This window comes from Camelus dromedarius, chromosome 5, assembly GCF_036321535.1.
Source record: "Camelus dromedarius isolate mCamDro1 chromosome 5, mCamDro1.pat, whole genome shotgun sequence".
Classification (NCBI taxonomy): domain Eukaryota; kingdom Metazoa; phylum Chordata; class Mammalia; order Artiodactyla; family Camelidae; genus Camelus; species Camelus dromedarius.
In genome coordinates this window covers 40,791,678-41,080,035 of record NC_087440.1, presented here as the reverse complement: position 1 = coordinate 41,080,035, position 288,358 = coordinate 40,791,678, and the positions used below count along the sequence as shown (strand labels likewise).

Below are 288,358 nucleotides of genomic sequence, written 5' to 3'. Positions count from 1 at the left end.
CATACAATGATAACAAAAACATCTGGCATTGTTTTTTGTTTTTTATCTTTTAATAGAAAAGGATTTTATTAGGTTACACTGTCATAAACAACAGCGGGCCACACAGATGAGAGGTAACGTGTGAGCCCATCTGGTATTGTTTCTAATTCAAATAGTTAAATATACACAATATCATTTCATATTACAATTAGAGTATGAAAGTCAAGACATGTGGTAAAAATTATTAATTATCAGGTCATTTCTATGAAAAATAAAGGGGGAAGTATTAGACTTCTAGTTTTTCAGACATCTAAACGTGTGGTTCAAACTAGCCAAGAAAAGCCAAAGGTAAAAAGAAGAACTAATGACAGCAAATAAGTAGGAAGGTATAGCTCAAGTGGTTGAGCACATGCTCAGCATGCATGAGGTCCGGGGTTCAATCCCCAGCACCTTCTCTAAAAATAAATAAATAAACGTAACTACTTCCTCTACCCAAAGTAAAAAGTTTAAAAAGGCAAATAACAAATAATGAAGAAAAAATTTTTTTCTTTTTTGTTCTTTCTTTTCATTGTATCTATATGAGATGATGGATGCTAACTAAACTTATTATTTCAAAATATGGAAGTCAAACCATAAAAAATAATAACTTATTAACTATTTTCCTACGTGCCAAGTATTGTGCTATTTTACAAAAATAATTTAATTCTTTATGACAACCACATGAAGTAGGTAGGTATCCATTTTACAGATGAGGAAAAAAGCTTATAAGGGTTAAATAACATGTCGAAGGTCATAGATTGAATTCAAATCTACTAAAATCTCAAATGTAGTCTAGTATCTGTCCTTTATTCTCCGACAGCTATGAAAATAATGAAAAGCATAACCTTCTTATATACACTATAATTTATAGTAACAAAATACACATTGGGAGTATGGTTCTAAACAGAGAAATAGGGATTTCTACTGTAACTTAAACAAAGTTATAATAAATGGTGAAAGTATACATTTATTAGCAAATATTTAGGAAGTGCCTTCTCTGTTCTAGGCACTAGGCTAGGTGTCCATGGTACAAGGACATAGCCCTTGCCCTCCAAATGAGCATTGTCTAAAAGGAGACAAGTATTTTAAAAGTAACTGCAATAAAAGAAGTGCTATAAAACAGTAATGATGATAAGAGCTAATTCTTTTTGAGGACTTATAATGTGCCAACCACTGTTAATAAGCACCTTCTATATTTACTCAAGTAACCCTCACAGCAATCTATGAGATACATACGACAGAGATAAAAGGGTACATTTAAGATCTGTCAGCACACAGAGAAGAAAACCCTTCACTGCCTAGAGAGGTCAGACATTTGAGCTGAGTCTATAGGACATACATCTCGACAAGAGGGAGCGATCTATTGATCAGTATAACATCAGGGATGCTGCAGGAACCCAATCCCCAAATCTTAGTGGTTTATATCAGTGAAGATTCATAGTTGCTCACAAACCCTGTCATGTCAGGCTGGCTTGGAGACATTCATGTCTCCTTACCCTGGAACCCAGGCGGACAGAGCCTCCACTGCCTAGAGCCTCACCAATTGCTACAGCAAGAAAAGGGAATTTCGTAAATCACACACCGGCTCCTCAAGTCTTGATCTATAAGACATTTGTCACTTCTGCTTTGCTTTCATTTGCCAAAATGAGTCACATGGCCACACCTACCTTTAATGGGGAAGAGAAGTTCCATCCCACAATATCCCCAGAAGTAAGAGAACAGGAACACTGGGGAATAATCCTACTGCCTACCCAGGGGTGGCGAGGGTAAGTAAGCCAAGGAAAAGGACAGGCATGAAGGCATGAAAGTGAAAAAGTGTTTGGTACGTAGTAGTTTCAACTATAAAAGCACAGGATGCTCTAGAAAAGTGAGAGAAGGAGAGAAAAATGTAGGTGAGTGCCAAACCATGAAGACTCTGAACACATTTGGGAAGTATAGACTTCATCTTCTAGACCACAGAAGGTCATTACAGGCTTTTAAGCAGAGGAGAAATACTACCAAAATTTTCATTCAGAAAACCCGTGTTAGCTGAAGCAGGAAAGAAAAATTAGAAGAAAGCAATTAGAAGTAAGGGGACTGTATGGGTTTCCTACTGCTGTATAACAAGTTACTACAGACTTAGCAACTTAAAACAACACACATGTATTACCTCACAGTTTCTGTAGGTTGGAAACTAAACTGACCTAAGCTCTGCTTTCAGGCCTCACCAAGTTGCAATCTGAGTGTCAGGAGGATCATCAGAGGTTTAACAAGGGAAAGATCCATTTCCAAGCTCCCTCATATTGTCGGCTGAATTCACTTCCTTGCCATATAGAAAGAACTCAGAGTTTTAACTTCTTGCTCAAGGTCATCCTCAGCTCCTAAAATACCTCTCACAGTTCTTTGCCACATGGGCTTCTCCACATGGCCACTTATTTTGTGACAGCTTATTTATTCAAAGCCAACAAAATAGTTTCTCACCTCAGGACAGACCCAGACCCTCTTTTAAGGGCTTTCACCTGATTAAGCCAGGCCCACCGAGGGTAATCTTGATGATCACTTGATTTTGAAATCATTAGATTTGGAACCTTGAAAGGACCAAATGCAAGGATATTTTAAGACTCCAGGTGAAAAGTATAAGATCCCTGACTAAGGTAGGTTCAAAAATGTTTAAGAGATACACATGCACCTTAAATATAATTTGACATTTTATTCAACTTTAGTTAATAGTTTTATAACTAGTAACTTTAGTTTTGTCCTTTTTGTCTTATCTGTAGAACTGGACTCTGATCATTATTAAAGTAAAATTGTTTAAATACTTTGACCTTTAAAAGAAAAAAAGTCACAAATATTTCAAGTACCTGGATCATTCTAGCCAAGAGCAAAAAGAAAATATATGAAATCTGATTATCAAGCATTGAGTTTTATACCACAACTCACACATAAAAACTATTACTTTACAGTAACACCAGTAGGGCATATATGTGTATATATATATATGTGTGTGTGTGTGTGTGTGTGTATGTATATATATACAGCATTTTATGACTTAAAAATATGGTACAGAATATAATTGATAAAATTTATGTTGAATTTTTATAGCTTCCTATAAAACAATTATTTAAAAACATATATAAATAATATATATTATATATGCTAGCTTGTTGCACATATTTGTATTGTTTTTAAAGGGTAAAATAATTCAATGAGTATTATGCAAGATCTTAGCTTATATAATCTGAACTCTGACTTTGGAAAAAATGAAAACTAAACAAATGTAAAAATGCCAGTCGAACCAAGGGCATTGCAGTCAGGGCTGAAAAACAGAGCAATTTAATAGCTACCTTAGAAAGTGAGAAACCACCTGCTTCAATTGGCTCTAAATAGAAATATCAGCCCTATGTGCTCCTTATAAGCCATAAATGTACATAACTGTAAAGGGGGAGAAAAAAGAAAGGTGATGTCCACTGATGTCTATGTATCCACCACCTTGTTTCACCTTTGGAGATCTCCTTAATGCTGGCATTTTTTAAATGCAACAAAAATGACCAATAAGATTATTTTAGATTCTACATCAGTTATCATATAGTTTAGCTGAAATTAGAGACAACCAGCAACTGAGGAAGACCAGATGAGGATGGACGTAAAATACATTGTAAAGAGGTTGATTCCACTCCTTTAGGACTGAAATGCGCTAGTTAAGAAAGTTGTGGAATAATCTTTAAGTAGAGACCCAATCTCTGGCCTAATCTTTAACCCAAGAGTAGAAACCAGGGGAACTCCCAAATTTTTAATATTCCTCAAAGAGAAATTTCATGAAGAATCTCTGCTATCCAGAATTTCCAGGGATTCCAAACACTTGCTGTTCAGAAGTATGTTTTGCATCCTAAATTTTGAAAAATGTCATTGGCATCAAAGAAAACAAATTATTTCACAGAAAACAAATATACAGTTTCTCTCTAAAAGCCCCCTTTGTGTATGAATGAAAAAGTTCATGGGAGTGCCAGGAACCCAACCAGCCAACACACCACCTCAATGTGCTTCCTTTTTAGAATTCTGGGACATGTGCACTAACTGCTGAGGATGTGAAAGGAGACAGTTCGGAAGATTACGAGTCAATTTCAGGTGTCTTCACAGTCTATCAAAGTGAGCACTGGAAAGTGTTTATCACTATTGTATAACATTGAAAGAGAAAAGATTTTGAAATTTGTTGTTGGTCTAGAATGCTTGACTAACACTCCATGAATAATAACCAGAAGGTAACTGCGTAGTGACCCTGAGGTCTGGATGCAGTACACTGGTTCTCAAAGGGAATCACTGAGAAAAATGGCTTCATGAAATTTTGTGCCTCCCAAACTAACATTTTACATATATTCTAAGAATTTTTCATTGCAATCACAATTTATTACTAGTTGAACAATAAAGAATGAATATAGCATCTTTTAAAAAAAATTGGAGTAGAACAGACATGCAATAAACCGGTTATATGCAAGTGTACCTTGGCATTTAACCTATGTCTACAGCTGGACATCACCACCACATTCTTTCCTCATTTCTGTTTGTAGTCCCTCTTCCTGCCCCTCTCCCGCCCTCCCTCCCCCTTCTCTAGGCAACCATGGATTTGCATTGTATCAATTTAGATTAGTTTACATTTCCTAGAATTTTATGTTAGTGGTACTATTTGTGTCTTGCTTCTTTCAATCAGCATAATTATTTTGAGATTCATCTGTGTTGTTGTATGCACACTCCTTTTTATTTCTGAGTAGTATTCCACTGCATAGCTATAACACAATTTCTTTATTCACCTCTTGAGGAATAGCTGGGCTATTTCTAGGTTTTGGCTGTTGTAAATAAAGCTGCTAAGAACATCCATGTGATGTACAAGTTTACATACAGACATAGGCTTTCCTTTCTCTAGGAGCGCAATGACCAGGTCATATGGTAAGAGTATGTTTAACATTTTCAGAAACTGCCAAACCAGTTTTCAAAGCAGTTGTACTGAGTTACATCCCCATTTTATATAGAAGAGTTCTGGCTCCTCCACATCTGCATCAACTCTTGATATGTTAGTCTTTTCTGTTCTAACCATTCTAAACAGTGTGTGGTGGTATTCATTATGGTTTTAATTTGCTTTTTCTTAATGAATAATGATGTTGGGCATCTTTTAATGTGTTTATTTGCTATCTGTGTATATTCTTGGCGATATTTCTTTTCAAACTCTATGCCTGTTTTTAGATCGAACCCTGTGTCCTTTATCAGATGTATGCTTTGCAGATATTTCCTCCCAGGGTGTGGTTTCATTCTCGTACAGTGTCTTTGAAGAGCAGAATTTTAATTTTAATAAAGTCCAGTTTATCAAGCTTTTCTTTTGTAGGTTGTGCTTTTTGTCACATATATGAAATCTTTGCTTGCCCCACAGTCACAGAGATTTTCTTGTACATTTTTTCTTCTAGCAATTTTATAATTTTAGATATTATATTAGATCTAGAATCCATCTTTAGTTAATTTTTATATATTGCACAAAGTATTAAAGTTCATTTTCTTGCATATGATATCCAATTATTCCATAACCATTTGTTTAAAAGTATTTTTTTCTCCACTGAATTGCCTTGTACCTTTGTTAACAATCATGTCTTAAAAGCGTAGTATGTTTCTAAATTCTCTACTCTGACTTTGATCCATCTCTCTCTACCCCAAGGCCACACTGTCTTGATTACTACAGCTTCATAAGCCTTGAACAAAGGTCATTTTAGCCCATGAACTTTGTTTTTGTTTTTTTCAAAATTGTTTTGGCTATTTTATATTCTTTGCAATTTCCATTTGAATTTTAAGATCAACTTGTTAATATCTAAAAAAAAAGAGATGTGCTAAGATTTTTGTTGAGACTCCATTGACTCTATAGATCAGTTTGGAAACACTGACATCTTAACAATATTGAGTCCATTTATTTAGCTCTTTAATTTCCCTTAATAATATTTTGCAGTTTCTAATATATAGGTATTGCACATCTTTTGTCAGATTTATCTCTAAGTATTAGATATTTTTGATATTATATGATATTTATTTCAATTTCTAATTGTTCATCACAAGCGTATAGAAACACAATTGATCATAATATATAGTGCATAACATGTTATATAATACATTTTAATATAATACAATTAAATATCTCATATTCTGCAGCCTTGGTAAAATCACATTTAGTGACTTTTTTTGTAGAATTCATCAGATTTTTTAATTCTTCCTTTCTAATTTGGATGCCTTTTCTTCTTTCTCTTGCCTGATTGCACTAGATAGTACCTTCAATTCAATGTTGAATAGAAATGGTGAGAACAGACATCGTTGCCTTTTTCCTGATCTTAGAGGGAGTGAATTGAGTCTCTGCCCATTAAGTACGATATTAGCTGTCAATTTGTAAGATGCTCTTTAACAGGTTAAGGGAGTTCCTTTCTATTTATAGTTTGCTAAGAGTTTTATCAGGAATGGATTTTGGATTTTGTCCACTGCTACTTATGTATCTAATGAGATGCACATATGATTCTTCTTTTTGAATCTGTTAATATGCTCCTTTTTACTGACTGGTTTTCAAATATTAAACCAATCTTCTACCCCTGGGATAAACTACATTGGCCACAATGTATGCTTTTTATATATTGTTGAACTTGATTTGCTAAAATTTTGTTTAGAACTTTTGCAAATATGTTCATAAGAGACATGAGTCTGTAGTTTTCTTCCCTTATTAGTATCAGAGTAATTTTGTTCTCATAGTATGAATTGAGAAGTATTCCTTCTTTTTGAATTTTCTGTAAGTGTTCATATAGTGTTAGAATTATTTCTTCTTTAAATGTTTGGTAGAATTCAACCATGAAGCTACCTGGGCCTGGAATTTTCTTTGTGGAAAGATTTTTAACTGCATTGAATACACATTTAATTTCTTTAACACATATAGGACTATTCAGGTAATCTATTTCTCTTGAGTGAGCTTTAGCAGTTTGCATCTTTCAAGGAATTCTTCCATCTCATCTAAGTTGTGAAATGTATTGACATAAAGTTGTAATTATCCTTTCAATGCTTTAAGACATTGTGATTTCTTCTCTCATTCTTGATATTGGTAATTTGTGTCTTTTTTTTTCTTGATCACTCTGGCTATAGGTTTATCACTTCAATTGATTTATTCAAAGAACCATTATTTTGGTTTTATTGACTTTTCTTTACTGTTTTTTGTTTTCTATTGTATTGATTTCTACACTTGTCTTTATTATTTCTTTTCTTCTGTCTCCATTAAATATCATCTGCTCTTTTTCTAGTTTCTTAAGGTGGAAATTGAAATAATTTATTTGAGAATTTCTTATTTTCTAATATAGGCACATAGTGGTTTAAATGTCCCACTAAATACTGCTTCTGCAGCAGTCGCCAAAAAGTTTTGGTATGTCGTGTTTTCAGTTTAATTCAGTTCAAAATACTCTGCAATTTTTCTTTTGATTTCTTCTTTGTCCCATGAGTTATTTAGAATTTGGAAGTGTATGCTTTAGTTTCCAAACATTTGGGAATTTTCCAGAGATTTTTTGATTATTGATTTCTAATTTAATTCCATTGTGACCAGAGAAAATGTTTTTATGACATGAATATCTTTAAACTCACTAAGTCATGTTCTATGCCCCAAGATACAATCTTGTAAAATGTTCTATGTACATGTGAAAAGAATGTGAATTCTGTTGTTATTGGATAGAGTTTTCTTAAAATGTCAATTAGTTCAAGTTTGTTAATAGCATTTTTCCAGTCTTTTATAACCTTGCTTATTTTCTGTCTTGTAGTCCACTAATCATTAAGATTTTTAAATTCCTGATTATAATTGTAGATTTGTGTACTCCCTAATGTTCTATTAGTTCATGTTTCTTGTATGTTGAATTTTTGTTAAGTATATAAATGTTACGGATTGTTATGTCCTCTTGCTGAACTGACATCTTTATGAAATCATATCCCTGCTAATTGCCATTATTCTGAAATCTTTGTTTGCTATTAATAACCACTCTGGCTTTTACATGATTAGTATTAGCATGGAATACATTTTCCCATCTGTTAGTTTTTTACCTATTTGTGTCATTATGTTTAAAGTGTGTTTCTTGTAAGCAGTATATAATTGAGTTTTGCTTTTTTAATCCAATCTGGTCATCTCTGCCTTGTAATTAAGATGTTCAAAACATATACATTTAATGCCATCATTGGTATGATTAGGTTAAAGTCTATCATATTACTGTGTTTTCTGTATGTCCCATCTGTTCTTTTTCCTTTTCTTCTTTTCTGCCTTCTTTTAGATTGAATAAAATAAATATATTTTGCTGGGTATAGAATTCTAGATTAGCAGTTTTTTCCTCAGTACTTGAAAGAGACTTCTCCACTATTTTCTCTCTTGTATTATTTCAGATACGAAATCTACTCTCATTTACTTGTCTTAATCTACTTATCTTTATTCCTCCCTATGTGACATGTACGTGGTAGGCAGAAAAATCACCTATACCTGACTTAGATGATGAGATTTGGGACTTTTGAGCTAATGAGATTTAGATGAAAATTTTTTACACTATGTTGATGCTATAATGGGAGATCTTGGGATACGGTGAACACATTTTATATGTGGGACAGGAATAGGTATACTTATGGGCTAGAAGATGGACTATACTAGGCAGAATAATGCTCCCAAAGATGTTCATGCTCTAATTCTTGGAACCTATGAATATGTTATGTTATATCAAAGGGTAATTAAGGTTGCAGATAAAATTATAGGGAAATTACCCAGGATTATCTGGGTGGGTCCAGTATAATCACAGGGGTCTTTAAACGTAGAAGAGGGAAATAGAAGAGAGTCAGAAAAAGAAATGTAACTGTGGATGCAGGATCAAAGAGGTGTTATGTGCTGGTTTTGAAGATGGTGGAAGGGGCCATGAGCCAAGGAATATGGGTGACCTCTAGGAGCTGGAAGAGACAAGGAAGTCGTCTTTCCTAGAACTTCCAGAAAGGAATGCAGCCCTGCTGATACCTTGATTTTAGCCTTAGCCCAGTGAGACCCATGTTAGACTTCTGACCTCCACTACTGTAAGATAATAAATTTGGGTTGTGCTAAGCCTCTACGTTTGAGATCATTTGTTACAGAAGCTATAGGAAACCAACATAATATCTTCTTTCTTCTCTGACTACCTTTAAGATTTCCTTTTATTACTGGTTTTGATAGCATCTTTATCTGCCATACACATAGCCCCATCTTTTCCCCCAGAAAAAACATTAATAGAAAATGTAATTTTTAAAAATCTTGTGTGCTGTTAAGAGAAAAGCAGTAGCTAAGAAAAAGAGGAAGAGAAAATTTAACAATGTGTAGTTGGGTTACTTATACAAAACTTTCTGTTGAAAGTTGACCTTAAAAAAAAAATTGTTCCTTTCTTCATTAACTGTAGGCATAGCAACAACATTTTTATAATGATTACATATTATCGTCAAAGTCCTAAGACCTCAAAATAAAGGAATAAAAAGAATTATACATTAATGATGCTTCATGGGAGAGCAGTGCTCACAAATCAATAATGTAAATGTTGTATGTACCACTGAAGGACATAAAGCAGGATATTTTATCTTAATCTGGTTTAATAAATTCATTTCAAGAACAATCCTTTAATAATGCTATTACTCCAACTAAATTCTACATTCTGTCAGGATGAAAGAATTACACTAGATTTTTAAAGCTCCTTTCTTCTGAGAAACTCAGACTTCTTTTACATATAATAGCTTTAAATGTCACAATGGTCCCAAGAATTTCATCCAGAAGCAATAAGTGTTCCCAAATAAAGCCAATTCCCCACCCCACCCCCCAAATGTTAACATTGGCTGGAATTAGGCAAACTCCTGATTCTGTAATTAAAGAAACCCTGGGGATATTTTTTAAGTAAATAAAGTTTCAGGGTTAAGTGAAGGCACTCAGCTGCATAGGTACAAAACAACTGAATTTTGGCAAAACAAGTTCATACTTTTCAGATAATTTAAGGTAAACTATTTCCACACACAAACAAAAACACAACTTTTTAAACTTTTAAAAACTCATGTCATATGTGTTCATTTTCAAAAAATTAGAAGACAAGAATATGAACCCAAAAATCCCACTGTCCAGGATAACTTCTGTTAACGTGTTGCTGTGCACCTGTTGAGCTGGGTATTTCCTGATGGCCTTTTTAGATACACTCTCAGTCCGACCCACCCCTCACCCTGGTGCCGTACAGATTGATCTAACCTGACTCCATCGAAGAACACTTCGCAGTCTGACTTTCAGCTGAGCTCAATGAATGAGGAACACCACTAAGAGAGTAGGGGGAGGAAGGAAATAGAGGCCAAGATAATTCATTTTCCAGCAGCCACACTGTTGAATTGCTGTGGGACGCCTACATCCCTTTAGGAGAAGTCCCAAAACCTGCCCAAAGGCTGTCTCCTCATCACTCTCCCTGCCTGAGCCCCTTCCTCTGGCTCCTTCAGGAGGCCTACAGGTGGTAAGAACATCCTACCATCCACACCCTTACCTGTTTCAGGTTCTGTATGATTCCTTGTTGTCTCTCTCTGTTCTGCCCACACCTTGTAAATAATCCCTGTATTGAACTCTGCTCAAATTACTCACATTGAATGCGCCATCTGTGTCCTGCTGATACCTTAACTAAAACCCCGTTCAGATTTTTAAGAATAAACTACTACACACACACAGATACACATTCATGCTTTTACAAAATATCTACATAATTTGCCAGCTATTGTATAGCTATATCAAAATCTACACAAATTACTATTTTTCCAGATTTACAGTTTCCATTTTTTCTATTCTAAATAATGATGCAATAAATATCTATGTCCATATGTATATCTTTGCCCTCTTGTCTATATTACTGTCATAGGATACATCATTAGCAGTGGTACTTCTGGGACAAAGGGTGTGTGCATAATTAAGGCTTTTGATATCACCAAATAGCCTTTCATACAGGCTGTAATGATTGTCACCTCCCAGTGCAGTGTACAAGAGGCCCAAATGCTCATTATCTCACCCACTCACTAACACGCTACCAAAACATTCTTAAAGAAAATTAACCTCTTCAATTCTATTGTATTCATACCACTTAGTACTATGCGATGACGCTATACCCAAAGCCACCAAGTTGCTAGCCGGATAACAATTCAAACATCGGCTCTTAATTCCCATTTCAAAAACCATAAAATAGAGTTTTCTGACATCTCCTCCCTTCCCCACATGCCTCCAAGTAAGTAGAGCCTTTTAACCTGCAAAACGTCACGTGCAAAAATTTTCCATTGATTTGTTGAGAGTGGAGGAACCCACACTTGTAAGTTCGAAACTAAAAAAAAACTAAAGCAGGTTTAATAAAAATTCTTAGCTTCTTTTAAAGTCTAAAGAAAATTATCACACATGAAGACTGAAGTCAATCTTATCAAAATGAAGTGAATCCCGTGGTTGTGGAAGACATCAGAGTCAAGCGCCAGTGGGAATAGGAAGGCGTGTCTCTCTCCACTCACAGCTTACCGTCTAACGCAGAAACCTGAACCGGATGGGAGCAACCCTAAAGTGGCTTAAAAACAGTGCGATTGAAAAATAAATCTAAGAACAACTTCCCTGAGGAGGAAAAATGAAAGCAAACAAACCTCTACTAGCCAGGAAAAAGGAACAACTATATACAGAAAGTAAGGAATGAAACGGGAGCTATAATCACAGACATGGGAGGTTGTTTCTTTACAAAATACTACCGACCACCCTATGCTAAAACTTCAAAAATATGTATGAAAGACAGAATTTTCTAAGAAAATAAAAATGACAAGCATTAATTAATCAGATCAGCAGCCACAGAAGAAATGGAAAACGTCATCAAAGAAGGCAGAATATACTATATGTTAAGGGCACTGCTTTAAGTCCCTTTGTCCCATTGTCCTTCTAACCCTGGCTGACACCAACCCCCTACCTCCTCCCACTGACCTCTGGGCTTTGCTGGAGAAAAACCACCGCCAAGTAGATGGAATCTACTCTGGTTTTATGGTCAACATCCTCACATGGGCTCTCAGCACTGAAAAGAAACTGTGGAATTCTGTTTTTCTGGTTCTTATTTTTCTTTTCTTCACATCTTTGTAACATAGATAGATAAAATCTCCATTCTTCTCGAACCTCTGAATTCAGCCACACACACCCCTCTCCCCACAGTCCAGCAGAATCCCTCAGCAGGCAATCTGAGACAATCAGACTGCTGTTTTCACGGAGAAACAAAAGTCATCAGAAGGACCCCCTCAAATTCCTGCCCCCAGAAGAGTAATACACAGCTACCTGTGTATGAACCCTCTTGCCTTCCCTCCAGCTCCAGAGGAAGAATGACCTACCTCTTATGACATTTCAGGTGCCTTCCTCTGCCTGTATCTTCTAACTGCCTCTCTCTCCTGGCAACAGCTCCCCTCCCATGAGCTCCTCCTTTCTGCCCCGCTTCCTTTCCTCATCTCCCTTTCATTTCACAACCCACCACATTGGAGCTCTTACGCCCAACACCTTTTTTCCCTTGTCAGATTCATCACTGCCCTCCACGTTGCTCAGTCACTCTTCAGTTCTTTGTGCGCTGGTCCCCTGGATGGTAGCTGATACTGCTGACCGTGCCCTTGTCACCCACTGCCTCATTAACCCAGTTTTTCTTTTCTACCTGGTTCAGATCTCTGGATTGAATTTCCACTTTGTACAATTTGTAACAGTGTCTTGGTGCACGTATTTAATCAGTAGCACAAGGTAAAAAGTTCAAATCCTGGTAAAGTAAGCCCCACCCCACTGCTCTCCAGTCCCCCAGCGTCCTTACCCAGTGGTCAGATCTGTAAGCCCTGTGTGGGCCTGGAGCCACCGAGGGCTGTCCTTGCCTCATAAAAAACTGAGTGAAGGCTGCACAGGGGAACAGAGCTGAGGGAGGGGGACAGGTAGGGTCCTGAGGACATTGTTTGAATACATGGTCTAATTGACTCAGTCGCTGGACTTTTCTAATAACGAAGAAGAATAAATTCCTTTTTGCAAAGCTTGCTTGAACTGTTTTTCTGTAATTTGCAACTGAAACAGCCTTGTCTAATGCTGAAGGAAGAGGTTGTAGAAATTTCTAGGACACAAAATTGGCAGAGTTTCATGGTCAATTGGATATGAAAAGTCAAAGTTTCCAAGTGCAGATATAGGCCTTGAGAGAGCTGAGTAGGGTCCTAGGTCCAAGTCTGGCAAAAAGGAATTGACATTTCACAAAGTTGCCATGCATGACTGTGAGAGGAAGATTAGAAACAAATTAATCAAAAGCTGTTAATTTGGGTGGATGATCAAAAAATAAACCAGAGTCATTTTAAGGAAACTCCATACTATTTTCCACAGTGGCTGTACCAAATTACATTTCCACCAGCAGTGTAAGAGGGTTGCCTTTTCTCCACACCCTCTTTAGAATTTATCATTTGTGGAAATTTTTTCAAAAACTAAAATTAGAGTTACCATATGATCCAGCAATCCACTCCTTGGTTTATATCTGGAGAAAATTCCAATTCAAAAAGATACATGCACCCTCGTGTTCACAGCAGCACCATTTACAATTACCAAGACATAAAAGCAACCTAAATGTTCATCAACAGATGACTGGATAAAGAACTTGTGGTATATATATACAATGGAATATTACTCAGCCATTAAAAAGAATGAAATAATGCCATTTTCAGCAACATGAATAGACTTGAAAATTATCAGATTAAGTGAAGTAAGTCAGACAGAGAAAGACAAATACCACATGATATCACTTATATGTGGAATCGAACAAAAGAGACAAATGAACTCATTTACAAAACAGAAACAGACTCACAAACATAGAAAACAAACTTATGGTTACCAAAGGGGAAAGGAGGGGATGGATAAATTAGGAGTTTGGAATTAATGGATACAAACTACCATATATAAAAGATAAACAACAAGGTCCTACGATATAGCACAAGGAACTATATTCAATGCCTTGTAATAGCCTATAGTGTAAAAGAAAAATATATATGTATGTATGACTAAATCACTATGCTGTACATCAGAAACTAACACAACATTGTAACTATACTTCAATTAAAAATAGTAATAAATAAAATAAAATAAAAAACCAGAGTCTAAGAATTAGACACTAGGGAGTCCATGGACTTGTGGTCTTGAGTAAGCCTCAGGTTGGGAAACAAATAAGTCTAGTTAAGGGAATCTGTGATATCAATTGGTACAAATTGTTCCTTAAATTACTGGTCTTATTATTAAAAGAAATAAATGATAAAGTAAAAAAATTTTAAAGGTGTATTCAAGTCCGAGTGCTCGATCTGGGGATTTAAATAGTAATAATATTAAGAATAACACTCATAGTAATTTTTTTTTTTTAGGAAGGAATCCTTTTATTTATTTTTTTTAACATTTTTTATTGATTTATAATCATTTTACAATGTTGTGTCAAATTCCAGTGTTCAGCACAATTTTTCAGTTATTCATGGACATATACACACTCATTGTCACATTTTTTTCTCTGTGAGTTATCATAACATTTTGTGTATATTTCCCTGTGCTATACAGTGTAGTCTATTCTACAATTTTGAAATCCCAGTCTATCCCTTCCCACCCTCCACCCCCCTGGTAACCACAAGTCTGTATTCTCTGTCTGTGAGTCTATTTCTGTCCTTTATTTACGCTTTGTTTTTGTTTGTTTGTTTGTTTTTGTTTTTTAGATTCCACATATGAGCAATCTCATATGGTATTTTTCTTTCTCTTTCTGGCTTACTTCACTTAGAATGACATTCTCCAGGAGCATCCATGTTGCTGCAAATGGCATTATGTTGTCGGTTTTTATGGCTGAGTAGTATTCCATTGTATAAATATACCACATCTTCTTTATCCAGTCACCTGTTGATGGACATTTAGGCTGTTTCCATGTTTTGGCTATTGTAAATAGTGCTGCTATGAACATTGGGGTGCAGGTGTCATCCTGAAGTAGATTTCCTTCTGGATACAAGCCCAGGAGTGGGATTCCTGGGTCATATGGTAAGTCTATTCCTAGTCTTTTGAGGAATCTCCACACTCATAGTAATCTTAGACTTTATTTAAACTATTTTTAAAAAGAAAAAATTACGTGCAAGTCCTATAAATGTGTTTTTTAAAATATGATTTTAGCAAATGTGCAAAACCCAAATAAACTAACAGATCTCAATTTCTAATAACAGACTTACAAATGAAAGCTTAAAAACTTCCAAACCTAAAAAGCCACTTGGAAACAATTCAAACATTGTCAAAGAAAGAAAAGAAAAAGAAAAAGAAAAAAAAGAGACACAGTTATCTGTCTGTGACCATTAATTTTACGTGCCAACTTCAGTGGACCAAGGGGTACCCAGATTACACATAATTTCCAGACATGGCTGTGAGGCTGCGTCCTGGGGAGATTGGCATTTGAATCCATAGACTCAGAAAAGTAGACTGATTGCCATCCCCAATGTGGGTGAGCATCAGCCAATCCCTTCAGGGCCTGAATAGAACAAAAAAGCGGAGGAACGAGGAATTTGCTCCTTTTTCCCTCCTGCCTGCCTGCCTTTTGAGCTGGGACATCAGTCTTCTCCTGTCCTTGGACTGGGATTTACACCATCCGTTCCCCTGGTTCTCAGGGCTCCAGATTAGACTGGAATTACACCACCAGCTTTCCTGTGCCCTCAGTTTGAAGACAACAGATCATGGGACTTTTCAGCTGCATAATTGCATGAGCCCCATCCTCATAATAAATCTCTTCCTCGATAAATCCTATTGATTCTGTTTCTCTGGAGAACTCTGCTAATACACAGTTACATCAAAATATGTGGCAAGAGAAAACTGTTCCCAGTGCCAAAAAAACATTTTTTTCTAGAATTGTGGCATATGGTATGTTCAATTATTTATAGTAAATTAACCAATAAATTTAAACTATAGGTTTAGGTTTACAAAATCTCATTAAATATCGCAGCATGGCAGAAAATTCAGAAGCTTATTAGTGGTTCAAGTCTGGTAAAGATTTTGTCCATAGTAACACCAATAAAGCATACATATCACTTAAAAATTAAGCTTCAGAATAATTTATCAGTAAATTATTAGTAAATTAGAAGTTATATTGTATCCTGGAGAAATGCCAGAGTAGTGACATTCTTAAAAATGCAAAGGAGCCAGGATGGTGGTCCTCACCATGTCTCTTTTTTAATGTACAGATCCAGTCCCAGCAAAAACCGTACAGATGCTGGCAGAACAGTAAACTGCTATAAACTTAACCAGGTGATAGCCCCAGTCACAGCTGCTGTGCTGCGATCTTGATGGGCTATGTTTAATGGAACAGACTGACAAACTTCAGCGTATGGTACCCAGGTATTAATCTGGCATACACAGTCTTTTAAATCATTACCAGGAAAAAAGATCAGCAGTAAGTCACATTCACTTGTAAAAGTCAATACACATTCATGGTCTTGTCCCAGGGTTAGATTAATTCTCCTGCTCTCTGTTACAACAGAGTCCAGAGGAACTTTGTCTGGACACTCCACAGAATATTATGCTGATTGGTTATATTAATGACATATTGTTAAACTACCCGGAGAACTGGGAGGATGGGGTGAGGGGAATGGGGGACAAGTACTCTAAATGCTCTGATAAGAAACATACGTATCAGAACGTGGAAGAAGACCATGCAATGATTCAAGGATCTGCCCCATTAGTGAAGTTATACTGAGTGGGATTGGGTGGCCTAGGTCATGCTAAAGCGTACTATCCAAGGTAAAGAACAATTTTACTGCACCTTGCACCGCCTACTACTGAGAAAGGCAAAGCGAATAGCAATCTCTACAGATTTTGGAGACAGTGTACGTATTTGGGTATCCATTGATTAGATGACTCCAAACACTGCCAGTGTTTTCTGTTTGTTTTGAGGGGGAGAGGTAATTCGGTTTATTTAATGGAGGTACTGGGGATTGAACCCAGGCCCTCCTACATGCTGAGCACACACTCTACTACTGAGCTATACCCTCCCCCCAAAACACTGCCAGTGTTAAATAACATCAAGAGGAAAAGAGGGGTCCGCAGGAGACCTAGGCTGTGCTCAAAGTGGCCCTGCCACATAGGTTACGGTCCAACAAATCCTGTGGGCTAGAGGTGTTGCTGTTAGATAAGGATACTCTGCAGTCTCTGACAAGTCCCACAAAGAGCTGGACTGCAGGCCTCCAGTGTCCTGGATGACAGCAGAGAATTGTACATCATTTGTAAAGCAGCTTCTGACTTGCTATTGGCCCTTAGTAGAGACTGAGGGCCTGACCATGGGACAGCAAGTGACTGTGTGACCAGACCTGTTCATCAGGAGTTGCATACAGGAGAACATAAGCTGCAGGTGAGGGAGGACTGAGCAGATCCAGAGGGCACAGATAAGTAGCACAAACATGTTGCCGGGTCCCCCATTCCCCTGCCTCTGTCATCCCAACGCCTCTCCTTCAGCTCCCACTTGTGGCCCAGGAGATGTTCCCTACACTTAGCTGGCAGGAGGCAAAAATCAAGCCCTGGTTCCCAGGTGAGATGCATAAGGACATGGGTGCAAGCCAAAAATCCACCTGGAATTAATCATTTAGAATCTTTTTATTGTGAAATAAAATGCAAAGACAGAAAAATCATACAAAACAAATACATAACTCAAGAAATTATTATAAAGCAAACATACCTTGGTCAAGAGGTAGAATCTTGCCAGCAGTTCCAGAAGCTGCTTCCATGCGTCCCATCCCAGTCACTGCCCATCCTCTTCCCACATAATAATGACCATCTGCTTCTATAATAATCACTTCCTTGCTTTTCAAAAATAGTTTCACCAATCAAATGCGCATCCCTAGGCACTATTGGTTATTCTTGCCTGGTTTAAAAACAAATTGAATGTCTTTTAAGTATGTCTTATTCTAAGTTCTTCCTCTATTCTTTTCATTTCCCTACACTTTTTCAGCTGAAGAACCTGGACCATTTGACCTAGAGAGTTTCCCACAGACTGGATTTTGCTGATTGCATATTATTGGTACAATCCAAAATTTTCTTCTGTCCTCTGAATTTCTGCAAATTGTCAGTTAGATCCAAAAACTAGATCAAACCCAGGCTCAAGACTATAAGAGGCATATAATTTCTGATTATCTCTTTATTTTGCACTCTTAGCAGCCAATGATGTTTAATGCTTATAGCTGTTCATTAGAAATTGCCAAAGGGTGATATTCAAATTCTATCATTTTATTTTCATGTATTTGTTGGATTACCTTTATAATAACCTACTCTTTTGTTATCAAGTGGTGCAGTTCATATAGGAAAGACAGGATGAATGTTGGATTCTTTCCCTTTATTCACCAGGTTTCAAAATAATGAATTGGTGGCAACGGTATATTTCAGTGGTAGAGTGCACACTTAGTACGCACAAGGCCCTGGGTTCAATCCCCAGTATCTCCATTTTAAAAAATTAAAAATAAATAAAATTTATTAAAAAATAATGAACTGTTTCCTTATCATTCTCCAAAGATTACACGCACACACAATCATTATGAGCTCTTCATAGTAAACATGTTCACAGGCTTCAATCCATTGTAGTTATTATCATTATTGAGCTCAAAGCATCTTATCAGGACCATTAGGAGCCCTTGAAAGTTGGCTCCTGAATCCTTTTGATATGTCTCTAGCAATATTTGATAGTTTTCTTTCTCTCTGGTAATATAAGGTGTTCTAGGCTTGTTTTGTTCATTTCCTGCCCAAGTCCTAGATTTGCCCAATTCTCTCAAATGCCCTGGTAACTTTTAATGAGAAATTGTAATGACAATTGTACACTGTATCACCATCTAGGCACCAAGGATACACCCTGTTTCTGGGTTGATCATTGTTTTTAGACCTGTTCAGTGGACAGAACTAGGAAATATATATGAAATATTTGTTGCATCCATAGTGATAATTCCAATCTCAACTCCAGCTTTTATGTGACCTATTTTCTATTATATCTCCTTCCTTCCACATGAGAATTCTAGTCCTCAAGAATGCAGAGAATATATCCCACAATTACTCACTTAGTTGATCTCATACTACACACACAACAGTCTCAGAATAATATTAATTATCACCACAAATATAACAGAAAACATTTTAAAAATTCATATACTCTTCCTATTCTTTTTTTCTTAATATATATTTTTATTGAAGTATAGTCAGTTTACAATATGTCAATTTCTGATGCACAGCATAATGCTTCCGTCTTACAGGAACATACATATATTTGTTTTCATATTCTTTTTCACTATAAGTTACTACAAGATATTGAATACAGTTCCCTGTGCTATACAGTATGAACTTGTTATTTATCTATTTATATATATTAGTATCTGCAAATCTCGGAACTCCCAATGTATCCTTTTGCACCCCTTTCCCCCCTGGTAACTGTAAGTTTGTTTCCTATGTCTGTGACTTTTTCTGTTTTGTAAATAAGTTGGTTTGTTTTTTGTTGGTTTTTTTTAAGAGTCCACATATAAGTGATATCATATTTTCTGGTTTGACAATTTTCTTTTGTATTAGCTTGGCTTCTTTTTGGTTTTTGAGACTCTATTGTAAGCTTTTGATTTGTGGTTACCCTGTTTACCAAGTATTTTAACTCCTCACTATATCTGTTTACTTTAGACTAGTAGTCATGTAGGCTCAAACACTTCCTAAAAAGAATGAAGAAAAAAGAAAAAAAAGAAAGAAAAAGAAAGGAAAGATACAAAAAAAATTTGTATTTTCTTGCTCCCATCTCCCATCTTTTATGATTTTGATGGCCTTTTTCTTTTCATTTTTTTTTTTTACATCTTCTTGTTTATTCTCTCACAACTCATTGTAGTTATTGCATTTCCAATTATGGTTTTCTTCTTTCTATAACTCCCTGCTTCTTTCCTATTTAGAGTAGACTTTTCAATATTTCTTTTAGGATAGGTTTAGTATTGCTGAATTCTTTAGTTTTTGCTTGTCTGTGAAACTCTCTCTCCTACTCTAAAAGATAGTCTTGCCAGATAGAGTATCCTAGGTTGCAGCCTTTTCTCATTCAGGACTTTGAATGTATCTTGCCACTCCCTTCTGGCCAGCCGTGTTTGTGTAGAGAAATCAGCTGAAAGCCTTATAGGGGTTCCCTTGTAATGAACTCTTTGTTTTACTCTTGCTGCCTTTAGAATCATTTCTTTATCTTTAACTTTGGACATATTATAATTTGTCTTGGTGTAGGTCTGTTTGGGACCATCTGTGCTTCCTGTACTTGGATATCTGACTCCTTCTTTAGCTTTGGAAAGTTTTCAGTCACGATTTCTTCAAATACTTTTTGAATCCCCTTTTCTCTTTCTTCTCCTTCTGGGTCCCCTATTACACATAGGTTGGCATGCTTTATATTATCCCATAGGTCCCTTATGTTGCTTTCATTGGTTTTTACTTGCTTTTCTGTCTGTTGTTCCGATTGGATGACTTCTGTTATCCTGTCTTCTAAGGCACTTATTAGTTCCTCTGCATTATCTGGTCTGCTTTGACTGCCTTTGGCTCAGCTCATATCTCAGCCATTAAGTTTTCTATTTTTAATTGGCTCCTCTTTATAGTTTCTATTTCCTTTTTATAGTGTTCCCTATCTCTGCTCATAGTCTTTCTTATTTCCTTCAGCGCTTTTATCATCCCCTTTTTGAAGTCATGATGTAGTAGACTGTCGAGGTCTATCTCATCGTTCTTTCTTTCAGGGGACTTCTCTTGTTTTTTTAATTGAGAGTGGTTCCTCTGCTTCTTCATTTTATTTATATTTCTCTGGCTCTGTGGGTTTAGGAGTATCAGTTATTTACTGTGGTCTTGAAGGGCTGTTTTTGTTTGTTTGTTTTTATATAAAATCTACATTCCTGTGTTGACTGTGTGTGTCTAATAGTTTTGCTGCAAAAGCTGTTCTGACTATGGGTCATTGCCATGTCTTCCTTACTTGTGTCGGCTTTTATCCCTTTGATTGGGAGTGTGGTTGGTGCTGTCATGATCAGGGTCTGCCCTGATGGCTGTTATTGAGTGGGGCCTCTTTTTTTGTTCTGTGATTGTTGCAGCCTTGACAGGGGCTGGGTCTGCTCCCCTGTTGCTAGAATAGAGGCTTCTAGACCTGTTTCTGGGAATACAGGATGGAGACTAAAAATAGACTTACCATATGGCCCAGCAAACCCACTCCTGGGCATATATCCAGAGGGAACCTTAATTCAAAAAGACACATGCACCCCAATGTTCATAGCAGCACTATTTATAAAAGCCAAGACATAGAAACAACCTAAATGTCCATCAACAGATGACTGTTAATAAAGAAGCTGTCGTATATTTATATGACAGAATACTACTCAGCCATAAAAAAGTAATAAAATAATGCCATTTGCAGCAACATAGATGGACCTAGAGAATGTCACTCTAAGTAAGCTAGAAAGAGATAGAAAAATACCATATAATATCACTTATATGCAGGATTTAAAAAAAAAAAAGACTTATTTACAAAACAGAGACAGAGTCACAGACATAGAAAACAAACTTTCGGTTATGGGGAGGGTGGGAAGTGAGCAGGAAGGGATATATTGGGAGTTTGAGATTTGCAGATACTAACTAATATATATAAAACAGATAAACAACAAATTTATACTTTATAGCACAGGGAACTATATTCAATATCTTGTAGTAACTTATGGTGAAAAAGAATATGAAAATGAATATATGTATGTTCCTATATGACTGAAGCATTGTGTTGTACACCAGAATTTGACACACTGTAAATTGACTATACTTCAATTTAAAAAAAAAAAAAATAGGCCCGTTTCTGAGCCATGGTGTGTGGTAGGCAGGGTTGGAGCGCTTCAGCTGGGAAGAATTGTCACTGAGTGTACCTCCACAGGAGATGTCCACTGGGAAGTGCCCTCTGTGGTGTTGTCTGTCACTCGCTATGCGGGCTTACAAAGTACTCTTTGTTGACGCTGCCTTTGTCCCCGTCTTAGCTGCAGGAACATCAGCCATACACTCTGGTGTCCTCCAGGTTCTGGGCCCAGGAACCACCAGCAAAGATCCACCAATGTCAGGCGCTAGGGACTGCCGAAGCAAGCAGGCAGTCACGCACCTGAATCTGTGGTGCACCAGAGGGTCAGACCCCAGCCCTGCCTCTGCAAACCGTTTGCCGACCTGTAGTAAAAACCTGTACTCACCTCACTGTGCGCCAGAACTCCACTCACTCGCTCACTGACAGTTTGTCCCAGAGGAACGGGTCCACAAAGGGTCCAGAGAGAGCAAATCCGCCCTCTCCGCCTGGACCTATAAAAAAATCTCAGTCCCGTGAAGTTGCAAGGCTGCAGGGTATGGATTCAGCCTTCAGCCCCACCTCTGCGCAGCCGCAATGGCTATGAAGAGCCCCACCTCTCTTCTCGCGAGGATACACCAACAATGGAGCCGAGCGGGGAAAGAGGCTATGGCGCAGCTGCGTTGCGCCCCTCCTCCCAACGCCCACCAGCAATGGTGCTTTTCTATGGGGGTCCCAGGTATTCTGTTCTGCACACACCCCCAGCCAGAGCTCACACCGCCCTCCAGTCCCCTGAGGCTGCCTTTGTGCAGAGGGCCCCAGACCTCTGCCTGGGCTCCTCACCGACCTCCAGGAGTCAGTCCCAGCTCGGCCTTGCCGGCTCGCTCTAGGACTGGGGATCGTAGGGACCCTCTGTGTCAGTTTATCTTAGTTCCGTCTGCCAAGTGCTGCCACTTTCTCCTCTGAGCCTTGGAAGCTCCGCTTCTGTCCCCACTGACCTCCCGGCTGGAGAGGGGGCGTCCCAGCCGGAGGGTGCCTTTCTTCCTATGCCGCTCCCTCCCTGCAGGACCGGTCCTCACCTAGTTTTTCTTTTTTCTTTGTTTTTTCCCTCTTACCAGATTTTGTGAGAATCCTTCTGTATTTGGAAGCAAGAGACACTCTGCCAGAGGTCAGTAGGTGTTCTTGTTAGGCAGTTTAAAGAGAAATGAGCACTGGGCAGGGAGAGAGGGAGGGGAAAGGAACAATCCAGAACACAAGGAACCTGAGCTGTCAATTAACTAGAGCATAAGGAACCTGAGCTATCAATCAACCAGAGCGCAGGGAACCTGAGTTGTCAATCAGTCAATCAATCAACCAATCACAAAACCAGGATATAAAAACAGGAAAACCAAGGGAACAGCGCCATTCTTCCTCTCTTGGATTGGCCCGCTCCCAATTCTCTGGAGTGTACTATCTTTCACATATGTTTTTTTACTTCACTAATAAAAATCTTGCTTATATCACACTTTTTGTCTCCCATCAAAAATTCTTTTTTTGGAGGTGACTAAGAACCAAGGTAAATCTTATTTCCCTTTTCCCGGTAACATTCTGTGTGATTCAGTGGGTTTGTGGATGTAATTCTTGGTGTATTTGTGGGAGAGGGCGAGCTGTGAGTCTCTACTCCACCATCTTGGCACCTCCTTCTCTTCCTATTCTTAAATAGTGGCTCATTACTTTGTCAGACTGTTACATACTACCTATACTCTCTCCCTCTTGTCCAGTGATAGACTGGAGCCAACTCTAATCAGCTCAGGAGAGCTAGCTGCTAAATTTTCAGGAACTCTGCAAGCTGGTTGTTGAACACATTCACTAGTAAAATTAAATTAACTTACAATTAAATCATATTAAAAGCAAAGGTAGGAAATACTAAAAACTCATTGTCTATTAATTATTTTACTACATGTGACTACTAGCTATGCTTTTAAGGTTATTTACATCGATTATACCTGCATGGTGGAAACACTGTATTACTATATCATGGTGACCGGCTGCTCAACTTGTCTCAACCCCACCTTCAGTGACATCACCTTGGTAGCCTGAAATCTGCCATGGTGGGAGTACTCACATCACTGAAATTGGGAAATGCTCCAAATTAGGGCTTGATTCATTGGTTTGTATGATTGTCTAGACTTAAGAACATGAAAGAAGAAAAGTTAATAATGCAGATTAAATTTAAGTTTATTGCCTTTATAGCCATTACATTTTGAATAGCACCCCCAAAATGAGGAAATATTTGAAAACAATTACCAATTCATCAAACAGGTCACTTGCATCATTCACATACAAGTGAACTTCTGATACACATCTTCATTGTTTCACGTTTGTCTTACTCTTTAATGTAAACAAAAATATCAACCAACATTCATGTTGAAGTGTATATTATTTCTAAAATAACACACCACAACTCATATCCTTCAGTCTTACTTATACAGACAACCATATATTTAAGTCCTTTATTTTGATGTCTCTCCTGTCATTCTGGTTGTCTGAAGCGCATTCTCTTGTAGATTCCTCAGGCAGGGTTCACTGGCATACAGGTTCATTTTATTGCACTTGGCAGATACTGGGCTTTTTAAAAATTAAAGGTTTGTGGCAACCCTCCCTCAAGAAAGTTTATTGGCACCGTTTTTCCAACAGCATTACTTTTTAATTAATGTAGGTGCATTGTTCTTTTAGACATAGTGCTACTGCACACTTAATAGACTATAGTATGTGTAAACATAACTTTCATATGCACTGGGAAAACAGAACATTCATATGTCTCACTATTACAATATATGTAAACCACACGCTATAATCTCTGGGCTCCATACAGCTCTCTGAGGGAAAACTGCTGACAGCGATCATGAAGTTTGAAAGGGGCTGGGCGAAAAAATCCAGGCAGTTTCCCTCTTCCCTCAGATCTCAGCACACAGGACCATCACTTACACACCTGTTTGTGCTTTCAGCTGGGAACTGCAGCTGGTTTTTCAGATGGCCTTCTTATCCCTTGCCAGACAGTCTTGGAGTTTGTAAATTGAGACAGGGAATCATTGGGAATAAAGAGATGTTAGAAATGTCTTTACTCTTAGGAAAACAGTTTGAAGACAAATAGTCTAGACTCTTGGGCTGCCAATGTCTTGGAATTCTAACAGAGAAACCTCAAAGCGCCCTCTGCTGGCAACCATTATTAACTACCACTATAGTCAATAATTACAAATAATTAGTAATGTTGGCTTTATTAGTATACAACCCCATTTTAAGCTGGTGATCACATATAAGGAGTTATAGTTATATTTACTATTATGTTCTCCAACTGACAAGACGGAATTCAAGCACATAAGCTAAAGTAGCTCTAATTCATATGGAATCTACAGCTAAGACTTTTTTATTATGAGTTTTCAAATATTAAAAACAAATCTAAACACTATTTGAAAATGACATGGACTATTTGTTTGTAATTACTGAGAATAATTGTTATGTTAAAAATGATATTTTGGAAATTTTGTATTATGAACAGTTATCAATATTTCAGGAATAAATATGTCAGATGTCTGTGCTTCTAACTTTACAGTTTTCCCTGGTCAAAAATAAACCCATGACTAACCTCTTTCATTCTTCATGTAAAAATTTGACTGGGCATAATGCCCATAAAAAATAATAAAAATAAATTCTATGGGAGTATGAAAATTAAAGTTACATTCACTGTGATTAATAAAGTCATTTATTTCTATACTACAACCTTAAAAATAGTTGAATAGTTTAAAATAGTTAATAAAATTAGATTAAATAATACCTTAAAGTTCAGATCTTCCATATTAATAATTTCTAAACTGATCATTATTCCTGTGTCAGCATGGTATTTGAAGATATTTAAAACGTCATTATCATTTATCTTACTCAAAAAAATTAACTTGTTTATTTTGTGTATTTACACACTAATACACACAGTACCTGTTTATTTTAACGTTAATCTAGAAAGATCATAGAAATCCTATGCTTCCCACTCCAACTTTGGGTAAAATTCAATGTACCAATGACAATGTTTATTCCCTAGGAGAAAGAAATATGAAACAATCTAGTTCTGGATCTTTATATAAAAGATCAGTGAAGTAATTCATTTTTCAATATGAGTTAATACTTACTAATTTGCTATTTGTAAATTTTCTTTATTAAATTATCAGGCCATTCTTGATTAAAAATAGTCTAGAGGTTCTATTGATTATAAGTAGGTCATTGGGTAAAACACAAGCATACAAAGCTGTTTCAAGAATGTTGAGGATAAAATTGCGGAAGTAGGGGACAAAAGCCTACAACAGGGTTATTAAATTAATAGACAAATCAAACTGTTTACTACCACATCCCTTCAGAGCACCTTGATCTGTATGAAAAGTTCTGTCTCCTTTTGTTTAGTTTCACACTTTGTTTCTATAGGAACTCTAAAGCATATAATCTCTTGCAATGTTCCTAAGCCTTTTTACATGGCAAATTCTTTTCAGTCAGTAAACAGTAATAACAATATAATGCTTGTTTAGAACTTTCTCTTCTTCCTGAATATCCCTTAATTAGTCTGCAATAGAATTAAATGCAACTGCAGTCTCACTATATGATTTTGAATAATTAGAAGAAAAAATACAAATTCCAAACTAAGCACCTCCGTCTTGTAGGAATTTACTGCCACCTTCAGGTTTTAATCAAAATACAATTGTAGTACAGCTTTTACATTTCCAGGAGACAGTCCCCTGGTGAATGCAGTTAAAATACTAACATTATTTTCTGGTTTGTGCTATCTAACTTAGATGGCAGTACAAGTGTCTTCCATGAAATGCCTTTCGTCGTGCCTTGTCTTTTATGATTCTTCTACAATGTAACTGAAAACGCCTACAGTGTTTATCAGTCGTTATAACTATAATCATACACTGGGAGCTCCCAGAACACTGTCAGAATATACCTAAGTATCTTTTGGCTAAATCTAATGAGAAAGTCTTCAAGCAAAACAGTTTTTTGTTTTTTTATTGAAGTGTAGTCAGTTTACAATGTTGTGTCAATTTCTGGTGTACAGCATAATGCTTCAGTCATACATACACATACATATATTCATTTTCATATTCTTATTATAGGCTACTACAAGATACTGAATATAGTTCCACATGCTATACAGTATAAAGTTGTCATCTATCTGTTTTATATATAGTAGCTAGTATCTGCAAATCCCAAACTCCCAATTTATCAAGCAAAACAGTTTTAAAGGTTCCATGGGTCAGTGCCCTGCAGCCAAAGGTCACCAGGAACACAGCAGTAGTGAACATGTTGGGTTTTCTGCTCACTGCAGTGAGGGAGCACACACGCCACGGGGAGCTGTGGGTGTCTGAGACAGAAGGTGTAAGAAAGGACTTACTGGATTTGGGCTTGTAATAGGAGATTTGAGGTTGGGTTCACAGACGTGGGGCTTTGCTCTGGATAGGATACTGTCAGGAAGTTGGGGCACTTCCATGGTTGGGCATCTCAATAAATCTTACTTATAAAGCAGTAGGAATGAAATAAGGCCAAAGCTGGCATTGATAAAGCAGAAGCAGCAGCCGTTCATATTAGCCAGGATGGGGATGGGGGTGGGGGTTGGATTTTGTGGTTGGCAGGCTGACCCTGGTTTTGTCTATACTTAGACAAGGTTACAAGGGGGAACAGGGTCTTGATTTTTTGTCTCCTTTCATCACGGACACAGAGTGGCCTTGTGTGATGCTGGTGTCTGCGAGGTTGTTTACGTTCAGCAGAACACCAGGGCGCAGCACTAAGGGCCAGGCCGTTCCCAGTGGCCAGGGACTGCTTTTCTCTTTCTCACACGAACATGTGCAATTCTCCCGATACCTTTTTATTCCTTGAATTGGTGGTGAAATCATAAAAGTTTATTATGATTTTTAAGATGGAAATCAATAGAATTTGAAGCCCTAGTGTTTGTGATAAATGTTGTAAGAGTCAGAAACCAGCTCCAAAAAAAAAATTAGAAAAGGGGGTCTTTATTAGAAGGCCCATGTAACATGAGGAAGACTGGGGTGCAGGTGGATGTGGGTCAGCTGGAAGCAGGAAGTTAAATGTCAAGAACCACCTGTCCATCTCTCATGTCTCCAGCTTTCCATGTTGTCCTCCACAGGCCTATCTACCTGTATCCAGCACAATACCAGGAAGGGGCTACCTCACGAGAGGGCTGGTGACTACCTGAGGTTTCAACTAAACAAAGAAATTTTCTGATTCCAAGTTTGCTTTCACAGATTTTCCTAGAAGGAAAGAATATGTTTACCAGTTGACTTGAGGAGTCAGGTCTCCTTCTCAGTTATACTTCCCAAGTAAACAATTAAACTGACACTTGGCTGTCACTTCAATCCATTGTGAGTTGGTCGGTCTAACTTTCCCAGAGCTGTCAACGTGGGGCATGTTATCAGTTTGCTAGGGCCGCCATAACAAACTATTACAGACTGGATGGCTTCAACAGGAGAAATTAATTTTCTTATGGTTCTGGAGGCCAGAAGTCCTGGATCGAGGAGTTGGCAGGTTGAGTTTCTTCTGAAGCCTCTCTCCTTGGCCTGCAGATCGTAGCCGTCCCAGTGTCTTTGCATGGTCTTTCCTGTGCGCACGTGTCTGCTGTCCAAATTTCTGGGTCCAAGTTTCCTCCTATCATGAGAACATCAGTCAGACTGGAGTAGGGCCCACCCCAACACTCATTTTAACTTCATCATTTCTTTAAAGGGCCTACCTCCAAATACATTCTGAGGTAATGGGAGTGATGGCTTTAACATATGAATTTGGGAGGAGGAGAGGGTACAGTTCAGCCCATAACAAGGCATGTGGATAAAGTGTAAGTTTCTGGGCCTGATGTTAAGGGCAAGACTCTGGGCCACAGTGATCAATGAGGGAAGTTGTCCCAGTTAATGTCACCTGACACAGCAGGCCCATTTCCTGTAGTGCATCCATTAGGACAATGCAAGGAACATGCTTATTCCCTAACCCCATTCTGAGCGTTCATGTCCTTTTAAAAATATTTTCGATTTCCTTATCTTTAGCAATTAAAATAGTTTATATTCCAACTTGGCAAGAGATACATAAATCCTAACTGGTATATTCATTCATCCTACATGCATTTTCCTTATCTTATAAATTCATTCTAGTTCAGTTTTAGTGTACTGGACTTATTGAATCCAGAAACAAAATCAGAAATAACACACAACGGAGGGGTGGGGGGCCGGGGGAGGTATAGCTCAGCGGCAGAGCACATGCTTAGCATGCACAAGGTCCTGGGTTCAGTCCACAATACCCCCATTAAAATAAATAAAATAAACCAAATTACCTCCCCTCCTCCTCCCAAACATAATAAATAAATAAGATTTCTTAAAAAAAAAAACTGCACAAAAACAAAGAAATAATAGACGTCCCTGTACTTTTTAAATAATTATCAATTATTTAAGATTGTACATGATTCTGTCAGTGGTGTTTGAGTTCTGAGTAACACATATATCAAGACAACTTTTACATGAGGAAGGTTGCAATGAAAAGTCCTCAGTGTCCAGTGAGGAAAAGGGACAGAATGAGGACTGCACATTAGTGTTTGTTAATAATTATTAGTGATGAATTGGATTCGTGATGATTAAATTCTTTTAAAGGGAAATGGTGAGAAGGGATAGACTAAACAGGAGCTACTGGGAGCTGTGACGGAAAGGCCCACACACTGACCCCAAGACAGAGGCTGACCATAGACGTAACAGCAGCAGCTGCTATATCGCATGCTGCAGGTCCTAACAATTCCCCTAAACCAAACCTTCCGGCCAGAAGTCTAATGGCAAACTGCCAATAATGAAATGTTTTTTATAGTATTTTAATCAAAGACAAGTATAAGCTTACCTGAATCAGTATCCGTATTATGGAATAGTTACCTACGATATAAATATTGAGGTTTTGAAAGTAAATGTACTAAACCATAGTTTTTAAGATAAAGACTTTCTATTTAGAATTTCAGAACTTATACAGTATATTTTTATTAAGATAACATATATGCATATTTTAAATTAAGTGTAACTTAGATATCTTAAATATCTAAATACACCCCAAGAGAGGGTGAACTGTGGTACAGGGAAGCAGAAACATTTGTTCAACACTCCAACATTCCATGCCAATGCAAGTTGGCTCAAATCCTTCTTAGAAGTAGACAAGTTATAAATAATAAAAGAACTTATGTACAATAATTCAAGACACTACAAATGACACTCAACCACATCTTTTTATTATATACTAAATTTAAAAATACAAATCTGATTAAAAATGCTTATGAAACATTGTATACATTAAGTACTGTCAAATACTATTGGATTATGACACTATGTACATTTGCTAAGGTTAATTAGAAACAGAACAAAGTATGCAACTTTGCTGATAACAAATTTCAGAAGTCAAATATTTTAACATTTGGCAACTGTGAAGTAGTGATCTGTACAGAAAGATGTTTGCAGAGGCAAAATAGTAAGAAAACAAACGGAATAATGCAGATATTACTGCCCTAAGTGTTAAAAAGTAGATCTCTTCCTCATCCTTGTCTCAATATAACAGAAATTAAAGTGCACAAGACCACCAGGAATACCTGATTTGGTTGTACCCTAATATATTCCACAGCCAACTGCGCTGCCATATTGAGGGCTTCGAGTCTTTGTACTGTTCCTGAGGTTTTAGAAGTTAATTTTGAATGTGACTAGGGGAAGAGAGGCCAATACTTTCTAAATTGCACCAAGTGGCCTTAAAGTGTAGAAACACCAAAGATAAAAATATTAATTTGGGAACAGATTCAAGGGGATCATCCCTGTCTATTTTGCCCTAGGAATAAAATTAGGATAAGAATCTAGTTTTACCTCTGGAAAATGCTTACTAAAAATCTGTTTCAAAAGATCAGACATATACAGCAAGCACCACAATACTGTCAGTTACGGTTCACCACTTATATCCTGCATCATAAACACCAGGCATGAATACCTGCCTTCTAAAGGTTCACAAGAAACACAGGTAGAAGCATGTTATTTCTTGACACGAGTTTTACTAATCAACATGAAGTGTAATTTGTAAAAATAGGTCACCACCATACAATCAAGGAGAGGAGAAGGAAAGCTGCTAGCCTACAAAAGTGCTCCTTTTAGCTTTCAAACGCAATAGCTTGATTTTTGGGTAAAACAAGATTGTAAAGTAAGGCCATCAGTTCTAAACAAGCTGACGATGCCACCTATATATACTCACGTATATATGCTGAAAGTTCAATTCTGATTTAACACTTATGTACTAATACAAACCATTTACAGGAAACATTTTATCAGGCTTATTTACAAATGCATGATCAATGACAGATACTGAAAATCAAGAAAACTGCAGATAAATGTAGCCATTTAGCAACATAGTTCACTAAAGAGAAGACAGATTTACATAAAAACCAAAGAACAAAGTTTAGTAAGAAACCCTTACCATATATACCTATTGGTCATTAGACCTAAAAGGCAAATAAATGTAATGATTATGATTAAACGTTTATTACTGTCTCTTTTAATAACATATCAACATGAGGTCTACTTAGAGTACTACCTACAAATACACAGTCTCTCAAGATTTGATGAGAATATTAAGTTACTGAATATGTTTTTTTATTCCCATGGCACATTATACTTGGTAACACTAATAAGGTAGATTTAGATAACACTTAAATCATGATTACGAATGTTTAATTGAATATTTTCCTTTCTGTAGCTGTGAAATGTAAAGCTTAGATTTGCTTCCATCAGGCCTCTTAAACCAAACTTCATCATGGTTAATTGTTGTAATTATGGCACTAAAAAGGAAAAAAAAATGAATGAATGAATTACAACATGCCTCCTCCACTCATTTTAGAGCACTAGCTATAAAATCACAATAGCTGGACTACAACAGTAGATTCAGGTATGTTAACTGACATCTACAAGAATGCTGACTATCAGCAGGGCATGCTGTCAAAAATATCACATTCGGCAACACTTAAAAAACTCCCTTCTTGTCTTACTAATAGAGTTAGTAAAATTGACTAAAAGAACATTGACACTAACTCCATTCTGACCCCAACTCCAAAAGAAGAGAGTGGAGCTAAAACCACTCCATACATAGTATTACACATCCAACTCCTATCAGCCTTGGCTGTAGGAAATCTTTCAAATACCAATCCTAATTCGCAGTGTCAAGCACGTGTGGTACTTGTATGTTTGGGTTGGGTTTTTGTTTTTTTTTTTTTTGACCCCTCTAATCTTTACATAGAAATCTTTCTAAAAATAGATTTGTGTTTAATCCTCTTTTATTCTATTTCATCTCCACATTTATACTAAGTAGTCACTAGTAAAATGTCTCAAAAGCAGTAAGATAAAGCAAAGAATCCAGGGGTATCATATATAACCTAGTAACTAATTCACTGAGCTAAGAGAAAAGTTCTATACACAGTGCTACTGGTATCCTATAAACTTAAAGATAAAATTACAATCCAATTAATACCACTGTATTTGGAAAATGAATATTCTATACTAAATGCAAACACTTTATTTATTACTGACACCTAGAAAAAGATTATTTTCTTACTATAGATTACTACTCTGAGAATTAAATCCTAAACTATGGAAGGAATTAAAGCAGTGAAGGGTATTAATATTTTCCAAAAGACATAGCAGATAAAACTTAGAAGGCCCCATAAATAATTACATACATTTTATTTAAGCCTAGATTGAGTTGTTTAAAAGACAACCCTCAGTTTTCATGTTATACTTTAATTACCACTACTCTAAGTTTTCATAATTTTCCATTCCTTTCCCACTCTAATTAATATAATTTTTTTTACCCAAAATAATGTAGTATACCAAAAAAGCTAAGGATTAATAGAGCCACACTGTGGAAGCACACTGTCAAGTACGTAACAGTCTGGTTTAAAGGTCATAATCATAGAATCGTAACAAAGTCATCTATGATAAGAAGGAACAAACGGGATCTCTTACCTGGCTAAGTAATTCCAACATTTCTATTTGTGTTAATGCTTGTGTCTGTGAACTTAATAAGTAACTGGTGTATAATATTAATATTGCTGTGCAAACATGCTAATCAAATCATATGCCAAGAGAAAAAAAAGAATCCACAAGCAATTAATAACGCATTATGAATGTACTGCAGAAGAAGAAAATATTTACTGACAACAATGCAGTAAACACTAATATTGAGCAGCAATGAAATGATAAAGGCTTTTTACCTTGTAGGACATTCATCTTTTTTATCAATACATATTGTCTGTCCACGTATATACCATTCACCATCATAATATAATCTTCCCTCTTCAGATCTAGCACTGTGCAGGTGTTTTTCCAGTTTCACAGGTGCTAAAGGGATCAGTTCAAAAACTGTTATATTAATAAGACATTGTCAGAAGAACAAAACTGCAGAACACTAAGTATTAAAACCAATCCATGCACATATGTGAAAAAAACACTAAAAATACCTAAATCTAATAAAAATAAGAGAATTTAATTTCTTACTTTTTTACATACTTCATTAAGTTTATAATATAGCTAAATAATAAAGCTTAACAATATAGAATAAATCAATTAACTAAACAAGGGCAAAAAGGAGAAGCAGGTACATTACCAATCACTAGTGCCGATCTTAAGATTTAAAATATGAATTACCATATTTACACTGAAAGTTGTATTTTTCATATTTTCTCCCCTGCAGCTGATACTTCCAAAGGAGCAGAGTATAATATATTCCAAGAGTTAACCAGGCCTTTGATTCTAAAAAGGAAACGTCCCAAGTAGAACTTCCACTTTTAAACCCTAGAAATGGTTTGGCATTAATCAGATAACCTCATGCAGAGAAAAAAATGTTCTTTCTGGAAGCACCCCATCAAAAGCAAACCATAAAACAGGTACCTCTCCCTTATTACATCACCACCACCTCAGGAATGTCTTCCCCAACCACCCTACCCAGCCCTCAGTTAATCTTCATCACAGACTTATATTTTTCTCATAGCAATTACTATAATAGGTCATTATCTTGTTAATTATTTATTTACATATATATTATTCTGCTTCCCCCACGGAAGTTCCAGGAGGTCCGTCTCTTGCACCATTGTATCCCCAGAGCCTCAAAGAGTGCCTGGTATGTAGAAGGTGTTAATAATAATAAGTATTAACTCATTCATTCATTCGACAAATATCTTCTGAGCACTGTGACCAAAAGAAAGATGTTTCTGACCTTTGTGGAGCTTACAGTTCTGTCAGGAGACAGATAAACATGTAAACAATCAATAAAATGACAGACTGCGGTAAGTGCCACGAAGAAAACAGACAGGACACACGCTAAAGATAACAGGGTGCAGGAGGAGACCCACTCAACAGTGTAGAGATACTCTTAAAGGGCCCCATGACTCAAAAGGGTTCGGAATATACAGAAGTTAGGTTGTTACCCTTTCAGTTAATTCCGAAGGGAAGTAGTTTAGTACAATATTGCTAATTTCCTTACATCATATAAAGTTTAGAAGAATCTTTGGGTTAAATATAAAATAGAAATCGATCTCTTTTAGAAAACAGATTTATCTGTTGGAATGTGACTCCTTTTAGTATTTAAAACATGTTTTTTAAAAATTCTAGCTTCATTGTCTTTAGAAGGATTAGGAAATCTCATATATAGTGAAAGGAGGAAGAAATAGAGAAAGTTATCCTAGACAAGAATGCCCACGACTACTTTGGCAGTGATTTCAGACTTCCACAAACAACTGCAAAGGTATCATTTGCTATGGATTTTACTAAGGCATATCAGAATGTGTAAATCTTAGAGGTGCCTAAATTTTCTTGGTGAACTCCACAGCCACCACTCTGATCTCTCTCCTAGAAAACAGAGGCACAGAAGAAATGCTGCTCACAATTCCGGAGGATTCGTAGGCTTCCTGAAGGCAATCCATGGACTCTAAACACCGCCCCCATAGAATTGCTGAGCCCATAAAAAAAAATTAAACACCTTTTAAATTACTGACATTATTAGCAATTGTAATGGAGCTGAAACACTGAAAGAAGAAATACATCCCATTCAGAAATCTTGAAACTTTTACATGAGGCAAAGACTCCAAGAGAATTCCTCCTAATTCTAGGGTTCACTGATGAAGTGAAACCACTGATGGGGAGCTCTTTCGTATGCTGATGACCTAACAAGTCTCCATAGAGGAGATTTCTGAATTCAGACTAAATGACTTACGTTCTGTTTTCACCCTGTGTGGACCCAGGGTAGCCATCGCCTTAATAAAAAATTTAAAAAAAAAAAAAGGGGAGAAGAAAGATGTCTGAGTTCTAAGGCAAAGTATATTTTGGAATCTACTTAATATATTCAACAGTACTGATAAGCTTAATAATAAACACAGAGAAATACAATCTGCAGCTGCTTGAATAAATTGGTAATGTCTAAGACCACAGAGAATACATAAAAAGAATAACAATTTCTCCCTAAGGTGTTATCAATACCTGAAATAATCTCTAATTCTCAACTAAGAAGCTTCTGAAGATGGAAAAATTTAATAGGAAGACAAGTCTCCACTTTCAAACAAGCACAGAAAATCCTTTAAGTCTTGAATGTTTAATAACAGAATGCAAGATATATAATAAAGGTTCAACTATTCACTTTCGTTCATTCAGCAAACATTTACTGAGTGCCTTCTGTGAGCCAGTACCAGGCTAAGAACTAAGCACCAAATGGAAATTTGTTATCATTTGGGGCAATCCGAATAATTTTCTGTACTTTTGCAGAAATTATTAATTACACTATCGCAGGAAAAAATAGTCAAACACCTAACATGTCTCTTAAAATTCTCTCACAATCCATTGTTATCTGTATTTGTATTAACTGCCTTAGAGAGACTGTGCAAAGTAAGCATATTAACAATAACCATATTTTGATGTATTAGTGAAAAATTATAGAATCTTAAAAAGGAAACTATGAAAAATACTTGTATTCCATTACTCTTTAATCATACCTTCCTGATTGTTGTCCAGTCTTCAAGAATATCAAGATCTTGCAGCATATAAACTATATATGGACGTTGAAAAGTCAAGGCCAATTTAGTTGTAGGAATTTCACATTTAGAATTATATTTCCAAACTTCTGATTTTCAGAGAATGGAACAATGACTTCTGAACATAACCCTGCAACATGCTGAATTCTGACTTCAAATTATTCTTCAGGAACCTTAGTACCAGGATACATACATTTGAGAATTTCAGATGCTATAACCATTTTCTCTTAATCCTGTGATAACATTGATAGTAAGATAAACCACCAACCTAATCATTATTTTGAGGGTGAGGGGGAAGGTAGGGGTCCAGAGAGAGTATCATAGGGAATGCCAAGATTGAATGCACATATTAATTTAATATAAAGACACTCCAATTTGAGAAACAGTAAAAACGTTAAAAATACATATGTGAGAGTGGGGAGGGCTTTGTGCGAACTCTGTATTTTCTGCTCAATTCTGCTGTGAACCTGAAACTGCTCTAAAAGAATAAAATCTATTAAAAAAAAAAGTACATATGACAATTTAGCAATCACACTATACAATAAACAGCTATTTCATATCGAAGCCCTCATGAACTATAAAGCCATATTAATCTTCAAAACTGAGATTGTGACTAAATTTCTACTCCTCCCCTACCCCTCTTAATCTCTACTATATTCTTCTGCCTTCAATCAGTTTCATAAATCATCTTTTGCTTATTACAGGATCATGCAAATAAAGACAATGTATACTAATAAAAGTTACAAAGATATGCACAACTCAAAAATGTACATTAAAACAAAACAACCCAAAAAACCCCAGAAAATTTGGGAAAGGATATCTGAAACAACAACTGGCTTCTTTTTGTCAGGACTGAAAGGATCCTTCCTCTTTTTTCTTGACTGAAGCTCATCATTCCACAGCTCTGGCAAGGAAATAAAAATTAAGTATTACAGATTTCTAGATATTAAAGGAGGGTAAAAAGACTATATAATTTCATGGTAGCAAAACTTCATTGGTGGCTATGTTTATATACTGTATATGCATGACTATATATATTTCAAGAGCAGCTATATATTTATGAATTTTCCTCTGCCTTTATCAGAGTAAAAATCAACTTGGGACTTAATGACTCATAACTGATGAACATGTCAGGTACATTGTTAAATATACATCATATGAATTGTCTCAACTAACCCTTAAAGCTACCTCTACATTCTCATTACTTCAATTACATGAGGAGACTGATTTAAGAAAAGCTGAAGTGACTGTCACCCGTGGTTACCCGACTAGTAAGTAATGGAGCAGTGGCATTAGAGCTCAGCTTGTCCACTCTGCCTACTCCATACTGGAGAAACAGAATTTATAACAAGGAAAATAATACATATGCAAGAACCACAGGATAACCCAGTAAATCTTCCATCCAATGTACAAAGCCTTTCCACGGTACCTCTGAAAAAGCCAATTTCACTTTGGACTGATCTAAGAATTAATCAGTATTTCTTTTCATTGAGACAAGAATCTTCCTCCCTGTAATGTCCATCCATTTGTCCTAGTCTGTGTGGTACCAAATAGAAAAGGTTTCAGTTCCTTCTTCCACATGGTAATCTTTCCAGACTTAGAGGAAAGAACATATACTATAGCTGTCTTCCAATTCTACTCTTATAACAATAGCTCATTATTCTTGTAGTTTCCTATTCTTCTGCCTATAGTTCCTGTCACACTTCTATTTTGTTCTTTTTCATTTCCTACGTCTTTCTGAAGTGTGAGTTCAAATCACAAAGCAACAATCACAATCAGAGCAAATTCTTCAGCAGTCCCCCCCACCCCAGTTAGGGCACTTCATTTACATTAACACTTGCATAGGGGACGAGACATTACAAGACGGCAGTAAACTAAAGGCGAGGTGTCACAAACACCAGTCACAGCACCCCGTCACCTGAGGTAATGTCGATGCTGTGCCTGTCTTCTTCAAGCCTTCTGATCTTCTCCTCTAGTTCACTCTGGACTGTATCATATAACAAAAGCTTTTCACTCTGGAAAAAAAAAATAGATTACACCTAAGTAGAAAGAAAAAATTGGTCTATGGTAACTAAGAGTACCAAATAACTCACTCTAAAAGTACTTTAACACATGGTGCTTTTGTTTAATTTCAACTTAAAAATTTTAAAGATAACATATCAAATATATGAATGAACTAGAAATACAGAATCTAGATACAGACAGAACTACATACAATTAAATTGTTTTAAGAACATCTAAATTTATATGTACTAAAGAGATGAAAATTTACTTTATTAAAAAAAAAAAACTCACAGTAAGCTCCCATGGCTCCTTTTATTTATTTTTTTGTAGCTTTATTTTTTTTCCTTCTGCTGGAGGTACTGGGAATCAAACACAAGACCTCATGCATACTAAGCATGCCCTCCACCACTGAGCTATAGCTCCCCTCCACCCCTGTGGCCCCTTTTAAATAAAAGCAGGTCCCACCTGTCACCATAAGTGCAGAGACTGTCCTATAAAGTGTATCATTATAAAATGGATCATTTTTTCTCATCAGAACAATAATCAGGCCTTTATTCCTCATTAATATCTCAGATACATTAAAACAAACTAATATATCATCAAAAGAAAAATTCAGGTATAACTTTTATTATCATAATTCAGTTATAGCCAAAAATCATAATATTACAGGCTAATTATATCCAACTCTTTCAACAAAACTATAGAAAGATTGAGTGACTTGCTAAAAAAATGACTGTTTACTAGCAAATCAGAAAAGAACCCAGGTCTAGTGGTTCTATCCCACTGTTTTTTAAATTATAAAACACTGTACCTCTTATTTTAAAAGCCATAAAATTACACAGCAGTATAATTATAGATTTATTTTATAAAAATCTATAACAGATTCCCACCCACCCACCACATGCTTATCTCTGGTCAGAATATTAGCCTATTGGGATACAGCTAGATATGACTATCTCAGGGAGGCTATTAGAATACAGTTAGGTATGATTTCTTGTGGAAGGTACAAGCCATGCCCATTTTCAGCATTCCCAGCATCAATCATGAAGTCCTCTCTTTTGGGTTTGACTTCGAGTCTACACATGCTTGAAGGATCTCCTGAGTTGCAGAGAAAAGATGGCTTTTGTTAACTTGAGGCAATCCAGAAGCCAGAGAGAAAGCAAAGCTAAAGACGACTAAAACCAGGTCTCATGTGAAAAATTACACCGTTGCACGCTACTCTTTATGCTAACTTCCTTTTACTTATTCCCCTGCCTTTGGTAAAGTCTTACAGAATATTGTAGCCTTATCCACACTGTACACAAGAATTGGGAAATGTTACACAGCAGAGAAAACGGGAGAGCACGCTGCAGCCACGGTCAAGATCGTGTGACAGCTATGAACACAGCCACAGTCTCCAACCAAAGATGACTCTGGATACAGAGCAAGAATGAGATAAAGTTTTGCTATTAAGAATATAAAAATGTAACTGGTGCCTTCTCTTTCTATTGATAAATTTGCCCTAAGCCAAGCAGAAATTCTAAAATAAATCTACCATTCTTGATAATTAAAAAAAAGAAAGAAAGATCACCACAATGAAATGTGGACTGAAATGTCTGAAGCTTTGAAAGTGCCTCTAAAGATATTATAGGTGTACTTTAAAGTAGACAAATGGAAGTGCCTTCAGTCTACTCTCATTCTTACTTCATTTTTCTTCTCTCCCTTATCCCCAACCCCTAACAGCCTTCCCCAAGAAGGAAAGAAAGTCATAATGAAGCAGCTAGAAGACACATGGAAAAGAAAGAGGCCTCCAAGCTCCCTTGCTGTGGTGCCTGAAGAGGTTTCTATAGTCAATTGATAATTTAGATTTTTTAAAGTCCTACTAGTTACACTTTATCCCACGCCCCTCCAATCACCCCACCTATGCTTAGTGAACCTGCTCACTGAGCCCTCTCCCAGGCTGACATCTATGCTGGTTCTCCTCAAGGCAACTTCAAGGAGCTCCAGGAAAGCGGCTCCAAGGTTCCACGTTTGTCCTGGTGTCCCTCTGGCCTGTGTTCAGAACAAACTTCCCTTTGGCAGTTCCCTGACTTAGGCACCTCACGGCTTCCAACTTCCCTCAGGACTGGAGTCCTGGGAGATTTTAAAGGACTAACATCAACAGAGAGTAAAACATATTAAAAAGCTAGAATCGTTTTTTTTTTTAAAGTGTGCTGCACTGGACTAAAAAGATAAGCAGAATAAAATTTAAAAGCCAAGAAAGACCCTGGTTATTGAAAATTTTATGTAAAAGGTGACTTTTCAAATCATTTGGAAATCTGATGACAATAATAACAACAGAAAAATGAGTTTAACTGTATAGAGAAAAAACTCATGTTCTTTACCTCATGTTATACAAAAACATTAATGGACTAAAAAGTTAAACTCATAAAAGGAAATCTAAAAGAGCTAAAGGAAGGATGGTGACTCTTTGATGCTGGGATGAAGGAAGCCTTTCAAAGCACAAAAATTAGAAGGGTTTAATCCATTTTAAAAGATTAGTTATGCATATAAAAATTAAAAATACATTAAAAAGCAATCAAAAGTAAAAGAAAGGCAATACAAATATTTGCAACATGATAAAGTCTTAGTAATCATTAGATGTCATTAAACAAGCATGGATAAATCAGTAAGAAAAATCTAAATACTGTCCATACTCACTGCCAAAAATAGGCCAAAAAGAGAGATAGAGAGAAAAAGAAAACACAAATGCAAATTAAAATGTACATTATGTGATATTACTTTTCACCTGCAAAGTTATTCTTTTTTTTAACTATAATAAACAATGTCTACTGATGCTGAGAATATAAACCAACAGCACTTTAGAAAGTAATTTAGAAACAAGTATTAAGGACCTTAATGACTGTATCCTTTGATCCAGTAATTACACTTAGGATTCCATCCTAAGGAAATAACAACCTCAGCTAAAATTGTATGTAAAAGGATGCTCACAATAGCCATACGTGCAATGCATAAAATGAGGAACAAAGTAAAATCCAAAAATAGAGTATTGCCTACATAAATTATTGTACATCCATACACTAACAATTCAGAATTCACAAAGTAGGGAAAAACTTCTAGGATAAGATTTCAAATTAACCCAGATCATAAACTCTTTCTTCCCCTAAAACATAATGAAATACACACAAAAAATGTGCAAAATAAATCAACAAACCACACTTGCAGTTATCAAACAAAGGAAGGGGCACCATTGTCATGCCATAATATCTGAACACATTAACTAAACTGAGACAGAACCCCAAATCTGCACTATGTACATTACACACAAGTGTGTGCTTTGTAAAAAAAGAATGTCAGGGAGGGGGGAGTATTCTGAAAAGTCATACTTCCAAATCTAGGAAGAAATGAAGGAGGGTCTGGATGGGCCGTCTAGGCAAAGTACATAGAAAACCCTAGAGAGAGAAAGCCCTCCTTATCGTGCTAGGCTCGCCAGTGAGAAAACTTCCAGAGGTCAGCAGCTGACAAGCTCTGCACACAGGCAGATTTTACTGACTCACTCTGAAATAGGAATGATGGCCAAAGGTGCCTAGTTATTTGCAAAAAGCATCAAAACAAAAGGCATAGAGAAAAACAAATAAAAATAAGTATAAGGAAACAGAGACAAGTGAAGACACAGAAAAAAATTTCAAAGCAACTACTCTATTTAATATCCACAGAGGCAAGAGATTATATCCATGAGAAAAGAACAGGAGTTATAAAAAAACATAAAAAATGAGCAATCAGAGGACATTAGAGCTCTTGGAAATTAAATGTAAAATTAAAATAAAATATTCAGTAGAAGGATTAAAGAGAAATTTGAATATGCTCTTAAAAAGTACAAAATAAGAATGAAAGGAGGGAGGGATGGAGGGAGGGAAGAATATTTAGGGAGGGGAACCTCGATGAAAGCATTCAAAAGGTACAAACTTCCAGTTGTAAGATAAGGAAGTACTGAGGATGTAATGCAATGTACAACATTATTAATATAATTAACACTCTTGTATGTTATATATGAAAGTTGTTAAGGGAGTAAACCCTAACAGTTATCACAAGGAAAAAAATTTTTTTCTGTTTCTTTAATTTTGTATCTATATGAGATGATGGCTATGTACTAAACTTAATGATTATGACATGATGCACGTAAACCATTATGCTGTACACCTTAAACTTATACAGCACTATATATCAATTATACCTCAATAAAATTGAAAGAAAAAATGTTTTAAATTTTAAAAATAAATTTTAAAAGAACACAAAATGATCTTAAAAAAAAAGATTAAGAGCCATAAGGAAATGCCCATGAAATGCTGCTTATAAAGAAGTTAGGATACAAAATACTATATACAGAGTCATACCAAGTATGTGAAAAACAGTTCTACAAACCTCTGCACACTTATTAACAGTGATTACCTCTGCTTAGTAGATCATGGTTGCTTTTATTTCCTTCTTTAGACTTATTTCTCAAGTTTTCTCAATTGATACTTTTTAATGTTATAATCAGGAAAAAAAAAATTAAATGACTAGACAACCAAAGATCAGAGCTGTGAAGCTCTCTCACCAGTCTTCTCAAGAACTGGAATCTGAACCCCAGGGGCCTGACTGAGGCCTCGCTACTGCCTGCTGTCACATCTTAATACTCATTTCCAGCTCTGTGGGAAGGCTTAACTGAGATAACCTAAATAAAGCATCTCCACCCATCTCAGTGTCTGGCACACTGTTGTACTCTATAAAATTGATTTCCTTCCTTAATTTGATACAAACTATCTGCTGCCTTGATTGCCTCTGTGGTTTCTGGCACTCTCTGTGTGCACACCTGTGTGAACCTGTCTAGCGTCTGGTCGTGGCCCCTCCTTTCTATCTGCCACTAGTCAAACCTTTACTCTGACAACTGGCAGTGTGTCTTCCTTCTTCCCACTTCCCTGGCCTCTCAGGTTATTTCTATATGAGTCAAATGCAGATCTAAGGAATAAGCAGATACAAAGCCCAGAATAACAAAGTTCAGACTGAATGGTAAACCACATGAGTAACTAGAAAGATCAAAGGATTTCAGTCCTGGTTCTGTTTAATTATGTGACCACCCCCAAGCCCCAAGCAAATTACTTAACCTCTCTGAGCCTCAGTTAACTCATTCATAAAATCAAGATAATTCCTATTCTATAAAATTGTCGTAAGGGTTAAAATGAGAGCGTGAACATAAAACATGTAACACTCTAAATATAAGTTCCCTTTCACTGTTTATTTCCTATCTAAAATGCCCCTGAATGGGTGAAGTATCTTCAGATTAAGTATATAATTAAACAGATTATTTATAACATTAATTATATATTAAACATACAAAACATCAAGCCATTTAACTCGACCAGAAGAAATTTAGGTAAATATTTAGCATCTCTATGGAGGAAGGAGAACTTTCAAAGTTGAAAACTTTTGGACGAGAAAGAATATTCATATAATTGTCTGTAACTGTAAAAACAGTACTTGAAGATATCTTGTTGACTTTTATTTATGGCAATATAGTGGACTACTTATCCACAAAACAAAACAGAACAAAATAAAACTCCCAACACACTTAGACAGATATTCTAGATAAAATACCAAACATCTTTGTATTGAGATCATCTCTTGAGAAAATAAGAGATATACCTAAGGACCAAAAATAAAGAAGGAGCTAGAAACCAGCATGCTAACCTGATGTTGAAGCTGTGGTTTTCTTGAGGGTATTTGCTGGTTACTGAATAGAGAGGCACAGTTTTTAGTGGCAATGTGGTTAAAACAGAAGGTTCGTGGGGGGAACTGGGATCCTTGCACAACCCTGGAGGGTTACCATCTTCAGTGAAAAGGCAGACCAGAAACGATCCACCTGAGGGAAAGCTATCTGTCTCAGCCTAGGCAATAAGTGAGAAAAAGTTTCCCCTGAAAACATGTCATCTCAAGCCTCATCTCTACATATTTGAGATTCAAATACAGACCCTGCATCTTTCAGAAAATCCCAAGCCAAAAGCGAAAGCAGTCATGTGCTGGTGGCACAGCAGATGTCTGGCTGAAACAACTCAGCCGAAATAAAAGCAGATACTATCTGAAGAGCTACATCCTCTGTCCAAGGCTCACAGAATTCCTACCAAGAAAGCCTCCAGAATCATGAAATAGGGAAATAAGCTGTGAGGTTTGGCAGAAATGAAAAAAAGCAGAATTAGGCTCTGAAGAACATCGGACACTAATTTATTGAATAAAAAATATGAATTAATTATTAAGTGATATGAAAGACAGAATGAGGACTTACATTTGACTAATTAGAGTTCCAGAAGACAGAAGTAGAGAAAATAGAAGAAGAAGAGATACCAGAAAAGATAACAGCTGAGAAATTTCCAGAATTAATAGAAAACATATTCTGAGATTCAGAAAGCACAAATCCAAATCAGGAGAGAAAAATAATCTCTGTGGAGACACAAAGTAGAAAAACTGAAGACCAATAAGGAAAAGAGCTTACAATAGCCAGTGAGGAGAAGAAAAAGTTACCTACAAATGACTATAGACTTCTAGCACAGACTGAGGAAAGTTAGATCCTAAAAACATTAAGAGGAAATACTTGTTATGTTACAATGTTATATCCCCCTAAACCAGATATTCCAGTTCCAGAATTTTTACAAATAGAACTATTTTTGAACAAATAAAAGCTGAGCTTTCCATTAAGAGACTCTCAGTGAAGAAATGCCTAGGATGTTCTTCAAGAAGCGAAAAATACACCTGCAAGGGAGGGCTGCAACTCAAAGCCAGTGAACAAGAAACTAGTAAAAGTGGATTAACCTAAAAAGAACCAAATCTACAAGATCAAAATAATGTCTCATCTGAAGTATAAAAAACAACATGGAACTAAAATAGTGAACAACTCTAACTTCTAATTTGGGAGGGAGTAACTGGAGTTAGAGTTCTAAGGTCCTTCATAGGAGTTCCAAGGATGAGGACAGAGTTATTAATATTTAGATTCTACTAATGTAGGCATGCATGCTGAAAATTTAAGGTAATCATTAAAACACAGAAATGTACGATATAGGGGTAATCAATAAAATAAAAATTAATATGATGTAATTGCAAAACCCAGTAAATCCCACATACCTCCCAAAAAGGTCAGGAATGAATAAAAAAGGATAAAGCAAAACACTGAAAACACAAAATAGGTTGGAATTAAATATCAAAATAATCACCATCAATATAATTGTACTAAATTTACCAGTTAAAACACAGCGATTGTTAAAACAGATTTTATTTTAAATCAAGGCATATGCTATTTACAAGTAATACACCTAAAATATGAGGCCAGAAAAAAAGTTGGGAGGGAAAAAAGGATGAAAAAAACCTTTTATCAGGCAAACACCAGACCAAATAAAACTAGGGTAGCTGTTTCAATTATCAGAAGAAATAGATTTTAAGGCAAAAATCACTGTTACAGAAATAGAAGTGTATAAAAAAAGGAAAAATACTACATTTACTAAAAATATAAAAATTCTAAAATGTGTGAGTCTGATATTATAGCCTCAATATAAAGCAAAAACTGATAGAAATGCAAGGAGACATGGTAAACTAAAAATCCCATTTACAAAAGCATCAAAAATAATAGAATACTTAGGAACAAACTAAAGTGAAAGACTTATATACTGACAACTATAAAATGTTGGTGAAAGAAATTAAGGAAAACACAAATGGAAAGAGAGCCCATGTTCATGAATTGGAAGACTTAATATTGTTAAAATGTCCATACTACCCAAAGCAATCCACAAATTCAATGTAATTTCTAACAGAACTCCAATGACTTTTTTTTTTACAGAAATTTTTAAAAACTCTAAAATTCATATGGAAACACAAAGGACCCCAAAGAGCCAAAACAATCTAGAGAAAGAAGAACAAAGCTAGAGGCCTCACATTTCCTAATTTTAAAACATATTATAAATCTACAGTAATTACAACAATATGGTATGAGCATAAACATTTAGACCAATGGAACGGAATACACAGACCTGAAATAAACCCATGCCTATGTGGTCAGCTGATCATCGACAAAGGTGCCAAGAATACATAATAGGGAAAGAATAGATCTTCAACAAACGGTTTTGGGAGAACTGGAAAGCCACATGCAAAAGACTAAAATTTGACCCTTATCTTACATCATACACAAAAATCAATGCAAAGTTGGTTAAGCATTTAAATGCAAGACCTGAAACTGTAAAATTACTAGAAGAAAATACAGAAGATAAGTTTTGTCACATTAGTCTTGGGAATGATTTCCTGGATATGACACCAAAGGCACAGACAGAAAAACCCAAAAAGAGGGGAGGGGATAGCTCAGTGGTAGAGTGCATGCCTAGCATGCACGAGGTCCTGGGTTCAATCCCCAGTCACTCCACTAAAAGTAGTAAATAAATAGATGAACCTAATTACCTCCCCGCTCCAAAAAAAAACCCAAAAAGGTAAGTGGCATTATATCAAAATAAAAGGTTTCTGCATATCAAAGGAACAACTAGAGTAAAAAGGCACACTACCAGAATGGGAGAAAATATTTACAAACCATACATGTGATAAGGGGTTAATATCCTCCTGTTAAGGAGTTATATAAAATATATAAGGAACTCAATTAAAAAATGGACAGAAGACTTGAATAGACATTTCTCCAAAAAAGACATACAGATGGCTGACAGGTACATGGAAAGATGCTCACCATCACTAATCATAAGAAAAATGCAAATTAAAATTACAATGAGATATCACTTAACACCTGTTAGGATGGCTATTATCAAAAAACAAAAGATAGTAACTGTTGGTGAGGATATGGAGAAATTGGAACCCTTGAGCATAGTTCTTGGGAATGTAAAATGGTGTGGTTACTGTGAAAAACAGAATGGAGGTAATGGATGTTCCTCAAAAATATTTATAATAGAATTATCATATGATCCAGCAATCCTACTTCTGAGTAAATACCCAAAAGAACTGAAATCAGGATCTCAAAAAGATATCTGCACTCCTTTGTTCATTGCAGAATTATTCACAATAGCCAACAAGTGCAACAACAACCTAAATATACACTGAAGGATGGATGGACAAGGAAATATGATATATACACACAATTTTAAAAAAGAAGTAAATCCTGCCGTATCACAGCATGGATATACCTTGAGAATATTATGCTAAGTGAAATAAGCCAGTCACGTAAGGACAAATATTGCATACCAAATTGATGAGGTATATAAACTAGTCAAACACACAGAAGCAGAGAGCAGAACAGTGGTTGCCAGGAGCTACAGGGAAGGGAAAATAGGGACTTGCTATTTAATGTGTATAAAGTTTCAGTTACACATGACGGTTAAGTTCTAGAGATCTATTGTACAACAGTATGCCTATAGTTAACAATACTGTATTACATACTTAAAATTTGTTAAGAGGGTAGATCTGATGTTAAGTATCCTTATCTCAATTTAAAAAAGAGAAAGAAATAGGATGTGGGTAGGAGGGAGGGAGGGAGGAAGGGAGGAAGGAATGGAGAGAGAGAAAAAAGAAAAAAAAAAGGAAAAAGATAAAAGAAATTCCATGAGAGATAAGCTTCAACGGGGCGCTCTGGAATCATAAGCATTCAGTGTCTTTGGGACAGTACCAACCTTTTTGATCAAAGAAACCTGTGACAGTGGACATACATTGTGGGGCATCTCATCATTAGCACTTTTGGCCCCTAGATCTCAAATGGTTAATGACTTAACTATTCTGAAAGGAATAGTATATGGGTTTTCTTAGGTAATAAAAAAGAAAACTAGTAACTAAAATAAAATAAATAAATAAAAGGAGGTTATTAATAAATCCACCATCACAGAGAGAAATTCTGACTCATCTCGTTTAGTAATTGAAAGATGAAGCCGACCAAAAATAAAAAAAAAAGAGGAAACAATGTATATACTTACATATATATATACAAATAAATAAATAGACAGATAGATAGATAGATAGTGTTATGAGGAATGAGATATTTGCAGTTTCAAAGTACTTCTCCTCTAAATACTTATTTATCACAATGACAAAAAGTAAGTTTACTTAGAGAAACCTTGAAGACAACACTTAAATCGAGTGATCAGTGTATATCACCAACAATGGTACATACCAAAATTGGGCACTGCCTGTTAGAATTCAATAGGAACATAGCATCACTGCTGTGGCACTCCTATCAAAGAAGCAAAACTTAACCCCAATCATGAAGAAACAGCAGACCAATTCAAAATTGAGGAACATTCTAAAATATAACTGGCCTGAAATTTTCAAAAATGCAAAGATCATCAAAGTCAAGGGAAGACTGAGGTATTGTTTCACATTGAAGGAGACTAAAAAGACATGAGAACCAGATGCAATGACAAAGACAACATGTGATTCTGAGCTGGATCTCTTTGCTTTAAAGAGTGCTATTGTGACTACTGCTGAAACTTAAATGGGCTCTGAGGATTAGATGGTAGTAACAACAATGTACATTTCCTGATTTTGAAGACTTGATGGGAGTGTGGTTATGTAAGAGAACATCCCTCATTTGTTTGAAATATTCATTACAGTATTCAAGGGTTATGGGGCATCATGTTGCCAACTGATTCTCATGTTCACCAAAAAAGTTATTTTGTACTTTCTCTCAGCTTTACTATGAGATTGTTTTTAAAAATGTAGCATACAGGCAGTATGTACTAAGCATTCATGGACCTGATGATTGCAATCTTAAATATATACTTTTATGGAAAAGAAAAAAATGAATATTCCTAACTTATTTTATGAATCCTGAAATCAAAGACAGTATAAGAATTAAAAATTAAATCTCACTTATTAACATAGAAACAAAGCTTCTAAACAAATATTAGCAAATTGAATCTGGTATGCACAAGAAAAATCATTCCAGGAATCCAACGATAGTTTAACATTAGAAAATACATTAATAATCTAAGTCACTACATTCACATAAGTGCAAAAAAATGACTAATGCAATAGATGCAGGCAAAGTGTTTAATAAAGTCAATATTTATGGAAAAATTCTCAGAAAATAAGAAATAAATTTTAACTTGATAAAAACAATGTTTATCAGAACCAAACAGTGAATACCACACTTATTAGAAAACTTAGAAGCATTCCCTTAAAATCAAGAACACAGTAATGACCTGCTTTCACTGCTACTATTCCAAGAAGTACTAGAGGTTCTATCAGTGCCATTAAGACAAGTAAAACAAATCAGAGTAGATGAGAAAAGAAGAAATATGTTGCCATTATTTACAAGGGACACTACTATCCACATGGACAATCTAAGAATCTGTAATTAAATTATTAGAATTAAGAGAGGTAGATAAGGTTGGATATATCAATGTACAAAATTATTTTTCTGTGTGGCAGCAGAAAATAAAAAGTAATTTTTTTAAAGTTGTTACCGAACAACAAAAAATTTTTTAACAATAACAACTGTAAGAAGAAAAAGAATAAGGCAAAATTATTAGGCTATTGAGTTAATAAGACTTACTAGATGGAAAGCTGTAAAAAAAAACCTATAACACTGTGCAGAAAGAGCCAAACAGACCAAGAGAACAAATGAGAAAAGCTAGAAGCAAGCCAGCACATATACGGATATTTGATATAAAAAGAGATGGAATTGCTGATTAGTGGAAAACAATGACGTGTGTAATAAGTAGTGTTGAGATTATCTATCCATATGCAAAAAAGTAAAATTAGACCCATCCTTTAACCACACATAAAAATTAATTGGTAGTTTAGCAATTAAAAATTAAAGATAGTTTAATCAAAAGTAGTTACAAGTAAAGGTAGTTTACCAATCTAAATGTTAAAAAGCAAACTTTCAAATTTAAATACAGTACATTGTTCTTCCTCAAAGTGGGGAACACACAAAAAGCATATATCATAAAGGAAAGATGATAAATTCAACTACATTAAAATGTAAAATTTTGTTCATAAAGTCATCAAAAAGAGTGAAAAGATACCACATTGCCTGGATAAAAATATGTGCAAAGCATACAACCAGCAATGCATTTTAATCCAGAACATAAAAAGAACCTCTACAGTCATTGAGGAAAAGACTTAAAGCCCAACATAAAGGCAAAAGATATGAACAGGCACTTCTTAGGAAAGAAATTCCAAGCAGCCAATAACCACCAGAAGATGTTTCATCTCAGTTATAATCAAGAAAATGAAACAACAAGCTCCACCATTTTTATACCTATCTACTTTCAGTATTTTAATGATTTATAAAGATATATTAAAGTAAGATAAGAATCATCATAGAACTTATCCTCTTATTTCTCACTAGTATATTTATAATCTTGTCTAAGTTTCATGAAAAGTTATCTACAAAATCAGCACTATGTTTTTTAAATACTATTCAAAACAGAATATACAGAATCTGTTTTTATCCTGCAGAGATTTTCATCCTAGGATGTGGAAACAGATCTAGAAATCAAGAAATTAATATGGCCCAACATTCTAATTGTACTACCAGATATACATTTTTTGAGCCTTGAATATCATATTAATTACACTATTTTCAGTGATGCCAGATGACATAATCATTACAAAGTCTTTTTAAGGTAATAGTTGCAAAACTTCTAAAATTATATCATTTATTTCTTTTCTATGGTCCCTTCTTTGTGTCCTATTTTCCAATACAGCTTCCAGTGCAACTGTATAAAATAAAAAAAAAAAAATCACACAAGTGCTGAGCTGAAGTACTATTTAATTTTGTTTCACTTATTTTATTTACTTTTTTAACTGCTGCACTCAGAAGACTTGAAGAGTTGAAATCAGCTTAAAAGTTAAGCAAAATAACAGTACCTCACAATGCTGGCGAGAAGCTTGAATTTCACATTCATATTTGTTCTTTACAGATTCTAAGCAGAGCTCTCTATAGATTCCTGCAACCAAACACAATTACTCTGATTATATCAGCAATAAGGATTTTCATTATCACTTCCCTACAGGAATTCTGTCCTAACTATTTTATAAGATGAACCAAGAAGAAATTGGCAAGTGAGTCTAACTTAACCTTTAAAAACTAAAAATAAAAAGGCTCAGTTAAAATAAATATCAGAGAAGACTAGAAAACTAAGAGTTTAAGAGCCAGACAGAAGCTACACTGCAACTTTTAGTTCTTACCCTATTTTTCTGAAGAATACTCCTAAATGTTTGATAGAGAATGATTAAAATGAAAATAAAACTCTACCTATGAAAAACAATCTCTCAGGACTCATAATGGAAACAGAGTCAATAAACCCCAGTGTCATTAATCATATAAACTCAAAGTAACACCTGTATACTATAATCAGCAAAACTACTGTTTTCCAACTACTACTTATTTTCAGATTCCAAAGCTTCCAAGAGGATTAAATATATAAACTAATTTAACAAAATGTATAAACTGATATGATGTTTGAGCGCTCCTGACAGGGCTTTACCTAGGGGATGGACGCTCAAGAGAGTTTAACCTAGAGGTATAAGGACAACAGCATAAAATAGGCAATGTGACCATTCAAATATGCCATCACAAAAACGGCAAAGAAAGAGGTCCAGAAGTATATACTTAACTCTATGCCAAAACTGCCCCTAGAAATACAATTCTGTCTTGTATAGAAAAGGCAAGGGACAGATATCTGGAACTATGCTATTAGCAACACACTCATACCCACTACTCTTATACAATCAAAAAGTAAAGGAGGCCACCAAGTAGAAATGTGAATAATTGACTCAAGTAATAAAGTAATATTTCCTAAACAGCCAGTAAGTCTCACTCAGTTCTTTCAGAATGCCAAGTAAAATTAAGAATATGTCTACTTTTAAAAGGGTGTGCTAAGCCAAGATGCAAAGATAGCAGATTAAGTATCACATCATCTATATACTTAATATTAAGCACTCAAGAACAAAATCTGAATTTAGTACAAAAAGAATCTATTATCAATAATGCCTTAGGTATTACATAACAGACTGAAATTTAACTATACGTATGTAGTACATCTTCATTTATTCAAAGCCACAAATGAGTCATCAGACTTACCAAAATTAACTTATCACTAAGTTGTAAGTTTGAAGACTAATTCCCTGTTCTATAATATCCTGATCAAACATTCAAAAAAATAGTTTTACAAATAAAAAATACTTACCACTCTTATAGCTGAAAAATGCTAAGAGGACTTAATTTGAACCTTAATATATTTAACAGGAAATTAAACTGTGATAGTAACAGTATCCCTTAATGAAAATAGCATGGATTCTAAGTGTTTCACACATGGAGGTATCTTCTCAAAAACACTGTGAGCAATTTTGAGGGCATTTTTTTTTTTTAACCCCCCACAGCAACAGATAAAAGCACTGAGGCATTTAATAAATAATGTGGGCTGACTGATAATGAAAAGCTCTGGTCAATGTAAATATATCCGTACTTCCATTAACAACAACCACTCACTTGAAAAACACCTTTTAAGTCTAGTGAAGAGTTCATATTCTACTATATGGAAAAGATGTTTCACTTTCCTACCTGCTACCTTTGTACGAATTTGCATATTTTCTTGTAAAGTTGCCAGTGGTTCCAAATATTCTGGTGCTTTTCCAGCTATGACTTCTTGTAGTTTTGCATCCACCTGACTTAATCGTTCTTTATAAAGTCTTAACAAAGCAAAAATTAAGATATTAATTTTAAAAGCCCAACAAAGGCTAACAATTTACCACTTCTATACATTATCTCTTCTTAGCATTGTTCATATTCTAATAACCTACCAAATGTATTTTTGCCTTGAACTCAAGTGAAGAACTCAGTTACATTATTTGACTTCATGCATAAAATCACAAAATGTTTTTCTATTTTTTTAGCTATATTACTCTTTAATGGTTAATTTACAATACAAAAAATACAACTGAAATGACAACTTTGGGGCATTCCACATGTGTTTTTGTTTTAACTACAGAACAATAAATCAATTCCAAAAGAAAAGACCAAATAAACACTGAATTTAAAAGAAACAAAGAGATCATTTTGGATGATTTAGATATAGGCATTACTAGTCGTCAGAAATAAATAATTCCCTGTCTCCTCTCCAAGCTTCCTGAAAAGGAGTCAGTATTACAATATTCAGCCTACTTGATTTTTTTAAAAGAACAAAGAAGTAGAGTGATGAAGGTAAAACTAATGACTCCAGAATTCGTGTTCTGGCATACACAGTTCATCTGGACTGCAAATGAATAGGCTATAACAATATGAGTTGCTCAGTGGATGGGGAAATGAAAAGTGGGCAGGAGTTCCCTGTTCCTGTATTAATGAGCCCACCTATAAATACTTCTAATTTACCAGCTGTCACATCTTTAGCTTAATTATCAAAGACAGAATATGTGAGACAACTCAATGTTTATTTTTAGCCATAATCCTGCAGGACAGAACTAACTTTTTAACAGGAAAATGTTTAAATTGTCATTTTTTTATGAAAGGCACTTCTAATCCTGGTTTTCTGGCATTCCATGGATAGGCCAAAATTTCAAAGCAGATTAACAAATTAAGATCACTTTGTAAATTTTTTTTGCCATTTATTATTTTATTATAGGTGGAGAAATGTCATAAAATGTCCAAGGATGGCATGTAGTAACTTCCAAAAGAAACCACAGTTTATGCTTGCAGGTTTCAGTATAACTAGCTTTTGAAAACATTATGATATCTGTCTTTCATACAAAATTCTGCTCTATTCTCTTGAAAATATAAGCCAATACAATACAATTAAGGCAATCAATATTAATTGCCTATTAATGGTCCTTATATTTAGCGTAGAGGTTTACATAATGACTCTAAAGGAATAAAGCAAGTTTGAATGTTAATGTAATAAATATTCTTTTTTTAAAAACAGAAAGAAAAATTATCTGTATTAATGACCAAAACAATATATTATCATGCCTGGGTTAAATTTTTCTAAAACTCAACGTACAGTGATAAACAAATGTGTAAAGTCAGAAAAGTACATGATACTAGTAGTTTCTGAAATTATAAATACAACTTTAGGCAAAATGCTAAAAATCTGATGCAAAAAATGGCTGCAACTGAAAAACATCAAACAAAATATTGATAAGGTATCCTGAACAGGTGAACAGTATCTTGAATGAAGAGGCTATGTGAATTAACAATATTCAATTAACTAAGAGAATAAAAGTTTTAAAAGAATAGATTCCTCAAAATCAATATGATTTCTACAACCTTGCAATTCAAATGTAAACTCATCAAAGGCATGGATCACGAGTCCCTCAGCAGCAATCACAATACTATTCACAAAATAGAAGCTAAACTAATGTTTATTGGGTATTGAACACCGAAATGAATGGAAGCTTGGGTGGCACAAGTTCCTCTATCTTTTCAAGGAGGTGGAAGAACTCACCTTCCACCACTTTACAAACTGCAAACTGCAGATTTTCTGCCTTATGAAAGGAGTGCTACTGTGCCCTGCAGTGCTACAACAGGCAGAGCAGGATAATTTTATTATTGCTATTGTTGTTGATGTTGTTACTATTATTATTATTACATTTCCCACCTCTTCCAAAGAGGACTAGGGACAGCTTGTGGAGACACACAGTATGACAAGATAAAAACAACAAAGCAATTGGGGCAAGACAAAAAATAATTATAAACATGGTGCCAAGATTATTTTTTTCTAGAACATATTTCTGGATACCAATTCCTTGGGGAAAATTCCTATTAAGTAGTAGTAATGGGTCTATTTTTAATCCTTTCAGAAATGAATGAAGCTGATAGGGGTGGGTAACTGGCTGTGGTCACAGTGAGCCTTGAGAAAGCAAAAATCACAGCAACTGCCGGCCCCAGCATGAACAACACTAGGCCAAATGGCCGACTAGACGCATAGCTCTCCTATGTGATACATTATACTAGAACTCTGCTGCAATTTTCATTTCTTGGACAACCATAAAATGCTCTTTAAGAAACTCAGTAGGTATATCTTAATTAACTGTGTAAGAATTATTCACTCATGAATTACTTGTGCTAAAATACAAAAATACAAATTTGCTTCTTCTTTTCCAGAATCATCCTGAATAAACTCTCCATGTTGCCCCAACAAAGGATTCTTAGGAGATCCAAACTAATTCTATTTTCAAGTTAACAATGTAAATCTTTAGGATAAGAAAATGATATCACATTTTTTAAAGTCAAAATTTTAAAGCCTGGATTATTTTGGATTGCTTATATTAATTTCCTGCACTAGCATGGAACATACCTATACATTCATCTCTAAAATCAATGAAAGTTAAGACCAGAAATGGTATAAAAGCAAGATTCATACGGTAAACAAATATGTCTTATTTTAGTCTGGCAATTCCAGATATTAAACAGGTTTTCATCTCTTCTTTGGGCCTCTTCAGGGAAGAAGTAGAGAAAAAGAATAAGCAGCAAAATCACTAAGAATTCATAAACTAAAGAACAAGCTTCTGAATAAATTAAGATGTCCATAGTCTCAAAATTTTCTCTCTTTCATTTAGTCTAAAATGTAGCATGCTCCATGACCTTGCCAGCAAGTTCCAAAGAGAAAGCTCACCTTTAAGATTTTTCTAATCTGCATTTGCATCTATTCTATGCTCTGAAATCATTGGGGCCCATTCCTGTGTTACCAACTTTACCTAAGAGTTCTGACATCATAAAGAGGGGAAAAAAACAGTATCTAATAGACACGCACGACATGCCAGACAAAGGGTTGAGGATTTTACATACTGCTCATTCAATCTTTATAGCAGATAATAAAGGATCTATTATTATACCTTTATAATCTGTCAAGAAAGCCTGCATTTAGAGCCTATGCTCTTTCTATTCCACTACAATTCCTCCAAAGTAACGTGCCTTAATGTAAGGAACACCATAGCATAGGAGGCAGAAAGCCTGGCTTAATTTATCATTTTCTGATGAACTATGGACAAATCACTTAACCTCTCTGAGCATCAATAGTCTCACAGGTAAATTAGAAATAAGACTGCCTTCCAAACTTACAGAGTTGCTGCAAGAAGCAAACTAAATAATGCACATGAAACATGTCATGTATGAAGTATCCAATGTTAAGATATAAACAAAATCACTATGCCGTCTTCGGGAAAAATCTTATTCTCTATTTTTACAATGCTGTCTTTATCCAATTATTTAACACAGGAATGAATGAAGCAGATTTGAACCAAGGGTGTAACGACCTACGGAAACATCTTAATGATCAACACTCACATAAAAATCTTACGACAGCCCCCCAAAAAACAGCCTCAAATTTAGTTAATGCGGTCTTCAGCAGGCAAACAATAGCTAAAGCCTTTTTCAGATCACTCGGTCCCATAAAATACAAAAAGGAAAATAGTTTAGAGTGAATATAATTTCTCTCATGCTAGTGACGTGGTTGAGATTCAGTGACAATGACTTTCTGAAGTCACTACTTACTGATCCTTGAGATCGGTAAACTGTTTTTCAAGATTGGACATTTCATCTAAACATTCCATTCTTCTTCTTTCACAGTCTTCATCATCCATTTCTGTTAATAAGAAGGCAAATATCAAAGATAAAATTAACTTTAAGTTCCAAATACATCTGAATGTTAATTCAAATGGTAAAAAAGGAAAAAAAAAACGAACTATGAAGTTAGATACGCAAGGCCTATACTAAGCTTTAACACCAAATAAATATTTATCAAAAATAATTTCCATATAGATTTTAACCTAAAATATAGATGAGAGTTAAAACAATAGCAGTCTCTCTAGAACTTCTTATTTTTATTCATTTTTAAATCATTTTAAAGGGCTGACATTAAACTATGACTATGATTAACCCACTTTTGGTTTGTTTTCCATCAACTCACCAGAACTTAAGCACCAAAATGATTATGTCCTTTAAAGGTTAATATTGCTCAAAAACACTTATGGAATTCTTCCTTTGGTACTGCTCTCATGGATGGTTTGCCAGTCACATAAAAAAAGAAAACGAATCTCATTATGTTTACCATAAGATATCTTGGTCTCCTACTTTTTTTTTTTTCTGCTCTCTTACTCTTATACTCCCACTGGTTCCCACTCCCCAAATTACTGTCAGTCAGTGAGGGGAGAAAAATGAGAAAAACAAGAAAACTTTTCAAAGAAAGCAACTGTTAATTACTAGTTTTGTCCTATATTTCACATCTTCTATTTTTACATCACATATAGTTGACACCAGAATAACTAAAGCACAAAATGATCAGCAAATTGATCTTCATCAAATAAAGGTCAAACTATGTGGAAATTAAATTATGTTGTTTTTGTATAACAAGGAAGTATGCAATTATTTTAACTTTTCAGAAACAGATTAAAATTGTTTCTGGTTCTTAATAGCTTATTCCTTGGCTATTTAAAATTTGGTCCCTCAAGATGACTCACTCCCCAACATCTCTGGACAGTAGAGATTTTCTGCAGCCTTAGGACCAAGGCTGGAGAAGAATAAAATTGCAGAAGTTCAACATGCAAGACATGTGGTAGAAAGGAGATGCTTTCACAGGATGCAAAATGGCAAAATTTACCTAAATAATTTCTTTCCACTTAAGAAATTTGACTTGTAGTTCAAATTATTGTTATTCTTCACAAATTAAGTTGTCTGTTATTTTCGAGGATGGAATAAAAAACAGAGAGAAATCACAAGAGTCAACATAAAAATCAGACAGGCAGAATTTTAGTAAATAGATGTCATTTTGTGAGATTCTAGCTCCTGTTAAAACAAACAAACAAACAAACAAAAACAAAAAGCAATCGAAGATAAAATGTTTTACAGACCTAGGAAATATATTCACATACAGTCTAGATGTTCTTTCTCCGTATTCCTCATTTTTGAAATCTCACCTGTTTTCATGACTAGGTAGATGACTTCCAAATTATGCTTCCCATCCCTAGCAGGTTCCAATGCCACACTTCAACCTGTCAATTGGACATGTCTGTAATACCGTATCTTCCATCTTCATCTCAAATCTTTTATTTTTCTATTTCTGTTCATGCTACCACCATTCTTGTACCTGGGTTTTTTTCCTCTTACCCTCACTCCTAAGCTTGTAGTCATCAATCTTGCTTTGTGCTTTAAAAAATTTTTTTTCACATATATATCTTTTCCTTTTCTAGCTGAAATCCTTTTTCCAACCAAACTGGTTTTCTCACTCCTTTAAATAAGCCTTAAGCACTGGCCTTTGCACTTTTTTCTTGCATTCCTCCCCCTAAAGAAACACCTGACCATTACCACTCCAATCCAAAGTCTACTCATTCTTCAAGATAATTCAGGTAATCCCACCTCCTTCAACTAGCCTTTGCTGACCACCCTATTCTGAAAAGACTTCCTCTGCCTCTGAATTCCTACAGTACTGTTAAACATTCATTCGGCAATTTAATCAAGTGATGACTTAGGGCAACTCTTTAATTGAGATCAGATCATAACTATTTATACCTCACAGTAGAACCCAGTGCTGCACAAGGAAGTCACTCGTAAACAATTATTTTTAGATAGTTAATCTATTGACTGAAATTACATACTTCCATGGAGATTTTCTTTGAAAAGGAAACCTGAAAAGAGGGTGTCGAGATCACAATAGACTGTCATCAATCTGTTATCAATCCCTGCTTTACAGGGCCCAAATCAGGCCAAGACACAGAAGTCTCACCTTCATCGTACGGATAGAAGAAAAAGAATCCAGGTAATCCAAATTCCATTTCTTTTTTAAATAACCATTCCTAAAATTTTGCAAAAATTGATTTGTGGTGTTAATCTGCCCTCCACCACTCCATCCCACTCCCGCAAAAAACAAACAAACAAGAACCCCACCCTAAAAGAACCCAAAGATAGCAAGGAAGAAAACATCAGGAGAAATTCAAAGTTGCCAAATACTAGTCTATTTATGAGCATATGAAGATCCCAAATCACCCCTGATGCTGGGCTCTTCTTATCAGTCTTGAAAAGTTCGGAGAGATGCTGTAAATCGGACAGCTCCCACGTCAGCCCCCAAAAGAGCACCGATGTCAAGGGCTGACTGACAGGCTCACTTGGAAGCTGAGATTAATAAATTCTAAGCCAGCCAGCCAAATTCGAAGAGCCAAAACAAATCTATCCTCGGCTCCGATAACCCACCCACGTTGAGAAGTAAGGGTTGCAAAGCCGAAAAATAAGAAGTCGGCGGTCTGGGAAGAGGAGGCATTTCCAGGGTCTCTTAGACAAGAGGCGGGACATTCCGCTCTCCGCTCGGGAGAGCCCCGGGCACTGCCCGGAGGTCCCAAGGGCAGGAAGGACCGCGCGCAGGACGGCACAGCGTCCCAGAGCCGGGCGAATCCAGGCCCACGCCCTGCCCCGCCCCGCCCCGCCAACCGGGACCCGCCAGGAGCCAGGCAGCGCCCCGCGAATAGTCCCGGTGCCGCCGAGGGCCGGGAGCCAGTCTCCGCCCCTTCCCTCTCTCCCCGCCCCGCTCTCCCAGCAGGACGCAGCTGCCGGCGTGCGGAGAGCGGCCTGTCGCTACCCCGGCGCGAGGTCTCCGGGTCCCAGCCCTCCCGGGTCGCATACCTGAGCTATCTCCATCCTCGGAGACCGACGAGCTCTCGGTGTCCTCGTCCTCGGAGCTGCTCCCCTCATTTTCGGCGTAGTCCACCTCCATCTCATCGTGATGGTTCGTCTCCTTCTTATCCCCTCGGGAGTGGACTGGCATTTTCCAGCCGCGCCGTCGCTTTCCACTCCCGGCGCCCAGCCCGGCCACCGCCGCTTCAATGAAGGGCGCGCCGAACGCCCCGACCCACCCAGCGGCCGAGCTCGTTCTGCACCCCCTCGGCTCCTCCCCGCCCCCGGCCGGAGCCTCACAACCTAACCCGCAGGCTCTGAGCTGGGAGCTCTGCCATTGGCGGAGGCCGTCCTCCGAGCCGGGGGATGGGGCTTGTCCTGCTCCCGTCGGGTTGGTTGCCGGTAATTACGGCGCGGCCTCGCACTGTGTTTCGGGAGTTGTAGTCCCTTCTGCTCAGACCTGCAGGGGCCGCCGCGATCACTTCTCCCCTCTGGACTTCAAGTCCCACAAGGCACGAAAGCTGCCACACTCGATCGCAGTTTATAACCTAAACAGAAACAGATTGTGCGAATTTGGTCTGTATTTATTCTTTTCCCGCCAAGTGATTGTCTGAGCTCCCAGGCTGACCAAGATGTTATTGTCAGATGTGAAAAGGTCTTTTGTCTCTGTGTTTTTCCTCCTCTTTGAGGCTGGGGGAACTGGAGAAATGTCTCTTTACCTAAGCACCTTTATTGCCACTAATGAACTGTTATTATTGAATTAGTTTCTGCAGACAATAACTTGCATTTTCTGTGCTGCACAAAAACCTTTAAATTGTTCTTGAAATTTGTGCAATCAATAATATGGAAGGAAAGGAAATTTTATCTTGGCACTTTCATCTAGTATTTTGGGGGTTTACTTTTTACCATATGCAGCCTAAAAATGCCACCCGTCTTGATTTAACTTCAATTTTTAATGAAAAATACGTATTTGACTTAATGAAATATTATATTTTCTCAACAGTAGGGATGATAGGCAAGGAGAACTCATTAGATATCATAATAATAATAACAAATTAATTTACTACTTTTAATCTGTATGAGGTACCCTGGCAAGTTCTTTACATGACATATTGAGTTTAATACTCAATTTAATAGCCCTGCGGTAGGTGCTATTATTATACCCATTTTACAGATGAGGAAACTTTACTTGCAGACAAACCTAAAAACTGTATTTTATCCATTATAAAGACAGGGCTTCTTCCTGAAGTGACAATTTGCTACTGAAAGATATTTCATAGAATATTGTGGATTATACAGCACTTCTTTCTCAAACACAAGGTCCAAAGACATTTGGCAGAGAATGGTTAAAAAGATATCCAAGCATAACTTCATTAAAGTTAGATCTGGAATTTAATGACAGAAAACATTTCAAAGGCTATCTATCTCCTACAGGGTTAAATCCAAATTAAGGGGTTTTTATTATCTAGTGCCAGCCTACTTGTCCCCTTCTCATGTCCAAAACTGAACTCAGTTGATAAACATAACTGTTTCCCATTTCAGTGTCTTAACACATCCTTTTTCTTTTTTTTATTGAGGTATAGTCAGTTTACAATGTTTTGTCAATTTCTGGTGTACAGCACAATTTCAGTCATACATGAATATACATATATTCATTTTCATATTCTTTTTCACCGTAAGCTACTACAAGATATTGAATATATTTCCCTGTGCTATACAGTATAAACTTGTTTATCTATTTTATATAAACCAGTCAGTATCTGCAAATTTCAAGCTTCCAGTTTCTCACTTCCCACCCACCTCCCCCCAGTAACCATAAGTCTGTATTCTATGTGTGTGAGTCTATTTCTGATTTATATGTAATTTCATTTGTCTTTTTTTTAGAGTCCACATATGAGTGATATATGGTATTTTTCTTTCCCTTTCTGGCTTACTTCACTTACAATGACATTCTCCCGGGCCATCCATGTTGCTACAAATGGCATAATTTTATCATTTTTATGGCTGAGTAGTATTCCATTGCATAAATATACCACAACTTCTTTATCCAGTCATCTGTCAGTACACATCCTTTTCTCTCTGCAACCCTCAACCTTCTTCCACTCCTCTTCTTTTTCAATGCCACTTTCTTAACAACATACAGCAGCAGCAGCACCTCCACCATTCAGTACACACTCATGTTCCTTCAGGCTACTGTATACTTTGTACTTTGAAACTTTGCACTTGTTTCTATCATACTGTATTGTGAATTGTTTAGCCAATGCATCTCACCTATTGGATTATGAATTCCTTGAGACTGTCTTAGTCTGGGATGCAATTTCAGAGGCATGCAGTAGTCAGGTAGGTAAAGTTAAAAGATAGAGACTGCAAGAGTATGAGTACATGCACATACATTATGTGAGTGGTGGGGACTAAAGGAGGCAGCTGCTTTTAGCTACAGCCAACTGATGCTGCATCAGAATTCTGGCCTAGGGAGAAGATATAGCTCAGTGGTAGAGTGCTTGCTTAGCACGCACATAGTCCTGGGTTCAAGCCTCAGAAAAAATAAATAAATAAACCTATCTAAAAAAAAAAGTTCTGACCTAGATATCAAACCTTCCAATTTTCAAGAAAAACTGGAAATTTATATCTCCATGTGAAATAACCAGATTTGTAAACATTAGCTGAAGTGTGATATATATATATATATACTTTTTTTTTTTTGCTCTTGTCTTGGTTTGGTTTCTTAAACTCCAGACCAAACAAAAACAGCTGTGGGTAAAATCTCTGGGCTCCGTTAATCTCTGTTATATCAGCAGCTATGAGAGTATGTCCTAAATAGTAACAATAGCTCAGATTTCTGTTCACTCTTTATGTGCGAAACACTGTTATGTGCTTTAAGTACAGTAATTCATTCAATGCTTACCACAACTCTATGAAGTAGATATAATTGTGCCTTCTATTTTGTAGATGAAGAAACTGAAGCATAGGGCAATTACTTGGTTAAGGTCATACAGCTAATAGGTAGCAGGTTTTAAGATTTGAACTTGAGTAATCTGACATCAGAGCCTGCACTCAACCACCAGCATACAGTGCCCATCTAGCAGGTGCTTTCTATGTTTTTGCTGTTTAATGGAAAACGGAAGGAAGCTGGAAAGGAGTCATGAATTCTAGCCCTGGCTCTGCTAGTAACCAGCCAATTAAATTTGGCAAATTGCATAATCTCTAGTCAGTTGTAAAATAAGAAGGTTGCATTATGTTCTTTAAGTACCCTTTCGGCTCTAAAATTCCTGTCATCATTATATTTATGTTTACGGCAGACAGAATAATAGGAGATTGTGCAATTAGAGTTTCATGATGACAGGGAACTATATTCAATTTCTTATAGTAACGTATAATGAAAAAGAATATAAAATGAATATATGTATATATATGTATGACTGAAATATTATACTGTACACCAGAAACTGACACATTATAACTGCCTATACTTTGATTTAAAAAAAAAGTTTAGAGTTGCATGATTGTGTTTTGCTTAACAGGAAAGTTTCTCTCTCCTCTTCCCGAACAGATTTTAGAAAAGATGTGTAGGAAATGTAGAAGGAACCATGTGGGGAAAAAAATGAGTAAGGCTGGAAAAGAATATTGTCAATTTAGAAAATACAGATTAATGTAAAGAAAACCATGAAAGCAGAATGAAGTTTCCTCAATCAAGGCATTTAAAAAGGTAGAAACGATGCCATCCATTTCTGCAGCACTTTACATTTTACATAGGGCTTACAGAATCATTAGATACATTTTAAGTCTCACTTTTTCATTAATCCATTCATATTTATGGAGACCCTTCTAAAATTTATGGTCAATCATCAGCGAAATCTACTATGTCTTCACCCTCTTCTCTGAATGGTCCCTTAACTTTTCTTTTCTTATGGAAACATGGTTCTCCCCTGGGACCTTGCTGCCTTTGCACCCCTGCTCCCACTGAGCCTTGTCATGGAGTAGGTATGTGCCTTGTCGTCCTTGTTCCTTCCAGATCATCCTCCCCACTCCTCCCTCGAAAATCCCAGCTTGTCACCAGGATATACCACACAGGATCTCTATTTGTGGCTGTCATGTACATACTCCTGGGGGAACTCCCCCTCATTTTCTGATTTTAGCTCTTGGTTCATTCTCTCCCATGGTACATCTATCATAATTCTTGGTCATTTTAGTATTCATGTAGATAATCCTATACCACTCCATTTCTTACTGCATTTGCTCTAGTACAGAGTAGACATAAAATATTTCTGGCCTTTTCTTTCTAGTTTTCTTCCCATACCTTTTGTGGGGTAACTTTTTCCCAATATGTTTCATTGAATATTTTAATATTACATATTAATACAAACACACTGAAAGGTATTCAGTATATTTGATTTATATATATATATATATAAAAAACACAGTACCCACCCCTAAGCTTTGTCAAATCTTAGCATTTTACCACATTTTCTCCAGACCCCTCTTCAATCCCAGTTCTCTCCTTCCCTTTCCAGAGTAACCATTATCCCTACTTTGGTGTTTTTGATTGCTATGCAGGTGTACATACCATTTTTGTATATGTATGTATCCATAAACAATAGAAAGGATTGTTTAACATATTGTAACGTAGTCTCATACACTACATACCACACAACAACTTTCTTTGTCTTCAACAGTTTTTGAGTCTTTTCCATTGTGAAACAGGTAGCTCTAATACAGTTATTTTAACCTGCTGTAAGGTAATCCACAGAGTATATATATATTCCATTGAATGAATATTAAAACTTTTACTCACTTACCTGTTAATGAACATTTAGATTGCTTCCAATTTTTTCATTATTAAAAACAGTTGCGTCAATGAAATTCTTATATGTATCTTTTGGGGCATGTGTATATTTCTCGAGGTCAGTGGGCTCCCCAAAGTTGGACATGTGTATCCAGGGAATATATCCTGGAGAATGGGAAGAAAATATTAAAACTTCTGTTTATGTAATTTTCAATTTCATCTTTGTTTGGAATAAAGTAGATATAGGAAAGAAGCAATAAGCCCATTTTTTACTCATTTACCCTCATTATATTGTTTTCTTGTTTTTCATCAGCAGATTCTGCCTCTGAAGGGAAGCAATTTAAATTCCAACCACTACCACGTGGTGGAGCTGAGACATCAGCTGTACATCTACGGACCTTGTCACTGCTGACTGACCCAGGCCAGATGCTGGTAGCTGGAAAAAACAAACGCAGGAGACAAGAGGCAGCAACTGATGGCTAATACTCAAATCAGGGTAAACACTTTAATCATTCACACTAAATGTAGGTCTTTAGAGACTTACCGTGACAACTAAATGAGACCAATTTATAATTACACAATTGTATAAGACCATGATTCCAATTGCATAAGAATAAAACACATAAGAATAAAACAATCTAAAGGTGCTTGAAATAGTCTGTTCACTGGTATAGGGCCTATCCTTGTATTAATTGTCTATTTGTAGACGTTAGTTCTGGAATTAAACAATAAACTTGTTAACATTCCTAGTCCCCATATTTATGTTTTTATTATGATTCCATTATCTCATAGTTCAAATTATCATATGCTGATATGGGGGGAGGGCATAGCTCAGTGGTAGAGTGCATGCCTAGCACAGACGAGGTCCTGGGTTCAACCCCAGTACCTCCATTTAAAAATAAATAAATAAATAAACCTAATTACCTCTCCCTCCAGAAAAAAGATTATCATGTGCTTTTCTGTAGTCAATATCTAATTTTGTTTTAAGTAGAGAAATTTTCTTTTTCTCTAAGATTTTTCTCAAGGGTAAATATTTTACATGCAGTTTTATTTTTAATCAGTACTTTTCCTCTTCAGATAATTTTTCTGCATAGTTAAAGTGGGTATCTTTTGTTTTGGCCTCCCCAGTATCTATCCCCTTTCTGAAGCAATAGCTCCTTGATTTGCCCTTTGAGAGCCCCCTCTGCTCCATTCAGCCCATATGGTTCAGGTGACCAATCAGAATATTACATTCTCCTTGTTCAGGGATGGACATGTGGACCAACCTAGGCTGTGATGGGCATTGCCAGAACTTTTATTGGAGCTGTCAGGAAGAAGTTTTTCTCTTTTGAAATTAAAATTTCTATTAAGCCTATGAGCCTAGGTTTGGTAGGGCCATTTCTCCTTCCACATGTGACTGGGAAAATAGGGAGGCAACATGGGAACCAAAAGAAAAGAAAGGCAAAGCTAAAACAGAAAGACCCCGATAACATTATTTAAGCACCTGGATCCATATGTGTTCATTGTTAATCCTTAGACTTTCCGTTACATGAAGCAATAAATTCCTCTGCTTATTACAACTGTTTTGATTGGCTACTTGTTAGTTTCAGCTGAAAGAGTTCTGACTACAAAAGACAGCTAATTTTTTTTTCTTAACAATGTGTATGTGTTTTTAAAAGGAAGCAGTAAATGAAATATTTTAAAATCTCCCATCATAATTTTTTATCTATTCTTGTCAAAAGTCCCCTCTTATACTCATTTATATATTAACTATTTATTGAATGTATACTATATGTCAGGTACTGTGGTGGTTTCAAGAGCTTCATCGGTGAACAGACAACCTCTGCTTGAACAAAGCTTAGAGAAAAGAGATAAATATAACAATTAACTATACTAATTAAGGTATACTCTCTGCTGGTGTTATGACAGTATAACGAACAGACCTGTGGGAGTGGGTGTCAGGTAAGACCTCTCTAAAGTAGTAATATTTCTGCTAATACCTGACAGATAGGGAAGGGTTAGCCCAGCTAGGAAGGGAAGGAAGAATATTATAAACTAAGTGAATAGCATATGTAAAGGTCCTGATGTAGAAAAGAGCTGCAGCATGTTCATGTTTGAAGAATTAAGAGATCACAATGGACAGTCAGTGTTTAAGGATGAAACAGACATAAGATGAGGCTGGTAAGATAAAGAAATGCCACATCTCACAGGGCCTGGTAGATTACGGTAAGGAAATTTGGGGGGTTTTTTAATCCTAAATTCAGTGGGTTGCCATTAGGAAGTTTGTAGGAAGGGATGACATGATTAGATTAGTGATAAGATTACATTAATTTAAGATCAGATTTTTTTTTAAAGTTCACTGCTCACTTAGTGGAAAATGGATTGGATAGGAACAAGTCTGTCAAATACTGAGATAAGATAATGGTGGCTTGGACAGGAGCAGAGGCTGTGTGGCAAAAAGAAATGGACCAATTTGAGACAGTGAGGAGATAAAATCAACAAAACTTAGTAATGCATTAAATATGGGGCATGAGAGAGAGGACATATGATATAGTTCCCTTATCTCCCTTCTCTTTTGAGTTTGATTTGTTTCATTATACTAATAAATGTCAGCAGCCCTTGCTTCAACAAATCTCATTAAAAATATATTTCACTTAAGTTCTATACTCATTGCATATAATTTTCAGCTTTCTCTGTCCTTAACCAATCATATTTCTTCCAATGCTTCTTTTATTTTCTTCCAGTTTTACTGAGATATAATTGACAGCACTACATAAGGCATACAGCATGATTTGATTTACATACATCGAAAAGTGATTATCACCATAAGTTTAATGAACATCCATCATCTCATATAGGTACAAAATTAAAGAAATAGAAAATATTCTTTTCCTGTGATGAGAACTCTTAGAATTTACTCTCTTAACTTTCATATATAACATATAGCAGTTTGAATTTATATTTATGATGTTGTATATTACACCCCTAGTTTGACTTGTGTGAATACTACCTGTTTTCTCTAAAAATTAAATTATAATCTGTGAAATTACAACAGAAAAAAATGACAAAATTTATTGACATTGGCACTGATGGTACAAAAGCAGTGACAGGTACAGCAGTTGGCACGTTTGCATGAAGGCAGTGGTACCAAACTATACAAATGTTAATTGTATTCTTCATCACCAGCAGGAATGTCCTTGACAAAGAAGGAAAAGTTATTCTTTATGAGATCCCATGCATTGAGTACACATCTTTTTACTACTTGCTGTGGCAAATCCTGCATACTGAAGTACAATGGTGGTGGTCAGGAAAAACACTTGCACAACTGAGTTGTGAGCTAACCTAGCAACCTGATTCAAGGAACAGCATTTTTACTTGAAAGAATCAACAAACTAAAGTTATTCAGACTTTGATATTTGGCAAATATTTTCCAAAAAACATCCAATAAAAAAGTGAGCCTGTCAATGTTAGTAAAACAATTGACAGGATTTGTTACCAAAGATAAAAATTCAAGCTACCAAATGGTAATTAGGAATTTGGAAAATTTTTATCCACCATGGTGAGCATGACAATTTTCTAATACTTAAAGGATTTTTTGATGTATATGATTTTTTAAAAATATTTACGTTGTTTAATGAAATGTAGTAATATTTGGAGCATCTGTACAACTCAGTGAACAATCATTTTCCAAATGGCAAATGCATAATGTTACAAAATTGTGAATGGGTAGAAGATCCATTTAGAGGGCAAGATTTAAAGGTAAAGAATATAAAAATTTTACTGACATGCTTTCATAATCCACATCACAGCTAATCTTTAAGAAACCACCACCTGTTGAGTTTTAATTTAGTTTAATTTTAGTAGGGTGAGCACAATTATCTGAAAAAAACTATTAAACTAATTTGCTTTTCCAATTATAAATCTGTATAAAGCCAGATTTTTTTCATATACTTCAACCAAAAGAAGATAACCACATTGTAAGAATCCAGCTGTCTTCTATTAAGCCAGACATTAAGGAGATTTGTAAAACAATATTTTATGAAATATTTTTCATTTTGAAAAAGTTTTTTAAATTTTTTATAAACATGACAGTTCATAAATACATTTTTCAAAAAAGTCATTAATTTTATCATGCAGTGGCTTACTGTTATTTTTAAGCATAGTAAAATAGTTTTTAACTTTCTCAGGTTTAATGTTTTAAGAGACTTTTTCCCCATTTTTTATTGAAGTATAGTCAGTTTACAATGTCGTGTCAATTTCTGGTGTACAGCATGTTTCAGTCAGGCATATACATACTAATTTTCCTTTTCATATTCTTTTTCATTTTCATTATAGGTTACTACAAGATACTGACTATAGTTCCCTGTGCTATACAGTATGAACTTGTTGTTTATCTATTTTGTATATAGTAGTTAGTATCTGCAAATCCCTGGCAACCACGATTTTTACTGTTGCTATATTGTCTTTTCCAGAATGTCATATAATTAAAATCATAAAATACGTGGTCTTTTCAGACTGGCTTCTTTCACTTAGTATTATGTATTTAAGATTCATCCCTGTGTTTTCATGGCTTGATTTCTATTTATTGATGAATAATATCCCATTGTATGGATGTAACACAGTTTGTTTATTCACTCACCTGTTGAAGGACATCTTGGTTCTTCCAATTTTTAGAGTTATGAATGAAGAGAATAGAAATATTTGTGTGCGGATTTTTGGGAGGTTATATTCTCAGATTAACTGAGTAAATACCTTGAAGTGAAATTGCTGGATCATATGGTAAGACTATGTTTAACTTTATAAAAAAACTGCCAAACTGTCTTCCAAAGTGGGCTGTACCATTTTACAGTCCCATGAGCAATGAATAAGAGCTCCTGTGCTCTGCATTCCCACCAGCATTTGGTACAGCCAGTGTTTTGAATTTTGGTCATTCTAATATGTGTACAGTAGTATCTTATTGTTGTTTTAATTTGTAATTCCCTAGTGACAAATGATATTGAGGATCTTTTCATCTGCTTATTTGCCATCTGTGTATCTTCTTTGGTAAGGTCTTTTTGCCCATTCTTTAGTTGGGTCAGTTCTTGAGAGTTCTTTGTATATTTTAAACAACTCCTTTATCAGATATGTGTTTTGCAAACATTTTGTGCCAGTCCATGGCTTGTCTTGCGATTCTCTTAACCATGTGTTTCACACAGTAGAAATTTTAATTTTAATAAAATCTAACATTTTTTTTCTGTCATGGATTATGCTTTTGGTGCTATACCTAAAAACTCATCACCAAACTAAAGCTCACCTAGATTTTCTCCTATGTTTTCTTCTAGTAGTTTTACAGTTTTGCATTTTACCTTTAGGTATGTTCCATTTTGAGTAACTTTATGAAAGGTCTAAGGTCTGTGTCTAGGCTTATTTTTATTCATTTATTTATTCTTTGCATGTGAATGTCAACTTGTTTCAGCACACTTGTTGAAAAGATCATCCCTTCTCTATTGAATTGCCTTTACTCCTTTGTCAAATATCAGTTGACTGTATTTTTGTGGGTCTATTTCTGGGCTCTCTCTTCTGTTCTATTGATTGTTGTATCTATGCTTTCACCCATATCATACTGTCTTGATTACTATAGTTATAGAGTGAGTTTTGAAATCCAGTTGTAACAACTTTGTTCTTCTCCAATGTTGTGTTGGCTATTCTGGATCTTTTGCCTTTCCATATAAACTTAATAATCAGTTTGTTAATACCTACAAAATAGCTTCCTGGGATTTTGACTGGTATTGTGTTCAGTTCAGTTTACGGATCAAGTTGGGAAGAACTTACATCTTTAAAAAATCGAATGCTCTATTCCATGAACATAAACTCTCTGTCCACTTATTCATATCTTTGATTTCTTTCACCAGAATTTTGTAGTTTCCTCAGCTTTAATTTTTAATAATTTTTGTTAAAATAAAAAATTTTAATAATAGAGTAGGAAAAGCTCTTTGGGGGTCCTCAATAATTTTGGTCCTGAGACCAAAAGCTTTGAGAATTGCTGGTCTATCTCCTGATCACTACTTTTGGTTCTTATTTTCTTTGTGTGTGTGTGTGTGTGTGTGTGTGTGTATATATATATATATACACACATTTTATTGAAGTACAGTCAGTTTACAATGTTGTGTCAATTTCTGGTATACAGCATAATGCTTCAGTGATACATGAACATACGTATATCCTCGGTTCTTAATTTTCTAACTCCTAACTTCAGATCCTTGCCATTCACATTTCATTAGGATTCAGGTGGTAAGTATTCTGCTCCTACTCTTACAACTGCCAATGCGGTTGGAATTTCAACCTTCTTATTCACAAGTAATGAAATCAAAGCAGATACAATGTCTAAAGTAATAGAAGTAAATAAATAGCTTTTCTAATAAATGCAATTAAGTAAGAAATAATGGCTGCCCATAGTGATTTCCCTCCAAAGAATATAGTATGGAAAAGGCAAAACTAAAACAAAACAAAAAACTTTACATTAGGGAGCCCTGACAAACAATACTTCAGCCAGGTGATCAAGGTCAACATCAACAGTCGTTAAGTCATGTCAACAGTACGTACCATTGATATGATGTGATGAAAATGGCACTTTACCTCTGTGATCTTCCTCCTCCAAACCAACAACCTTAGTCTAATCATGAGAAAAACATCTGACAAATTTCAGCAGAGGGGCATCCTTCAATCAACCTAACCGGTGCTCCTCAAAACTGTTAAGGTCATTAAAACCAATGAAAATATGAAAACAATCACAGCAAAGAGGAACCTAAGGAGAAATGATAGCTAAATATAATAAGGTACCCTGGGTAAGATCATGGACTGGAAAAAAGACATTAGATAAAAATAAAACTATGGAATTTAGTTAATAATAACATCATTATTGGTTTATTAATTGTAATAAATATACCATACTGACATAAGATATGAATAATAGGGGAAACTACAGGAGTTGGGCATCTGGGAACTCTCAATACTATTGGCCCAATTTTCCTACACATTTTAAGTTGTTTTAAAAATTAAGTCTGTTCAGTAAAAAGATCAGTGGTTGCCAGGGGTTAGAGGGAGGGGTGACTGTGTAGAGCACAAAGGATTTTTTAGGCCAGTGAAAATACTCTGTATGATACTATAATAGTGAACACATGTCATTATTTATTTGTCCAAACCCATAAAATGTGTATCACTGAAGGTGAACCCTAATGTAAATTATGGTCTTTGGGTGACAATGATACGTCAGAGTAGGTTCACCAATTGTAGCAAATGTACCACTCCTGAGTGGTGGAGGCTGCTGCTAAATGGGGGAGTCTGTGCATGTGTAGGGGTAGGGAGTATACAGGAAATCTCTATATCTTCCTCTCAACTTTGCTGTGAACTTAAAACTGATTAACAGAAATAAAATTCATTAAAAATAATCTATTAATTTTTAAAAATCTCTTAAATTTGAATAAATCTGACTTTATGAAAAATAGTAATGTAAAGTTCACATTTGGGAGATTGATGATGATCTATTTTTCTTGGGATGTTCATGATTTTAAACCTAAGTTTGGAGTCTAGTTTTCATAAGCAGTATTTCAAAGGGAATTTTCTGGATTTTTCTTTTCAAAAAAAATATGTTTCCAGTGAGGAGAGCTTATACCTTCAAAGAGAAACTCAGGCAGCGGGCTGGGCATGCTATATCTAAATTACACTTATGCCAGTTTGTTTTGCAATGGAGTTTCCTTTTTTCTCAGGTATGCCAGCCATATAATTATTACTAATTATATGTTACATTTTTTATTTTCTAAATTATTTCATCATTCACTAAACACTTACTGAGTGCCTGTGCAAGAGAAAGGGAGGGGAACTGGCATTCATTATTCCATTCAACAAATATTTATGGAGGGCATTTTGTACAGGGCATTTTGTAAGAAGATGAGATACAAGATAGTGGGAAAGCAAACTTTTAAACAATTACACAAATTGCTCCATTAAAAGTCTATGAATGACTTAAACATAAGAGAACATAGGCAAAAGGTTCTCTGACATAAATCATAGCAATGTTTTCCTCGATCAGTCTCCCAAGGCAATAGAAATAAAAGCAAAAATAAACAAATGGGACCTTATCAAACTTATAAGCTATTGCACAGCAAAGGAGACAATAAACAAAATAAAGACAACCTACAGACTGGGAGAAAATATTTGCAAATGATGTGACCGACAAGGGCTTAACTTCCAGAATATACAAACAGCTCATAACACTCAATAGCAAAAGAACAAACAACTGTATACAAAAATGGGCAGAAGACCTAATAGACATCTCTCATGGAAGACATGCAGATGGCCCATAGGCACATGAAAAGATGCTTAATGTTGATAATCAGAGAAATGCAAATCAAAACCATAATAGGTATCACCTCACACAGTCAGAATGGTCATCATTAAAAAGTCCACAAATGATAAATGCTGGAGAGGGTGTAGAGAAAAGGGAACTCTCCTAGACTGTTGGTGGGAATGTAAACTGGTGTGGCCACTACAGGAAACCATATGGAAATTCCTTACAAAACTAAAAAAGTTACTATATGATCCAAATATCCCACTCCTGAGCATATATCTGGAGAAAACTATAATTTGAAAAGATACATGTACCCCAATGTTCACAGCAGCACTATTCACAATAGCCAAGACATGGAAACAACCTAAATATCCACTGACAGATGACTAGATAAAGAAGTTGTGGTGTATATATATGTGTGTATACACACACACACACACACACACACACACACACACAATGGAATACTACTCAGCCATAAAAAGGCATGAAATAATGCCATTTGCCAGCAACATGGATGGACCCAGAGATGATCATAATAAGTGAAGTAAGTCAGAAAAAGAAAGAAAAATATTATATGATATCACTTATATGTGGAAAAAAATTACACAAATGAAGTTATTTATAAAACAGAAATAGACTCACAGACATAGAAAACAAACTTATGGTTACCAAAGGGGAAAGGTGGATGGGGGGAGGGATAAATTAGGAATTTGGGATTTGCAGATACATACTACTATACATAAAAAAGATAAACAACAAGGACCTACCATATAGCACAGGGAACTATATTCAATATCTTGTAATAACCTATAATGAAAAAGAATATATAAATGTGTAACTGAATCACTATGCTGTACGCCAGAAACTAACACAACATTGTAAATCAACAACACTTCAATTTTAAAAAAGTATGTGAAGGAAAGGTACATTGTAAGATGAGTCAGTAGAAGTAACTTTCAATAACATTTCTTACCCAGTTATCACCATTATTGATGTGGTTTACCTACGAGGAAAATGAGGCTCAGAGAGATTAAACTATATGCCAGGTATCCCAGAGAAAGTAAATCCTGAAATGAAATGTCCAATTCAGATCTACCTAATTTTAAAGATCAGAACTGAAAACACTATTATTTCCTGAATTTAACAAAACCCTGAGGGCAGACCTTATCTTGATTTTACTAATGAGAAAACTGATGCTGAGAGGAACTAGAACCCAAATTCCTTGAATAATTCATTTATTTTTCCACTATATCATGATGTTTCCTCAAAATAAGCTCTGTTACTTTGATGATACAAACGTACAAGCCACGCATGTGGGAAATGAATAAATTTTTGTAAACAAAAAAATGATATAACTGTCACTGAAATAAGCTACTCTTAAGCAAAGTATTGCTTTTAAACATAATTTTGGCAAAAGTCTCAAAGCTCTCTTCTTTGCTGAATTTTAAAAATTTTCTGTGCTAATCAAATATTTCATTACATTTTGGACAGGGCTATTGATACGGGTGAGCAAAACAGTTCTACAAACAAGCAGGCTCACTCCTAATGAAATTATTTTATAGAGAAAAGTTTATAAGAACAATTTCAATTTACACCATTCAGAATTTCACTGACTTTTTTAAGCTATTGAAGATTATTTGAGTGACTCATTAATGAAACAGGGTATCTCAAAATTTTCTTTGCAGAGGTAAAACTGACAATATAGCCATGTTTGTATGAGGTGGAAATAGGGTAAGATGATTTTAAACAAACACAGTAATAGAAAAGGAAACCAAGATTAATTTTTTAGAAAACATATGTAGCTCTGCTTAAGTCTTTTCGTTGCTGCTGTTTGCAGCAAACAAAAACAAAAACAAAAACAAACAAACAAAACCAAACTGGGATATGATATAGCAAATAGAAAAAAATATGAAAGAAAACACATAAATAGTATATGAAAATATTCCTAATAATAGATTTAGGACAGAATGAATTGCCCAAAATGCAGCCTTCAAGTTTATCTTTCTGCTGAAGTCTCTGGGGACTACAACTTACGTTCATTTTCATAGAAAAATAATGAAAATATTTAATAAAGACTACTTTTCTTTTTCTTTTCTTTTTTTCCTATTCCTTGCATCTCTATTTTTGTCTCAACCATGTAACAACATTCTGAAATTTTAAGACCCTAAAAGCAATTTAACTCCCACAGCTGAAAAAGATCAAAATAAAAGATCAAAAAAAAAAATTCCACCTCAAACCCTAAGGAAAGCATAGAACACATCTGTGAATCAAAACCTGACAAGTAAAAGACTGGCTTTGCTTATACTCTGATCTGCCTCTATTAAGCGTTGTTTGTCCTTTCTTCGTCTTCCTTCCATCATCCTCTGTGCTCCTCCAGTGTCCCCATAAAGCAGGTTACTGTTCCTGAACTGACAGCAGGAACAACTCCAGTATATTAGCATAAATTCAGTAAGCATTTTCTTAGTGCCTAGCATTTACTCATTCTTTCCATAAATAACTATTGAGTGCCTATCCCATGACAGGTACCACTGGGGAGAGCAGAGAAAGAGAGAACACAGAAAGAGAGAGGGAAAGAGGGAAGAAGGCAACTCTTGGAGCCTTGGATTGTAAAACACAGAAGAATAAAAAAAAAATTTTAAGCCATCTTAAGGAAAGATTATACCTAATACAAGGGAGATGAAGCATAGAATGACTACAAAATAGAACGTGGTGAGTGTCACTGTGGAGAAATAGCAAGTGCTGCTGGAGGACTTCAGAAAAGGGCTGCAATATTATTTCAAGCAGCTGTTTTGTTTTTTTTTTCCCTTTTATAATTTCTACTCCCTATTCAGCCTAGCAGAATATCTTTAAAATGTGTAAGTCTGGACTTTTCCTACTGCAAGTGACTGAAACTCAAATGGGCTTAAGCAAAATAAGGACGTTACTGAGCTGTGAAATAGAAAAGACAGTGGTACTTCAGGCTAGTTGGATCCAAATGCCCAAGTAATATCATCAAGACAAACTCTCTTCCTGTCTCCTCTGTTCTGGAAAGGTTGGCTTTACCCCAGCAGATTCTTTTCACATGTTGGTTCCTAGCAGTTCCAGGCCTTCATTCCAGAAAAAATAGTTTCTCTTTTCCAGTAGTTGTAGGAGTGAGTTTTATTGGACTGACCTGGTCATGTGTCCATCCCTAACACACTTGCTTTCCCCAGGGTGCTAGAATACTGAAGTCTAAAGGGGGAAAGTGTGGCATGAGATCAAATGAGACCAAGGGAGGGGTGACATTCCAAAGGAAAATCTGAGTATATTACCAGAAGGCAGGCAAAACATACTGTCACTACACTCAATGTAGCTAATTATCCTTTTTTTTTAATTTAAATCGCCACTCTGTAAGTTTAGAAAGAGCAAGAGACTAGGTCTGCTTTCCCTGCATCATCTTAACAAACTTAGAGATTGGTTATAATCACTATGAAGTGAGAGCAAGGTATAAAACCTGGACATGTTTCCAGCTTCTCTGAAGTCAGTCCTCCAATATGGGTTTTGTTTCTTGATTCAAAGTGCTATGCATTTCCTGACTGTAAAATAGATCCTTAAACAAATATGTTATCCATAAACCATAACAAAAAAAAAGAAAGAAAATGTCTTGATTTATCCATACCACTTATTTTCTTCATTAATACGGATATTCAAGTACTGACGGCAAGAAGAGAACACTATTGGGCATTTTTCTTTAACTCTTAAAATTTACTTTAAAAAGAGTGGATGCTGAAATCCTACTTAGATATGGGGGTGGGGAGGAAACCACTGCCATTTCTAGCATACATGGCTAGAAATGGTGAAACCCTGAGCCTGAACAGACATTGTTATAATGGAGAGAAGAGGACCAAACCAAGAAATACTTAAGAAGCAGAATCATCAGGTCTGGGTAACTGCTTGGACAAGAGAGAAGGGGAAGAAGCCTTAAGATGATACTAGTTCCTGGACTGAAAAACTGAGCTGATAGTGGTATTACCAATGAAGATACTTGATGAAGAAGGAAGATCAGGTTTGGAAGGGGAGTGAAAGATGTCAAGTACTGTTTTTCTATATATAGAATTTGAATAGCTCATGGAAGCTTGGAAAAGAGACTTGGGTTACAGGTAAGGACACAGGTGTCTAAAATCACCATATAAATGATAGTCAGAATCATGGGGTTAGATAACTCTTACATTATCAAAAGAAACCACTTTGTAATGTAAACATAATTTAAAAATCAACATATTTATTCTGTGCCATAGTAGGACACAAGATAATATTTTTGAAAAAGCTCTTGTTTTCAAAGAGATTCTAGTCCTACAGATACATCTTAATTTGTGAGTTTAAAATTGGTACATTAGATTTTCTTAATTTTCTTTAAAAAGTCTCTTGTTTTTTAAGTTGCAAAAGCAACATATGCTTTTAGTGAAAAAAAAAACTCAGAAACTAAACAAAATACAAAGAAAAAATTAAAATCATCTGTAATTGCACTTTGCAAGTATCACAATTTTGGAGTTTTTTTTTCATCTTCCATTTTTTCTAACTACATTTTATATGCAAAATTTCACAGTTTTGATAACATATTTTTGGCTTTGTATTCCTTTTTCACTTAATATTGTGTTGAGTATTTTCTATGTCATTAAAAAATCTTCATATTAATAATTTTCATGGCTGTTTGACATTCCACCTACTGGCCATTCATCTCCTTTCTGATGAGCATTCATAGTTTCCAATCTTTCAGTGTTAAAAGTCATGCTTTAATATTTTTACATAAATATTTTCCCCATTTCTGGTATTTCAGAATAGAATTCTAAAAGTGGACCTAATGAATCAAAGTATATATAAACATTTTTTAATGTCTTGATAATAATGCAAAATTTTGTAATAATTAATACTTCTCTCTAGCAAGCAATAGGAGTGTCTGCTGCTGCATTCACCAGCAGTAAGATGACTAAATTAAAAACAAACATTCCTATTTTGACTGATAAAGCGTTACATTAATAAAAAAAAAACTATATTGAGTGCAAGGAACCAAACAAAAAAAGCATACTGTATGCTTACACTTATGTAAAACTCTAGAAAATACAAATTCTAGGTGACAGAAAGCAGATCACTGGTTGCCTGGGCATCAGGGGTGGACCAGTGGGAGGGAGGGATTACGAAGGTGCAAGAGAAAAATTTGCCAGGTGATGAATATGTTCACTATTTTGATTATGCTTATATTTTCATGGGTGTATGCAAATGTCCAACTTACCAAATCGTACACTTTGAAACTGTGCAGTTTATTATATATCAATTACACCTCAATAAAGCTGTTTAAAAATAAACGTTTTAATCTGATTTTTATAAAATATGGTGTGAACATTTTTCACCTGTTTTAGTTGAGTGTCCACTTCTGTGATACTTTTCATGTTTTCTACAGTTTTTCTACCTGGGTCTTAGCAATTTTCTCCTGGATATGTGAACTCTTTGCATGTTAAGAAAATTAACCTTTAAAGTTCTCCAGATATCTTTACCCTGTAATTTTTCTTTCCGTTATGGCATACTTTTGGGAGAACTCATTTGTGCAAAATAATTTTAACCAAGAGGATGTACTATATAACCCTAAAAACTCTAAACTACAGTAAATTGTTAACCATTACTTTGCAAAACAAACAAAAATTCTTTAAACAAAATTCAAATTAAGGAAATGAAGGGGTGTTAACAACCAGTCTTCAGAATTGACATCTAAAGTATACTGCACACCTGCTTTGATGTTTTGAACCTATATTCTTAAGTTACTTCTTAAGTTGTATAGTAAACAGCAGAGGCGGAGGACCTTTTTAAACAAAAACTGGTCTCGGAGTTTGGGAGGAGTCATCACGCTTACAATGGCGCACGCAGTAAATCCGTTTCCAGACTTTCTTGAGCTTTTCCTTTGGCTGCTTACAGAGGAAACCAAAGGAGATAAGGTCACGGGTGATCTCACGCTGGCATGACGTCAACTACCGTTTACGTCAGAAGGCGGTTGCCACGGGGACCATTCGCCACCGACGGCAAAGTCGTGAAACCCCATCACCACACTCTGTCTCCATGACGGCCTTTGCAGGGTCTAAGCTGCTAAAGAAGCTTTAACCTTAAGGGGGCCTCAGGGAGAGAGGAGTTGTGCGGCAGTTGCCGAGAGCCCCACCTCCGCGGCTCCGAGTCCTGGGCCCCGGCCTGTGGCGGCGAGCGGCGGCCGCAGGAAGCGGGCGGCGGCGGCGGCGGCGGGCAACCCGCCCGGGTCTCCGTCGCTCCGTGCAGGGCTGGAAGAGGGGATCCGCCATATTGGAGCCGGAGTCGAAGGTGCCTTGCTGCTGCCGCGCGAGGCTGGTGGAGGTGGCGGCCCTGGCCTGAATCTGGGAGGAGTCGGCTGCGCCGGGGCCCGCAAGGCTGCGGAGTGAATGAACGACTCACTCTAGTCTCCTCCCCGCCCACTCCCTCCACTTTCCACCGCGCGACCGGGCCGGGAGGGGCCGGAGTCGGCCGTGGCGGCGGCGGCCGCAGGATGTTCTCCAAGAAGCCACACGGGGACGTGAAGAAGTCTACCCAGAAGGTGCTAGACACTAAGAAGGACGCGCTGACCCGCCTCAAGCACCTGCGCATCGTCATAGGTGAGGGGCGAGGGGTGGCGGCCCCGGGAGGCCTGAGTTACCGGTCTTCCCTGTCCTGTGAACCCCTGGGGACTCTCTCCCCCGCCCTGGCGCCGTGCGGGAGTGGAGGACTAGGCGTCGCCTCTGCACGGACGCGGGAGGGCGGATAATTTGGGGAAGGGAACACTTGGCATTTGGCAAACGCTCATCACACAAACGCAGGGTTATCTAATTTTGAGTTAATAGCTCGAACTCATTAAAAAAATTGGTATTATTCTAAGAACTTAAATCATTTTTAGACTTTCGGGAGACTTAATGTTGCGGATAGTGGTGTTTATAGGATGTTTGTCAGATGACTACCGCCATCCCCACCCAAGTGAGAAAAAAGAAGAAAATTTCTTTCGGACAATATGAACCGTAGTCTTTGAAGTTTCTTGGCTAGGGAGGGCAAGGAGGAAGCAGTTTTACCTCTTTGGGAAGTGGGTGGTTCCCAAAAAGCTTGTGGGAGAGAGCCCAGCCCTTCTGTTAATGCACCTTGTTCATAATTACTGTCATTTAGAGGGGGAGGTATTATTAGTTATAGAAAACAAGATAATTTAAGGCTTCCTGTGCTTTTCTAGAATTACATAGAATTCTCTTTTTAATTGAAATTTTCTTACTGTCTGTTACCCTGTTTTGCTGGCTGACCAAACTGCTCTTGAGTTGTGAGCATAGTGTTAAACCATTTTTTTGGTAACCTGGTCGTTTCGTGGGCTAAGGGCTGTAATAATACTTATGGAACGTCTGGTATATTGTTTGGATCTTTTTAGATGAGTTCTTTAGGTGAAAAGGAAAGTTAGTTTCTGTGTTGATACAGAGAGTTAATGGCAGAACTGAGTTTGGAACCCAGATGGCTGAATCCTAGTTAAGAGTTTATCATTTCAAGCTCTCTTCCTAATGAATGTTTGTTTTGAAAAGTTACGTTTATTCAGTGATATAAGTCTCATATTTGAAGTGCATGTTTCTCTACTATATTGTTTACAGGTCCCAACAGGATACCGCCAACATTTGTATGGTGCTTTACTGTTTACAAAATTACTTCACCTAAATTGTAATCCTCATAATAATTCTAGAAGTAGATAAATTACTATCCTCCTTTTTTTTTTTTTTTTAACAAATGAGAAAGCTGAAGTTTGGGAAAGTTCAGTGGTCATCCAGCTACTAGGAGGTAAAGCCAGAACTTGAGCCCAGAGTTCATGTCTCTTGTTTTTTTTTACTGTTTCTACATTTATGGCAGCCAATCTGTATCACAAGTAAATTGTGTTAATTCCCGTGGAGTAGTAAGAAACTAATTAAATCCGGTTTTACTAGAAATGTGAAAAGATATTTTTTCAAGAAAATATGAATCTTCTAAATATGGTTGAGATTGTGATCTTTTAATTTTTGTTCTACTTGAGAATTTAGTCATTAAAGAAAAAAACCTGGCTGAGAGACTGAGACAGAAAGTTAATGTGTGGATGTAAGATTTATTACAGTAATGACAATTTGAAATTGAAGAGTAAATGGAATTAGACACCTACTTGGGACATACTGTAGGTTGGTTAATGGCAGAGCTATAAAGTTGAGTTCCAGTAGAGTACTGACATTTCCTAAGTTGACTGCCATAGTTCTTTATAGTTAAGGAATGACTCATATACACTTCTTTCGCATAGAAGTTTTTTCCCACCTGAGAGACATGGTCTAAATTAAGAGGTCATACATACCAAATATTTTGTAGGTCCTAGCTTTCTCAATTTGAAAACAATAGTTTAAAAGAAACCACCCTTTTACTTTTTAGCAATTTATGGGCTTTCAAAAAAAATGGAGCATATACTATAAACAAACATTTAAAATATCCTTAAGAACCTTCAAATGGAAGACATTGTTCTTTCGGAGTCCCTGCCCTGTGTGAATGAAGGAGGTCCATACAGAGAGATTACTACACTTACGTAGTTATAGAACAGTAGTTCTCAACCAGGGACAATTTTGCTCCCCTGAAGACAGTAAGAATGTCTGGAGACACTTTTGATTTTCACAATTGTGGAGAGGTGTTACTGGCATCTAGTGGGTAGCAGGTATGCTGCTGAACGTCTCAAAATGCACAGGATAATACTCTGTTCAATATTGTAGCCCCAAATGTCTGTAGTGCTGAGGTAACCTTGTCAAAACATAGAATAAGAAAAGATGAACCTCCAAATGCTATACTTGGCTCTAATATATTAATTAATTGAATAAAATATTCTGTATCTTTAAGTGGTTACCATTATTTTGCTTGAAATATGATTAATGTAATTCCTAAGAAGATAACTGGGAGAGTAGAATGACAAGGAGTGAAAATTATCTTTGAGGTCTCCCATTTTGCAGATGGGAGAGCCCCTTCAACTCCTTTTTGCAAGTCAGGTTTTACATAAACACTATGAGGAAACTAGTTCACAGAATAACGGGACATTGCCATACACAGGATTTTGATTTTTGTTTGGTCCCATCTAAACTATATTTTTAACCCTTAAATTGAACTGCCATTCACTCAGGGCATTTATTGGAGATTCAGTGCATCCAGTATGTGAGAACGGAAGCATCTGGTGTAAACATTTGTCCTTGTACGTGTTCCCACTGAAGGACATTTACCGAACTTGACTCTGAAACATTTAGATATAAATCTGTTTTTATTGATACTGCTGTAATTTAATTTGTGGAACTGGAAGTCAGAATTATTAAAAAATAGAAATAAAACCTTCCTAGTTCCTGAAGTTTCATGTTATCTACTCCTCTGCCCCCTTTTTTATAACTAATGGCCTTAAGATACTGATACTAAGTGAGTTCATAACTGTTTTAACTAAGTGGCTAACAACATAATGCTTGACATATAGTGGATATTGACTAAATGTTAATTTTCTTGTTTGGCAAGGTAACAGTTCAGTCATCTCAACTTAAAAAAAATGTGCTTATTTAGCTAATAAATATATTGATTATTGTTGGATCATTCTTTCTAATAGCTTTGGTGAGGTATAATTGGCAGACAATAAATCACATATTTAAAGCATGTAAGTGAATGCTTTTTAAAAACTGAAATATAGTTGATGTACAGTATATAAGTTCCAGGTGTACAATATAGTGATTCACAATTTTTAAAGATTATACTCCATTAATAGCTATAAAACACTACCTGTATTCCCCATGTTGTATAATATATTCTTGTTGCTTATTTTGTACATAATAGTTTGTGCCTCTTACATCCCTACCCCTGTATTGCCCCCTCCCTTTCCTTTCCCTGCTGGTAACCGCTAGTTTGCTCTCTATTTGGGAGTCTGCTTCTTTGTTCTATTCACTAGTTTGTTGTATTTTTTAGATTCCACATAAGAGTTATATCAGATAGTATTTGTCTTTCTCTGTCTGACTTATTTTGCTTATCATAATACCCTCCAAGTCTATCCATGTTGCTACAAATGGCAAAATTTCATTCTTTTTATGGCTGAGTAATATTCCATTGTGTATATACCCTACATCTTCTTTATCCATTCATCCATCGATGGGCCCTTAGGTTGCTTCCATGTCTTGGCAGTTGTAAATAATAACAATGCTATTTATGAACATTGGGGTAACTGATACTTTTTGACATTTGTATACCTTGTGAATTCATTATGACAATCAACATTAGGAACATATTCAGACAATAAGATAACAAACATATATAACCTCATAAAAAGTTTCCTTTTGCCCCTCCGTAGTCCATTCCTTTCACTTCTACTTAGCTGCTACCCAGCCACTTCCCTGATCAACCACTGATCTCTCCCTCTGTATTAGTTTGCATTTTTTAGAGTTATATATATATATATATTTCCATATATATGGAATGAACAGTATTTATTCTTTTTTGTTTGATTTCTTAAACTTAGCACATTTTGAAATTCTGTATTTGTTGTATGGTGATGGGTCTATAGTGCATTGCTTTTACTGTTGGGTAATATTCCATTGTCTCATTCACATGTTGATTGACATGTGGGTTATATTCGGTTTGGGGCTATTAAATATAAAACTGCTATAAGATGTACTCATTTTATACACGTATACTTTCTTTTCCCTTGGAATAATACCTAGGAGTGGAATGGATGGATCCTGTGGCATCTGTGTATTTTCTTTTTAGAGACTGATTTATTTATTTTTTTACCATTTTACATTCTCACCAGCAGTGTTTGAGAGCCCTGGTTCCTCTATAAATGCTCCAACACCACTTGGTATGATCAATTTTCTTAATTTCAGCCACTATAATAAGTTATGTGATGCTTACAATTAGTGTTTTCCTGATATCTAATAACATTGAGCTTGTACTTACTTGCCAATGTGTATCTTCTTTGATGAAGTGTCTGCTCAAATCTTTTACCTATTTTTAAATTGAGTTGTTTGCTTTCTTACTTAGTTTTGAAAATTCTTTATATAAAAATGCTTTATCAGATACATGATTTATAAAGATATTTTTTTCCCAGTCTTTGTATTGTCTTTTAATCCTCTTAACATTTTCTTTGAAGGAGTAGAAATTCCCAATTTTGGATGTATTTTTCCACCCCTTTCAACCTCTTTGTGTCCTTTTATCTAAATAGAGTATCTCTTTTTTTTTCTTTTTTCTTTTTTCTTTTTTATTTAATTTTTTTTCTTTCTTTCTTTCTTTCTTTTCTTTTCTTTCTTCCTTTCTTCCTTTCTTTCTTTCTTTCTTTCTTTCTTTCTTTCTTTCTTCCTTTCTTCCTTTCGGGGGATAAAAAACTTACTTAGTTTTTTAGAGGAGGTACTAGGGATTGAACCCAGGACCTTGTGTATGCTAAGCATGTGCTCTACCCCTTGAGCTGTACCCTCAACCCATATATCAACTTTTAATTTTATGGTTCATGCTTTTGGTGTTGTATCTGAAATCTTTGCTTCAGTCAAGCTCAGAGAAATATTCTATGTGTTCTTCCAGAAGTTTTATTATTTTAGGATCTATATTTAAGTCTGTGATCCATCTTGAGTTAATTTTGCAAATATGGTTTGAGGTATGGGTTGAAGTTTTTTTTTTTTTCTTATGGATATCCAAATGTTTCGGCACCATTTGTTGAAAAAGACTGCCCTTTCTCCACTGAATTGCCTTTGTGCTTTTTCCAAACTCAGTTGTCTGTATGTGTGTGGGCCTATTTTTGGACTCTCTTCTGTTTTGTTCCAGTGATCTATTTGCCTGTGTTGGTGCCAATACCACAGTGGTTTTGTTGTTGTTGTTGTTGTTGTTGTTACCTAACTTGGTGATAAATCTGAAATCAGATAGTATCGTCTCTCCAACTTTGTTCTTCCTTTTCAAAGGGTTTTTTTGGTGTGGGTGGGTGGGAGCTATACCAGGCCCTTTACCTTCCCAATATGAGTTTTAAGATGGCTTGCCAATTTCTAAAAATAAAACAAATAAAATAAAAAATTCTTGCTCACTGGGATTTTGATTGGGATTGTGATAAATCTATAGGTCAAAAATTGGCAATATTGAATTCTGACTCATGAACAATGTTTATTTCTTCATTATACATACAGCTTCTTTAATTTCTTTAGCAGTATTTTTGTAGTTTTTTCTTTTCTTTTCTTTTTTCTGAGTAAAGGTAGCTTTATTCAGAGAGATACATACTCCATATGCAAACTGTAAGCTGTTTCAGAAGGCAGGGGAAAGGCCACGAGGTGTGGGGTTTGGGTGCTCAGTTTAGAGTAGAATTAGATAGACATTCCTTAGAGTGCGGGCTGTCTTGGAAGGCCTGTTTTGGAGTTTTTGGTGTATAGGTCTTATACCTCCTTTGTCATTTATCTGTAAATATTTTCTACTTTTGATGCCCTTGTAAGTGGTATCTTCATGTCCATTTCTGATTGCTAGTATAAGGAAATACAATTGATTTTCCTATATTGAGCTTTATCCTGAAACCTTGCTAACCTTACTTTTTAGTTCTATTAGTATTTTATGGATTCCATTGGATTTTTTTTACATAGACAATATTGCTGTCTGTGAAAAAAGATAGTTTTACTTCTTTTTAATCAGAATGCCCTATTTCTTTTTCTTGTCTTATTGATCACATTAGAATCTTTAGCACAGTGGAGAGTAGGCGTGATGAGAATGGACATCCTTTTTTCCTTGATCTTAAGGGTAAAGAGATGAGTTTTTTCACCATACAATATGATGTTAATTGTAGATTTTTTTATATATGCCCTTTATCATATACAGTTGAAAAAGTTTTATTCTCTTTATAATTTGCTGAGAGTTTTCATTAAAAATGGATATTAGATTTGTCAAATGCTTTTTCTTTTGAGGTTTGCAGGTTAAAAAATGTTTTTCATTCTGTTAATGTAAATTATAATCATTGATTTTCTTTTTTTGCTTTTTTTAATTGAAATATAGTCAGTTTACAGTCTTATGTCAATTTCTGGTGCACTGCATAACGTTTCAGTCGTACATATACATATATATTCCTTTTCACATTCTTTCTCATTATAAGTTATTATAAGATACTGAATATGGTTCCCTGTGCTGTACAGTATAAATTTGTTATTTATCTGTTTTATATTTAGTAGTTAGTATCTGCAAATCTCAAACTCCCAGTTTATCCCTTCTTATGCCCTAGTCATTGATTTTCAAGTATTAAATCAACTCTGCAGTACTCTGCCAACCTACGTTGGTCATGGTATGTTGTCATTTTTATTTATTAGTAGATTTGATATCTAAAATGTTTATAATTTTGTAATTATGCTTATGAAGGATATTGGTCTGTACTTTTCTTGTAACTATTTGGATTTTTTAATAACAGATAATGTTAGCCTCATAGTATTAATTGAGAAGTATTCCTTTCTTTTCAGTTTTCTGGAAGTGTTCATGTAGAATTCATACTTTTTTTTTACTTAAATGTTTGGTAGAATTCACCAGTGAAGCCATCTAGATCTCAAGTTTTCTTTGAGGAAAGGTTTTTAAAATACTTTAGTAGGTAGCTATTATGGCTATTAGGGTTATCTATATCTTCTTAAGTGAACGTTGGTAGTTTTTGTCTTTTAAGGAATTTTCTTATTTCATATAAGTTGTCAAATTTATAGTTATAAAGTTGTTCATAATGCTTCCTTATTATCATTATAGAACCTGTGGTGATGTCACCCCTCTTATTCCTGATACTGATTTGTCTTTCTTTTCTTAATCAGTATGGCTAGAGGGTTATCACTTTTATTGCTCTGAAAAAACCAGTTTGTGATTTTATTGACTTTTCTCGATTTTTCTGCTTTTATATCATTGATTTCTGCTTTAGTCATATTTATTTTCTTTCTCTGCTTAGTTTTAGTTTACTTTGCTCTTTTTCTAGTTTTTTAAAGTGTAAACTGAGGTTATTGATTTGAGACTTTCTTTCTTTCTATATAGGCTTTTGGCGATGTAAATTTTCCCCTGAACAGCATCCCACGAATTATGATATTTTGTATGTTCATTTTCAGTTAGGTCCAAAATGCATTCTAACTTCCCTTTTGATTTCTTCTTTGATCTCTGGGTTATTTTCAAGTATGTTCTTTAGCTTCAAATATTGGTGGAATATCTTGATATCTTTCTGTTATTGATTCATTATAGTCAGAAAACATGTTTATGACTTAAGTTCTTTAAAATTTACTCAAATTTGATAGTCTAGAATATGTTTTAACTTGAATGTTCCACATGCACTTGAAAACAGTATATATTCTGCTGCTGTTGGCTTAAGTGTTCAAAAAATTTTCAGTTAGGACAAATTATTTGTTAGTGTGGTTCAAGCCTTCTATATCCTTGCTAAATTTCTGTCTCCTTGTTTTTCTGAATTATTGAGAGTAGAGGGCTGAAGTTTCTTACTGTGATTGAGGGGTTTGTCTATTTCTTTTTGCAATTCTATCAGATTTTGCTTAATGTATTTGGAAGCTCTGTTCTTAAGTGCCTAAACATTTAGGGTTATTATTTCCCCTTAATAAACTGACTTCTTTAGCATTATGAAATGATATCTTTGTTCCTGGTAACAGTCTTTGCTCTGAAATGTACTTTGATAGTAATATAGCCACTTCCACTTTCATTGACTATTATTACTAGGGTATAGTTTTTCCTGTCTTTTTAACCTATTTATATCTTTATATTTAAAGTGGATTTCTTGGTGGCAGCATATTTTTGAGTCTTAATTTGTACTCTAATCATCTCAGTCTTTAAATTGAGATTTTGGACAATGTATTTTTTTTTTCTTTGTCACTATACTGTGCATTGCATCCTCAGAACTTATTTATCTTGTGGCTAGAAATTATACCTTTTCACCGTTTTCACCCATTTTCCCCACCCCCACTCCCTGCCTCAATCACCATTCCATTGTGTTTCTATGAATTTGGGTTTTTTTAGACTTCACATGTGAGGACATATAGTATTTGTGTTTCTCTGTTTTATTCACTTAGCATAATGCCTTCAAAGTCCACCTCTGCTGTAGCAAATGACAGGATTTTCTTTTTCGTAGCCAAATAATATTCCATTGCATGTACATTTGTATGTGTCTCTGTATTTGTGTACATAGATACACACACACAAATATATATCACATTTTCTTTATCCATTCATCTGTTGTCAGACACTTAGGTTGTTTTCATGTCTTGGCTATTGTAAATAATGCTGCCGTAAACATGGGAGTACAGATACCTCTTCAAAGTAGTGACTTTGTTTCATTTGGGTACATACCCAGTGGTGGACTTGCTGGATCATGTGGTAGTTCTACTGTTAATTTATTGAGGAACTGCTGAACTGTGACTGCACAAATTTACGTTTCCACACAACTGATTTTTGTATATTAATTTTGTATCCCACAGTAGTACTGAATTCACTTACTAGTTCTAGTAGTTTTCTGCTGGAGTCTTTAGGGTTTTCTGTATATAAGATCATGTCATCTGCAAATAGAAACAGTTTTACTTCTTCCTTTCAAATTTGGTTGCCTTTTTTTCTTCTTGCCTAATTGCTCTGGCTAGGACTTTCAATACTGTCTTGAATAGAAGTGATGAGAGTGGGCTCCCTGATCTTGTTTCTGATCTTAGAAGAAAAGCTTTCAGCTTTTCACCATTGAGCATGATGTTATCATATATAACCTTTATTATGTGGAGGTCTTCCCTCTGTTCTTAGTTTGTTAAGAGTATTTATTGTGAATGGATACTGAGTTTTGTCAGATGCCTTTCTGTACCTATTGAGATGATCATATGATTTTTAACCTTTATTTTATTAATGTGGTGAATCACATCGGTTAATTTGTGGAAGTTGAACCACTTTTGCATGCCTGGAATAAATTCCACCTAATCGAGGTTATGATCTTTTTAATGTGTTGTTGCATTTGGTTTGCTAATATTTTGTTGAGGATTTTTGCATCTGTGTTTTTCAGGAATATTGGCTTGTTATTTTCTTTCTTGTAATGTCTTTGTCTGGTTTTGTTATCATGGTAATACTGGCTTTGCAAACTGAGTTTGGAGGTATTCTCTTTGTTTCCATTATATGGAAGAATTTAAGAAGGATTGGTATTAATTCTTTAAATGTTCGGTAGAATTTGCCAGTGAAGCCAACTGGTCCTGGGCTTTTCTCTTGGGAGGTTTTTGATTACTAATTCAGTCTCCATGCTTGTAATTGTTCTGTTCAAATTCAGACCAATAACTTGTCATTCAGATCTGTATGAGATGCATATAATGTCATTGATTTGCTTGAGTTTGATTTAGGTTTGTGTCTTTTATCTTGCCATTTGTTTTCTATTTGGCCTATCTGTTCTTAGTTCTTTTTTTTTCCCCCTTTTTTGGCCTTTTTTTCTGTAAGAGTTGAATAAATTTATGATTTAAAAAATTCTTTTACTATCTTATTAGCTATAATCTTTTATTATTTTAATGATTTATAGTATATAACTTACCAGAATCTACTATTAAGTGATATTATACCACTTCTTATACTGTATAAGAACTTTACAAGAATGTACTTTCATTCCCTCTCCTAGCCTTTATACTTTTCTGATTATACATTAATTTATACAAGTTGTAAACCTAACAGTATATTATTTTGTTTAAACAAGAAGTATCTTTTAAATACTTTTGAATAATGAGAAAAAGACATATTAACTCATGTAGTGCCATTTTCAGCATTCTTCATTACTTTGCAGAGAAAGATATTTCTTTTGAGCCAGCATCATTTTGGTTTTGATTGCAGGACTTTTTCTTTAACATTTCTTCTGCAATGACAGTCTGCTGCTGATGGATTCTTCATGCTTTTGTTTGTGTGAAAAAGCCTTTATTTTTCCTTCTATTTTGGAAGATATTTTGCTGTGATTAGAATTCTAGGTTGATAGCTTTCTTCCTTTGTCTTTTAAGGATTTTTCTCCACTGTCTCTTTGCTTGCATTGTTTCTGATAAGAAGCCTGCTATCATCCTTGTCTTATTCTGTATAACATCGTTTTTCTTCGTTTTCTGGCTACTTTCAGGATTTTCTCTTCATCATTGATTTTCAGCAATTTGATTATGATGTGTCATGGTGTAGTTTTCTTACTATTTCTTGCTTGTGGCTCACTGAGATTTTTAGATTTGTGGGTTTAGAGTTTTCATGAAGTTTGGGAAATTTTTGACCATTTTCCCCCACTTATTTCTCACCTCCTTTCTTTTTGGAATTTCATTTATTGGCATATTAAAAAGTGTTAATATCAGATTAGTATATTAGGATGTATTATTAGTATATTGGAAGCTCTCTTAGTTTTTTGAAAAGTACTGATACTCTTTTTGTTTTTTTGGATTCTTTTTTCTGTGTTTTATCTTGTATAGTCCCTATTGCTACTCTTCAAATTCACTAGTTTTTTCTTTTACTACATGCAATCTGCCATTGATCCCATCTAATTTATTTTTCATGTCAGACATTGTAATTTTTATCTAGTTCATTTTGTGTGTGTGTGAATAAAATTGTATTATCTATATTGTATATCTTGCTTCTTGAACATATGGAATATAAGTGAAATAACTTACTGTCATCTCTGCTCATTCCAGTGTCTCTGTCTATTCTGGGTCAGTTTCAGTTAGCTGATTATTCTCCTCATCCTGGGTTGTTTTCCTGCTTCTTTGTATGCTGAGTAGTCTTTGGGTGTCTCATACTGTGAATTTCACCTTCTTAGCTTTTGGTTATTTTTGTATTTCTATAAATTCTTGAGCTTTTTTCTGGGCTGCTGTTCATTTACTTGAAAACAGTTCAGTCATTTTGGGTCTTGCTTTTATGGTTTGTTGAGAGGGTCCATCTAGGGATAATTATTACCTACTATGAGGCAATAACTTTCTGAGTATTCTATCCAGTGCCCCAAATTATGAGTTTTTTTCTTGTAGCCCAGCTCTTATGAACCCGCACTGTTCCTGTCTTATGTAAGCATCTGATATTTTTCTCTCAAGTTCTCTCGCATAGTTCTTTTTCCTGACTTGGGAAGTTTCCTTGCAAGTATTGATGATCATACTGAGGGAAAAATCAGCAAGCTGGAGCAATCAGAGATGTACCTCATTTGTTTACTAATCTGTCGGGAATGACTTTCCTTACCTGATACCCATATACTGGAAAACATACAAACAAACAAGTTTACAAAAGGACAGGAAAAAAAACCCTGAAACATAAACAACAATTTTCAAGACAGTGGACATCAGATGCTGATAGTAAGAGGTTCTCCTAAATGACTGAGACTGAAAATTGGCCTCATACAAAGCAACTTGGCCCCCATTTATTACTTTTTTATATTTAGAGAAAAAATTTATGATCAGTTGATTATTCACTATATCTGTGAAAAAATATCTAATTATTTTCCAATCTGGATATATTAATGTTCTCAAAATGAAAATCAGATTAAAATATATTAAATCAGAAAGATGAAACACTAATGTTCAGTAGGTATAAAGGGTAATATATAGACAGAAGCAAATACTATATGTTTATTAAGTAAATAACTTGAAAGTGGTGTTGTAGATCAACTTGGAACAGATATGACTGGAATCTGAAAATGTGTAGGAGTCATTGCGAACTATAAGCTGCCTATACAAATAAACTAACTTGATATTTGAATATATTTTTAAGGATTTGATATGCAAAGTTAACAAGTAATCCTATATACATGACATTAGACTTTTATATTCTTTGATTTGTATAAACTCTTTAATTTATATTCTTTAATTTGACTCTTACTGATTTGAAAAATTAATTTGACCTTTGAAATGGTCTTTGTGTATTTATGAAGAAGTGATTTACTGAGCAGATTATTATATACAGTTAACATTACATTACATTATCACATTGTTATTACATAGTGTTACTGATTAATTTTCTTATAAAACAACTGTAAGCCATCAAAATACTGTAAGCCATCTTTGCATTAACATTTCTTTTATTAAGGATTTTATCATATCCAGTGGATTTTACATGAATTATAGGATTGAATAAAATATGGAATAGAACAATTAGAGATAAAACAAACAGTCGATAGCCATTACTTAAAGAAAGGAAACTTACTAGGTTCCAGAGATGAGCTGATTATAGGTGTAAGGCATTGAATTTGGTTCTTAGATTTCCTGGCAGCTAAAGTGAAGAGAAGCATGTTGGGTTACAAGTTTCAATGTCTTAGGAAAGAAAAAGAAGAGAGAGCATAATTTTTTTTTTTTGGTTAAAAGATTTTTTTTCTGGATTCTAAATTCAAATCACAATTTGTGTGCATACATACGTATTCTCATGTATTATCTACTGTCTCTTCTATTAGAAGGATCATGTGTAGGAATAGACTTTGGAGAAAATAGAAAAATAGGTGATTAGTATGTTTGTTAGACCTGTTCTTTCTAGTATCAAAATATCAAATATCTACACAATCTAAATTGTTTTCTTCCCTCCCTCCTTTCTTTTTTTCTTTTTTCCTTTCTTTCTTTCTTTCTTTCTCTTTCTTTCTTTCTCTCTTTCTCTCTTTCTCTCTTTCTTTCTCTTTCTTTCTTTCTCTCTCTTTCTCTCTTTCTTTCTTTCTCTCTTTCTCTCTCTCTTTCTCTTTCTTTCTTTTCTTTTCTTTCTTTCTTTCTTTCTTTCTTTCTTTCTTTCTTTCTTTCTTCTCTTTCTCTCTTTCTCTTTCTTTCTCTCTTTCTTTCTCTCTTTCTCTTTCTTTCTCTCTTTCTCTCTTTCTTTCTTTCTCTCTTTCTCTCTCTCTTTCTTTCTCTCTCTTTCTCTTTCTTTCTTTCTCTCTCTTTCTTTCTTCTTTCTCTCTCTCTTCTCTCTCTTTCTTTCTCTCTCTCTTTCTTTCTTTCTTTCTTCTCTCTTTCTTTCTCTTTCTTTCTCTCTTTCTCTTTCTTTCTCTCTTTCTCTCTTTCTTTCTCTCTTTCTCTTTCTCTCTCTTTCTTTCTCTCTCTCTCTTTCTTTCTTTCTTTCTCTCTCTCTTTCTTTCTTTCCTTTCTTTCTTTCTTTCCTTCTTTCTTTCTCTCTCTCTTTCTTTCTCTCTCTCTCTTTCTTTCTTTCTCTCTCTCTTTCTTTCTTTCTCTCTCTCTCTTTCTTTCTCTCTTTCTCTCTCTCTCTTTCTTTCTTTCTCTCTCTTTCTTTCTTTCTCTCTTTCTCTTTCTTTCTCTCTTTCTCTTTCTTTCTCTCTCTCTTTCTTTCTCTCTCTTTCTTTCTCTCTCTCTTTCTTTCTTTTCTTTCTTTCTTTCTTTCTTTCCTTCTTTCTTTCTTTCTTTCTTTCTTCTCTCTCTCTCTTTCTTTCTTTCTCTCTCTCTTTCTCTCTTTCTCTCTCTCTCTTTCTTTCTCTCTCTTTCTTTCTTTCTTTCTCTTTCTTTCCTTTCTTTCTTTCTTTCTTTCTTTCCTTCTTTCTTTCTTTCCTTCTTTCTTTCTTCCTTTCTTCCTTCCTTCCTTTCTTCCTTCCTTCCTTCCTTTCTTTCCTTCTTTCCTTCTTTCCTTCTTTCCTTCTTCCTTTCTTCCTTCCTTTCTTTCTTCTTTCTTTCTTTCTTTTCTTCTTTCTTTCTTTCTTTCTTTCTTTCTTTCTTTCTTTCTTTCTTTCTCTTTCTTTCTTTCTTTCTTTCTTTCTTTCCTTCTTTCTTTCTTTCTCTCTTTCTTCCTTCCTTCCTTTCTTCCTTCCTTCCTTCCTTTCTTTCCTTCTTTCCTTCTTCCTTTCTCTTCCTTCCTATCTTTCTTTTCTTTCTTTCTGATCTTTCTTTCTTTCTTTCTTTCTTTCTTTCTTTCTTTCTTTCTTTCTTTCTTTCTTTCTTTCTTTCTTTCTTTCTTTCTTTCTTTCTTTCTTTCTTTCTTTCTTTCTTTTTTCTTTTCTATAAATGGCATCATCATCCCCAGGTTACTAACACATGAAACTTTCATCTTTGACGGTGTGGTAGACAAAGAAACATAAGTTTATTTTTGTCTATCATATTGTCGTCTTTAACTTCTTATTACTCCTGTCTGGTACTTTATATTTCAGTAATATTGAGCCAGAAATCACTTTCTGCAATGCTTGTGCTTTTACTAATGGTATTTACTGTACCAAGCTTAATAAACCAATGTAAATTAGAGAGTAATTTGTGTAGTTTAATTGTTAAAATTTAAAATGTACATATGTATATGCTTTGAAACCAGCATTTCCATTTCTTAGGATTTTTTTCTAAGGAAGTAAGTGGATAAGTGTGCAGGATCACTGCAGTGTTGTTTAGAATAGTGAAAAATTTGAACTAATTTAAATATTATTTTAAGATTGATTTTAGAATTTAGATATATTCATATAGATGAACATTATAATTCTTAGAAATTGTTAGCATTCTAATAACTAGATAACAAATAGGTTGACCTTTTTCACATGAACACAAAATACATTTTAGATATGGTTCTATCTCTTCATTATCTTTGTGACTTTTTAAAGAATGAATATTTTTATAGAAACAGCTGTCATATATTGGAAATAATAGTTAATATTTTTGAACACATATAGGCAGGTTCTGGGCCAAACATTTTATATGTATTACCTGACTTAATTCCTTCAACAGGCTAGTGTGGCAGATAGTAATTAATCCCCAAGGAAACTTGAATGTTAAATAGCTAGTAAGCTGGGAAATATGGTGGAGTAAATAAGAACCTACCTTCTGATGTCAGCTATATTATTTAGTTAACATTTTTATAGTTATTTTACCTTTCTGTAAAATTAAAATAGGAACACATGTTCATATGTTGTTGGAAGATTACATGAAAAAATGCCTTTGAAGCACAGAATTTATGGAAGAATTTAAAACATTTGAATTTTAATTGGAACCTCAAAGATGATAGAATTGAATCAGATATTATGGCCTATTCAAACTCAAGCAAAATTCTGTTTTTAAAAAGTTAATTGAGGACAAACCCCTGAAGATACTTGATGGTCAAGATTCTATACCTTTATTCTCAGTCTCTAACCTATTAAAAATGAGTAAATCAGAGACAAAATTATTTAAAAGTTACATTTTGGGAAGACAAAGGAGAACTGAATGAACGAAAGGAAATGAAATTCATTATTGGTGTTTTATTTCAAATAAACACAAGGAAATCCTTAAGTTGTGTCTCTTAGCAACAGTATTCTTTCCCTCCCCACCCCAAACTAAAGTAGCTAGTAAAATGTGTGTTTGTGTTACCAAAAATTTGTTGTCATTTTCTGAATTTTTATAAACCAGTAGCTTCAAGGATCCCAGGGTTTTCCATCAGTTGTCCTTAGGGCCTCCTAGAAGCTAGTTGGTTGTTACTGTAAGCTACTTCTTGTAATCATGCTATGTCTTATAAATTGTCTTTAAGGAAAATAATTATCCATCCCTGCTTCCATTTATTTCTTTAAAAATATGAAAATGGTAGATTTGAGCAACCATTTGAATAACTATATATAGTACTTTTCTAGTTTTGAGGCAGTTGCAGAGAAATAAAGGAGTTGATAGTATAATAAGAGAGTCATGTCTAGTAGGAAACATGAGTATAAAAGACAAAAATCCAATGCGACTGAAAGGGGATTACTTTCAAAATATTCAGACAGCTTATAAAGCTCAATATATTAAAAAAAAAAAAAAACAAGCAACCCAATCCAAAAATGGGCAGAAGACCTAAATAGATATTTCTCCAAATAAGACATACAAATGGCCAACAAGCATATAAAAAGACGTTCAACATTGCTGACTATTAGAGAAATGCAAATCAAAACCACAATGAAGTATCACCTCACACCAGTCAGAATGGCCTTCATCAAAAGGTCTACAAATAATAGATGCTGGAAAGGGTGTGGAGAATAGGGAGCCCTCCTACACTGTTAGTGGGAATGTAAATTGGTGCAGCCACTAAGGAGAACAGTGTGGAGATTCCTTAAAAAACTGAAAATAGAATTACTATATGATCCAACAATCCCACTCCTGGACATACATCCAGAAAAAACTCTAACTCAAAAAGGCACATGTACCCCAATGTTCAGAGCAGCACTGTTTACAATAGCTGAGACATGGGAGCAACCTAAATGTCCATGTACAGATGAATGGATAAAGATGTGATATATATGTATATCTGTGATACATGTATATATAATGGACTATTACTCAGCCATAAAAAAGAATGAAATAATGCCATTTTCAGCAACATAGATTGGACCTAGAGATTATCATACTAAGTGAAGTAAGTCAGACAGAGAATGACAGATAATTGTATGATATTACTTATACGTGAATAAAAATCTTTTTAAAATGGTACAAAAGAACTTACTTACAAAACAGAAATAGACTCACAGATGTAGAAACCAAAATTATGATTACCGAAGGGGAGAGGGATAAATTTGGAATTTAGGATTAACAGATATACACTATTATATATAAAAAAATAGATAAACAACAGGACCTACGGTATAGCACAGGGAATTATATTCAGTATTGTGTAATAACCTATAATGGAAAGGAGTCTGGAAAAGAATACACATTTATATGTATATATGTGTATATATAACTGAATCACTTTGCTGTACTCCTGAAACATTGTAAATCAACTATACTTCAATAAAAAAATGAAAATTAAAAACAAAGAAGGATCATATCTAAATGAGGGGCTTGGAAAAAGCTTGATGAGACTGAGTCATTTGAGCTGTACCTTGAAAGATGATTAGAATTTCAGTAGATAGAAGTAAAAGAAGAGCAGTTTGGGTGAAAGTAATGAGTAGAGATGAATGCAGGAATGCTGAAGGCAGTAGTTTTCCAAGCTTTTAAAAAATAAAGATATCAGGCCTCACCCTAGAAATTACAATTTAATGACAAGGTCAGTAGAAAGGAGTAAGTGTTGTGGAAGATAACGTGGAGAGAGGACTTACGAGATTTGGTAACCAGATTTTTTTGTTGTTTTGGTTTTTTTGTTTTTTGTAACTAGGTTTTAATGAGAATTTAGGATTTAATGAGGATTTAGGATTATGCCACTTACCTGACTGTATCATTCTACTTTTTGAAATCATGGCTTTATTGATTGGTGAACTCATATCAGGAACAGGTTTTTCATTTCCAGTACCAGTATCAAGTTTACTCAGCCTATACACCAAAACTCTGCATCATTCCTTCCCAGTCGGTACTACTGCTACTCAAAGTGTAGTCTGCAGACTGGTGCTAGTTTACAAGCTATTTATTGCAAGTCTATAACATGTTGCAGAAATTGAGGTGTTAAGAAGCTCAGCCCAATTTGACAATGCTGGAACATCCAAGCATATGATTAGGCGACTTGTCTTGTTGAATAGAGTGTAGACCATTCTAGGTGCTTATTTTCTTTATTTTCTAGTAATTTATTGTAAAGCATTGGTCCATGTTGAATTGGAATTAAAAAAACCAAAAACTGCCCCTTTATAGATAATTTGCGAAGCATGATCTGTGGTGTTTAAAATAAACTTCTTCCATTCTAACTCATTTTGATTTTATCCTCTGATTTTCCTTTCCCAGTGTAATGATACTTACTTCCGCTTCCTCAGTGTAATGCATTCTTTTATTATGCATATGTTTAATAATTTTTAGATGCCTTTGAGTTTAAGGATATGAATTGAGAAATTATTTTCTATTTTGGAGGTATAGAACTGTACCTAGAATATTGGTAGTACTGTATTTTGATTACTCTTCCTGTTGTCTGACTACTCAATTAAAAAAACAAAGAAGACATTGTTTTATGTAATAGTGGTATACTAGGACCTGGCTAGTCTTTGGCCCTGTAAAAGTTAAGGTAATGCATTTGCTTGGAGTAAACATCAGTAATTGGTGATATAACAGTTTGCAGTTTCTAGAGTTAGAAAAAAGTATTTTTCCATTCTGATTTCCATTCTTTTCCTTTTCAGATTAGCCAAGAAGTTCTAGCTTTCAGATTTAGTTAGCCAGGTTGGGTCTGGTGGACTTTACAAGAATATTAGGCCAGCTATAAGGAATAGAACAGTAAAACAGAAACCTACACCATTAGCAGTCATTTCCCATTTCTTTTACTCTCTACCCCTGGCAACCGTTAATCTAGTATCTGTCTATATGGATTTCACTATTTTAGATGTTGCAGATAAATGGAATCATAAAATGTGTGGTCTTTTGTGTCTGACTTCTTAACATAATGTTTTCAGGGTTCATCCATGTTTTAGCAAGTAAGAGTTATTTCTTCCTTTTTTATGGCTGCATAATAATGAATTGTATGGATATACTGCATTTTATTTATGTATTCATCAATTGATGGACATTTGGGTTGTTACCACTTTCTGATTTAGGAATAATGATTTGAACATTTGTGTGATCTTATGTTTTCAGTTCTTGGGTATATATACTGTTCTAGGAGTTGAATTGGTGGGTCATAGTTAATTATATATTTAACTTTTTGATCAATAGGCCAAACTTTGCAAAGCAGCTGCATAATTTATTTTCCACCAGTAGTGTATGAAGATTGAAATTTCCCCACATGCTTGTCAACACTTGTTATTGTCTATTTTTCTGAGTGTAGCCATCATAGTGGATGGGAAGTGGTATCACATTTTGATTTTGATTTCGATTTCCCTGATGGCTGTTGATGTTGAGCATCTTTTCATGTGCTTATTGGCCATTTGTATATCTTCTTTGGATAAATGTCTAGTCAAGTCCTTTGCCTATTTTTAATTGGGTTTTATTTCTTTTTATAGTTGAGTTCTAAGAGTTCTTTATATATTTTGGGTCCTAGTCCCTTATCAGACATGCAATTTGCAAATATTTTCTCATTCTGTAGATTGTCTTCTTTTTTTTTTTTTTAATAGTGCCTTTTGAGGCAAAACAATTTTGAGTTTTGACAGAGTCCAGTTTATTTTTGTTGTTGCTTGTGCTTTTGGTGTCATATCTAAGAAACAATTGGCTAGTCTAAGATCATGTTTTCTTCCAAGAGTTTTATAGTTTTAGCTTTTACATTTGGGCCTTTGGTCCATTTTGAGTTAATTTTTGTATATGGGATGAGGTTGTGATCCCTCTTCATTGTTTTGCATATGGATATTCAGTTGTCACAGCACCGTTTGTTGAAAAGACTGTTTTTCCCTCATTGAGTTGTCTTAATACCCTTGTTGAAAATCATTTGACCATCAGTGTTAGAGTTTGTTTCTGGACTCTTAATTTTATTCCACTCATCTGTATGTTTATCCTTATACCAGCACCACACTGTCTTGATTACTGTAATTTTTAGCAAGTTTAGAAACTAGAAAGTGTCTTTTTCGCCAGCTTTGTTTTTCTTTTTCTTCTCTTTTTAAATTTGAAGTATTATGGTTTTATTTACATCTATTAGTTTCAGGTGTAGAGCCCAATGATTTGATATTTGTATAACTGACATCTGCACCATGTACATAATTACAATCTTTTTCTCTTTTTTGAGAACTTTTAACATCTCTCTTAGCACTTTTCAGATATGCAATACAGTATTAACTGTAGTCACAGTTCGTCATCATTGCTGTATATTACATCCCCCATGACTTATTTTAAAACTGGAAGTTTATGCCTTTTGATAGTCTTCTTTTTCAAGATTGTTTTGATTATTCTGGGTCCCTTGTGTTTTAGGATCAACTTGTCAGTTTCTGCAAAGAGCTACTTGGGATTTTGATAGAGGTTGCACTTAATCTTTAGATATATTTCAGGGAATATTGCTTTCTTAACAATATTGAGTCTTCCCACCTATAAACATGGAATGTCTTTGTTTGTTTAGCTCTTGAATCTCTTTTATTGATGTCTTAGAGTTTTGTGTACAAATGTTAACATTTCTTGTGTTAGATTTATTCCCAAATATTTTATTCTTTTTGTACTATTGTAAATGAGGTTATTTTCTTCATTTCACTTTTGAAGTATTCATTGCTAGTGGATAAAAATTCAGTTAATTTTGTGTGTTCATCTTGTATTCATCAGCCTAGTTGAACTTGTTAGCTCCTACAGATTTTTGTGTGTATGGATTCCTTAGAATTCTTTACATACAAGATCATGTCATTTGTGAATAGAGATGTAATACTTCTTACTTTACAATCTATATGGTTTTATTATTTTCATGGCTAAATTCTTTGGCTAGAGCCTCCAGTACACTGTTGAATAAAGTGGCAAAGGGAGATGTCCTTATCTTGTTTATGTTTTTAGGGGTAAAACTAACTAGTCAGTTTAAAGTTAGGTATTGGTTTTGCACAGGTGCCCTTTATCATATTGAGGATATTACTTTCTATTCCTAACTTTTTGAGTGTCTTTATTAAAGGATATTGGGTATTGTTCAGTGCTTTTTCTGTGTCTGTTGAGACTGTCATATGAGTTTTGACCTGTTTGTTAATATTGTGCATTGCATTGATTGATTTTTATCTGTTGAACCAATCTTGCATTCTGAGTTAAATCATGATGTATAGTTCTTTTTTCATATATTGCCATATTCAGTTTTCTTGATTTCATTGAGGATTTTTGTGTCTGTTTTCATAAGGGATATTGGTCTGTAGCTTTCTTTTCTTGTAATGTCTTTGTCTCATTTTGAAATGAGGATAATACTGGCCTCATTGAGTTTAACAGTGTTCTTTCCTCTGTTCTTTGGAAAAGTTTATAGGGTTCACTTATGAAGCCATTTGGGTCTGAGCTTTTCTTTGAGGTCAGTTTTATTTATTACTCAGTCTATCAGTTTTGGTGGTTTATGTCTTTCTAGGAATTTGTCCATTTCATATCAGTAATCTAATGTGCTAGCATATAACTGCCCGTGGTACTCTCTTAAGATATTTTCTATTTCTGTAAGATTGGTAGTAATGTCTTCTTTTCCAGTCCAAATTAGTAATGTGAATCTTACCTCTTTATCTTGGATGGTCTAGCCAGAGACTTGTCAATTTTGTTGATCTTTTCAGAGAACTAGTTTTGGTTTCATTGGTTTTGGTATTTTTTTTTTTCTTTTGTCTATTTTACCTATCTCCAATCTTTTTTTTTTCCTTTTATTGAAGTATAGTCAGTTTACAATGTGGTGTCAGTTTCTGATGTATGGCATAATGTTTCAGTCATACGTATACATACATATATTCATTTTCATACTCTTTTTCATTATAGGTTACTACAAGATATTGAATATAGTTCCATGTGCTTACAGTATAAACTTGTTTGTCTATTTTATATGTAGTAGTTAGTATCTGCAAATTTCAAACTCCCAATTTATCCATTCTAATCTTTATTACTTCCTTTCTTCCACATGCTTTAGGATTAGCCTGCTGTTGCTCTTTTTTAGTTTTTTAAAGTGGAATATTAGGTTATTGATTCTGAGATCTGCATAAGTATTTAAAGCTATAAATTTACTTTTAAGCACTGTTTTAGCTGGATGCTATATATTTTGGTATGTTCTGTCACTTACATATCAAAGTATTTTTTTCTGGTGGATTCAAATTGCTATCCAGAATCCTTTCATTTCAACCCGATAGACTCACTTTAGTAATTTTTATAAAGCAGACCCGCTAGCAACAAATAGTCTTTTTTCTTTTTTGGTACCTAGGGATGTCTTAATTTCTGCTTACTTTTTGAAGGGCAGTTTTGCTTCACTGTATATAGAATTCTTGGTTGCCAGATACTTTCTTTAAGCTATTTGACTACAACATCTCAGTGACTTCTGGCCTCTCTGTTCTCTGAATCAGATGTTTTCCTTAGTGATGCTTTCTTTTTAACTGATGTTGCTTCTTTCTTGGTCTTCTCAAGATTCTCAGTCATTGTCTTTTGAGTTTTGTTATGAGGTGTTTAGATATGGGTCTCCGAGTTTATTCTATTTCAAATTTACTGAGTTTCTTTAATGTACAGATACATGTTTTTCATAAAATTTGGAAAATTTTCAGCCATTATTTCTTGAAATCTTCTTGTCTTTTTTTCTCTCCTGAGTCGCCTATTATACATGTATTATTGCGTTTGGCAGTGGCCAGTAGGTCTCTGATATTCTTTGTATTTTTGTTCATTTTTGAATTCTGTTCTTCAGACTGGATCTCAACTAACCCATCTTTTGAGGTTGCTTATTTTTTATTTTGCCAGTTCAAATGTGCTGTGAAACTTTTAGTGATTTTACGTTTTATTTATTGTACTTTTATACTATTTTCTTTTTTTAAAACATAATTTCTACCTCATTATTGATATTGTCTGTTTGGTGAGATACCATTCTCACACTTTCCCTTAGTTATTTAGACGTAGTTTACTTCACTTTTTGAAACACATTTAAAACAGATAATAGTTTTTGGCCAGTATTCCTAAGGTTTGTGCTTCTTCAGGGATGGTTTCTATTGACTGCTTTTTTCCCTGTACATGAGACAATAACTTTCTTATTTGTGTGTCTTGTAATTTTTGTTGATAACTTGACAGCTTTAAATAGTATAGCAACTCTGTAAACCAGTTTCCCCCTTTCCCCCAGGGTTTCTTGTTATTTCTGTTTGGTGGTGGTGGTGGTGGTGGTGGTGGTGGTGGTGTGTATTTCTTTAATGACTTTCCTGAACTATGTACAGTCTTATTTTCTTTCTCCTCTGTGACCACTGAATTCTTTATTTGTTCAACTTAGTGGTCAGCTAATAACTGAACAGACTTCCTTACAAGCCTGGAGTCAATAAGTCTCCTAGTCTTTGTTAGGGGATGTACTGTCAGTATTCAGCAGTTTACAGTACTGTTTTAGCCTTCACATCCTTTTAGTGTAGTCTCAAGGTCATTGAGTGGTGAAAGATTAGATCTTTTTTCAGGCTTTCCTGAACATACTTGCAGCTCATGCACAAGGCCTTCTATATACCCCTTAATATGTCAGAGCTTTTAAAATTTCCCTTTGCATATAGTACATTCCCCAGCTTTTCCTTTTAAGTTGTTTTTGGTTAGTTTTTGTTTTAGCTTTGTTTGCCTCATCAGTAATTGCTGCCTCAGGCAGTTGTGTTAAATAATTGCCACTGATTGCTTTCCACAGTTGTCTCCAGGGAAAAAGCTGTTGGTTGTATGTACTGTGTAAGCTCTGAGTTAAGTCAAATAAAGGTAAGCTTTGAAAGTGGGATTTTCCAGGGAGCAGCTAAGTAAGTTAAACAATAACAGTTCTCTTAGAGTAAAGCTTTGAAACAGCTACAATCCTATTCTGACTCCTCCAGTGACTGATAGGCTGCTGTTTCTCACTGTGATCCTGGGCTGTTGGTTTTTAATGCTGCCACGGAGATGAGGACAGAAGGATGGGAATTTGGTAAGTTTGAATGACACAAAGCTCACTACTTTTATTGAGATTCATCAGTTTTTCATGAATAAATGCCCCTGATTGATATAAACCTTTGATTAATTTCTAGGTTTCTGAAATTATTGATTTTTACTGTTTTTCTTTTGTTTGGTTGTTTTTATGGAGATTTTCAGAGTTCTTTATTCCACTAACTGTCTGATACTACCTACTTCTAACCTGCTTTTTAAACTATAAATACTTAATGTTTTTAATTATGTTAAAATATTCTTTTGTGAATATTTTTAGTGGCTGCCTATTTATTGGTATGGATGTACTACAGTTTTTTTTTTTTTTTTAGTGCCTTATTGTGTAATGAGTAGTGGACAAGATGGTAGGAAGTTAGGGAAGAAAAATAGGGCTTGTATGTCATGGCCTTTATCCTGTTTGCAGTGGGAAACCTCTTTAAGTATTTTAAGCAGGTGAACGATACAGGTAGTTGGACTTAGGGTAAATTATTCTGGTAGCTATTTTTGGAGGATGGATAAAAAGTGGGCTGAAATGGTGTGAGAGTAGGTAGGAGGCTATTCAGGCAAGAGATCATGAGGCACCAAACTAAACTGGCAGGGGGGCATGGAGAGAAAGAAATGTATTGCAGAACTATTTAGTCAAAAAATGAGTGATTTGTTGAGTGGTAGGGGTGGGATGGGGTGGAGGAAGCTGAAAAGAGGAAGATGAATCTGAATTAAATGTCAGGCTTAAGAGTTAGGTGATAGTACCAATCTAGTAAGGGAATACAGAAGCTAGAGAAGATAAGTTCATTTTGGGGGCAAGTTGAGTTTGAAATGCCCATGAAAGATTTAATTGGACAGGTAGTATAAACTTGAATCTCAGGAAAGGGCATTAAGTAGCAGCTATGGATTTGGGAGGTATTTTTATGTAGATAAGAGTTCAAGTTGTATCTGGTGAAGAAGGAAGAGGGCATATTTCTTCTTCTTCTTTTTTTTTTTTTTTGATAGACTTTATTTTTTTTTTTTTTGAGCAGTTGCAGATTTACAGCAGAATTTAGCAGAAAATAGAGAGTTACCACATAGCCCTCCCCACCCACACATATATATTCCCCTACGCTCAACATCCCTCGTCAGTGTGGCATTTTTGGTACAATCAATGAACCAACATGGGCACATTATTATCAGCCAAAGTCCATAGTTTACATTAGGGTTCACTTTTGATGTTGTGCATTCTGTGGATTTTGACAAATGCATAACGACATGTATCCACCACTTTAGTATCATAACAGAATAATACCATTGCCCTAAAAATCCCTTGTGCTCCCATGTATTCATTCCTCCCTCCCTCTCCCCAAACGCCTGGAAACCACGATCTTTTTATTGTTTCTGTAGCTCTGCCTTTTCCAGAATGTCATTTGGTTGGAATCGTACAGTTTGTAGCCTTTTCAGACTGGCTTCTTTTGTTTAGTAATAGGTCTTTTAAGTTTCTTCTATGTCTTTCATGGCTTGATAGATCTTTTTTTTTTTTTTACTGAACATTTATTTTTTAATTTACATGTATGTACTGTTCATTGTTTCTAAGAATATTTAGAGCTTTAGCTTTTTAAACTTGCATAGTTATCAAAGAAACAAAGCCAACGGACATATTTCTGATAGACACCAGTATTTAAAGGGAGAATATAGAAGAAGAGACATTCATAGTGGAGATGGAAAAAAGCAAACGAGAAAGAGAAAAGAGTGTTCATCCTCTTTTCTGCACACCAAATTTTTAATAGGTCGTTGTTGCTAATATTTTCATAATAATTTTTCTGTATCTTCTTCAGCATTCAGAGTCCTGGTTCAGCCGTAAACTTTAATATCGTAACAACTTGCCTGTCTTGGGAAGTAGCATAGAATAAGGCATACCTTATTCTTAGACCAGCTTCATTCTATTAATTGCTGTTGCAGCTAGTATCTTTGTCTCTTTGAAACTTAGTTTTTAGTTTATTTTTAATTTCCTAATAAGCTAAGTGAAGAGGTAAAACGAAGCTGATAGGACCTGTCTTTTAAAGTTTCTATGAGAATTAATGAAACTGAAAGGAAAATCTCTAGCTCAGTCTTAGAAAACAGTGAATGCTCAGGAAATATTTCTTCTTTTCTCCATATCTTCACACTGTTATCAGAATTCCTTTACTCCTTTATTATTTGTTATGAGGAAAGCAGTTGGTACCAATTTATACTAATATTTGAGTGGTGCTAAACTCCTTACACTGTATGTTGGAATAGTTGGTATCACAAATGAATTTAGTGAAATTTTAGGTGTTGTGATGAAATAAATAGAAGATAATCTGCTAATGTAAAAAGATACTTGAGGGTGGTGTGCATACAACTGGACTAAATTCTCTGAATTCTTGGTAATTTTCACTGTCTACCTGTCCTAAAACTTTAAACTATCTGCCTCAGCCTCTGTAAGACTGTAGCTTTCAAATAATTCTTTAAAATTATCATTGCTTCAGAATGATTTTTTTAACATTTTTTATTGAGTTATAGTCATTTTACAATGTTGTGTCAAATTCCAGTGTAGAGCATAATTTTTCAGTTATACATGAACATATATATATTCATTGTCACATTTTTTTCGCTGTGAGCTACCATAAGATCTTGTATATATTTCCTTGTGCTATACAGTATAATCTTGTTTATGTATTCTACATTTTGAAATCCCAGTCTGTCCCTTCCCACCCCCTGCCCCCTTGGCAACCACAAGTTTGTATTCTATGTCTGTGAGTCTGTTTCTGTTTTGTATTTATGCTTTATTTTATTTTATTTTTTTAGGTTCCACATATGAGTGATCTCATGTGGCATTTTTCTTTCTCTTTCTGGCTTACTTCACTTAGAATGACATTCTCCAGGAGCATCCATGTTGCTGCAAATGGCGTTACGTTGTTGGTTTTTATGGCTGAGTACTATTCCATTGTATAAATATACCACATCTTCTTTATCCAGTCATCTGTTGATGGACGTTTAGGCTATTGTCTTGGCTATTCTAAGTAGTTCTGCTATGAACATTGGGGTGCAGTTGTCATCCTGAAGTAGGCTTCCTTCTGGATATATATTGGCATTGTTTTTTGATGAAAAATTTGATGTCATTTTTATTTTAGTTATGTAACATGTCTTTTTTTTTTTTTTTTCTTTTGGCTACTTTTAAGATTTCTCACTGGTTTTGAGGAATTTAATTATAATGTGCCTTGGTGAATTTTTGTTTGTGTTTCTTGTTCTTGGGGTTTCTCAAGCTTCAGGCATAGATGAGTTTGTGATTTCCATCAAGTTTGAAAAATTTTGGCCATTACTACTATAAATATTTTTCTGCCCCTCCTCCTTGGGTGTTTTGATTACTCTTATGTTGGGCTGCCTAAAATTATCTCACAGTTCACTTCTGTACTTTTCAATTTTTTTGATTATTTTTTCCCTGTTTCTTTTGGATAGTTTGTGTTACTTTGCCTTCAAGTTCATTTATCTTTTCTTCTACAACATCAATCTGCTGTTAAATTCATCTAGTACTTTATACTTTGTAGTTTTTATCTATACATAGAAGTTCAATTTGAGTCTTTCTTTTTATAATCTTTCATCAACTTTTTGGATGTACAGAATACATTTAGAATAATTAATTTGATGCCTTTTTCTACTCATTCTAACATCTTTGTTAAAATCTAGTTTAAATCTGATTTAATTATTATTCTCTTCATTATGAATTAGGTTTTCCTGCTTCTTTGCATGCCTGGTAATCTTCAATTATATACCAGACATTGTGAATTTTACCTTATTTGATCCTGGATATTTTGTATACCTATACGTTTTCTTGAGCTCTGTTCAAGTTTGTTTGGAAACAGTTTGATCCTTTTGCATCTTTCTTTTAAGATATGTTAGGTGGCTCTGGGGTAGTGTTCATTCTAGGGCTAATTGCTATGTGAATTATGAGGTTTTCTAATGGCTGCTGAAATTAGGCACTCTTCCTGGCCCCTGTGAATATTTGGGACTGTTACCTCTACTCCTTTCCAGCATTCTCCTCATTTTATATGAGGGTTGGATAGCTTTAGTTATTAAATCTTAATTTTATTTTGTTTTGGTCATAGAGCAATGATATGTGCTAAGTTATTCTTGGTACTTTTTCTCTTTCGTTTGTGTCTTTACTAGTTCAGTTTTTGTGTAAATATCTTATTTTGCATGAAAAGAAGATTTATTCTCTGTTGAACTTAAGAGTTTTATGGATAGAATGTTAATTGTGTTATTGAAATATTGTGTACACTTACTAGTCTTACCTCTGTTAGGTATGAGACAGATGTGTTAAAAAATCTACTACACTATTAGTGTTTGTTTTTCCTTAGAAATCTGTCAGTTTTTACTTTTTATATTTTGAAACTCTTCATGCAAAACTGAAATTAAAGCTTCTTGATAAATAGAACCTGTTGTCAAAATACATTAACCCTTTTTAATTGTAGTAATTCTTACCTTAATGTTTACTTTTTGCCTGTTATTGAGGGATTAATGTTGGTATTTTGGGTTAGCATTTAAATGATATATTTTACTTCATTCCTTCAATCATTGGGGCTAAAAGTATTTTTCTTACTAAACACTTTGTAGCTTGATTTTTGTGTGTGTTTTTAAATCCAGTGTGATTACAGCTGTCTCTTAACTGAAGCACTTACCCATTAACTTTTTTGTAATTACTTGTATATTTATATTTATTTCTATCACTTTATTCATCTTTTTGAGGTGCTTTTCTTTCATTCTTTTTGTTTGTTTGTTTGTTTTTGTTTTTTGGGTTTTTTTTGTTTTTTTGGTAACCATTACAAACAGCCAATCCAGGTATGGAACTGAGGTGCTTTTCTTTTACTCATCTGTTAGACTTATAAGCTTTTCTATATTCTTTTTTCCTTTTAATGATTAGAAGTTATACATTTCACTGTTACTCTCTTAGTGGTAACTCACAAAATTTCAAAATCATACTAATATTAAAGTCTAGAGTTTATCACTATTTCTACCATCCTCTTAACAAAATAGTGTCTTAAAATACTCTCTCCAGCATTTGTTTCATCTTTGACATTTATTGTCCATTATTTTACTTCCTCCTTGTTAGTAACCTTTTGCATTAGTACTTTTGTTTCTTTTTAGTTTGTCAGTGCTCATTGAGACTTACCCATGTATTTTCCAGTTCTTAGCTCATCTTTGCTTCTTTCTTTTCACTCTCCCATGTGAGTTTATTTCTCTTCTTTCAGAAATCTTTTTGTAGTTCCTTGAGTAAGAATTTTTGAGTGTTAAGCTCTAAGAATGTTAGAAAATGCCTTTTCTTTATTTTCAAGTTCATGTTATTGAGTAGTACTTCAGCTGAAATAGAATTTTAGATTGACTGTTATTCTCCCTTAGTTCTTTCAGTATAAAATTGCATTGTCTTCCTGCCTCTGTTGGGCCAATGAGAAGTCTGTTGTTAATTTTGATATTCTTATGTATAGGTAACTTTTCTTGGTTTTAATATTTCTGTTTTGTTTTTTGAGATTAGAATGTATCCATGCGTGGACTTACGGTCACGTGCTTGGGACTCAATGTGCCTTTTCAGTCTAAAGATTTATTTATGTATTTCACCAATTTTAGATCTCAGACATTATTTCTTTGAATATTGCTTACATTTTGTCTTTGTTCTTGGAACTTCTCAGGTAATCTCTTACCCTCCTCTTTGTATTTTCCATCTTATTCTCCTGTGTTACATTCTGAGTAATAGCATTAGTCTATTTTCCAACTTGCTATTCCTCAGTTTCTTCCCTTTGTCCTTTCTTCTCTTCCTCCCTTTTCTCCATTTCTCCTCCGTTCAGATACCTTTCTTCTTTTTAGAACCTGATGATGCATTATTTATAATTTTTCGGCCTGTTTGTGTGCTTTTATTCCTTCTTTCCTTGTTCTTCTTTCACCTTTCTCTTTTCCTCCTGTTTTTCTCGTTTGCTTTCTTCCTTATTTGTGCTTGACTCCATATTGCTTATATTTTGTACTGCGTATCTGTGTTTCTTTCCCCTTACCCAATCCCCCTTCCCCTCATCCTTACTTCCTTCCCGTTCCCCTTCTTCCATATTTCCCTTTCAACCCTTCCTTGCCTTTCTCTATCCCACTTTCTCACCATCCTCCTTTCCCTCATGGCCCCTCTTTATCCATCCCACTTCCTCGTTTCCTTCTTACTCTCATTTCTTCACTTCCACTCCTCCCCCACCCTTTTTGAGCTTGTATTATTTATTTTGATTCTACATTTCTGTGTGTTTGCAGTAAGAACGTATTTTGTGTTACAACAATTCAACATATTGTTGGATCTGTCCTTATTATTATTGGTTGTTCTAAGGCAATAATTTGCATTGTTTTGTACTTATTATTAGAAGCAGATTACTTGTGTTACACTGCACAGATTAGTGTATTATAAATGCAGTCATTTGAGAAAAAGTTCTAAATTTTGATTTTTGTTTTAGTGGATGAGGAAGAAGAATAATGATAACTGCAACATTTGTTAAATTTTTGGTCTTCCAGCTTGGGTTGTGTGATAACCTTTATAAGGAAATATTTAATGCATGTATCTGAAGGTCAGGAAAACTGGCTTCTGAATTTTATAATTTTTAACTATGTATTTGTTGTACAGCTTGAGTGTCTTTGAAATACATAGTAGGAAATAAATACATTGCAGTTAGGTTCTTAAAGCTTATTCATAGAAAGATCCTAAGGAGATATCTGAAACTTTATTTGTGGAAACTAAATGAAGTCTGAACTATTTTGCTACTTAAAGTTAGTATTCCCAAAGGTCTTCGAAGCATTCCTAACCCTGAGTCAGTTTTTAAAAATTTCAGAAACTTCAGTCTTAATTTGTGGTTGAAATATCTATTTAATTTTTTTAAGGAAATACTAATTCACAAACATTGCAAATCAAACAAAAGTATTTCTGAAAATGGGGGAAAGTTTTGAACTCTTACACTTTTTTAAGTGTGAACCATCAGTTTAGCACTATGCAAAGCACTTCCCCAGATTAAAATTTTGAAAGAATTTGAAAGATAAAAGAAGCTAAGGCATGCCTTCTGCTCCCAAAGAACATCCAGTGTCTTTAAGACAATATAGTACAGTTGGCCCTCTGTTTTGAGGTGGGCCTCAGATTCAACCTACCTTTGATCAAAAATATTTGGTAAAAAATTCCAAAAAGTTACTGAAAGCAAAACTTGAGTTTGCGGCACACAGGCAACTATTTACATTTATTGGCTATTGTAAGTAATCTAAAGGTGATTTAAAGTGTGTGGAAAGATGTACATGGGTTTTATGCAAGTACTGTATCATTTTATATAAGGGACTGGAGCATCCTCAGATTTTGGTTCTGACGGGTTCCTGGAACCACTACCTGCTGAAACTGAGGGCTGATTGTACTAGCTAATGTGACCAAGTTAGGAGCCATGTTGACTAAAAGTTATGGAGGCATTCACAAAAAGAGAAAACAGAATGGGGATTTTTTTTGGAAAGGTGTCAGGGTATAATATTGGTAGAAGTTGTTCCATAATCTTTATTTCCGAATATCCTTTTTTATTTATTTATTTTTATTTTATTTTAGTGGGGAGATAAGTAGATTTTTAAAATTTCTTAATCGTTAATAGAGATACTGGGGACCGAACCCAGGACCTCATGCATGCTAGGCACTCACTCTACCATTGAGCTATACCTTCCCCCCCTGAATTTCCTTTCTTTTTTATTTTCCTTTCTTCTGTTATTGTCTTATATAGAGGATTGTTTTTAAATAAGTGAAACTTTATTCTGTGGTAGCCATCTTATTTGTGTTTCTTTCCTTACTTTCCCCCACCATGTAAATTTTGTGAATTGGTGAACAAAAATATTTTTTAAGAGAGTTTTTATTTGCTAACTAGTTAATTAAAATAGATATAGAGTAAAAACAAATTTACTTAATTTTGATTCTTTATTAGCAAGTATGCATTTTATTATTAGAAGTATTTTTTTTTTATTAGTAAGTATGTAGTTTCCAGGCTTTGTCTAACATGCTGTATGGGAAGGAAATTGAGAGAGACTGTCCTGGCTTCTAAATTACGTTGCAAAATCTTGAGTTGATTCATGTTTGTTTTTGTTTTGTTTTGATTTTTTGTTTTGCTTTGTTATTGTTCTCCTTTCTCCTTTCCCCTGGGACATTAGTTATATTTGAAACATTAATTTCAATAAAGTGAGAGGTAATTATAGCAGGCCGTTTCATTCCAATTTCATAGTTCTTTGTTATTTCAAACTGATCTGTGGGTAAAATAGAGTATTTCTGTTTATCTCAGTGTATGTGTCTTTATTTTGGTAGTCTCTAAAATATGTTTAACTAGTATTCAGTGACTATTATTCTTATCTTCTTATGGGCAGGTAACAGATAAACTACTAGTATTCTGTTCCTATTTTTCTTGTACATGTATTACACTGGAGGCTGAATAACATAGAGGTTCAGATCATGGGCACTAAATCTAGGCTGTGGGGTTTAAATCCCTGACTGTTTCTTACTATTACTTAAACTCTCTGTGCCTATTTCCTCACCTATAGAGTAGGGATAATAATTGTATTCATTTCATAGTGTTGCTTTGAGGACTAAAGGAACTAATTTCTATAAAAGACTAGAAGAGTGACTAAAATTTAGGAAACATTGTGTTCGCCATTATTATTTTTTCTAGTCCTGTGAAAGAGTCACACAGATAGTGTTACAGGTAGGAGTAGAATCTAGGTGCTCTAATTCTAGTCAAGATGAAGCAATACTATTTTGTTATGCAGTTTTTTCCAAGATAAAAATTTCCAAGCTACAAGTTGAATACAGTAAAATTAAAATAATTTGTTTTATCTATAATAAGGCACATTTGAGTACATATGTGCTCAGCGCTCTGCTTAGGTTTGGGGAATACTAAGGTAGACTCACTTTCTATCCTAAAGAAACTATAGACTAATTCTGGAAAAAAAGACAAGGAAACATTTAAAACATAGTTATTTCCAATAAGAAATGCTTCGAGAACCCAAGGGAATAGAGAGGAGCGGGCACCCGACCCTTTTATTTGGAAGGTCAAAACAACAGAGAAACAGTCTTAGAAAATTCCATAGATGATGTATCTTTAAAGAATTATTTTGAATATTCATAGGGTAAGATATAATACACCAAAGAGAGTTTAAAGTAGTATCTATATGTTGTTGCTATTTAACTTTGTTCTGAAGCCTTGCATTCAGGCTTAGAGTATTCCAGGAAGTTAATTGATGCTTACTTTTAAGTTGAGTTCATTAACAATTAGTAGTTTATTCTTCATTTTACTCCCAGGTTTAAAAAATCTTTGGTTTTTTTCCAGTTGCCTTTTTCAAATTTGTTGTTTATTATGAAAGAGACATGCTTTTTAGAAACACATTTGTTTATAAATTTCTTGTTTATTATGAGTCATGCTTCTTATAAACAAATTTGAAATGTAGGAAGTATATAAAATAAAAGTTCTAAATTCCCCCCTTTTATTTTTTCAACTTTCTCATTCCCCCGAAAATAAACCAAACAAAATGCGTTAAGTACACATACACCTACATAGATATCTTGCTTTAAATAATAAATTCCATTTCCCCTAGTTTGCATTTATGACATTTTACCACATGTCAAGGCTACTTTTTTCATCTTATTTTTATCAAAATGCTCTAAGCACTAGCTGAATTGAATTATTTTTCTGCATGCTATCATGTTTTCCTCATTTTGTGTCTTTTTTATTCTGAGAATGTCATTATCATTCAACCTCACCATTTCATGTCCAAAGTCCTTCCTGTCCATAAAGGTCTGTTGAAATAGTGTGTTCTCAGTCTTCTCTCCTTTTCCCACCTTCATTCCTCACTGAGCTTTGAAAGTAATTTTGTGTTTCTAAACTTCCATTATACCTTATCACTTTACTTTCTGCTCTGCATAGTTATGTTTAATTTTGTGTTCCTTGGACTATACTGACAGGTTTTGTGGAGCAGTATTATCTCTGTATCTCTGTTTGAGTTTTGTTATTTCAAGTGCCTATTTGCAAAGCCTATTGTCAGATATCTAAAGTAAATGTATTTTAGAGATAATATATTATTACTCTTATAATTATGTCTTGGGGAGAGTTTGGAGAGGCATAGCTGTGAATTGAAAATAGAACTTTTTTGGTTTGGTTAATGGTTTTGAATAAATCTCTCTGAGACATTGTTTTCTTTTAATAAACAAAGATTTATGATAACCTGATTTGACCAGTTTTTAAAATTAAAACTAAAATCTCTAAAAACTAATGTTATGAGAACAAAGATAAAGATATGTACATTTCTCCAGTATTTTAACAGAGTAGAATTTTAGGAGCAGGTCTGACATTTTTGAAGGAAACTTGTCATAATAAATATTTGCTGAACATGATTTAACATACATGTAAGTAATAATCACTAAAAACTTTTTTATTTATTTTTCAGAGAATGCAGAGTCCATCGATCTTAAACAGTTTTTTGATCAACATTTTTCACATATATATTATGTGTTCTTTGAGAATTTTGTTACTATTGAAGCTAGTCTTAAACAGAAAGGTAAGATATTAAAGTCAGTCATGGCTTATGTTAATGTTTCAAGTAATTGTCATAAACATTCAGTTAAAAATAGGCTCTTGGATATTGGAATTTTAGTATTATTTTACTTTTTGTCACACAGCTTGTAGACACCCCTCTCACACTATGGGTTAGTAATACAATCCTCATTATTTTGAGAAGGCCTTTTCTCTTGTCAGGTTTACCTGTTTTCTCACCTTTGCTCTGCCCTAGAGGCATATGTCAGGGTTGAGCAGTCATTTTCATATTTTCATTCTCACAGTTCATTTAGAATTCTCCACAATATATTATGATTTTTTTTTAGACACAAGTATGTAGAAGTTAAATTTAATTGTTGAAAAAGAATAGAGAGAAATGCTGCGATATTGTCTATACATTGAACAGAATATACTTTAAACGTTTTATTAAAGAATCACTGAAAAAAACCTTCAGTGCTTGAAGTTTTTTAAGGTTTTTAAGTGGTTATTAACAGTGAGGACAAAATGATAATGTTTAAAATATTTTTGTGTAAAAATGTTTTAGGTCACAAGTCTCAGAGGGAGGAATTGGATGCTATACTTTTTATTTTTGAGGTAAGTACTTGCCTATGCAAAATTAAGTTTTGCAACATACAAAGAAATATATTGAATATTAACAAACACTGTGAATCTGCCATGCTTTCCGAGAACTGAATCACATTTTTTAACCTAAAAATATACCTGACTTAATTCTTAATTATTTTTTGAGGTTTACATGTATTATTTGTAGGTAGAAATAGAATGATGTTTTTATGTATTTGATACCACAAAATTGATACTGTATTCAATGTGTTTGCAAATAATGAAAATTTTAATTAGTGGGGGATTTATACAAATGGAGAAGTTTTTTGGGGGTGGGAATTAGGTTTACTTATTTATTTATTTTTAGGGGAGGTACTGGGGATTGAACCCAGTACCTTGTGTATGCTAAGCATCCGCTGTACCACTTGAGCTACTCTCCCCCTTGGAAATTTTTTTTTTTTAATTCTAAAACATTCTTGAGAGAATAAATTCATGGAACTGTTATATGCCTAAGGAGTTTATAGTTTCTGTTTTATCTACTTTTCATTAAAAACTTGTATAAAAAAGTTTTAAATGTTTTATAAATTGTTCTATGTTACTTTGGATTGAGGTGGGACAAGTTTTTATTGCTAAATAAACATAGTAACATTTAATACTCTGCTAAAATTTCTGGGGGTTTTTGGCACACTGATAAAAATGAGGGACAAACAGACATGCTTTTAAAATGACTCCTTTCTTTTCATTCTGTGTTTCAAATCAAATAGGGATAGGAGTATTCTGATCTTCATTGAGAATTTTAGAGATCTGGAGAAAGCTAGGATTAGACTTTGTGCCTTGAAAGGCATAGTAAAGAATTTGGAAATCAGTTTCTAAAGATTGAACTATTCTATCTATTGCTAGTTAAAGATAATTCACTATTTTGTATTTGGAGTATTTTGATATGGTTTAGAAGAATTTGAACAATTTGATATCTCTCTTAGTTATTGATTTAGTCACAGCTAAAAAGAAGAAAGTTTTTTTTTTTTTTTAAGAGTTTCAGATGAAAGTTGGGGGGAGAGTATAGCTCAGTGGTAGAGTTCATGCCTAGTATGCACGAGGTCCTGGGTTCAATCCCCAGTACCTCCACTAAATAAATAAATAAATAAATAAATAAATAAATAAATAAATAAATAAATAAGCCTAAGCCCTCCCACCCCCCAAAAACAAACAGACAAACAAAAAAATAGACAGAAGTAACTGGTGTTGTTACCTGTTATGCAGTTAATTTTCATTAGTCATTAACTCTGAGGAATTTGCTTATAATTTACCTCCCCAAGTGTTTGCATGAACTGTTTACAGGGGGAATATTAAAACAGGTGTTTTGAGAAAGAATAAAAGCATCCACGGAGAAAGCAAGGTAATATTTCCTGGAAAGTGTTCCTTCAGAGATTCATGTTTGTCCTGTATTAATGAAACTGAGATGGTTGAATAGTTAATAGACACTCTTTTAGGATATTCCCTCTATTAAAAAGTGAATACTTTCCTGTTAGATCATTTGTTACTCATTGAACAGAAATGTTTGTATTTTTTATGAATAACTAAATTGCACTCAGAAAAAAGATGTTAGATACAGGGTTTTCATCTTTTGGAAAAATATTTAATCTGTGTACTGATATCTTTCTATTTATAATGGGGACAATATCTGACTTCCACCTTGGATACTAATGATGATTTTAAAAAATCAAGAAATTATAAGTAAAATCATTTCCTCTTTCTGGAATAAAAAGCAACATTATGTAATGTTAATATGACATAAGATTTATATTCTGTTTTCTTCTATGTAGTTGAGTATGCATGATTTCTTTCATCTTTCCATTAATATAAAAAAGATAAACATTGAAATTTACATTTTATAAGGGGTTAAATCTAAAGTATAATTGAATAGTCATAATTTGGGAGTGCTTTTGAGTAGCTCACAAACTTCTTATTTTTCTGTAGTTTTATCTCTTTCCACACCACAATAAGTGTAATTATATACTTGTTGACTAGCTATGGGAGAAATGTAGGAGGACAAAGGTGAAGGAGTTTATGCATCTTATGTGGGAACAGCATCTATGAAGAACTTTATAATTTATTCATCATCCTCTTATATGAGATGGACTAAAGAGCATATCAACAGAAAGACAGAGAGGTGTAAAAACATGCATACCATTCTTTTGTGTAGAATAGTATAAAAGTGCAAGTTTTTTAAATTGGCACATTGAAGTTGAAATCTCTGTTTTTCCACTTTCTAACCTAAGCACATTACTTAATCCATTTTCTCATTTGCCAAATGAAATTAATAAACTCTTCTTTTAGGATGGTTGTGAGGATTAATGAGATACCATTATATAATGTGTCTAGTGTAGTGTTTGGCTCATATGAACGTTCAGTTAATGGTATTTCTAAATAATAGTAATAGTAAGAGCAGCAGTAATTACAAACACAGACAAATGTCATTTAGCAGGTGGACGAGTACTGAGAATGTAGTTCAGTAGCATAATAAGGCAGCTGTTGATTTAGGATAATCTACCTAGCAACAATATGTAAAGGAAAATAAAGACAAAATTTGGAAGTATTATGTATAAAAAATGTTTATTCCCAATTTGTGGAAGCTTGTAGATGTTAGCTTAACTGTAGGGCTCCTAAATTTTTAAATTTTGTTTTCATACCTGTAGCCATCATAATATGTAGGTATCTTTGAGTTCACATGAATTAATTCAGTACAAATATTTGATGTAAGCAAATATTTGTGAAAGGGAAATATTTCCCCTCTCAGATTTATCAGAATAGGAGAAAGGACTACTCAGAGAGAAAAAAAAAAGTCACAGATATTCATATCTGAAAGAATTTAAAACTTACAGTAGTATCCACAATTCAGAAATTCTGAGAATAGTAAATGAGCATTTAAATATATATTAGAGTTAGTATTTAATCACTAAGGAGAAATATACGTACTTTTCACATCATTATGAAAGATACATTTCATTAGTTTCCTGTTCCAAGGCTTTGTTAGCATAGCTTGTTGTTTTCTGGAGTTTTCAAATGCTGATCAGTGTGCCTGCCAGTGCTGAAGTTATGCCAGTACCATCAGGTTAGCTCAAAGACTATTTTGTATTTGTAATACTATCTTTTACATAAGAAACTCTTAAAGGCTTAGTGTAAGCTCTTTGTTTTTGACATTGTTCAAGATGTAGACTTTTTACTTGCTTTTCATACTTTTCTTTGTTTTATTCATATTGACTTTTAGAAAATTTTACAACTTCTTCCAGAAAGAATTCATCAGCGATGGCAGTTTCATAGTATTGGTAAGTAATTTAAAAATACAGTTCACATTTGAAATAAATGATAATATATGAAAATACTCTTTAATGGTTTAGTCATTATTTGAAATGAGTTAATAGTTAATGCTTTAGTAAAAACAAAATAAAGAATACAGAACTATACTTACCAGGAATATGAGATAAAAACCTGCATAAAGGATTTTCAGTCAAAGTGGCATATTAAATCCACCTGTTCATTTTCTCTGAATACATTAGCAATGATGATAAAACTATAAAACCAAAAAAAAAAAAAAAAAAGAGCAGACTCAGCATCAAAATAACATTCTGTAAATCAAAAATGAGAAAATGCATACTGCCAAGTAGAGTGGAAGCCATGGGCTCCAGATTTGAAAACAAGCAATGTCAGCTGGCAGTTTCCTCCATTGAAAAAAAATTAAAAAATAAAAAGGAGGGAACTGGAGTTAAGCTTACTGCTTGAATAGCCAAAGTATAGCTTCCCAAATCATGAAATGAAGTTGAAAGAAAAGGAAAAGAAAAAAAAAAAGCATCCTTGCTATGGATTACTGTGAGAGACCAAGTAGGCAGGAGGTGACAGACTTCTGTTACCAGGAGCTAAGCCAAGATGTTGCTGGCTTGGAGTCTTGTTCTTTAACAATCCCAGCATCACCACAGGACTGTCAAGCTCTCATTATAAGACATTTTCCCCCCTCAGATGAAAAAGGAACCTGCAGGTAGGCAATTGCTGGCTTTGGTTCAGTGTCTCAATGATGTCAGGGCTGATTGCTGGTGAGTCTCTTGACCCTTCTCGTTAATTTATGGACAGCCACCAGATCTCCATTGTTGAAGTAGAATGTTATAGGACTCCTATTCATTTGTAAAAATTGTATTTTTTCCTTAAAAACCCATCATAGATTTATTTAGGCCCTCCATTTCTTTATCAGTTATAGGAAATGAAATCTTCTCTGAGGCTTAGAAACTATAAGGCATCCCAATTAGCTGTTCCAGAAACAAAAGGAACTCTGGACATAAAGCGCAGATATTGATGCAGGGGCTAAAAAAGACAAAATCCTAAATTGCAGCCTTTTAAAATAAACTTTTTGGATAAAACTCAAGACTAAAAGTGATACTCCTTTAATATATGAATAACTGGCAACTCAACAAGACAAGTTAATTTTTTAAATAGGCAAAATACTTGCATAGATACCACACCAAAGAAGATTATATGAATCACTAATAAGCACATGATATGGTGCTTAATAGAATACTATAATCCAGTTTTTTATTTCATAATCATAAAGTGTCCTTTAAGATTATGAAGAAACTTTTTTTGAGACATCTGAACTTCTAAAGTTTATTATACCTTCTGAGGAGTGTAGCCTTCAATCTCTTAAACAGCCTTTAGACTATCTGGTTGTCATGATTAATAATATTCCAATAAGTGTCCAACTTCAGAAGATAAATAAGTGGTCATTTTTCTTTGTCACCCAGAAGAATCCTAAAAGTCTGTTTCCTTTCTTTCTTGATTTGTGTTTATAGAAAAATAAATCAGTGACTCGATTTTTTTTAGAGTAGATTTTTTGAGGTATAATTTACTTAGGTAAAAATCATTTAAATAAGTCAGTACTTTTTAGTAGATATTTAAAGTCACTACAGTCCAGTTTTAGAACATTTCCAACACCCTAAAATATTCCTTTGAGCCCATTTATAGTCAGTCACCTTTCCTACCACCATCTGCTTTCTGTCCTCAATAAATTTGTCTTTTTTGGACATTTCATGCAAATGAAATCATAAAATTTGTAGTAGTTTACATCTGGCTGCTTTTAGTTAGCATGATTTTTTGTTATTTGTTAACATCATAGCATATATCAGCATTCCTTTTGTTGCTGTGTGGTATTCTATTTTATGGATATACCATATTATATTTAATCACCAATTAATAGACATTTATATTGTTTCCAGTTTATTATAACTTGTTTATTCTATTTGTTTTAATGTAGATTCCTTTTGATTTTCTATGTATAGGATTATGTTAACTGCAGATTTAGTTTTTAATTTCCAATCTGGTACCTTTAATTTCATCTGTTTTTCTTTTTTTTTTTTTTTTTTTATTGTTCCTCTAGTACAATATTGAATAAAAGTGGTAAAAGCAGACATCCTTGCATTATTCCTGATGTAAGGGAGAAAACATTCAGTTTTTCACCATTATGTATGATGTTAGCTATTTTTATAGAAGCTGTTTATCAAGTTGAAGTAGTTCTCGTCTGTCTTGTTTTGTTGAGAGTTTTTAATAATGCATGGACTTTGTATTTTGTCAGGTGCTTTTTCTGCATCTATTGACATGATCATGGTTAGCATTACTGGTAGTTTTGTCATTTATTCTATTAATATTGTGTACTTCATGAATTGCTTTTCAAATATTAAACCAACTTTGCATCACTGAGATGAATCCCACTTGGTTAGCATTTATAGTCCTTTTAATATATCGCTAAATTCAGTTTGCTAAAGTAATTCATTAAAGATTTTTGCCTCTGTGTTTATGAGAAATATTGAACACAGTAGTGTTCTTCTATGAGGTCTTCATCTGGATTTATTATCAAGATAATAATAGCCCCATACAAAGTTTAGGAAGTATTCCCTCCTTTATTTTCTGAAAGAGTTTGTGAACTATTGGTATTACATCTTTTTAAAGTATTTGGTACAATTCACAAGTAAATCAATTTGTGGTTGGGCTTTTCTTTGTGAGAAGATTTGTAATTGTTACTTTATATTCCTTTTTGAGTCAATTTGGATAATTTATCTTTCTGGGAGTTTGTCTGTTTCATTTAAGCTGTCTAATTTTTTGGTGTGAAGTTGTTCAAGTTACTCTCATAATCTTTTTATTCCTATAGGCTCAGTAGTGATGTCCCCTCTTTCAGTTTTGAATTTGGTAATTTGTGTCCTTTATTTTATTGACTTGTCTAGCTAAGCATTTGTCATCATTGTTGGTCATTTCAAAGAACTAACTTTAGTATTGCTGATTTTCTCTATTGTTTTTCTGCTTTGAATTTCACTGATTTCCATTCTAGACTTTTATATTTTTAGAAATTTTTCTTACTTTGGGTTTAATTTGCCTGTTTATTTTGTATTTTCTTAAGATGAAAGTCTAGGATATTAATTTAATACCTTTCTTCTTTTCTGATATAGACATCCAAGGCAATAAATTTCCCTATAAGCTCATTCCATAAGTTTTAATATGTTGTGTTTTCACTTTCATTCATTAGAAAACATTTTTTAATATCTCTTTTTTTCTTTGATCCATAGCTTTTTTGAGTTTGTATTTTTTTAATTTTCAAATATTTGGAGTTATCAGATTTCTTTCTGTTGTGATTTCTAACTTATAACTTAATTCCTTTGTGGCCAGAAAATACATTTTATATGATTTTAATCTTTTAAAGTATTTTGAGACATTTTGTGGCCCAGAATATAGTCTTTCCTGGAGAATGTTCCAGTGTACTTGAGAATGTGTATTCTGTAGTCATTAAAAATATTAGATTAATTTATGGCAATAAAATGATTACTGAAGAATAAGAAAGAACTTGAATAAATGGAATCTTATGCAGTATTCATGGATGATAGGCTTGATGGTATAAAGGTAACAGTTCTCATGTAGAATTCCTGTAGGGACCTTTCAATATAGCCTGATGAGTTTATTGTAAAATTTATATGGAAAATCAAAGCCAAAGCAAATTGAAAGAATAACAAATGAGAGAGGGAGGATGGTGTTGTTGGATATTACCATACCCAGTAACAAGATGTATTATAAAGTTATAATAATTAAGACAGTATCGTTGGTATAGCAGGGATGGACTAATGGAAAAGGGACATTGAGGCCAGCAAAAGACCTAGGCTTATATATGGAAACTTGTAATATGATTGAGTTTTAATATGTTGCATTTTCACTTTCATTCAGTTGAAAATATTTTTTAATGTCCCTTTTGTTTTCTTTGATTCATAGCTTTTTTGAGTGTTTGTATTTTTTAAATTTTCAAATATTTTGTGTTATCACAGATTTCTCTTGTGATTTCTAACTTAATTCCTTTGTGGAATTTCATTATAAAACCTGAAAGAATAATACAACTGGTTATCCATTTGGGGAGGGAAAATTCTGCTATTGTCACACACAAGTAAATTTATGATGGATTTCAGAACTTAAATGTGAAAACAACATTTGGAAACTTTTTGAAGAGACTGGTTTATCTTTATAACTTTAAGGTAGGGAAGTATTTCTTTCGACATAGTAAGTACACAAAAAGAAAAACATTGGTGAATTGGTTATATTGAAATTTAAAATTACTGTACATCAGATGATACCACCTTCCCAGTCAATAAAAACATAGCTGAGTTGTTTGGGAGAACACTTTTCAAGTTTACAGAACTGACATAGAACTAGTAGTCAGTATGTATAAGGAACTAGCATATTAAAACAAAACAAAATAGCCCAGTTGAAAAATATACAAAAGATGTGACAGACAATTTGCAGAAACTTGAATGATCAAATGAAAAGGTGCTCAGTGTTACTAGGAAACATCAAAATGAAAACATTATTGAGGTGTGTAACACTCAAGACTGGTGAATATTAGAGCATCTGCCAGTGTTTTGTGTTGCCAAAATGTGTTCTCACAGCAATCACACGCACTGTTAGTATTAGTTCTAATTTTCTCAACTACTTTGGAGAGAATTTCCCAATACTTAATTAAGTTAAAACTGAGTAATTTAATTCCTATTTATATATCCTGGGGAAACTCACATGCATATGGGGAATCACAGACACGAGCCCTTTATTATAATATTCTGAGGAATAGCAAAAATTTGAAAACAAACCAAATGTCCTAATATAAAGAAGATGAATTAATGGAACAATATACAGCAGTTAAAGTGAATTAACTAGATACACACTACTTTGTATAAAATGGATAAAAAACAAAAACTGACTGTATTGCACAGGGAGCTATATTCAGTGTCTTGTAATAATCCATAATGGAAAAGAATCTGAAAAAGAATATACATCTGTGTATATATATGTATAGCTGAATCATCTTGCTGTATGCTTGAAACTAATACAATATTGTAAATCAACTATACTTCAATTAAAAAAATTAAATGTGAAAAAAATGAACTAACTAGAGCTACACAGGTCATTATAGTTAAATTTCAGAAGCTAATGTTGAAATGGAGCTTCTGAAATGACTTGTATGATACCATGTATAATGTTTTGGTATTTTTATTTTTGCTATTAATTGAATTCCAAACTTACTCAGATTTTATTAGTTTTCCACTAATTTTTTTTCCATTCCAGGATTCAACCCATGATATTATATTGCAATTAGCATATATAGATTTTTTTTTAGGACAGCTGATTAAGGACTGGGCTTTACATAGTATTGTTTTGAGAGATTGAATTTGCTCAAACACAAGGAAGAGAATTGCAGCTAAATCAACATAGTCAGTTGAAATATTAAAGCTTAAGTTTTTGTATGACAAAACATGCAAATAAAGTCATAGACTTGATCATTATATATATAAAATATATAAGTATATCTTATAATCTTGATGTTACTAGAAAGAATAAAAATGCAGTATTAGAACAAATAGCTATGGAAGAAATTCTTGTTACTGGTATAAGTTTTAAACATAGAAACCATTTCTAAATATTTTATGGATTTCTAAATAAGTAGTAGTTATATAAAATGTTTTTGGAAATAATTAATACCAAAATTTGGATTATGGTTTCCTATGGGGAGACAAGGAGGAAAATGATTTGGTATGGGTTTAAAGGTGGCTTTAATGATACTTGTACTATTATGTAAAAAACAGATAATGTAAATAAATGAATATTTGAAATTATAAGAAACATGGGACTGTGTTTAGATTTGTTCAGACCAGATGGTGGACCTCTGGATGTCTGTGGATATTATTTCATTTTTTTGTAGATTTGAAATAGTGTATAATTCAAAAGAAAAAGGAATATTAAAGATGGTTTTGAATATTTTGAAATAATAAGCACAATGGAAATTTTTTTAGGAAATACTAAAGTTACAGATGCTCACATGATTAACTAAATGGAAATTTTCTACAGTGGTTTTTATTTGTATTAGTGATGGGGAAAGTATTTAAGGATATTCTTAGTCTAAGTAAGAGATTAAATATATAGATTGTTGTCTTAAATTCAATTTTGGGTTTAGGGTTTGTTTTGATAGGATAAATCATGTTTAACTGCAATAAACCATGTGTTGAAAAGGTGACTTTTTATATGCCCTTCTGGTTCCAAGATTGTGGCCAGAGGGATATTAAGGTCACCAAGAATAACTTGGAGGTTGCCAAGGACTTGTTTTAAAGTGTTTTCAAGTCTGACCGAGAACTCTGACATTTAGAAACAAATAAGTATATATGAATGTTTAAAATCATGTTTTCTTTTCAGGATTGATTTTAAAGAAACTACTACACACAGGAAACTCCTTGAAGGTATAATATAATTATATATTTTTTCTATGACTTTTAAAAAACTGAGTAAAGCATACAGGCAGCTTGTTCACTTTCTTCATCAACTTTTTCCTAAAGAATTTTGAATTATCTTCACTTCCCTTAATTGAAGTGAATTCACTTAAAATCTAGCAACATACTCAGTATTTATGAGGTTGACCAGGCTATTGAAAAACTAGTTCTTTTACTGCTGCACTGACTCATTCAGCAGAAATACAATCAGTCCTCCATATCCATGGATTCCACATCCAAGGCGTTTTATATAAGGGACTTGAGCGTCCACTGATTTTGGTATCCATGGTGGGGGAGTTCCTGGAATCAGTACCCCGTAGATACTGAGGGACAACTCTACTTTGCTCTGTGGTCCCCAGAAGACAAAAATCATTCAATCATTCAACAAATTATTCTTCATTTTATCATGGCTATTGTTAGATGTAGAGGAAAGTAGGGCATCTATTAAAAATTTTTGGTTTTGTTTTTTTCTTTTCTTTTTTTTCCTTTTTCATTATCTCATTGTGCTATGGTAAGAGAAGCTACCCAGTCCGAAGGCATCTTACTGTAGGTTGAATAAAAATCTCATATTGTAGGTACTTTTGGTGTCAAGGCTTCAGTATAGCAGTACAAAGGAGTAAGCCTTCCAACATGTTTATCTTGTTTCTAACTAAACCATGAGGGTGGCAGCAGTTGAATAGTGTTTAAATAGTGTTGAATAGTGTTGGCGGTGCCTGTTTGCAAAGCTGTGGAAGGGCAATATCTAAAGCTTCCAGTAAGGTTAGGTTAGTGAAGAACTTTGTATTTTGCTTGGAGACTTGAATTTTCTTCTATTTTCTCCTGTTCTCTTCATTGATTTAAATATTTACTGTCTTCTGCGTATGGGGCATTGTTCTAGTTGCTTAGAATACAGTAATAGGCCAGAATTCCTGCTTTGTGCAACTTAGAAGCAAGTTATATAAATGAGATAATTTTAGATAGATAAGCTTTTTAAGGACAAGATCATTGAGTTAGCAGTGTACCAGGATCCCCAAGACCATTCCTCCTTTTACCAAGCCCATTATAGCAAGGAACAGTCATTGCCCTCTCTCCTTGCTTGTTTTGTTTTGTTTTGTTTTTGTTTGTTTGTTTGTTTGTTTGGGGGGGTATTGTATTTATTTATTTTTAGAGGAGGTACTGGGATTCATTGAACCCAGGACTTTGTGCATGCGAAGTACACGCTCAACCACTTGAGCTATATTCTATCCTCTCTCCTTGCTTTATGAATTAGACTTGTGGTGATAGAAAGGAGGGAAGTAAACAAGTAGGAAATGATTCTGACTTTTTACAAGTGGAAGTTATAGCATAAAGATTACCTGATGGCTTTAAGTAGTTAGAAGGCAGGTACGTTTGTTCAAAATCCATAAAATTAGATTTATAAATAATGAAGGCCCAGTAAATTGTAATGGGTATAGTATTTCTCTTTCCCTCTTCTCCTCCCTCTCCATACTTTCTTCCTTTTCTTCTTCTTTGCAAACTGTCATTCTGTAATCATCTAGAGAATTTTGGCCTTGAAAGGAAGAAAATATTTCCATTTTAAATAAAATACTATTTTTCATTTTATTTTATTTTAGATTAGGCGGGAAGGTGTTCGTCTTTTCTTATTATGGTTGCAAGCTCTTCAGAATAACTGTAGCAAAGAACAGCTTTGGATGTTTTCATGCTTAATCCCTGGATTTTCAGCACCACAATCTGAACATGGACCTCGAACTTTAGATAATCTCATTAATCCTCCACTCAACCTTCAAGAAAGTAAGATTCATACTCTGGTTTCTCTTCAGATCGTACAAATCTTTCACCTTTTACTAAAGATTTCTGTGGAGAGGAACAGTTAGGAGTCTTTAACCAATTTTTTGAAGCTTTACTTTCTACGGGGCTAAAAAAAAAAAGAAAGTAAGATTCATGCGATTTTTTTCCATCATAATGAAAAAAATTTCTATGTGGTTTGTTTATATATTTTTTAATTTAATTTTTTTCTGGGGAAGGTATGTTAATGTATATTTTTAAATGTCTGTACATTTATTAACTGGGTAATCCAAGGCCATGTTTTTAAATGTAAGTTTTATAAAACCAAACTCAAATACAGAGAAAAGATTGGTGGTTGCCCGAGAGGGGTTGAGAGGGGGATTGAGGGTGGGTGAAATGAGTGAAGGAGATCAAGAGGTACAGACTTCCAGTCTTAAAGTAAATAATCCATGGGATGTAATGTACAGCATGGGGGCTGTAGTTAGTAATATTGTATTGCAAATTTGAAAGTTGCTAAGAAAGTATATCTTACAAGTTCTTATCACAAGAAAAAATTTTTTTGTAATTTTGTATGGTGACAGATGGTAAATAGACTTACTGGGGGTGATTATTTCGCAGTGCATATAAATGTTGAGTCATTTTGTTGTATGCCTGAAAGTAATATAATGTTGTATGTCAATTATACTTCAATGAAAAAGTAAATAAATACAAATTTAAAAAATTAAATGTAGGTTTTATCATCCAGAAGTAATGAGGCCAGCAGATCAGGAAATGATTGCCATTAAAAAAACAGTTTGTTACTCACAGTCCCAGGAGGAGGGAGCATGCCACACCAAGGAGAGTGGCCACATGAGGAAGTACCAGGGTTAATCAGAGGTAGGGGCTTGAGGTATGGCTGGGGGTCATGGGCAAGAGCCCTTATTGTGGTTTCTCCAGGTGGGAATGTGTGAGGCAGGGTTAGCAGGCTGAGAACTGGCTAGTTTTTATAATTTCAGCCAGGCTCTGGGGCACAGAGGTTGTTTCTGGTTGTCTGGTACCTGGCCCTAGGTCATTGTGGTGGGCTATAGGATCACCTCAGATTTATTTCAAGTTTCAGTCATTAAGATATTTTCAAGCAATAATCTTTGCATATCTGTTTTGTAGTTAAAATTTTATTTGGGTCATATTATTGTATTATTTGTTTTGTAATTACACCAAACTTTTCTTTTGTCTCTGGATAGCTCAAGTCACTATAGAGGAAATCACTCCTCTTGTCCCCCCACAATCAGGAGATAAAGGACAAGAAGATCTTACAAGCTATTTTCTTGAAGCACTTTTAAAATACATAGTAATTCAGGTATGTGTTATTTTCTTTGATGTCACCCTCTTTACTATTCTGTGGGTAGTTCATTTTTCCCCCTCTTACCATTATTCTGTCATAGTAAATATTTGCTTATTTTTCTGAAAGAGGAGTAACAAATTTTTGCTTTTGAAAATATGTTAGTGTGCTCTTCCCAAAATGAAAATTATTGAAGGGATTATGAACCTCTTAGAAAGGGAGCTGGAGAGAGAAATTTTTATAGTAGATTCTTTATGTATAAACCTAATGTGAGCCAGTTGTGTTTGCTTTCTAATCTTTTCATGTATAATCAGCAGTTATGATATTTTAAATGAAAAATAGTAATTGTTTGATTTAAGGATCAGTCTGCCAAGAAACAGCAGCGGGGAAGTGGGGCTCGGGATGAGGTTAGGGGAGTGGAGGAATGTAATTTACACTTAAACGTACTTAAAATTTCTAGGTACATGTGTTTTATAAGGTAACCCATTCATCTCTAGTGATTGATGAAAACACTTTTAGCACACACTCATTTCTCATTAACTGTTCCAAACACAAAAATTCCCTACACCTCAGAAATAAACATTACAAAGTTAATTTGGACCCTGAATGAGATTGCCAGGGTTTGAATCCTGATTCTGTAGTTTACTAATAGTGTGACCTTTGGCAAATTACTTAACCTCCCTGTGCTTAAAATAGAGATAAAAATAATACCTATCCCATTTTGATGTTTGAGGCTTAAGTTACTAGTGCAGAGTACTTAGAAAGAATAAGTTAGAATATATGACATACAGTAAGTGTTCCATAGTGGGTAGTTTTTGTTATTGTCATTATTACCAGTTTTTCTTTAAAAAAAATAAATAAACAAAACTTGTATTTCATATAGTTTTTTAAAATTGTTTTGCTGGTTTATTGAGATACATTTGACATACAGTAAACTGTAATATTTGAAAAATACAATTTGATAAATTTATTACATGTGTAGACCCATGAAACCATCACTGCAATCAAGATAATGAACATACCTATCACCCTTAAAAGTTCTCATATCCCTTGGTAATTCACCCTTTTCTAGCTGCCCCCCAATCCCATCTCAAGGCAGCCATTGATCTGATTTCTTTCACTATAGTTTGCATTTTCTATATTTTCATATAAATGGAATCATATGGTAATATCTTTTTTTTTGGTCTGGCTCTTTTTTTTAGCATAAGTATTTAAAAAATCATATTTTATCTGTATCAGTAGTTTGGTCCCTTTTATCGCTGAGTAGCTTTTCATTGTATGTATATCCTATGATTTGTTCTCTAGTCACCTTTTGTCGGGGGAGGTAATTAGGTTTTACTTATTTATTTAATTTTTAGAGGAGGTACTGGGGATTGAACCCAGGACCTTATGCATGCTAGGCGAGCACTTAAGCTATACTCTCCCCGTTATCCAGTCACCTTTTGATGGTCATGTGAGTTGTTTCCAGTTTTTGGCTATTACAAATAAAACTGCTATGAGTGGTGGTAAACAAGTTCTGTGTGAACATAAGTTTTGTTTTCCTTTGGGTAAGTAGCCTAGTAGTGGAATGGCTGGGTTATATGGAAAGCATATATTGACTTTTTGATACTGCCAGGCTAGTTTCCAAATGATTGTACCTTTTTATATTCCACCAGCAATGTATGAGACTTAAAGTTGTTTCACATCTTTACCAACAGTTGGTATGGTCAGCGTGTAATTTTAGCCATTCTAAAGATAGCGTATAGTCGTATCTCACTATGGCCCACTCTGGGCCTTTACAATTCCCCTACTTAGATAGCTTCTTCATCCTACTAGAATTTTCACACCCTACATTTTTCAGCTCTGCCTACTCTTGTCTACTCCCCTCTGTACTTCGTGGACACCATCCTTACCCCTCTCAGGCTCTGAGTCCCCAGTGGGCTGCTGCCTCTGTTGCACCTCCTTCATCAGTGCTTCCTGTGGTTAGGCTCTGACTACCTGCATTTGATTGCCACTGTTTCATTCCTTCCTCCCCTCCCTCTCACATACGACTATTTTGTGTGACTTTTAGGCTGAATTATTTAGGAAGGGGAAAAAGGAAAGAACATTAGCAGCTTTGTCAGTAGTAGAGCTGAGTTTTAAGTCAACTTTGACAGTTTTTCAGAGTACATTTTCACTTCTAAGATTTTTGAAAGATAAACCGTTGACCCTTGAACAACATAGGTCCACTTACACACAGATTGTTTTCAATAAGTACAAACTACAGTACTACACAGTCCATTGTTGGTTGAACCTGCAGATATGAAGGGCCAATTGTAAAGTTATACATGGATTTTCGACTGGATGAGAAGGGTTATTAGCACCCAAACCTACGAGTTATTCAAGGGTCTACTGTATAATGCATTTGCATGACATTAGATCAGTTTTGAAGGTACATAAGTATTTATACAGACACATACATATTTAGATATATATATATCTTTACAGTGTTAACAGTTTAGCTTATTTGCTGAAATAATCTTTACAAGCTTGTTTATAACAGCTAATAATTTCTTCTTCTGAAATGATTCTAATTGTTTATTTTTAGGTAAAAAGTTTAGAATGGAAGAACAAAGAAAACCAAGAAAGGGGATTTTCATTTTTGTTTTCACATTTTAAGAAATATTACTTGCCTTATATTTTTCCAAACATCTGTAAGGAGAATAGTTTATATCATCCTGTACTTGGTATGTAATCTTTGGAATTTTCTAAAAGATAACACCTAAGAATAAAACAGTCTTCAGTGTAAAGATGGCATTTTTTACCTGCAGAAAACTGGTAACATTTAATTTATATTGATTAATTGGAGATACACTTTCATTCATACTGAAAGTGGAATTTTATTAATAGAAAATTTTCATTAAGAGTGAAGAAATGCTTTTAAAAACTTATTCTCTGGATATTACCTATTGGAGAAATTAGCCCACCGTAAATATTTGTGACTATAAATTCAACTTAATTTTAATGTTTCATATATTCCTTAAACTATATTTAAAAAATTTTAAAGGTCTTCAAGGGTTCAATTCAGTATGTCTTGTTCAAATTCTATATGAATAATTGTCATATATTTTGATCATATCTCATTCAGTATTTAGTGACTGTGCCAAAATGTCCTTTGGAACCTTGAAAGCTATAGCCTCAAGGAAAAATCCTGGGTTAGAATTATACCTCTGCCATGTATAGAAGACATTGATAAGCCTGTATGTGGAAATGTCCTTTTTGCACCAAGATGTTCCTGTTTTAAGCTCTGCCAAGTTTAGGCGACTAACAAGCTTAGGCATAGCCATTAGGGCTATAGAAGTGACTTAAATTAGAGTAGTAAACCTTTACCATTGAGAACAATGTTTGCTTTGAAAATATTTTTGCTGTAAAAATTCTCATATTTTGTATGATGTCAAAATATGTGTCTCAGACTTAGGTTAATTGAAGTGAGCTCTCATTAATTATACATGACTCAGGAAGTTTCTTTGTATTTAGGATTCATTGAACCTTTTAATGGCATTTTGCAAAAAGATGTATTTCCATATATCAGCCATATATATATGGTTTAGTCTTCTAGATTCCATGCTAATATCTAGCAAACTACTTTAAAATGTACTAATTCTATTTCTTAAACTAGAATATTATCACAGTGTTTTCTCAAGTATTTTAAAACACAAATTTATCTGAGCATAATTCCTTTCTTACTTTTGTTTTTTGTTTTCCTTTTATTTTGCATAGATATCCCACAGATGAGACCAAAGCCACATTATGTCATGATAAAGAAGGATGCTGAAACCAATGAAGCAATCTATTGTACAAAGGAGCCTTTCATTAAGGCTCGTGTTATTGTTATTCGTTGGCTGGTTTCATTCTGGCTTGAGCCAAAGCCGCATACAGGACCTCATATTCCTGGGATGGAAGGTGAAGTCTTGCCAAAGAATATTCAGGTAACACAAACATAGGGCGAACTTGTTAAAGTTAGAAATAGCTTTAGAGATTTGTCCACTTGATTTCAGTTGCCTTAGCTATAGAACACACTTAAAACAAGTAATAGTGAAAAACAAACAAATAAACAAACAAAAAATATAGTGATATTTTCTTTGTATAAATGTATTTTATAAATCCAAATTTTACCAATTATAGAACCAATAGTTTTCTTAGTAAAAAAAAAATGAAGTATGTAAGATATAGAAGATAATTTCAGTCATATGTGTCTCAACTTCTAACTTATTTCTATACTTTATGTTAATTGTACAGTACTAAAAATATCCTGAATTGTACAAATCAAAATATTCTGCATTGTGCAAATTCTTGTGATTAGAAACAATTTGCAATCAAATGACCTTCATAATAATTTTTAGATTTCTAGGTATTCACAGAATGCTGATTTAAAATCCTGTCCCCATCTCATTTCCCCTTTTTAAACCAAGAACACTGAACCTAGAAACACGATGTAAAGTTACATAGTGGAGGGACTAGTATTTAAAATTATTTTTAATTAAATGATTTCCCTCTTTTTCATACTTTTTTTTCATTTTCTCCTTTTCTCTCATTGTGCTTTTTTTTCCTGAAGTCATCTAAATACAGTATTCTTAGGCTATTTTTATTTCCCTTTTCTCACATTTTGTCATTTAGTTTTAAAAATATTTTATGTGTGTGTTTTATATGCAGCTTCTTAAATCCTTTAAAAATTAGTTGGAGATATAAAGTGTGTTCGTTAGCATTTAGAAAATTTGACTAAATATTCCCCCGAGCCTTTTATTTATCTGTAGCAGATTATGTGATGTGTTTTCCCAAAAACTTTATTCCAGGTTTTCTGCAAAGATTATTAAATGTAGAAACTCTGAAGCAAAACTATTTTACTTATCCCAGAACTCCGTTAATTAAAAATCAGAGGTTTTTTTTAAATTGTGAAGGCATATTTTTGCTTAAACTTTTTTATTTTATAGGTAACAAAATGGACCAAAAATCGAGTAACTTACCAGAAAGTAATTTACCACACCACAGAATAGGGCTACTTCTATCATCCCATGGTAGTAATTTCTCTGTTACCACCTTAAGACTTACTTTTTCCCTAAGCTTAGGCATCATGGTCAGTCATGGTGAAAATACTGATAAGGCATTATAGAGTGTAGAGTTCTATTTTATTTTAGCTTCATTTCTACTTTTTCTTCTTGATTTTTCTTTTTGTTTTTTTTAAGAAGTTTTTGCATGTATAATTTTTGTCTAAGGTAAAATGGAGATACAGAGATGATTTTACACATTAAGACTTTATTGAGTGAACAGCCCAGTGTTAACTTATTTATTACTGAAGATCTGAGCTGACTCCATCTGTATTATTTTATCCACTTTTAATTAACAACTTATTTGTACTGCAAACATATTGAAAAATAAACTTAATTGAATAGATGATTAGGGAGTATCACTCTATCACTAAATACTGAGTTATTTCATTGCCACTTAATTATTTAGAGTGAATTCTAAATGAAACTCTATGCCTAGATTTTAAATAGTACTGTAAGTTACTTATAGAATGCTTTGGGCTTTGTCAGTATTTGCTATTTAAAGACAGAATACTAAGGTTAAATTATTATGATATTCTCCCCCTTTTGTTTTTATTTTAGAGAGCAGCTGCTAGTTTGGTATCCAGAGAAGAAAACAAAAACGATAATGCTGATAAAGCAGACAGAACTGCAGAACCAGAACAGTCTCATTCCAACACAAGCACTCTCACGGAACGAGAACCTAGCTCTTCTAGTCTCTGTAGTATTGATGAAGAACATCTCACAGACATTGAAATAGTTCGTAGAGTTTTTTCTTCTAAAAGAAGTAATGTAAACTTTGTCACAGAGATATTTCGTCAGGTAAAATACCTTTGTATTTTTAATTTGTAATATAGAGTTCTGTCTTTAATATTGAATATACTGATTTTTAGCTATTTAAAATTTATTCTTCATGGAATTGTTTTTAAAGTTCGTATTTAGTTTTAAAATTTATTACATCTATACTTTAATATTTTCTATTTATATTTTTTAGCTTCTGATAACTTTAGTTTAATAATTGTCCCCTTCTTCCCCCAATATTCTTTCATTTATCAGAATAATTTTCTTAGTTACTCAGTTTATGATTTGAAACTTTTCTTCCTATCATTTGATTAATAAATTATGGTAAAATTACTATATCCTTCACTCTTCAATCAATAAAAAGCGGTTTATAAGAGGAGGTGTTTTCATTGTTTTTATCCTTCCCTCAGAGGCTCAGTTTTGCCCTGTATGGCATTCTAAAATTAAATTTATTTAAGGCAGGTATTATTTAGAGAATAAAATAAAGAGAGGGAAGGAAAATGAATAAAAGCTATTTCACATAAAGATAGCTAGAACTCCCTAGGTGTACATTCTCAATTACATAGAAATTTTGTCGGGAAATAAACCTTATGAAAAGTAATCATTTGCTCTTAATAGCAAAGGTACTTAAACTTTTGCAGGTAAACATCATTGAGTTTTGTAGCTGAAGGGGATCATTCAAGTCTCATAGCACGTAAGTAGTAGACCCAGGACTAAAATACCCAGTTTCTGCTTCCCATGTCCGTGCCCTTTATTCTGTGTCAGACTGCCTTTACATGCCAGGGAGCTCTCCAGACAAAGCAGATCTTCATCTCCTACATGTTTATTACATAAAACAAGGCACGGGGCGGCATTAGCTCTGTCTAAGTTAAACAAACTTGCTGTAACATTTTTTCTTGCTTTGGCAGTGGTTCTTAGTTGCCAAGGTTAAGGTTTGTGTTGACATAATATATGACAAATGGGAACGGAAAGATTTAATGAATATTGTTGGGAATACTTGTGGAAAAATTTAAAGCTTATAGACTTATTCAGGTTTTCTAGTTCTTGAGTCAGCTGGAGTACGTTAATTTTTCTAGGAATTTGTTCATTACATGTGTTTTCAAATACATTCTCATAATCTTTTTAACCTCTGAAGCATTTATATTCATGTTCCACCTTTTCATTCTTGTTAGTGTTTGTTTCTTGTTTGTTTCTTGATGATTCTTACCAGGGATTTGTCAATTTTATTAGTCTTTGCAAAGAATGAACTTTTGGCTTTGCTGATCCTCTGTGTTTTATGTTTCTTTTTTTTTAAATTAAGTTTTGCTCCTTGTTATTTCTTTCTACTTTTCTTGATTTTATTAGGTGGTTCTTTTCCTAGCTAACTAATTAACCTCGTATTTTTCTCATAAAAGTATTTTTGAGACTACTAATTTACCTCTTACCTGTTTTAGCTACAAAATCTGATATATAGCATTTTTGTTAGTATTCACATCTAAATATTTTTTAATTTTCACGTTAATACCTTTTTTGACTTACGAGTTAGCAGTGTGTATCTTCCAAACATACAAGATTTTCTAGTTTTCTTTTTTCTTCAGATTTCTGATGAGATGATTTTGGTCAGAGAATACAGTCTATATAATCAGTATGTAGCCAGTCCTCATAAATGTCCCATGTTCTTGAAAAGAATGTATTCTTTACTGGTGAGTTCATGATTAGTAAAATATTAAATCAAGTTTATTATTGCATATATCCTTACTTAAGATTTTTGGTTAGTGTGGCCTCAGTTTTGGAGAAAAATGTGTTAAAATCTTATATTCTGATGGCCATTTGTTTCTTTCTATTCCATGAATTTTCCTTTGTATATTTTGAAGCTATATGATTAAGTACATATATGCTTATAATTTTATATTTTTTTTGGTGAATTAAGCCTTTTATTTATGGCTCTTGTCATCTGTAGAAAATATTTTTGCTTTAAGTCTATTTTACCTACTTTTCATACATTTTTATCACGTTTTATTAGAATCAGCCTTGTGTATTTCTTTAATCATCTTATTCTCAGCCTTTTTATACCATTAGATTTTTATATCTGTTGTAAATATGGTTGAATTTTTAAAATCTTTGTCATAACAGGCATATTTATTATAATTACTGATATATTTGGATTTACTGATACTGTCTTATTCTATTTCTTTTTCTTATCATGTCTGTATTTCTTTTTTTCCCTTATTTTCTTTTTGCTTTCTTTTTAATTGATGTTTTTTCATTCTGCATCCTTCTCATCACTTGGTTTGAAAGTTGTACTTCAGTCCTTTTCCTTTAGTGATTACTATATAAATTTTAACGTACATACTTCACTTTCCAAATCTAAAGTTGTTATTTTTTACCTCTTCCTAATTACTAGGGGGATCGTAGAACCTTGTTACTCTAATTTCTCCTCCCAACTTACATATTATTTTTGTCAAATAATCCAGTTCTATTTTTCATGTTTGTGTTTTAATTCCAGTATTGTTATTCTGTGCATTCAATATTGATTTCCATGTAGTTACATTCATCACTTCTTTTGATTGTAATTTCTTCCTTTTCAGAGCTCCATTTAGAATTACTTTCCTCTGCTTGAAGTTCATCATTTAGAATTTACTTTAGTGGATGTCCATTGGTGTCAAACATTTATAAGTTTTTGCTCTGAAATGTCTTTATTTTTCACACATTCTTGAAATATTTTTTCCACTAGACATGAAATTCTGGATTGACAGTTATTTTCACCTAGTACATTTCAGATACTTGGATACTTTCCCACTGTTTTCTGTTTTACATTGTCGCTGTTGAGATATCAACCAGCAATTGAACTCCTAGTGCTTAATAGGTCGTTTATCTTTCCTCTGGCCCTTTTTAATATCTTTTTTAAAATATTTAGCATTTTGTATTTTACTGTGGTACATCCAGGTCTAGATATCCTTTTATTTATTCTTCAGGGGATACTTGGGCATACTGTCTTTATGAATTAATATAATTTGACAGTTCTGGAAAATTTCCAGCCATTATCTCTTTAAATATTGCCTCTTTCCATTTTTTTTATTGCTTTTCTAGAACTCTGACAAAGATATATGTTAGACCTTCCCACTTTATATGTCTACTAATCTCTCATTTATATTTTCAATCTCTTTGTCTCTCTATGCTACATTCTGGATAATTTCTTTTTAATTATAACTGTTTCTGGAAGTTGGCCAGTCTGCTTGGTTAATTTTATTGTTTCTGGTTCATTACTTATATTTTATATATTAATATTAAACATAATTATTTTACACTGATTGATCACCCTGCCACCACCACCTCCCCCTGTATTTTTTATGTGTCAGATTTTTAGCCATGACTGATACCAGTCTTTCCTCAAGATCCTTATTTAGTGTGTAGACAAAATCAGATTTGGGGGGTGGTAGGATGAATGTGATATACTCTGGTCTTGAATACGTTCATCTAGCCACTTGGGATATAGGGTGACAGTTTATACAATAATGAATATCTTAGCTCTCGATCTAATATTTTTAAAATTAATAAACTTTATTTTTAGAGCAGTTTTTAATTCATAGCAAAAATAAGCAGAAAAAAACAGAATTCCTATACTAATTTTTAAGTTAATTTTTCAGTATCTGAGAATAGAACTTTTTTGAGATTATGTGAGTCTTTTTAAAATTTATTTGAACTTTTTTAAGGAATGCTGAGCTGTTGCTTTAACTGTAAAATAGTCTTAGAACAGGCAGGGATGATCAAAATTATGTCATTGACCATTAAGCTGCTGGAATATGAGAATGAAAACTTTGGAATGGGTTTGTTAGATGGAGGAAAGTAGCAGGTAATGTAGTTTGCTAGGGAATCAGCAATAGCAAAATAAGTAAAAGGGTTACCAGCCAACATTAAATATTCTGTTGTTATTATTATAAGAACTTTTCATCTTTATCTCAAGAAGCTGATTTTCTTGGCTAGTTTCACTCAGATATAATAAGGTCATTTGAACCCAAGATTATTATTAAATATACCTACTGGTTAGACTAGAGAGTAGCAGATTTTAGATAAAGTGTGTGATTTTGAGAGTGAAATTAATTAGTAGTTGTAAAAAGAAAAGTTAAAGTCAATTTAATTCCATTTCTATTTGTAAATAAAAAGTACAGTGAAAATGTTAACACAAACAACGTGCAAACAAAAGACTTTGGGTAGTGAGAGTATGAGTCTTTTTATTGCTTTATTTGTACAAGTGTGAGTTGTATAAAAAAATTGTTTTCTGTGGCAGTGTAGTACTTTTGTGATGAGGAAAATGTTTACTTTTTGTTAAAACTTAAGGCAGCCCTGAAAGTACCTCAAGGAAAGAATAACTAAGATATTCTTTTTCATTTTCTAAGTATTTTGCCTTATTATTTAACATATGTAACTTTGGATATATATGTATATGTAAAATGAAAGAAGGCTATAACTGTTTTGAAATATGCTTAGAAAAGCAAAATTCCCTTGTTGTATGGTATTTTATGACTTCTTAGGCATAATTTTTAAATTAAAATCTTCTGATTAAAATTTATTTCAGTGGTAATCTTAAAAAAAAACCCAATAATATAACTTTTAAAAATGTGATTTATTATGAAAAGTTGTATTTATATTAAGCTTTTAGGAGTTACAAGGAATATGTTCATTTGAGATAGATAGTCCAATTGAAACAAATCTTTGCTCCTTGTACTGGAAATCAGTGTCTACCTACCAAAAGTATTTCTACCTCAATGTATTTACACATTATTTGGAGACAGAAGTTTTTTCTGACAACGATTGGTTGACCTTAACTCTTTAAGAATCATTTATGTCTCACATTTTGTAACAGCTTAGAAATGTGTATGTTAATGGTTTGTGGCAAAATAAAAGGTGTCATTTTCTCTATTCTTTTTTTTCACTAGGCATTTTTATTACCAATTTGTGAAGCAGCAGCTATGAGAAAAGTGGTAAAAGTGTATCAAGAATGGATCCAGCAAGAGGAAAAACCTTTGTTCATGCAAGAGCCTGAAGAAATTGTGACCTCTTCTTCAGACTTACCGTGCATTGACGATGTCACAGACCATGATACTTCGATGGAAGAGGGAGAAAAGAGAGAAGAGGTAAATGATAAGACTTAGGTATTTTAGTATAAATTTAATAGAATAGATTTTTCACAGTATTGTGATAAATGGGAAGGTAAAGCTACCTTTCAGTATACAGTTGACTCTTGAACAACATGATTTTGAACTGTCTGGGTCCATTTATACAAGGATTTTTATAATACTGTAGTACCACACAGTCCACAGTTGGTTGAATCTGCAGATACAGAGAAGTCAGGGATACAGAGGAACCGTGGATACCGAGGGCCGACTCTAAGTTATACGCAGATTTTCGACTGCTCAGAACATTGGGATCCTGACCCTGGTGTTGTTCAAGGGTCAACTGTATTTTGCAATTTACATAATGTAACAGTTACCTCAGTACCCTATCTCAAAGCTCTTTGGTGTTACAACTTTAAAAGAGGTTGTATTCTGATTCTTTAAGTCATTGTTTAGATCAAAACTAGATGCTGTTATAAAAGGTATAATATTAAAAACTGTGGTACTAGATCAAAATGGGTGTTGTAGTAAATACATCTTAGAGTGATTACCAAACTACAGTTCCCTTGCCTGTCTTACGCATTTAGACTTCAGGGAGAAATGGAACCATGGACCCAAATTTCACTTCTATTCTCTCTTATCTCATCCTTTCTCCTCTGTGAGAAAACTTCAGTATTTCTTACCACAGACCAGCACTTAACAGGTCAGAAAGCTTTTTATTCTGCAGTCAGCTCTAGTGCAAAATTTGTAAGAAAGGATTCAGGGATTCTGGCTTTTGGTTTAACCCTCATCATTAGTCAGGTTCTCATCAAAAAGTCGCAGTCTGACACTGACATATATCTTACTAAATCCAGATGGGAGCGATTTGATAATCACCTTGCTGGTTAATTTAACTTCATCAGTGGATTTTATCATATTAACATATGAATGAACAGGCAACGTTCTATAGGGATTCAATGAATCAATATGTATGTATAAATTTGTATATATGATATATATGTATAATGGCATGCTCCCCTACTTGTGGAAGGGAGAAAATGTAACTAAGAAATATAATTGAAGTAAATAAAATTAACCATGTCAATTATAAAATAACATTCACAGTTTTGTTACACACCAATAAAAATGTCCAATTTTGCATCAAGCTAGAAAATAAAGCTATCAGTCAAAATAATTTGTTTTCCTCTAGTTTTTTTGTCATGAATTGATAGCTCAATACTGAGCCTATCCTGTGTCATTTATTATCCTTAAATTGAAATGGTAGATAATAAATCTGTCTACATATATAATTAAAGAAACAAACTGTAGGAAGAAGGGAAAAAGGCAGGAAGGAAAGAAGCTACAAATGTAGGGTGATGTAGGTATATTGTATAGGTGTGTTCTGTTGGTTACTCAAATACTTCACCAGTGTTGCCATTAGAGATCTGATTTCTTGTTGATGGCATAAGCCAGAAAACAAAAGATATAACCATTGATTTATATTTCTGATAAATTCAGTATATATATATATATATGGCATTTAAAATTTAGTGTTAATTATAAAATAAAGTTAAGTTATAGACTCAGATAATTAATTATAAATGGATTTCTTATTCACATAGTATCTGTTAGACATTCAACAGTCATGTGAAATACAGGACAGTTTGTGTCTGTGCAGACTGTCATGCACCTTGTAGTATGTTTGGTGCTACCTGGCTTATCCCATTAAATCCCAGTAGTAGTTTCAATTTGTGTGGCAACAAAACACTCACAAATTTCAGAGTGCTTTCTTAAAATACGTAATGCCCACATTGAGAACCAGTGTTAGAGAGATAAACATGAAAAGACATCATTCACATAACTGGTTTAGCAAGAAGACAAGAATACAAAGTAATTATTTTAAAACAGTATTATTGCTATGGTCCTATAGTGTGAAATAGGGAATACCTAAGTCTGCCCAAGGAAGGCTTCAGGGAGAAAGTAGTATAATACAAAGAAAGAGCAGGTAACAAATGAGAAAGGAGCCACACAGTGTGAATAACTTCTACAAAGATGTGAGAGACATTGAAAAAAATATATATATATTTTTGAAAATATTTTGCTTCAGGAAAATGGAACCAATATTGCTGATCATGGTCGAAATTCTACTTGGGCAAAAAATGGCACCTACCAAGATGTACTTCATAATGCTTCTGAAGAAACCACAGAACAAAACATACGAGCTGGTGCCCAGGCAGTTCTGCAGGTAGATCCCTTTTTGTTTATTTTTAAAAATAAAATAATTATTAAATATTTCAAGTACATAGTTCAGTATTTCATTGTAATTACTGAAATATTATAAACTCAACAGCCGTATTTATCAGTTATCGTTATACCATATTAATTTTGTCTTTTCCTTAACTTTCACTTCATAATATATGTATTGATAAACATTACATATTATTATTCTAGACGATCTTAAAATTTATAGAAATTATGTCATGGTGTACTGTCATCTGCAACTTAACTTTTTGCATTAACCATTATATTTTTGAGATTTGTTGTTGATATATAGTCACAGTTCATTCATTTTAAACTATTTTGTGGTATTATAATTTATGGTTATTTCACATTTTATTTATTCATTTTTCTCTTGATGGTTTTTTAGATTGTTTCTAATTTCTCAGTATTCCAAATAATGCTACATTGACATTCTTATATTTGTGTTTTGGGACACGTGTGGCAGAATTTCCCTAGGATATATACATAGAAGTGGAATTACTAGGTTGGACCATTTGTACATTATCAGCTTTACTTTGCTGTTATTGCCAAATTGTTCTTCAGTATGGTTATAATTATTTACATTCCCTCCAGTGGTGTTTGTGAGTTCTCATTTCCTTGTATCTTCCTCATTACTTGTATGGTCAGATTTTAATTTTTGTTCCTCTTAATGTATGTGAAATGTTATCTCTTTTTTTTTTTTAGTCTGTGTTTCTCTGTTTTAATTTTCTTTTCTTTCATCACTACTGAAAGTAAGCATCTTTCCTCATCTATGAATTGCCTATTAAAATGCTTTTTCTGTTATTCTGTTGGATGTCTTTTATTGATTTGTAGTCCATTATTTTTATACATTTAAAAAATTATACTATTTTTAAAAATAATTTTTAATGGAGGTACTGAGGATTGAACCGAGGGCCTCGTGCATGCTAGGCATGCTCTCTACCACTGAGCTATAACCCCCCACCAAATCATGTTTTCAAGGCCACATGTGACCTCTCCAGTGTTAAATCAGATAGGTGTTTTTCAATCCTAATTTTACTAAAATTATCAGGAGCATTTTACAGAGTAGATCGTTCCCTTCCTATTGAAACCCTTCTTCACTTGGCCTTCAGAATAGCATACCCTCCTGTTTTTCTCCTGACTCACTGGCCACGTCTCAGATTTTTTTTTTTAACGGATTTTTTTTTCCATGTATTTCTGAACTTTTCATGTTGTAGTGCCCAGGAATCAGTTCTTGGTTCTCTTTTCTGCTTTAACTTATTCTCTTGTTGACCTCATCCATTTATAGGGCTTTAAATGTCATCTGTATGCTGCATCGTGTACATTTTATCTATGGACTGAGACCTCTTGTCTGAAACTCTTAAGAGGCCTGAACTCATACTCAAGTTGCCAAGTTGGCATTTTCACTTGGGTTTCTAATGGACTTCTCAAACTTGACATGTCTAAAACTTGGTTTCTCATCTTATTCAACAAATGTACTCTTCGTGCAGTTTTCATCATTTCATTTATTGGCAGCTTTGTTTTCCAGTTGCTCAGGCCATCTTGTTTTCTATATTTCTTTTATATCTCACACCAAATTTGATGACAAATCCTGTCAACTTTCAGAATGTATGTAGAATCTGACTACTCTTCAGCACTCACACTGCCTTTTCTGTTCAAGCTTCCATAATCTTTCATCTGAATTATTTCAATAAGCTTTTTTTTTTAATAGACTTTATTCTTTTAGAGCAGTTTCAGGTTCACAACAGAATTGAGCAGAAAATAGAGAGTTCGCACATAGCCTTCCCCACTCACACATACATACTTCTGTACCCTCAGCATACCTCATCAGTGTGACATATTTGGTACAATCAATGAACCAACAGGGGCACATTATTATCAACCAAAGTCTATAGTTTACATTAGGGTTCACTTTTGATGTACATTCTGTGGGTTTTGACAAATGCATAATGACATGTAATAAACTTCTAATGCAATAAACTTTTAATTGCATGTGGTCTTGCCCACCTATCATCCTGGTATATTTTCATCATAGCCAGAGGGACCCTGTAAAATATAAGTCAGATCATGTCATTTTTCTGCTCCAACTCCCCTTTTCATTATCATTAAGCATTCTTCCTAATGATCTATCAAGGCTCTACATCATTGCTCCTCAGAGTGTGGTCCACAGACTAGTGCTGGCCCACAAAGTAATTACAAAATAGAGAGTGAGAGTTGAGAAACGAAGTCATTTAATGTCTCTTGATTCTGATGAAAAGTTTGGGTTTGTATTTTGCATGTCTTTTTTCATTTCCTTTTTCCTGTTCATTTTTAATTGTATTTTACAATAGGATTGGTCTGCAGAAGATTGGGGGAAAAACCTGTTCCCTCTCCACTGACAATATGAGAAGCTGTGCTTCATATACTCTGGTTGTTTCTCAGCATCAACTCCCATTGCTTTTCCCCTTCCTCATTTCACTCTATCCTTGTTGTTCCTCAGATACACTAGGCCTGCTCTTACTCAGGTCCTTTAAACTTGCTATTATTTTTGTTTGTAATGTTTTTCTTCTAGGTTGCTACATAATTGAGTTTTGCCTTTTCTTTATCAATTCATTCATCTTTGTATTCATCCTCTATTCCCTGCCATTTCCTTTGCTTACTAGGTTCCCCAGTACAATAAGGTGATAGTGAGTACCCTTGCTTTGTTCTTGGCTTTTTGCACTACTTCCACATTTCTCAGGTTCAGGCAGATCTTTTCAGGTTCAGTTGCTGTTATAACATTTGCTGTAGTTCTTGGTAAATACTCTTTTTCAGATTAAGGAATTTTACCTTTTTTCTTAGTTTGTTAAATTAAAAAAATAATGAGTAAGTGTTAAATGCTTTTTCTGTATACATTGTGATGATCTGCTTATTTCCATTTTAATCTACTGATCGAGTATGTTATATTATTAAGACTTTTCTCAGTGTCAAGTCATCCTTAAATTTCTGGGGCAAATACTGTTTGGTCATAAAGTATATATTTTGCTCAGTTTGATTTGCTACTATTTTTCAAGATTTTTGTGTCCATGTTCATAAGTGATACTGGTCTCTTATTTTTCTTATATAGTCCTTGTCTGTTTTCGATAACTGGATTATAGTTTTATAAAAAAATAAATTGGGTAGTTTTTCTTCCTTTTTTAGTCTCTGAAACAGCTTGTGTAAAATAGAGATCATCTAGGAAGGTTGGGCAAAACTTCGCCTGTAAAGCAGTCTAGGCTTGGTGTGTAGGGATGGATCAGGGATACCTTGATTACCAGTTCACTTTCTTTTATGTATTGGTGTATACATCTATTTCTTCTTGAGTCATTTTTGGCAATTTATGTTTTGTTTACAAAGTAATCCATTTTATTAAATTTTCTTTTTTATTGGTATAAAGTTATCCACTGAATTAGCATTTTAAAATTCTCCACTGGCTATGCAGGTATGTCCTTATTTCTGTTGTTGTTTGTGCCTCTCACTTTTCTTCTTCAGTGTTGCTAGACTTACAGAGACAGCGCTTTTCTTGATTTTAAATTTAGCTTAATGTTCTTTTTCTTACATGATTTTACAAACTGTATTTTGTTACAAAGGTTAGCCAGAGGATTTAAATCAGAATTATGGGTAATTATGGGTATAGAAGATATAAATGTCCTGGGTCACAATAGATGTAATGATCTGTTCGTCCAAAGTGTCTTTGAGAACCTTTGCACATACTTTGTCACCATTATAACAGCTTTGTCCTCAGTAACAAAATACAATTAATGATTTGATTATAATAAACTTAATTAAAGATACATATCGATTGATCTGCGTTAGTAGTTCTGTAATATACAAGCTATTTATGCAGTCTGTTATTACCAAAACAGATATGAACGTATAGCCAATAAACATGGAAATAGAGGATAGATGGTTTTGAACACCTTATTCAGAAAATTCTTTTTGATTTAGGTATCATCTTTTATCCTAAACTATTTTTATTTTTTATGTTCTTTTCATTTTATGGCAACAACCAGATTATTATATTAAAGCTCTCAGTTTAAAAAATGCTATTCTTCATTTGGTTTATTTTCTTTGGGTGTCTACTATTAACTTCATATTTGTCTAGATAAACAAAAATAGATTTAATGAGCTTAAATTTCAGATACCAAGCTGGTGGTAGAAGCAGGGTTAAAATTAACCTATAGTCTAATGCTTTTTGCTTTGTTATAGGTGACCTAGTGATCAGCATTTTGAGTTTTTTTACCTTTGTATTTTTATTTGTTTATTTTTTGGTCAGGGAAGTAGTTAGGTTTACTTATTTATTTATTCTTAGAGGAAGTACTGGGGATTGAACCCAGGACTTCATGCATGCTAAGTATACACTCTACCACTTGAGCTTTACCATCTCCCCGAGACTTTTTTTTACCTTTGAGTAAGAAATTTGCCATTGAAATTCTGTAATGAATCGCTTATGATTTCTTTTATCTTAGGTGTTTATTATAAACTCCTCAAACATATTTCTTCTTGAACCTGCAAATGAGATAAAAAATCTTCTGGATGAGCACACAGATATGTGTAAACGAATTCTAAACATTTATCGGTTCATGGTTGTGCAAGTATCAATGGACAAAAAGACTTGGTAAAAAATACTTATTTTTATGGCTTTTCTCATTGTGTATGTGAACGTAGTAATTTTTAGAGGAATCATTTCTTTGATCAGGATTTGTGACAATAATGTAAAGGCTTCTCTATTGAATGAAGAAATAAGTATAATATTTTATGTAATAATCATGACGACGACAATGGCTTTGACCTTCACTTTATCTCAAACATCTTTGATCATACTTGACAAGACCCTTCTGATAGTGGGTCTTTCTAAAATGGGCATGTGATGGCCTCCTTCAACGCCCGCCACCACTATCATTGAAAACTGGCGTGCATGTATGAATAAATGAATTTATGCATGTGTGAATGAATAAATAAATAAATGATTGAATGTATAAATGCCTGATTCCGCAGCCTGGCATTCAAGGCCATGTACAGTCAGTTTCCTGCCTACGTTTCTAGCCCTTTCTCAAACCTAAACTCTACCCTGCAGGGTAGGATCCTACCTCCTAGCTTTGTCAAATTGCTCTCTCGAGCACATTCTGAACTTTTCTTTAGAGTGTCTAATTCTTGCCATCTTTTTCTATTGTTAATCATATCTATCCTTACATTCTACCTTCTTTTTTCAACATATCCATATTCCTTATCAGCTTGCTTGCTTTCATTCTGTGTTTGTACCTGTGTTACAGATCTTGTCAAATTTGTCTTAATTTGTAAATTACTTATATAAATGTCTGTTTATCTCACTGAATTGAGAGGTCCTAAAAGATATATACTGGTTGTCTTGTTTTTTATTTCCTACATTTCTTAACATAGTATCTTATATACTATTGGTACTCTGTAAATATTTGTTTAATTGAATGAAAAGAGAGGCCTTTTAGATGAGAAGAGCAATTATTCAGTTTTTATTGAAATGATACATGTTCATTGTAAAATTCAAACAAAGAAAAATTTTTTTAAAACGTTGCCCAAAAGCTCACTCTCTAGAGGTAATCATTGTTTGCCCTTTGGTGAACACCTGGTTCACTTAAGGGCACCACACCACACACACAGTCACATAGTATTATGCCATATGTATGTACCATCATTTTCTTAACCAGTCATTTGTTGCTTGATATGTAGTTACTTATTTTATTGTTGGAGGAGGCGAGGATAATGAACATCCTTATACATATATAATTTTCCTCCTTTGACTCATTCTTAAAAAGCGGGATAGTTTTTATATTTTATGTTTTGTTACATGTGGGAAAATAGTTTTATTTTGAAAAAACTTTTATTAACAATATTGATATAGTTACATATAGAAGTAGTTACTGTTAATTATTTGGAGCATTTTTCTGTGTCAAGTATCTTTTTAATATTTTTGCATGCATTTTTTTCTTAATCCTGGTAGCACCCAAGAGGTAGATAATATCTCTGTTTTACAGGGTGACTCTTAGGCACAAAGAGATTAAGTAATTTGTCATTGTTCACACAGCTGAGATTTGAACTGTGGTCCTTCTGACTTCAGAGCCCAAGTTATTATAAGCCAATAACAGTGCTACTTTGGACCATTCTTTTGTTAGTCCATCCCCCTTTTTTCTTTTTATATACTTTGAATCAGTGCTGTTGAGCCAGGTTAAAGTGAAAGATTTGCTATGTGGAACACAATTTTAGAATTTTTTCTTAATTTTTATAAGTTCCCTTGAAGTCATAGCAGCATGAGGGATTGCTCACATATTTACATTGGTTTATAAGACTTTATGAATTAAAATCATTATTACAAAGCAAAAGGTTATCTAATATATGAGTGAGTTATGGTTTGACCACAAGTCGGAAAGATTTATTTGGAAAATCTTTTCTTTATTGCATATGTCATTGATTTCAAATGGCTTTTCATTTCTGGTAGCAATGCTTGAAGCCTGAGATTACAAACACTGTCACCTCTAATTTTTATTTTGTGAGTTGAGTGCATGCATTTGTTTGGTTAAATTCAGAATATCTTTCACTGAGTGATGCTTTTCTATTTAGTTCTGCCCACACTTCCCAGAAAAACCATTGTATCTAGATCTGGGACCTCTTGCCTCTGCCACATTACTCACATAGACTGTCCCACATATTACTACACCTGGAATGGGCCTGCCAGTAAGCAAAAGAGGAGGAGGCTGTGATAGACCTGGGCTATTAGCCTGACTGTACACCCAGCTGAAGTTCCCCTTGTCAGCCTCTGTTTTGGTTTTTTTTTTTTGGCATGAGGTTGAATCAGTTTTTGAATTATCAGTTACAAATAAGGTAATTTTATGGTCTTAATAATAAGCATCTAGGAGAAAGAGGCAAGCTGAGGATAATATAATAGAATTGGCTTGACTCCCAGTACACAAAGAGAATAAACGGTTAAAAGATGGCCAGACTAAAAAGAATGGAAAGAAGCGATAGAGTGATGGTCCTCGATTACTTGTCTGGCTCATTGTGATCTATTAATCTTAAAATATGTAGTTTTAAAAATTGAACCTGGTACAATTCTTGATTTGTAGTTGTTCTCCATATTGTAAAGATAAATTAGATGGACAGGCATCAAGGTAGAACTATATTGTATATAAAGTTAGATGAATATTCTTCAGACAGCTCCCTAAGGTCACAACTTGATTTGTGGGTTGGGGTAATGGGAGCAATTTTCAGTTTTTCTCCCCCAGCTTTTTGTATATATTTTTATTTGATGAGAAAGAAGTATTGTGGTTGAGAAATGGCTTAAAAATGGCTGGTACAGATTTATAAAATGGAATCTTTAATTTTAATATTTAAAGAATTCTAAAAATTTGGAAGATACTTGAGTTATTGAAAGATAATACCATTTTTATAACAAGTATTAATTTGAAAGTTATTCATTAAACGAAAGCAAACATATGCAAGAAGCAAACATTAATTAATTTTTTTACTTTAAGGGAACAGATGCTGCTTGTGTTGCTCAGAGTCACGGAGTCTGTACTGAAGATGCCATCACAAACTTTCCTACAGTTCCAGGGGAAAAAAAATATGACCTTGGCAGGTCGACTTGCAGGACCACTTTTCCAGGCAATAAAAATAAATAAATAAATAGATAAATAGGTGGATAGATACGTATTTTTTCTTCAGATTCATTGAGCCCTGAACTTGTTACCTGGGGGAAAAGCTTTAAATCAGAAATCATTTCATATTAAAGGATCTTTTGTAGAGCCAAATAAAAGTTGCTTATCTAAATAGGTTGTTTGCCATACATACAAACTCACAACCTAGTAGAGTAGAGAAAATACCAGGTCTGTGGAAAAAAACTGTTAAAACAGGCCGATGATATTGACTTTAGCTCTTGTGTGGTACACTTAATGTATGACGGCAAAAAGCTACCAGAAGGCTTCATGAATAATGGCTTGATTCTTTGCTTTATGTGTTTCTAAGTCTCTGGGATTGTTAGAAAAACAAAACTTTCTTTTAAGTTGTTCTGTAGTAAAGAAAAAGTAAATTAAGATTCTTTCTATCATTCTATTCTGTAAGGCTTTATTCTCTTCATATCCTCATTTGAAATACAGTGGTAGTTCATTATGTAGGAATTACATATTGTGTTTTCCAAACCAAAGATAGAGTACTGACTTTAAATATATTATGGATTATTTGGAAAATAGAAAGCAAACTAACACTTTTTAACCTGACACATTAAATATAAATACATGGATAAAATGGTTCTTAATGTCAGAGATAAAAGCTATCTCAGATCTAATTCTTGGCCATTAATGTAGCCATTCAAATTAATATTTTCCCTCAGATTATTCTAGTTTACTTCAAATTCGCTTCTGGTAGAGAATAAGTCTTTGAAACCAGCTACATTTATTATCTAAACTTCTCTTGACTTCAGTAGTCTTTTTGTTTTCCCATTGTTAAAACTAACTCAATAGTGAGCACTATCAGAAGACAAAATTTTAGCTTGCTACGTGGAATAACTTTTTGTCCTCTGAATGTTTAAAAGTAGAATGGAGAGTCACTAGTTGTTACTGTTTTACATTGTAAACTTAGCTCATTTTAATCTTTACATTTAATGTATAAATTTATAATGAATTTTTATGAATTCCTTAGTAAAATTTGTTAAGTTAAACTTCTGAAAAATCCTTCATTTTGTGACTTGTTTCTTTGATAGGAGAATATATCTTCGGTAGAAATCTATAAAATCTCAGGGTACTGCCTGGTCAGTAATTTCTGCCCTTTTATGAATAAGTTTTCATTCTGTGATTGGATTTGTTACAGAACATCTTTAATTCCTCTGGTGTCTTTAAAGTGAAATTTAATTTTATCCTTTAGTTTACATATAATTTTTCAAAAATACATTTCAGTAAATTAAGTACATCTCTAATAACTTTTTTTTAAGAATATTCAAATTGTATAGTTAGTGATTCCCATCTTTAATTTGAGAATGTAGGTTTTGGTGTTTTAGTTCAATAACTATTCACTACTCAATAATTTCAGTGCTTAATAAGTGTGGAGACTTTGATCTCTTTAAACAATATTTATTTAACATTAATGTAGTGCAGCATGAAGAATAATTCTTTACGGAGGTTTCTTTTCAGTTTTGGTAACTTGTCCTAATGTTAGAATGTTGGGAATTGGCAGTTGTTGAAATGTATAGTAGATGCTAATGATTGCATGGATTACTTTTATAAGTATTATGTACCAAGAAAGGATATCATGGATATTATGTGGTTTAAGTTCTTGTTTTTAGTAATTTTTTAATAATTGAATATCTTATTTTGAACATATTTCATTGTTAATTCTGATTATTTGTTTTTTATAGACTCTTATAGTTGCCTGGATCAAAGCAAATCTAAATGTGTATATCTCCCGTGAGCTTTGGGATGACTTACTCTCGGTATTGTCATCGTTGACCTATTGGGAAGAGTTAGCCACTGAATGGTCACTGACTATGGAGACACTAACTAAAGTTTTAGCTAGAAATTTATATAGTTTGGATCTCAGTGATTTACCATTGGATAAGCTGAGTGAACAGAAACAAAAAAAGCACAAAGGGAAAGGTAAGAGTTCACAGAGATGCTCCATATAAATTTGTTTAAATAATTCGGTCTGGGAAAATCAAGCCAGGGAGAGGAGTGAGGGTAAAAGTCATATTTTCTCTTAATTGTTTCCTCCTTAATTTATTCTGAAAGTGAAAAAATTGCAACAGTGAAACATTTAGGTACCTTGTAATTTTTCTTCAAGAACCTTAAAGTCAGTAGTAATTTTGGAGAGAAATAAAGTATTTAATGTACATTGTTCTGTACATATCTAGGTAAAGTTAAATAATACTTCAGGATCTGAAATATTTTATTTTTAACAATTAACCAAAATGGAAACTTATAAAACACTCTTCCTTTTTATCTTACATGATTTTTTATTAGAACTTAGGTGATTTCATGTTAATTCTGTTTAAAAAGAATTATTTGAAAAATTTTTTTGAAAGCATTCTCTTAGTTTTAACTAAAAGCAAACATTCCCGAGATGTGTATTATATATCCATGTAATGTTAACATGGTAGAGAGGGACAGTAACATAGTGATTATATCATTAATACATGTTTTTGTAATTCTTGGTTTGCCAGTATTTTTCACTCTTAATAATTAGTTGCTATCCAGAGATTACATCTGAGTCACATTTCATACTTAAATAGTAGTCCAGAGTGGTAAGTATGTGACCAGACTGATTTTTTCTGGACTGTTTATTTCCCAAGTGGCTATTATTGGCAGATTGGATTTTGGTTAGCTCATTTCCTATCCTTTTTTGCTTGTCTGAATGTTTCACTTCTGTTATGAAGCAAGGGGGTGGCGGAGGATTTATAATAGTCTGTTGTTGATGGTGTATTTTTAGAATTCTGCCTCAGTTTTGAAATGTGAGTTGTACATAAAATCAAGTTCAAAAAAGCCTTACAGTACACAACATTTTATCTAGTTACTTTATAATAATACATTATAAGTAAACCTAAGAATCTGAGGTGCAGTGGCACAATAATTTGAAGAGATTATTGATGAGGTGACTACACTGAGATTGAAAATCTACATTCTAGGAGTGGGACACGAATTTCAGAAAGTTTCAGTTGACAAGTCGTTTTCTAGAGGATGGAGTCGCGATCAGCCTGGCCAAGCCCCAATGAGACAGAGAAGTGCAACAACCACTGGTTCCCCAGGAACAGAAAAGGCGAGGAGTATAGTACGGCAAAAAACTGTTGGTATGTACTCTGTGAAATCATGAGAATTGTGTGGGGCAGTATGTTTATAGTCCTTAGTAATATGTAAATACACAGTTTTCTCATCAGTTGGTTTTTGTTGTTAAATGAAAAGCTTCTATGGCAAAATCCTTTTTTCAGTAGTACTTAAGAGTCCAGTGACATGCTGTGTTACCCTTTTATGCTATTAAGATGCACCTCACATTACTGTTTTTATGTAGTTTATTTATTGTAGATATCAATAATTTTAAACTTATTTTACAGAACTGAAGAAGTAGAACTCTGATTCACTTTACAGAACTCATGCATTTACTGGTATGGTTGGTACTAAGCGAATATACTCATAAATGTGGAAGATTAGGGTAGCTTATTTTCGGTGCTACAGTTATACAATTATTTTGGCTTCACAGACTTCTAGTGAGGAATTCATGCTCGTTACTTGCAGACAGCTGAGGCTAAGGTGGAGTATATTGCCAGGTTCCTTCCTGCTTTCAATAGGCATGGAAGAAATTTCTATAGTCTTGGAAACAGCAACAAAGAGCAGTAATGGGAAGAATTTATGGATGTAGGATCACTCAGCATACTGTGGACCATCTTATCCCCTTTCCTCTCAGAGATTTATACCTTGGTGTTTGTTGTAGTAGAAAGAGTGCTGCAATGAAAAACAAGAGGGCTTGTCCTAATCTCTCTTTTTCACTCTCTTTTATCACTAAGTAACTAGATAACCTTAAACAGTTTACTGAACTTTCTAAGCTTTACTTATTTCATCTGTGTGGTGAGACTGATAGTAACTCCCATGCCTGTAACAGAATTGCTTGAAGTTACTTCAGGCTTTATAATCTGTAATTCTGTGGAAGGAGAATTTTCTGTGGACATGTATCTATATTTGATGGTAATCAGTGAAAAACACATCATTTTAAAGAGATTTAAACTGTTGTAAGGTTGTGTCTTCTATAAAATAATGGGTTCTAAAATGTTAATAAGAATTACAGTTCTAAAGGAAAAAAACAAAAGTAGAAAGAGAATAGGGAAATTAAAGATTTTAAATGAATTTAAAATGCTTAGTTTTAAAAATTTTTTTAAAAGAAAAATTTCACAATTGTCTTCTGTCTATAAAATAAGCATAAAATTATATTGGTTGTATATGTCAAGCAGGAAGAATAAGAAATTATACAAGGGAAAAGGATACTGATGCACAGAGATTAATATAATACTTAGACATTTTGGTATAGAATTACATTTTGAAATTCTTAGCAAGATTTGATTGTATCTGAAATGCTTTTCTTCATTTTATGTTAATGTCACATTTCTAGAAAATATTTCTATATTGGTTAAGAAGGAATTGTTCTTTTAAGTTTAAAATTTTACTTTGTTTTACTTAAAACTTGAATCTTTAAAAAAAAGTTCCTTATATATATATTTCTGATCATAGAAATATTTTATGCATAGTGTGGAAAGTAAAGTTCAAAGAAACATAAAAACATATTAGCTGTCTAATGAGAAGTAATCATTGCTAACATGTTAGCATATTTCTAATCTTTACAAAAGCATATAATGAGTAAAATATTCATCTTAAATGCATACCTGACTATGTTTACTTTGGTGCCTCTGGCAAAACTGTCTAGTCTGGCTTGTTCATTGAACTAATATATCAAATAAAAAGTTTTAAAGCATTACAAATTTTGTTTAGAAAGGTGCCTGCATAAAGTTGGAAAATACTAAAAGGGACAACAGATTCAATTGAGTTTGCCTTTTGACATAATGTTTTCTTAAATTTTTAAATTAATTTTTTATGTTCTTAGGGAATGTACATAGTTAAGAATTCAAACTGTGATAAAGCATATACCTTCTAGTAAGTCTTTCCCTCATCAGTACTCCCCACCCTCATCTCATTAGAGATAACTGCTGTTACTAGTTTTTAAAGCATTCCTCTAAAACCAGGTATACAGCATAATGTATACACTGTGGGGAATCATGGCTTTTAGACATTCAAATAAAAAAAAATACTTTTAAGTATTTGCTATGGAAACCCTGTTCTAAGCATTGATGATGTATGTGTGAACAAAGCAAATAAAGTCCATTGAAGTTGGCAATTCTAGTGTCAGGGGAGGCATACAATAAGCAGATAAACCAAACATATCAGGAGGTATTAAGTACTATGAAGAAAAGTAAAGCAGGATAAGGGACAAGAGTCCTAGGATGGAGAAATGGGACTGTTTTAGATAGGTAGGTCAGTGAAAGCCTGTCTGGTCAATATGATATAAGAACAGAAACCTGAATAAAGTGATAGCAAGTATCTGGGGGAAGAGTGTTCCAGGCAGAAGGAAAAGAATAAAAGCCCTGGAGCAGGAGTGTGCTTTAGTATTTAAGGAAGAGTAAGGAAGCCAGAGTGGCTGAAGTGTAAAATAAAGAAAGACTAGAGTGGTAGGCAATGAAGTCAAGCTATAATGATATATCTTAAAGATAATTACATATCAAAAAATGTTGAACTTCTTGCATCAGATTTTATTACAGGGCAGTACCATAATTTAACCTCTATCCTGAAGATGGACATTTAGTTTATTTCCAACTTTATGCTGTTAAAAACGGACCAGAATAAAGTTATATATAAATCTATACTTTGTACTTATATACAGATATGTCTGTAGTTTTAATCTATAGGATTGGAAATTAAGTTGCCCTTAAAACAGTGAAATACCACTACACACCTACTAGAATGGCTGAAATCCAAAACAGTGACAGCACCAAATGCTGACAAGGATATAGAGAAATAGTAACTCTCATTGTTCATGGGAATGCAAAATGGTACAGCCACTTTGGAAGACAGTTTGATAGTTTCTTAAAAAACTTATGATACTCTTACCATAGAATCAGACCACCTTTGACATTTACCCAGGTAAGTTGAAAACCTGTGTCCACACAGACATCTGCTAGATGTTTGTAGCAGCTTTATTCCTAGTTGCCAAAACTTGGAATCAACCAAGTTATTCTTAAATAGGTGAATAGAGTAAGAAACTGTGGTATATCCACACAACGGAATATTATTCACTGACAAGAAGTGAAAAGAAAAAAAAAAGTGAGCCATCAGGCCATGGAGAAAATATGGAGGAGTCCCAAATGCATAGTAAAATCACCAACTTGAGAGGCTTTATACTGTATGATTTCAACAATATGACATTCTGGAAAAGGGCAAACTAAAGAAATGGTAAAAACGTCACTGGTTGCTGGGGGTGGGGGATGGGGAACAGAGCAACAAGGAGGGACAAATAGGTAGAGAACAGGGTTTTTAAAGCAGTAAAACTGTTCTGTATGATACTGTAATGGTGTACACATGTTATTATGCATTTGTCAAAAGCTCATAGAATGTACAACATAAAGAGTGATCCCTAATGTAAAGAATGGGCTTTTGTTAGTAATACTGTGTCAGTATTGGCTCATCAGTTGTAGAAAATATACCACACTAATGCAAGATGTCAGTACTTGGGGAGACTCGAGGTGGGGATGAAAAGAGAAAGGGATGTATTCTTACTCTTTGTACTTGGCACTCAATATTTCTGCAAACCTAAAACTGCTTTTTAAAAATTAAAGCGTACAGGCATACCTTAGGAGATATTGTGGATTCGGTTCCAGACCACCCCAATAAAGCAAATATCCCAATAAAGTGGGTCACATGAATTTTTTGGTTTCCCAGTGCATATAAAAGTTATGTTTACACTGTACTGCAATCTGTTAAGTGTGCAGTAGCATTATTTCTAAAGAAACAATGTACATACCTTGATTAAAAATATTGCTAAAAATGCTGACCATCAATCAGAACCTTCAGCAATTCAAAACCTTCTTTTTGCTGGTAGAGGGTTTTGTCTCGATGTTAATGGCTACTGGCTGATCAGGGTGGTGGTAGCTGAAGGTTGAGGTGACTGTGGCAGTTTCTTAAAGACCATTGACAAAGTTTGCACATTGATTGATTCTTCCTTTCACAAACAATTTCTCTGTAGCATCCAATGCTGTTTGATAGCATTTTACTCACAGTAGAACTTCTTTCAAAAGTGTAATCAGTCCTCTCAAACCCTGCCAGAGCTTTATCAGCTAAATTTATGTGATATTTTAAATCATTGATTGCCATTTGAACAATCTTCACAACATCTTCACCAGGAATAGGTTCCACCTCAAGACTGCTTTCTTTTCTCATTCATGAGAAGAAACTTCTCATCTATTAAGTTTTATGTTAGACTGAAACAATTCAGTCATATTCTCAGGCTAGTTCTGTTCTTTTTTCTACCATGTTTGTAGTTACTTCCTCCACTAAAGTTATTGATAAGAGTTGGAATGAACTTCTTCCAAACTGCTGTTAATGTTAACGTTTTGACCACTTCCTGTAAATCACGAATGTTCTTAATAATGGCATCTAGAATGGTGAATCCTTCCCAGAAGGTTTTCAATGGACTTTGCCCAGATCCATTAGAGGAATCACCATCTTTGGCAGCTATAGCCTCATGAGATGTATTTCTTAAAGAATCAGACTTGAAAGTTGAAATGACTCATTGATCCATGGGCTGCAGAGTGGATGTGTTAGCCGGCATGAAAACAACACGAATCTCATTGTACATCTCCATCAGAGCTTGGGTGACCAGGTGCCTTGTCAATGAGCAGTAATATTTTGAAAGGAATCTTTTTTTCTGAGCAGTAGGTCTCAACAGTGGGCTTGAAGTATTCAGTATGTTGTAAACAGATGTGCTGTTCCACTGATAGAGCACAGACCACGTCAGTTTAGGATAATTCTTAAGGGCCCCTAGGATTTTCAGAATGGTAAACGAGCATGGGCTTCAACTTAGTCACCACCTGCTGCATTAGCCCCTAAGAGAGTCAGCCTGTTCTTTGAAGCCAGCCACTGACTTCTCTAGCTGTGAAAGTCCTCGATAGCATCTTCTTCCACTGGAAGACTGTTGTGTCCACGTTGAAAATCTTTTGTGTAATGTAGCCACCTTCATTAATGATCTTAGTTAGATCTTCTGGGTAACTTGCTACAGCTTCTACATCACCACTTGCACTTTTATGTTATGATGATGGCTTCTTTCTTTAAATCTCATGAACCAACTCTGCTAGCTTCAGACTTCTCTTCTACAGCTTACTCACCTCTCTCAGCCTTCCTAGAATTGAAGAGAGTTAGGACCTTGCTCTGGATTAGGATTTGTTGTAAGAGAATGTTCTGGCTGTTAGATCTTGTTTCCAGACAACAAAAACTTTCTCCATATCAGCAGTTAGTCTGTTCACTGTTTATTTCTTTTCTTTTTAAAAAAAAAAAACAACTTTTTTTTATTGAGTTATAGTCATTTTACAATGTTGTGTCAACTTCCAGTGTAGAGCACAATTTTTCAGTTATACATGAACATGCATATATTCATTGTCACATTTTCTTTCACTGTGAGCTACTGCAAGATCTTGTATATATTTCCCTGTGCTATACAGTGTAATCTTGTTTATCTATTCAACATATGCCTGTCAGTATCTACAAATTTTGAACTCCCAGTCTATCCCTTCCCACCCCTCTCCTCCTTGGCAACCACAAGTTTGTATTCTGTGTATGAGTCTGTTTCTGTTTTTGTTTGTTTGTTTGTTTGTTTGTTTTAGATTCCACATATGAGTGGTCTCATACGACATTTTCCTTTCTCTTTCTGGCTTACTTCACTTAGAATGACATTGTCCAGGTACATCCATGTTGCTGCAAATGGCATTATGTTGTTGGTTTTTATGGCTGAATAGTATTCCATTGTATAAATATACCACCTTTTCTTTATCCAGTCATCTGTCGATGGACATTTAGGCTGTTTCCATGTCTTGGCTATTGTAAATAGTGCTGCTATGAACATTGGGGTGCAGGTGTCTTTTTGAAGTAGGGTTCCTTCTGGATATATGCCTAGGAGCGGGATTCCTGGGTCATATGGTAAGTCTATTCCTGGTCTTTTGAGAAATCTCCATACTGTTTTCCACAGTGGCTGCACCAAACTGCATTCCCACCAGCAGTGTAGGAGGGTTCCCTTTTCTCCACAGCCTCTCCACCATTTGTCATTTGTGGACTTTTGAATGATGGCTGTGCTGACTGGTGTGAGGTGATAACCTCATTGTAGTTTTGATTTGCATTTCTCTGATAATGAGTGATATTGAGCAGTTTTTCATGTGCCTATTGATAATTTGTATGTCTTCCTTGGAGAATTGCTTGTTTAGGTCTTTTGCCCATTTTTGGATTGGGTTGTTTGGTTTTTTCTTATTAAGTCATATGAGCTGCTTATATATTCTGGAGATCAAGCCTTTGTTGGTTTCATTTGCAAAAATTTCTCCCATTCCATAGGTTGTCGTTTTGTTTTACTTACGGTTGTTCACTGTTAATTTCTTTAAAGAGCTTTTCCTTTGCATTCACAGCTTGGCTGCTTAGTACAAGAGGCCTAGCTTTTGGTCTGCATGGCTTTTGACAAGCCTTCCTTGCTAAACTTAATCATTTCTAGCTTTTGATTTAAAGTGAGAGATGTGTGACTCTCCCTTTCACTTGAGCACTTAGAGGCCATTGTCAGGTTATTAATTGGCCTAATTTCAAAATTGTGTCTCAAGAAATAGGGAGAGAGATGGGGAAACAGCCCATTGGTGGAGCATTCACAAAACACACAACGTTTATCAGTTAAGTTCATTGTCATATCACATAGGCATGGTTCATGGTGCCCCGAAACAATCACTATAGTGATATCAAAGATCACTGCTCACCACAACAAATACAATAATAATGAAAAAGTTTTAAATAGTGTGAGAATTACCAAAGTGTGACACAGACACGAAGTGAGCAAATGCTGTTGGACAAATGGTGCCTGTAGACTTGCTTGATACAGCGTTTCACAAACCTTCAATTTGTATAAAAAACGCAGTATCTGTGAAGCGCAATAAAATGCTTCAGAGTGTTTTATACCATAAACAAGGTATGCCTGTATTAATTTAAAATATATATGTTCATTAGGAACAAAATAATTTAGAAATTTGAAATAACCACAGATTTACCTATAAATTTCTTAATTTACTTTTTAAACTTTGTGTCATTGTTCATTTCTAAATTTTATGACTTGTACTGGGAGAAATAAGTCATGTTGATAATATTTCTGATTTTACTTAACATTTCTCTTTTATGCAGTATTCCTTTTAATAACAAACTTGGTTCCTTTCATGTTAAAACTATCATATTATTTCCTATGACTTTGAATTACTCAGTAGAGGGATAAAATATATATAACTTTTTAAGACTAATTTAACCTAAAACAACTTTTTTTTTTTTTACTAGTAGTCTAAACTGAAGTACACACCTAATATCCTTTTAATTCACAAGGACAGTAATAAAGTGTATGGTCAAATTTACAAAGTAGTAATTTTGTTATATGATATTCAGACTTATTTTATTGGTTGCTCTGTAGGATTTTCAGAGAGGAATTCTCAGAGAATTTATCATTTATTTTACTTAAAGGCAACTTGTCTGACATTTAAAAAAAAGAATTAAACATAGCATATAATCCTTTAACCTTCAGATTATCCAGCATGGCCTGAGTAAGAAATTTTATGTTATTAATATTAAACATAAGTTTAAATTTTAATTAGAAAATTTTATTTGGATAGCATATGTAAAGTTTTGCTTATGCCAACAAATATTAAAGGAGATGCAGTGAACTTAGGAATTACTTTAAAGGAGATGCAGTGAATTTAGGACTTATTTTAGAATATATTTGTAAGAAGCAGTGTAACTTGTTTACAGTTAGGATTTAAAACTTGTTATTTAACTTCTGGAACAAATATATCTTTGCTTTTGTTTTCAGATTTTCCTCTTAGTTTATGTTTTTTGTTATTATTATTTTAATTTTTATTGAAGTACAGTCAGTTACAATGTGTCAGTTTCTGGTGTACAGCACAATGTCCCAGTAGTTTATGTTTGTTATAATGGAGGACTTAAAAAGGTATTTCTGCCAGTGGACACACTTGAGTACTTAATTATAAATAGGGAGAAATATGTGTAACTTTTTAGAAATGAGAAAAAGCAGGAGTTGCCCTCCTCCTGTATATTTTATATGCTTTTGTATGCTTTTAGTGATCCATTGCATTTGCTGTCCATGAATTTCTTAAGCCACATGGGAACTCTTTAGGGAAGGTTATAGTTTTTGATATAGTATGTGTATTTTATGGTCCAAGATGAATTTATGGGAAGGCACATCTATTTTCCTTTGTTCTTTTTTTTTTTTTTTTTTTTTTTGAGAGGAGTAAAGATAAGAAGCTTTCAGAAATTGACATGCTTATAGGTTTGAAAATTTGTTTTTGCTTCTTGATATTATTTTTCAATACTACCCTTCCATCTACATAAAGCACATTACAGATTTGAGATCACTGCTGCTTACGGCTTAGAAATAAATGCAGCAGTAGGAATTTCAGTGGCTTTACAGAGATTCTCTGATCTAAACTTTAGATTAGTAAATCCCCCCAAATCCCAGTAGCTAATCCATTGTAAATCATTCTGTAGTGTGGATTGCACAACTGTTAGGCACTTGACTGATTTCCAGGTATGCGTAAAGACCTGCAGTACAGTAACAAATGGAGGGGTTCTTTTTTATTTTTATTTTAATTTTTTTTGCTATTACTCTTTTCTGTTTTTTTTAATTGAAGTATAGTTAGTTATAATGTGTCAGTTTCTAGTGTACAGCCTAATGTTTCAGTCATACATATATATAGATATAGATATATTTGTTTTCATATTCTTTTTCTTTATAGGTTACTATAAGATATTGAATATAGTTCCCTGTGCTATACAGAAGAAATTTGTTTTTTATCTATTTTATACAATAGTTGTTAGTATTTGCAAATCTCAGACTCCCAGTTTATCCCTTCTCACTCTGTTTCCCTGTGGTTACTATAAATTTGTTTACTATGTATGTGAGTCTGTTGAAAAATTCATTTAGAATCATATCTCAAACTTACACCATTGTGATTATGGTAAAAGTCCCAAGGGAAATGCCCAAGCTCTTTCTTCAGGTTGATGGTGGGAAAGAAGGAACAGAAGAATTGTTATCGCCAAGGAATTATCTAACCCAGGGGGGAAAATCAAGAAAACTTGTAATTCATCTGTGGAATTGAAAATTTGATTCAATTTAGTTTTAAAAGAAATATCTCTAAAAATCACATCTGATTATAACTGTAGATGGTATTTTACCTTTTGTATTAATGAGCAGACTTCAAGTTTTACCTGTATATTTGTGTCTGTGCTCTAATAAGTTTTAATGAAGGATTATCTAGAAGTCAACTTTTATTTCAAATTGTATTATAAAATTATTGGTCACTTTCACAAGAAGGAGAAGAAGCTAGCAGGAAAACAAGAGTATGGCCAGATTCTGACATTTTGTGTATGGCTTCAATTTTAAAATACACTTATCTTTAATATATTACATGGGAAGTCATACATTGAAGACAGGTTGCCATTTTCTTAATATAGTCCAACCTTCCATGTTTTTGCTGCATGTAAATTTACGTAAAAGCTGCTCTTAAGGAATCTTTATTTTGCTAACATTTGTAAATGTCGGGGTGAGGGGAATCTCTATCCTTTTTCAGTAATTATGACGTTTAGTTTTTGGTTAATAATTTTTTTTATTTTCCCCTCTGTGTATTCACAACTGAAACTTTTGCTTTTTTTTTTTTCCAAAATACTATGCTGCACCAAATATGAATACTTGTTCAGTAGAGATTTTTTTGAGCTTGTGTGTGCCAGGCACCAGAGATATAAAGATAAGAAGATACAATTTTTGCCTTTGAAAAGTTGGGAGACTGACATGTAAAACATACTGTCTGTTAAAAATAGATTGTAAGCTTTGTAAAAGCAGGAATTCTTGTTTAAGCAATTGCTGTATTGCTAGTAAGTTAATTATGTGAGAGAGTCTTAAAAGCTTCAGAGATGAGATGACATTTTGAGTATGGAGGAGTGTCAGGAAGAAAAGAAGACCAAATATATTATGAACTCACAAAACCATTTTGTTGTGAAGGGTCATGCAGTTTTCAAGAAATAGTATAAAATTCTGTGTGGCAGCAACCTAGGAGAACAGTAGGAGGAGACGAAGTTTCAGGGACCGGCTCAGGGATTAGGCATCAGGGAACTAGCTGTTTCTAGTAATCAGGAAAACCTATGATTTTGAATTCATAGTAACATTCAAATATATATGTATATTTTTAACCAATGTCATTATTACACCAAATATTATGCAATATTGTTTCTTTTAAGTTCTCTATTCATACAAACCTTCATTTACTCAAGAATCCCTAAACTGAAAGATAAGTTAAAAATGTGGGAAGTATAAACTTGATTATTAATTTATTTCTGAGTGTGTCAAAATTTGTCTTTAATTTTGTGAACTGTTGACTTTTTAAAAGAAATTATCAAATACAACTACAAATGAAATTTTTAGAAATTAATCTAGTTTTTAAGTGTTTATCTTTAAAAATTTAAGTTTGTATATAATATACTTAAGATTTGAATACGCATAAACTTATTTTTCTCAATAACTTGATTCCTCACGCTGATTGTAAGTTCTATTTTCTGTAAATGTTTCTACTTAAAAGTTTTTAATTATGCTATTAACTTTAAATAGATACTGATTTGATCAAGCATTCTTCTTCTACCAGGAACAAATACTAACCATGAGGTTCAATCCTCTAGATTATGAATAAAAGTCTCTAAAAAGACCTTTGAGTGACTTTGAAACTTTTTAGGGAAGAGTGTGAAAGTAGGAACTTGTTCTTGGAATTCAGCTTCATTAAGAAGAATGACTCAGAGAAATGCTTAAATATGGTACCAAAAATTTCTTTGAATTAATAATATTGAGTTCTTTTCAACGTTTCCATTCAATGAACTTTTCAACCTTTGGTTTTAAGAACATAGTGCTAATTAAAGTGTCTGCTGTTTTTAGTTCTATACCATTGTAACTGCTAATAATAAAAAGCATTTTCCTGCTTTACACCAAAAATTTACATTCAGAATGTCATGTGTGTTCTCTGATTTCTTTTCTTACAGCTTGCCAGTATTTGCTGTGCTGAAATGTTTTAATTTAAGATTTCCTTCCTTTGTATCTTTTAGTTTTCTCTGTTGCTGCTTTTTCTGTGACACAAGCCTTTCATTATAGTCACTCTTCTTTTTTCCTTCCCCACTTCTTTCTTTTCCTTTTTTAAAGCCATGAGAAGCCGATCCATTGGTGAATGTGCTCTGCCATCGGCGTATATACGCAGTGCTAAAAGTGCTCCTGTTCTGATCCATACTTCCAAACCCTTCTTGCCTGATATTGTTCTCACTCCCCTTTCTGATGAGCTTTCAGGTAGTGCCACCTCTGCTAATTTCTGCACCACCTTTTTCACTTTTTAATCCTTCTGCTTTCAAATTTTGCTTAATCAAATGAACTCTTCAGAGTTAATTTCTTTGGGGGGAGGTGTGGGAAATCGGGGAAGTGGTTGAGAAATCAACATTTTGAGTTATTTGAACTCTAATGCTATCCTTGCCAGTTCATTCTGGAAGTGCTCAGTTTAGTGCTGTGCCAATGACCGATATTTTGGATTGTAAATGGATGGAGTTTTGCTTGTTTGTTTGTTTATGTTTGTTTTTTTTCTTCCTAGGTGGTTAAAAGAAGTAGTAATGTATATTTTTAATGTCATTATACATATCTCACAAAAGATGACTTGGAAGATAATAGTGAGAGCCTTGACTTTTAATTTCCCACTATTTTGACTAACAATATGGTAAATCTTGAATAATGTGTTCTCCATTATCTATAATAATGGAACTTAAGCCAGAGAAATCAATAATCAAGAAAAGTACATAATCTAAAAGTTGCTTTGGAAATAAATCTTTGTATTTATATTACATTACAATAGTATATCGAATTCTAAGAACTCAACTCATTTTTAAACCAAGCGAAGAAACCATTCTGTGAAGCCCCAAATTCTAAGGCACCTCAAAAGCTGCTCAGCTTTCCAATTTTGCCTCAGGTCCTAGGTTTCTAGTACTGGGATGGTCTGCTCTTCAACAAGGCTTAATTAACATATAATAAAATGCATGGTTCCTGGGTTGGGTTCAGTGAGTTTTAAGAATTGTACATACCCCTATCAATTTTTACCACAAACAAAACATGGAATTTTCCATTACCACCCAAATTCCCTAGTGACACTTTCCACTTAGTAGCCCCCACCCCAGAAATTTTTTTTCTTTTTAAAAAAATTTTTGTATTAGTAAAATCATATGATGCCTTGTCTTTTAGACAGACGCAAACTTGTGTTGAATACAACAGAGGTGATGGGGTGCTGGCCCTCGCATTGTCCAAAATTCATATTTAACTTTAAAGTAGACCCTCCATTTCTGTGCTTTCACATGGGCAGATTCAACCAACCACTCATCACGTAGTTCTGTAGTAGTGGAAATGTGCAATGCAAACCCATGGGCCAACTGTACTTACTGTACAGAATGTGCTGGCTCAGAGAAAGTTATTTGTGCATTCTTCTGTGCTTTCCTATCACTCTTCTTAGGAATGTTTCCCTGATGTTGCGACTTTTGGTGATGTTGCTGGGTTTTGTTTTTTTTTTTAACAACATATCCCAGTATCCTTTCAGTTTCTAATGGATTGTAGATTTATGCGAGGGAAAGTGCATTTTTATTAATAAGGTTATTTCAGATGAAGTCCCTTCCACCATCCCTAATCCCATTAATATCAGATTTCTCCCAAACGAAGGTGGGGTATATAGTCGGAAATTAAAAACGAAAATAAACTACATAAAAGAAAAAAACTGTTTTGCAAGTTTTCTCTCTCCCCCTGATGTGAGCAGGCTTAACTGAACTCAAGAATAATTAATTATTTCCTAGGTGCATCATCTAAATCAAGAGTTAGGGTTTCTGTAACTACTTCACCAATAAAACAATGAACATGAGCATAGACAATCACTCTAGCTTTTGGTTAGAAGTAGAGTTTTCCAGAAAAATATTTACTTGATACTCTTGAATAGTTATGGGGTAAAAAGAAATTCCTTTTATGTTTGTTTATTTTAACAATCTGCAGTTTCTAAAAATAGACTGAGTTTTCAAAGTACTCTATTTTTATCCAGCCCTTTTTTCTCCTCCACTATTCTTGGTTGGATGTCCATTCAACCTGCTTTGTTGTGAGTGTGACGCTGTATATCTGTAGATAGATTAAATTAGTTGGATAGCTGAATATCCTTGAAGAGTTTTTCTTAAGCTCTAGGGACTATTCCAAGGGCATAGATACTATGTCAGTAACATTAACTCTTAACATCAGACTCATCTGATGTCAAAAAATATTTTTTTCCCAGGCTCCTGTCTCAGGTTTTGATAGAATATCCTGGGGATTGCAGAAGCATCTAACTTCATTTTTTAAAGTTCTGTAAGTAGCGCTGGTGTCTGGGCGAGCACATTTTCCCTGTCCTTTCTCCTCACTGGATTGTACTTTTACACATCTGGGAGCCCAACCTAGCAGTCCTTATTTTTTCTGATAAACAGAGAGAAGCCAGAAATCTCAGTAATTGTTCTTAAGCAAATTAACTTTTACTGCAAAAATAATACTTTAATGACAGAAGGGATATAAAAGAACATAAACATGATGAGTAACTGACTTTTGCAACTGTTTCTTCTTATTTTCTAGTTAAGTACTGTGGGTTTCTCACCGTTGTTAAGTTTACAGACCTACTTTCTTCCAATTAGTTTTCAAAACTGCTAATTTGTGTGCCATATTTCGTAGTGTTAGACTCTAGTCTGTCTAGGCCATATTACAAAGTCTGCTAATGTTATTAACAATGCTTTATTATTTGAATTGAGCACTGTAGAGCAAAATATTTTTATCTTTCTACTTCTGTTTTCTGAGTATTAGGAGAAAGAAGATGCTATCTCTCATGTCCCATATGGTTCCTAGAGTCTGCCTAATAAGGAAGAAAATTTTTCTATCTCTGATCATACAAGTAGGCCCTTTACATAATCAAGGAATTTATTTCTTCTTGTCATCAATATATGAAAGTAATTTTATAGGTTTTTCCACCTAAAAACCCAGCAGATTCTAACATACTTCTAAATTAGATTTCTTTTTTCTGAAATAATTTGTGTTAATTTTTTTAAAAGTCCATCTCAAAAATTTGAAGCTAACCTAAACATGACATTATATAATATGTTTATAAACAAATAAAACAGTATAATTTTCTTATCATAAAAAATATATTGGTCATTTGTCTGTTTCTAGAATTTAAGAGTTAGAAGGGTAAAAATAGAAAATAGTTTAGTGGTTTAAATTTAGTGGTCTAAAATTAAAATTATTTAAGCTTCTTTTATTGCTTTTTAGTCTCTTCTTATGATTTCAATAATATGGATACTGTTTTGAATTACCTACAAATTGAACATCTAGTCTTAAAAAGATGTAGAGCTTTTTACTAGCCTCTGCTGATAATAAAATTGGAAATATAGATACTGTGTAGTTCTTAACTTACCTTGAAGGTCCATTGCCATTGTAGCCCAAATAGGCAAAAAAAATTTTTTTTTAATTAGATAAAAGACATTGGCATTTCCTTTAGGTAATTCCAGAGAAAATTTAAGCTTCAGAATGGCATCAGTTTCTCCATAAACTAATATAAGTGATTTTATGGATTCAAGAGCTGTAAAAATGTTATTACTGATAGCTAATGTTTGTGATTGACCGAGAATAGAATTTAACTTCGGTAAAAGGGATTTTAGCACTTTATTCTGTACCTTGTTTTAGAATTTATTAAAATTTTCTAGTGGTATGTTACTATTATACCTTGATGGATTTTTTTCCCTGAGAAACTAGCTTGATATGTTACTAGTTAGCAGCTATTAATTTTTAATATAAAAGACATACTTCTACCAGTATTTATTGAGCCCCTACTATGTGACAAGAGCTATTTCAAGCAGTGGAGATTTTGTAATGTTAATATAAACAAAATCATGAAGAAAGGTAAATTCCAGTGGAAAGAATTTTTTTTACATGTTACAAGCTGATATTACACTTTAGTTTACAGCTTATCCTTTGAAATAGCAAAGAAAACTTTTCTTTGAAACAGAACATTCAGAAAGAACTAGTTTTTAATCCAGAAATAATTTCCATCACTTTCATGCTAAAACATTATTGAGCAAATTCAGAGATAAAACTTGACATTTCTAGTACTTTGTGTGCTCTGTAGGGAGGCATTTTCTCAGTGTACAAGTTTTTTTTGTTTTTGTTTTTTGTTTTTTTTTGGTTAAATTTCTTGTTTTGCTCAATCAGTGGTTACTGATACCTCAGATTAAAATAATTTCATTAGAAGCTGCTGTTGTTCCAGGTAAAATATAACCAGCATAATTAAATAGTTTTGAATGCTGTTTCTATTTTAACCTGATGTCACCGTTATTTTCAGCAATCCAATACAAAGTTTGTCCATTGTGTTCTGTATAATTTACTAATATTTGTATGTGACTCAGTTTTGATTTCTAAGATTCTTATCTTTATAAAGGTAAATCACTGCTGCTTTATAATTTTTTAATATAATTAATTTTTACCAATTTAAGATATTAATGAATTATTTCATGAATATATATTATTCAAGATTAAGACCATGAACTAATTTTTACCTTACTTCAAATCCTAGCTCTCCACCTTCTAGCTGTGTAACCTCAGGCAAGTCAATTAAATAGTTTCTTCATCTATAAAATGGAGATAATAACACCTATTTCATGAGGTTATTGTGACGATTAAATGAGTTAATATGTATAAGATGCTTAAAATGCTTAGCATGTGGAAAAGACTAGGCAGTTGGCCCTTTGTGTCTGAGGTTGGTTGAATCTGTGTATATCTGCAGCTATGGAGAGCCAACTGTATTCACTGTACTAGGTCATTTTATATAGGAGACCTGAATGCCCGTGGATTTTAGCATCTGTGGGGGCTCCTGGAACCAGTCCCCATGGATACAGAAGAATGACTTACATGATTTAGCTATCATTTAGTCTTTTTCTTCTTAACAAAGTTCAAATATGTTTCTTTAAATTTAAGGCTTATTAAAGTCAATTATGTGTAATTCATGTGCTGACTTTGATTTCCTGTCAGCAGTTATCCTCTTTGATTTTATGCAATTAGTATTGTCATATGCCTGTGTAAGAACTGTATTTAAACCTTAAAACTTTCAAAAGTTTTTTGTTTAAATTCTCTGAACAGTACATTATTGATAGAAAAATATCATGTTTTTTTTTAACTTCTTGCCCTCTTAAACTTGGAAGTTTTTTAGGTATTCTTATATGTTAACAGAAGTTTAGGGGAAAAAACACTTAGTCTGAAATAATGATTAAATTTGCTAATCTACAAGGTGAGGACTAAGTTTGGGAGAAAAATTCCTAAAAAGACAACTTCACAGTAATCTTTCCTGGCTTTAGAATAGAAAAATGAAATACCGGTAAAGGAACTAAAAATTAAAACTAATATTCTACTTTTTCCCTGAAGTTTATATATTTGTTAGTCTCACAAATTAGGTTTTAAGATCTTGAATTTGAATTTGCAGCTGATAAAATTCCAACTATAAAATTCTTAAGAATTTTTATAGAAGAGTTATATAATCTTTATCCTTTGTTGAGTCTTATTAAAATATTTTGTGGAAAGAAAGTAGAGTGCATGTTGAATGTAGTGTCTAGACAGAAGTTCTTATGATCTATTATGGGAGATAAACCAGAATACTTAACATTCGTCAATACGCATTAGTTACCTACTGCAATATTAAATAATGAGTATAAATGTATAAATGTGAAGTTTTGAGGAAATGCTTTGTTTTTCATTTAGAACAATTTCTAAGTGGAGTTTATGAAGTAGAAAACCAACATCAGTTTTTTAAAGTATTATATTCTCTTCAACTTAATGATGAAAAGAAGCTGTTTCAGATTTATCCAGATATTTTGTATTTAACCTATGTCGAGAATCTAAATGTGTATCTTCAGGAATGTAGTGCAATCTCAGCATATTACAAACTTCTCTCGATCTGAACTTAGTATAAGGTGACTCCTTTTGGACCGCATACAAAGAAGGTGATGCAGACTAGCCTCCTTTAATCCACTGCATAGATCCTGAGAATATTTTTACTTATTATCCCCATTTGATAAATGAGGAAATTGTGGTCTCAGAGTCTAGAATAAGAAAACCAAGTTTTAGACCTAGCACTATCAATAAATTTATTTGTGATCTTGGATAAGTCACTGTTTTACCATGGATCTAAATGTGTTCATTTTTATTGTTCAGTTAGAGTTTTGTTACTTACAATTTTTGCGTTACAAACCTAATGAGTAACAACATCTGACTTTTTGACTCTTTGTCCTTTTTTCATTGTATTTTCTTGACTTCTGAAAGAAAATTTTCAAGTTATTTCTAGGTAACATTAAAGGCCATGATGGATTCATAGACACTGTATTTTACTTCTAAACTTTCTAATTTGTATATATGTCTACAGTTAAATAGTACTTCACATTTTGATTTTCAATTTCTTAAATATTTTTGAGGGTTTACCACATACTTAGCACTTCAGGCAGCAAAAACAGTGCCATGACATTGTACACCAAGCCTGCTTCTCAGACTTCATAGTTACAAATTTGAGAGTGTCTTCATCTCTTTGGGCCAGTTTCCAGTGAGAAAGTTACTAAATTAGGTAACATGTGATGTCCATTTTGACTCTAAAATCTTTAATTCTTTTAAAGAAATACTGTGGACATAGGTACTATTTTTAGGGTTCATTGGTTGTTTAATGGAATGGGCCATTGATAGGCAGAGAAAGTTTCTTCCTGGTAGATTTAATGGTGTTTGTATCAGAAACAAAAAGGTACAGTTAATTTTTTTAGCAAGGTATTGATTTTATTTGGTAGGATGAATAGGTTTTAATAATATAATAAAGTAAAACACCTCAGTGGAAGAGATAAATAGTTTCCTGACAAAGAGAACTTCAGGTAGAAGTTGGAGGTTTCTATTTGTAATATGTGATCAGTTATAAGCAAGATTTGAAGAAAAGACGATGCTTCTTGGCTGGTAAAGAAGGAAACAGGAATTTATGAGACCCTGTAAGATCCTACAATGAAATATTTAGATCACCTTTTTTGTGATAAGATCTACTTATTCTGCTTGAAACTTAAATAAGTAGGAAAAGTTGAATAGCAAGTTTGAATTGCTTGATTTATTGGCACAGCTCTATCTTGAATTGCACTTCCAAATGTTTCATTACCTCACTGTCTGTTTCTGTGCATGTTAACATTTTAAAATGTATTCTGGTAGTTTTCTAATTCATTTATACTACATGCTATGTTGGCTTGTGCCCATATCATTTTTTAAAAACAGATTCCTATTTGTAATAGATTTTCTTTCATTGAGCTTACAAAAGAATCTCAAATTTTTTTACTTTTAAGCATATGCTTAGGGTGTGATTGAAATGAATAATTACTTTTCATATTCATATAGTGCCTACTCTATGTAATTTTTCTGTTTTTTACAGATATTGATGATGCTCAAATACTTCCCCGTCCAACTAGGGTCAGACATTTTTCACAAAGTGAAGACACTGGAAATGAAGTTTTTGGTGCTTTGAATGAGGAGCAGCCATTGCCTCGAAGTAGCAGCACTTCTGATATCTTGGAACCATTCACTGTTGAACGAGCCAAAGGTGCAGTTCCTGTCATTGACAGTTCATCCCGTCATGCGCCAAGCTTGCAGAGTTCCACAGAGGCTTCTTCAATAACTAGATCCACTGAAAGCCACATCACTGATACTCATAGTAGAGAGTCTTCTCTGGAAGTTGGTGATAGCATATATGACCATCTTTGTCACTTAATAGATCCAGTAGAACTTGCAGATTCAGCTTTTGAACAAATCCAGTACATTGACCTTGAAGGAGATGATGATCTTCTTTCCTCCCTGAAAGAATATTTTAAGGAAAACCAGGAAAATCATAGTAAAAACGAGTTAGGTAAAGATGCAGCTTCGCAGGAACTGATTATTGCAGTAAATAGGGATGAACAATCATCCTTAGATAAATTAGAATACATAGATCAGGAAAGTAAATCAGAAAATATCACTTCGTTTGTTGGAACTCCTGAAAACATACAATTTCAAAAAGAACCAAACTCAGCTGTCTCCATGAGTAATATTGCAACCAACCAGTTAGACAGCTTTATGAGAACAAAAACTTCTGAAAAATGTAAACAGCTAAACAGTGATAAACAGTCATCGGAACCTAGTTCAGATAGCCCTTGTGATAAAGAAAAGAGGAAACATCTGTATAGACAAACAGCCACAGAATTAGATGCCTGTGTAGATACAACACTAGGTGAAAAGGTTAAGGGTGTGCAAATTAATGAAAAAATCACTGTCCCACATGTTATGCATGCCAAGAAAACTACACTAAAAGCACCTGTTAACCGTAGAATGCCTCATGTTACAAGCACTAGCAAGCTTTCTCCAACTAAAAGGAGCTTGTCTGAAACAGTAACTCACAGAGCCAAAATCATGAAAATTGCTACTAAAAAACGAAATAGTGTTCATGTTACTTTTAGACCATCTACTGAGTCAGTTCAGTTTTACAATCCTCTGGAAAACAAGGAGGCTCCATGGAAGATGAGACTGCGGAAGCTCAGTGGCTTTAGTAGTAGCAGCAGTAGTAGCACCAGCAACCCCCACACCAGCTCAAATAGTGTCACAGAGCTGGTAAAACCTGGTGTGTACAGGCCTCTAGATACAGTTAGTGCGGCATCAGTAAGTAGTAAGACAGTTAAGGAATCTACAGAGATTCCCACCGTCATTTTACAGAAAGAAGGAATTGCAAGTAGTCAGTCAGGTAGTCAGAGTACTCTTAGGTCATCAAGTCATGAGGCAGGACTACAGCAGGGCTCCCTGGGTGGCGTTTATAAAACTGTTGTACATGCTCTTTCGAAGCCGAAGGCAAATGTTTCCCCACAGAGGCAGAACAGAATGCCACCAGAGGCTCCACTGAGGGATCTGTACAGTCATGTAATGGGCTATTTTGGAAGGAAAGCTGCAGGTGAGCACTAACAGTGTGCAGAGCGCAAAAGGAGAAAGACAGCACCAGTTTGGCTTAATGCAACTGAAGCAAGCTATAAGCAATCAAAAAGCTTTGGGATGGTCACTGCTTTCTCTCTGTTTGGTTATGCATGCGCCTTTTCCCAGCTGTATTTTTCCCAGCATAAAATGTTTATTTAAATTACTAATTTCCCTTATAAAGCATTTAGTTAAACCTCTTTGCTGCTGAACAAGATAGGAAAGAGGGAGATACGGGAAAATTTTAATGACCTTCCAAAGGCTGTCTAAATCAGATATTTTTCTGAGTGTATACTACATGAACCTTGAAATTAAGTTTACCGAGGAGTTGGAATACTTTCTCCCCTGCCTGCCTATAGTTTACATTTAAAAGGTCCCCAGCTATATACATAATTGGGTTCATTATTTTTACTGCTATTTATTTGGTTTTATTATTTTCTTGGTAGAAAACTACTCTGACATTGTATAACATAATGGAAACCAAGCATCTACATTTTTACTTGACTATCATTAAAGAGGAAATTATTTCTTAAATCTCAAAGTGGATTTAGTTACTTTTCATTTAAGCCATTTCCAAACAAGCTGTAGGCTTTTTAGTTTTGCATTCATTTGTATAGAATGCGTTACATCCGTGAAACACTTATCATTACTTTCTTTTTTCTGAGATTTTAGATGTGCATAAAGGTTTCATGGTAGCCAATCATGATTTAAATATGGAACCTCTATGGACAGATTACAGAAAGCAAGATTATGGTAACTGTTTTCTCTTATCTTGGTTCAAATTTAAAATAACTTTACAGTTATAGAAAATTAACTTTCAGCAGTAAGGTAGGTTTTGATTTTATTTGTTTTGTTTAACACGGTTTTGTTAGCATGATTAACAGAACGCTGCATCTTGCATTGAGCCATTAATGCCACTTGAGGGCAGTATTTCACAGCTGAGCAAAGCCTGGCCAAGTAATATAAAGATAATGGTATTTTACAATGAGTTCCTGACCAGTGTGTTTTCTTAACCTGAAATGCTTTGTAGTTCATTAGAAGTATAAACAGTGCTGATTTTCCTTTAGTTGCAGAGGAGTCACCTTTTTAACAGCATAATAGTTAAATACCTTATTTTCTGTAAGTTAGTTTCCCAAGTTTGAAACTTTCTTGTTAATGTGAATCATAATGTAGTCATTTAAAAAAATAAAAATAATTATTGTGGGTTTTTTTTAAACAAAAACCTTTGTGGAAATAAAATCTTTTTTTAAAGCAATAAAATTAGATTTTGTAGCGAATAGAAGCATTATGTCAAAATCAAAGAATTTTAATTCATAAATACCTCAACTTAAACTCAAGGGATCTATTCCTTGCACGTATTCTTTGGGGAAAAAGGAATTATAAATTATTAAGGCTCCAAATAGAAGCATAGAGCAGGAAGAAAGAAAAATATACCAGTTTCTTTATAGGCAATATTAACCTAACTCCAACTAGTGCTTATCTATAAGCTTTCTTTGCTGTTTAAGGTCATACTGAAGATTGACTAACATCTGCTTAGTTAAATAAAATAAATATCAATTTACTAATTCTTGAAATTAAATCTAAAAGGAGAGAAATTATTCTTTAATGCATGTTTGGCAAATAATTGATATGGCATAGGTAATTTGTTTTGGCTGTTTTTTTATTTGTTTCAAATTTAGAAAATGCAGTTAAGTCTTTCCTCACTATATATAGTTATTTATTTATTTTTAGTCAATAAAGAGGACATGAGCTCAAAACTGCCCCCTCTTAATAGTGATATTGGCAGCAGCAATGCTAATGTTCCTGATCTGATGGATGAGTTTATAGCAGAACGACTTCGAAGTGGTAATGCCTCAGTAAGTGTTATTTTATTTATTTGGTTTTAGAGAGGAGGGTAGAGAAACTAAAAGATACATACTTATGTACGTGTATGTGTATGTAATATATTCAAATTAGCCTTCCCCTGAAATTTAGCCCTTTTTTGAATTAATACTTTAAAATTATATTTTTATGATATTTTTATCTGAAGATTTAAAACAAGCCAGCTTATGGTTTTGATCAGGGTGAATGATTGGAGTCCCTATTTGCTCAGCTACTTAGATATAAGCCACTACCTTCCTAGTTCTTCTATTTTTCATCTTGCTCTTAGGTTACTCTGATGCCTGCTGTCAGCGCTCAGCAGGAAGTGTTAACATAGGAGGATAGGAGGTCTTCTGGTCCAACTCCCATAGTTTTGACAGCATAAACATCAGTTGCTTAATCATTCTGGATAACTTTGGAATAGATGTTCAAGTTATCATTCAGTATTAGAATTATGGCAAAATGAAAATACAAGCAATTTTATTCCTAATAAAGCTTATTTGTTAAGGAAAGATAAATATATGTAGAATTGCTTTTTTTTAATGAAAGTATTCCATTTGGATTTCAGTTTATCTTTAGTGAAAATGTGTAGCTCCATTACATTTTTTTTTTAGTTTTTTTCTTTAAGTGGGAAAAAAGTAATATAGTCATTATAGAGTGACATCTTTGCCATCTTTCTTCCCTCCATTATCTCTTCCATTTGCTTCTTTTTTTTCTATTTGATTACTTTGCTCTTTCCACTGTCTTAACTTAATGACTCTGTGGATCCTTTTGAGGCTTCAGGGTCTTGGGCCCAGCACATATGGTATTTGGGTCTTTGCTTTAGGCAGACCAACGGTAGTTCAGGCTCCAGCTCCATATAGTTATATACTGTTCAGTCAGTGTTTCTTCTGCCTACTTTATGTCCTAAATTTCAACAATTATTGTGATGATTGTCTTGGAAATTAAAGATTTCAGACTTACAAAAATTAAAAAAAATTTTTTAATGATGTAATGTTTTTTGAATTTTTAGACTATGACAAGAAGAGGAAGTAGTCCAGGCAGCCTCGAAATTCCCAAAGACCTCCCTGATATTCTAAACAAGCAGAGCCAAATGCGCCCTATTGATGACCCAGGTGTACCCTCAGAATGGACTTCTCCTGCCAGTGCAGGGAGCAGTGATCTTATCAGCTCAGATAGTCATTCGGATTCTTTCAGCGCTTTCCAATATGATGGCCGAAAATTTGACAGCAAGTATCTTTTTCTGTTTGAGTGATACGGTTTTTTGTTCATTGTTTTCTGTTCCAGGCTAACTTATGGATCACATAACCATCACCTTCCTTTCTAACTTTGCTTAGGGGTTCCTACATAAGTATTTTTGATTTCATTTTTCAGTGAAATTCCAGAAGAATTTTTAGGGAATCACTTCAAGTTGAGACCACTTTATTTTGCCAACTAAAAACATTAAAAAACAAAACAAAACACTGTCCTTTCATAAAACATGATATTTTAAGATCAGACATGTAGAAAGGAAGAGTTAGGATGGACTTGATATTAAAGTACAGTCATGGTTATGAGATGGCACTATTTCATGCTGTCTTACTTGGAAACCACTACCTAGTTGTGGTCAGTGCTTCAGAATATCCAGCATAGTTATGTTCAATGCTGCATTACCTAGAACCCTTCTTGAATAATTGCTTCATGTTAAAATGACATCAGTGGTATTAAGCTAGTACATAGCTTTTCTGCTGTAATTCTGTATTTGTCAGTCAGTGAAGGGTACCAAAATTTTAAAGAAGAATGTCAAAGGCTTGGGAACCAAAGTTGTGTAGTGCTAGGAGATTCTTTGGAGAACTGTACGTTTCTTGCCCTCATGGATAGTATACTATTGTGATCTCGGACTGAAAATAGGATTTAAGAGAAAAATGACTTTTACCATATATGTGCCATTTTTATTATATATACCTCTTCTAAGGATTATAAAACTTGACAAGCAGTAAGTGTATTTCCAGATATCAGAAAATATGGATAAGAATAGTGATGATGTATCATATATCTGTCTTTTATCGTTATTGTTGTTAATAATAGGCTATAAGGACCTTTAAAATTTTATTTCTAATTGTAAACTTCAAAGTGTTAGCATGATTTACACTTGCCTGAGTGGTATGTAAATAGAATAGATTTAGGGAGAATGTTCATGTTTTATCATTTTGCTGAAGTAGCTGTCTCTTGTAAATATTTTTGTTTTGTAATTGGAATTTCTATACACTAGCATTTCTTCCGATAGATTTTGGCTTTGGAGCTGATACTGGGGTTGCATCCTCTGCTGATGTGGATTCAGGTGCTGGCCATCATCAGAGTGCTGAAGAACAAGAAGTGGCTAGTCTCACTACACTTCACATCGATTCTGAAACAAGCAGTCTTAATCAACAAGCTTTCTCTACTGAAGTTGCGACAGTTACTGGTAAAGTTACTTAAGGGAATGTATTCCTAAAATGCATTTTTTAAGCCACCAAGAACCTTTTCAGAATTTTATTTGATAGATTTAAATATTACTTGTTACTGTTTAAGTATTATTTTTTTCACTCCTCTTTATGTAACAATGGAGGAAAAGAAAATTAATGTAAGAGTTTCTTGACCTGGAGTCCACATGGATAAGTTTCAAGGAACTCTATGAACTCTATGCAAAATTTTGTACATGTTTGTACCAGAGCATTTCCTGCAATGATTTTTAAATAGCTAAGCAAAACAGAGTTAAGAACTATTGTACTATATCTTTTTCATTGACTTTCAGAGTCAGCCTAGATTTTTATAGATGTTTTTGGCAAAATATTTATTACTGAAAACATAAAGCACACTGACTAAAAGAAGGCCTTTTTTTTAATGTCCTAATATTCTGTATTTATACAGTAAATTATGCTTCTCAGCAACTTTTTATGTGTGTTCAGTTCCGACAATACTATGACACGTGGGTTCCAAGAAACTGAGTAGGAAAATGAAGGGTCACATTATCACAAGGGTTGACAGTGACCAGAGGGAGACTGAGCAGCTAGTGGCCCATATTTCAAGAGGGCCAGTGTGTAATCCAGATTCACTCTGATTCCCATTGTAGTTTGATGCCCTTTGATGGATGATGGATGAAATATCAGTAGGGTGGTTTTTGCATCCTCTGGTTGGCTGGACCTTATAAGACTGGAGCAGTGATGTCTGCATGTCTGAGTTAGGCACATTTCCCCAGCCAAAAAAAAAACAAAAGAAATTTGGCCAGTGAAATACTCAATAGGCAGGAACCCATCCTCTGTTTTCACATCCTGCCTCTTCTTTTCCACATCTTTTCTGTCAGAGGATGAGTAAGAACTTTGGCCTGCCCCATTGCATAATAAGGGCTTAGTGGAAGACAGGAGCCAGTTGGGTTGGATCCACATTCCTATTATTACAGAATTTAAATTACTCAAAGAGAAATACTAGAGAAAATTCTTATTTTACAATAAACACCTTTTACTGTAGTTGTCCTTAAATTTAGATGAAAAGAAACTCAACATTACTAGTAATCAGGGAATGAGATACCCATTTCTAAGTATTTATTTCAGAATTTATTTCAAAATTCATGACAGCATTATTCACAGTGGCTTAGTTGAAAACAGCCCAAATATCCATTAACCAGTGAACAGATAATCAGACTGTAATATATTCATTCATTAAATATCCATGGAATAGTACTCAGCAATAAAAAAAGAATTAAATGTTAATATATGCAAAACCATAGCTGACTCTCAACATGCTTTTAAATGAAAGATGTCGAGGCTAGTGGTGTTAGTACCATATAGCACTGAGCAAATTTCTCTTCTGACTTGCCTCAAGACTGAAGTAAGTGAGACAAAGTAGCAAGAGTTTCTGTATCTGGACCAGGAATGGGAGTACACAGCTCTCACTCATGGCTCCTGTTAACTGGTATGCTCAGTTTTGATTCCATACTAGACCCATGGTAGACATGAGATGAGACTGCTAGATATAGTCTTGTATACTATTCTGATTTTTTGGTTGTTTGTTTTGGGAGGGAGGTAATTAGGTTTGTTTGTTTATTATTTTTTGACAGAGGTGTTGGGGATTGAACCCAGGACCTTGTGCATGCTGAACACACACTCTCCTACTGAGTCAGACCCTCCTCTTCTATTGTATTATGATTTTATTGACCTCTTTGGCCAATTTATAACTGTCTTATCTTTTGATATTTTTAATTTGTGTTTTATGGAGGTTTTAAGCATTATATCTTTGGTAGAGTGTTAAATATATTCTTTATGGTAATTTTATGAAATTATATTCACAGGTTCAGAAAGCGCTTCTCCAGTCCATTCAGGTCTGGGATCCAGGTCACAGACACCTTCTCCTTCCACGTTGAATATAGATCACATGGAACAGAAGGATCTACAGCTTGATGAGAAGCTTCACCACTCTGTTCTTCAGACACCAGATGACCTAGGCAGTATTTGGAAATTAGATATTTGCCGATTTTTCCTTTTGGGGCATTAGTGTCAGGAGATTTTAAATAAGTCATCTTAAACTTGATTATCTATTTTATATATATTAGGTATCATAAGTCTTTTGGACTTTTCTGTCTTTTGGAAATTTGTTACTGTAACATTTTTTCTTGTCCTTAAAGAAAGACAGTTACATTTTGATTTTTGTTATTTGATATTTTATCATAGTTGATTATAGTCCTGACATTAGTTATTGCATTATTTTTGTGTGTTATATTATCATTTATTAATATGGTACTGTTTTCTAAAGCAGGAAATACATAGTTTGGCATCATTATTCTTAATGTTTTATCTGAAGTACCTGCTTATTCACAGGATAAAGTAGTAGCATTATCACTTGCTAATCAAGCTTTTATTGAAATAATTGATCAAATCAGTCATTCTGCAAATATATCAACTACTTTTAATTAAAAAGTAGGCAATTCAAATGAAATACTTTCATGTTTAAGTAAATGTTTAAAAGTGACTAGGACACATTAGAAACTACAAGTTAGTAAAAATTATTTTTGCTAAGTTGTACATGATGTAACAAGCATCAGGGTAAAAAGTCATTTTGCAAATATGTCAGAAACTTTTGTCAAGGACACAGTTGATAAGATGTTTATAATGAATAATATAAAATGCCAGTTTTCATTGGTAATGTAGCAAATTTACTCTCTGACCCCCAAAGGAAAAAATTAAAACCATGTAACTTCTGGCCTTTTCTTTTTTTTTTTTTTTTTTTGTAAGGTACTCATTCTCTTAATATGCAATTACATAGCCCTAATTTTCTCATTTGTAGATTACTTCTGACCTTTTCTTTCCTACTTTTGTCTTATAATTTTTTGTCTTTTGATTTTTATTTTCAGTTTTTTCCCCCTGCATTTGGAAAAAAATTTCAAACTTACTGAAAAGTAGTAAAATGAATACCCATAAATCCTTCAGATAAATCCACCACTTACTAATATTTTGCCACTTTATCTCTTTCTGTGTCTCCATACACACATACACATGAATGCACAGAAACAACCCCATTGTACCCACCCTTTTTTTTTTGAGCCATTTAACAGTGGATTGGAAATATCAGACCCTTTATACCTCAATACTTAAGCAACTGTCTTAAAAATAAGTGTACATTTCCTGCATAACTACAATATAATGGCCACATTCTGGATATTTTTTAGCATTGATACATCACTGTAATTTTAGTCCATAGTCAGTTTTCGTCAGTTGTCCCAATAGTATCCTTCATAACTACAAATTAGTTGATTTATCACTTGTTAATTAGGGTTCTGTAGAATAGGATGATGTTCACAATGATGCTTAAAACTGCACTGTTTTTGAAATTTTTTTAGTAAGTTTATGTCAGGAGCCCATTTTTTATTATTATGAAGTACTGTCTGGTAACTTTTTAATAATACAGCCAGTTGTTATACACTTCACATGCAAAGAGAAAGAAGTTAACCATTAGGCATAAAGGATGTATGTATACTAAGTATGACCTTATAAATTACCAGTACATTGAGATATTATCAAGTAGGAAAAATCTTTACTGTCTTTCTAATGATTTTGCCTTTTCCATTATATACATTGTGTAAAATAGTGACTTTTTTTGTTTTTAAGCTGGAGGAAATCTATAATGACATTTATCTACACCATCAATTTTATAGATGAGGAAGTATAGTCTTAGGGAGTTTATTAAATAATTTGTACAATATCACAAAATTAGTGACAGAAATGAGATATATAGATAACCCTAGGTTATCTATGTCTTATATATAATCTTGCCAGTATTAATAAACAAAAGAAATATAATTATGGAAACTTTAGATTATGTCTAAATTTTTTTATGCTATTGTGATACCCCTTTTAATGTTAGGTCTGACCTAGTTGTAAAATATAGAAATATATTTCTTTGGAGGTTTAAACTATAAAGAAACAAGCTTAGGAAGACTTCGTAAAGGTTCTTTCTTCATCCTGAGATTTTTCTGTTAATTTGATGACGTAACCTGAAGTAGCTATTAGATGAAAGAGAGTTTGTGCCTAAAAATACGATCTTTATGTTAAACATAAATTTCTCCATCTGGTATCTGCATCATTTTCTCCTTAGGTAGATCTAGATAGAAACAGTATTGAATAAGTAATTATTGTCATAATAAGGAATTATAAACTGGTGAGATTTTGATCTTATCAGGAAAAAAAGTAATACTAATGCATAGTGACATTTCTTTTATTCATTTGTAGATATTTAAGATTGTTAATTTGCCTCCTTTGTGTTTTTGTGATCAGTTCCCTAAAAAAATTACTGACACTGGTATATTATTTTTTTCCATAGAAATCAGCGAATTTCCATCTGAATGTTGTAGTGTGATGGCAGGAGGCACTCTCACAGGATGGCATGCCGATGTTGCTACTGTAATGTGGCGAAGAATGCTAGGCATTTTGGGGGATGTCAATGCTATTATGGACCCTGAAATACATGCACAAGTTTTTGATTACCTCTGTGAACTTTGGCAGAATCTAGCTAAGGTAAAAAAAGAAAAGAAAAGGTATGAGAGGGAAAGGAAAGAAAAATGAAGTATTAAGAAGTATAGAAAAGCCTTAGATAGCATTCTTTCTCTCTGTCTCTTGCATGCACGTGCGCGCACACACACACACACCCACCCCCTTACTACAAACTGATGCCTTATTGTGATTAAATATATAGTTAGTGGTACAAACTGGACCTCAAATTTAAGGTAAAACAAATTGGAAAAGAAGACACTTCTCATAGATTTGTTGCATTTTGTTTGAAAATTACAGATTAGAGATAACCTCGGCATTTCAACTGATAACTTGACCTCCCCTTCTCCACCAGTTTTGATTCCTCCACTGAGAATTCTTACACCTTGGCTTTTCAAGGTAAGCTTAACATATAAAGTATTAATTTGAAGGTTTTACTTAGTTAATAAATATGTGGTCAGTCTTAGACATTTGAGAGATAGAATACTACTGTGTAGTCTTCTAGAGCACTTAGTTTTGAAGTAGCCCTTAGGGATTATATAGAGAGGAGAGTGGGCCTGGCAAAATTACTTTTAGGATGCATCAGTTTTTGTTTGTTTCTTTTGGTAGTTTTTTTGGGGGTTGGTAATTAAGTTTGTTTGTTTATTTAATGGAGGTACTGGGTATTGAACCCAGGACCTTGTGCATGCTAAGCGCATGCTCTACCACTGAGCTACAACCTCTTCCTCCAGATACATCATTTTGATTAATAAAACAAAAATGAACACAGAAAATTATGTTTCTATTGTATTTAAGTGAAATATAAATCGCAAATTTGTGTTATAGCATCTGTTATGTACTTTTAAAGAACTAATTCTTTTAAGTATTATTTGATATGTTTGGTGCATTTTCTGAATTGAAACAGTGTGTGGTTATTCACAACTACGTTGTATCATTTTAATGATAAAAATAATTTCAGTAATCTTGATATTTAATTCATTAAAGAAAATGGGCCAGCATAGAAATAAATGAAGACAAATATATGGCTTGCTATATTCAGTTGCTTAAGTATTTGCAAAAAGTATTTGACTTTGGTATTAAAACCAACATCTTTTAATTGTAGGCAACCATGTTAACTGATAAATATAAACAAGGTAAATTACATGCTTATAAACTTATTTGCAATACAATGAAAAGAAGACAAGATGTTTCTCCAAATAGAGATTTTCTAACACACTTCTACAATATAATGCATTGTGGATTACTTCATATTGATCAGGTAAATATATATACTTTCTAACAAGTCACTTTATAAGTTTAATCTTTGATTCTTGATTTTGTTTAATCAAAAGTGTTTGATTAAAAACACTTTTATTTGGAAGTTTATTTACAGATATCTTCCTTTTTATAACTTCATTTATTTTGAAATATAGTTGAAAAACAAACTCATAAGAGGTTTATAGTTATGAGGTTGACTTGATTATTAAATGCATTTTTCTTCTGGTATTATACCAACTAGTTCACTTTTTGAAGAGATTAAACCATCCTTTGCTTACACTGACAACATCTTCCTTTAATGTCCTAATGTTCTTCCTTTAATGTCCTAATTACAAAATACCTAATTCTTAATTCTTAGGTATTTTGTAGTTGTGCTTGGTAACTAGCACTTGAAACTTTTGGATTTGCTCAACTAGTGATGCAGCAGAGGTTTTTTTCTACTCTAAGAGTCAGCACATCTCATTTCTTATTTCCATAGATTATATTAGGTAGTGACAATTATGTTGATTTGGCATTTGTAACAATATAATCATTACATTAGATAGTCATAAATATGTCTGTAGAACATTACTTCAGGGATCTTGATTGATCCTGGACATAAAACTAAAAAGTGTGGAAGGTTGCAGGTCAAAGTGATATAAATGTTTTTATTATAATATGGTTAAATTTCACTTCCAGTTCATTTAGAGAGCATTAAATTAATATTAAAAGATGATAATATCTCTTCCTGAAAAGTGAAAAAATTTGTGTTAATTTGAAATAATTACAGTGTTCTACCTTATAAACATGTCTCAAATAAAATACTGTTAGTTACTGGAAAAAGAGCTTTTATTTAAGATAAATCTGATTGAATAATACAGCCTGTTACACTGCATCCTCATTGTGAATTCCAAAGGCAAAATGAATGAATAACCAAATTAAGAATATTCCCTCAAAATGCCTAGGTCTGGATTTCCGAGGCTAGATATCTATCATCAGAGAACTTCAGTTTATCTAAAAAAGAGATTCTCTCCATTTGCCCCATAACAGATCACACAATTTCAGAAATAGAGTTACCACATGGAAGCAAGTAGATGGCAGGAGGAACTACTCTGCAATTCAGTTTTATAACACATGGGCCTTATATTTTTAACCCTCTGAAGCAAAGAGCCTTCCAACCTGCTCTCTAGGGTGAAAAAAATTGCTGTATTGATACCAGTTTTTTAAAAAATTGTTTTAAGTTTACTTTCTTTTAACAAAATACAGTATCAAGAATGGATTATTTGGGGGGGAAAAAAAGAATGGATTATTTGGAAGAATCAAAATTAGTCTTTCTAATTAGTCAGCCAGTGTATAGTTATTACCTGTTTTATTATTTTGTATGTTATCTATTGATTAGCTGATACCTAAGATTATATTTGTGATATTTTTCCCCCTTCTTTCTTTATTCCTAAGGATATTGTCAATACAATCATCAAGCACTGCTCACCTCAATTTTTTTCACTTGGTTTGCCTGGTGCCACGATGCTTATTATGGATTTTATTGTAGCAGCTGGTAGAGTGGCTTCTTCAGCTTTTCTCAATGTAAGTTTTTATTTCCTGTCCTTAATAATATAATAAACTGTAGTTAACCAAGATTCAACTAACAGAGCAACAAAGGGAAGAGCCATTGTTGATAAAATATAGCAAGCTGGAGTTCAGGAAAATATATATAATTTAATTGGAATTGATTGCTTCTCCTACATTAAAAAAAAAACAGTTCTGAAGTGTAAGAAATTACTAAATTTGATAAATTGACCAAAGAGCTAAAAAATGGGTTAAGTCTGATAAGCAAAACAATTTAAAATTGAGAAAATCTAAGGAAATAAACAGAGGTAAGGAAGAAAATTTTAAAAACAGGCTATGGGCTATAGCGAAAGAGAAGAGAGAGATGCAGTAACCCAGAAATATGCTTTAGGCGTTAACTCTAAACTCTAAAACAGCATGTGAGGATTTTTCATACAGCTCTGGAGCTGTGAGACAATGCCAAGTAACTTAGTGTAACTGGAACATGATCAGATATAAGTGAAAGAAGTGAACTAAGGAGAAAGGCATTAACTCTGTTTATAAGTGCTCAAGAGGTTAGATTTCATTCTAAGGAAAGAGTGAGTAACCATTGAAGAATTTTAGGCAAAGATTTTAGAAAGATCACTCTGGAACAAAATGTAAGTGAGAAATAACAATTAACTGGAAGTCTCCTGGCAAAAAAAACTAAGAGTATTTGGGAAAGAAAAATTAGTCATATTTGACCAGTACTTTATAACTTGCAAAGCAGTTTAACATACGTTACTTCATTTATAAGCTGCAGAAGACCTACAATGAATGAAAAGGAGTTCTATCTGGGGCATACTAAGCTGCCTATTAGACATCCATGAGATGTCAGGAGGGCTACTGCATGTATATAAACCAGGATCTCAAAGAAGATGTCTGGACCAAAAATGTGAAAGTAGGAGATAATAGCTTATAGATGATATTGGTAGCTGTGAAACTGGATACAATCACCTAGAAGAAATGTGTAAATAAGAGAAGAACCCTTACTTATGGCTAGTTATTAACCCTGTTTCCCTTGTTCCCTGAGAACAGTGATCATGTCTTTCTTATCTTGGTATCTCCAGGCCTGGCACAGCATCATGCTTATAGGTGCTTATTAGTTGAATGTGTAAATACACATTCAGCACTTAGTATGTATTCAACATTGTGCTGCCTCTTGTGGTTATTAAACTTTTCATTTCCCCAAAATTCCTTTGGGTGGAATACAGAAGGATATAGAATAAATAAGATACATATTGTGCTCAAGGAAAATATAGTTTGCTGCTGGGAAGATAGCAATATAAATTAACAACTAAAGCAAAGAGGAACCAGTACGAGCTTAGCATAGTGTTAAAAGCATGGAACACAGAACCAGTCTGCCTGTGTTCAAATTTCAGCTCTGCCGCTTGTTATTTGCAAGACCTTGTGCAGATTACCTGATTTCTCTGTGTCTAAGTTTCTTCATCTATAAAATAGAAATAACCTTCCTCACAGAGTTATTTTTATAAGAATTGAATTAATGAATATTTGTAACATGGTTGGAACATTATATGATGTTATATGTGCAATTTAAGAGTTTGTTAAAATAAATAAAATAATTTGGTAGTTCAGACAAAGGAGAGATCTTAATTTTTTTAGGACTATCAGAAGTTTCCAAGGAAAAGATATTTGAATAAGTCCTTGAAAGATTAGTAGTATTTTTATAAGTGAAAATGAAAACAAGGAAAAATATTACAGGCCTAGGGAAACAGGCATGAGTAAGCTGTGTCCTAGGAACAACAGATAATTCATTTTGTTAACAAGCTGATTAATATAACTAGAGAGTAATAGACAGAAAGAACAGAAAGGTACCTAAGATCCCAGCTGCCTGTGATCTGCACACCAGAAATGTTTGGCATGCAGAATATCAGACCCCATCGCGGACCTACTGAAGCAGAATATATATTTTAACTATATCCCAAATAATTAGTATGGGCAGTAAAGGTTGAGGAATGCTGCTTTACACATCTTGGAAGGTCTGTTAATGCCAGGGATCATATTATAATGCTATATTAGATTAACAGTTGAATTTTTTTTTAAGTAAGGAGAGAGATGTTTGAATCTGTGCTTTGGGAATGTTAAATAAGTATATTAAACTAGGAATAGATTAAATGGAGGACAAACTAAAGATGGTAAACAAGTTACAAGGCTGTTAGAGTATTATCAGTGTACACAGATTATCAATCTCTTGGATACTGGCAAAAGCTGATAGAACTGAAAGGAGACTGATGCATAAACCAATGCCATCTTTTAATCCATTTACTATGGAAACTACCTATTCAGTGGACTGATTATTCCAGATGACTAGTTGGCACATTTCCTGCTGCCTTTCTCAAGGTTCTGCAGGAGAATTAAGCCCTAATGTCCTTAGGCATCCATTTTATGTGACTAAACCTCCTTCCTATCCAAAATGTTACTACTTATGTAATATCTTTGGGAAAATTTAGAAAATAGTTGTTTTCTCTTTTCTGTGGTTCATATGAGGAACATCTATTGAGAAAGGCTGCACAGGAAACCAAATCATTGCAGGATTTAAACCTGACACATCTCCACTGTGAGGTTAAGGGCAGTCTTTTCTTCTGGATGATGTTGGAGATACACAGTCTAAATCCTGCTCCTTGGATTCTCATTTTAGATCCTATACATATCACCTTTCTTCTGTTAATCCCCACCCTCCCAGGAAGATTACAGAATAATTTGATTATGTTTTGCCTCTCTTAATCGTAATTATATTTCAGTTCTGTCCCTCATCATACCTCTCATACCTGAATGAATATTCACGGTTTTCTTATTCAACTTTAAAGAAAAACCTTTAGCTAATCTCTTTCATTAAATATTGGGGTTTTTTTCAGTTTCATTTTTATAGTATAACTTATTTTAAATTGGTACAGTGGCTGTGGGCTTACCCTGCCCCTTTATGCTGCTGGCCTTATATCTATAAATCTAGATTATTTTTAAAATATGGAAATGAGTTGTTTTGTTGAAAATCATAAGAATACTACTCCTTCATCTCTGTTACAACATTTATTAACATGAGGAAAACCTTTTGGAGATAAGTTCTTGTTTTATGTGAGCAGAAGAAGTCTTCTATTTTTAATAGATTTATTTTAGCATTTTTGTTAGCTATTATTAAACATATAAATCAATTTGAAGGTAATTTAGTAAATTAAGCAATATATTAGATGTTAGATAATAGGTGGAGGTTGATGTTTGGTGGGCATGAAAAAAGCAGAAGAAAAAGAAATGTTCAATGCTGACACTTCAGAAATGACTTAATACAGCTAAAGAAGAAGGATGAAAAGTTACCTTCACCTGCAGTCCAAGTATAATTTCTAGTTTTGTTTTTACTAAGTGGTATAGGCAGTGTTCTTATCATGTGCATAATATTGTAAAACACATCTAGACTAGTGCCTGTTTCTTAAAGGTACAGGGAACATTTTCATCCTTAGTTACTTTATTCGTCCTTGGAAAGTAACAAACATAATCCAGAGACATTGAGGCTTCTGCTTATTAGAACAATATGTTATGATGTGTGAATTGCCTTTAAAATGGAACTATTTATATTTTTCCTCAGATTTTGGGTAATTTTATGCTGTTAGCAAAGCTGCATTCCTGTTTACGGCTCATTAACTGTAGCCACATTTCTGCTTATTAGCTGCTTTTGAGGAAAGCTCTGCTATTTGTTCATTGGATTTATTGATAATAACGGTATATGTGGAAAGTATAGGTGAAAACCTAATCTTTTTTGCTTCCTCCTTCCTTTTTAAATTTGGTCTTGTACTCTGACTTCCTTGTATAAACTGGGTAATAAAATAATTTTTCTGATAATTTAATGATATAATCAAATACATTTTAAAGATTTTTAAAATCTGATACATAGGCACCAAGAGTGGAAGCACAGGTTCTTCTGGGATCTTTGGTTTGCTTTCCCAACTTGTATTGTGAACTGCCTGCTCTCCATCCCAACATTCCTGATATTGCTGTGTCTCAATTTACAGATGTTAAGGTAGGAAATCAAACGTGAATTTTTAGCATTTAAATGATTTTGTAATCTTAACAGTATATTCAATAAAATTTGTTTTCTTTCTTTTCCTCTAGAAATCCACACAATTATTAAAGAACATTAATCAGTTTTACCCCTCAGACACAAAGCTGGAATGCACATTAGGAGCATAGCCTTTTTTTATTTATAACTGCTATGAAAATGTTTTCTCACTGTTGAACCCAGTCATATGTCAATATCTTAGGATTTCTTCATTCACTCACTGAATATTTATTGAGCCAGAATACTATGCTGTTAGTGTAAGGCTTCTAAGATTGAGATGGCATCCAACCTGCATATTTGACTCTCTCCCTTTCCCAATTTCCCAGTGTGATGAATCAAACATTGTAATAGAATATTCTATTCTGCTATAGGAAACTGTGGAATTGAGGTGGGAATTCCCATGTACATGAAGCACTGACAGGCTCAAACAGGAGATAGTGCAAAATTAAAGTGACTGTAGTTGTTGATAGAACTTACCCCAGATATTAAATCTTTTTTTTAAAAGATGATAGTGTCTAATTAGGAGTAGACATGCTCCTAATTGGTATTTACAAGCCTCTTTAAAAATTTCAAGTAAAAAATTGGTGAAAAGTAGTTTTGTGCCTCTTTAGAGGTTATATTAACTTCTGTTTGAAGTGGAAGGTATGACATGATAAGCGTCTTTAGTCCTCTGGACTCAGTATTCTTTGCCCATGGTGGAGGGGATGGTATGATCAGGTCTCCCGGTTAGGATAAAGGCCCTTAGTGTAATGTGTCTAGTAGTTAATAATTCCATCACTAAGTCAAGACCTGTCTCTAACTGAATACCCATATATTATAAATTCTCACAGGTTTAACAGTCCTAAGAATTTGTGCCTGTTACAGTAATTGCCAGGTGGTCTCTTTCTGACCTGAATTGGTACCTAGAATTAGAAGGGAAAAGAGAGTAAAGAAGGGACAAGAGAGGGGCATTCTGTCTCTTAAGAAATCATGCTGATTTTTTTTTAACTTTTGCTTTCTTTGAAAGAAATTTTTAATTGGATTTTTGTCAGGAGTATTACATGTACTTTCCATAACACCTATATTTCTCTTTGCAACATTTATCACATTTGTAATTACTTGTTTAGTGTCTGATTTATACTTTAGACAAATAAACACCACAAGGTCTTAGTCACTGCTATGTCCTCAGAGCTTAGCATACTGCTTGGCACGTGGAATATACTCAGAAAACATTTGTTAAACAAGTGAACTTCACATAAACATAAAATTGTATAGGCTAGTGTAGATTTACAGTGATACTTAGTAGAAATGATACAAATTGACCTTTGGTCTTTAGGGAAGTAATGGCTTTGGTTTCTTCTATTTTCTGAAGATCCTGAAGGTCAAGGATAGGTAAGAGTTTCTATTTGCTTAGGTAGTTTTGAGTTTGTTTGGGCTTAGTTCTAGTCTGCTGTATGTGAGCTACATAATCAGAGTGGCCTTGTTCTTTGCTTGTCATTATATATAGGCAGTAATGGCTGAAGTGATTTTTTTAAAAAAAGAAAGCTTACATAGAAAGCTCTTGGCTTAAACAATGGATAGCTTCTAAGTACCTGTTAATTGCCAGCCATTGAGCTAGATGCTAAGTTTACAAAGATTAAGTGGAATGTTACTCCTCTGAAGGAGCTTACAGTCTACATAGCTGATAAATCCTTAATGACTGAATGAATGAATGATTTTTAAAAATCATTTTAACTACTAATTAGTACTTATCCAGAACTCACACATTATCATGTTTTACAAATTTTCAAACTAGAGGAGGTGATGATTAAATGATGACTTTCAAAGTTTTTAAAAGTTTGAAAAAGTGTTCATACCTTTGAGCTATTAAATCTCCTTTAATTATCCTTATAGTAAGCTTTTTAATACTATTCTAATGAGGAAAAAATATTTTTTTTAAAATACACATTTCGTTATAAATTTCAAAAATTATTTGTCTGCTATACCAAAATACTACAGAGTAGGTAGCTCGTAAGTGACAGAAATTTATTTCTCACCATTCTGGAGGCTGAGAAGTCCAAAATCAAGACTCTGGCATAGCTGCATTCTGGTGAAGGCCCTCTTCATAGTTCAGAGCCAGTGCCTTCTCTCTGTGTCCTCAGAGAGTGGAAGAAATTCTGGGAGCTCTGTGAGTCTCTTTCATAAGAGCATTAATCCCATTTATAAAGGCTCTACCCTCATGGCCTAAGCACCTCCTGATACCTTCATCTTCAGGGGTTAGGATTTCAATAGATGGATTTGGTGAGAGGGCATAAACATTCAGACCATGCCATTTTATTTATTTAGCTAATTTTAAGGATAACTTTGGAATCTATTAAAGTAGGTACATGAGAATAAAGAATGTTTTATTTCAGTATTGTATCCCTAGCACCTGGCACAGTGCCTAGGCCTGTGGTGGCTATTTAATAAATATTTGTTAAGTAAGTGAATAAAATCTTAGTCATTGCTACTATTTCTCCTTTATTTCAGGAACTAATAATTAAAACTGTATTAAGCTCGGCAAGAGATGAGCCCTCTGGTCCTGCACGGTAGGTCAGATAGTCTTAAAACTTGACATAACCGTTCTGTGTTTGGAATCTTATTTTAGAAGTTGATTGAATTATTTAGTAGCCCAGATTGTTTCAGATACACGGAAAGTATTCTGAATTACAGATATAAACTATTTGGATGATTAAATACTTTTTTTCATTATTTAAGTACAAACCTTCCTTCAGGAAAAAATAAATTCCTGGTCACCTTCTTCAGTAGCTTCACCATCTGTATCTAAAATGATTTCTTTTAATTTTATATAAGTACACTTTGGTTTCCTTTCAGATTATATGTGTCAGTGTCTCTTCTGCAATACCTTGAAATGTAGTAGTAGTTGCCTAATAAATGTTCGTTAAATTGAATTAAATTAAAATATTTTTATTGTAGAAAGTAATAGATCTAAGAAAATAATAAGTATTAATATTTATAAATATTTGATCAGGATTTTTAAAAATAGACTGTAATAAGATTTTAGAATGTTTTCCTTTTTAAATGTCTTATTAAGAAATGAAAACTGTGGAATTTTCTCTGTTTTACTAAACCTTTCCCCAAAAGGTTGAGCTTTCAATCAGCACATTGCCAACAGCATTCCATGTTCCTTCTTTTCCTCAAAATATATTAATTTACATTTTATATTTCTTGAAATTAATTCTAATAGTATGTCATTAGCCTCAACAGTAATCTGTATTAGTATTTCTCTGACCGACATTTCTGCAAAGCTTCTTTTACAATAATCTGGACATTTTTTGACCCAAGGCTCATAAAGGTACAGATCATGACTTTGACAATTTGGATTCTAGTTCTAACTTAAATCTCTTTTCCACAATTAAAAATAATATAAAATGAGCAGTTTGCTTAAATGAGACATAGTGCCAGCTTTTTAATTCAGTTGCAAATTTTTTTACATAATAGCCAAGTTTACTAAAAACAAATCTCTTTGAGTAGATTCTTCTTTAACATTAATTCTAATTTAATACTGGTCACCTACTCCAGAAAATGACATTGTCCTTTCCATATTCCATATTTTCATTTCTGTTAGCTTTAGCCCTAAATTTGATGATTTTTAGTATTACTTCTCTAGCATTTTCTATGTTAGTAATGACAACTTTTTAAGTTTACAAAGATATTCCTATAATATTATTTCATTTAATCTTTACACAATTCTAAGAAATTACTGGAATCATCATTATTCTTTCAATTTTGCTCCCAGGAAACTGATGGCTTAGAAAGCTAACATTTATTAAGCCTTTTCTATGTGCCAACCACTGTTCTAAACATTTTATTGCCTCATTTCATCTTTATAACAGCTCTCAGAGATAGGTATAATTTGTATCTTTCTTTTTATAGATGGGAGCCTAGAGAATTTCTCATCTACCCTATCACCCAGAAAATGTAGAGCCATGATTAAACCCTGGCAGTTTGTCTTCAGTGCCTTTTTAGATGCATAAGTAATAAGTGGCAGAACCAGATTTGAACCTAGAGCTTCATATTCTAGATCTGAACCTAGAACTGCCCCGTCCTCTCTACCCCTACTTTTTTTAAAACTTCGTTACCTCTCAAGTGAAAGAATATTGAAGCCTAAAACATAATTGTCAAAAGTAGACTTGGGAGTCTTTAACATGATGGCTTGTATTGACAGTATAGATAAATCCCAGAAGTTGAACATAAACATTTTCTAAACTTGTTTTCCTATACCTTTTAGGTGTATAAGATCTTAGAAGCATATACCCCCAAATCTGACCAGGAGCAGAGAGTTGCGCCATACTGGGAATAATCTAGATTAATTTAACAACCTGAAGAATGTAGGAAACTGTAGACACACAGAATGAATTTAACCCTCTTTAAAAACAAAAACAGTTTAAGCATTTGTATTCCCAGCCTGTGCCTTTACAATGCCTTAGTTAGCTGCATCCATGGAGAACATTGCTTCTCTTCAGAATTTATTGTTACTTAAGGATTACAGCTCCTTCCACTGCTAAACTTGACACTTGGCTATATAGATCTATAAATATCATGTAAGCTTTATGGGTGGACAACAGTAGGGAAGAAAGAAAGCAGTCGACTTCACTTAGAAGCATTTTGGCACTTTTTGATAGTAAATCAGTAGCATTATCACTGATAGACTGAAAGATGGGACCTAAGAACTTCTGATCCGTTATATTCAGGAAGAAAACTATTTCTGCTTTGAATTGTTCTGAAATTTAGCATTCTGCTGATTTTAATTTAGGAATACAGTATCAGGACATACAAGATATATCAGGATACTAGAAGGAGTTGATCTTTTATTTTTAGAAACATTGTATGCTTCATAAGAAGCCTGTACTTGAATGCGCTAGTAGAATTCTTACTGATTCTGATCATCAGATTATGTTCTTCAAGCTGAAACTCAGTTGAAGTAGGGAGTTAAAGTTTCACAAGACATTAGGGGACAGAAATTCTGCAAGTCCTGTTTTTGTTGGAATACCTTTATAAAGTGTATAAATTTTATGTGTGTTCCCACTTTGTTTTAAAAAGAATTTGTAGCTAGCTATGTTAAATTTTAAAGATAGGAAAATAATATCTTACTGCTATCACGTCAATAAAATTATACTTTCCTTTTTGAAATCAGATTGCATTTTTTAAGGGATGCTTTATGACAATATCAATGTATTAATATGGGTTTGTTAGAAAAATCCTCTATGTGTTACCCCTACCTATGATCTTGGTAATAAATTATAATTGAAAATAAGGCTTAGGGTTTTGGGGATGAGCTTTCCTCCTGCTGTATCTTCCTACAGAGAGCTAATGTAGGAAGCTTTTTAATTCAGTTGCATATTTTTTAATTAATTCACTTAATTAATTCACTTAAACAGTTAATGTTCATTCTAGGTGGTTTGGTTGTGGGTGTTTTGGTTGTGGTGATTTCATTTCATTTAAAGGCTCGCTACTTTTATTTGTGTCTTTATTGGTTGCCTTTTTTGCAGATGTGTAGCACTTTGCAGTTTAGGTATTTGGATTTGTGAAGAACTAGTCCATGAGTCTCATCATCCTCAAATTAAGGAAGCTCTGAATGTAATTTGTGTTTCCTTAAAGGTAAAAAAAATAATAATAATACATTTAGTGGGTCGTGGATTGTATTAAGATAGTATAGAATGCATCATTATTTTTCTCCAAATGTTAATTATATCTTATGTCCTTTTAAAATAAAATATTTAATAGATGTTTTCATTAATTTATTGTTACATTATATCCTTAATTCTGACTTTTTCCTTAAGGGTGGCTCTACTCTTGAATTTAGGATATCTTAGTCATGACCTACTTTATCTTATCTCAACTTCTTATGTATTTGGCTTTGTCCCTAAGATGCATATGGATGACTCCTAGAAAGAAAACAAGCCATTTAACAACATATGTAGGGTTGTTTCTCTTTTCCTAATCAGTATTTTTTAACCTACTCTGATCTTCATTATTTCCTGAATTCTTGACCTGTTCAAATTTTTGGCTTTATCATTCAAGTTAAATATGCTCTTTGTGACCAGAATTAGGTTTGTTCAGAAATAATAACCTAATTATTTGAAGCATCTGAATGAATAAATGGATTTTTTTATTTGTAAAAAGATACATGATACTGTTTTTGTCTTAAGACTTGTAATACAGTATCTGTAAAGAACTCCAAACACACAAAGTACAAATACTACTTAATTAACAGGTATTTCTGAGTGTATACTATGTTTGAGGTGCTTTTCTAGGCAAAGTGAGGGACTCCAGAATGAAAAAAAAATACTAGATTCAAGAGATTAATAATTGGATGGCTGAAAAAGATTCAAGTAAGAGTAGCAGAATATAAAAAGCTGAGAGAACCAAGTGAGTGGTGCATATAAATTGATGATTGAGTTCAGAGGAAGCTGAGGTCACTTTTACTTAGGTATCAGAGAAGACTGGAAAGAGGAGACATGTGGACAGTGCTTGAAGAGTGGATGAGATTTGGTCACAGAGACAAGCATAAAAGTTTGGCTTTATACCATTGGGGAGTCATCCAAGGTTTTAAAGCATAGAGAATGTCAGCATCAGAGCAGTTCTTTAGAAGATAATTTGAAAGTATTGTGTATAGTAGATTGGAATGGGAAAAAGATTGATAACAAGATTAGCAGTTTAGAGGCCATTCTAGAAATCCAGGTAAGAGAAAATGGGATAAAACTTTAATAAGGACAAATATTACAAAGAAAAAATTAAGTTAATTATATCTTTGGAATGTACAGTGATTGTTTATTTTGCAGATACATATTTATCATCCTAATAATAGTATTAAACTATTATTATTTATTAAAATCCCATTATAAACATTAAATGACAAAAAGAAACATCTATAAAATTTAAATTTTTTCAGCAGCTAATGCACTGATGAATAATAGTTCAGGAAGAAATTTTTTATAACAGTGTTTTGTTTTGTTTTGTGTTTTAACAGTTTACTAATAAAACAGTAGCCCATGTAGCTTGTAACATGCTTCACATGCTGGTTCATTATGTACCTAGACTTCAGATTTACCAGCCTGATTCTCCTTTGAAAATTATTCAAGTAAGTAATTTCTCATTTATTTCTTATTATGACTTGTTAAAGATCCTTAGATTTGGATACTTTGAAATGTAAAATTAATTAACAATTTTCCTTAAATTTTTTATAGCCAAATAATGGCAATTCAGGGTGCTTTTTTGAGATGTCAGAGTTCATGACAGTCAGTTGGTCTGTGCTTCCTACAACACCTGACATTTTCAGCCTTCAGTTATTTCTTTCTTAAGACACCAAAATATCTGGAAAGATGAAAGTAAATTTATTTTCCCCCAACTTAATTGATAAATATAATTGTATAATATTTAAAGTGTCAGCATAATGATTCGGTATTATAGAAGGGTTACCAAGATCAAGAAAATTAACACATCCATTACCTCACGTTACCCCTTTTTTTACGGTGAGAATGCTTAAGGTCTACTCTTAGCAACTTTCAGATATTCATTACTATACGATTTTTTTAGATTCCACATATGAGTGATACCATACAGGATTTGTCTTTGGCTTATTTCACTTAGCATGATGCCCTCCAGGTTCTTCCATGTCGTCACAAATGTCAGGATTTTCTTTTTTTCAATGGCTGAATAATACTCCATTGTGTATATATGTACACCACGTTTTCTTCATCCGTTCATCCAGTGGAAGACATGTGGGTTGTTTCCATATCTTAGCTATTGTGAGTAATATTGCAGTGAACATGGGTGTTTAGGTATCTCTTTGAGATACTCATTTTATTTCCTTCAGATATATACCCAAGAGTGGGATTGCTTTATTATATGGTAGTTCTGTTTTTAACTTTTTTTTAATGGAGGTACTAGGGATTGAACCCAGGACCTTGTGCTTGTTAAGCATGTGCTCTATCACTGAGCTATTATCCCCTACCACATTGTAAATTTTTTGAGAAACCTTCATACTGTTTTCCATAATGGCTGTACTAGTTTACATTCCCACCAACAGTGGCATAAGGGTTCCCTTTTCTCCACATTTTCACCAACATCTGTTATCTCTTGTCTTTTTGAAGATAGCCATCCTAACAAATGTGAAGTGATACTTGATTTTGATTTTGATTTTGATTTACATTTTCCTGATGATCAGTGATGTTGAGCATTTTTTCATGTACTTGTTGGCTGCTTCTATGTCTTTGGGAAAATGTCTCTTCAGATCCTTTGCCCATTTATAAATTTAGTTACTCAGTTATTTTTGCTGTTGGGTGTATGAGTTCCTTGTATATTTTGGATATTAACCTCTTGTCAGATATATGGTTTGCAGGTGTTTTTTCCCCATTCTGTGAGTTGTCTTTTCACTTTATTGATGGTTTCTTTTGCTATGCAGAAGCTTTTTGTTTATGTAGTCCCACTTGTTTATTTTTTATTTTGTTACTTGTACTTTAGGTACAATTTCCAAAAAAATTACCAAGACCCATGTCAAAGAGCCTTTTTCCTATGTTTTCTTCTAGGAGTTTTATTGTTTTCAGGTCTTTATATTTAAGTCTTTGATCCATTTCAGATTAATTTTTGTGAGTGGTATAAGATAGGGGTCTAGTTTCATTCTTTTGCATGTGAATATCCAGTTTTCTCAACACTGTTTATAGAAGAGACTATCCTTGCCCCACTGTGTGTTCTTGGCACTCTTGTCAAAGATTAGTTGGCTGTATACATGTGAATTTATGTCTAGGCTCTCTATTCTGATGCACTGGTCTGTATGCCTATTTTTATATTAGTACTTTACTATCAGTACCATATTTTTATGGCTATAGCTTTATAATAAAGCTTAAAATCAGGAAATGTGACACTGCTGATTTTTTGTATGTTGATTTTGTGTCCTGCAACTTGACTGAATTCATTGATGAGTTCTACCAGTTTTTTGATAGAATGTTTATAGTTTCCTATATATAGGATCATACCATCTGCAAACAGAAGTAATTTTACTTCTTCCTGTCAGATTTGGATGCCTTTTATTTCTTCTTCTTGCCTGATTTTTGTGGTAGGACTTCCAGTACTATATTGAATAGAAATGGCAACTGTGGGCATCCTTGTCTTTTACCTGACCTTAGAGAAAAGGATATTAACTTTTTATCATTGAGGATGATGTTACTTTGGGCTTGTCATGTATGGTGTTTATGTTGAAGTACATTCCTTTTATACCTAATTTGTTAAGCAAAGTAGATTTCTTGAGTGATAAATTGCAGGTGTTTCTATAAACCTTTTTGCTTACCCAAATCTTCTATTTTTTCTGTTAGAACATATATTATTTGTGTGTTTATACATACTGATTTATGAATTGAATTTGTAAGAAATTCATTTACAGTTGACAGAGCATATATAATTTTGGTTCTGTACATTGGGATTGTAAATGATTGGTAGTCAAGTGTAGTTGAAAAGCTGACCTATTAGAAATTACTTTGAAATAACAGTGTTAATGTATTTTAGATAAACTTTCTGCAATAGATTTTATATCACTTTTGCATTAACATTTAAGTTTTGGGATGCACCATTAGTTTGACATAGTTTGAGCTTTCTTTTTTCTCATTTTGTGCAGATTCTAATAGCCACCATTACCCATCTTTTGCCAAGTACAGAAGCTTCATCATATGAAATGGACAAGAGGGTAATTTAAATTTTTTTGATATTTAATATGTGGTTATCTAGTAAATATATTTAAATTGTGATGGTATATATATTTACATGGTAAACATTAATTAGTCTTGTGTTTAAAGTTAATTATAATGTGAAATATATCTTTTCATTATGTGTAACTAAGTTATATTTTTAGTTCATATTTCAAGTTAATCGTGGTCATTTGATAAAGTTTAAGATTAAATCATAGGGTTGTAACGAACCTGGGAGGACATTTATAGTTTTTTCACTTGTTATGGTCTTGTTATTGCCTGAAACCTATCAATTCTGAGAAATTCATCCACTCTAAAGGCAGCCATGCATTTTATATAGCTGTTACTGGTAGAAAGTAAAGAATTTCCATTAAGGGGAGTATAGATAATATTTAGAGATACGGTATTTTGGAGAAGACATGCCCTTTAGCCACCAAAAAGTTCTACAAGATTGTATTTACCTCGGTGTATTTATTATGAGATTCCTTCATTTAAATATTGTGTTTATCAGTCTAAAATTTCTATTTAGTTTCTCTTTATAGTTTCCATATCTTTCCTGAAATTCTGCATTTCTTCATTAATTCTATCCATCTTCTCTCATAGATTTTTGATATATTTATTATAATTTCTTTAAAGTCCTTATCTCCTAAATTCAATATCTGATTTATTGCTGAGTTTGTTTTCATTGAACTTTTTTCCTCATGACTTTGGGTTCCATTTTCCTGTTTGTTCATATGTCTGTTAATTTTTTATTGCACACCAGGCATTGCAGATAACATGTTGTAGAGAATCTAGATCTCTGCTACCCACATGTGACTATTAACCACTTGTGACTTCAAATTCAAATAAAATCATTTTGAAAGTTTACATTAAAAATGTAATTTCATGTTTGTACTAACCATATTTCAAGTGTTCAGTAGCCACGTGGGCAGATATACATCATTTCCATCATTGCACAAAGTTCTTCAGACATCACTGCTCTCTCTAGATCCTGTTAATTTCCTCTGAAAATTATCCTATTCCTTTCCATTTTCTCATCTCAGTCTTGAATTCTATTCTCCAGAACAAAGTATTACCATCTCTTAGTCATATTCTGTTGAAATCTCAAATATATTTTATTACATATGTTCTGCCTATTAATTTATAGAACTCACAGATGTTATTATGTGTCTGGACTTATTCTCAGTTATTTTCTTGTGTGGCTTAATACCTTTTACACTTTTAGTCTTTCCTGCTGTCTCCTATATTACTAATTTCAATAGTTTACCTCAAGATTTTTTATCCTTCTTCTTTCTATTTAATTTAAAACTCATTTGATCAGGTTGTCTAACTCTTGATAAGTACATTCTTCCCCATCTTTAAAAGACTCTATTGCTCCATTTTTTGGCCAAGAGTCCTTCATTTTAGTGTCTTAAACTATGGTTAAGGATTCCAAATCCAGTTTGTGAACAATATCTGGAGAACTAATAGGCTACCTCTTTTTGATAATCTTTGTTTTCCAAAAGCCTAGCTGTTAATATGAAAAAACTCCACTACAGGTTTTTGTTCCCTGCCCACTTAATTCACGAAACATTCATTGATCACAAAATACGTGTGTGGTATTCTGCTTGGAGCATGTGAAACAGATAGAATTAAGATAGTCCCTGCTTTCCTGGATTTTAAAGATTAGAGAGACAAGTGAAGCAATCCAGCATAGTAAGTACTTACTATAAAAAGCAGAAAAATTTATTGAGACAATGTAGGATACAGAGGAGGAAGTAATTAACTATCGAGGCAGAAGAGCTTGTTAAGGGAAAAATTCTTTAAAGATGAATAGAATTTTCTCCATAGATGGAGATGAGGAGTAGAGTCAGAGAGTTACTCCAAGTGGAGGTAATAGCATGTGTAAGATCATGAAGGTGTAAAATGGCATGGGTGTTATGGGAAAACAATAGGCAGTTCTGTATTATAGGATGTGAAATACATGGTTCACAGTTGGGAAATTAGACAGTAGGGATACGAACTGGTCAGGATATGAAAGGCCTTGGATGCCATGTAAAAACCTTGGACTTCTGTGAAAGTCCTGTTTTTGAAAGTGACTTTTTGGAAGGGTTTTAATACACAGTTAAATGTAAGATTTGTGAAAGAACACGTAAGAACATGTGAAAGGGGACCTAAAAGGAATAATACGGTAATTGTTTATTACAGTCATCTCAATAAGAATTGATGGATGATATTCTGAACTAAGGCAAAAGGATTAAAGTGTAAATACTGATAAAGTGGAATCCACCACCAGTGTCAAGAATGAAGGAAAAAAAAAGATCAGGGTAGTTGAAGAAAGATGAATTTCAGTTTTCATTGTATTGCATGTAAGGAGTGATGCCCAGGTAGAGACCACCAGCAAAGCAGCTATATACCTAAAGTAGTAAATTCAAGACTGGAAACAATTACTGACATTGTCAACACAAGAGTTGTATTAAATTGTGGAAATATATGAGATCACTTAAGGAGAAGTTACAGAGTAAGAAGAGTTAGCAAAACATAACATCTTGAAGAGTAACAGCAGGCAGCGAGGTGGTTGCCAAGATAGTGACATAGGATGCTCCTGAACTTCGTCCTCCCTTGGACACACCAGAGGTACAGATACATGTGGAGCAATTCCCTCTGAGAGAAATCCAGAAACTAATCAAGTGACTCCTGTGTATCATGCAACTGAGAAAATAACCCCTATCAAAAACATGTGAGAAAGGCTAAGACACGCTCTTGACATAACCCTACCCCCAGCATAGCTCCATACAATCAGGAGGGAACCCCAAACTCCCATCTTCTCTCTGAGGAGAAAGGGGTTTAGACTATACATCTTGCACCCAGTCTTTTAAGCCTGCCACCCAAGGAATAGGCCCCCAAATCACCTGGCTCTAAAAGCCAAAGGGGCTTGCATTCACAACTCTCACAGAACTCTGAAACAAAGAAGCAGTTGTTAACAAGTGCATTGCTATTTGTATTCCATTTCAGATTTTTCCCCCATTCCTGTGTTGCTCTTATTTATATTTTTTAATCTATGGTTTATCCATCTTTTTTTTTTTTTTTGGAAAGATGAGCAGATAAACTACATTTTCTTTTTTCTCCTTGTTACACAGAAGGTACAATACCTCATTCTAAATATTCTGTGGCACTTTTAGATTTTTCACTTGACAATATATCCTGAAAATTCACAATACATCACTTCATGAAGACGTTCCATGTTCTTTTTTGCAGCTCTACAATATTAGTACTCCATTGTGAGAATGTACCATAGTTTATTCAACTCACTATTCCATGTATGGACATATAGATTGTTTTCAGAATTCTGCAATTACAAACAATGCTGCAGTGACTAACTGTGTGCCTATGTATTTTTACATTTTTGGAGTGTGTCTTTAGGGTATATTCTTAGAAGTGGAATTGCTGGGTCAGAAGGTAAACAGATACGTAATTTTGTTAATTATTGGCATTACCACAAGCATACTGTGAGAGTATCTGTTTCCCCAGAGCCTAATCTCACAGTATGTCATATTTTTCATTTTTGCCAATTTAATAGACAAATGATGGTATTTCATTATAGTTTTCATTTACTTTTCTCTTATCTTGTATTTCTTAATGGCCTAATTTTTACTTCATTTTTGTGAATTATCCATCCATATGTTCATACATTTTCTGTTAGATTTTGGTATTTTTCCCTCAGGTGTTTACATATTAGGGATATTAGCTCTCCACTGTGATATATGTTGCAAATATTTTCCCCCATTCATTTGTCTTTTGATTTTGCGTATGGTGGATTTTGTTGTTGTTGTTTCTTGTGGCGGATCATGGAAAATGATTTATTTTTTATGTAGTCAGTTTATCAGTTTTTTCTTTCAGTTGAGCTAGATTTTGAATCATAGGTAGAAAACCTTTTCATATTTTCTTCTAGTATTTGTATGACTTCATTTTTTACATTTTTATCCCTCATCCATTTGGAGTTTATTTTCTATGTTTTGAGATAGGGATCTAATTTTTGTTCTTTTCCAAACTAATAACCAGATTTCTGAGTTCCCTTTATTAAAAAGTTCATCTTTGCTCCTTACTGAATAATCAAGTTCTATAATTACTTATGTCTGTCTCTTGAGTTTCTTTACTAGCCGTTTTCAGACTGTTTCGATGACAGGGGCCCTTTAATATTGTTAAACATTATTGAAGATCTCAAGTAACTTTTTTTTTAATGGGGGGAGTGGGAGGAGGTAATTAGTTTGTTTATTTCTTAATGGAGGTGTTGGGAATTAAATCCAGGACCTTGTGCATGCTAAACACAGTGCTTCTGAGATATACCCTCCCCCACTCAAGCAACTTCTTAATGTGGATTATATTTTGTCTTCTTGATCTGTTTTGTACTGAGAATGATGTGTTAAAGACTTCTGTTGTTAATGTTTCTGTTTCCTTGCATCTATTGTAGTTTTTGCTTTGTAAAGGTAGTCACTGTTATTTTATATATGGATATTCATAACTGTTTTATCTTCCTTTTGAATTACAGCTTTTAACATTAATGTCTTTTGGTTTGAATTCTAACTTGCCTAATATATCTTTTTTCATCTGTTTAATTTTAGTCTTTTTGAATCTTTTTGTTTAACTATATCTTGAATACAACATATATTTGGATCTTGCTTTATGAGCCAAATTGAAAATCTTTTTCTTTTATTAGGCAAGTTAAATTGATTCTTATAAGAGACTTTATTATATTTTTTATCTCACGTCTGTCGTTTAATTTTATGATTATTATGCATGTTATATTTTCTGTTTCTTTCTCTACAAGATATATTTCCATTGATCTATTTTTAAAATTTCTTTTGGTATTCAGGACATTTTGTACTTTTTTCTTGTGCTTACCTTCATATATATATATATATATACCTTTTTTAATGCCTTTATTCCTTGCTTTCTTACTTAACCTTTTGTAAGATATGGTTCATGATTATTTAATGATACCCTTTATTTCCTACGTATTGCCTGTATGTTAATAAATGAGCTGATGTTACTGTTCTCTTTCTCTCTCTTCACCTTCATTTTTAGTTACTTTATGTCTACACATAACATGTAGCATGTCATATAACAAATGATTGTTCTACACTCATCTCTACATTTATTTCTTTTAATCTTAGATCTATAACTAAATATATCAAATACTATTAATCTTTTTGCTGAAGTTGCTCAGTCAACTTCTTGGTTAAATGAAATTCACTTTATTTTTCAAGATGGGCTTATGAATACAGAATTCCCTGAACTGTTGCATATTTAAATTTTTTTCTGTAACCCTGATACTTGATACTTGGCTAGACATGGAATCCTTGGTTGACATTTATTTTCCTTGAGGTTTTTTGTTTCTTTTTATATTGCCTAGCTTTGTATATTGGTTTTGAGAAATCTGATGCCATTTTTATTCTCTTGTAAGTTATTTCATCTTTTTCCCTGGAGACTCTAAGAAGATAGATAAATAGATAGGTGGATAATTTTTTTTTTAAGATCTTACTTTTGAAGTTTTACCAGGGTATGTATTACACTTGATGATTGCAGGTCAATTTATCCTGAATCTGGTAGGTCTTATCAGTGTGTAGATTTCAGGACTCCAGTTATATATAAATAGAATATTCTTTTTCCTTCTTCCATTCCAATATTTTTCTCTCTGACACTTTTTACCTTTTTCTTTATCTCATTTTTATTCTTTATTGCTTTCCTGTTGTTCTTCAATGCCCCTTATTAATAAAATTTTCTTTCAATTTTTTCAAATTTATTCTTTAGGCATCTTATAGCTCAGGCTTCCTTTCTACACTTGATCTTAGCCCAAAGGCCAAGGAGTGATCAGGCTTCTTTTCTAATATCATTTTACCCTTTTTAGTTTTTCTCCTGACTTGAATCAGTTCTTCCCTTTTTGGTCTGTCTTCTTAGTTTTTTAATTTCTGGTTTAAGATTAAGTTTTCCTTGTCCCCTATATCTCAATGTTTGTTTAAAATTTTTAAATTTAGATTAGAATGTTGTTTTAGTTTTCTTCTGCTTTATTACTGGTTTTGGGGGATGGGAATTTTCATCAGCTGAATTGCTCAAGATTCTCATTTTCTGTTTTCTTTTTATAGTAGTTTTGTATAGATGAAGACTACCTCTGCATTTCTATGGACAAGGTTGGTGGCTTGGGGTGGTTTAGAAGATTCCTTCTTCAAGAGCTCTCTCTTCTGGCAGTTTAACAAAGTATAGTGTTTTTATTGGATGATTGTTTTTAAGGAGGAGAAGAATTGTAGGTCTGTTAGTTTTTTAAAAAAAATTTTTAAGTCTTGCAGGGTCCTAAGTTTATCTTTTGCTTTTTCTTTTCACTGTGTGTTTTCCACAGGATGTCTCTCCATTCCCTCTTAAAATTTTTCTCCTCCAAGGTATTACCTTTCCTGTACTTTCTTTTTACTCAGTACCCTACCTACCAGTACACACTTTTCAATATTCTCACACTTAGGGTGGATCTTTTCTTCCTGGCGTGGTTTTTTGATTGGTGCCTAGTTCCTTTCTCTCTTCACAGTTTTTCCCAAACTGTCCTCACTCTTCATGAAAGTTTGCAATGGGGAAAGGGGCTGTTGGGTTTGCTGTGTATGTTTTCTGCTTACAGATAATTTGAAGTTTGGATGTTCTGTTTTCTGGTTATATTGAGGATGGAGGTTTTGTGGTATTTTATTGGTTCTTTTTGTTCTTTATCATTCTTTTGGAGGATATGTTGGGAGATTCAGACCAGCATTACTCCTTGAGTTGCAGAGTTGGACTTTGACTCTAAAGATCAGTGGATCTCTTATTGCTGCTTGATTGACACTTTATGGCACTAATTATGGTTCTTTATTCAGTAAAATGGACCACATAGATAATGCTATTTTGCTCTACACTTTGGGTAAAAGTGTTTTGGTTATAACATCCATTAATTTAAAAGTGTCCAGTGGATTCACTTAATATAATTAGTAACAGTTGCAGAAAGTGGTTAAGATAGTCTTTCTGGCAGGTTACTCAGTGAGGTGTTAAATTAGAAAAGGAATGTGGAAATGATTCTAATACACCACATATGGACTAAAACCTTTTCATTTGTGTTCCATTCTTTGTGCATTAAGTATAGCTAATTGATGTCCATTGTCTTTTAAACTCATTGTTTCTATATTCATTTAAAACTAATTTTCAACATTCCTGTTTTTATTATGCTGAAGGTTTCATTGTGCTTGCCCCCAAATACAAGAAAGAAATCCACAGTAATATTCATGTACATGTTAAAATCAGTTAAGTGTAAGTAAATGTTAAGAGTGGAACTTCAGGTTGTTAGTTCCTGAAATAAGTTTTAGAAAACAAAATAAGTTGATGAATTTCTGTTAAGTATTAAACTCTTATTTTATGAGTTGACAATAATGATGGTCTTTTTTGTTGTTGTTTTAGTTGGTTGTATCCTTACTTCTGTGCCTTCTTGACTGGATCATGGCCTTACCTCTAAAGACACTGCTCCAACCAGTCCATGCTACAGGAGCAGAAAATGATAGAACAGAAAAATCTGTCCTCAATTGTATTTATAAGGTAAACTTCTTTGCCTTATTATTTATTTGGTAACCAAGGGTTTTTAAAAACTAAAGAAATAGCACTTCTTAGTATTACATTTTTATTGTTTTAGAGCTAGGTATTTTCAAAGAATGTAGGCTTATTTTGTAGTACCTAAGAATAATTAAAAAGTACTTCCTACAAGACAGTGTTATTTCATTGCAGAATTTGAAAGAAGTCAATCTTTGTTGAATGTGAGAATCATTAGTTAAATTTTGCTCATTCTTCTTTTCAAGATTAAATTTTACCTTGATTGAAGAGCTAAGTTTTAAAGTATTTAAAATTTTGTCAAGCTCTTGTATTACCAGTTGACTTATTTTCTCCTTTTACCTTTATTTATTTATTTTCACTGAAAAGGAAAACTTGATATGTGTTTTCCCCTGTGTTTTCAGGTATTACATGGGTGTGTTTATGGAGCTCAATGTTTTAGCAATCCAAGGTATTTTCCAATAAGTCTCTCTGATTTGGCATCTGTAGATTATGATCCTTTTATGCATTTGGAAAGTCTGAAAGAGCCTGAACCTCTGCACTCTCCTGATTCAGAACGATCTTCTAAACTCCAGCCAGTAACAGAAGGTAAAATGAATTCTCTTCAGGACAGTATTGTTGCTTGGGTTCCCCCAAAGTATGATTTGGGCCTTAGTAGTAATTCAGGAGGATAATGTAGCTTACTTTGTAATTGTTTACCCTGCCATGTACATTATAGCTAATAAGTTCATTTTTATTTTAAGAAATAATTTCAGATATACAATTATTAATTATAAGAGATGATGTTCCTGTTATACTTCCAGCTAAGTTATTCTGATAAGTTCTTTAACTACATTGTTTTTGCATCCAGAGAGTTTACTATGTCATACAAGAGAAAGATGTAAACAAATAACCTTATGATATGAGTACATATAGGAATAAAAGTACATTCAAGATACAGAGGTAGCCCAGAGGAACCCAGCAATTATTGAAGGTTTTAAGGAGGTGCTATACATGATTAAATTAGTATTAAGAACACTTAGACAGTAGTATTTTACAGGAGTCAGCAAATTATGGCCCATACCTGCCTCCTGTTTCTGTAAATAGTTTTATTGGGACACATCATGCTGTTCATTTATGTATCGTTAGGACTGCTTTTGTGCAACAACAGTAGTGTTGAGTAGTTGTGACAGAGATACTGTGTCCCATAAGCTGAAGATAATTTACTCTCTTGCCCCTTACAGAAAAAGTTTGTTGGTCTCTAGTATATTAGATTGATTTTACGGAGGTTAACCCAGGACCAGAGAGACTAGTCATGACGCTGTTGCAGTAGGCCTAGCAGGAGTTGCTAAAGGCTTGAATTGGTTAGATTTTCCCCAAACTAGACCAAGAACGTAAGAAAGTTTAGAGGGTTGAAAGGGAAATAAGGAGGGCAGTATTGGGAATGGTTTAGCTCAGAGTGCCTGTTGAATATTCATATGATGAGATCTAGCAGGCAGTTCATTGTACATGCAGATCTAGATCTTAGCAGAGAGGTCTTTGTTAGGAATACATATTTACATGGGTGTGTGTGTTCTGAGAAGAACAAGTTGAAAAGGAAGGAAAATCAGAGTAATTTCTCAGAAACAAAAAGAAGAGAAAGTTTTTTAAAGACTGGCCAACGGTATTAAATGATAGAGATGTCAAGTAGAGAAAGACTGCTTTAGTTTCAGCAGAGAACAAGGAGATAGAAGTGGATGGCTGTGGGTTGAGAAGCAAGCGTTAAGGAAATAGAGCCATGTATCAGAAGTACTCCTTATACCAGAAACTAACAACATTGTAAATCAACTATACTTCAACTTTTTAAAGTACTCTTTATTAAAAAATTTAACTGTTTATTTAAAAAAGCAAAGAAAAATGATAGTAGGTAAGCTAAAAGATTATTCTGGGTTAAGAGAGTTTTAAGGGTGAAGAGAGTTGAATTATAAGCTGAGAAGGAAGATGGTAGGGGGATCATTAATAGAATGAGGGGATCATTCCTGAGGGGTCAGCTGCTAATATTAGCCCTTCTTCTGAGACCAAAAAGAAGAAGGAACTAAATTAAGAGGATTGACAGAAGTTATTGAGGGCCCAATAGAAAATGGAATTTGCAAAGTTTTGGTTACACCAGGCAACATTCAGTAGGGCGGATCTGGCAGAAATACATGAGTACAGTGGCTTTCAGAATAATTGGTATATGGTTTAGTCATGGAATCTAGGTTTTGGTAAGGATTGAACTGATGCTAGGAAATGGCTAATAAGCTGGAAGAAAAGAGAAGTGGTCCAATGAGTCAGAAAGTAGATGTGGTTGATAATAAGAAGTTAGAACAGTGGTTCTCAGCCTTGGCTGCATCTTAAAATTCTGATGCTCTGGTCCCATCTATAGAGACTGATGTATTGATCTGGAATTGCTGGGATTTTTAAAACCTAGCATATAATTAATAAGCACCCAAGGTTGAGAACCACTGAGAGTATCAATATGTTAGGACAGTGTTTTTTTAAAATGAGTTTTTAAGCAGTAGAACCTCTTCTAATAAATTTCACAAGAAAGTCCCTTTTGTGAAACTTTTTGAAATAGAGCTGCAGCAGGGTGGAAGCATGGGGTTCTACTGATCTCTCTCCCATTTGTCTCTAAGAGCTCTCTTCAAGGGCTCCACAAAACCAAATTGGGAAATCACTAGACTAGGAGGTTGTCATCAAAGAGTAAGCTATTAAGGAAGAGTTCGACTTTTAAAAAAGTTGTAAATGATTAAAACATGTAGGATATGGCCATGGTAATGGATTGATGACATAGACTGTGAGTGAAGATATGAAGTTACAGATCAAGGAAGTAGGACTAGGGCTTTGGGTTGACCACAAGTACCTCTAATAGTTTGTCTAGAATATGTATATAGCAAGTGAAATAGAAATATAAGATTTAAATTATAGCTGAGATATAATAGAGATATACTGGGTAGTATAGTATAGAAAAATAATTTAAACAGTAATTGATACAGGTGACATAATTATTTCTTTAGATTTGACATAGTAAAATGAAGTGTTTATTTTACTTAAAAACAAAGTTATATGAAAATATTAGTTGCTTTTTGCATTTTTAAAGGTGTAAATTGTTAAAGTTTGATTCAGGGCAATATAGTGTATTTCTTAAACTAAATAGTTCATTTATGTGAAGGGAAGTTTTAATGTATTTCATGCAAAATTTTCTGTGCCATTAATAGTCACTGTAAAAGACACAAAGCTAAAGATTTTAACAGATAACCTTTATATTGATACCAAATACTCTGTGAAATACTACTGTCTAAATGTATTAAAGTTTTTCCCTTTGGACTTTCTTAAAGGTATAAAAGACCAGATAAATGCAGAACCTTTTAGAAACAGCTGTGAGCTAACAGCAGGTGATTCTGTGTCTGTAGGGACTACATGCTGTGGGTTGTTTTTTTTTTAATGTGGCCAAAATGGCTAATCATTGTGCCCTTGTCTAAGGCATGCTTCATCATCTTCAAGTACTTTTTGGCCAAGATTTCTAAACATAGAGTGTCCCTAATAAGCTCAGTATTGGATTGAACAAGTCTGATTAGAGAACTATTGGCAGGAGTAGCTATAATTATTAAATTTACTAAAGAATAAAGCAAGGTAGTGAAGTTGGCTTTTTGTCAAATGGCAGTAGTCTTATTAGCAAAAAGTCATCATTTGCGGGGTCAGAGTGAAAGGAGGCTCCAAAGGATTCATTCTGTCTTAATTATAGTTTCACCTATACATATTATGCAAAGCTAGTATTTAAAGCATTTGCCAAAATTAACTTCCTCTGCATGTTCTATTACAGTGCAGTGAATTGCAGCAGCTTTTTATGTCTTGCTGCTTTTGTATGCCATAATAATCTGTAATTATGGGTTTGCTGGAAATGCTGTAGGGTTTGTTTAATCTGACAATCTGAAAAGACAACCTTGAATAGACTTATTTAAATGAATGCTACTTACACAAAGCTTTAGAAGCATCGATATCTTCATTTTACATTTTCTTACAAGGCTGGTTATTTTAGAATTTCATTTAGAATTTTTAAATCAGAATTTCATATGTTTTCTTTATATCTAAGTAGTTATGTAGAACAGAGATATGTTCTGTAGCTTACAATTCAAAAATAAATCTAAATAAACCTAACTGCCAAATTAACAAGTTGAGAGGTTTTTATCCTTCTGTTTATCCTGAATTTAGAGAAGCAGCTTAGGAAAGAAAATGTTTTTACCCACAGCTGAAATCTAAATTTACTTTTTAAGTGTTCTCAATGTTAGTAATTATGACATTATTGAACAAGCTCAAACTGCATTCTCATTATTTCTTCCCTTGGGAAGAGCATGTGCAGGATGAACTGGTACCTGGACTTAGGTTTTTATGTTTTAGGGAAAGAGCTGGCTCATTCTTGCAGTTTATTTATAAGCAAGTTTGAAAAAGAAACTCATAAAATATGTTACTTACAATGGTCTCAAAATGAAATCATTTTATTATTTCTATTATATCCAGCTTTGTATATGAATTTTCAGTTCATCTTTACAAAAAGTCTGTGTTATTCTTAGGGAAAAAAGGAGTTTAAGAAGTTTTATGTGATTTGCCCATGATCACAGAGGAAACTAGAGACAAAGTCAGAAATTCTTCTCTTTTCTATAATCTATTTCTATTAAACTACACTCTTTCACTTCTTCAGAAATGTTTTGCAAAAAAGATTCACCTTTCTAAATTTATCGCTCAAAAAGAAGGGGAAAAAGAAAATAAGAACAGAAAATGTTTTTCCTGTTCAAAAACTAAAAAAAAAAAGATTTTATATTACCATTTAAAATATGGCTTAGTCTTATTTAAATGAGCCTTTCCAGTTGATCTTGGCCACTTAATTATTTATGCTAAGTAACACTTTTTTGAAGATACTGTATATGGAAAAAAACTAATTTTGAATTCATTGTTTCTAAATGTCACAGTGATTTACCAAAAGAAAAGGGCAGTTTAACAAAAGAAAAAAAAAAAAGAAATTAGAGTTGTGATAAAGATGGAAATAACACTGCCCTGATGTGAAATCTCTATGGCAGGCAAATCCTTGAACTTCTGTGAACCCATTTGTCCTCGCGTGCAAAATGTGAAGTACTGGCTAGATTATCTGTAAGGTCCCTTACAGTGTGAACATTCATTATATTCTAAGTTAGAATTAGAGGAGGGAAAGCAAACACTAGATTCAAGTCACCCCTCTGTTTCTCATCATTCAGTGGCATATCTTTTTACTGTACCATAATAGGTCTTGAAAATGTAGGATTAAATGAAGGTTAATCATTTAGTAGTGCTGTTATCTTATGTTGAATAACTCAATTTCAGATTTAGCCGTAATTGTAATCAAAGAACAGCTCGATGTAATTGGAACTTTTTAAGTAAACTGAAAAATGTTTATATATACATGTATGTAAAATAAAACTTAATTATTAATGGAAAGAGATTAAAATTTTGATACTAAGTGACATTTCAGAATCAACCAAAGCTCAAAGAAAACTGTTCTTTTTTAGAGTTAGACCATTGAAGGTGTTATTCATATTAATGGCATAGCAGTTGATTTGTTGCTGACTCTGCCTGTACCCAGTGGTGTTAGTTCTCAATCTTGATGACTGTGGCCTCGAAAATATAACACTGTTCCTCTCTTGCCTCTTTTAAAGTAATCTTATCAGCAGTACACAACCTAGTCTCCTTATAAACTTTTTTAAGTTGGGTTTATTGAGGTATAATTTATATAAAATAAAATTTCTCTTTCTTTGATGTGAGAATTGACTATATATTGATTATGTTGGTGGTTACAGTTTTATACAGTTACTGAAATTCATCACATAATACACTTAAAAGTAACAAATTGCTTGTATATAGATAATACTTTGATCATCAGGACATTTTCAAATCTATATTTATTCTGACAGCTAGACCATAGTATTCCCAAAGGATTAAATTTCAGAATATAAACAATACTCAGACAATATCACTCTAACTAGTAGAACAATACAGAGATATGATCATTCTGTAATCCTCTGTATAACCAAGACAGACAGGAACACTATCAACACATACACAAACACAACTAAACGTCCTCTATAAAGTGATTAGTACATCTTTACCAATGACAGCTCTCCTCCTAGATGAAAAATATTAAGTTAACCCTGTTGTCCCCACTTCCTGACACCACTCATTCTATAACTGGCTTCCACATCAACTCTCTTTAGAATCACACGGGCAGTCTCTGGCTAGTGGGCTTTGACAAGTTATTGTCTATCTCCACTTCCCCCTTCCTGGAACCTTTACTTGCTTTCTATGTTCTCTGTCTTCTTTTCCCACTCCACTCCTTTTTCCTTCTCCTCCAGAATCCTGACATTATGCACCTTGTCTCTTCAGACCTCTTATGACTGTATGCCTTGAGTTTTCTCTTTTTACCATTTCCTCTGTTTCGTTTGTTTGTTTGTTTGTTTTTTTAAGTTACTTGTATGGATATGCTTATGTGTTTCCTTTAGTGACTCAGAAAAATTTAATACATAAGCAGGCCCATAAAATATTTTTTCCTTTAAAGTAAAGTTTCCTTGGCATATGCTAGCTACACTGACTCACTGTTTAAACTGATCCTGACTCCTAAAGTTTAGTGAAAGATCACTTTTCTCTGAAACTTCTGCATCATCCATAACAGCCATAATTAAATGACATTTAAGGCATGCTGCAAACTGTTTGTGAATCTCCTCATGAGATAAACTTTTCAGTTGGATTTCATTGACTTTAATGTGGGCACTAAGTGATTTCAAGTGATTTATAATACTTTTGAAACTTCTTGGTTTGAAGGTATGATGTACATTTGAGGGCTTCAGTTTAACTTATGAATCCATAAGCAAAATTTCAAAAAGTGCTTTTGTATAAAATTTAACAAAGCTTCATCAAAAAGCAGTTGTCTTCTTTGCCATCGTTCTTGTAGTATAGGCTCTAAATTGGAAATGTTAATATTTAGTCAAATATTTGAATGTGACTTTGATAATGTGATGAAATCCCCATTTTTGGTCTAATGTTTCATTGTTATATGACTTCCTAGGAAGCAGAAGTATTCCACTCACTCGTATTTTTTATTTCTAGTGAAAACTCAGATGCAGCAAGGATTAATCTCTATAGCTGCCCGCACTGTTATTACACATCTGGTAAATCACTTGGGTCATTATCCAATGAGTGGTGGTCCTGCTATGTTAACAAGTCAGGTGTGTGAAAATCATGACAATCATTACAGTGAAAGTACTGAACTTTCTCCTGAACTCTTTGAGAGTCCAAATATCCAATTCTTTGTGTTGAACAATACAACCTTAGTGTCCTGTATCCAGATCAGATCAGAAGAGAGTATACCTGGAGGAGGTTTATCTGCTGGCCTTGCATCAGCCAATTCAAATGTCAGAATTATAGTACGTGATCTTTCTGGAAAATATTCATGGGACTCTGCCATCCTGTATGGACCACCTCTTGTAAGTGGCTTGTCAGAACCTACATCTCTCATACTTTCATTGTCTCACCAAGAGAAGCCAGAAGAGCCTCCTACATCTAATGAATGCTTAGAAGACCTAACAGTAAAAGATGGGATTTCCCTCCAATTTAAAAGAAGATTTAGAGAAACTGTACCAACTTGGGATACAATAAGAGATGAAGAAGATGTTCTTGACGAGCTTTTGCAGTATTTAGGTGTAACTAGTCCTGAATGCTTACAGAGAACTGGAATCTCACTTAATATTCCTGCTCCACAACCTGTGTGCATTTCTGAAAAACAGGAAAATGATGTTATTAATGCTATCCTTAAACAACATACGGAGGAAAAAGAATTTGTTGAAAAACACTTTAATGACTTAAACATGAAAGCTGTGGAGCAAGATGAACCAACACCTCAGAAACCTCAATCGGCATTTTATTATTGCAGATTGCTTCTTAGTATATTGGGAATGAATTCCTGGGACAAAAGGTAAGAATAAAGGAGACATTTTTCGTTTTTGTTTTTTTTTTAGTATTAGTCTTATTCATCTTATGATTGGCATTTTAGTCTCTGTTCTTTTCCTTACTAAGTGGTTACCTACCAATTAGTTCTTTGACCAGAGGGCGAATTTTTTTTTCTTAAGTCCCACTGAGTCATAATCAGCTTTCAAAGGAATAAAAAAATCTTAATATAGTAAATTAACTATTAAATTTTCATAATGACTAGTAGAACTACCTGACTTAGAACTCATAGCTCATATAATTGAAAAAAATATTTTTTCCAACCTTCATCTAAGCTAATAGGAAAAACTGGTTTTTCTTAAAAACACTTCTGACACCAAATGTGTGAGTTTTTCATGCTAAGCAGTTCCAACGATACCTGGAGTTAGCACAGACAAGTTAAGAGCTCAGACCTACATGATTGCCCCCCCACTTCAGTTACCAGTTGCAAGTCTGGGCTACCCATGCTTCTGGGCAACTGATTATAAATCAGGGGTTCCCACAACCCCCTCCTTGGATTTGACAGTTATACTGACTCACAAAATATTTACTTACATTTATGAGTTTATTATGAAGGGTAGTTAAAGGATACAGAAGAACAGCTGGAAGAAGAGGTAAATAAGGTAAAGTCTGAAAGGATTCCAAGTGCAGGAACTTCTGTTACTATGGTGTTGGAGTGTGCCACCCTCCCAGCACACTGAATGTGCTCACCAACCTGGAAGCTCTCTGAATCTCCTAATTTAGGGATTTTTATGGAGGTCTCATCACGTAGACATCATTGATTATTAACTCAGTGTCCATTCCCTCTCCCTCCCTAGAGGTGGGGCTGAAAGTTTCAAGCATCTACCCATGGCTTGCTCTTTCTGGTGATGAAGCCCCATTCTGAAGTTATCCAGAAGCCCACCAAGAGTCACCTGATTAGAACAAAAGATGCTCCTATTACCCAGGAAATTCCAAAGATTTTAGGAGATATGTGTAAGATGCTCCTGTCACCTCCAGCACTCAGGAAATTACAAAGGTTTTAGAACTCTTGAACTAGGGACACAGCCCAAGTGTGTATTTCTTATTATGTCACATAAGCCTAACTTTTTTTTTTAAGGCAAACAGCAGTGATCAGTTCTTGTTTGTATCAGAAATTAACTCAAGATTTAGCATCAAATCAGGAAAAAAATCGGGATTTCATTTTTTTAAATTTTAGTTTCTCTTGTGCATATTGCAAAACCTCATTAAAACTTGCAATATACAAAGTTTTGAAGTAAGTTAAGTAGGAGTTAAATGAAAAGGCATGAGACTTAAATCAGAAGATCTAGGTTAGAGTCACTTAAACTTTGAGCCTTGGGCTACAGTCTGCAAATTGAGGAAATAAATCCTACCTTACATAATAGTGAGAATTAAATTAGGTAATGTGCATAAAATACTAAAATTGTACACTAGTGTAAAACATTATTAATATACATTTATTTTTTAAATTTCTATGATACTAACAGCTGTAGGGAAGTGGAAGAAGAAGCATTAATGTGTTTTTGTTCAATTTATAGTAGGAGGGGAGTCAGATAACACTGGGCAAATAAATCTTAAAGTAATTCAAATGCATGTGAACCACTGAAATGGAATTCTCCTTGCTTACCTAGTGTTTATAATCTTACTTGATTTAAACCCTTCCATTTATTAGAAGGGAGTATTCTCTGCCTTATGGGAAAGCCGTGTTATATCAAGAACACAATTTACCTTATAGTATATTAAAATACGAGTAATAGCCACTCATATAAATTAATTCTATTCTCTTTTGCTGTAGAATGGTTCATATGTTGTCTCTTGAGAAAAATTTAAGATGGGAAGCTGTATTTTACCATAGCAAGCATTGATTTCATGAATATAATTTGTACATATTTATCACCTGTGTAATATATTTGGTAAAATATACATACTTGCTTAGTAGTATTAGAAATGCATATAATATAAAACAAGGAAGAAAGCAAATTCCATCTGGATTAGATATCCTTGTTTGATAATGATTTAGATTTTGTGAATATTTTCTTTCTCATGAGGAACAATTTTCTCACATTTTTTTGAAACTCTTAAGAAGGAAACTACAAGTATTTTATCCATTTTTCTGCAAGGAAAAATTAAAGTGGCCAATAGATAATGATCCACTAGCAGGAATGTTTGAGGGCCTGGATAGAAATAATGACATATATTCTTTACATTTTTTTTAGGGTCTGTTCTCCTTTGTGTTAGAAGTATGAAAAGGCAAGAAAAGTATAAGAGTTGCATGAGTAGAGTGGAAAGTATTTCCGGGACTGTCATGTCATTCACTGCAAAGGTGATGAAAATGTTTATAAATCTCTCTATTTAGGAGGAGCTTTCATCTCCTGAAGAAAAATGAAAAACTACTTAGAGAACTTAGGAACTTGGACTCAAGACAGTGGTAAGTTGTTGAGAAATTTTAAAATTATATCTAGCACCTGTCAGCCGTTTCTCTGTTTATGTGTGAATAATACTGAATTAATGAATTATAACTTTCTGAGCAGGAACTATATTTCATTTATATATACCTTAGAAATAATAAAGAAAGATGTAGGGCTGCATTTAAATATTCGACATCTTCAGATTGTTTATATCTTTCTTATTATACATTGTAGAATCATCTTTTGAATTGAAGAAATCTGACTGAACCTATAAAATATCATTTAGTTTTCCCATACTTACTCATTCCAAGTATACCCTTGACTAGTCTAAGAGAACCCAAGTGAAATGAGTGGTGAATACAAGCTAATACCCACAAAAATATTAATGGAACAAAGATAGATATAGTTTGTTATATTGCTATTAATCTGATTTCTTTTTAAGCCTTGAATATGTATCCATTTATATGTGGGTTTTATGTATCCATTTATATGTGAGTTTTAATGTATAAACCTTGTTATATTATTATTTTAATGATCTCTAGGTTCCTGATGTATCTGAATGAGATTTCCTGGGAAACTAGTACTTTAGAAACTACAAAATACTACTTAACTGAAATTCGCATTAGGTCAACTAACATATAGGTGCTATTTTCCCTTTTAGACTCATTAAAATAAAATTTGTGGATAGGTACTTTTTGGCACTCTTAACTCTCACGTCTTACTCAACTGGTGTTTTATACTTTTATATCTTCAGTTTTGTGCTTTTCCTGTTCCACAGTCAGTTTGCCCACCCACCTCTGGTTGCACTTGCCTTTCTGTCCAGTCGATTCACACATTGTCAGCCATTTTTAAAATGTCGTATCTAGCATCCTCAAAACTATGTTTTGCTGAAGTTTATATATGTATATCTATAATCAATTCTCTCATCAGAATCATTCTTGACATCTGCTTTATTTACTCTTGGGCAGCAGTACATTAAGAGAAAAATCATCAAAGCAGAGTGACATAGAAAGATACTGTAGATTCATGCTCCTTTACTTCAACTATGTCATCTCTTGTTTGGCAAATTTTTTATCCCTTGTTCACTTATTTATTTCTCAGAGTAATTATTATAAACCACTTCTTTGTTCTTCAGCCCTTTATTATAGTCAAAAAGGTCACCTCTACTCTAACCTCACTAAGAATTCAATTCAAAGGTTGGCCTATATGAAAGATAATCTGTTAGAATGGTAATTCTTAACCTTTCTTTGTCCTCTACACATTCACATTTTAACACAGGTTAGTCACATCTCTCATTAATTAAATCCAGTGATCCTGAGAAGTGGGAAACTAGTTTGAAACAAGCTGTTTACCCTGTCATCACTATTCTACAGGAATGCAAGGTGAAGAGGGTAATTCAGACCTTTCCCACGTTAAACAATTATGCCTTGCATCTTAGTCTCTTTAAATTTTCTGTGTTGAGCTATCTTCTCTTGATCCCCTTCAGCTTCAGAAAAGCCTTTTTTTCCCCTTTCTGTCTGTACTTCTGCTTCCTACCTTCTGTGTCTGCTCTAGGATCTTAAAAAAGTTATCCCTTCTTTATCTTGTGTTTCTACTCTATGTCTCTTACCATAAACATGTTTGTTATATGCCTTTAAACAAAACTTTCCTCACTTACTGTCTTTTCAAGAAATAGTCAATCCCTTTCATGCCTTTTTCTGCCAAATTTATAGAAAAATAGCTTTACTCACTTCTTGTAATTCCTAACTAGTTTTTGTTGTTGCTTTTAGCTTTCCTCAGAATAATTTTTTAAATAATGTGTAATTTCTTTGGTTATTATAGAAAATATAAAACAGAAAAGCAACACTTATTATTCACAAAACTATTGTTAACATTTGTTTATGTATTTTCAGTCTTTTTTCATAGACATATGATTTTGTTTTACAAAACTGAAATCATACTAATGTATAGTAAGTTATCTCTTAAAACTTTATATTACATTGTGAGCATTTTCCTTGGCCATTTTGATATTCTTTGAAAAAAAATTTTTTATGGCACCAAGTTCTATGACTATTGGACATTTAAGTTGCTTTTAATTTCTTATGCAAGGATAGATTCCTAAAAACAGAATTACTAAGTCGAAGCATAAGAACTTATTTCAGATCATATGTATTGCAGAATTGCTGTTCATTAAGTACTCATTTCTAATTCTGCAAATATCGTATAACTTCAACCTGTCCAGCACAAGATGTTCATCACATTTTCTTAATCTTTATAGCTTAAAAGACAAATCATGTTATCTCATTAATTTTTATATTTTAATTACTAATGAAGTTAATTTTTTTGTATATGTGTAATAAATTTTAATCTGTTTCCAGATTCTCTCATAGTATCCTTTTTCTGTTCAGGAATTTTTCTTTTTTTTTTTTAACATTTTTTATTGATTTGTAATCATTTTACAATGTTGTGTCAAATTCCAGTGTAGAGCACAATTTTTCAGTTATACATAAACATATATATATTCATTGTCACATTTTTTTCTCTGTGAGCTACCATAAGATCTTGTGTATATTTCCCTGTGCTATACAGTATGCTCTTGTTTATCTATTCTACAATTTTGAAATCCTGTCTATCCCTTTCCACCCTCCACCTCCTTGGCAACCACAAGTTTATATTCTATGTCTGTGAGTCTGTTTTTTATGTTTTGTATTTATGCTTTGTTTGTTGTTGTTGTTGTTGTTTTAGATTCCACATATGAGCGATCTCATATGGTATTTTTCTTTCTCTTTCTGGCTTACTTCACTTAGAATGACATTCTCCAGGAGCATCCATGTTGCTGCAAATGGCATTATGTTGCTGGTTTTTATGGCTGAATAGTATTCCATTGTATAAATATACCACCTTTTCTTTATCCAGTCAGCTGTTTGATGGACATTTAGGCTGTTTCCATGTCTTGGCTGTTGTAAATAGTGCTTCTATGGACATTGGGGTGCAGTTGTCATCCTGAAGTAGGGTTCCTTCTGGATATATGCCCAGGAATGGGATTCCTGGGTCACATGGTAAGTCTATTCCTAGTCTTTTGAGGAATCTCCATACTGTTTTCCACAGTGGCTGCACCAAACTGTATTCCCACCAACGGTGTAGGAAGGTTCCCGTCTCCCCACAGCCTCTCCAGCATTTGTCATTTGTGGATTTTTGAATGATGGCCATGCTGACTGGTGTGAGGTGATACCTCATTGTAGTTTTGATTTGCATTTCTCTGATAATGAGTAATATTGAGCATTTTTCATGTGCCTATTGATCATTTGTATGTCTTCCTTGGAGAATTGCTTGTTTAGGTCTCTTGCCCATTTTTGGATTGGGTTGTTTGGTTTTTTTCTTATTAAGTCGTATGAGCTGCTTATATATTCTGGAGATCAAGCCTTTGTCAGTTTCATTTGCAAAAATTTTCTCCCATTCTGTAGGTTTTTTTGTTTTACTTATGGTTTCCTTTGCTGTGCAGAAGCTTGTAAGTTTCACCAGGTCCCATTTGTTTATTCTTGCTTTTATTGCTATTGCTTGAGTACACTGTTCTAGGAGAACACTTTTGAGATGTATGTCAATTAATGTTTTGCCTATGTTTTCTTCTAGGAGGTTTATTGTATCTTGTCTTATGTTTAAGTCTTTGAGCTATTTTGAGTTGATTTTTGTGTACGGTGTAAGGGAGTGTTCTAGCTTCATTGCTTTACATGTTGCTGTCCAGTTTTCCCAACACCATTTGCTGAAGAGACTGTCTTTATTCCACTGTATATTCTTGCCTCCTTTGTCGAAGATTAGTTGCCCAAAAGTTTGTGGGTTCATTTCTGGGCTCTCTATTCTGTTCCATTGGTCTATATGTCTATTTTTGTACCAATACCATGCTGTCTTGATGACTGTAGCTCTATAGTATTGTCTGAAGTCTGGGAGAGTTATTCTTCCAGCCTTTCTTTCTCTTCAGTAATGCCTTGGCAATTCTAGGTCTTTGTTCCATATAAATTTTATTATGATTTGTTCTAGTTCTGTGAAATATGTCCTGGGTAATTTGATAAGGATTGCATTAAATCTGTAGATTGCCTTGGGCATTGTGACCATTTTAACAATATTGATTCTTCCAATCCAAGAGCATGGGATATCTTTCCATTTTTTAAAGTCTTCTTTAATTTCCTTCATCAGTGGTCTATAGTTTTCTGTGTATAATTCTTTCACCTCCTTGGTTGGATTTATTCCTAGGTATTTTTATTACTTTGGGTGCTATTTTAAAGGGGATTGTTTCTTTACTTTCTTTTTCTTTTGATTCATCGTTAGTGTAAAGAAATGCAACTGATTTTTGAACGTGAATCTTGTAACCTGCTACCTTGCTGAATTCTTCAATCAGCTCTAGTAGTTTTTGTGTGGACCTTTTAGGGTTTTCTATATATAGTAACATGTCGTCGGCATATAGTGACACTTTTACCTCTTTTCCAATTTGGATCCCTTTTATTTCTCTCTCTTGCCTGATTGCTCTGGCTAGGACTTCTAAGACTGTGTTGAATAGGAGTGGTGATAGTGGGCATCCTTGTCCCAGATTTTAGTGGGAAGCTTTTGAGTTTTTCACCATTGAGTACTATGCTGGCTGTAGGTTTGTCATATATAGCTTTTATGATGTTGAGATATGTTCCCTCTATACCCACTTTGGTGAGAGTTTATATCATAAATGGGTGTTGAATTTTATCGAATGCTTTTTCTGCATCTGTTGAGATGATCATGTGATTTTTGTCCTTTCTCTTGTTGATGTGATGTATTACATTGATTGATTTGCATACATTGAACCACCCTTGTGTCCCTGGGATGAACCCCACTTGGTCATGATGTATAATCTTTTTTATGTGTTGTTGGATTCTATTTGCTAATATTTTGGTGAGGATTTTGGCATCTGTGTTCATCAGTGATATTGGCCTATAATTCTCTTTTTTGGTAGTGTCTTTGCCTAGTTTTGGTATCAGGGTGATGGTGGCTTCATAGAATGAGTTTGGGAGTATTCCCTCCTTTTCAATCTTCTGGAAGAGTTTGAGAAGGACTGGTATGAGCTCTTCTTTGTATGTTTGGTAGAATTTCCCAGTAAAGCCGTCCGGTCCTGGACTTTTATTTGTAGGGAGGTTTTTTATTGCTATTTCGATTTCATATCTAGTGATCGGTTTGTTCAAGTGGTCAGTTTCTTCTTGATTCTGTCTCGGTGGACTATATGTTTCCAGAAACTTGTCCATCTCCTCTAGGTTATCCAGTTTGGTTCCATATAGTTTTTCATAATATTCTCGTATGATACTCTGTATTTCTATTTTATTTGTTGTAATTTCTCCATTTTCCTTTCTTATTTTGCTAATTTGTGCTCTCTCTTTTTCCTTCTTTGTGAGTTTGGCCAGAGGTTTGTCAATTTTATTTACTTTTTCAAAAAACCAGCTTTTGGTTTGATTGATTTTTTTCTATGTTTTTTTTAATCTCTATTTTCTTTATTTCCTCCTTGATCTTTATAATTTCCTTCCTTCTGCTGCCTTTTGGGGTTTTTTGTTGTTCTTTTTCTAGTTCTTTTAGTTGGTGAGTTAAATTGTTTGAGATTGTTCTTTTTTGAGGAAGGCCTGTATCACTATAAACTTCCCTCTTAGCACTGCCTTTGCTGTGTCCCATAAATTTTGTGTGGTTGTGCTTTCATTTTCATTTGTCTCAAGGTATTTTTTAATTTCAGCTTTGATTTCCTCATTGACCCATTGGTTTTTTAATAGCATATCGTTTAATCTCCATGCTTTCCTTTTTTTCTCCTTTGTTTCTCTGTTGTTGATTTCTAGTTTCATGGCATTGTGGTCAGTAAAGATGCTTGAGATAATTTCTATCTTCTTAAAATTCTTGAGGTTTCTTTTGTGCCCAAGTACATGATCAGTCCTAGAAAATGTTCCATGTGCACTTGAAAAGAATGTATATCCTATTTTGGGGGAGTGTAATGCTCTGAAAATATCCACCAAATCTAATTTTTCTATTGTATTTTTAGTTTCTCTGTTGCCTTATTTATTTTCTGTCTGGAAGATCTGTCTAGTGATGTTAATGTGGTGTTAAAATCTCCAACTATTATTGTATTCCCATCAATATCCCCCTTTATCTCTGTTAGTAATTGTTCTATGTATTTAGGTGCTCCTATATTGGGTGCATATATATTAACGAGTGTAATATCCTCATCTTGTATCACTCCTTTAATCATTATAAAATGTCCTTCTTTATCCTCCTATATGGCCTTTGTTTTAAAGTCTGTTTTGTCTGAAATCAATACTGCAACACCTGCTTTTTTGGCTTTTCCATTTGCATGGAATATCCTTTTCCATCCTTTCACTCTCAATCTATATGTGTCCTTCTCCCTAAAGTGGGTCTCTTGTATGCAGCATATTGAAGGTTCTTGCTTTATTATCCAGTCTGCCACTCTATATGTCTTTTGACTGGAGCATTTAGTCTATTAACATTTACAGTAATTAATGATAGATGTGTGTTTATTGCCATTTTGAACTTATCTTTGCAGTTGATTTGGTATATCCTCTTTGTTCCTTTCTTCTTCCTTTTGTGGTTTGGTAATTTTCCTTTGTATTATCATGGATTTTATTTAGTTTTTGTGACTCCCTTGTAAGTTTTTGGCTTGTGGCTACCCTCTTCTGTAAGTCTATTAGCCCATTACTATATCTCGAACCCATCCTACGAAAAACAAAAGATTTAAAAAAGAAAGAAAAAAAATACTCTATATTTTCTTGCTTCCCTCTCCCACTCTTAATGATTTCGATGTCTTCTTTTACAATTTTGTGTTTATTTTATTTGTAATTCATCAGTTATCACCTTTCCAGTTATGAGTTTCTCATTTCTGTAGCATCCTGCTTCTTTTCTATTTAGGTAGACCTTTCAGTATTTCTTTTAGCATGAGTTTAGTGTTGCTAAACTCTTTTAGTTTTTGCTTGTCTGTGAAATTCTTTATCTCTCCTTCTATCTTAAAGGATAGTCTTGCTGGATAAAGTATCCTAGGCTGCATCTTTTTTTCATTCAGGATTTTGAATATATCTTGCCACTCCCTTCTGGCCTGTAGTGTTTGTGTAGAGAAATCAGCTGAGAGCCTTATGGGGGTTCCCTTGTAACTCACTCTTTGCTTTTCTCTTGCTGCCTTTAGGATAATTTCTTTATCCTTGACTCTGACCATCTTGATTATGATATATCTTGGTGTGGGTCTGTTTGGGTTCTTCCTGTTTGGGACCCTTTGAACTTTCTGTACTTGGATATCTGATTCCTTCTTTAAGTTTGGGAAGTTTTCAGTCATGATTTCTTCAAAAACCTTTTCAATCCCCTTTGATCTTTCTTCCCCTTCTGGGACCCCTATTATGCAAAGATTGGCATGCTTTATATTATCCCCTAGGTCCCTTATGTTGCTTTCATTTGTTTTTATTTGTTTATCTTGCAGTTATTCTGATTGGGTGTTTTCTGTTGTCCTGTTTTCTAGGTCACTAATTCATTCCTCTGCATTATCTAGTCTGCTTTGCACAGCCTTTAGATCTGTTCTCATCTCAGCCAGAGTTTACCAATTCTGCTTGGTTCTTCTTTATAGCTTCTATTTCATTTTTGACATGTTTTATATCTCTAAACACTATCTCTTTTAGTTCCTTCAATACTTTGATCACTCCATTTTTGAAATCTTAATCTAGTAGGCTATCGATGTCTATTTCATTGATCATTCTTTCAGGGGATTTCTCTTGTTCTTTTAATTGGGAATGGTTTCTCTGCTTCTTCATCTTGCTCATATCTCTCTGGCACTGTGGCTTATGGAGTATCAGTTACCTATTGTGGTCCTTAAAGGTGTTTATTTATTTATCTATCTAATGCCTATGTAGGAATAAAACAGATTTTTGGTGTCTTTGTCTTTTGAAGAGGACAGTGTTCTGTCGGATTTCCACAGGTGCTCTGGTTGGCTCAGTGGGTCCATGGATGTGAGTCTTGGTGTATCTGTGGGAGAGGGTGAGCTATGAGTGTCATACTACTCTGCCATCTTGGCCTCGTCCTCAGTCTTCTTTCTCCAGTCCTCTGCGCCAAGTCATGGAAAGCTGAGGGGTCTGCAGGACCCGGTCTCCCTCACTGCAGTCAGGGCTGTGGCTACCTGACAACTTCTCAGCACTGCAGGAATTTTTCTTAATTGTAAGAGCTATTTTACATATGTGTGTGTGTTAAGGATTAACTTTTGTACTTATTGTGGGAGTTTTCCTAGTTAGTTGTTTGGCTTTCAGTATTCAACAACTTCAGGTTGTTCAACATACAGGTTTTTCATTTTTATGTAGTAATAAAATCTCTCAATCTTCTTTTATTTCTTCAGTTGTCTGTTATGCTTAGAGATGTCTTGAAATCAATTGTTACATTTCCATCTAGATTTTTAAGTATTTGGTTGGAGTGGTAATTATTTTATATTTAATTCTTTATTCCTTCTGAAATACATTTTGATTTACGGAAGAAGAAATGGAACCACCTTGAATGTTGGGGAATAGTCTTTCTGTAATTTGTTAAATAATCCATACCTTTCCCATTGATTTGATACTGTCTTTTATCAAATATTAAGCTGTCTGTTTCAAAACTATCTGTTAATTTCTTTTGATTCATCTATTAATATCATACAGATATTACTGTTTAATTTAGTACAGCTTTATAATTTAGTATCTGATAGACTCAATCTTCTTCCTCATACCACCCACACACATTCTTCTTTTCTTAGATGTTTCTTAGCATATGTTGAACTGTCCTTGCATCCAAGGGATGAACCTCACTTTGTAATATTGTATGATCCTTTAATGTGCTGGTGAATTCTGCTTGCTAGTATTTTGTTGAGAATTTTTGCATCTATATTCATCAGGGATAATGGCCTGTAGTTTTCTTATAGTATTCTTATCTGACTTTGATATTAAGCTAATGCCTAGTAAAATGAGTTTGGAAGTATTCCTTCCTCTTCAGTTTTTTGGAAGAGTCTGAGAAGAAGTGGCGTTAATTCTTTAAGTATTTGGTAGAATTCACCAGTGAAACCATCCAGTCCTGGGCTTTTCTTTGTTGAAAGGTTTTGATTACTCATTCAGTCTGCTTACTTGTTAGTGATCTGTTCAGATTTTCTATTTCTTCATTAATAAGTCTTGGTGGATTGTATGTTTCTAGGAAAGTAACCATTTCTTCTAGGTTGTCCAATTTGTTGATGTATAGTTGTTCATACTGTGTAGTTATTGCTTTTGAGCCTTTGTATTTCTATGGTATCAGTTATAATCTCTCCTTTTCTCATTTATAGTAATTTTTATGTGCATCTTTATTTTTCTTGGTTAGTCTAGCTAAAGGTTTAGCGATTGGTTTATCTTTCCATAGAAGTAACTCTTGGTTTTCTTCATATTTTTTTCCCTTTCCTCTATTTTATTTATTTATGCTCTAATCTTTAGTATTACCTTTTTTATGCTAACTTTGGGTTTTGTTTTTTTGTTGTTCTTTTAATTGTAAAGTTAAGTTGTTTATTTGAGATCTTTCTTTTTCTTCACGTATGTGTTTATCATTAAAAACTTCCCTCTTAGAGCTTGCTATATTCCACACATTTTGGTATGTTGTATTTCCATCTTTGTCTCAAGATATTTTTTAAATTTCCCTTTTGACTTCTTTTCTTTGATACATTGTTTGTTCAGGAGTGTGTTATTTAATTTTTATATATTTATGAATTTTCTAGTTTTTCTCCTATTGTTGATATTTAGTGTAATTCCATTGGCCTAGTTAGAAAAGATACTTGATATAATTTCTAGCTTCTTGAGTTTGTTCGGATTTGTTTTGCATTCTAATACAGTATCTATTATAGAAATGTTCCATGTGTACTTGAACAGAACGTGTATTCTGATGCTGTTGGACAGAATGTTCTGTATTTATGTTTGGTACATGTTGTCTATAGTGTTGTTCGAATCCACTGTTTCCTTTTTGATTCTCTGTCTGGATGATCTATCCATTATTAAGAGTGGGATATTAAAATCCCCTACTCTTACTGTATTGCTGTTTATTTCCCTTTTCTGTTTGTATTTGCTTTATATATTTAGGTGTTTTGATGTTAGATGCATAAATATTTACAATTGTTATATCTTCTTGATGGATTGACCTCTTTATCATTATATAATGACCATCTTTGTCCCTTTTGACCATTTTAAACTCAAAGTTTGTTTTGTCTGATAAAAATAAAGCTACCCTTTTTTTTTTAATTTATTGTTTGCTTGAAATATCTTTTTCCATTCCTTCATTCTCATTGTCTTTGTGTTCTTAAATTAAAGTGAGTCTCTTGTAGGCAGCATATTATTTGGATCTCCTTTGGGTTTTTTTTTAATGCATTTAGATATTCTGTGTTTTTTTGAGTGAATAATTTAATTCATTTACATTTAAAGTAGTTATTGATAAGTAAAGACTTATTAATGCTAGTTTGTTAACTGTTTTCTGACTGTTTTACAGATCCTTTGCTCCTTCTTCTCTTGCTGTCTTAGTTTGTATTTTAATGATTCTTTGTAGTGGTATACTTTGTATCCTTTATTATAATCTTTCTGTATCTACTACTAAATCTACTCTGTGGTTACTGTGAGGCATACACAAAATATTTATATTTATAATATTCTATTTTAAGCTGATTACAGCTTAACATTGATAGTATACAGAAGGTTTATATTCTTATTTTTTCCGTCCTCACATTTTAGGTTATTGCTGTTACAGTTTACATCTTTTTTATATTATGTATCCAGTAACAAGTTTTTGTAATAATGGTTACTTTTTAAACATTTTTAACTTTTAAACTAGATTCATAAGTGAATTGTGCACCACCATTACAGTGGGACTTCTTTTTTCTTGATAACAAATAATTTACTTACTCTTTTTGAAGAAACTATTTTTCATTTATTATATTCTATTATGTTTTTTAACTCATTAATTTCTGTTATTTCTTGTATGTAAGCTTTATATTGTTCTTTTTCTTCTAGAATTAAATGCTATTTGTCTTGGTTTTATTTATTATTTAACAGTGAAATAGTCTTATGCTCTAATTTTTTTCTGAGTATAGCTCCTGTCCATCATTTTATTCTCAGCTTAAACATTATTTTTTTCTGAAAAGCCTCTCCCTAATCTACCCATAATCCTTTAACCTTCCTCTCCAGTTCCTTCCAGCCTGTTTGGGTATCTTTCCACGTGCTCTCACAGACCCCTGTTACACTTCCCTGTTATAGTATTTATCACACTATATTATTATTATTTCTTAGATTCTTACTCTTTCCGAGACAATTATAAAATAAAACTCTCTAAGTAGTTTCTTAGTTCTCATATCCTGACTCTTCCCCATAATAATTTATCTTTGGTACTGGATGGTCAAGTCACCGAGGGCCCGAATTGTACCTCTTTTGCTTTCTTGCTCACCGTGTGTTCTCAGACCTCTGCTGCTCTACTGACACCATCCTTTAGAAGGTTAGTATCCTGACCATCAAGTCTTAAAGTTTTCTCCATCCTCTCTGACCTCTTTATCTAATTAATTAATTTTAATTAATGTAATAGGCACTTTGAAAATTATAGCAGGTTTTAGATTTACAATATAATTGGTTGCAAATTACAGAATGTTCCTGCATATTCTCTTTCCCTCTACACATAGGTACTCCTATTATTTGTATATTGAATCAGTGAGATACATTTGTTAAACCTGATAAGCCAGTGTTGATTTATTATTAACTGAAGTCCATAGTTTATATTAGATTTCACTCTTGGTGTTGTACATTGCATGAGTTTTGACAAATGTGTACACCATCACAGTATAATGCAGAATAGTTTCTGCTGTAAAACCCCCTTGAGTATTATATCCACTAACTATCTAATACCGTTGTCTATTCTCTCTTTAAAATATTCTTTTCTCTCTTGATTTCTAAAATCATGCTAAAATTACCTCATTCTTAATTTTCTAGTTATTCCAAGTTTGTCTTCACTGGCTCATTTTCTACCTTTTCCTCCCCTAATGTAGTTATCCCTCTCATTGGGATATCTCCCATATCTTCTCAACCCTATTCTTTTCTGTCCATACACTCCTATCTCCCAATTCTCAGTCATGATTTTACATCTGCTTATTACAAATTTTTATGTGCCTCCTTACTACCATTTCCAGGTCATTGTTTCTTTCCCAAGTCAGATCCTCCTCCTGATTTTCCAATTATATTTAGAAATACAGTGCTGTACACCAGAAATTGACACAACATTATAAACTGACTGTACTTCAATAAAAATATATATACAAAAAAAGCAAGAAAATAAGTACCATTTCAGGGTCACTCAAACTTGATCATTTCCTTTCCGTTGCCCTGAGAGTTTCATAATCATTACGTCAGTTCTTTCTTCTTATCTCTCCTTTGCTTTTCCTACTCTCAACCTTGTGATTGATGTCCTTACTACTTTTTTATTTTTTCCTTACTATTTTTTAAGACAGTTATAACAACTATCTAAGTAGTCTATAGGGTTTCATCTTCTGATTCTTCACCATCTAGGCAATCCTCACCACCAGAATAATTTATCTAAAGTAAAAATTTAATTTTATTTCTTAGTCACTTCCCAGTGCCTAACCAGACTCTTTACTCTAGAACTAAGGCCACAGCAGCCATTCTTGGCTATTCATGGTTTCTTAACATTATCTTATGCTTTTCTACTTCTTGGGGCTGCTAAACTACTTCCATTCTCAAATATACCTTGAATGTATGGAGGACATCTTGAGACAGCATAGACTTTTTTTGACACTGTATACCAAATGAACACATGATATTTATTTGGCTTTTTTTTTAATTTTATTTTATTGGGTTATATTCAGTTTACAATGTTGTGTATTTTGCTTTTTAAAAAGAATTAAAGCAAAATGAAAACAAGCTTCCTTTCTTTTTCCAATACAGTGGGTTCAAATAAAAATTTATTCTAATTGTGTGACAGTAAGGCAACTTTTGAGCTTCTTCTTATGCTAAGAACCTGGAAACAAACCTGATTACTCAAACTTGATTACTTGTCTGGAGGACTAGGGAGGAAAAAAAATGAAAAGTTTCTTTCTTTATAGTCATATCTCTCCAGATAGATATTTATAGATCCATTTTCTTTGAGTAGATTTACTGATTCCTTTCCTCCTGGGTGAATCACCAGGTTTTTAAATTTCAAATCTCAAAACGATTTTGTATTCTTACTTCTATTGCAATGTGTAAACAACGAATCGGAAGTGCTTATAACTTAGCACATTTCACCTGGAATTTTTCAGTAAGCTTATAGTACTTTGCCAGTACTGTAAATATTCTTATATCTATACTTGTGGTTGCAAATTCACTAATTTTAGCTTTTTTCTAATTTTTTTTGCCTCATTCACTATTGTACATATTAATCGAATGGCAATCAATATACCAGACATTTTAGCAGAAGCAGTGGAATAGTAAGAAAGAATGGTGACAAATTAAAATTTGACATAAAAGGGCAGCTAAACTCTGCTTTTACAAATTATTAGGAGGACAGATAATTATAAAGGTGGTTTCTCTTTTACTTTTGTATTTTAAAGAGTTATTTTCTACTTTTTCCTATTTGGCACATGTATTTCTCTTTTAGATTTATATATTAGCTGAACATACTCTGTTCCTATGCAACTCTTCTCAATTTCATAGATTATGATTTTTGAGTTCTAATTGATAGCCTTTTATCTCGGAAATTGGGAACACTGAGAAGTCCCTTTTCTGTCAAGATCAGAATTTACATATGGTAGATCATGCTTCCAAGTTAAATTCTTAACAGCTTTATTGAGATGTAATTCACATACCATAAAATTCATTCATTTGAAGTGTACGTGTTTTTAGAATATTCACAGACAACTATCTCAACAATTTTAATTTTAAAAGATCTTAGTCCTTCAAAAAGAAATCTCATACTCATTACCAGTCACTCTCCATTACCCGTCACTCTCCATTACCTCTAGACATCATGCTCTACTCCCCAGCTCTAGACTACACTCGTCTACTTTCTGTCTCTATAGGTTTGCCAATTCTGCATATTTCATATAAAAGGAATCAAACAATATGTGGTCTTTTGTGGCAGGCCTCTTAGCATAATGTTTTCAAAGTTTATCTATATTATAGCATGTGTCAGCACTTCATTTCTCTTTATTCCTGAGTAATGTTCCATTGTGTGAATATTCTGCATTTTGTTTATCAATTCATCAGTTGACGGACATCTGAATTAGTTTCATTTTTTGGCTGTTAAGAATACTGCTGCTGTGAACATGAACATTTGTGTAGTTTTTTACATGGACATTTTACAGTTTAGTAAACTTTGTAATAAGACTTTTATAGTTTTAGGCCTTATATTTAGATCTGTGGTGCATTTTGATTTAAATTTTGTACATGGTACAAAGAATCCAACTTCATTCTTTTGCATTGTAGATATCCAGTTGCTCCAGCACTGTATGTTGAAAAGATTATTTTTCCCCATTGAATTATCTTGGTACCAGTGCAAAAAGCAATTGATGACAAATATAAAGGTTTATTTCAGGACCCAAGATTCTGTTCTATATAGATCTAGATGTGTCATCTTACGGTAGTACCACAGTGCATTGATTGCTGTAGTTTTGTAGCAGGTTTTAAAATTGGGATTTTAATAGGGATTGCATTAAATTTATAGATCAATTTAGGGACTGTTATTATCTTAAGTCTTTTAGTCCATGAATGTAGACTTTTTTTTTTAGATCTTGAATTTTTACCAACAATGTTTTGTAGATTTCACAGTATAAGTTTTATACTTTTGTTAAATATATAGCTAAGTATTTTTATTATTTTTGATGCTATTATAAAAGGAATTGCTTTCTTAATTTTGTTTTCATATTGTTCATTGTTAGTTTATAATAATACAATTGATTTCTGTATGTTGATAATGTATCCTGAATCCTTTCTGAACTCATTTATTAGTTCTAATAGCTTTTTAGTAGATTTCTAAGGATATTCTATAGACAAGATCATGTCATCTGCAAGTGGAAGTAATTTACTTCTTCCTTTTCAATCAAATTACTGATTTGATCTCTTTAGTTATTATTGATCTATTGTGATATCCTTTTTACCCTTGAGTTGGTTCTAATAATTTGCATCTTTTTAGGAATTTGTTTAATGTATCAAATTTGTTGGTGTCCAGTTGTTGATAGTATTCCCTTATAATCCTTTTTGTTTCTGTAAGGTACGTAGTGATGTTTCTTTTTTCATTCCTGATTTTAGTAATTTGAGTCTTTTTTTCTTGCTCAGTCTAGCTATAGTTTGTCAGTTTTGATTAATACCTCAAAATTTTTATTTTGTGTTGTTTTTCTTTTCTATTTCATTTATTTTCACTTGTCTCTGTTTTCCTCCTGCTTGCTTTCAGTTTAGTTGCTCTTCTTTTTCTGTTAGGTAGAAGTTTTAGTTTTTGATGTGAGATTTTTTTCCCTTTTTTTTCATACAAGGCATTTACATCCATTAACTTACCAATGATTACTGCTTTACCTGCATGCCATCAGTTTTGTTGTATTTGTATCTTCACTTTCATTCAACATTTTTTTCTAGTTTCCCTTGAGATATAGTCTTTAACCCATTGGTTATTTAGCAGTACAATGTTTTATATCCACATATCTGTAATTTTTTTTATTGATTTCAAATTTTATTACATATGGTTAAAAAATATACTTTGCATGATTTCAGTTATTTCCAAATTTACTGAGGCTTGTTCTGTGGCTTACCATATGGTTTATCCTGAAAAATGTTCCATGTATGCTAGAGCAGAATGTGTTTTCTACTACTATTGGGTGGAGTGTTCTGTAGGTATCTGTTAGGTGTAGTTGGTTTATACTGTTGTTTAAGTCTTCTATTTCCTTGTTGATGTTCTCTTAGTTCTGTCTATTATTGAAAGTGAGGTATTGAAGTCTCCAGCTATGATTATAGAAATGTCTATTTCTGCCTTCAATTCTGTCTCTTTTTGCTTCATGTATTTTGAATCTCTGTTGTTGGGTACATATATGTTTTTAATTTTCATATCTTCCTATTAGAGGGACCTTTTAACATTAGGAAATATATCTTTTATAACATTTTAATTTTAAGGTCTGATATTAGCATAGCTAATTTGTATGGCACCTTTTCCCATTTACTTTCAACTTTATTTATATGTCTTTGAATCAAAAGTACATTGGTGGTGTTATAATGTCATACAAAGTATTTTCACTACTCTAAAAAACTTCTATACTCCAGAATGGCATATGGACTCTCTTTTTTCCCTTGAAAGAGGTGCAAAGCCTTCATGTCTATAAGACCACTGTGGCCCACCCATGCATGGACTGGACAGGCTCTAGGTGGCAAATTCCCCCGCTAAATACTACGGCTTTTCTTCCAATATTGAGCCCTTTCCCACTGGTCCTGCCCAGCAGCCATGTGGAAATGCCCATTATTAACTGTGGGTGTGTGTGTGGCGTGCAGGCTGCTGTCCCATTCATAGTGTTTGTCTTTGGCCCCATGTGCATCCAGAGACTAGTAGGTTGGAGGTTCACTCTGATTGCTCCAGAGAAGGTACAGCCTTAGGCATGCACTGACTTCCAGACTACCAGGCATGACTGGGTGCTGTTTTTAAGTCTTGGCTTCCTAGGATTGACCCTGAGCTCAAGTAAAGTATTGTTCACCACCAGTGAGCCTTCACCTTGTGTTGATAGGACTGTGTGACTTGGAGAATGCTTTCGTGTCTGTCCTACATCTTACTCTAATTGCCCCTGTGTGGTTGCAACATAGTGCGTGTGCACAGGCTTTCTGAGCCCTTGAATTGATTGTGTTCCCAGGAGGGCTCATCTTGGTTGTCGCTCCTGGTTCTCTCCACTGAAACCTGACTGCTCTGCTGTTTCGCTGGTCTTGTAGCTGCTGACTTCTCTTAATTGCTTTCCACCAAGATCTCCTTTGTTTTTGACTCCTTAAGCCTGGAGTTCTTGGAGTTTTGTTCCCCTCAGGCAGAGCTGCTACTGAATTCTTTACATTTATGACCTGCTTTTCACCCAGGGCAGAACCCTGCTGCCACTATACCTGAGCTGGGGTCAGGACCAAAACTTTTCCTGGATTAACGCTCTAACTATACTAGTGTGCACTTGGGAAGGGATTGACAATTCCTGTCTTTTAGCTTGCCCTCCTGGTGTGAAACCTCCATCCTACTGGTAAACTACAGTGGGGAAGATTGGGACACACCAATATTTTGCACCTAGAGCTCTGTAAGAGAGAGAGCTGGATGAGATAAGAGAGACCTGGTTCTGTCAGCCACACCTGCTTGGAAGAGAGCTTCTGCAACCATTGGGGAGATGGGAGTAGGAAGGATGAGAAACACAGCCTGCTTCTCCCAAGGTGAAACCATATTCTCAGACTGGGAACTGGAAGGGAGAGGGAACCCCTGTTTTGGCCTGGGTAGAATCTCAGAGTAAAGCTTCTGTAATGTGGAGGTGAAGGGATGAGGTAAGGGAGTAGATGGTGCCTCAAATGTCAGGCTCTGTTCTTACCAGATTTTGTAGATTTTCTTTAATGACTGTTTCTCCCATTTACTGTATGCCCTTTGAACAATATCCAGAGACTTTAGGTAATTTTTTAAAAATCATTTTCACCAGTTACATTGTTATTTTGCTTGGGAGAGAGTTCACCCAGATACTTGATAATTCTGGAAGTCCCCACCACCACCACACACGCACTAAATTACATTTTTCTGCTTACATGAGATCATCCTAATGATACGTTGAATACACCAAAAGTCTGCCTAAGTGTTCACAACCTAAAGGGAAATATTGCCAGTAGTGAAAAGCAGCTAAAACATCTTTGCTCCTGATTTTAAGTTGCTGATATTGAAGCCCACAATCATGATAGACAACTTCCTCAAGATGTGTAGGAGAATCTGGTTGTCTGACTAAACTTTTAAAATAACTTAAATTCTTATTTGCTTCTTGTTGCTGCATGTAGTTTGTTTCTTAATTCCTACATAGTATAGTAGGGAAAGTAATATGACAGTGAAAACATGAGTTCTTGTCATAAAACTTATGGGCCCGTGCTTTATTAAATCAACCTAGGCCAAATGTACTGTGCCCTAGTTAGCCTGGAAAGCCAGATTTCATACAAGAAATTTGCTTTTGTGAACATTTTTAATTTTAGGGAGAACTAAGAAGTCTAAGAACTTGTCAGTTACTCCATGCAGGTTTATAATATTTGTGTATACATTTCTTACAAATAATTTGAAGAAATGGATTATTTCTCACTCATCTCTATACTCCTACTTAGTTTTATTTCTAAAACACAATCCCTTTAACTCTGAGGTTCAACCACATTGCACAACAGGCAGCTTTTCAGATGCTTTGTCCATTTATACCTATGTGTCTTTCCTGATACTGTCACTTCTTCATCTGGTATATCTTACTTACCTTCACCCAACTTAATATTACCTTCTCCTTTAAGTTTCTGTTTCTCAGTCAGAAGTAATCATGCATTTCTTCTGTTCCAAAGGCAATTTTATACTTTTATAATTTTTTACTTGTAGTTATCTCCCTCTGTAGACTAAGAATTAATTCATTTTCATCTTTTTTATTACCACATATTAAGAACTTAATTATTGGATGAATGAGTGGATAAATTAAGGATTAAATGAATTGTGAAATCTTTTGTTTTATAGCCGAGAGACACACAAGATTGCAGTATTTTATGTTGCTGAAGGACAAGAAGACAAACATTCCATTCTCACCAATACAGGAGGAAGTCAAGCATATGAAGATTTTGTAGCTGGTCTTGGTTGGGAGGTATTGTTTTAAATTATAGCAAATATCATTTTATTTCTATTTGGAAGCAATGGTTTCTCTTTTTCTTTCTGACCTGTTTTAGAAGTGTTATTTTAGGAAACTCAACAACCTGACAGTGGGTTTGTTATTTGTTTTTGCCTTGTCTCTCATCTACAAAAGCAGCAGCATTTGGGACTTAATGAGTTTTTAACTATTTTATCACAGGATATATTGTCAGAGTACTAAACACATAGGCTTAGAAGATCTGGATTTTCCTCACAGCTGTGGCCACTAGACTAGTGGTCTTCAAACAACAATAAGAATATGCTTAAGGCTATCCCAGGGATTCCTGGGGGTTGGGAGGGCGGAAAGCACATCAGCATGGACAGTTTTGAGGAGATAAGTTCCCAGATCCTCAGCTTTACTAAAATTAATACCTGAGAACCCTTCTGCAGTCTCTTGCCTCTTCTTTTCTGTTCTTCATCTTTGTAAAAGAAAGGCATACCACTCACTCACCTGCATCCTACATGGCTCTAGAAGGTTTGGCACCGAAAAAAGAGACAGTTCATTCAAGAGGGCATGTTCCTGAGAGAAAGAGTGTCTCTGACAGCAAAGAATGAGATATTGAAAGGTGCTGCACTCTGTGCCATGCTGGCAACCAACTCATACCAAAGTTCCTGAACCAAAGCTGTCTATCTTAGAATTATAACTCAGAAGTGAGCTATGTGTCATAGTGATTTGTATTAATAAGTTTATTTAAATTGAAAAATGAAGAGTCAGACATATAACAGAAAGTGATTTGATGTGGCTGATTTGTCATTAAGTTAATAACAAACATTTTATATATATCAGCCAAATCTATGCTCTAAGATTTTGATGAAGATATATTTAAAGTACATAAATATACAGTGTACTGGAAATTATATCTTTTGCAACAGCTTAAACTTAAGATGAGGATTTTCTTTATAGTTGTCAATTTAATATACAGTTTCTCAATATTCTTTTAGAGTGCATGAGCAAAATTGTCGAAGACCACTGCAGAAGACTGTAAGCTCCTAGAAGGCAGGCTCCTTCATCTTACTAGGTTTTCTTTTTCAATCGCAGTCCCTGCACAGTATAATCCAATACATAAACCTTTAGCATTCAATATATATTTTTATGGCTGATCTAACCTGCTATTTCATAAACTGAGTTACTTGAGCTCTCTTGGCCTGTTTACTTATTTGTCAAAGGTAGTATACTTTTTTACCCAACAGATAAAATATGAAGTTCATTTGAGATTATGTATGTCAAATTGCTTTGGAAAGTATTAAGAAACATTATAGATTTCCTTTTTAAAAAAAGCAAACAATAAAAACCTAGAACAGTGTTAGTAAAAAGCAAGGGACGTTTGAAAAAGAATAAATTAGGAGAACTCACACACTCCCTGGTTTCAAAACTTAGTACAAAATACCTCTGATCGAACAGTGTGTTACTTGCACTAAGGATAGACATATTGATCAATAAAATAGATTTGAGATTCTAGAAGTAAACCCCATAACTGATTTTCAATGTGGGTTCCAAGACCATCCCATGGAGAAAGTCTTTTCAGCAAATGGTGCTGGAATAACTGGATAACTGCATTCAAAAGAATGGCTTTGGACTTTTACCTCATACTATGTACAAAAATTGACTCAACAACTGAGAGAAGAAGCAGAAAGAAAACCAGCAAGTATAAAGAAGGATTCAACACCACCATCAACCAACAGGATCTAATTGACACTTATAAAATACCCTACCCAATGATATCATAATACATATCCTTTTTAAGTGCCCATGGAAATAATACCAAGATAGACCATATATTGGGCCATAAAACAAATTTCAGCAAGTTTAAAAGCATTGAAATCACACAGTCTTTTCTCTAACTACAGTAGTATCAAAGTTGAAATCATTAACAGAAAGATAATGGGAAAATCTCCTAACACATGGAAAAGTTACATTCCATGTAATTCCACCTATGTAACATTCTTAAACTGACAGTTTCAGTAGTGAAGAACAGGTTAGTGATTGCCTGGTTTAGGAGGTAGGGTAGGAGGGAAGTGGCTGTGCCTCATATAACAGGGCCACATGGGAGATCCTTGTGATTCTCTCTCTTAGTCATATCAGTGTCAATATCCTGGTTGTAAAACAGCTTTACATTGGGGGAATCTGGGTAAAGGGTACGTAGGATTTATTTTTATTATTTCTTAAAACTTCATGTAAATCTACAATTATTCCGGATAAAAAATTTTATTTTTTTATTATGAGTGTTACGGAAGTGTTTACAGTAAAGGAACACTATGAACTGAAACTCTCCTTTATATAATCAGAGAACTGACTTGAAGATAAATAACTTTCTCACTAAAACAAAACAGAACAAAAAATCTCCAGTAAGATACCATTTTTTTACCTATCAGATTAGCAAAGGGCATAAAGTGTAATGATATATTTGAAAGGGTCTGTGGGAAATAGGCACTCTCATGCCCTGTTGAAACTGTCTGTAGAGTGCAGTTTGGTAGTGGGTTTCAAAATTAGGAGAAGTACACGTGCCCTTTGACCTGCAGTACTACTTTTGACTTTGTCCTGCAGATCTACCTTCACAAATGCAGCGTATGTGTTCATTGCTGTTCACTACAGCATTGACTATAATAGCAAAAGATTGGGAAAGCCTAAATATCCTTCAAGTAGGGCGCTAGTTAAATTACTGTACATCAAGAAAATGGACTTCTGTGAAGCCATGAAAATCCAAAAATTAGGAGGCTCTTTACTTACTAATAAGGAGTATTTTTCAAGGTATTTTAAATGCAAAAAAGCAAGGTCCAGCGCATTGTGTATCTGTGCTGTGTGTGTGCATGTTTGTATACATACATACACTGAAGATTTAATTGTATATCAAGAACATTTTTGAAAGCATACTTAAATTGCTTTTTTGAAGGCATACTTAAATTGCTTTTTTGAAGGAGAACTGAGTAGCTAGAGATGAGAGACATGGAAGGAAAAATTCGGATGTATCTTTTGAACTTTTAATTATATGAATGTATTACTGAGTCAAGAAATTTAAAATATAAGTGATTGAGGCAATCTTGTAGTAATGGTATAAAAACTAACTTGTTATTCATATGTTCAGCCATTAGTAATGGCTTTGATAGTTGAGACATGTTCACTTCACATAATGCAGAAATTTGTTTTTGTAATTCTCTACTTTATCATATATTTATAGTTTATTTTTTACAAGTATATGCATAAGTTGTTTCTCTAAATGGAGAGATACAAGCAATGTTTAAATTTTGTTTTTTCTTTATAATACTTCTTTAATTTTCTACAGTGAGCACAAGTTGCTGGCTTCTGTGCATCAAACAAGTCCAGGGGATATCATCTAATGCAACAACCTGATATTAGCATGTATTATGTTTATAATCAGGAAAAAAGATAATTAAAAATCTTTGCACAGATTAACTTGTAGTTTTTTCATGCATTTGAAATATAATTAAGTTTTGCATTTCTGTATTTTTGTTCTGGGCTATGATAGGTACTAATAATTAGAAAGCCGGTTTTGATGAGTAAATGTGACACACCTAATTAGTCATTATATCAGAGTGACATTACTGTTTTAACTTTTTCTGCAGGTCAGTTCCAGTCTTGATTTTGGCCACTTGATTTTTATTTTCTGGCCTTGATACTCCACCAACAGCCTTTACAATTTAACACCTAGTAGCCTAATAAATGATGCATAGTGCACAGTGGTTGATTTCTTTCCTAATTAATTTCTACTAATTAAGGATCAAATACTTAAGAAAAACTACCAATATTAATAGAACAGCTCTAACTAATAATACTGGATCAAGCATTAGTTGGTAACATGCGAAAGACTTTCTTCCCCATGTTTTTGCAAAGAGAGAAATTTGAGTCTTTTTCAGTAGTGAGTTTTTGAGTTTGTTTAGTTAATTAATATTATATGTCTTTTCATTGTTTCTAGGTAAATCTTACAAACCATTGCGGTTTCATGGGAGGACTACAAAAAAATAAAAGCACTGGATTGACGACACCATACTTTGCTACCTCTACTGTTGAAGTAATATTTCATGTATCAACAAGAATGCCTTCTGATTCTGATGACTCTTTGACTAAAAAAGTAAGTGTTGAGAAGAAGAGTTTAAATCCTAATAATATATGAAATATGTAAGTGATCTAATTAATTGATGAAGAACTATTCTGAGTACTCTACTTTCACCCAGTAGTGTCTTCAGAAATAGTAAAGTCTGTTTTCCTTCATGGTACGATTGAAGGTGATAGTCTTAACAATGAATTTGCCTTCAAGAAAATGGGCATTTGAAAAATTGAAAGACTTCTATATATGTTCTCATTGATGAAATTATATTTCAAGTCTCTACACACGTGGATAGATACAATTTTTATATGGATTGAGGGAGAGGGAATAAGTTAAAATGTAAATTACTACAAAGCACTTAAAATGTAACCTTTTATCATAAATTTTAACTAAAACTAATATAGCAGATAAAATAAACCTTAATTAATTAAAATAGATTTTACTGCCTTAGAATTTATGAGAGATATAGTGGAATGGTTTTGATGGCCCACATCTTTTAAAACCTACACCACTGTTTTGCTACAGCTGGCACAAGCATTCAAAAATCATTCTAGTGACCACAGACATACCTCAAAGTAAAGTTGCGTGTGTTCAATTCATGTTTGGTTTTTTTAGGGAGAAAAATTTTTTTAAAGTAAAACCTTGTCCCATGTTTCTTTATTGTCTCCTCCTCTTCTTCCTTCTCCTCAGTTTATTCAGAACTACTGCTGAATGTAACCAACGCAATAACATCATAAGTCATTTTATTGGATAGTCTGTTCTCATGTTGCCAGATATTAAAGCTCTTTACACTTCATTAATAAGCTATGAAAAGAAAATAGTGTTTCTTACACTCTTTAGAAAAGGAACTTCAGAATTCCTCTCAAATATTTTGTAAGATTGATTTAATATCCTTGCTTCCTTTTGTTTACATTTTAGAATACTGTTGGAAATTGCCTATTTAATGAGTAATGGTTAGTAAGATTAATATATAGATGCTGTAGATTGGAATGAGTAGCAAAGGTGGAGCTAATAAATGTAGGAAAGTATATTCAGTAACAGGTTTGCTATAGAATTGGTATATAGTTTTTGAAAGTACAGAATGAGACATGAATACTGACAAGAAGATGGTGAAGAGCTGGATTGGAGTAAAGCTTCATTAAAACTTCCATTAGGCACTTTCTTCCATCACTTCATTTTAAATCTGTATGAAAATAAGCCATACCCAAATTAGGGACAATTAGGAGTTTAGTACAAAAAGATAAATAATTTTAATCATTAAGAACTTGGCAGTGATCCTCATTTTCATGACTCCATAGCTACAACTTTTAAGCCCCAGAGCAGTCTAAAATTAATAGTATCTTCGATTGCAAACATAAGAGCAGAACAAAATACATCATTTTTTGCTGAAATGCTTTTCTTTTTTAAGAAAATTATGAGGCTATTTTTACTTCACTATATTAAACCTGATGATTATAAGATGATTGAAATTTTATTCCTGCAACCTTTGTAAAAATGTCAAATAAGTAAGATTTCTTCTTTCCTTCACAACAGTCACAAAAGTTTGTCCTTAATTATTTGAGGAGAATCTGAAATGAATGGTTAAAAATCCATTGTCATAACAAAATTAATTTTGGAGATGATAATACCACTTAAAATTGTTATATGGTTGAGTTTTAATTAAAATTTTACCTTTAAATGGTAAAATTTTTAAGTACTGAACTTACTAGAAAATTTTGATGGATTAAACTTTAAATTTAAGATTAAACTTACAGATATTTGTTTCATCTATAAGTTTAGAAATTTTTTCATTGTGATAAAAATATATATAACAAAATTTACCATTTAAACCATTTTTTTTAATTGAAGTATAGTCAGTTTACAGTGTGTCATTTTCTGGTGTACAGCATAATGTTTCAGTTATACGTACAAATACATAAATTCCTTTTCATACTGTTTTTCACTATAGGTTACTACAAGATATTGAATATACTTCTCTGGGCTATACAGTGGAAACTTGTTTATCTAGTTTATATATAGTACTTAGTATCTGTAAATCTCAAACTCCCACATTTTAACCATTTTTAAATATACAGTTCATTGTCATAAAGTACATTTACAGTGTTGTACAACCATCACAAGCACTCGTTTTTCATTTTCATGTAGTTCAAAATACTTTTTATTTTCTCTTGAGAATTCTTTGACCCATGCGTTATTTAGAAGTATATTGTTTAATTTCCAAGAATTTTGGGCTTTTCCAGCTATCTTCCTGTTACTAATTTCGAATTTAATTCCATTGTGGTCTGAGAGCAGACATCATGTGATTTCTATTTTTTTTTAATTTGTTAAGGTGTGTTTTATGGCCCAAATGTAGTCTGTATGGTGAATGTTCCATGTGAGTCTGGGAAGAATGTGTAATCTGCTGCTGTTGGATGAATAGTCTGTAAATGTCAGTTATATCCAATTGATTGATGGAACTGTTGAGTTCAGCTACATCCTTACCAGTTTTCTGCCTGTTGGATCTCTCCTTTTCCGAGAGGGGTATTGAAGTCTCCAACTATAATAGTGGATTCTTCTATTTTTCCTTGCAGTTTTATCAGTTTTTGCCTCAAATGTTTTGCTACTCTGTTGTTAGGCACATACACCTTAAAGATTGGTTATGTCTTCTTGGACTATTGATCTCTTTATCATTAGATTATACCCCTCCATATCCAGGATAACTTTGCTTGCTCTGAAGTCTGCTCTATCTTAAATTAGTATGACTACTCCTGCTTTCTTTTATTGGTGGTATCATGGTATATTTTTCTCCATCCCTTTACTTTTAATCTGTATGTGTCCTTATATTTAAAATGGGTTTCTTGTAGACAGCATTTAGTTGAGGCTTGTTTTTTAATCCACTCTGACAGTCTCTGTGTATTTAGACCATTGCCATTTAAAGTGATCATTGACATAGTTAGATTAATATTTCCTGGATTTGTTACTGTTTTCTATTTGTTACTCTTGTTGTTTCTATTTTTGTATTTTACATTTTTTCTACGATTTGTGGTTATAACTGAGCACTTTACATGATACCATTTTCTCTCCTTTCTTAGCATATCATTTATATTGTTGTCCTTACATTTTTTCAGTCCCTGCCCTAGAGTTTGTGCTATATGTTTACAACTAATCTAAGTCCACTTTCAAATAGCACTTCAGTGGTTCACTGCAAGTACCTTATAATAACAGAATATGCCTAATTCTTCCCTATATGGTTACCATCATTCATTTTATTCATACCTAATCATATATACATAAACATATATAATCAAATACATTATTGCTGTTTATTATTTTGGACAAACTGTTAAGTGTTAGAATAAGAAAAATAAGTGATTTTTTTTGTTGTTTTTTTTTTTTGCGGGGTGGGGGTGGTAATTAGGTTTAGGTTTCTGTATGTTTATTTTTAATGGAGATACTGGGGATTGAACCCAGGACCTTGTACCTGCTAGGCACAGACTTTACCACTGAGCTATACCCTCCCCCTAAGAAAAAAAAGTTTTGATTTTGCCTTCAGTTATTGATTCTCTAAAACTCTTCCTTTCTATATGTAGATCTAAATTTCTAACCTATATCATTTTCCTTCTCTCTGAATTTCTCATTAAGGCAGGTCTACTGGCAACAAATTCCCTCATTTTTGTTTGTCTGACATGTCTTTATTCTCTTTTGAAGGATAGCTTCACACGGTATAGAATTCTAGATGAGTGGTTTTTCTCTCAGCACCTTAAATATTTTACTCTTCTCTCTTCTTGCTTGCATGATTTCTGAGAGAAAGTCAGTGTAATTCTTATTTTTGCTCCTCTTCCATAAATAAAATATTTTCTTTTTATCTCTAGCATTTCTTTTTTATTCTTTCTGAGAATGTCCATCTCTCTGCTTAAATTATCCATCTGTTCTTAGATATTGTCTGCTTTTTCCATTAGTGCCCTTAGCATATTATTCATAGTTATAATTCCCACGTCCTTGTCATATCTGACTTTAGTTCTGATGCTTCATCATTCTCTCACACTTGTGCACGCTGAATTACGGTTCAGGTTTTCCTACTATGGCACTGGATCCTGCAGAAGTTTCTGCTCCTTTTAAGTTGTTATTCTTCATATTTGCCTGTCTATCCGATTTGGGGGCAGCAGTTTTCCCTATTACCTCTCTTCTCTGATCTATGAAAAGTACTGTAGTTGATTTTTAATTTGTTTAGCTTTTTACTTGTTAGGACAGAGTGGCAGCTTCTAGTCTCCTTACATGCCAGGCTGAAAACTGGAACTCTCAGAACTTTATCCTCCCAAACAGAAACTCTGTATCCTTTAATAATAACTCTTCATTACCCACCCCAACACACCCCCTGGTAGCCTCTAACTTACTTTCTTTCTCTTTGAGTTTTCCAGTTCCAGATACTTCGTGTAAGTTGGAATCATACAGTATTTGTGCTTTTGTGTCTGTCTTATTTCACTTAATATAATGTTTTCAAGCTTCATTGATATTAAAGCATGTCAGAATTTCATTATTTTTATGGCTGAATAATATTCCATAATATATAAATATATTTTGTTTATCCATTTATCTATTGATAGACACTGAGTTGTTTCTACTTTTTAGCTACTGTGAATAATGCTGCAGTGAACATTTTCATGCCAGTATTTATTTGAATCCCTATCTGCAGTTCTTTTAGGTATAGACCTATGAGTGGAATTGCTGGGTAATATGAAAATTATATGTTCAGCTTCCTGAGGAACTGTCAAACTGTTTTCCACAGTGACTATACTATTTGACATTCCCACCAATGCAATGCACAGGAGTTCCAATTTTTCCACATCCTTGTCAACACTTACTAATTTCCATTAAAAAATTTTTTTTGGCTATCCTAATAGGTACAGTTTTATTTCGTTGTGGCTTGCATTTCCCTAATGCCTAATTATGTGCATCTTTTCTTGTGCTTATTGGCCACTGGCCATTTGTGTATCTTCTTTGGAGAAATGTCTATTCAGATCTTTTACCCATTTTTTAATTAACTTGTTTGTAATTTTCTAGTTGCATGGTTGGAGTTCTTTATATGTTCTAGATGTTAGTATACAGATGTTAAGACTGGCAAATATTTTCTCCCATTTTGCAGGTTGATAATGTCTTTTGATGTACAGGTTTTAATTTTGATGGAGTCCAGTTTATCCATGTTTCTTTTGTTGTTTATGCTTCTGGTATCAGTTCAAGAAATCACTGCCAAATCTAATGTTGTGAATGTTTTCCCATATACTTTATTCTAAGAGTTTTATAGTTTTAGCTTTTATATTTAGGTTTTGGATCCATTTTTTAGTTAATTTTAGTTAATTTTTGTGTACAATATGAGATAAAAGTTTGGCTCTATTTTTTTGCATGTGGCTGTCCATTTGTCCCACCACCACTTTGTTTAAAAGACTACACATTTCTTCATTGAGTGATCTTGGCACTCTTGTCAAAACTCAATTGGTCATCTATGTAAGGCTATATTCTGGGTTCTTTATTCTGTTCCGTTGATCTGAATATCTATCTTTTTGCTTTAATTAATTAGTTTAATTACTGTAGCTTTGTAGTAAGTTTTGAATTCAAGTAATGTGAGTCCTACAACTTTGTTTTTCTTTTTCAAGATTGTTTTTCCTATTCAAGATCTCTAGAATCCAAATGAATTTTAGGATAGGTTTTTCTATCTCTGCAAAATCTTTGTTGGGATTTTGATAGATTGCACTGAACCTTTGGATCCCTTTGGGTAATATTGTCATTTTAATATATTAAGCCTTACAGCCCATGAACATAGGATATCTTTTCATTTACTCATGTAGTCTTTCATTTCTTTTAGTGATATTTTGTACTTTTTGGTATACATATCTTTCTTCTCCTTAGTTAAATTTATCACTAAGTATTTTATTCTTTTTGATATAATTGTAAATGGAATTATTTTTGTAAATTCCTTTTTCAATTGTTCATTATTAGAAATGCAGCTGATTTTTGTGTGTTAATTTTGTATTTTGCAACTTTGATGAATTTGTGTATTGGCTGATATGTTTTGTTGTGGAATCAAGGTTTTCTACATTTAAGATCATGTCTTTCCAGTGTTGCTGTGGAGAAACAAGAGCTTGGAGCTTCCCTAGTCCACCATTTTGCTGACATAACAATGTGGAAAAAAATTGGGTTTTTTTTCCCCAAGCTAATTAATTCTAAATATAAAATTATTTGGCAGTTTACCAAGTGGAATAGTATTAGTATTTTTTTCCCAATTACTTTGCAATTATTTAGTATTATTTTTCAAATTATTCAAGAAAGAATGTAGGCAATTATGTGGCATGATATTCCAGCTGTTTAGTATTGAGATGCCAGAAGTATTATAACTTTAAAAAATGAAAGCATATGTTTATAATTTTAAAATAATTAATAATGCAAGCATGTGTACTATTTTAGTAGTTAACAAAATTATACTTGTTTTATTGAAGAAAATTACCCTGGCCAGGTAGGCTTTTTCACTTAAATAAAGCAAGTTAAAGGATTTATTCGTTTGTTGTAGTGAGAAAATTTCAAAATGTCACTTTCTTCACATGTATAGTACCTACCATATAAAAATACAACCTATCAAAACTGTAAACAGTAAATAATAATGTGGTATCATTTTGGAAGGTATAGTTCTCTTATCTTCTCAAGTAGTAATTTAAGTTTGTTTAGTAGAATCTACGATATCAAGGTTGAGAATAAAGTGAAGCAACATTTCACTTAATTCAATAAAAAGGAAAAACTTACCTAGTCTCATAATTCAATATAAATTATTCTAAACCTTTTCATAGAAATGAAAAAAGTTAACATTTATTTCTCTGTATACTGAGTTTTCCTTTTCCCTGTTCTCTATGACCCTTGCCCCTAATCTGTTCTTCAGAGTCCTAATATGTAAGATTTTTCTAAGAAACAGAAACAGCTTATAGTTTAGCTCTATTATAATATCAGTTTCTTTTTAATAAAAGGTTAAATGTTTAAAGTTAATCATACACACCAGTTTGAGTTCTCCTTAATAAAAAAATCACTTTCTGTATTGGTATTTTTTCTCCTGAATTTAATAAATTCCACATTAGTGGTAATAAGTTGAGGCCTAGAACATGTGTCCTATTGCAAATGAACAATTGGCTATCATTAGGTTGTCCCCCTTTCCTTTGTACATATATCTTTAGGTGTGTTAATCCATTCAGTAGACACATTAATGAGCACCGGTTGAAGTGTAATATTGAAGGAAGTAAGGCTCGTTGACCTCAGCATGGAGTTTAATACCTCTAATTAAATTAGATAGTCGACAGTCAGTATAAAGAAATAGCTGTGCCTCTGGCAAAGCAGAATTATTTATGACTCTTGTTCTTTGTTTTAAACTTGATAGGAGAAAATCATTTATACCTATTTTATAGAAACTAATTTTAGTTTTCACTTTTTGTTAAAAATATCACATGGTGATTTCGTAAATTATTTTTAAGCATTTTATTTTCTCAGAATGAGGTAAATATTCTTGAACCTTTTTAAATGAAACATTTTATTTCTTATGAAGAGAAGCTTTTTCAAGGCTCAAGATGATAGCAATAGAATTTTTACCACACAGACTATATGTTTTTAACAAATTAACCAAACATTCAGTCTAACAAAGTAGTCTCTCTAGAAGTATTATATTGCCTTATCAGAAATCCTGATGTAAACCCAGTCGAAGCCATCTGTTCTATAAATTATCTCTACCTGAGGAAGACTGACGGAAAATGGTTAAAAATAATTTCCACTTAACTGAGTTTATTCACCCCTAAAAATCAAAAGTGCTGCAAGCATTGGTGTAAAGTGTTCACAGGAGCTTGTCTCATTTCCTCTGTCTCCTTGTTCTAGCCACTTGCTGATACTCTCTGCTTCATAGGTAGCTGAATCATCTTTTTAGGAGTTTGATGAAGATCAGGTTGAGATAATTGTAACCTACTTAGTTGGACTCTCTAGCCTATCTTTCATTTCCTGGACCCCCCTAAGAGGGGAAAGAAGCACTTCATTTAAGTCAGTTCTCTCTGAAATACTGTTAGTGTAATGGACAGCAGTTTGTTTGCTGTTTTGAAATTTGATCACGATAGTTTCACAAATAAATGAGCTTTATAGAACTACTTGTCGAATTTTAACTTTAGATCTGTTTTTCTTTATTTTATCTAGAAATGCAATTAAAATATACTTCACTTTCCAAAGAACCACATGCTAAATAAAGTCTGGAAAATGAATTAAAAACAAATTTAAGGAACAGTAAATTTTTTTAATTGTTTTAGTAAAAGTGTAGTTAATGTAATAGTTAATAAATGCTATGGAATTATACTTATGGTTTTAGTCCCAAATATAGCCACATACATAAAATAATTCTATTTTAATATCATAGAGTCTACTCTTAACCCCAGTTCCTATAAATATACTCCTGATGACAAGAACAGAAGATTAAAAAACCAGGAAATATAAATGGTTCAGAGTAAAATTACCTCACCACTGTGAATGGTTTAATTTGGATAGTATAGCAGCGGCTTCTCATTGCATGTAGAATAAAATTCTGATTCTTCATTATGGCCTTCAGTGCCCTACAAGATTTGACCACTTGCCTGCCTACCTCTCTGATCTCATCTCCTGTCACTTTCCTTTTTATTTACCACAATCTGGCCTCACTGGCTGTCATTCTAACCTGCCAGCATATCAAGCTCATTCCCATCGCAGGGGCTGTACACTTACTATTTTTTCCATTTGAAATGCTCTTTAACCACATCATTAGGCTTTCTCATCCTCATTGTTCTATTTCTTAAACACACGTGACAGTTCCTAGAGAGATCTTTCCAGACCATTATGGCTAAAAAAGTTCTCTCTACCCAGTAACACTATCACATTACCCTACTTTATATTTTTATAGCACTTCACCATCAAAATGGCATATTTAAATTAAGCCATAATTGCAGGTAATTCTGTTTTTATGCTGTGCTCTATGTATTGATAGAAAAAACTTGCCAAATAAATACTGTGATATTATATTTTTAATAGCATATTTATTGAATGACCACTCTGCTAAGGTATTGTATACTAAACTGCTGTGCCCATTGCTTCAAGAAGCTTTTCCTAATTACTAAAAATGAATGATCCAGACAGTAAATTATGAAAATATGTTTTTTTTTACATGATTGGGGACTATATATATTTTGCTACATATGAGTGTCTGGAAAATGTGGGGAAAGAATGAGGGCTTGGGTAGTGAGAATTACACAGTTTCAGTTTCTACATGTATACCACTATCTCCTGAAGTAACTTCCTAACCTAATTAAACTTCTCTACATTCTTCCAAGTGCCATTACAGATCAGTTGTCTTTGTTATTTGCATTCAGAGAAGTATATTTAGAGCATTAACCATTAATTATTCATTTATTGCTTGGTTGTTTACTCTGTCTCCTCCACTGGACTTCAAGCTTTGTGGAGAGCAGAAAATATGTCTGTTTTTCCTCACTGCTGTATCTTCAATAGCTAGCACAGTGCATTTAGTCAGTTCTCAATATTTGCTAATGTTTGAAAGATGGCCGATAAGAAAGAGAAAGAGGAGGGGGGAGAAGGGCTTTTTAGAACCCAGGAACTAGTCCAGGTGTGTAGGATGACTAGCATCTGACCTAGAGCAACAGTAGAGGAAATAGGAAGGAAAGTACAAAAAAAGGAGTATAGTAACTTTTATTTTAATTGAAGAGCTTGTTAGAGATACCATAAGGAAAACAAAAATTGAAGACTTTCAGATTTTGACCTTGAGTTGTTATAACTAGTTATTAGGTGCTTTTAACAGAAATGAAGATGTAGGGGATAAGCTGATTTTGTGAAACAGAGGATATAGTTACATTATATGAATTCTTGTCTCCAGCTCCAAATGAATGATTTTTCACTGGAGAAATCTAAAATCTCCACTTATGATAATGGAAAACAAGAACACTGCCATAAGATAGGCAAACATCTGATTTTCACAAAAGGACACGGAACAGGCCACCAACTACAAAAACTACTAACATTCATGAACTCCATGTCAGTGCCTGGCAAAATGGGATTATTAAACAGATGGTTTGTGAGCACTTAGGTAATGAAGTAGTGATCACTAGGAGCCACCATGAGTTCACCATAACAAATCACATCAAAGTAACTTAATTTGTTTTAATAGGATTACTAGATCAGGGAACGCCATAGATAATATAAAGCATTTAACTAAGTCATTTTTTGTGGACAAGTTGAAGAAATGTGGTCTTAATAATAGTTCAGTAAGTATGTTCATGACTGGTTGTATAATTATATCTAGAGATATAAATTAATTATTTAATGAGAGGCAATATAGGGAGGTAGTTAGAGTATGGTTTCTAAAACTAGCCTGCTTTGCCACTTACTAGTTACATGACCTTAGGCAAGTTACTTTATCTCTTTAAGGTTCAATTCCTCACCTGTAAAAATAAGGTCAATAATAATTATATTTACCTTATAGCATTGTTGTGAAATTAAATAAATTATTACAAAGCACTTAGAATAGTAAGCACTTAATAAATGTTGGATATTTATTTAACCAGGAAGGACATCTGTAATGACTTTCTCTAAGGCTCTTACCTGAACCTGTCCCATTTGACATTGTGACCCAAAATCTGAATAAAGATGCTAGAATTTGAATTTAAGGATAACCCAAATCTGGAAAAGAGAGAGCCAGAGTATTGAATAGCAGAATCATGCTAACAAAAGACCTTGATAGACTTAAAGGTAATCTGAACCTGCTATGATAAAGTTTAATAAGAATACATAGAAGTCCTCTCTAATTCTAGCAGTCAATTCTGTCTGCTTAAAAGAACTTCATAAGCAAAAGTTTTCAGGGTTTGAATTGACTACAACTTCCATTTAAGCCAGTGTTGTAAAAATGCAGAAAATAGTTGAACAGAACAAAGGAAGTAGTTCCACTATGGGCTGGTTGTATTAGAGCATCTATTGATATTGTATTCTATTCCAGACACTACAATTTAGTGGAAGCATTAATAAACTGAGGTAATAATCCAGGATAATGAATAGGTTTGTAAACTATAAGGGGAACACTTTTAACCTGGAATAGAAAAGTTGAGATATATATTAGACCAATCTTCAAACACCTGAAAAAATAATATATGAAATATACATTGGGTTTACTTGCTAAGTTTTATTGTAGAAGAACTAGCTTCAGGAAGACAGATTTTAGCTTAGTATAAAGAAGATTCTGATGATTGTAGCTCTTTTAAAATGAATGGGCTGATTTGTGAATTTTAAGCTTCCCAGCTCTAGAAATTTCAAGCAGAGGCAGGATTACTTGCCAGGGATATTACAGTGGGAGTTCCTGTATTGTGTGGGAAATTAGAGCTTTAAAGTCTCTTCCAGTGCTAATATTCTATAGTGTAACGAGGACTTCAATTTTATACATGTTGAATTTCATTTAACTGCTTTATCTTCATAAATTGATAATGATAATCTACAGCTCATTGTATATAACTTGAATACCAAAATGACTTCAGTAGCAGTTGAAGTGAATTTGGAACAGTAGTTTGGTTGCCAGTCATTTGAATAGACCTGTCCCATGTACAGAAGTCTTTACACTCTTATTTTAGAAGTGATTGGCATCTGGGTACAAAAACATGTAGGTAGGAACTCCTTTGAGTGTTTTTAGAATCTAGAAAAACCTGCTGAGTATACAATAGGACACAATCTTTTAAGTCTATAAGAGATAAGGAATAGATAAACAAAATACTATATAAAGTATTTATCAAATGTCAAACACACTTCTGAAATTTCTATTAACTATTAACCACTGAAAATTCATATTTTCAGTAGTCTTTCAAAAGTTCTAAGATACTTTATTAGCAATTTCTCAATTTGTGTTTCATTATTATATAGCAGGTTTTAAAGATATAAAAACATGCCTCACCATAACAGCATAAAATAGTTACTTTTTTAGCATTTGGATATAAATGATAAGGGATGTTCTTGAAGCTTTCCTAAAAATGATTGAACATGTTTTAAATGACTGTTATATGCATGATTCTATGCCACAAGTATCTTCATTACAACATCTTGGTAAAAATATAGTATTCTTTTCCATTAAACTTCCATATCAGACTTTTAATACTCTGTGGTAGATATTTGAAGACAAGCTTTCTTTATAAAATAAAACTACAGTTGCCCTTTTCTCTCATTTCTTTAGATAAGTGGGCACTAGAAATTACAGATAGCTTTGGCAAGAGTTCAAGGGTTAATGTAGCAGATAAATAAAAGGAATTTTCTGTAAATTGAGACCTGCATTATTTCAGTTGTCTTGTCTTTCCTAACCTAACTCATTTAATTTTAAAAAGTAAATACTTAAATTCTTCCTGACAGTGTGCTCAGCTTTTACTATCGTTTATTACTTCAATTATACTAGCTATCACTTAGAACAATCTGCCATTTGGAAATCTCAGTATAGCCTGGAGCTTAGTATTAGATCTGGCTGCTATTGTAACATGTACAGCATATGACATTAATGTATCAAAATTAGATTGGATCATCCCTCCTGGTTAAATTTATTTCACATTTCTTTTGTATTCAGTTAACATAAACCTATTAGGGAAGCTGACACATGGGGATGGCTGTATAGGAAGGATATTTTTAAAGTATTTTGATTAAAAAATGAAATTATAGAGCCATGGCTTTTCTGAGTTGTGTAATCTTTTTTGGTTTTTAGAAATGTCACAAAGCCCATGTCCTGCATTTATGTCATTCAAGGTGTGTGTGTGTGTGTGTGTGTGTGTTTGTTGAAAATAATGAGAATTAAAACTTAAACAGTGTTTTGATGTTTGAGGTCTATCATAATGTATTTAGAGCAATAAGCACGTTTATGGTTTTCAAAAAGAAAAAAAGAATTACTTAATCCACTTAAATCTGAAAAAAGCCTTCCTTAAAAGAAAATAAAAATCTTTAAACTGTATTTCTAAAATGATAGATTCTGGTCTATAGATTTAGCTGGAGAACGTCTTTAGAATAATAGCTGCCACTATCTTATAATCCATCAAAGAAGGGAGGGAATTTCTTGCTTAGGAATATAAATTTTAAAGTTCAGGGATTTGCCTCATATTCTTAAATACTTAATGACATTCATAGTGATTAGAATTTTCTAGACTGGTGTTGGAGACTTTTAAGAACCATTGGAACATCAGTTCTTGGCTCTTTTTTTTTTTTTTAAGTACATAGTCCTATTTGATAGACTTTCTTCTCAGAAAAATAACAAAGATGAAATTTTCAAATATTATAGATGCAGATTAAGAACTCCAGGGTTAAACAGTAACAGAAGAGAGCATTTCATTAATTGACTTAATTCCGTTCTTTGTTTAAATCACGTATTTAATTCTTTTCCTGCCCTGTGGTCATTAAGCCAAAATAAATTGCATATTTCAAAAATAGAACTTGCCTGAATCTTAGCCCATAATAAAAATACTGATGACATCCTAATTTTCTCTTCCAAACTTCCCTGCGTACAATATGTCCAGTTATCTGAACGTAATAGAAAAACCCACGTGAGATGTGTATCCAAAAATGGATTCAGATGTTTGCAGTAGCAGAATCAATACATATACTAAGATAATCAAAATTATATATTAAAATACATGTTTATGCAATAATCTCTGTGAAGAAAACTTAAGACTGATGGGTATTAAGTTCATTTTTCTTAATAGTTCATTAGAGATCCAACTTTTGGATACTTTGCTTTTTTATAATTTTAATCATCATGTTAACTTTAATTGCCAAAAACACCTTTGTAAGCACTACAGATATTTGAGTAACACCTAGAGGGAGTCTAACTAATCTCAGGAAGTCTGGTTGGAAGAATTTCATAGGCAGAGTCTCATAGGCAAAGAAAACCTGGAAATAAATTTGTTAAACTAAATATAATCAACTTTCCCTTACTCAGTAGGTGATGACCCAATTTATGAGTTTTTTACTTCTCTTCCTAATGCCTCTGTTAGGCCATTTCACTACTCATTAGCACTTACAGAGTGTGGCCAGAAAAAAAGAACAATCTTAAATTAGTCATTTCTTAAAAATACTCTTAAAAACAATCTTTGGTAATGGAGAATTGATGCAGTTGCTGGTAAGAAAAGTATTTGGGCTGTGAATTTTTTTAATCTAATTTCTCTGTTTCACATTGACTATAGACGGTTGAAAATTATCTAGTCTTATGCAGTATCTCCTAATGTTTTTTTTGAGTGTTTTGTGTTGTGAAAAATGATCAAATGAAACTTTAAAAATATTTTTAATTTCTTTACCTTTTAATCTTTTTATAGTATGTTGTCAGTATTTTTATGACTGTACTCAAGAGGGCTTTTCTAAAGCACTATGAACTTTTTTCTTGGTTTCCCAGTTGAGACATTTAGGAAATGATGAAGTACACATTGTTTGGTCAGAGCATACAAGAGACTACAGAAGAGGAATTATTCCTACAGAATTTGGTGATGTCCTTATAGTAATATATCCAATGAAAAATCACATGTTCAGTATCCAGATAATGAAAAAGCCAGAGGTAAGAACTCCTTATCTTACATTTTAATAATATATTTCAAGTTCTGTACAGCTTTGTGAGTTTCTTTCCTTCTTTCAGAAGGATTAGTTTAGCCATCAAGTTGTGAAAATGAAAGGGGAGGTGAGGCACAGACTGTAGCTCTATGAATCGTCTAAGTCTAGTTTAGAAGGAGCTAAAGCAGGAAAAATAGAAAGAAACTGTACTGAAATATGAGAAAACCAGGTAGTGCCAGAGTGGAAGATCCTTTACATTAAGCTCACAAAAATGACTTACCTTTTATTAAGAGGATGAATACAGTTTCCTAAAAGACGCAGTAAGAAGTAATCACTCCCTTTAGAACAGGAACGCATGATTCCTGTATTTTTAGTTGATACATCTGGCTAAGATTACATGATTTTTTAGTTATGTTACTTAATAAATGAGAATTCTACAAAGTAAAAAAAAAAAAAGCCAAGTAGTTCTAGCTGGATGTCTTATACGATAGGGCTGAAACATCAGCAGAAGTATTTTCTTCTAGAACAATAAAAGTTTGGTAGTATTTTGGTGTCTGTCCATCTTCTGAGTGCTTTTAGTTTATAGAAAACCTACTTTTTGACAGTTTATCTTGAATTTTTAGAATTTCTTGAATTGGATTGTTTCCCATATATGAATTTAAGCTTATAGCCAGATTTTATTAGGATTCATCTAAAACAGAGTTCAGCAAACTACAGCCCACTTCATGTTGTTTTTGTTAACAGCTTGCAAGCTAAGAATGTTTTATTACTTTTTTAATGGGTTTTTCTTTTTTTAAAAAAAACTTAAGAATATACAACAGAGATAGTATGTGGCCACAAAGCCTAAAATATTTACTGAATTATCCACAGCTCATGTCTCTGCATTCAGCTGCCATTTCTACCAGCCATATTCAAATAGAATGTTTTGAAACTGTCAGTCATCTGATAAAAATGAGATTTTTTTCCTAGTAAACCATATAATAAAATAAAAAATATTTTATGTTCTGTGGTAAAATAATAATAAAAGCATTTTAGACTGTGTAGTAAAGCTGGCATCACACAAAAATAATGAAAAACTAACTTGCTAACTGTAAAAATGTGTATCTTTTCTCTGTTTATTCAGTGGAGGAAAAGTAATTTATTTCCAGTGTTGGGTTTTGTGTATAATTGAGGCAACAAAACTTTGAGAATTGGCAGATAGTATAAATTATTTAGTCAATTACATGAAGCACATAATTCTTTTGAATGGAAGACCTGTAGACCATTGGCATTTTTTGTTTATTTATTGTCCTAGTATGGACCCATCATGGAAAAGAATTGAATTTGAATAAGTATTTCTACTAAAGGAAGAACTGAAGCAGAAGCGGAAGCAGAAACCTTTTTGTATACAAACTGTTTTGATTGTTCTTATTTACAACCTTTCTCCAATTTGAGTATAAAATTATGTTCTGATTTCTCATTCAGGTTCCCTTCTTTGGCCCACTTTTTGATGGTGCTATTGTGAATGGAAAGGTTCTACCCATTATGGTTCGAGCAACAGCTATAAATGCAAGCCGTGCTCTGAAATCACTGATTCCATTGTATCAAAACTTGTATCCTTTTTAACAGTGTGTTTTCTACTCTGTCTACTTTCTGAACTACTACTTATGTGTTGTTAAGTAAGACCTTTGAGTTTCTGTTTATTGATACACTGATGATAGAGTTCCTCCCCAGTGTTTAAGCAGTTACGATATTTGAATAATGCATTTTCTTTTATACACTTTTAATCAGTACTTATTTTTTGATTAATTAATTAGCACTCCATTATATACTAGGCGTTCTGCTACTCTGGATGCAGAGATAATCGAAATAGTCATCGCAAAGTACTCAATCGGTTGAGGAAATACACTGTTTTCAGTATATGTGCAGTAATAGAGTTGTGCAAAGATTGTTCTGGAAGTTTAATAACAAGGAGCATCTCACTCAGCTGGAAGGGGTGGTGGTATCAAGAAACACTTCTGAGAAATGTAAATATTGAACCAGTCGTGAAGGATGAATAAGAGTTAATCAAGTAGATGAGATTAAGAAGAGCATTCCAAGCAGAGAGAACAACATAACCAGAGACATAGAAGTAGGAGAGGACAACATGGCTTCTGGAGTCAGAGTGCTTGGACTCAAATGTTGGCCACCACTTCTTTAACCATGTAGACTTGGGCAAGTTATTTAACCTCTCTCAGGCTCAATTTCCTTATCTATAAAATGAGAATGAGAATAATATCTAGCCTGTAGTGGTATGAGAACTGACTGAGTCAATATGTATAAAAATCTTAAAACAGTGCCTGGGACGAACTATGCACACAATTTTAAATTTTAAATTGTTTGCTATTCCTTTCTAAAATGGATTTGTCTTTCCATATCCATTTTCTATGTGATTAAAAACATTTCGGTTATTTTTCTTTCACATAATAAGCTGCAGATGTTAAGCTTTACAGGGAGGGTTTTTTAAATATCCTATGTCCTTTACCATGTGAAATGGATTTATCATAAATCTGCTGCATACATTACTTCTCTAAGTGAAGATTGATTTATGCAATCTGATTCCTATGTATTTTGTCACATTCTGACACTGGAATGGAATTATAGGTGGATCATGCATGTTACATTGATTATAGATAATGACACTTATATTCCATTTCTTACTTGTGGCAGTTGTATCTTCACTTTAAGTTGAAAACTCAAATTTGACATGGTCATTGTTTTTGAAATGTAAGGGTTCAGCTTATTATTTCCTGTCTCTAGAAAGGTAGCTAATCTTATAAGTAATATCCAGATTATTAGCTATAAACTAACTTAATCCACATTGTCAGCTCTACTGAAGTTGACTTCTTTCTGACCTTTACCTCTTTACACTTCCCCTGATCCTGATAGTCATCTTGAAGTTAGTGTTCTCCACCATTTCTTTTTTTTTTAATATATTTTTATTGAATTATAGTCAGTTTACAATGTCTCAGTTTCTGGTGTACAGCACAATATTTCAGTCATATAGGAACATACATATATTTGTTTTCATATTCTTTTTAACCATAAGTTACTATAAGATATTGAATATAGTTCCCTGGGCTATACAGTATAAACTTGTTGTTTATCTCTTTTATATATAGTAGTCAGTATCTGCAAATTTCTAACTCCCAATTTATCCCTTCCCACTCCCTTCCCCCCTGGTAACCATAAGTTTGTTTTCTATGTCTGTGAGCCTGTTTTCTGTTTTGTAAATAAGTTTGTCTTTTTTTTTTTTTTTAAGATTCCACATATATGTGATATATGGTATTTTTCTTTCTCTTTCTGGCTTACTTCACTTAGAATGACAATCTCCAGGGCCATCCATGTTGCTGCAAATGGCATTATTTTATTCTTTTTTATGGCTGAGTAGTATTCCATTGTATAAATATACCACAACTTCTTTATCCAGTCATCTGTTGATGGATATTTAGATTGTTTCCATGTCTTGGCTATTGTAAATAATGCTGCTGTGAACATTGGGGGTGCATGTATCTTTTTGAATTAAGGTTACCTCTGGACATAGGCCCAGGAGTGGGATTGCTGGATCACATGGTAAGTCTACTTTTAGTCTTTTGTGGAATCTCCATACTGTTTTCCACAATGACTACACCAAACTACAGTCCCACCAACAGTGTAGGAGGGTTCTCTTTGCTCAACACCCTCTCCAGCATTTATTGTTTGTGGACTTTTGAATGATGGCCATTCTGACTGGTGTGAGGTGATACTTCATTAGTTTGGATTTGTATTTCTCTGATAATTAGCAATACTGAGCATTTTTTCATGTGTCTATTGGCTATTTGTAGGTCTTCATTGAAGAATTGCTTGTTTAGGTCTTCTGCCCATTTTTGGATTGGGTGGTTTGTTTTTTTCTTAAGTTGTTTGAGCTCATTATTTCTTCTAAGACACAGTTGAAAGAATGCCTTAAATCTTTTGGGAAAGTGGCGGGAGAGATTAGATTGTAATACAAAACTCTGTTTACCTCTTGTGTTTACAGGAACTCATTTTATTGAGCTAACAAAAACTATTTCTGGCCTGAGATACAAATAATATATAAGATGCACACCTTACCCAGTAGTTAAAGTATGAGGATATGGCTTAATTTTCTATTTCCTATGGCTAAATTCATACTTTTGACAACTTTTTTTCAGATTTGCATGTTACACAGAGGTATGATAGCTGGATTTGCAGTTAGAAAACATTGATTTTAACTAGAAGTCTACCTTGTGATCTTGGTCCAGTCACAGAATATTTAAACCTAACTTTCTTTATCTGTAAAAAAAAGGTGCTAATACACATCTTAGAATTGTTGTGAAGAATAAATGAGATAATGAATTTGGATGTGCCTAGTAAATGAAATAAGGTACATTATTTTGTGCAGTGATTAATTCTGTTATGTGTAAAAATTATAGTCAATATAAAACAACTTTACCCAACACCAAGGAATTGCCTAATTGGGTTTTTATGTTTGGTTGGTTGGTCAGTTAATTGATTGGATTGGATTTTCAGGCCTGCTTCATGAAGTTCTTAATAGTTAATCTTGCTGAGACGTTAATAGATACCACATTGGGGAAAATTCTAAGATGAAGAGAGAGAATTTCAGATGAAAACAGTTAACATGAACAGTTTGTTTACACAGCAAGTGTGAGCAATTTCTGTGAGCAAAACCACTTCTGGAACACTCAAAGCAAAAATAGTAAATCAGACAGATCAAACATTTTTCTTGACTTAGAAGCTTGAATTTAAAAGCTGTATAGAAATTATTTTCCCATACTGTTTAGGTATATAGTAGAGATTCTCCTAGCCTTTGCTTATCTGAAGAACATGTAGTCATCTTTCACAGAGATTCACAAAGTTCTGTATTAATTCTAAATGTTGGGGGAAATGACTTCATATAGGTGGATTCCTTGATTTTTAAATGAAAGCTTATACAATAAATTACAACTAGATGTTTTTAAGATATTGAAATACAAATGTTCTTTAATTTTAAATAACAAATACATATTTCACAAATATAATAAATTTTAAGTGCATGTTTTTGACAAATTCAGAAGGAATTTTTGACAATTCATTAAGGAAAAAATCATGCAGTCTAAAACAGACTGATAAAACAAGAGAAATTACAACAAAAATTGAGATAGAAGTAGGCTTTGAAAACCATCAGAGTTACTATTTTAATTCTCATAAGAGAAATGAAGGGGCGAAAGAATATGTAATAAACTCAATTATATTTGGATAATTATATTGCTGTTTCAGTTATTTTATGCCCAATAAAAGTACCCACTAAGATTCCACAGCATAAATTGTGCTATTTATGATCATTAAATACAGTTTAAATTTTACCCTAGGAACATCTTCTGTATCTATGAATCTAATGTTGTTCACTAAATGAGGACAATATTGATTGTCATATGCTGCCCAAATCGATCATGCTGGCAGTCAGAATTACAGTAATCTGTCAGTATTGATGACTGTCTTTCAAGCTTTGAAACCTCTCCTTGACTTCACTTGTCATTTCTTGCATTACTTGTACATGAAAAGCATTTTCTTGCAACCTCTGACTTTGTCATCTAGGTGCTTTTTTTTTTTTTTTGTCCCAAGCTCAATTTGTTGGTTTGATCATGCAGTTAGAATTGAAATGCAACACTGAGGAGGAAGATTAGGCACATTCTGGGTAACCGCTGGACCTGAGGGGTATTTCAGGTTGATCTTAGCCATCAATTTATTAGTTACCTGTTGAGAGAGAGAGAGTGTGTGCGTGTGTTTTGGTGGGGTTTGGGGGCTTTTTGTTGTTTTTGGCTTTTTTGCAGTGGGAATAATTCCAAAGCATTAATTTCATGATCTTAGCTATCATGATTGTTCCTTAAATAAAAATTTTAAAGTTAGTTCTTTGTTTTGATCCTACAGACATTTTGACTATGTACAAATGTTTAGTGTGTAGCTATCATAAATTTGCTGTTTCTGTTTCTTTTTTAGTGAGATTATACATAGAAATTTTCAGAAGTTACAGTATATAGTCATGGTGTGTTCAAGTTCTCAGAGAAACAGTCAATAGGATGTGTGTACGTACGTACGTATGCACATACATACATACATACATACACACATACATACATATATACATACATAAAGATTGATTGATTGTAAAGAATTGGCTCACACAATTGTGAGTACTGGCAAGTCTGAAATCTGAAGGAGTTCCTGGGTAGAGTTGATGCAGTCTGAGTCAGAAGGCATCTGGAGATAGAATTCCTTCTTTGGAGACCTCAATCTTCTCTCTTAAGGCCTTCAACTGATTGGATGAGACCCACCCACATTATGGAGAATAGTCTGATTTACTTTTCTCCTGATTTATATGGTAATTACATATTAAAAAATACCTTCACAGCAACATCTAGGCTGGTGTTTGGCCAAAAATTGGGTACCATGGCCTAGCTAAATTGTCATAAAATTAACCATCTCCCTTGTCCTAATTTTAAATTTTTCTTATTAACCTTTCTTACTACAAAATATAATTTGAAAAAAGTATGTAAACCCCAAATACACTATATGATACTAAATGATAAATATAGTTAAACCACCACCAGGTCAAAAGATAGAACTGTACTGTTTGTCTTCTATCAAAAATATTTATTGATTACTTATATGGTAATGGCAAAGATTTTGAGAGAGGCAAAGACAAATCAGATGGTAATCTCGTCTTCAATAAGCTTATAATCTAATAGGAGAGATAATTAATATATACATTAATAATTATAACACAAGATAAAATATGTTACATTAGGGTTATAAATAAAATGCTATGGGAATTCCAGGGAATAGGTTATTACTTTGGAGTAAGAAAATCAGGGAAGAATGCATGGAAAATCTGGGCCTCAAAGGGTGAGATTTGAGTAGATGGACTGCAGTGTATCTGTTGTAATTCTTATAATTTATATATTGAGGCTTATGTGTATAATACATATGTAATATTCTGAAGTATATAGTATGGAGGATGTTACAGAATTAAATGTATCTTTAAAAAAACACTTTCTTCCTAGGCTTAATATTCTTTCCTACCAAACCAATATTATTTGATTTCTTCTAATCTGTTTAGATTTGACTTTTTCGTAAATGCCAGAATTGGGTTTCTGTTTAACTTTTATCAGACAAATTACCAGAAGTCAATGATCATTCTTCAATTAGTCACAGTTTGTTATCCCTGCAGTTCTACTACTCAAATGTAAAGAACCTGTTGCAAAAGTATGAGAGCCAAAATGAAATGAAATGTAATTGATTGGCTCCACTAATGCAGTTTGCCATTCATTGTGATAGAACATTATAAAACCTCTTAGGGAGGCCCATCAATATTGCTGCCATTTCATGTTAGAAGAAAGTGAGTTTGTTGAGAAACTACGTAATTTTGTATCACTACTGTCTTTTGTAGGTCATTTCCTCAGAAGATAACATTGACAAGTATAGACTATCCTTAATTGTAAATTAATAATATTTTAAAATGTAGAAGCTGACTGTTGGGAAATCAGCATGGGCTTCAGAGTCCAGAACCACTTATTAAGTGTGTCACTGTCTTTATGTTTAATTTTTACTTAATCTGTAAAAGGAGCCCCAAACTCAGGATTGTTGTAAGGATTAAACAAGATTATCCACATGAAGCACTAAGCATCCTGTCTGTAATGTAGCAAGAGCTCAGAAAATGGTGGCTGCCTGGTAGTTGATGCTGTTATCATTATTATCCTCTACATTGACACTAGAAATATGCTTCTAAAACACAAGTCTATGTTAAAAGACTTGTGATGGCTCTTGACTTATTGAAATTCTTATCTAAATTCTTGGGCTACCTGCAAGCAATTCTCGTTCACTTACCCTCCCAGCCTCATAGGTCTCACTGTACTTTTGTCAGACCTACATGTACTACTTCACAGCTCTGTTCCCCCATCCTTCATCTCAACTCCCACCACACCCGGGACACCTGGTATGTGTCCAGCTAAAACATATTATTTATCCTTCAGTGCCCTTCTCCTCTTTTAGGCCCCTGGTTTTGCCCTAAGAATGCTTTTCTCTATTCTTTTCCACCTAATATACTCATTCTGCATGACCCAAATGAAATAACTATGTAAAACAAATTTTTTTTCACTAAGCAGCACACTGCCTCATAACATTTTGTTAGATGATTTACCATGTATGTGCACATGTTAAGAAGTTTTACTTATCCTGGTTTCACTAACTTCTAACAGAGATAGGTAGCTAGTGATTAGTTGTAGTACAGAGTAAATGGATTTATGGATGAATGGATTCTTAACTATTCATTTTTTTCTCTAACAAAATTTCCGTTCATTTGCCAGTGTACTTTTGGGGGGGGCTCTTAATGTTTTTATTTGAAGTATAGAGTCAGTTTACAATGTGTCAGTTTCTGGTGTGCAGCATAATACTTCACTCATATGAGAACATACATATATTCATTTTCATATTCTTTTTAACCATAAATTACTACGAGATACTGAATATAGTTTCCTGTGCTATACAGCCAATGTACTTTTAATGGTAAGTTCACTTTGTTGTTGTAATTTGTGGTACACTAGGCTACAAGTGTAAGAGCATGCTGGATAGATAAGGAAACCTAGGAGCAGCAGAAATTGCCTCTGATACATGAACAAGCCAGAATAGCACACACACAAGGGTTTTGTATTTTGACTGATTAATCAATATATCTTTATTAGAGGGCATTATAGTTTAAAGAAGATATTTTTAGAGATAAATAATCAGGTTTTTCCCTCTGTTTCTAAGGGGGAGAGGGAATGTTAAGGAGAAAACAGCTAATACACCTGTGACTTGATGACAATGACAGACGTTGTCTTGGGGAGAGTAGAGTTTGGTGAGTTCGCTCCTACCCACCCCACCCCACCCCCCATCCCAGGAAAGGAAGCAGCACATGACTACAGCCCTAAACGTTCACACTTCTTGCTGAATGGTAAGGAAGGTGGTAGCCACAGGAGAGCAGTGGGGGTAGCTACAGGAGTCTAGACTCTGCTGAGGTCTTTAATTTTACTTCTTGAACCTCTGCACCATCAGTGATCACATTAGGAGTTCTCAGTATCGTGTTAGTGCTGCTTGTTCAGCATACTGTCTAAATGAAAGTTTTAAACTTAATGGACAGATACTCTGAGAACTGTGGTTATGGCCATTTGTGCCTCAGAAGAGGATTCTTTAAATAAAATGTCTCACCAACTAAGTGGTCCAGGTTTTGTGGCTTTTGAAATGCTTGCAGCCTGCAGCTTTGAATACTAATTATTGTACTAGGACTGAGAACAGTCAAATATTCTTACTTACCTAACAGTCTGCTCTGTATTGGGAGCATTTAAGTCTCCTGAGTTAAAAGACATGGGCATTGCTACTGAAGATTTTTTTGGCTATAACCTTGTGATTTAACATCCCCATGGCCTGGATTTTTACTGCCAAACCTTACAGCCTGTGTACACATCAGAGTAACTATTTAAACAGAGGCCCTGAATACATGCAACACCTCCATTGTGACTCTAATATAGTCTTTACTACATTAATTTTAATTTACTCAGCTATTCTTTTCAGGCAGTGGCAATATATATGCCTATTGATGATGTTATAGGTATTTTGAGAGGTTTCCTTACGATCACTGTGGAAATATTTTATTACATAACTTTATAAAGATGTTAGTTTTGGTATATCAGATCTGCCTGTGTCATTTCAAAACGATGTAAAGGTAATAAATATAAAGCTCTGATATGTAATAAATTTTTGATAATAATGAAATTTATTCTATGGAATTGAACCAATATGTCTGAAAGTAGCATCATCTCAATGTTCTCTACAGATGATCTTTTACCAATATAGACCTTTAATAATTTTCTTATATTTAAACTATGGGAGCTCACAAAAATGACTTCATTACATCACCAACTTATATTCCTATTATCACTGTATTAATTCTAGAGACATTTAAATTTTTTATTCTATACCAAAAATTTAATGCACTAATGATAAATTTAAGTAATTTTAAAAGGCTATATTTCTTCACCCAAAAAAAGATCACCAAGCAATTTTGGATCTTTCTTTTATTCATCAATTATTTATTGATTACTGACTGTATAGGAGGCACTGTGAGAGAAAAGCTAGGAATAGAAAGACAACCACTGCTTTCAAGAAGCTTCTCCACTCTGGTGCAGGAGAGAGAAAGAGCCCTGTGAATGAGTGAGTGAGCGAGTGAAGTACAGTCTGAAGAGTCCAGCAATAGTGATACCTACAGAGAAGGATAGAAACGGTGATTAATTTTACTGAAGTGGGAGAGGATATTGGAGAAGAGGAAAGTAGGAATGGCTTTACCAGGGAACTATGTTCTTTCACTTATTACTTCAAAGGCACATGGGACTTTACAGACAGGGCCAGGGAAGAGCTTCTCAGGGGTAGGAAATGGGCATGGAAGGATAAAAGTGTGATGTGCTCAAGAAATGCAAGGGGTTTCACACTGCTGGGTGGTATAAAGCAAAGGGAATAGTAGTAGCTGATGAGGATCAAGTAGTTCAAAACCAGATGGTAGTCAAGCAGGAAGAAAAGCAATGTAAGTTTAGTTTTCTAATGTTACTGCCAGTAATATAGCAACCAGTGTCTAAAGTAAATCCTCCTTGTGCTCTTACATAGTTTTTAGATGTTGAATGGTAGAACACAGCTTGAATGTATTATTTTTCTTCAGATTAGTATTTAAATAATGAATGTATTATTTCTTTTCTAGTAAAAGCCTTTCTGAAATAAGTTTATTAGATGAGTATTTAAATAAAGTATTTTTTGAATTAGTTGTGCAGTAATTAGCAGGCTAGATAGCAGTAATAGCTAGTGTTATTTTTCTTAATGAGACTAAGTTCTCTCAATGTTTGATAATATTTATACATATTTGCCATTTAAAAAAGAGCACTTGAGATTTTCATAATTCTTAAGTTTTATGATACTCTTCATTCTTGCATAACAGTCCTTTACACTTTTCCTGCAAAGTACTTTTTATACAGTATTATGCTTTTACATTACTATTATACTTTTACACATTATTGACAAATGAAGCATTTTTATCCTATTCTGGCTTCTCAGCAAAAATAGCAAAGGAAGAGAGAGCACTACCACCATCTTATCTGTTTTGTCAAATCCAGTGCGACAGTATGGTCCACACATGCCAGTCTAGACATTTGGGTTATATCATAATGTACCAGAAGGAAGACAGGAGAACTCTTTCAGGTGATAATCAAGCTGTTCCTTAAAAACAGCAAAACTTAAAGTTTCTCTGCTTCTGTCTTTATTAACTTCTGGCCTTTGCTTGAACAGGGATTTTTTTTTTCCTATCAAACCCTTATGTTGTCGATATTAGTGGTGAAGGCACAGTGGTATGCTCACATTATTATTCACCTCACCTACTACATAATGTGTGAGTTTTATTCTAGTCTTTGTTTAAATATAAAAACATCAGTAGTTCAGATGCTATTTGGGGATTTCAGAGAGAAAAGAATGAAAGCTATAAAGCTGAAATTAGTCTAACCTTGTTTAACATAGGAATTGCAGTGCTTATAATCCATCCTTTTCCTTTTACCAAACATAAGAGATTCTGCTATTGAATTTTTAATAACTCAATAATGGAATTAAAATTAAACTATGGGTCACAAATCTCCCCATTTTCTTCTAACTGCTTTTTCTCTCAAACACTAGAATACAGCCTATTTAAATCTTAACTTTTGCTTGCCAAACCACTGTTACCGTCCATCTGTTCATGCCAATTGTAAAGAAGGTTCTGTTTTTAGTGAAGCTTTGCATTTCACATAAGGTATGTGAAGTGAAATTTCACAAGGGACATGATGGATCCTGATTCTTAGTGATAAACCTTTGGGGCCATCAGGGTTGGCATATGGTCCAGTACGATATGAAGGCTTGGGTTCCCTGGCTTCACTTCTTTGGCGTGAAGCTGATAAAACCTGGCTCTTGAGTATTATTTCACTGGACACCAATCATGGGCAGCAGGAACTGCCCATTTAACTCTCTGTGGGAAGGAAGCCCAGAGAGCATTCACAATGGTACCATTGTCGAATTGCAAACTGCTCTGAACAGCTTGACGGCACTAGGGAGGAGGGGAAGGGGTTGCTTTACTAATTGCTGTTCAGAAAAAAGAAAGAAGCAAAAATAGCTGTTGTAGAATTGATGTTTCTACATTTACTTATTCTCTTGATAGGATTGTTGACTTGTATTTAGCACATACCTAGTATCAAAAAGAAAGCAAATAAATATATTTAAGCAACCACCTGTAGTAATTCCTTGTTAACATGCCATTATCTATTTTCAGCCCACTAGATTATAGCAGAGCAAATTTTTATGTTTAGATGAAAATAATGCTTATGTTCATAAAAATTTACAATGAGAGAAAGTGAATTAAAACCACCACAGTTTATATATCAGATAATGTTAAAGACAGATTTGGCTTAATTTCCTTTATGCTGTGCTTTTTAGAGTCCCCAAATATCATCTGAATACAAATATGCTATATTAATATAGAAATGTAAATTAATTTTATGCATAATAATTACGAATGCTAAAATAATCCACTACGCAGATCTTGAGGTTAAAAACTGGACTTATCATTGAAATGAATAGCTGATACCTATATGATTATCTTTCTCTCCTTGAATTCTGTTTTGGGTATCTTTTAAATGTGAGGCTTGTTTCCTTTTATATGAAGCACTCTATGCTGTGATCTTTTATAAACACTACTCTTGGCCTTTCCGTTTTCTTCTAGTCAATCTAATCAGGCAGTTGGTGGTTCTGATGTAAAGAAATAATGATCTACAGCTTAAAAAATTAAAGCTTATTTCTGCCCCTAGGATCCTAACCCCACAATGTATATTTCCATAGATGATTCTTTTTCAGCATAATTTAAGTTGACTAAATTATACTATACTATTATAATTTATGCAATAAGTCCTTTCATAGGATCAGGGAGAAATATTTTAAGGAAAATAATTTAATCTGTAATTTTTTTTAAATGGGATGTTCTTGTTAAACTGAGGGAAAATCAAATGCATGTTTTGTAAAATTAGTAACAGTGTGCAAAATTTACTAGTATTCTATCTCTTCATGTCCCCTTAAATTATTTTAGTAAATGGACACCAGTGCAATATTTCAAAAACAGTAATTCATTGAATGCCCATTCTTCCTTTTACTGCAGCATAGATTATAGTTAAGTCAAGATTAATGGGTAGATTTTGATGTTAAAATCCAGTCTCTGAACCTATTATTCCCTGGGGGCATATAGTGCATTAGTTTAAGCCAATATACTGTTTATCATAGATTCTACAACACTGTCTTAAATGACAGTTTGCTGTACTTTGTAACTACTTACCATGATAATAAATCATTTTTTTTTACTCCTGATAATTACAGCATTTAAACAAAATCTTAATTAAGTTAGTACACATTTAGGTAGAGATAACACTTAAGTAATTGTACACTGTAAAATTTCACTTAGTTATTTTTTTCCTTTTTGCAATCTTCTGACAGAACCCAAGTTTAGTATTTAGTTCAAAGACATTCATTTCCTCAACTTTAATGTACTGAAATTTTTGTTCCTAAAAGGAACAACACAAAGTGATTTTTTTCTAGTCTCCCCCAATATTTTTTAAATTCTTACTCTAATATTAGTGATTCTGAAGCAGTTCTCTGTTGATGAAAGTCTCATTATTAATAACATTTTCAAGTAGGTGATATCAAGAATGAGAGGAGAGTCCATATTTTTAATTTCATTAAATTTGAAATCCAGGTAACTTAGTTTTTCTTTTAAATGTTTTACTGTATACAACTTTCATGAAAGTGTAATAGATAATATACATATTTGATAATCATGTTAGTGCTTTTTAGAAGCCACCAATGATTATTGGATTATTAAATCAGGGAGGATTTTCAGAAACTTTAGGTAGGTTTAAGTTTTTAATCCTATTTATTTAAGGTTAATCTTTTTAAATGTATTTACATTAACTTTGGTAGAATTGGGCTTATCAACTTTTTGCTTAATGTTTTCATTTAGTAATTGACTGATTTATGAGCAATTATATATGGTCCAAATTTTATTCAACTCCAGCCTTCAATAATAGGACTATCCTCACAGTGCCTTAGCACCTGTTACGGATTTTGAGTCATCTGGCAGCCCATGGGACTTAGATAAAGAAGTACCAGGTGTCCTGCCTGTCTCCTAATTGAGACGCAGTGAAAACAATATAGAGTTGGCAGTATGGTTAAAAGGATGGATTAAAGCCCATCTTTGTCTACTTGACAAATCACAGCTTTTCCTTCATGGTGTAGATAGTATCAACTACTAAAGAATGTCTTTAATATAAGGCATCGTATAATCATACACAATAATTTGTCATAACCTGTTGCAGATTTTCAGAAGAATTTCTGTTAACATTAATACAAACAATACCAAGATTCATGCTATTATTTGGGGGGAATTTTTGCTGTATATGAACTAGACTGCTTGATTCTTAATTAGCTACTCTAGGAAAGAAATGGAGTGTTAGCTTACTAGCTCTTCTTTATAAAGTAAACAATAGTTTACTTTTATAAATGGGCAGTGCCTATTAGTCCAATGGGATATGTAATTGCCCTGTATATTTCAGAGAAATATATTGCTTTACTATTGATAATAATAGCCATGAAATTCTTGAGATGTACTTACAAAATATATCTACCTATATCCTTTATCTCAATAAAATTCTTATTTTTTATTATTTTTTCAAGACCCTGTGTAATAATACTGCCTCAGAATGTCTGAAGATATCTCAAGGCCTTTTAGAACTGAAAAGCCAAATATGACTTTTCTCATTTTTATTTTATAGCATGCCATGGAATTTTACTACACTACAGTATGATACTCTATTTTATAAACATTTTTCCAAAATTGCCAATCCTAGAACTTAAGCTAATGGTCATTGTGTTGACCATCTTGCACTAACTAGAATGGCTTTTATACCCTTTTTTCTCTCCATATAAAACCCAGATCACTGAGATTATATGTAGAAAGAGCACTGGACTATTAAGTGACCAAGCTTCTAGTCCCAGCTCTACTAGTCAGCAGCTTTGTTTTTCTGAGCACATCTCTGTATTCTCCTTTGAGGCAAGGGTTATTGCTGAATGAACATTTTGCCGATTTTGCTAAGTCTCCTGAAAGTAATGTTGGTAGATCACTATTGTGTCATTCCTGTAGGTCACAGTGTCCTAAAATATTCTCAATAAATGATGCCTTGGGATCAACCCCCTCAACATGGCCTTTTTAAAAACTTAAATATTTAAATTTCCAAGTATTATTTTTCAAGGATATTTTACCTGTAGTGGTATACAGAGCAGTTTTGGAAATCTGCCTAAAATGATCTTGAAAGAAACCTTCATTTGATTTTATATAGAGATTTTCTCGGTTTCTTCCCTTTTCTCCACCCTCTGTACAGATGGCCACTTAAATGAAAAGAATTCATTTAACTAAATTTGTTGTCTCATACTGTAGAATATATGAACATTTTAAAAATTTCTTTTTAAAAATTATCACAACCAGTGGAGCAGAATATTTATTTCAATGCTAAGTTGTAATGAGTTGTAATTACTCTCAACACTTACAGAATTTCTTCTGTAGGCAATTGTTAAAATTTTTTGAGAAGTTAATATCAGCTTTCTTCTAATGTTATACCTTACATATATATACATTGTGCTTTATTCACTTTTTCTTCTTCCAAAGAAGATCAGCAAGATTAAGGGTAGGATAGAACCAAAGTGTTCCTCACAAGATTGAAACTCTTAATTCAGTTCTAGGAAAGTCCCAACTATATTTGCCCCAAAGGATTTGCCTCTGGGGAGCCAAGTTGCAATCAGAGGAAGGGGCTGTCTGCATAAGTCTCCTAATCAGCTGTCAAACCAACTTTATTCATTCCTTCTATAAACTGTCATTGAGTACTACTGTGTTAGGTGCTGTAGATATAAAGATAGAGAGACATGGCCTCTGCCCCCAGACATTAGCCTCTCCACTAGTTTATTAGAAGAACAAGCATGAGGAAAGAGGCTCTCTTGGTGTTTAACAACTGGCTCTGGAGAGCAGGAGGAGGCCCCAGTTTGTGGCATTTGTTGAATTCTTTGATGTGAAAACTTCCACCATAGCCAGTTTTAAGCTACCAACCACCTTCCAAACTTTGTGAATTTTGTAAGTAGTACTCACAAAAAGTTTTCTAAGTCAGAAGGCAAAACTCTCTCTTCCTACAGTTACTGTCCTTGGAATTTTCTATACAGAGAAGGGAGATGAAATTCCTAACTGCTAAAACTGCAAAGAAACCATAGAAATATGAGTGTAGGCAAGTGCTTACTAAATTAGGAATTCAGAATGAGCCTTAAATCCCTGAGGCTATGATGTTAAGCACAGATATAAACACTTCATGCTTTGCTTTTGCTTAAAAAGGAGCCAGTAGGTTTTTCTTTTCTGGTTTAGGAAAGAAAACATTAAAATTGAATTTAAGAGGTAATTAAGCAGTGATATGCCTCTGATGTCTGCTTACAGTTAAAATTTTCATTACTCCTTTTTATGAAAAAGTATACTGTATATTCATTCTTACTAGTATAATATATATACATATACACATAAACATACATATACATACACACCCACATATTTCTGTTTCTATGAGACTAGTCACAAATTACACTTGACCTAAGTGTTTATACAACCTCCTGGGTTGTACCACAGAATTAGTGATCACAAAACTAAAGGTTTTGCCTTTTCTAACTGCAAAAGCAGTTCAAAATTACATTATATTATGAAGAAAATTATTGTGGAGAATGAAGAGTTGTTGCTTCCTTAAAACCAAATCTACCTTTACATTAGTGAGTACATTCTCCCTATCATTAGTAAAATTGGAAAAAGGATACTATAATGTACTGTTTGCAGTCTCTTTTCTTCATATAATGTCTTTTTTCTCATGAGAAATCAAGTTTTCTCTTATAAGTCAGAAGTTCCTCTGTACATATCATAAACAAGACATATTATCAAAGATTTCTTGTACATGAATACAGATACATTTCTTAAATCGATACTGAAAATTGTCCTCATGGAGACAGCACCTGCTGTTTACAAATACTTGAGTCAAAAGTCAAAATAAACTTTTGTCAGCACAGATGTAGGGGGACTTTGGGGTTACCCTGAATTTATATCCTTTATCTTCAACACCCCTGTGACATAAATAGGAGCAGGTGGTAGTATCCCCATTTAACATTCAGGTAAACTGTGGCACAGAGAATCCATGCACCTCTTTCCAGAAATGGGCTGAAATTGAACCCTGGTTTCGTGACAGCTGGTCTGGACGCAGTGACAGAGGGCCATAAATAATTTCATACATAAAAATCAAAAGTAGTTCCTTAAAATGAATAATGATGTTAATTTCATATGAATGAAATACAGATTAGGTTTAAACTGTTTGTTTATGCTATAGAAAGCATTTCGTTCCCTTTTATTATTTTTAGAATAGTAATATTCTTTCCCTCTTTTTCTGCTTCTGCAGAAAGTAGGAAGAGGATTAGTGGATAATTATAGTGCTGTGATTGCAGCACCTGTGTGTGATTTCTTTCGATTGGCTAGTTCTGCATCAAAGATTCCTACCAGTTAAAAGTCTCCTTCATCAAATGGCTTTTTATTAGCTAGTTTTGGCTTGGTTTGTTTCAGATTTGCAACAGAAATCTTAATTCAGCTTAGACTTGTACTTTAAATTTTATTCTGAATTTGCAAGTTTACCATCACCTTTTTATCTCAGCCATTTCAGTTTTTGTCATTTCAGTGCCAATGGCAACATGCACTCACAGTCAAAATATAGCTTGAGCTATCCTGTTGTTGTTAGTCATCAAGTTTGTGTATGCCACTCGATTTATAGGTACTAATAACTCTTCCCTAGAGAGCTGCCTTTTATGGAATAAGTGTCTGACCTATTATAAGGAAATATGGGAATTAACCGTTTTGGATTATGGTTACCATTGCAGATGCTAACATCTCTGTTTGAAACTTTATTATCATCTCAATCACAAAAAGCACCTTGTTTGTGGACTCAGGGCTATGGTTTAAGTACTTAGAGTTCATTATGTCATCTTAATATATATTTTCCAAAGTAAAACGGGAAAAGATGTAAGTACTATAGATTGATTCGTTTTGATAATGTTGTTGTTTATTTGGCTACCTCAAACTTGGAAAATTATAAAGAATATTTAGCTTTTAGAAGGTATTATTGTAGACTATAATAATTTACTAAGCTAACAGTGTTTTCTGAAATTAACCCCACAAAAGGAAACCTCAGGCATTAGCCTGCCTGATTTGTGATAAGCACAGCAGTTTTTCATTTAAATTCAATCATTAATGATTGTTTTCCTTCACTCTGCCACCTCTATTTAAACTTTAAAAAGTCATTTTAGAGAGCATCATTTTCAGTAATGATTTTTTACAGTTTTATTAAATACATCATGTGTTTTTATACAAAATGAATACATTATGTCTAGATAATTTTAGTTTATGTAGGTTTATATTAGGGTTTCTTCAAAGTTTTATAAATCTCTTTTGTATAGTGAAATAGAATTATACTTCAAAAATATATTTTATCTAGATAGTCATTTCTTGCTCTAATACATTTTACTACATTGGAAATATCCTCCCTGTTTTAGAAATATTAAATTTGCTTTCTTTCTGACTAATTTTTGTGTAAAGTCTGAATATAATAAGATAAAGTAAAATATTTCATTTATAGACCTTCTGAAAGTAGAGCATTTTAAAAGCAGGTAGGTGTCTCCACCCTACTTTTCATGAAGCATTTTACCCATTCAAGCAGACTTTTAAAAACAGCTTGTTTTGATAGCAGACTGTTCTCCTGTGGGCCTTCAGCCTTTGCTTCCTGGCAGCACCTTTGGTGCGAAAAGAGAGTGATCAATTGGGAGACTATCAGTGCCAGCATGCATAGAGTGATAAGTTAACACACCACTGGGAATTTCTAGGGCCCACCAAGATACTTCACTTCTAATGTGCTAACAAGCTCATTTTTCTACCTCTTGCCTCTTCAGTTATTTTTTTTCTCAGAAGAGCTTAGAAGTTGAGTGCATCAGGCATAATGAAAAGCTCTGTAGGAGGGAGAAGCAATAACCCCATTTTTCCCTTTTCAGCCAAATAGAAAATTAGTTTCTGGTAATACACAAAGGCCAGTATTTTTTGTACAAGGGGCACTGCTGTGAATCAAAGGACTCTATTAACTGCAGAAAATTCGGCAGCTGTGAATCTCCCCCAATGAAAAAAGTACTTTCCAACAAGTTGTGAGATATGTGGTATTATTTAGATTGAACCATCAGTTTCATCCTCTTCCATTTATAAGCATATACCCTCTTTTTAAAGTGTGCTATATTACTTTTCTGTGTTAACACTCGAAAGTATCTATATGATCCTTCCATGAAATCTTTACCACTGATCATTTTAATGTAGCATCTTGTCCTGTTGCTACCCATTTCAGAAGTAAGATTATTTTGAAGTTCAACTCCAGAATTGAAAATAATGAATTGGAAGGAATTGGAAGTCAGATTATTTCAATATTTGATAGATAAAATAAATTGTAGAAGAGATTACTCAAGCCATTTTGAGGGCAAAATACATCACAGTCTAAGTCAAGTGCATAATGACTATAGTCTTACCGTTCACTCTGTTTTTTTTTTCTCTCTTCCTAATCAGTAACCTTTTGTAAATTTAACTGGCTATGGCATCTCCCACTGAATTAACATTTTAAATTACCCTCCTCTCAAAATTTTTTTTCTGTCCTGTTTGTAGACTTGGTCTACAATTTCTAGAACAGTAGAACTACAACCATTGAATTGCAGTTTTAAAGAGAGAAAATAATGAAGTTTGTGGGGAAAATATTAAAATGGGTTTTGGAAAAAAATCAGTGAATAAAGAACCAATAGGCAAATTTTTATTATCCTTTATACTTATATAAATGTCTGATATAAAGCCTATCAACATAGCACACTGGGTACAGCAGGAAAAGTTTTAAAAGTTGTAGAAGAAAGGTTAACTGATTTCTCAGTTCAGGAACTATACGACATGAAGTCAGCATGTGAGTTTTTCCTGATAATTGTATGTTGCTGCCTGCTGCTCTACATTTTGACAGCCATTTCCATAGTTGCTTTCGTGAACAACAGAAATATTCTCTCTCTTTCTCGCCCTCTCTGTGCTAACAGCACAATCAGGCCTGCTGAAACAGGAAGCCTGGAGTGGGTTGTTCAAAAGCAACAACACTTCAAGGTACTGGTTGCTTGTCAATAATATCAGAGAAGAAAATGTGGTGAAAGGGAAGTACAGTATTTTTCTGTCAGTGTCAGTGCCCTGTAGATGCTTTGTTAGACAGTATTTAGGAGTCCTGTGGACTCTTTGCAAATATTCCTGCTTGTTTCAGTGTTATAATTGACTAGGTATTTTTTCTGACATAAAAATTCTACTATGTATTTATCTTAACCGCATGGAGTTATTTGAGGATTACAGCAACAGTAGTCTTCCATTCACAATGAGAACAATTGTTGAGAAGATGCAGGGATTTTAGAAGAAGAAGAAGATATGCAGGAATTTTTTTTTTACAATGTATCATTAGAAATGAAAAACAATTTCAGACAGTATTTTAGGCAGCATTATAATATTTATTGTGTGGCTTTTTAGAGTTCAGCTGCAGATCGAAGCTGATTGACAAGATAAGATGAGCCTAGGCTGACCTGAAAGCAGTTGAATCCTTTCCCAAGTAAAGTGTTACCTTTCTTTCTTCCAACAGTTTACTATTAATTATTTTCTAATAAATGTCTCCCTGTTAAGCTGTCAAGTGTAGTGGTATCCAGAAGAATAAACTTATGTTAAAAGCTGTATTTTTACTCTTTAAAAGGCTATACTTTTAATGATATGCAAGAATAGTAAATAATTTTATTTATTAAGAAGTAATGGCTTAGTAATCATAGTAGTCCTTTTCCATGAGATACATTCTTTTCCAATGTAAGCTGTATTTAAGTTCATCCTTAACTGAAGGAAATCAGCTATGAGGAGAGAGCGCGGTATCTGCAAACAATTGTCCAGCACCATTTAGAACCAACAACCTTTGAAGATTTTGCAGCACAGGTTTTTTCTCCAGCTCCCTACCATCATTTACCATCTGATGCCGGTAAGATTAAAAGCAAGTATTAGTTACTGGTCATTATTGAAACTTGAAATGCAATACCCTTTTGTTCTAAAAACTCTTAAAATAATGGAAAACTTGCTTGAATAAAATTCTAGTCATTGATATATAAATATTTGTCATTATTATTGAATATTTGGCCTGTAAATTTGATTTATACTTTTACCTATATGCAGTTCCTCTAAAAGTCAACAATCTTCGTAAAAGCACCAAGCACATTTTATCTTAGCTAATGGGCAGTGACTATTGTGTTTCATGAATCATTACTGAAGTATCTGCAATAGAAACACAAGTTGAGCAGGGACTCTCTCAACTTCAGAGGATCAAATTTTATGGCCAAGAATATTGCCTTATCAGCGCTGATTTCACAAATAAAGTTAAAATAACTGGTCTAGAGTTAGAAGTACTTAGCAGACTAAATTATCTTATAAATATTTAAAGATTATAAGAGGGTACTGCATTTTGCAATTAACTAATTTTGAAGAAATCAGTAAGAAAATAAATGACTCATGGCCTTCCTATTCTGTAATACTTTGCACTCCTTATGATTGTTTCATTTATTTTATTTTCCCTCTTTAGATCATTAAATATCAGTTCTGTTTATCTGAAGGTAAGACAAAGTGTCAACCAAAACACCCTTTGTTCTTCCCCCATTTCCTTTTTTTAAAGTTAGCAAGCACTAAGCTTGTAACTCAGTTAATAAGCAAACTTAACACTGCCCTGGTTCATACTAAACATTTCAGAAATTGTCTCTAAATTTCTTCCAGAATTATACTTACTAACCCAGGTCTGCATGAAACACTAACACTGGTTCTGGGATAAAAATAACTAATAGTAGAACCCTTGGTTGAAGTTAGTTACACCTTGTTGCATAGACCTTTTTGTTTCTCAGCATGAAAAAGTAGTACTACTGAACTGAAATGATGTCTTTGTATTTTGTAATGTGTTGCATTGTTACTGGATATCTTAACTCATCAAATAGTTATTCTGTTGTGTGCCTCATACTATACTAGGCACCTGAAATACAAAGATAACTGTTTTAATGATGTTTAAGGGAAGCAGGAAAAGAGAATACAATACACTTGAAGTTCATCGTAATAAGCCTTCAAATTCTCTTTATACTATATACATTAAATATGTTTAAATGGCGCAGTATTTTCTGGCCTAATTTGTTTCAAAAATAATTACTATAATTCTCAGTTGAGGTTTAGTTGATGAAATTAAAGTTTCCATTCCTGTCATCATTTTTATTGGCCATTATAAAAATAATTTTACAAAAAAATGTGGAGCCCTTTCAATTAATATATAAAAGACCTAGCAAAGAGAAAGTTATATTAGAAGAGGTTGAATCTTTTGAAGGAGAGATTTAAAAGTGTTAAGATTTGTTTCAGTGAATTGACACCATCTAAAATTATTCAGTTTGGCGATAAGAAAGATGGCAAAAGAAGGATAGAAAAAGTAAATTAATGAACAACAAAACAAAAACTAGTTAAGTATACCTAGAAATGTCACTTTTAATAATAGAGAATATCTGGTAAAATATCAGACATTAAAATAGATATGGATAATACTTTTGTTATTTGTTATCGTATAGGCAACCCATAAATCTCTCAAATGAAAAATTTTGGTAATAAGGCCACATTCAGACTAACTTTTCCACTTAAATGTAGAAAGGCTGTCAGTTTTCATGTTGTAGTTGTTTACCAGCTGGAGTCTTTCATATTCTTTCTCTTAATGTTTTTCTTATATTTTGCATATTATCCTGCACATTTGGCCAGATGTATAATATGGGAAGTAAGTGGTATTCTCACTTTCTGAGACATTAGGTAAAGGATACAGTCAAGGTTCTTCAGTTAATTTTTTTCTTTCTCTTTTACATTTTTTTATTGAGTTATAGTCATTTTATAATGTTGTACGTATTACTTTTTTTAAATTGTCTTTGCCTTTAGGAACCATTAGAAACATGCACTTGAATTTTTTAAGTGTTTTTACCTGTGAATAACTTCCAGTATTACTGAATACATTTTTATGGGTTTTTTCTGGCAGACTTTAATAGTTATGAAAGATAAAAAGTTTTATCAGTGGTTTTCAATTCAACACAATAATATAAAAATGAAATATTTACTCCTTTATGGTAACAAAAACATTATGATATCTGAAGAATGATTTTTTTCCCCCAATCATCTCAAATTTTTATTTTCTTGTCATAAGCCACCCCATACGTATAGAACTCCCTTTAAAGTTTGAAGTCAAAGTGGAGAGAGAAGACATGAAATAGGACATACTTAATAGTCATGTGGAGCTGACTTACAGTTTGTAAAAATTTCATAATGGAATGAAGATTTTTAGGTTTATTTTTACTTTTTAACGTAAGGATAAAATTTATATGCATTCAAAACTGCAGTTGTGGTGGGAGGTTATAGCTCAGTGGTAGAACACATGCTTAGCATGCATGAGGTCCTGGGTTCAATCCCCAGTACCTCCGTTAAAAAAAGTTTTTTTTTAATAAAAATTTTTTTTAAAACCTGCAATTGAGAATCAACTTTAGATATCCTGTGCATACCCCATGTATATAAAATAATATTAATCAATACTAATGCAATAATTTGAAATTAAGTTTTAAAGGAATACCAGTATGATAACCATTTAAAGGATATGATCTATTCTTTCTAATCAAACCTATAATATAATTCTATTCAGTGGAGTAGTGGAAAAATACTATTTTTTAAGTTTACTTAACTTGGCTCAAGATTATTTAAAACTTACTTCCTGGTTAACAGTAATGCACCAACTGTGATGACATTGAAATTCAAAAGGGAATTTTTCTAGATAATTTTTAGTATTACTTAAATAGATAATGAAAAACATTTTTGGTGTATCATAGTTGATCCATAAATTTCTTAACTGTATTTTCTCAGAATGGACTCTGTCTGTGACAGTAGACTGATACTTAAGGGAATTTATTTTTATCCCTAAGGTCATTGCGGGAGATATTGTGATGTCACAGTTTGTTGATCTTCCATAACTACATTAAAATATTATTAGATTTTTTCATGTCCTTTATTTTTAAAAAAAAATTACAGGAAAAAATCCTTTTATCTTTGTCAGCCGTGTGTGTGGAAAATATCAAAAGTTTTGCAGTGACCTTCTTTTTTAACTTTTTTTATATTCATGAGCCCCTGTCCTCTTGACTCTATACTTTAAAATAAAATTGCTCCCCTTCTTGGCCAGATTATATTGGTAGTGTAAAATCTAGATATTTTCCCATAGTGCCACAATGTCTTTTCAAATCTTTTTTTTTTTTTAAATAAAAGAAACCCTAGAATGCCTACAACAAGAAACAGAATCATGTTTTACCAAAAGTGCACAGTAAATATTAATTATCTGTCTCATTAAATATACACCCATAGCTTTTTCAAGTATTACATCTTTTTCAATATCATCAGCCCTAAATATTTTTGAATGCCTATTGTGTAAGCATATCTACAATTACCTCTAACACTCTGTTATTTTAATTGAGCTAGTAGATACCTCCCTCTGGATTTGTTTTTCTATGAATTAAGTTAGAAATTTTAGTACTTCGAAAACTAAAGGGTTGATTGGTATTTGATTCTATATATGAATATATTCGTGTGTGTGTGTGTATACACATATACAGTTGTCCCTTGCATAACATGGGTTTGAACTGCACAGGTCCACTTATACATGCAGTTTTTTCAGTAGTAAATATTGCAGTACTACACAGTCTGATGTTGGTTGAATCTGTGGATGCGGAACTATGGATGTAGGGGAACCAGAGCATCTATAGGGAGGAACTGCATGTATGGAGGCTGACCGTAAGTTACAAGCACATTATGCAGAGGGTTGGCACTCCTAACCCCTCATGTTTGAGGGTCAACTATATGCCACATAAATGTACATATATCTACCGATACATACCACTTTGTATAATTACCTTCAGGAAGCGTATAGGTTCCTATTTAAGTAAATATTATAAAAATTTAATAATGAGATTCAAATATTTCTATGCCATCAGATTAAGAGATAATCTAGAGTGCTTGTGGAAACGTAGAGTAGCATCTAATCTTCCTTCACTTTAACCTCAGTTTTGCTGTTAATTCACAAAATCTGTATTGCCACATGTAGATGGGATACTATTATGATTGTCAGACCCATGTCTTTGAAGCTGAATGGAATGAATCATCAAATTTAGCCGTTAAACTTTTCTCCTTTTCCCAGGCTTTGAAATGATCTGGAAGAAAATATTTTAGCTCTTCAGAAAATAGTTATTTTCTATATATCTTAAATGTTATTTCTAAGTGCCAATTTCCCTCAACTTAACAAAAGCTGTAAGTTTGTTTACTATGTTTTTAAAAACAAATTCCTAATCATATTTATTTGTCACTAGGTTAGCCTGAAATTAAAAGTAGCCAAATGTATTCTGTTTTCAGTGTTTCAGACTTTGAATTTGGCTTATATGTTGTTGACCAAGAAGCAAATAATATTAATCGTAAATAAAGTCCATTAACCTTTTGTGACATTAATTACTGGGTTCAGTTACCACTTAAAACATTAATTCAGATGTAAAATTTTTGTAATAAAAATAATAAAATAGTGCAATTACTGAATGCCAGGCTCTGTGCTAAGTACTATACATACATTCTGTCATTGAATCTTCATGGTAGTTCCATGAGATGAGGGGGTAAAAAAGCTTACCCAGAGTAAAGCCAGAGTCTGACATCAGAGTATATGATCTTAACTATTATACTCATTTATTCTAAATATTTTCAGTCCCTTCTTGAAATTGAGAGAGGAGAGAAACTGACCAACAGTCTGTCATATTTGCAAATTAGAAGTTGTTAGAAGTTTTTATTTTGAACGCTTTTTACTCTTCTACACGTTGAGAAAAAAATTTTTTAATTCCCTTATTTTTCATATCATTTTAAGGTTGCCATGAGAGGACTATGGGCTTTGGAATCAGACTGATCTGGACTTAAATACAAGTTCTACCATTTGTTATCTGCATGAACTCAAATATCATTAATCTATCCTATACCCACTTTTCCCATTTGTAAGGAGATAAAATATGACAGGCTTAAACTGATACGATCTAAGTCTGCAATAATAATAATTCTTGACTATCTTAATATGAAACCTCTTGTTTGCCTGTGTTTCTGTACTATTTTATTTTAAATTATGTGTTACTTCCTTTATGACATTCACTGGTTCATCCACACTAATCTTAATTATTCAACTCCTTTAACAATATTAAAGCAGTAAGATTATTTGGGTAATCTATCCTTTAATATAAAGTTGTATTTTAGATAAATTCTTTACTTTCCCCAAAACTAAACTTTAAATTATGTTGTGTTCTCCACATTTTAATAATTAAATTTTGTAAGTGGTCATTTGCTTCAAAAATATTTCTAGTTTCTGTCCCTTTTCTAATCCTCATCTGATCTGATTTCAAAGACTATTAATTTTTACTCATCACTTACCATGTACCTGCTGTGTGCCTGGATCTTTGCATATGTGGTCTTTCATCCCCCACAGCTACGCAAAGTAACTTGTATTGTCTCCATTTTATAAATAAGGAAACTGTCTTGGGTCAGTTTGCCCAACATCCAACATCTAATAGTATGATAAACTTGTCATTTAACCTAGGTCTGTCTAACCCATGCCCATGCTCTTTTTAACATATGACACTGCCTCTTAGTTCAGTATTAATTGGAGTTGCCTTCAAAATCCCAATATTTTTAAAGGCTATATTTAGTTAATCCAGTAACTTTAGCAGTTTTAAACTGGTCATGCCTGTCAGCAAGCACTGTAAACAAAGCCACAATAAATAACAATCTATTGAGTTCCCTTTCATAATCTTTGTAGATCCCCAAAGTCATCATGTTATTTGTAATAATAGTTCATTGTAATCAATGTACAATACATGAAGCAATGTATTAAACCATCAAGATATACACAACAGTCTGTGTGAGTGCTGCAAGAACATTAGTAACAGATACAGTATGCAAAATATAGGGGCCCCTAGGTGCCTTTTAAACTTCATACTTGAGGATATAGTAATAATAGAAATAAATAAATCAGTATTTTTTATGACTCAGGAGATATAAATCAGTACTTAGGGAGAATAGGATAGGAAATGAAGTGTAGGTATGACTGTATTTTTTTACATCTAAAATTGAGATCCACCATAAATTATTTATAGAGTTTGGGTATGCCGAGTATGTGTCACAGATACCATTTGCTAAAACATGAGGACATACTGATAGCTGTATATCACACACACTTAAAAAGCCTGATTTGACTCTGTTGACTAAAAGAGGATTTTACCTTGAAGGCAGTAAGGGTGGCATCAAGGAATTGCTGTTTTTGTGGGAAATATTCTTTGAATTTGGCATACTCTAAAGCAGTGTTCTCTAATAAAACTTTCTATGATGATGGAACTGTCCAGTATGGTTGCCACTAACCACATGTGGCTGCTGAACACTTGAAATGTGTGAAATGTAGCCAGTGCACCGAGAAGCCAAAGTTTTATTTAATTAAATGTTAGTGGCTGTAGCCACCACGTTGGACAGCACAGCCCTAGCGATTTCATGACTGAGCGATTAGGATGACATGCCAGCAGCACAGTCAACAGTTTAAAAGGTAGATGTTTGTGGAACCGCTCATAGGCTTTTTTTTCTTCTCTTTTTTCCTACTTGAACTTGTTTTGTTAGTTGGTAAGTATATTTGAATTTACAAAGCATTTGTCCATTGTGAAACCTCATCACCCTAACACATTGCATGCCCAATTATATTTCATAATAAAAACCTGATTCTCTGCTCCTCTGTTAACACCTGTAAAATTCTGCACTGTGTCTCTCATATCTGTTACCTATCTTCTCTTTTGTTTTCTCATTTCTACTCGCTACTCCATTTCTTCATTCACAACAAAGAAAGAAATGCAGTGATAGTTCTCTTCCTCCCAAAACCTCCACTAGAAAACATTGGCCATCTCAAGGTAAACAGCCATGGGAAGGCCTCTCATGGTTGGCTGGGAATAATACGCATCACCAGAAAAGCATGAGCTACTGCTCTTCACCGCCCTTCTGCCATCCATCTGCAGCAGTGCTTCCCTCAAAAGGGCCATGGATTCACATTCTCCTCTAGGTTTTCCAGTCTGAGTCCAGTATGAACCAGTTCAGAGCCTCAGGAAGAGTAAAGGTGAACAGAAATAAATTTCCTTCTCCTTGTATTTTGAAGGCCAACTTCATTTCAATTAGAAAAGAATGTTGGAGAAGTTACTTTGAAAAGGAGGACAATTTACCTGGATTGGGAGTAGTGGTAAAATATTTTTTCCTTGACAATGTATGTTTGTTCTTAAGTATAATTATAATATTTGGCCTTAAAAAACACTTTGAAGTGTTCTACAGAGATACATTCTTAATTTCCTAAGACATCTCAGTAGGGAGTTTACCCCTTACTGAACAGTGTTGTGTTTCCTTATAAATATCCATAACTTCAGTTTAGACACAAATATTTTATTATATGTAAATAGTAGTGTAAGTATGCCCAAGCCCGAAGTGTCTACAGTGAGGTGTAGTGAGGTGCTACAGTGGCTAACAATTATGCCAAAAGTTTTCCTGCAGAGTAAGGAGCTATATATAAGTGTAAGCCTATAACTTATATGATGTGTGTGTTTGTTTTTGACACACATAAAGATAATTTTCATATACATAAGCCCAAGAAAATCTGGATTAAAGTGCCTTAAAAATTTTTAAATTTTGTTACTCTGTTATATTTGCAGACTTTTTGTTTTTTGAAGGGTTTTTATTTTTAATGTAACTTCTTATTCATTTATGAAATATTTAACAGCCTGCAGTGTGCAAAGTTCTGTAGTACTGCTGTATATTAGAAAATTGTAACTCAGAAATAAAGTACAATGGTGAAGGGCTACTTTGTAAATGACATGAAGAATTTTCCAATTTGAACTTGTTTTGCTGCTTTAAAAATTTCTGTATCTGCTAATTCTACTGGTTAGTTACCTACTTGCTATGACTGGATAGTATAACTGCAAAGATTTAAGAAAACAAAAGCATTGCTTATGTCTTAGAAATTGAGACATTGCTGAGAGGTCAGTTTGTCTTTTTTGACTGACTTTCAGATCAGAGTTCTTGTCCTCCTCCTTTTCCCAGGAATTTATCTTACTCCTCCTTCAAAGCATATTTAAATAACTAGCATATATAATGGTCTCATGCTGCTAAGTTCCTTTTTGGAAAAATTTGGTGCAATTTTTTTTCAAGTTTGGGCAGTGAAGGCCCTTTTCTTGATTATACCCTGTATCCTGCTTCTTACGCCTTTTCGTGCATGCTAATGGTGCTTTGGATCCCTGTCTCAAAAGATTTTGCTTCCCATTGCTTTTTCCAGGGAGCTCTCTGGTTGGTACTGGCTCTGGAAATAGTGATTGGTGCTCTCTTGCTAATATGATGACATGAGCCACCAAATCACTGGGTTTTAAATAAAATATTAGTAGCCTGTTAAACAAGCACGTTTTGGACTTGCTCTTTCCTCCCAAAAGGCTTCATTAAGGGTTGGGATCCATGCTGCAGATCAGTAGCAGAAGGTTATTTCTTATGGGACAAGAGGTTGGATGACTTGTACTCATGCTCCTGCTGTTTCCCACAGGCTCCTACCCAGAGATTCTACCCAGTGAAACTCCCACAGCAACGCAGGTAGACGGGGCTGACCTGGCCTCTCCAATGTCTCCTCGAACTAGCAAAAGCCGCATGTCCATGAAGCTGCGTCGTTCCTCTGGCTCAGCCAATAAATCCTAAGGAGACAGCAGCCCAGCAGTGATCAGCAGTAGCCATCTTAGCATGAACACGGTGTTAACCCTTTTAGGCTTCATGTTTGCCATAACGTGCATGTTCTTTCCTGAACATTTATTTTAGAAAACACTGGATTTAAATAATTTGTAACTTAATATTTTAGATTTGGGTTGTTTATTTGGTTGGTTTTTCCCCCCCACACTCCAAGCTGCCATATGGGGGGGAGGGTGGAGTTTTATTCTGCACCCTTTACTTTCCCTAGATAATTATGTCTAAGTAGTTTTACTTTTAATTTCTTAATTAACTTTGAGCCAAAATATAATTGGACAGATAGTCTCATTATTTTATTTATCGTGCCCCATTGCAATTTTATGGCTCAGTAAATATATAACTTTTTAATACATGTACATCTTTCAATTTAAGCATTTGTAAAGTTATAGCAAAAGTTGCAGATCTGTTAATACACAGGATGTGTATGGATTATTTAAGTTATGAAAATAAAATACTTAAAAATAAGTGGTCTTTGAGCATCTCAAATTCCAGCTGAAATAATTTTAGCATTAACTTTTTCTTCCCAAAGCAATGTGTCATTTTTTAACTGTGCAGGTGATGCCATGACATATCCAATAACCAGAAAAATCACTGTGCTGAACTTTGATTCGTGTTTAGCTTCCAAATATTTTTCTGATGTTTTGCTTTTTAAATGGTATCACTGTTAAATGCCATTTCTACTTTTGAGATTGTGGCCCTTTATTATTGGCTACTGGATCCTGGTGTATCTATGTTCTTTCTTAAGTACCAAAAAGGGAGAAACTGCAGGAGAGAAAAAAACAAAAGGAAAAAACTTCTGATATAAATATGTTGCTTAAATTATGTACGTTATTTTAAAAGAAAAGGGAACATGACCCAGGAGTCTAAAATTAATCTAATACTGTTAATACTGAACTTGCAGGTGCAGGTTGGTATACATTCCACCCTCCCAAAGTATTTTCCTACAGTAGATAAGCTGCTCACATTTGCTCACATTTTGTTTTGAATGGGCATCTCCTAAGGAAATGTAGCATGACATTGGTACTAACTGCATGTGTAAATACATCATAGCGGCAAACTATAAAATATAAATTATGTATCGTCATTCATGTAGTATCTACAAATTTGTAACAGTGGAAAAAAGATGGTATTTAATAATACAATAAAAATATTCTTATCATTTCCTGTCCACGAGTGTTGATTTGTCTATATTTCTTTTGTCTTCTATGTTTTTCTTGTATATATTTTCAGACTTAATAAGCAGGGCTGTATTTAATGGAGAGGTATAAAGCATAAACCTAGAGTATCTTAGCTAATCATGAAAAATGAATTTTAATTCCCTTCTTAGGATACACCCCAACTTATTCCTCAGAGAACCTACCACAGTCATTAAAAACACAGGAAAGTTTATGCCATCATAAGGGCAGGCCAGGAACTTCACCCAATGTACTTGATTAAAGCATCAATTTAGCTCAGCCTCCTTCTTCTTTGATTTCTTAAACTTTACTTTGTTTTGTAATATATATTCAGGAGCAAAACTTTTTACAGACAGTTTCTAAAGCAAGCTTTCAGAGTTCCTGTGCACTTAAGTTTTGGGTTTTCTTATAAGTAAAAACAAATTCCTATAAAACTGTGTAGAAAATAAATTCCCATGAAAGCTTACGTAGAGGTCATAAACAAATGGATAGAGAGAATCCCTGGGAACAAGATTAAACAGTATAGACAGTTTCCCACAACCAAAGTGAAGAACTGCAGAAAGGAAAATTAAAGTACACATTTCTATAGTGCTTTCCTTTTTGAAAAATGAACAGCTAATGGATTGATAGGTAACAAAATGGAGTGAAAATACCAACTTGAAAATAGTGAATTTAATTAACACAGATAACATGATTTTATTCATCTGGATAACACTATTCACCTAGCCTTTTTTAAAAGAAAGTATTTAAAGTGTATTTTCTGTTGAGATTTTTGGGTGGGAAAGTATCTTTAATATTTAAAAGAACAGTACATATTCTCTGCCTTTTGGAGCTCATTCTGTGCAGCCATATTTCAAAAGAAGTTTTCCCATTGAATTTCTGCACCATTACATTCATTTACAAAATACAATTTCTCCTGTCTGTATTCCGTCTAAATGGGTCAGTGAGATCAAAAAGTAGGATACTGGCTTTGGGGAGACAAGAAATGTGGCTTTCAAAAATAGGCTGTGTTCAATGGGATTCTTAAAACAAACACAGAACACAACAGAGCACCGGCTATGAACATTTATTTGGTGGTAAGCATCTTACATATATGGGCTTATCTGTCAAGAAGTACTCAGCCAGTGTCCCAGACGCTAGCTATTAGGGCATAGGTACAGAATGTACACTGAATATGCTTACAGAAAGAAATTCAAAAACCAGTTGCTGCTGAAAAGAAAACACTGAATATTGAATGAATTGCCATTCAGTTCCATAGTGGATTAAAAGTATTAACATCTTCTTTAAGCTGAACGTAGTATCTTATATAATACATATTATGAGATTTACAACAGAAGCATTAAACAATTCGGATGAAACTACTAAAACAGTCAAACTTCAGGAAATGCATTTATATTCTCCAAAATATATTAAAGGTTTTAAGTATCTCTTCCTGAATACTGCTCACAGAATAGCTAAAAGTGAAAATTTGGGGGAAGTGTCAACTCCTTCCAGTAAAGAGGTGCTATTCCTCACCTCCAAACACTAACTGAAGAATGGACTAATACTTGTAATTGAGAAAACGAAAGTTTCCAGGGCGATTCCCCACATCCCTCAAAAGCCCCAACATCCTCTTACATTTCCTGCCCACAGACACAAGTCTTGTATTTCCGCCCCCACCACAGTGTAAGTTTGGCACCAATCACATAACTTTTAATTCACAGAATATACAATGCAAGATATCTGACCCTACTGAGACAGAGACTACATAGGCGCCTGCGATGGCAAGAGAAAAAAAGATTAAGGACTACCACTTTGGGTAGCTAGAATCCTTTGTAGACACTGAGACATGCACGCATTCACTGCGACTTTCCATAGGAATTACAAGTCATATAGTATTCGTTAGGATCTGCAGAGTTTGGTGAGGGTGGAGGGGGACGAAGGGTGGAATCCTATTTTCGCGGGGAAAGTGAGAAGGATTTAAAGCTGACGGTTCTTGACCGAGAAAGTTTATACCACATACATACCTGCTCTACAGAGATTTTACATTTCGCTGTCCGCTCCTCTGGCGGAATATTGACTACTGGGAGTTTTAGGAGAGAAAATGAAGGAATGACAGTCAACTTGAAAGTTGAAAAAATCCCCACAGAGATTCCCATGATCTCTTTCCTCCAAGGCCAGCCTCACAATCTTCCTCGGCTCTTGGCCCTCAACAACCCGGCCGCAGTGGCATCTGCAGCAGCAGTACCTGCCGACTTTCTGAGGGGTGGCACTTATTGATGTGCCGGGTCAGCCCCGGGGAGCTAAAAAAAGTGGACGGGCAGTGCTTGCAAGAGAAAATTTGCTGCGCACTCGCGTCGGATGCCCCGCCTGGGCTCGGTGCTTCAGGGGGCGCCCCGGCCAGAGCGGGCAGGAGCAGCTCCTCGCGGACCGCATGCCACAGCCGGTGCTTGTCCCTGATGTCTGCCGACGGGAAGTGCGCCCCGCACAGCGGGCAAGCGAAGGCGAGTGGGGCGCCGCGTTCGGCGCCAAAGCCCGGGGCCAGTGTGCCGGCCGAGCCCGCCTCGTGAGTGCCCAGGTGCTTGCGCAGATAGGCTTGGCGACGGAACTTTTTGTGGCAATATGGGCACACGAAGATCTCGGGGCCCCCAACACCACTGGCACTGCCCGGCCCAGGCACCCGGCGCCCCAATACCCCCTCCGTATAAGGGACTTGAGGCAGCGGTGGGTCGGGGTGGGACAACACCTGGAGGCCTTGATGCCGGGCACTGTCCTGGTGCTGCTCCGCTCTGGAGCTGTCCCCGGCCTGCAGGTGCTGATCCGCAGTTCGCTCTGCCCGGCTGTTCTCCTTACCCTCGGCCAGATAAGACGCAACAGCCCCAGCATCCTGGGAGCACGAGGCCGACGAAGGCAGCAGCTTCCCGTCGGCTGAGGAGACTGTGGCGGCATTTGCCGCCGCAGGACGGGGCTTGTGCCAGCGGCGATGTGAGGCGAGGTTCGCAGGGCAGCTGAAGACCTTGTCGCACTCAGGGCAGCGGTACTCGACGCGTACGATGCGGGAGCAGCGGTGTTGAGCTAGAGCGAAGGGGTCTGCGTACTGCTCCTTGCACAGCTGGCAGATGAATTCCCCCAGCGGTGTGCGGCTGCCCCCCAGGCCCTGGGACGGCGCTCCGGGCTCCTCCTCCTTGATCTTCAGGCCCAGGACAGGGGACGTGGTGACTTCATCGGCGAAGCTCAACTTCCTCATGGCCTTTGGCTTCTTCACTACCGCGGCGGAGGGTCCAGACGCGCAGCCGGGAGGTGCCTTGGCGCGGCGCTCGCCGCCGGCGGCCCGCTTCAGGCCGTGAAGGGTGGCCGAGAGGGGTGCAGGGTCCGGATGGAGCGCGGGCTCCGGGAACGGTGCCCGGAGCGGCAGCAAGAACTGCTCCCCCGAGGTCGGTGCGGCTGCTGGCGCCACCGAGCAGGAGAAAGCGGCCACGGCGGCGGCTCCCCCGGGAAAGGACTCAGCAGAGACAGGCGAGTTGAGACAGCGCTCGAGGAACGCCCGGCGTAGCTCCGCGCCGGCTGGCTTCGTGGGGCTGGGGCTGGGCCCGGGACCCTCCCTGCCATCCGCCCTCCACCCCGCGCCTTTCCGCCCGCCCGCCCCTGGGCTCACCCTCGCTGCCTGACAGGATGACCCCGACAGTTCGTGGGCCACCTCCTCCTCCGGGGCGGGGGATGCCGCCTGCTCGGCACTGGGCTGGGGGGCACTGGAAGCCTCCTCGGGGAAGGGTGGCGCCCTGTGGGGCCCCAGCAAGGGGAAGACCCGCTCGGCTAGGCGCACTCGGTACGAGCCGCCTGTCCGTTTAGTTCGCTTTACCAGGAAGCCCCTAGGCATGGTGGAGTCGGAGCGGTCGGGGGCAAGGAGTAACGGGGGCGCCGCGGGGGCTGAGAGCGGGAGAGCACCGCAGCTATCCGAGCTTCGCCACGGCCGTCATGCGTCCGCCGCCTTTATAGCTGAGACGCGGGCCGGGGGACAGCCAGGTCGCCTTTTGGCCGGACTCGCCAATCAGGAGTGGGAGCGGGTACGGGGGCGGGGCTTTCGCGGGGCTGGGCTCGCAGGGGTCCCTGAGGCGGGCGGCGGTGCGGGCGGCTCCCCGGCCTGGACCCCGCGGCTGGCTTAGAGGCTGCCCGCAGCAGCCTCCCCACGCTGCCTGCCGGGCGAAGGCTCAAGAAGGTAAGGTCCGGAGTGTGAGCAAGCTCCGCACTGCCCGCCTCAGCCGCCTCCGGGAGGCCGTCTGGGGAGCCTGGCTAAGAGGCCACCTCAAAGCGCCCCCCTTGCGGGCGGGACCCTGCTGCCCAGCCCCGTGGGAGCCTGGTGGAAAAGCCCCCGCCCTGCAGCAGCAGAGCCTAGAGGAAGGGCGACGGGGCCGCGGGTGCCGGGGAGCTGACCGGTTGGGTGTCAGCCGGGGAACGGGTTAACCTCCTCTGCCCGTATCGAGCTGATGAGAAGCTGCGACAGAGCGGCAGGGCGGCTAAATCCACCGCCCTGTGCCTACACTTGACGGCGGGAGCACGTCTGCCATCCAGTATCGATCTAGACTGCGCGCGTCTGTGATACTATGAGAATTCATCTGGGAAGAAGGGCTCTCAGTGCGGGAGACCGTGCGTGCTGGCAAGCCTCTGGAGCTCAGGACGCCAGCAGGTTTCTGGGCCCTGGTCCTCGGGGCTCATAAATGCTTCCTCCCCGATGGGAATAGGAGTGGGGAGAGGGAAATCGGATCTAATTTTCGACTGTCCTCACATAAAGTGGTTTCTCTGTTCACACCTTCCACTTGCACTACCCAGAGACATGACAGTGCCTAACTGACCTGTTTAGCATGGAGTAGATTGAGTGAGAAATACTGGTGGAATCAGGATTGCATCTGCTTCCCCTTGTATAAGTGATACTTTGCAAAAGGTATGCTATGGACCCTTAAAACCCCAATACATTTTCATCCAGCACTGTTTTA

The 288,358-nt window shown here is 34.1% G+C and overlaps 3 protein-coding genes, 1 long non-coding RNA gene and 2 other non-coding genes across 18 annotated transcripts; 4 read left to right on the top strand and 2 right to left on the bottom strand.

Moving 5' to 3' along the window:
- Nucleotides 1–26,878: 26,878 nt before the first annotated feature.
- BRMS1L (BRMS1 like transcriptional repressor) lies at nt 26,879–59,932 on the bottom strand. 4 transcript variants are annotated; one of them, XR_010380935.1, is made up of 12 exons: nt 59,570–59,932; nt 56,453–56,543; nt 52,529–52,656; nt 50,833–50,912; nt 37,886–37,982; nt 36,788–36,871; nt 35,929–35,993; nt 35,157–35,196; nt 33,160–33,286; nt 31,371–31,731; nt 29,772–29,803; nt 26,879–28,547 (listed from the first exon to the last, which is right to left on the bottom strand). XR_010380935.1 is itself a non-coding variant. In XM_064485906.1 (12 exons), the coding sequence occupies exons 1-11, from the start codon at nt 59,663–59,665 to the stop codon at nt 29,800–29,802; spliced, it is 882 nt and encodes a 293-aa protein (XP_064341976.1). In that variant the 3' UTR covers nt 26,879–28,547; nt 29,772–29,799. The 4 variants fall into 4 exon arrangements, 3 of the variants coding, with proteins under 3 accessions (XP_064341976.1, XP_064341975.1, XP_010982094.1); XM_064485906.1 differs by lacking the exon at nt 31,371–31,731 and adding an exon at nt 58,680–58,749 and having other exon boundaries at nt 59,570–59,665; XM_064485905.1 differs by lacking the exons at nt 26,879–28,547; nt 29,772–29,803 and adding an exon at nt 58,680–58,749 and having other exon boundaries at nt 30,129–31,731; nt 59,570–59,665.
- LOC135321302 (uncharacterized) lies at nt 59,559–65,092 on the top strand. The gene is made up of 2 exons (XR_010380936.1): nt 59,559–59,672; nt 64,660–65,092. It is a non-coding gene; the product is annotated as an uncharacterized LOC135321302 (long non-coding RNA).
- Nucleotides 65,093–78,689: 13,597 nt separating this feature from the next.
- On the top strand, nt 78,690–283,372 carry RALGAPA1 (Ral GTPase activating protein catalytic subunit alpha 1). 10 transcript variants are annotated; one of them, XM_031453590.2, is made up of 42 exons: nt 78,693–79,277; nt 113,388–113,498; nt 114,039–114,088; nt 117,324–117,381; nt 123,815–123,858; nt 125,481–125,658; nt 126,873–126,988; nt 129,537–129,675; nt 130,709–130,917; nt 132,595–132,834; nt 137,730–137,927; nt 139,993–140,130; nt 144,611–144,759; nt 147,647–147,776; nt 149,521–149,758; nt 150,784–150,945; nt 162,174–162,314; nt 169,498–171,039; nt 172,788–172,912; nt 173,929–174,145; nt 175,183–175,359; nt 177,223–177,378; nt 179,748–179,941; nt 180,215–180,313; nt 181,017–181,172; nt 182,606–182,734; nt 186,639–186,764; nt 189,291–189,349; nt 192,314–192,422; nt 193,795–193,905; nt 196,435–196,503; nt 203,948–204,082; nt 204,496–204,679; nt 211,220–212,084; nt 214,452–214,523; nt 233,224–233,347; nt 237,324–237,479; nt 251,887–252,045; nt 253,503–253,630; nt 273,201–273,325; nt 273,920–273,950; nt 282,020–283,372. In XM_031453590.2, exons 1-41 carry the CDS (start codon nt 79,172–79,174, stop codon nt 273,925–273,927), a joined length of 7,632 nt encoding a protein of 2,543 aa, XP_031309450.2. In that variant the 5' UTR covers nt 78,693–79,171; the 3' UTR covers nt 273,928–273,950; nt 282,020–283,372. The 10 variants fall into 10 exon arrangements, with proteins under 10 accessions (XP_031309452.2, XP_031309450.2, XP_031309448.2 ...); XM_064485902.1 differs by lacking the exon at nt 273,920–273,950 and adding an exon at nt 171,729–171,809 and having other exon boundaries at nt 78,695–79,277; nt 169,498–169,665; XM_031453588.2 differs by lacking the exon at nt 273,920–273,950.
- TRNAT-AGU (transfer RNA threonine (anticodon AGU)) lies at nt 115,108–115,180 on the top strand. Its single transcript has one exon. It is a non-coding gene; the product is annotated as a tRNA-Thr (tRNA).
- Nucleotides 125,668–125,784, top strand: LOC116153770 (U5 spliceosomal RNA). Its single transcript, XR_004137648.1, has one exon. It is a non-coding gene; the product is annotated as a U5 spliceosomal RNA (small nuclear RNA).
- A 1,847-nt stretch (nt 283,373–285,219) lies between the features above and the next one.
- Nucleotides 285,220–287,343, bottom strand: INSM2 (INSM transcriptional repressor 2). The gene has a single exon (XM_031452762.2). The coding sequence runs from the start codon at nt 287,242–287,244 to the stop codon at nt 285,577–285,579; it is 1,668 nt and encodes a 555-aa protein (XP_031308622.1). The 5' UTR covers nt 287,245–287,343; the 3' UTR covers nt 285,220–285,576.
- Between the last annotated feature and the right edge of the window lie 1,015 nt (nt 287,344–288,358).

What these genes read in the sequence shown, in the direction of transcription:
- INSM2 (XM_031452762.2), bottom strand. Translation starts at nt 287,244, where the DNA reads ATGCCTAGGGGCTTCCTGGTAAAGCGAACTAAACGGACAGGCGGCTCG.
- RALGAPA1 (XM_031453588.2), top strand. Translation starts at nt 79,172, where the DNA reads ATGTTCTCCAAGAAGCCACACGGGGACGTGAAGAAGTCTACCCAGAAG. An exon ending in TTTTGGAAGGAAAGCTGCAG is followed by an intron (nt 171,040 to 172,787) that starts GTGAGCACTAAC and finishes ATTTATTTTTAG; the next exon opens with TCAATAAAGAGGACATGAGC. An exon ending in TAGCTGGTCTTGGTTGGGAG is followed by an intron (nt 233,348 to 237,323) that starts GTATTGTTTTAA and finishes CATTGTTTCTAG; the next exon opens with GTAAATCTTACAAACCATTG.
- BRMS1L (XM_064485905.1), bottom strand. Translation starts at nt 59,665, where the DNA reads ATGAGATGGAGGTGGACTACGCCGAAAATGAGGGGAGCAGCTCCGAGG. An exon ending in AATTCGTACAAAGGTAGCAG is followed by an intron (nt 50,913 to 52,528) that starts GTAGGAAAGTGA and finishes GTTTGGTTGCAG; the next exon opens with GAATCTATAGAGAGCTCTGC. An exon ending in GAAGCCAGTTGTTGTTTCAG is followed by an intron (nt 35,994 to 36,787) that starts ATATCCTTTCCC and finishes TGACTTTTCAAC; the next exon opens with GTCCATATATAGTTTATATG.